This window comes from Toxorhynchites rutilus, chromosome 3 (genome assembly GCF_029784135.1).
Source record: "Toxorhynchites rutilus septentrionalis strain SRP chromosome 3, ASM2978413v1, whole genome shotgun sequence".
NCBI classification, from domain to species: Eukaryota; Metazoa; Arthropoda; class Insecta; order Diptera; family Culicidae; genus Toxorhynchites; species Toxorhynchites rutilus.
This window is the reverse complement of record NC_073746.1, coordinates 206490211-206778568: the sequence shown is the minus strand read 5'-3', so window position 1 is coordinate 206778568 and position 288358 is coordinate 206490211. Positions and strand designations below refer to the sequence as shown.

The 288358-nt window shown below is 38.6% G+C and overlaps 7 protein-coding genes across 16 annotated transcripts; 5 read left to right on the top strand and 2 right to left on the bottom strand.

Annotated features, from left to right (window-relative positions):
• Nucleotides 1-6983: 6983 nt before the first annotated feature.
• On the bottom strand, nt 6984-8137 carry LOC129776658 (larval cuticle protein LCP-17). Of its 2 annotated transcripts, none has more exons than XM_055782427.1 (3): nt 8004-8137; nt 7544-7939; nt 6984-7476 (listed from the first exon to the last, which is right to left on the bottom strand). In XM_055782427.1, the coding sequence occupies exons 1-3, from the start codon at nt 8019-8021 to the stop codon at nt 7312-7314; spliced, it is 579 nt and encodes a 192-aa protein (XP_055638402.1). In that variant the 5' UTR covers nt 8022-8137; the 3' UTR covers nt 6984-7311. The 2 variants fall into 2 exon arrangements, with proteins under 2 accessions (XP_055638402.1, XP_055638403.1); XM_055782428.1 differs by having other exon boundaries at nt 6984-7473.
• Nucleotides 8138-17971: 9834 nt separating this feature from the next.
• On the top strand, nt 17972-83587 carry LOC129778937 (zinc finger CCCH domain-containing protein 13). Of its 4 annotated transcripts, none has more exons than XM_055786125.1 (7): nt 17972-18168; nt 18349-18536; nt 59767-60033; nt 63661-63887; nt 81225-81542; nt 81599-81732; nt 81812-83587. In XM_055786125.1, exons 3-7 carry the CDS (start codon nt 59839-59841, stop codon nt 83314-83316), a joined length of 2379 nt encoding a protein of 792 aa, XP_055642100.1. In that variant the 5' UTR covers nt 17972-18168; nt 18349-18536; nt 59767-59838; the 3' UTR covers nt 83317-83587. The 4 variants fall into 4 exon arrangements, with proteins under 4 accessions (XP_055642100.1, XP_055642101.1, XP_055642098.1 ...); XM_055786126.1 differs by having other exon boundaries at nt 17972-18183; nt 18354-18536; XM_055786123.1 differs by having other exon boundaries at nt 17972-18183.
• Nucleotides 83588-93134: 9547 nt separating this feature from the next.
• On the top strand, nt 93135-94594 carry LOC129777818 (uncharacterized). Its single transcript, XM_055784332.1, has 3 exons — nt 93135-93467; nt 93601-93702; nt 93765-94594. The coding sequence occupies exons 1-3, from the start codon at nt 93327-93329 to the stop codon at nt 94068-94070; spliced, it is 549 nt and encodes a 182-aa protein (XP_055640307.1). The 5' UTR covers nt 93135-93326; the 3' UTR covers nt 94071-94594.
• A 5117-nt stretch (nt 94595-99711) lies between these two features.
• LOC129773878 (mucin-2-like) lies at nt 99712-109729 on the top strand. The gene is made up of 2 exons (XM_055777539.1): nt 99712-100176; nt 108701-109729. Exons 1-2 carry the CDS (start codon nt 99712-99714, stop codon nt 109727-109729), a joined length of 1494 nt encoding a protein of 497 aa, XP_055633514.1.
• Nucleotides 109730-114005: 4276 nt separating this feature from the next.
• LOC129778817 (tryptophan 2,3-dioxygenase) lies at nt 114006-130714 on the top strand. Of its 2 annotated transcripts, XM_055785932.1 has the most exons (8): nt 114006-114263; nt 114943-115097; nt 115158-115291; nt 127587-127946; nt 128009-128258; nt 128321-128414; nt 128475-128636; nt 130624-130714. In XM_055785932.1, the coding sequence occupies exons 1-7, from the start codon at nt 114235-114237 to the stop codon at nt 128632-128634; spliced, it is 1182 nt and encodes a 393-aa protein (XP_055641907.1). In that variant the 5' UTR covers nt 114006-114234; the 3' UTR covers nt 128635-128636; nt 130624-130714. The 2 variants fall into 2 exon arrangements, with proteins under 2 accessions (XP_055641907.1, XP_055641906.1); XM_055785931.1 differs by lacking the exon at nt 130624-130714 and having other exon boundaries at nt 128475-128774.
• Nucleotides 130715-142264: 11550 nt separating this feature from the next.
• On the top strand, nt 142265-151938 carry LOC129775343 (cathepsin O-like). Its single transcript, XM_055779999.1, has 3 exons — nt 142265-142788; nt 142852-143196; nt 149594-151938. Exons 1-3 carry the CDS (start codon nt 142343-142345, stop codon nt 149898-149900), a joined length of 1098 nt encoding a protein of 365 aa, XP_055635974.1. The 5' UTR covers nt 142265-142342; the 3' UTR covers nt 149901-151938.
• A 14024-nt stretch (nt 151939-165962) lies between these two features.
• LOC129775597 (potassium voltage-gated channel protein eag) lies at nt 165963-250554 on the bottom strand. 5 transcript variants are annotated; one of them, XM_055780507.1, is made up of 18 exons: nt 249936-250554; nt 241879-242291; nt 224396-224516; nt 224219-224334; nt 223649-223780; nt 218269-218375; nt 202737-202880; nt 202574-202670; nt 202355-202509; nt 202098-202289; nt 201872-202030; nt 201710-201782; nt 190958-191157; nt 190730-190880; nt 190354-190663; nt 187827-188034; nt 170976-171254; nt 165964-170883 (listed from the first exon to the last, which is right to left on the bottom strand). In XM_055780507.1, exons 2-18 carry the CDS (start codon nt 241955-241957, stop codon nt 170065-170067), a joined length of 3342 nt encoding a protein of 1113 aa, XP_055636482.1. In that variant the 5' UTR covers nt 241958-242291; nt 249936-250554; the 3' UTR covers nt 165964-170064. The 5 variants fall into 5 exon arrangements, with proteins under 5 accessions (XP_055636485.1, XP_055636482.1, XP_055636484.1 ...); XM_055780509.1 differs by having other exon boundaries at nt 171078-171254; XM_055780508.1 differs by having other exon boundaries at nt 224219-224331.
• Nucleotides 250555-288358: the final 37804 nt, after the last annotated feature.

The window sequence follows — 288358 nt, the reverse complement described above, 5'->3', positions numbered from 1 at the left end:
CCGCAAACAAAGTAAATAAAAATGAAAAAGAACTGAGGTTTTGGAGACGAACTCTACGATCTGCGGAGAAATAAACGAGCTATAAGCGTTCTGAAAAACCAACAGTAAATACAGAGACGGATGACCTTCGGATTAAAGTCCTTTAAAATAAGAACAGAGCAGCAGGAAATACATAGCTCATCATGTTGCTTCTTAGTTATGTTTCTATACAATGCAGATGTAACGTCAGTCAATTTTCAACATCAGTTATCAACCAAAGAAAGCAGTTCTTGCTGCCGAGAAAATTCGTTAATGCCATCCTGCATACAATGTGTTGTAATTTGAAGCCACTTTTAATTCGGAAACCATGCATGGGTTTGTGAAAACTGAATGATCAATTTAAAAGACCCCAACCACCAATAAGTTCAAGAACAAGCATAAACAAAATAAATCAGTTTATATTATTTATCATATTATGTCACTTTAGAATGCATTGGTATTGTGAAAAACTTTTATTAACTCTTCTTGGAAAGGTTGAATAGCCCTGAAAAGCGCCGTGTTTTACGGTGGCTGGTTTTGCCACCAAAGGAGTCTGTATAAACAAACTTTTTCCTTCTTCTACCTGCTGCCGTTTTGCGATTGCGTTTGCCACTCGCTGAAACTAGTTGTTGCCACCGAAACGAATGTGCTCTGTTCTGTAGGCGGGTCATCGTGAGCAGCTTTGCAAGCAAACTCGAGCACTCCGGCGGCCGAAATTCTATAACCGCTATTAGATATACTACTGGTGCTCTGGCACAAATCCGTTGATGCGATGTGATGTGAAACGATGCCATAAAACCACGCTGATTTACAGTTTGAAAGAGAATGATATATTTTTTAGCGCATCCGCGCGTTTTATACATTAGCCGTACACGCTCACAGGATAGAGACAAATCGGTTCGGAATCGGGAACTCATCATATATTGGCAAACAAATTATGAAAAAATCAATTTGTGTTTTATTATTATTTTGGATATTGTTTTAGAAAGCATTGAACTGTATTTCGTAAACTCTTTTTTGGAAGGTTTAATGGCCCTGAAAAGCGCCGTGTTTTATGGAATGGTTCCAATTTAGAAAACTTACTACTCGTGGTTTTGAAACAAACCCATTTCGAACGCCCTCGATGCCGCCTTGTTCTGGATTTGCCACCAAAGCAGTTTGTTCAAAGAACAAACTTTTTTCTTCTGCTACCTGCTGCCGTTTTGCGATTGCGTTTGCCACTCGCCACTCGCTGCAACTGCCTGTTGTTGTCTTGATGTCCACCGAACCGAATGTGGTCTGTTCTGAATGCGGGTTTTCTTATCATCGCGAGCAGCTTTGCCAGCTTACTCGATCACTTCGGCGGCCGAAACTATATAACGCCGACTAGGTTTCCCTTCACTTTTCCTCCTTTGTCATGTCCAGACATGGCTACTTGTGTTGGTTTGTTGATGTGATGTGATGCGAAACGATGTGGTGTACGGTTTCGATGAGAATGATCGTTACGGTAAGGTAAGATATTGTATTATAGAGACTTTAAACTTTTGCAGTTCATTCGTCTCTAGCCTTGAGAAAGGCCCTTTGAAAACTCTACTCTACTCCAGCGCTACCACCTCCACCATCTTGCCTTGAGAAAGGCACTCGATCCCTCGCCGTCCATCTCGTCCAGCAACGATGTTGTCCAGTCGGTGTCCATACAAAGAATGATCGTTACGGCAGCGGAGCGGGGATTTTTAAGCTGACTGGCTGGCTCGAGAATTACGCATGTGTGAAACTGCGACCAATGTTTCGTTATTTTTTTTTCTTTTTCCTTTCTAATCGTGCTTCATTGTATTTCGCTGCTGCTCTGGTTGCCTGTTTTGGTCGGTGCGATTTGAGGAGCACAAAATGGACCAATCAAAAATGGGCACATAGTGCATTTGGACAATGCTTGATATTTCACAATTATTCAATTATTTATCTCAAGAAAAATGAAATGTTATTCGTTATGATAGATGCGTAGATATATTTGCTATCAACTGATGCAAAAACCTTTGCGATGCGATCTATTGAGAAATGCTCGAGTTATAAGCGTTCCAAATCTTGCATTTTTTTCCTACTTGTTCAGTGCCTAGATTTTCATTTCACCCCCTATATCTTCCGGTTAGACGTAGTCCTACGTCAAAAAATCTTAGCGAGTGAATGTAACCCCGAAGCAGGTTTTCGCTTGAAGAAAGTTTTGGCTGGGTCCGGTAGGACTGGAAGAAAATCTATATCATGAGCTTATACCAAGCAACTAGTTTCGATGAATTCCAACAAGTACTGCTAGCAGCTGAACGTATGAAAATCAACGATCCAGAACGCTTCTAGGGCACTTCTAAAACTGCATCCGCCTTACACACTAGATATCGCATCTTCAGATTATTAACTGTTAAGATTCTTGTAAGATCTTGAACTTACTGCATAGCATATGTTCTGAGAGGATGGAATTCTCAAGTTGCATGAAGGATGCTGAAATATTCAGGAAAAAACGGTGCATCTATGACCGAAAAGATGTATGCCTACAAAAATATGCTTTTGGTTTTTTTTCCTTAGAATCGGCACGAATTTTTCAGGACAATATTTAGCATGATTTAACAATTAAGACAATCAAGACAAATCGTTACCATTGGTAAGGCTATAATTTTTATCAATAAACATATGGAATAGAAATTAGAAACAAACTTGAAATAAAATTTAAGCGAAAAAACAGAATTTCTTGATTTTTTCCTCAAAACCGGAGGACCGCCACGTGGACAACAGGGGGAGGGGTATAAGGAATGTCCACGCTTGTCCACGGAGGGGGAGGGGGGGGTGCATAAAATCATGCTTTTTCTGTCCGCGTGGTATGTGAACAGCCCCCTACGAGTCATACATGTGAGAAACAGGTTGCTTGGTAGTAGCTCATAATACAGAAATCAATCCAAATCCCACCAGAAACAGAGTAGGGTAACACGGGGTGAGTTGGACATACGGGGTGATTTGGACCACCCCATTATCTCAAAAAGTTTTGTGGAGGCGATCTGGCGTAGTGGTAACATCCATGCCTCTCACGCTAAAGGTCACGAGTTCAATTCTCACTCCCGACATTCTTCCAAAAATGGAAGTAAAAAGTGACGAACCAGCCAAATGAGTTGAAAATCACTATAATACAGATAAAAAAAAATCTCAAAAAGTACGGCTCAACTTGGATTTTTTATAATGCCATCTTTTTTCATTAACGAACCGTATGTAACTAACGTAAAAAAACTTTGGTAAAATTCGACAGGCGGAAGGCAATGGTAGCATGAACACATGAAGCACTTTGATTGTCAAAAAATGTGAATTTTCCGATCGTGGTTTTAAGGTTTTTCTCGCTGATTAAACAAACTTTTCGTGTATTGTGCAGTAAAGTTCTGTTCGCCTACAGAAGAGAAACAATTTGATGCAGCGAAACTGTAAGTTTGATAACAATAAATGAAATTAATTGCATTTTAATTTTTGCATGTTGTGTGGGGTGACATGGACACGTTTTTGTGGGGTGAATTGGTCCTACAGATTTGAGGTTTTTCTTTGGTCTAATTGATTCCAGATGCCGCTGAATTACAAAAAGAGGATGGGCAGACAACGTTGGAAAAGGAAGAGCTTGAAAGAGCAACGCAGGCCATCAAGAACGAATTTTTTTTGACCAAGCATCGAAACTGTTTGAAAATTCTCGAACAACAAAATCCAAAAAATACATGCAGTATTCGAGATGGTCTCAATCCAATTTTTCTGGTCTGGAATATGCCCAAGACACCTGGTATCGATCCCAGAACATTGTTACTGATTGTAATATTATTCCAAGATACTTTACATAAACATAAGTATGTTTTCTTCCGATGAAACACACACTGGACAAAATTACCCCGCATCAAATTTTAATGTCCAAAAATCATCTCTTTTATTTTATGATATATTTGGTAGTTTAAAACTTGATATAATGATTAAACATTATTGATTGAGAGAAAACAAGTGTAGCTTAATATACAATGTGACATTTTTGATTTAGACCGTATTGGTTTGGAAATATTAGGCGATTTGCTTAGGTGGTCCAAATTCCCCCCTTTTCCCCTATATCTTCCTTCGAGCGAAGACCGGATATGTAAAACAACCATGCTTATAGGTATAAATCCTCGCATAAGCGGAAATGCTAGTGTTTCGCTTGACTTTTTGATCGTTTATATTTTTTCCGAAAATCCTACAGCTTCACCACAGTCAATTACAGAGAAATCAATATTCAAATTTTCACTGAATTCATCATTCATGCTTTGGAATAAATCTTTACTCAACAAATGAGGAAAGCATATCAGCAGTGGAAGACTCATTGAATTTTTCCTAATTTATATGATATTTAGTACGGTTATACATATATTTACCGTAGTCCCATCATTAAAGTTTATTCTACTTTGAATCAGACGAGCAAATCACATGTAAAATATTTTTATATTGACTGTGGATTTAAAAAATTTCTCTTGAGTAATTTTACACTCTGAAACGTATTCCTACATTAATAACTCTGGGCATACATCTTCATACGCATTATCTTCAATAAAGCAATGTTGTTCCTCAAATTCAATCTCGGTGTAATTTTTTTTCATAAATTCGTCAGACAATCTGGTTTCATGAAATTTTCTAGCACTGCTTTGAGAAGCCACGAAACAATACGATGAAAAAAGTTATGTACACAGTTTAACTTAATGTAAGACACATACAAGTGCGAACCGGAGAACTATCATGACAGAAAACTTTGGCATGGAAACCTGTATATTTATTACGAAAAATGTAAAGACTACAAAAATCAGGAAAAATCAGGATCATTTCATAAAAATCAGGATAAATTGAGTGTTCGTCAGGATATCAGGGAGCGTGCTAAAAAGTCTGGGGAATGATTTATGATTTGGATGATTTGGCATGATTTAGATTTTTGACCCTGCATATAATTAATGTTAGTATGTAAGATGACAAAGTTTTAACGGATATTTGTATTTTCTTATCTTCAGACTATAATGATGATGGTTATTTTTTTTCCTTTACCCGTAGACATCAACTTAAACAATACTTGTGAAATCTTCAATAGCTTGAGCCCGCGCGCGTTAGCAAACATAAACAACTTGAGATAGAACATATGAAAAACAATTATTTTTTATAACGAAAGTATTCAAATGGGTTTAATGTGGAAACCTGAGGCAAGCTAGGGATAGCTCAATCGGAATACTTGTAAATTCATCTTCTCAACAGATAATTATATCAAGACTTTTCTGTGTTGTGGCAGATCTCATTGCAGATTCAGGTTGACACGTTTATGCCCCAGGTTGAATGTAGGTCCTGAAGTATCGGCTGGAATTAGGCTTAGGTTTGCTCTGCTGTCTGGTCTCGAAAACTATTAACAGACCGTTGTCGGGTATCCAGTGAAGCGGGAATTCCTTTGTAAATTCAAGGCTAATGCTGACATAGGTATTGGGTTCAATTCCTGATCGGTCAAGGATTTTTTCGGGTTGGAAATTTTCTTGACATGCCTTGGGATATGTAAAGTAATGGGCCTGAAGAATCGGCTAGAATTAGGCTTGGGTTTGCTCTGCTGTCTGGTCTCGAAAACTATTAACAGACCGTTGTCGGGTATCCAGTGAAGCGGGAATTCCTTTGTAAATTCAAGGCTAATGCTGACATAGGTATTGGGTTCAATTCCTGATCGGTCAAGGATTTTTTATGGTTGGAAATTTTCTTGACATGCCTTGGGATATGTAAAGTAATGGGCCTGAAGTATCGGCTAGAATTAGGCTGGTAAGCATTTGTATAATATATTAATATGGTGCGGCAATATAAGATTAATACAAGTGTGCGAAACAGGAGACACGTTTCAAATTAGCACGCATTCCTTTGTCACATATGTACACGGCCCAGACCGATATTGATATAGATCTCCTTTATTCTTAGTAAAGCCTTCATGAGAGTAAAATTAGCAAATGCTTTCCAACTTCAATTTATAATGAGATGTAATTTTATCACGCTTCTTCGCAACAGCATCATTAGCTATGTGGATAGCTTGGTCGTGTAAAACAGTCTTGCATTCCAGTCGGCCTTGGTTCGATCCCCGTTGACGTCGTTTGGACTTTTTTTTAGGTGCAATCCCAAAGTAGATGAAAAAAGAAAACAGAAAGAGATGTCTGCTTCCATACATACAAACTTTTTCAAGTGTTGGGGGACAGATGACATTATTTGCTCGTTTCACGCAACAAAGCAATAAAAAAACATGGTTCCTGCTTGTTTTATTTAAAAATTCCCGGTATTTTCTGATCATAGGGTCTTCGTAGCCTAATTGGTTGCGTGTCCGCTACTAAGCGAACAATAATGAGCTTATAACTCAGGGCCCTCAACTGACCATCTTTGTGTGTTATTCTAGCTACTACGTCCATGCATCAATCATCATGTGATGGTGATCCCAGCCTCTCACTCCACATACGATCTGCGGCATCGGTAGTGGGTGCTATTTATAAACACAACAATGGAAGCCTCATATCAACAGTCCCGCTGTGTCCAACTGTGAACATTCGAACAATAGAAATATTCTTACGCCGAAAAATGCGACATGTGCTGTGTATCGACAGAATGGGAAAGAATACTCTTACGCCCAAATGGCTAATGTGTAATAGATAAAAATGTGTATCGATAAAATAGGAATACTTTCACGCCTATATGGCTACTGTGTAATATACAACATGAGAAAAAATGTACACGATAAATTCGGCTCTGTTACAGCTGAATTTCTAGATGAGCCTAGTAATAAAAATATAACAGATGGGATAAAAAAAGGGTTTATAATGCATACATTCCGGAATTGCTCATTCTTCTTCACGTGTTCTGGAATAAAATGCACACATTGCATACATTCTGGGAAAAACCCCCTGTTGTTTGGAGAAACTGTGCAAAAAATCTGTACAAAGCGAGAATCGAGTATAATGTCACAAGTAAAAACACCGTTGAGTATATTATTGAGTCCCATACATTATACAACATTGTAGTGAAAAATAAACCGTACGTGTTTCATTTTAACATTCCTCTGTCATGATTCCACGCAAATTCAATGTTATTCAAGTTTGATTTTTTATGTAACAATGAACATCTTCGGCCTCAATTGTTTGCGTTTTTTGTGAATATATATATATATATCAATAGAAATCATATATACAGCTAAATTAGAAAGGAGTTATTGTTTAGACATGGTCCTTGAGAATTACTGCAGTTTCCAATTGTCATATGCCGTTTTGGGTATGACTTTTATTGTAATTCGTTCACTTCAGATGTTGCTTCGAATGCAAGACGTTCTGCTTCTCGTTCTGCAGCTATTTGGGCATGCTCCTGTGCGATTTTTTCATACAGCGTGAAGTGTCTATCTTTTGCTTTGGATACGGCCACCGTATCTTTTGGTAGTGTTGCTTCCTGCTGGCGATGATATCGTTATGAAATACACGATTTGTGATAGTAGTTGAAACTTGATATTAATACTCACAACAGGTTGGATATGGTGATTCGCGTGTTCTTCGGCTATCTTCGCATACAGAACGAAATGCTTCTGCGCCGCACGCTCAACAGCTTCCGATTGCTGGGGAGATTTTGGCAAATGACTCAATTGTGGATAGAAGCCATGAGCGTCTGCGATATAATCCACCGTGCGCACTTGATTTCTGGGGTCAACATAAGAGAAGGATCCTTTCACGGTACCGCTGCCATCAGACGATTCGCTGTGTATGCGATCTATGTGTCCCGGATGACGACCAGCCACATAACTGAAAGAATATGGTCTCGGTGGAGGAGGTAATGTGGTAATTTCCTTTTCGACATCGATTTCTTTCAATATGTGAGATACATCACAGCTCGCTAATCCCACCAGCAGTACCACTAAAAACTAAACACATATTTTCAGTACTAAAAACCAATAATCTCAATCGAATATCATAAAACTGAATTACCACTGCTATTGACTGCATTTTAATATTACACACGTTCACATCAACAGTAGACAACTTCTTTACACAACAAGCACAAGCAACTTACTGGCTGTTGAACAGCGATTCCAGCTTATGTAGATGAATGCATGGGAAATATATGAAATGATAGGACCTAGCTTCGGTACATAAGTATATAACGAAAAGTATTGCTGATTTTGTGAGAGTTTGGAGACACGCAAAAATGTTTGTGAGTGTGAATATGGTTAGACAAGCTGTGCATTTGCTTTGACGATCAAGATTCACCATAAAGTTAATATGATCTATGCTTTCATCAATGAAGCTTTTGACTAGCTTTTATAACTCGGTATGTTCACGTAAGAATATGTCTGCATTCATTACAATGTGGAATCGTGACGAAACTCGAGACTTCGGAATTATTTTTACTTATTATACTCGGATTAGTTTATAAGGAGAATAATATATTTTATAGAAATGTTAAAAAATATACTATAACTCTGGATCTCCATACCCTCGGAGTTGATTTTATTTATGAAAGTATGTGGATTAGGACGTTCCTGGCTAACCGAAGCGTTCAAGTCTATGATAATGCTGCGTTCGCAGCAACAGTAATGTTCTTAAGGCGGCTCGCACACCGCAGCAATAAGCAACTAGCAAACTGCAATACGCAATATACAATAGGCAACATATTTGGTTGTTCTTCGCTTACTAGAGCAATAAAAACCCCTGACATTATGCAAACAATCGGCTTAATGTACGAAACTTGTCAAAATATGGGCGATAAGTTGTTCTTCAACCGACACGCCGTGTTGCTAGCGACACGTGTTGCTCTATAAAGGCGACAGCAATAACGTATTGCGTCGGTGTGTGAGATCAACAAAAACTAAATGGAAAAATCCATTGGCAATAATATTGCTTATTGCATGTTAAGGCGGCTCGCACACCGCAGCAATAAGCAACTAGCAAACTGCAGTACACAATATGCAACAGGAAACATATTTTGTTGTTCTTCGCATACCAGAGCAATAAAAACCCCTGACATTATGCAAACAATCGCCTTAATGTACGAAACTTGTCAAAATATGAGCGATAAGTTGCTATTCAACCGACACGCCGTGTTGCTAGCGACATGTGTTGCTCTGTAAAGGCGACAGCGATATCGTATTGCGTCGGTGTGCGAGATCAACAAAGATTAAATGGAAAAATCCATTGGTGATAATATTGCTTATTGCATGTTGACAGTTGCTAGTTGCTCATTGCTCCGGTGTGCGAGCCGCCTAACAGTTGCTAGTTGCTTATTGCTCCGGTGTGCTAGCCGCCTAAGGGAACGGGAGTAAGACGAACATGTTGGAAAGCACTTCGATTTTCTCATTGAAACATTATGATTTCCAAAACTTAAATGCAGTTGATTGCTGAATGTTTTACGTTTCTTTCAAATCGATTGGTTAAATATTTCACAAAAAATGTTTTACAAAAGTTTTAAATCAAAAACCGAAACGATGAATATTTTCTTGATATGGGCGAAACGAACAGTTGGTCGGGATAAGGCGGACATCAAATGAGAACTGATGATCGGTATTTTTGCTATTAAATAAATGAATAGTTTGTTTGAGAAACCCCATAAGTCCATTTGACGCCCTTGCGAGAAAACAACAAAAAACAGTTTGTCTCAAAATTTTGGCCGGGTCCCCCAATTTGTTGGTATGAGGTTCGATTATTAGACCCAAAACATATTATTTGGGACCACTACTTCATCAACATAACATGTTGAGCTCAAAGGTGGTGGACTCAGGGGATTACTCAAACAAACGAGAAATCAGCGGCATATTTAGCTGTTTTGAAGTGATTCAATTCAGTTTTATATACTTTTAATGTTCATAATGCTTATACTAAGTAAGAATAGGGCTGTTTTTAAGTATTGTTCTGCATTAAAGGAGGTTGGGGTAAAGGGGGTCGGATAAGTATTAATTGTTTGATTCTTAATATATAAGGAATGCAAAAATACGTTGTGGAGGGATATAGAGGATATTTAAAATAAAACGTTTCAATTAGTTCTGTCAACCAGGATAAGAGATCATTATGGATGCGCTTTAAATGGTGGAGGGTGTTCTAAATTCCATCGCATTGTTGACACAGGACACTAATCAACACTGCCAACACAAGGGATCGGCTGATCTTATCACTGTTGCGTTAAATTGTTGTGCTTTAGTAAAACGTTCAATTGTCGTTGTTGTTTTACGTTCCAATTTGTCGCGAAAGTGAAAATCACCGTTGTAACCAAATTTGTTACAATTTAAAATCTTTGATAAATACGAAAATTTAATTCCCAATATTTGGATTGCGAGAGAGGTGTTAGAAGGTGGAAAACAATGTTTGGCGCTAACAAAATGTGTGGATCCCAAACCAATGGGAAACCCCTATTAATAATGAATCTCCACCATGGTGGTGGTTGGGTGAAAAAAAAACCAATAGATGGATACGATGGATAGGACTTGATTATACACTGCGTTTCACAACTATAGAACCACTCATTTTTTCGGAGTTTTCAGAGATATGTAAGAAGTCGGTTGAATTGAAGTATATAGTGTAGAATACACTAACTATCTTCATTTATAAGACTGGCCATTTCAAATTTATTGTTGTGTTGAGGCGCGAAAAATTCAAGAAACTAAAATTCCAGTGTTTCATAACTATAAAACCAGATGGAATAACTTCTACTCCTTTACAAAATTAACGTCAATTTAACATGAATTACGATGAGTTTCGAATTCGTAGGTCATCTTTAGTTCTCAATCAGTTCAAATAACCCATTCGGGGTGGTTACGACCAAGCTGCGCCATTTGTAGTGTGTATCTCGTTCTACTCATAGGATAATGCTCGTTTAAGCTCTTCAAATCATTCATACTGCTTGTAAGCTACATCTACTATTCGTCCGATCACTCCTCAGAAAATCCTAACAGAATTTTGATTTGGTAAATAAGCTGACCAGTCCAGAACCATCAAAGCCCCTATTCATGAAACCATGCCATAACCTTCCGGATTTTATGAACAGAACAAGACAAGAAGACATAGAACAAATTATGGGCTCAATGGCCCGTTCAGCAGCTGTCTGAAGGCATTCAACAATGTTATTGACAGTTTCGACTTTAATATGACCTAAAACTTTTTTAAAAATATAATTTTTTAAAATCCCATTTTCTAAGTATTAATAAATGACGCTAGTTAATGCATACGCTGAGACGGCAAAAGTTCCATAGGGAACGTTAACGCCATTCAAGAAGAAGAAGGAGCTAATCCCATGGGTTTCACTATTTCAGAAGAACTTCTCTGATAAAAAGAAATTCAACTTGAATAGAATTTCTTCATACTGGAAAGATTTACGGAACATGTCATTTAATTATTCAACTCGTAACTTTGCAGGCGGCAATTTGATCGTTATGAGATAATTTTCTCAAAAAGGTATGGTTTTGATAGCTTACCATCAATACGAATGAACAGTCAAGAGTGCAACGAAGTACTTCAAAATCATTAGTCGAAATGATGTTATTTGAATTGATTGAGTTATTTGAATTGATTGAGGACTAAAGATGACCTACGAATTAGAAACTTATCGTAATTCATGTTAAATTGACGTTAATTTTGTAAAGGAGTGTAAGTTTTTTCATCTGGTTCTATAGTTATGAAACACTGGAATTTTAGTTTCTTGAATGTTTCGTGCCTCAACACAACAATAAAGTTGAAATGGCCAGTCTTATAAATGAAGATAGTTAGAGTATTCTACACTATATACTTCAATTCAACCGATTTCTTACTTATCTCTGGAAACTCAGAAAAAATGAGTGGTTATATAGTTATGAAACGCACTGTATTATTCAAATGCTTACCAGTCTTTAAGAGTCATCACATTTTCTGTTATTTTTAGGCCCATTTAATGTAATGAATAACAACAAATGTGCTAAAAAATAAATTTTGGGTGTATAGACGTCTAAATAATCTGATGCATCAAGCGCACCAAACACAACTTCAATGCCGTCAGAAATCCAATTTTAAGAGGTTTTGACAAAACGTAAATGCTCAAAGGAAGAAAACAGGGCTCCCCTCAAGCATGACAAATGGCGAAGTGGAAGCTGTGGAAGCTGGATACAGCAGATTTATTTCGCACACAGTTCAGCAGCGTTTTTAGTAATGAACGAATAAACAGCCAATACGTAGCAATTGTATCTGGCAACGTTCCTTACTCGGCTTTCTCGCCGTTTTCTATTACCAAAGACATGGCTATCTCAGCAGGGAACCAACTTGTATTCCGTTCTTGGTTTTGAAACGCTGCATAATTGCTTTATCAGCACCTTTAGCCAACGTTTTTAATCTCTCCCTGATATCGGGTGACTTCCCATCCTGCTGGAAGGAATACTACGTTTTTTTCGATTCACAAGAAGGGTTGCAAAGGGACTGTATCTAACTATCGTGGAATAGCCGCTTTAAGTGCTACCTCGAGCGAATTATTCTTGAAAAATTGGTTCAAAACTTCGCCCACTGCATATCGGAGGATCAGCAAGGCCATCAAGTAGATGCTATCTATACAGATATTTTAGCCGCATTTGACAAAACGAATCACGATATTGCTTTGGTTAAATACGACAGGCTTGGCATTCATAACGATCTACTTGCTACTTGCTACTTGCATAATGAACAATTAGGATTAGTTCTAATGACGCAAAATGTAAAAAACTGTAATGATAAAATGTGTGATCACAAGCATAACAATGAAAGTAAAAATGCTATGATATTTCCGTTTTAAACTTTCATTATGAATTAATTTTTTTTTTGGCAATAAAATTTATTCTTAGGCCAACGTAATCGGGGCGAAATACTTATCTAACGAGGATATGGAACCGAAGCGACCCCAAGCCGCCGAGATGACGCAATCCGAGTCGGTCGTCGACCCGCCGTCGGTAGCGGCGGCCTCTCGCAAGCAAACCTGTTTCCACCGATTGCCCAGTTAGCTTGAAAAATAGGAGAGTCAGGTACGAAACAGTATTAGCGAGCGTCGGACGGCATACGTTTGCCGGGACATTACGTTTGTCCTGGTATTTTTTGCTTTGAAATATAATTGAGTAAAGATTTAAAAAAATAACCGGGCAATCGTTGGAAAACAGGTTTGCTTGCGACAGGCCCCCGCTTTCGACGGTGGATCAGATATCCACGTTAGATAAGGATTTCGCCCCGATAACGTTGGCCTCAGCATAAAGTTCATTACGAAAAAATGAACTCATTATGAAAACTAAGCTTTTTTTAAATTTTTTCCAGGTTTTTCCATTTTTTTTTTCATTTTTCCAGTTTTTCAAAAATTTGGTTGATATCTCTGGGTCGAGGTATGTCTGCCAAATTGGTGACTATGTTTCTCCTCCCTTTCCCGTGACATCTGGCGTTCCTCAAGGCAGCCATCTAGGGCCATTCCTGTTTCTTCTATACATGAATAACGTCAACTACTTTCTAAAATGCCTAAAGTTGTCTTACGCCGATGATCTCAAACGGTATCTCGTGACACGAAAGCCTAACGATGCTAGTTTTCTACAGCAATCACTGAAAGATTTCGCCGAGTGATGCCAACTGTCACTCAATGTGTCGAAATGCTCCATAATTTCATTCGGTAGACAACGTGCATTGATTCAACATAACTATGTCCTATCGGGCACAAGCTTGAAACGGGAATCAACTGCCAAGGATCTTGGATTACTCGTTGACTCCAAGCTTACATTCAAGGATCATGTCGCCTATGTGATGTCAAAATCCAGCAAACATTAAATCGTATGAATAGCCATAATTGGAGGCGATATACTTCAGTGCTTCAATCCATTTATAATAATTTATTTTCATTGTTCGAAGAAATTTATAACATTTGTAGTTAAATCAATAGTCATTCATTAAAAATGCGTTTTAAGCATTCTTAACAACTAAAATGACGCAACAAAATTGAGGATCAGTTCCTCGTTTCGGCTGTTTCGAGTTTTGTTTCGACCGATTTATGGAGAAAATTGATTGTTCTCGGTGGTAGTTTGTGTTTTTCGGATCCTGGATCCTTTATTTATCATGTTAACAAGGTTCTAATTCTCGAATTCTAGTTGCAGTCAACGAGTTGCAGAAAACGACCGAGAAGGATGACTCTGCCATAAAGCGAGCCTCCAAGAAAGATTTTTTCAAGGCATCGAAAAAGATCCGGGACGAACTGAACTTGTTCATGGGTTCATCGTCCAATAGGCTGCGCTTACATGCCACACTATATCACGAAGACTTTCAAGCGTGGAGGAGCGAACATTATGGTGTGGTGGGGCTTCTCCTGGTACGGGGTTGGCCCCCTGTACTGGGTGGATAAGATCATGGTTCAGTACATCTACGCTCAAATTTTAAGGGATGTTCTGCTGTCACACGCCGAGTGGGAGATGTCCCTGAAATAGCAGTTCATGCAGGATAACGAAGCACACGTCAAGACCGTCAAAAAGTGGTTCCAGGATAAAAATTTCAGAATAATTCGAAAACTAATCAAGTAAATGGAGCCAAATTTGGCACGTGGAAGGGGGGTTGGCAGTAAATGTTTCTATCGTGGTTCAGCACCCCTCCTCTCCACTCTAAGGGAGGGAGCGCAGAATTCGAGTTTCAATCAAGCAAATGGAACCAAATTTGGCAACTGAGGGTTTTTGGGTACGAGAAATGTTTCAATGATGGTTTGACACCCGTCCCTCCTCTGGAAGAGGGTAATAAAAATATTACACATATTTCAACCAACCATATTCGAAAAAAAACTCGGAAAACTCTGAAGTAAAATGGGAAAATTCGGATCATTAAATTCCCATATGTTCCACAATTACATCGTGATAAGCGTTGTTAGTCCATTTGATGTTAGTGCTAGCGAAATTGATCTTTGTTCGAAGTTGGAAATGGATTTTCAGGTAAAGGAAAGCACTCCTATATCTTATAACAATATAAATAAAAACGGATCGCCAAATGTGTCGGTAAGCGCGAAACTTGAGGAAGGCATCGTCCGATTTGAGATGTCTTCATTTTATTATATTTTGTGTATCAAACATGTATTCCATGCAACGGAGAAACATGTTATTTGCAAGTGATCGAAAAAATATTGAACCAGCATTTGATATAATGAAGAGTTTTGGTAGAAATACTAGGAAACCTATAGTAAAAGGAAATTGTGAAGGGTCAACTAGAAGATCAATCGATGAACAGTTCTGCGATCGGACCCATGAACGCTCGCTTAGTAAGAATACGTATCGTCGAATTTATGCAAGGCTGTCATCAAAAAATACTGTAAAAAATCATACATTCTTCAAAAAATTTACTCAATACAACTCGCCAATAAACTGTTTTATGATTGGTTTGTTGGTTGTGGATGTTCTTTCCATTTATTTTTTTATGCGTTAATTGAATGATGATTAACACGTTGAGTGCCACGGTTTTATAGCGACTCTATGGAATATTTTAAACGTATTGGGGCCAACATTTTTTATTGTAGTGGGATGTATTTTTGTTCGAAAGGCTTATAAGCTTATATGCTTATATTAGTTACTTTTATTATCATATGTTATACTGTCAGTCACCGGTGACTGACGCAGCCTGAACGAAAACTTGGTGTCAGTCACCGGCGACTGACATGGTAGTCAACGTGTTAAATAACAACAGAATACCAAACACGTACAATGGATTTTTACTAGCTAACTGAACCGACTTCATCTGACAGCTAAGTCCGAAGTATCGAGAAAAAAAAATGGTTTTGACGTAAAATAAATATAAAGAGTTCAACGGTTAAATTTTGGTAGAATTATAATGATCTTGCAGACAACCAAATTCTTGTAAGTTGACTTTTTACCTATTGTAGTTTTACAGTTTGTGATAGTGCTGTTGGTACACTGGTACACTGTGCCACGCGAAATCAGTTCGTCAATTGCGGAAAAGTTGCTGCTTGCAGTTCACTGCGTAAGGAATCTGTAAAAGCTCACACCTGTATCGACGATCGTTAAACAAGGGTTCATTCGCTAACACTTTCGTCGCCCAGAGCGATTTGGTCGAGTTTCTCGCGGGGCCCAAATTCAACTGTCGGTACACTAGAGAAACAAGCGGGCAACGACAATAATGAATTTGGGTTCGATTCAGGACTACTTTTCTGTTGAATACGAATGAAATCAACCTACTGCTGATTAGAAAACCTAAAAAAATAATTTTTCAACCAATTGTACAGTGTTGCCAATGATAACAAACAACGAAATTCATCCGATCGTACTTGCTCTATATACTACACTTGATGACGAAGAATAACTACAATTTTATTGGAGTATATGGAATATTCTGTTCAATCGATAGCGAAGATTCTGTGAATATATCATACCAAGAACATATGTCACTTTTGTGGGAAAATATCGTCATAAACTATATCACATTTGGCAACTCCTACTTTCCACGTGATTCGTTTTCATTGTTCTTTGCGCTTGGTAGATAAAAAGCTAAAAGAAGAGGCAAATTGCAAGTTTTTTTTTCTGAGAATGAGAATAATAATTGCGCAACTCGGATAAGCACCTGTTTATTCCAAAAAGTTTTTTCTTAGGCGCCATGTGTTTTTTCTTCATCCTCATAATGTTCACCGGACGGCGCAATAGTAAATTTGAAAATGAGGGAAGTAGTGACGACGAAATAGTGCGAAGCGCTAGAAGAAAAGTTTCGAGTATTATCTCATCGATTCGGATATTGAGGAACTATACGCAAGTGAAGACCTGCACGATCTTACTATAGACGACATAAAGATATGAAAGATTTTAATATTAAGTTTAATTTTTGAGAATGATTTTCTAACAGTGCATGTAAAATGTAACGGTTTTTTTTATTTTCCAATAACTTTGTCAAACATCATATTTTAATCAGACGTCTGGTTTTTGAGTAGTTTCCATCATTTGACCCAAGTTTCAAAAAAAAAAAAACGTAGAGGGCCGCGTCAGCAGCCGACTGATTTGGGGTGGAATCGCTCTATACGGGAGTTGTATAAATAATAGTAATTGGTCATTTTGAACTTGGATTTTTCATGATCTAATGTCACTAGTCAGGTCTTTTCATTTGATATCCATATTGATGGGGTTTTGAAATACACACATTTTGGATTTGTATTTTCACAAATAAGTATGTTCTACTAGTCAAACCCTATTCGTTCGATACTCATTTAGATGAATTGAAAAAAAAAGATGTCGCCATTTGTCATGGCGGAAATATTGAATTTGCATTTTAATAACTAACTGTGTTCTTCTAGTCAAGCCCTTTCGTTTGATATCCATATTGATGGGGTTTTGATAAAACATCCGTAGTCCGTTTATAGCAGCCGCCATCTTCGATTTTAAAGATCATGGAATACGCAGTTTTATAACGACAGCAGAGATAAAGGCGTGTTCCAAATTTTAGATCAATCGGTCAACAGGAAGGGGATTAAATTTCTATTGATGTGGGACAACCCTACAAATAAACATACAAACATACTTACAATAGGTCATGCTAAAGAAAACCGTTTAGAAGTATAGTATAAAAACTATATTTCTATGTTTTTGATTTTTTGATTATTCTACATATCCCATATTTACATTTAAGTGCCTATTCTATCAAATTCCGTTTTTAAAATCCTATTCAAATTCAACGAGGAAAGTGTCACCCACATCTGGATGACGGGGCCTCCCAGGAAATACACCCGTCACCCAGTCTGGGTGACGGGGCGATCAAAGTGTTGATCGATTTTCTACGTGTTCAGATTTTTCACCCACAAACACCATCACGGAATGAAGAGTGCAGTTGTTTAAGTTGTTTACCAACACCTCCGAACGCAAGAAACCAGTTTTCTTGAGATTGGGTAAAAAGAAGTGTCTTGTTTTTTTACATCGACTGAAGGAAATAACGAAAAAATGCTTCACATGCTATCTCCCCCACTTGATTTCTTCGCTACCACCAGTCGTTGTGTGGCTGTTGGATGATCGAGGCATGTTTCTAGTGGAACTCCGTGTTTCGGTTTTGGTTCCGGCTGTGAATTAATTCGTGGAGTGCTGGGGAGAATATGAGTTTCTGCTGCTAATAACTGTGTGAATGCTACACACTGCATTCAAATTAGGATTACTGTGCTTTACCATAGGTGATTGTGGTTTCGGTGAGATTTATCTTCCGATGATATTTGATACAGTGGAGAAACAGTGAAGCAATCAATGAATTTGGTGTCCTTCCAAGCATTTGTGTCTAGAGTTGGCAATTAATGCTGTAGAGAAACCAAGTTATTGGCGGAAAAAAGTGATCGTCACCAATCTATCTTTTCCAGAATAGTGTGTTTCAAACAAGAGGAGAAGTAGTTAATAAGTACAAAGTATGTGATGAGATTGAGTGGATTTTACAAACACAAAAAAGGTGTAGAGCGAAGGATTTTCTCAGCGATATCAGTTTTTGCTTGTTGGTTTGCTGCATAGCTCGATCGAACCAACCGAACTGCGAATCTGCGAGTTTTCGAAGGTAAGTGATCAATATAGGTGTGTGTTCTGACATATTTAAGATTACCTAGACTGTCCAAGTATAAGTCTATGAGCCATGTAGTAGGAATGAAAAAAGCGAATCAGTTGGTGAAAATGTGATCATTTCGTGTTTAGTTCATTCTTGTGAAACCGTAACCTTCGATATGATTTTCCCCTGTTCATTTCCTATGGCACAACAGCCGATCATAAAATGCAGAATTTATACTTCACGCTTTATAACTTCGCACTGTGCGGCTAAGGTGCGTGACAATCTTTGTTCAGATGACCTTTTAGCAGCTTTTGCAACAACCGCTCTCAATTTAGGCAAGATGTCCATCAACTTCTCTGTATATGTTCTGAGTTCACATACATTGATTTGCCGTGTCATCGCAATTATAGCTAATTTTCAAATGTCTTTCTACGACCCAATTCCAGTCAATGTTCCTTTTCAGCAACAAGTGCCTTGGAGAGTAGAAAATATGCGCTTGTGCAACGAAAATAAACCCGGAAATAAATTCATTATGAGTTCCAGGTTATATTTTCATAACCGAATCATGTTAGTGTTGGTCATTTTGAGCTAAACTTGTTTGGTGAATGGCATACTCAGCTCTTACTGTTAGACCAAAAAGAGATTATCGTTGTTGTTTTCTGGTTAGATTATTGAGAAGTTTGCTCAAACATCCGAGAAAGAAAATTCAAAGTACATTAGAACCTCGGTTACACACGAAAGCCATAGTAATTATGTAGGCTTTCCCAAAAATTATCAGTAAGTGGAAGGTTTTTGCTCTATTACATTATCTAACCACTGATGTCACCAACTTAGTTTAATGATTTCTGTATTGTGAAAACAAAGTTTTCATACTTAAATATCTTCGTTTATTTCGTGTTCGGACCTTATTTAACCTTTTTTCTGTGTTATTCACGATCTTAGTTATACACGGTTACCTTACCACTTAATTCCGCGGATAATCGGGGTTCTACTGTATTATCCTTCGCACTTTATGAATTCCCTGCCAGGAATGAACTAATTGTTGACACTTTGTTCGCAAGTGAAGCGGATCCCAGTGAGATCTTACTTTCTACTACTTATTATCTCGCAAATAGCTGTGTCAACCACTATTGCAACATGAGGTCGAACGTTGTCATGGTGGGATATGGCGGCTTGTTTATGTTGTTTATGTTTACATATCCTGGTCGGTTAATGTTCGCCCTTAAAGGGTCAATTGCTGTCTATTAAACTCCTCTGAGATGTAAGAATTCAATAATGAACGACACACTTTTGATCACGCCAAATACACTTTGACGCTAGCTCAAGGTTGACGGAAATTCACATTTGATTTTTCATGCTCCAGGATGTCATAATGAATTCATTTTCGTTATCTGTGATAATCTGTTGAAAAATTGGCCTTCAAATTATAAGGCACTCAATTTACCCGTTTTGGAGATGCTTTAGTCACGCCCAGTGTTGCCACAATTAAATCCGTACCAGAGAGGTCAAAAATCTTACTCATCTTGGTCAAATTATTTATTAACATTCAAAAAATACTCATTTATTTACTACAAATACTACATTTACATTTGCAAGCCCTTCGTGTATTTGATGATGCTTATATGTACATAGCTTTTTTTAAATCTAGATTACATACTATCATTTTTTCAAATTTTCGAGTTCCCACCACGATGTTTGACAAATCCTTTGATCTCAAAATAGCGGTCATCGCATCGTTGCTGAGCAGATTTTAAAGCTAGTTTTTGTTCTGGTTATATTCAGAAAAAAAAATCGTTGCCGAGGAGTGAGGCATAGTGAGAACGTTACAAACAAGGCATCGAAGCGCCGAAAGGGTGAGCGAACCGTCAATTCTTTTTAGACATCTAATTTTTGTCCACAAACCCTGCACATGCACATGATTTCCTCAAAAAGTAATTTTATATTTAGGCTACAAAATTAATTCTCCGCATCTAGTACATTCCCATTGTAGAATCCTAGAAACGCTTCTAGTACAACGTTAATGCTAGTCAAATTGTAAAAGTTTCTCTGATTTAACATTGCCGTAGATGTCCATTGTTCTGATGATTTCTTCTGCTGCTATTCCAACCTAAAATTCTTGTTGCTTTTCAAATGATTTTCATATTTACAAGCATTGGACATTGAAACAACATAAGATTCCTCGCAGATATTAGTGAGAATGATCAAATATGAAAATCTTTCAGCTCTTCATGTATCAACGTGAATTCAGGTTTTTCAGCCTGTAACAAACGACTCATTCTATTGATCTGGGGCAAAACATACGTCGCACCGTCCGACGCGAATCCTCTCAGACGATTCTTGTAAAGAATTTCATCCTTATGAAACTGATCAATCATTGCATAGTAAATGCTTTTAAGATCAGTAGCACCAAGCGATACTGCGGCGTAGAAGTCGTCATGTACCTTAATGTTGGTTTGTTCAAATGTAAGGAATTTCACAAATGGAAAAAATCTGTACCATATTTTTGACGAAAATCTGTACTCAGTACCGTACAGAATCTGTACCAAAAATGACGAAAAAATCTGTACCATTCCATATAAATCTGTACGTGTGGCAACACTGGTATACTTGGCATACTTTCGATTCAATGTCACCAGCTTTTCAGATAGTTCAGGGCGTTGTTTGTCTTTGATGTTGAATTCATCGTTTTAGAAACGCACCGTTGGTCTAACAGAATTTCCGACAAATTCAGCGTCGTAGATCGGATACATCCCATAAAATAAACTAACAACGGCAGCCGGATATTCGGCTTTTTAGTTGCGAGTATTGAACTTGAAGGAACTGCATGTTTACATGGACCAATAAAGGATTACATTTTATGGAGAAGGAACAACATATTTTTTCAATCATCTATTGAACGATGATGAAATTTTCCGTTTAGAATGGAGTATCAAGTTTTGTACAAGGAATCTTGAACAGATATTTTGATGATAATGATTTTCTATCACAATGATGAGATTTTTGTGGGGTGTGTCTTCAGTGATGATAATCTGTGAGACTTCATTACAAAACGTGCTTCATGGCTTTCTGGAGCAATAAGTTTGGCTTCTGATATCGTTTGCTGAAATAACAAGAATTATAAGTTCTAATCTCTCATGTTTATTCGAGGTAATTTATCATTTTTCTGCATACAAAGCATTTGGACTAAGACAAAATTGCACATATTGTCAACGACGGGTTCAGGAAAAATATCCCAATGCTAACAAAATCGACTGTTAAGTGAAAACTCTTCGAATCGATCGCAATCACGATTAACAATATTTGCTGGAATTAATATTAATTTAATTTTGAAAAAAACCGGCATTTCAGTAATCAGTTTTAATTGTTAATTATATATGAATGATGGTAATGGGCAATTTTGTTGTGGTTTATCTTGTGTTAATGAGAGATTATTCATATTTTCTAATATCCGGTGTCCGGCCGGATAGTAGGTCACTCTTTGGAATCCGGTCGGATAGAAAATATAGATTCCATTTTTATTATCCCAGTTTGCTGATGACACTGCTATTTTGTTTAAGTCGCGTCATCAGTGCTCTGACACGCAATTTACAGGATGGCCTAGATGCTTAAACGGAGTATTATACTAGTTGGAAAATTGTGATTAATGCGATGAAGACTCTGGATGAGCAATTCCACGCTAAATCGTTCATAAAACAACATATTTGACCCGATCCTCTCCAATGTTTTTGAAACTTGATACTTATAATTGACTTACTAAAATCATAATTTTCATTGTCTTATGACCAATTTAAATTACGACAGATTTTTGAACAGGGCGTATTCAAAATGATTGATCTTTCTTTCATAAAATCGTAACTCAAAATCCAGCCGATTTATTTAAATATGATGTTTGACAAAGTTGTAGGAAAATTGACAAAGTTTGACTATAGTGTACGTCAAACTTTGTAAAGGGTTGGGCGGGGGGTTTGTTTTGAGATATAAAAGTGTTTAATATTAAATTAAATTTCTGAGCGAGATTTTCTAACGGCGTATTTAAAATATTATTTTTCCTAAATAGTTTTGATTTTCCTACAACTTTGTCAAACAACATATTTCAATCAAGCATCTGAATTTACGATTTTTTGAAAGAAAAAAAATCGGAGAGGGTCGGGTTAGCAGTTGTCCGATTTGGCATGGAATTGCTCGGCTATCTTTTTTCCACATTCGAGATCTTCTAGACTTGTTCCGAATGAATACGTCAGAATTCGGTTTGGTGACTCCTTTATTGAATGGTCCAGGGAAGTGGTCTATTTAGGACTCACTCTAGACAGTCATCTGATTTTTAGGTCTCATGTTGAGAAAACAACAACGAAATGTAATATTCTGCTCCGTTCTTTGTCCTGGTTGATTGGCAGAAATTCTAAACTTTGCCTGGGGAATACACACTAGGGTGCCAACGAAAAGAGTCATCTCTAATTCCAAAAAGTTACCTCATAAAAAATGTTCACCACCTCGAAAAAACACCCTATGCCAAATATTAGCTCAATTGGACCTAAGGGAGAGTGGCGCAAAGCGGTTAAGGTTGGAGTTTTTTGAAAATCGAAAAATCACCCAAGGGGGTAGTAAAGGAAATTGGGGTTTTCGAAATTTTTTTTTGGATGCCAAATATCTTAAAATTGCATGAAATGTCGAGATCAGGTGTCATCTCGAAAATTTTTTTTTGTCAAAAATCGACATTCTCGGGTTTTTTTTTCGGAATACGAAACGAAACGTATGGTTTTGGGTACCAAAAAAATAGTTATCTCGATATTTCATTTGGAACTTGCTGCGAAATGTTGATTTGCACGATAATATGTCCTTTGCAAAATATTTGCTCATTCGAACTGTATTTTTTAGTGTCACAGACGTAAAAATTTGATTTTTTTTTAAACTAAAGATCACTGAAAACCGGGTTTTTAAAAAAAATGGTCGATGCCAAATGTCTTGAAATCGCATTACTTGTCGAGATTTACTATTATCTGGAAAAAAACATTTTGTCAAAAAAAATTTTTTTGGCACTTGGTCGTTTATCCGCCTGAAAAGTCGATTCTTACTAAAATTTTTGTTTTGAAATAACTGTAAATCTCGGTGTGCCATGCAATTTTAAGACATTTGGCATCAAATTTTTTTTGAAAACCCCGATTTCCGGTGTTTTTTCGGTTTTCAAAAAACTCAAATTTTAACGTCTGTAACACTAATAAATGAAGTTCGAATGAGATAATATTTTGCATAGGGTATATTCTCGTGCATTTCGCAACAAGTTCTGAATGACAAATCGAGATATCTATTTTTATTGGCACTTAAAACCATACGTTTCGTCTCGTACTCCGAAAAAAGCCCAGAGTGTTGATTTTTGACAATTTTTTTTTCGAGATTTTACTAGATCACGAACATTTTGTATAGGGTAACTTTTTGAAATTTTAGGGTCGATTTTTCTCATACATTCATTGGTACCCTAACACACACGCTGAAACGGGTTGATATAATTGATTTCTCATAATTGTCCAATAAGTGATTGTTTTAATTATCTAGAGAGTGACCGTCTTCTCCCGTTTTCCCCTACGCGAATTCGGCAGCCGTCGTAATATTTTTCAAACTTGCTTTGAATATGACTTCCTGGCTTGAATCTACCAAGTTGTCTTATGATTACATGATGACCACCAAGTTATCAATAAAAAGACACCAAAAACGCAATGATGCTTATCTGTGTCAATTGTGTCATCTGGGTGATATACATTTAATTTGGAACATATGTCGGAATCAATTCCATATCATTGTATCATATTTTCATTTCTTCTTGCGCCTTTATGTATATTACATTTCAGTTATGTCATTTGTTTTTATCAGTTTTTTTTGCAAGGGGAAAATTTAATTTGATGGATGTGGAGAATGTGGAGAATGTAGAGAAGAAATGGGAATAAAATAATGGCGACTCGGAGCTTGGAAGAGCTGCTCGAACAGTTTTTTTTGGTTGAAGGTGGCGTAGAAAAACATTAAATAATCCCCCTTTTTTGTCTTGATGAATACCGTTCTGATTCATATTATGGACAGCTTCATATTTCGGACACGTTAAAATAATATCTTGAAATGCTTAATGCCCTGATGATATAACTGTAGAATTAACATCCCAATTGATTCTTTAGAAAAACCCCTTGGTTTCAGTATCATTTTAAATGAGAATTACATTTGAATTATAACATAGTAGGTAAAAATCTGATAGCGCCACTCATTTTTGGTTGTGTTTGGCGTTCGCTCAGCGCAAGCATGTGGAATTTAACCGTTCATCAACATTTGAATTTCTCCCGTGTTTCATCAGTTCTCATCATGGTTCATCAGTTTATTGATATTGCTGAGATTGTGTTTCGCAGTTGATTATTAAAAATAATCAAGCATACAAATGAAACACAAATTTCTACATTACTCGAGAATTAATCAAGCAAATGCAATCAAATTAGGCATCTGGAGGTTTTAGGGTGCAATAAATGATTCTATGGTGGTTAGATACTCCTCCGCCCCTCTCTTAGGGTGGGCTGCCATACAAATGAAATACAAATTTCTGCATTACTCGAGAATTAATCAAGCAAACGAAACCAAGTTTGGCATGTGAAGGTTTAAGGGTGCACTAAATGTTTTACGGTGGTTAGATACTCCACCCCCCTCTCTAAGGGGTGGTTTCCATACAAATTAAACACAAATTTCTATATTACTCCAGAATTAATCAAGCAAGTGCAATCAAATTAGGCATCTCGAAGTTTTAGGGGGCAATAAATGATTCTATAGTGGTTAGATACTCCTCCCCCCTCTCTAAGGGGGGGCTGCCATACAAATGGAACACAAATGTCTGCATAACTCGAGCACTAATCAAGCAAACGAAACCAAATTTGGCATGTGGAGGTTTTAGGATGCAGTAAATGTTTCTATGGTGGTTCGACCAGTGCTTGGAAATATCTGTATCACATCAATCTTTTCAGCTGAATTTCCGGCCACATTCGATCGGAAAAAATAGCATTCGGGATACCGAAAATGAACCAACGCCAAACCTCACGATCACAGCAAGCCACTCACAGTTGATTCATCCATTTTTTTTCATTCTCTTTTCGTTCCGTTCTGCGTTCACGGAATGTGAGCAAAACAAAATATCCCTAGTTTTGTCATTCATTGACATTAACATACTAGTTCATTCACTATCAGCATTGTTCTCGGACACTGACGAAACGGAGAAATTCGTTGAGGAAGATAAGAAAGTACAGAATGCTCATAATAGTGACAATAAATTAAATTGTTCAAGCATGCAAGGTTTCCGTCTCAGTTAAATTGCTTTCATTTTACATAGTGAATATGCAGTTCTAAATCCACTTGTCAGAAATGCTTCAAAAGAAGAATTCCGATGTGAAAAATACCGTCTTGACTCAAATTTCAAACATTTAATTTTTTTTAAATTCTGAACACACGAACATAAAATGGTGGTGTCCAAGACACGACCGCAATGGGAATATTTCGAGCTTCCTTTTGCAAGCGGATCAAACTATGCTATAGGATTAGCGGATGAAATTGCCAACATCTAGCTTTGGCTGACATAGTTTGCATTCGCTGCTTGGATCGATTCTGCAGAATGCCCCCTCGCCGTCCAAGCCTAAGCAATCCTTAGCTGTGAGTGTGCATGCAGATCTTGCTCTTTTGTTGGCATTTCCGCTTGCGCCACCGATTTGCGTTGCCCTCTCGGAGTAACTTCAAAAACAACTGAATAAGCAAGGCACTGACTTAATGAGAAAATCACACACATATCGGGATATTGAAAATGAACAGTCAGAACATTCCTGACAATTCAATGGCAATGAATGGATGTGAATGAATTCTCATGACTCGAACTTTAAGGAAAGCTCAGAGAGCACAGAATGAATATGAATGAACACAGTTGTAAATTTGTTTGCCGTCGAATGAATGACAGTAGCATCGACAAGCAAAATAAACGCGTTACACTGATAAAAATATATTTTCAATGTTGCTTAACAAGCTCAATATTTCCAAGCTCTGGGTTCGACACTCCTCCCCCTCTTAGGTGGGGCTGTCATACAAATGAAAAACAAATTTCTGCATAACTGAAAAAACTAATCAAGCAAATAGAGCCAAATTCGGCATGTGAAGATTTTAGGGGGCACGAAACGTTTCTATCGTGAATAGACGCTCCTCCCCTCTCTCTAAGGGGAGAAGAGGGGAGGGGTCTGTCTTCATTTTATCATATTTTCTGTATCAAACATTTATTCCATGTAACGGAGAAACATGTTATTTGCAAGTAGTTGAAAAATCTTGAACGAGAATTGTGTCTGAAAATAATCTGATATTATAATGATGCGTTTTGGTAGAAGTACTAGGATTTTTTTAGTAAAAGGTAAATTCAAAGGGTCGATCAGAAGATCAATCAATGAATAGTTCTGCGATTGGACTCATGAACATGCGATTAGTAAGAAAACGTGAATACTTGAAGGTATTGATAACAAAAAAAACAAATTTTGGGCGGGACGAAGTTTGCCGGGTCAGCTGGTGTTGAATAAAGATGCAGAACCTGTGAAGAGGTTGATTAAAATGGCGAAGCGCCAAAAACTTGAGGAAACATAAGGGGAACTGAGTTGAAACGGATAACCTTGAAATATTTTTTTACTTTGAACAACAAATAACTTGAAATCAAATATATAATTAGTAATGTAGCCCTTACGGCCTTTTAAACTATGAAGCTACAACATAAAGAAACATCAATAAACGACAGGCATTTTGGGGAAAAATAGAGGAAGGGGTAAATAGTTGCAATTATCACAAAAGAAGTTATTGAAAATTTTTTCAAGTTAATTTTAAAAAAAAACAAGTGTTAAAAGTTTTATTACAAGTTTACAAGCCATCAATGGATGTGGACAATTTCTAAACGTTTGTGTGTGAATGGAAGGTTGTAGTACATTTTTGAACAGAGCAAGTCGTTGTTATTTTTGCATGTTTGATGATTTTATTGCATTAGTAATCGTACATGAATATAAATTGAGCTTAAAACGACAGGAAACGTCATGGAAACAGAGTGTCCGAAATTTGAATTCACTCTGTCCGAAATTTGTTTTTTTTTCATAAATAGTGTCCGAAGTTTGATTCGAATTCGCTTCAATTGAAAAACTTTTTTATTCGATAATCTTTTATGTTTTCAATCAAATAGGTACCACGATAGAAAGCTTGAAAGCATAATGAACTAACTTGATGAAATTATCAACCGAATAATACCAGTGCATAAAGTTTAGATCTGTTTTCTGCATCAAATGCCTTAAGAGTCCGAAATATGAAACAGAACGGTACATACCGGTACATACATTATGCACAGGTATCATTTGATAATGTTTCTAATAAATTATTTAGTGTGCTTCTAAGCTTTCTACTATGGTATCAATTTGATTGAAATCATCAAAAATTATCGAATAAAAATAGTTGCGAATTGCTGCGGATCAAACTTCGAACACTGTTTATAAAAAAGTCAGATTTCGGACAGAGTGAATTTGAATTTCGGACACTCAGTTTGCATAACGGTTTTTATGGTTTAAAGCTCAATTCATATTTCTATACAATTACTAATGCAATAAAATGATCAAAGGTCTTAAAAATTGTCTACAACCATTGATGGTTTGTAATCTTGTAGTAGAACTATTACCACCTGTTTTTTTTTAAGTTAATTTGAAATAATTTCTTTATGTTGTAGCTTCATGGTTTACAATACCGAAAGGGTGATATTGCTTAAATGATAAATATATATTTGAATTCAAATTATTTTTTGTCAAAGTAAAAGAATAATTCAAGGTACTCGATTCTTAATTTTTGATACATAGCTCCATCTATTTTGTCATTTCTTTTTGTACCAATTTAGCTTTCTTAATTCGTGAGTTTGTAGCTTATTTTGCCTTTTTCTGTTCTTCAAGTTTTTCTTTCGGCTTCATCCGAAAGGATTTCTTTTTCTTCTCGTTTCAACTCAGTTTCCCTTCTCCTTTCCTCAAGTTTTTGGCGTTTCGTCATTTCAATAAACTTTTTCGCAGGTTCTACTTCTCTACATGACTTACTTTTACCGTGAGTTGATGAGTTGCCAGAATACACGACAGCATAGGGAGGATTCAACGATTTTCTTGTTAGAAGTTCATCCAGTTGCACATTGCCCACTAATTATTCAACTTCCCCCGTTTCTATCTCCTGGTCTGTAGTTGAAAAACATGTGTATTATTTATACAACTTTCAAAGTATATTGGTGCGCTGCATGAATCGACGCATTGCATCCATACTAAGCCTTAAACTCACATTGTAGCATCGCCAATTTTAACTGTCCGAATTATGAGTCGTTGGGAAAAAGTTTGATTCAAATTTCGGACATTTTATTTTGTAATTTTTTGAAGAAAAATTACAGTATGCTTGATTATATTTTATAGTCAACTAGGAAACACTTACCAAGCAATAACAGTAAACTGATAACGATAATGAGAACTGTTGAAACACAAGAGAAATTTTACTATTAATTACATGCATGCTTAGATACTTCAATTCATAACTTTCGAACTACTTTACCGATTCAGGTGATCGACATATCAAATTAAAGCCAATTAGCTAGTCTTCTTTGAAAAAATATTACACTTGTAAATCGAATTTATTATTGATTGTGTTTGTTATAGTGGTTTAGAGACAAAGGGTGCTATATATTGTATATTTTTTCTTGAAGGCTCGATAGCAAATATTATTCCTAAACCATATAAACTATAAAAACAAATACAACCAAGTTACCAATCAATAGTCCAACTTGGTCAATGAACTTATGGCGTGTTTCTCTGCATGATTACTTCTTCGAACGTCCATGGAGCGTTGATGTTATCAGTCACTGACTAAGTCGATTGGCTACGGCCTGTTGGCCAGAATCTTAGCCATGGCCAGTGAAAAAAATGAATGTCGTCGTATTCTTCAGCTCCTTCGTGGCCTTGGCGATCAACTGCTTCTCCGTTTTAACCACAAAATCATTGGAGTGGTTACTCCAACAATGTTGTGGTTAAAACTACTTTAGAGGGTGCAATCAACTCTTCCTCCCCAAGTGCGAGAGCATCACTCGACGCCACTGTTAACTAATACTAACGCAATGACCTTTATAGCATACCTGATAACTATCTGAGTTCGTTGGTTCACGGTGGGTAAACAATAAACCGTTCATTAATGATGCAACTACTTTTTTGCATCAGAAATCAAGTTTTCGATTCACTGTACATCCAGGTTTTTTTACGCGGGGGAAACGTACTTCGTAAAAAACCGCGTTAATTGGAAGATCCACGTAAAAAAAACCACGTTTATTCGAAAATCCGCGTAAAAAAAACGCGTTAATTGAAAAATCTGCGTAAAAAAACAATGGGAGTAAATAGTTGAGTGTTGCTCGCTTCCGAAAACCCGTAGTTTTTTCTTTGGTTACTGGTAGCTATAGTTCAGTTTTCCTCTCGATTGAGGTCATCTGCTGTTGCTAGAAGATTTCCTTGTGATTTGTACATTCTACTGCCCGATGCACGTGCAGTATCACTGTTGGACCGCCCAGAGCTACGTAGACAGGGAAAGACATTCACGAATCGCTGCCCGTGAAACACCCGTCCCGTTGTATCGCCCGGTGAGCTCCCCGTTACCCAACACTTAAAATCCACGTAAGAATCGTGATTAGGTGCGGCACTAATTTCCTTCATAAGCGCTAAACTCTGTTACAAGCTCTAATAACCGTAATATGCTCTGAGGGAACATAAGAGAAAAATGAGAGCTGAGGGAGAGATGTGATATTGAGCGGTTTTTTTGCTACGGGTACCGCGCAAAAAAAATCCGAGTAAAAAAAACCGTGTTAATTAGAAATTTGGAAAATTTGCTTCAATTGGAAAATTTGCGTAAAAAAACTTCGTAATAAACAGCGTAAAAAACCTGGGTGTATATGGACGTAAAAATAAGATTGTACACGCGGGTAAAAAGATTCGTGTCAGGGGGAATAGTAGTGTGGATTCAAGTCAGGTTCAGGCAGGAGACAGATCTCTCAGGAGGTGATAACGACCATATTTGATGAAAAAAAATCCTCCTACGCATATGTTCGATTTTCAGCAATGACAGAGTTATAGAACTTTGTTTTTGTTTCGGACACTGTTGCCTCAAACTGGCTCTATATTGAAAAATACGCTACGGAAGGCGATTCTGATGCTTTCACTTGAAAGATGAGAAAATTTCGTACAGGATATAGTAGTGGAACAACTAAATTAGTGGTTTTTAATAACATTTTGGAAGTAGAAAACTTAAAAGTTAATACTTTTTAATGTGTTATTATTAATTTCATCCTAAAAATTTATATTAAACTAAAAAATCTACGAAAATCACGATTTTTACCCCACTGTACATGTAATAGCCACTTAAACTTCACCCTTAACGTTCAAAGGTTACATTTCTTCTTGAAATAAGCCAGATTTGAAATATAAAAAAAAATATTTTCCCAAAATTGTATATAATCGAATCACATATAATCGAGTCCGACCTGTAATAGGAACATGATGGATTATATATCATATGGGTTTTTAATTCCATAAATTCAACTTGAATATAAGAATCAAATCTAAATCATATAACAACAAAGTAATTTGCCACCATCAAACCAAGCTCTTCGTGCATCAATCGTGCTACTATTTTATTCTCAATTCCGGCTTTCTACTGACTCTGCCGCTTACAACAGCATCGTGGTCATGTCTGTGTTTTTATTTTTTTTTCTACCTGGTGCCTTCGTTGCCCCGCATTTTTCAGTGAATTCCTTTGTGTTGGAACCCCGCACACTAAATTCATTTTTTAGCATTTCTCCGCGGCAAAGTGAGTGAGCAAAAAGACTGCTTACCACAGGTCTTCTTCATTTGTCAACAGCAAACTATCATAACGGCCACGACCGTGTTTTCTCAAACTGCTGGCCGCTGGCCAAAAAGTAAACTCCTGCCAACGTAACAACATTTCAGTCGACCCCAAGTCGATTTCAGTGTGTACGCATTACAGCCATTTCTGCTTCCCCACATCTCTAATGTGAACGGCCGTTTTGATTTTCCCCCTCACGTAGTTTCGCACTACGTGATCGTTGAACTCTCCTGATTCATTCGTTTGTAGAGGTGTGTTTTGTCTTCTTTTCTCAAGATCAGTGAGAAACAGAAAACCGCAACGAAACAATGCTGTAATATCTATTCGTAGTTAATTTGATAATAAATAATTGGTACCAAAATTCGAAGAAATTGAATAGCAGTATTTTTCTAAAAATTGATCAAACAATCCGTCGATCAAAAGATACGAAGAGCGGAGAAAACGCCGGGTAAATGTTGGATATAATCACACTGGCAAATCGTAGACACATCAGTTGTTGACTGATTGAGTTAACATATCTATCGACCCAAAATAAGTTTCAATACATTGTCTGGTCATTGATTTTATCACGACATAGTAATAAATGCATATTCAAAAGAAAAAGCAATATACGCGAAATAAATGAACAAATCGATTGGATTGATTACTCATTCAAGTGAAGATAGGAGAAAGTTGATAATCAATATGTGTTCATCGATATTATGCGTTATGGAGGATCTTTTGATTATTGCGTTTTGATCACCCCTATTACTCCATCGAAACGTAACTCTAACAGAACGCTTCAAAACCGAAGGCGTCGATGATATCATAGCTTAAGCTTGACGACGTGTGACGATGAATTAACGAAAATCTTACAAATATTCCTCATTCCTCACACTGTTAAACAAACTATCCACCGCGCAAACATTAGCACACCACTCCTAATTTTAAGGTTAACTGCTTCGAACACTGGAAGCCTGAAACCAACGGTGTGTGATGCGAAGGCAACACAAGTATTTAATAACCGGATATGAATTACTTTGGCATTGCTGATTTTGACAGTGACACACAATCAAAGAGTGCGCCAAAAGGTTTATCAAAGCCAAGAGGTTTATCGAAGCCTGATTTCGAACGAATAGAGTTTTCGTGAGTTTTTTTATACCCTCCACTGATTCTCACCTTTTGGTGATGGATACTTACTAATATAAATAAAAAAAAAACAAATTAAAGAAAAAGGATAAACGCGAAGGGTAAACTAATAACTACTAAACAGAGTGAAATCCTAGTGGAACTTAGTTCGTTTAAAGGGATTCACTCAAGATAGAAAACATACAAACAAAAAATAAACAAAAACAGTGACAACATTTATTTGGAAAATATTTTAAACTGATTCACAATATAAGAATACAGAAAAAAAATAAAAAATAATAGAATGAATAAATAAATAAAAATTCTTATCTTTACAGATCGAGATAAACATAGTTCGACAATGTTGTAGTCCCAGTTATTTTAAACAACTTTGTAGAACAAAGCTTTTTTCTATCTTTTAATATCATCGATTTGGCTTTTTTTTTCTATTTTGCATTAGGATGACCATGAAAAAAGGGGTTTTTTGCTCTAACTTTTATAGTTCAAATTATTGAGACCAACATTTTGCGATGCAGCACTTGTCAATATCTTAATCCTACGCAAAGTTATTGATGGTTTTTTACCCATAAACTCATGATTTCAATTTTAACTTACTCAAACACAAAAAATAACATAGTTTTGAGAATCACACATCATGTAGAGTGAAATATGCTCTTTCAAATACCACCTCTTTCAAATGCCGCCAACCACTTCGGGACGATAATATTTGACTACTCTGTCAGTCTGATTGGATGATTTTTAGTGTCAACTTTTCTCGTCGTCGATTACTTCCTCTGGGGGTAGGAGAAGGACCGTTGCAATGTTAATAAGCCACAAAATTTGGAGGAACTTGAAGAAGAAATAACTCGGATTTTCAACAGCATCGAAATCGTAATGTTGTGCATGTGCATGAAGAATTTTGTTCACCGTTTAAAACGCGTTATCGAAAAAAGGGTGGTCACATCGAAAATGTTCTAAAATAAGATTTATTTTCGTTTTTTTTCGAAATATAAATCGGTTCACCTTCGTAGAGGTGATTAAAATTTGTTGCGTAAGCGTTTAATCTGAAAACCCCTGTATTCAGAAGTGTGAAGTGTTTTTTTAAAAAGGCGTATCGATTTTAGTAAGTGCAATTCCAAATGAAATCGTCCAAAAAATGCAGATTTGTAACATGTATTTTTGATTCGAATGAAAGTTTGTATTCCGTTTGGGTTGGAAGAAATATGAGTTTTCCACAGCAATTGGGAATTTTTTAACTCAAGCGTAACTTTTGAAAAGGGCGTATCGGTTTTAGTAGGAGAAATCTTTGATAATTTATATCTAAAAAACTATGAGTCATAACGAAATAGTGTCTTAGAAAGAGTTATAGCGTATTGATCTCTAAACATGAAAAAAATATACACTGAGAAAAAAAATAGTACTCTTGTTTTTATTTCAAAAAAAAAAAAAAACTTTAATTTGCAATATCCAAAATACATATTTTTAATTTTTTTAAAAAAATTTTTTCATATAAAATAGATGTCATGTAGAAATTTTAAAAAATGGGTCCAAAATGGTAAAACTATTTTTGACGAACTCTGTGGAACATCGATTTTTTTATGAATTTACGAAACTTCGAATTCTTGTATGTTAACAATCATTTTTAGCCACAAATTATGATTTCTGATGTGATTTAAAACAAAAAAGGTCATTATAAATCTCCTTCTAAATGTTTAAAAAAATATTTTTAATTTATTGTCTTTTTTATAGTAAATATTCCCTTTTAATATGTTTGTCGTGTTATACCGTCATGTTCATGAAATTTTATGAATTTGCTTATAATTTCCAACAACTTTTCCAAAAACATCATTATGGTAAAAATATATGTTTAGGAGTTACGTTGAAAAACATTTGAAGACATGTGGGTTAACAAAGAACGTAGCGATATTAAAAAATCTTTTTTTATCTTAATACAAACTTTTAACATATTATTCGTGTTACACAATCAAAACACGAACAGTAATATTGAAATACCAACAACAAATACACTTTGTTGATTCAACCGGACGTTATGGGTACAAAATAATTAACTTGTTTACGTTATGCCTCGATTTTACCTGAAGTCAGGTATCTCTGAGCTACCTCTGTATAGGTATATAATGTCAGGTATCTTTAAGCTACCTCTGTACAGTTATATAAAGTCAGGTACCTTTAAGATACATCTATAATGTATATAAAGTTACTCATATTCAAACATCGTTCATCAGTAGAACAATCTTCCTTATAGAGTGAATAACAGTATACCACAATGGACCACAAATTTTTTTTTCGTGTTGTAGACCGTTTCCGAAAAACGGTAAGAAATGTTCATCTGAAAAACGTTTTTAACCGTGTCAATTATTGAGAAACTTAAGTCAGTGGGATGCAATATCCTTTTAGATACAGTGTAATACTGAGGAGCAGATCAGTACAGCAGTAGGAAAATTTGACCATACAGAGACAAGAAGATCAGAAAAAGTTACAATTGTAACAGTTTTGCCTAAGTCTTGGTCCGTGCAAAAAATGGAAGAAGAATTTGGCGTTAATAAATATATGGCTTTAATAAATATATGGCGTTAACAAAATGAAGTTCAAAGTCATCACTGGAACAATGATCAAGCAACAATCCATCCATTTGTTGTTTATTATAGAGATGAAAAAGGTTCTCTGGCAAATTTAAGCTTTGTAGTTATATCTGAAATTTTAAGTCGTGACACAATAGCTGTGCAAGTATTTATTTCTTATTTGGTAACATTTTTGAAACAACAAATGCAGGTAAAAAGAATAAAATTCATGTCGGATGGTGCTGCATCCCAGTATAAATATAGGAAAAATTTTGCGAATTTATGTCAGTTTAAATCGAAATACGACATTGACGCTGAATGGCATTTTTTGCAACATCACACGGCAAAGGACCTTTTGATGCAATTGGTGGTACATTAAAACGGGTGGCAACAAGAGCTAGTTTGGCTAGGCAGCATGAACATCCGATTACGAGTGCAAAAACGTTATTTGACTGGGCTAGCAAGCGAAAAGAAGACTACTCTTACAAAATTGTCATTTTCATATATGTCACAAGAAGAATATGATCAGGGTGTGGAAGAGTTGAGTAGCATGTATGATAACACCAAACAAATTCCAGGTACCCAAAAGTATCATTCTTTTGTACCTGTATCCGAGAATGAAGTAGCAGCAAAGTTGTACTTTAACGACAATGCAGCAAGTTATCATAATGTGCATAGAAATATAAGAAAATAGTAAAAAAATTAAATTATATACAACAAAATTGTTTTTTTATTTTTTTTATCTCATTTATTTATTTTAGACTCATTAGCATTTTCGCTGTAACAGAGCCGAATTTTAATCGTGTACATGTCACATGGTTATCATATCTATAATTAGCACATTACACAGCTACCATTTGCCAGTATTCCTTCGATACCATTGCATATGGAACATTTTCACAGTCGCCATTTAGGCGTAAGAGTACTCTGTTCTTCCATTATCCAGTTAGACCACCGGACAGCGGAGACAGTTGATTGATCATTGTTGAGTTATTTATAGAACAGCAGCCCGATGTGTCTTGCAGAGCAGAGCAGTTGTATGGATTTATCGATCTTATTTCGACCGTGGATCGATCTCCATCGCTGATGATTGTTGCGTGGACGTAGTTATTCTGTAACAACACAAAGATGGGCAATGAGGGCCCTGAGTTCGCTTACTAAGCGAACGCGCAACCAATGTGGCTACGGAGACCCCCAACAAAATTGTTAGTTGATAAAAATAAATGTTGATAAAAAATAAATGCTAAAAATTCTAGTATTATTATTAGTATCTCTTGAACTTCGATAAATATAGGAATTATTTGACCAAATTGTAGAGAATTATATTTTTTCCTTTTTAAATGTTGTGTTCTGTTGGCGCAACATGTATAACATGTTAAAAGTTTGTATGAGGATAAAAAAACATTTTTTAATATTGCTACGTTTTATATTAACCCACATGTGTTCAAATGATTTTCAACGTAACTCCTAAACATATGTTTTTACCATGATGATGTATTTGGAAAAGTTGTTGGAAATTATAAATTAAGTTGTTGAAAATTAAAGTTGTTGGAAATTATTTGGAAAAGTTGTTGGAAATCTGACATTCGCAGACATTCATTTTCAGTCAATCTTGCCATTTAATCATGAATAATTTCACACTACCATAATTCGCTAAATTTGTGTTTCAACAACAGTTTCTATTTATTTTTGCAATTAGCAAATCATGAGCAATTCAGTAATTTTAGAATAAACTCCATTACCGCTGTAAGAGTTAAGTCAATTATACATGATTTCTTTTACACGCGTATCATTGAACTCGAGATGATGAAGTATCTCTATTAAACATAGTGCTATTGAAGACTATTTGATGTTACTTTTTTGATATTTTTTAATCGATGATCAGTAAAAAAAAGTTTCGATACTAATTCCAAATTGATGTTTGAACCAGATACTTGTTTTGCCGGAAATCAAATCCATCAACATGTGGGGTGCCTATCGTTATTATCTCCTCAATTCCGCTTACGGTCATTGTCTCCTTGTGCGCTGAGCCGCTTTTACCGCGTTTTCTCTTTCATTTTTGCACAACTCCTTATAGTTGCAAAGTAGTGTGTTACTATCCCTCACTTATATGTATATGCGACTCTATCATATGCTCTGGTTTGCGTGCTCTGATACTGAAGACCTGCACTCGTTTATCGTCGCATTCAACACGTCCGGTCCCGGGTGGTTCCTCTATCACTCGCTGCGCAGTCTACACCCAACATCAACAACAACATTCTTCTTCTCATCATCTTCATCATCATCATCAAGTGAGAGGGAAACTTTCTTTTACTATACTGGTATCAGTGGAACAAGTTATTAAACGCTGACCAAATATATCCACGCTGAATTCTTCTACTTGCCAATTTAATGAAACAAGTTGTTGGGTGCTTTCAGACGCAGACTGGTATTCCGCAGACAATAGCAGGCAAAAAAAATGTTACATGAATATCACCAAGTTTCGTCAGGTTAGTGTGGCTGGGAGAAATCCCCAAATCTAATAATACGGTCGAAAATATGCACTTGAATCCTGGCAATCGTTTAAAGATAGTGAGAAGCGTTATCAGGCCATTGATCAACATAGAAATATATTGATAGAAATGTTGTGTGGGATGCCATCCAATACTCCACTCTATGATGTTCTGGTTTTGTGCAACCTCGTTGCAATTTTTTGTTGTATCTTTCAATTTTATCATAAATCTTATTATTTTCTTTTTTTTAATATATTTTTTCTAATCTATTTATTATACACTTTTTGATGCGCCCAAAAATTTTGCACTGAATTCGAAGTCTTACCTTGCCTTGCTTCACCAACATAGTTCCATAGGAACAGAAAAAAATAGAATGCCTCGGAACACAATATTAGTTTTATACTTATCGAAAATAAACCCAAGGTCTATTTTACTTGACATATTTAGGTGATTTTTTTCAATTGATGGTTTTAGGTAAAATAAATGAGAGTGCGGGTGAGATCGACACCATGTCGGGGCAAAACCGACACCTTTAGAATAACGAATGAAAACTTGTTGCAATAGTTCTGAAGTACTAAGAGGCTATCCATACACTATGTGGACACTTCAAGAGGGCAGAGGGGAGATAATTGCACATTATATTTACAGGGCGGAATCGATTATATACAGTTTAAATTTTTTTTTTCGTATTTCAAATAATACTTATTTCAAGTAATGTTTCACCAACACAGTTCCATCGGAACAGCAAAAAATAGAATGCCTCGGAACACAATATTAGTTTTATACTTATTGAAAATAAACCCAAGGTCTATTTTACTTGATATGTTTAGGTGATTTTTTTCAATTGATGGTTTTAGGTAAAATAAATGAGAGTGTGGGGAGAGGGGAGATAATTGCACATTATATGTATCGATTATATCAGTTTATATACAGATTATATCGATTATATACAGTTAAATTTTTTTTTGTATTTCAAATATGATTTATTTCAAGTAAAAATGTAATATTTCAACGTTATGGTGATATTTAATTTGTCATACTACATGTACTGAAAAGTCCCGAGATTTTACAACAGATGGCGCCACTACAAAATGAACAAGATTCATTTGGTGAGGTTCATAAAAGGTCTGAATTCAAAAATTGCAACTTGGAAGCCATATGCTTAAAATACGAACAGGTTCTTATTGAATTTCCTCATTCTAAATAAATAGCTTCAACGACGAAGTAGACATCTTGTGGCTTCTTCAGATGCTGTTCAAAGTCTCCAAAATCTGTCGGTCGTAGTAGAACCTCTCTAGGCCACGTTTAACGATGAATTCCAATAATAGCCATCAGTATTTTCAATGGTTCGAGCTTCAATTTGTTCATCACATTTGTTTACTTTAGGTGCTTTGGGTTTAAAGATAACTATAAACATGAAGACCGATGATTCTTTTAGATATGTTCAACCCTTAAAACGAAAATTTTCAAAACAAATTGGATTTTAATGACAGTATGAGCGCACTTTTGAAATGAACATTTAAAATTTCAAATTCAAAAGTGCATTAGAGAAAGATAAACAGTGTTATTTATTTATAGGGTTACAATAAATAATGACACAAACTTTTGCATCGTTTCATCTTGGATGGAACATGAGAAAGCAGGACATCACGCTACATATGAATTCCAAAATAACTCTCATTCTGACTGATTCAAATGTTGTATGAATGAAACTGGTGAGATAGTAGAAAATATTGTTGACATGAAGCCATAACTAATACTTGAACGTAATTTTGAAAAATGTGTAAACTCTGTATGAAAATCAAAAAATTTGTAATCTGTATCTACAGATTATTGGTTAAACAAATCATAAAAATCTGTGTGAACGCAGATTATTCTGTAGATAGTGTAACCCTGGTACGGACCAGAGAGCTTTTTTTATGTAGGCTATTATGGTAGTTCCCATTTCCCACCATGAAATTTGGCCGTGGTCCAGTATATTTATTAAGGGTAATTTCTATTCTGATGAATAAATACAAAAATAAGTCAAATCAGGATTAGGCTCATTGTCATTTACGAAAAATCCTGCCAAATTGAGTGTTCGTCAGAATATCAGAAAATGTGCCAAAAAGTCTGAAAGATCCGGTATGTCGTTATATTTTACAAAAATCTTCCGACTTCCGATTTCAGTGCAAATCCGACGAGTTGGAACCTATTGTTCAAAATTAGCTATTAGTTCAAAATTGCACAACTGTCGACGAAATGTGCATGTGGACTATGTTGTTATGTGTTGAGAAATAAGTTGCGAAAAGTGCATTAACAATTCTATTCATCTAAGCTACTTGACAGCTGTTTGAAAGAAAGTATAATACTCTAGTTCATGAGTAATCCATTTGTTCATGAATATTTTTTTATTCATGTATTCATTTTATTGGATAATTAAGTTCAGGCTTTTCCTACAACATTTTTTGAAATTTCATTCACTCTGTTCATTTTGGTTGATGAAAGAATTTCATTACTTGTTAGTATTTTTTATACCAAATGTACTAATTCCACATCACTGGATTCACTGTCACCTCGAGTCTTTTTGTCGACACACTGGCTAAATGTATGTGATATCTCATAATCCTCTCAGGTAATCTTTCAAATAATTTACTTGAAACCAGAAGCACAAAAAAAAGTTTGTGTTCGAATTATGAGTGCAGAAATGTCGATGAATTGGAAAAACATCTGTGACGCGCTGTAATGAAATCGTGGCTTCTCTAAAGAAGTAACATAACTGCTGATGGAAAGTGGGTTACCTGCGACAATATGGCGTGTGAAAGATTGCGGCTAATGGCTGGTGAGCCTCATCTCAAGAGCTTGGGAAACAAAAATTGACAGATGCTGTGTAGGACGGAATTGAAAATTATTGCCCACTATGAGTGTCTCCCAGTTGGTCGAATAAATCCATATACTGTGCATAGCTAAACACAGCTATTTCAGACACTCGAACCAAACCTATTACTTGTTTCGATCTCTACAGAACAATCGCCACGAGCATAAACCATAGTAAAATCTAATTCGAATATATACGTTACCATACAAGTATTTACTAGAAAACAAAAAGAACGTTTCCTCGTAACATTTCATCTCAGGATGTATTCTGAAAGAAATGGAGTATTCAACATAATTTCCGTTGATTAATTTTATTCATAAGGAACTGTTATTCAGTTTCTTATAAAGACACTTTTTGCTTAGAATTTGTCAAAACTCTAATGATCCATGAAATGTTTTCAAACAAAGTTTTCGTTTCGAGTTACCTGCACTATTCTCGCAGAGTAATTTTCTCATAAATAACCGAATTGACGAACGCTTCCAACAGCACCGCAAAAAAACGGTTGTATCGCGATGAGGGGCAATATAATGCTATGGTAGGCTTAATTAAGGTCACCACCGGCGAAAGTGTTTGACGAGAAAAAGCGGTGGATTTAGCTGTATTAAGGCAGTTAGTGGCAGTGTTTGTTTGTTGTTGGCTTGATATAAGCGCTACTTTTTTCATGTATTTCGTCACAGAGACTCACGCTTCTGATCGTTCGATTTTACATATATTGGAACTGTAACTTTACGAGTGATTGAATGACGACTTGTTTTCCGTAAGCGTAAAATCGTATTTTCAGTTTCACTTTATTTATGTGTAGCGAAGGAAATGCTTTATAGCATGAATTAACTTATTATATATGCTAACATCAAGCTTCTGATTTGATTTCCCTAACGAAAATTGAATATTGTTGTTTCATAGTATGTACTCCATTAGGAAATATATTCGTGTACCGATTGTATTGAATGTTTGCTTAGTATCATATTTCTATAATTTTTCATATCTTCTAGTACAGGTCAGACTCGATTGTCCGGAGTATTGATTTTTTTTTTCACTCCGGATAATCGAATTCTCCGGATAATCTAGTCATAAAAAAACGAATTTTCTCTCGGTAACCGTAATATAATTATGATTTGCACTTATTTATTAAACGGTTTTATCTAGGTCACCGTTTGTATGTTTGTGACTTTGTAACTTTGTAGTTTTGTAACTTTGTATGTAGCGCCGTACCGCATTAATAGAAATTTAACCCCCTTCCTGTTGACCGATTGATCTGAAATTTGTAACACATTTTTATCTCTGGTGTCCTTATAAAACTGCGTATTCCATGATCTTGAAAATCCAAGATGGCGGCCGCTACAAAATGGCGGATTACATATTTTCTCAAAACCGCTTCAATGTGGGTATGAAATGAAAGGGCTTGACTAGTAGATTGGGGCTTGGGAGTTATTTGTGAAAAATATAAATCCAAGCTGGCGGCCGCTACAAAATGGCGGATTATGTATATATTTTCTCAAAATCCCATCAATATGGGTATCGGATGAAGGGGCTTTACCAGTAGAACACAATTATTTATGGAAAATGTAAATCAAAGATGGCTACCGCTACAAAATGGCGGAACACACATTTTCTCAGAACCCCATCAATATGTATATCAAATGAAAGAGATTGACTAGTAGAATACAGTAACTTATGAAAAATGGCCGCCACAACAAAAAAGTGCCATATATATTTTTTCAAAAAACCTCATCAATATGGGTATCAAAAGAAAGTTCTCGACTAGTAGAACATAACAGATCAAAGTTCAATTTGGCCGACGCTAAAAAATGGCTGAATGACTTGACTTGGAGAACACAAAACATAATAAACAACATAAATTCAAAAAGGTCGCTGCCACTAAATGGTCGACTATGTATTTTTGCAATCCCTCAATATCGGTAAAAAATGTCAAATGAAATGATTTGACTAATAGAATACAGTATATGATGAAAATATTCCGAAGAAAGTTAGGTAAAAAAATAAACGTTGGATTTTCATTATCCATAGTTAGTTGTTTCATCATATACCACACGATTTTATTTTAGTCTCATCATAGCCCTAAATTAATGAAGGAACGGATGCGATAGCTAACTACTACTTTTTGAATTATTTTCTAGCTTTTAATACATCAAACCGTTTAACTTAATTTTTTTTTAAAATTGATTTTCTAGTTTTTGGTAAATTATCTGTATCATCAGTATATTTCTCTACATTAAAGTCAATCAAAAATAAAAAAAATAAAAAAAATTAAATTTTTATTTCTTACATAACTTTATTCGGAATATTTTGATGGTGTACTGTATTCTATTACTCAAATCATTTCATTTGATATCTATATTGAGGGGATTGCGAAAAATACATAGTCGACCATTTCGTGGTGGCGACCTTTTCGAATTTATGTTGTTCATAGTGTAGTGTATTCTCCAAATCAAGCCATTTAGCCATTTTTTAGCGGTGACCAAATTGAATTTTTCAATATCATGGAATACGAAGTTTTATAATGACAGTAGAATTTAAAAAAAAAGGTTTGTTCCAAATTTCAGATCAATCAGTCAACAGGAACGGGGTCAATTTTCTATTAATGTGGGACAGCCATGTTGGATTTGCATTTTTCATAAATTTCTGCGTTCTACTAGTCAAGCCCTTTCAAACCCATATTAATGGGGTTCTGAGAAAATATGAAATCCGCCATTTTGTAGTGGCCGCCATCTTAGATTTGCATTTTTCATAAATAACTGTATTCTACTAGTCAAGCCCTTTTGATATCTATATTGATGGGGTTTTTAGAGAATATGAAATCAGCCATTTTGTAGTGGCCGCCATTTTGGATTTGCATTTCTCATAATTAACTGCATTCTACTAGTTAAGCCCTTTCATTTGATAACCATATTAGCTATTCAATATGGAGTTATTATACAAATTACTCAAAATTTCCGAAAATAAAAAAAAATACTCCGGATAATCAAGTCTAAAAATCCAGATAATCGAATCCCGGACAATCGTGTCTGCGGATAATCGAGTCCGACCTGTATATTCAAATGACTCAACACGCGACTTTATAAAGTCGTACTGATCAATGATCGATTTTGTCCCTTAAAGTGCCCTAACTATATAAAAGTAATTATTTTTTGAACACAATCCTTGGTCTCTTTCACTCTCATAATTTTATTTCATAATCCTAGAAGTATAATATACATATCCATAATCAACTATTTTGTTGACAACATTGGAACGATCATGATTCACCAGAACAACCTGTTGTGAAAATATTTCTTGCGCACTTTCCGGTTCCAGCATTCGCCACATATTGGAATCTCTCTCTTCGTTCCGAAAGACAATGTGCCAAGGGGAGGGAGATGTCTTGTCACAATTTCTCGAGGTTTGATCGCAGCTCATCAAACACGAATGAAAGTTGCCGGCGCGTACAGGTGAGTCAGGTGAAGTCGAACCGCACCCTCTAGCCATGCCGGCCTTTCTCCTACTTATAGATTCATTGCCGGACAAAAAAGAAAAACAGACTGTGCGACAATCAGTAGTATCTGGGGAGGACCCCTCGCGTGGAACCCCGAGGTGTCTCGTTGTCTGCTGCAATTGTCTGTGCGTTTTCGCTTTTCACATCAAGCGTTTATTGACCGGAACCGGGCTGTTGGGATGAAGCCGCTTCTTCTTGGGTGACTCGCTGAAATTACTTATCATAACTCCGGTGTATTGGTTATCTTTCTCGCCGTTTTAACCCCCAGTCTCTAACCTCTTTGGCAATGAATTTAACTTCCAAGTGTGAAAGTCAAAGGCCTTCACGCTGGTGATTTGTTGCTTTACTGAAGGTCTACGTTTATCACTATGTTCATTCGAGACAGTGCTAATCCGCCGTTGATAATGCACTTCCGCATAGTGGCACCTGATAGCCATGGGCATGTGATTGAACAGTAAGTTGCATTGTTGTGACTTGTGTCGTTTCAAAAAAAAGCAAGCCTGTAAGTGGTATTGATTTTAATAAAATCGTTCATTTGTTTTTTTTTCTGTTGTATCGCTCATAGTGAAACAAATCGATTAATTACGGTAGGTTGGAGTATTTTCACTTACGATTTACACCCACATTTATATTGGGGATATCTTATTGATTTCAACCATGCCTAATTGTAAGTAATATATTATCCACACAGAATCAGGCAAAAACGACCGATTGTGTATCGAAAGTCTACGATATTTTGAAATTTTGTACATGTGGTGTTTTTTTCATGTTTCCATGGATAGCTTTAGTTGAAAATATAAATCCGAGGTCAAAATTTGTATCAAACTCTCTTCACAAAAACTGAAAAACTCAATGTCCGATCGAAATGGGGTTTCGGAAAAGTGATTGCGTGAATATTTGTTAACTCAAATATGGGTTAGGATTTCACTTATTGTTTAACTGAAAATACTCACCGTGTTGCCGTGTTGGTTTTATGAAAATGAAGTTTTTTTTTGTCAAAATGCTGGCCAAATATTGAAACATTCCAACAATTGCTTTTTTCACAAATATAGTACACAAAAATGATAATTTACGTGTTATATGTTTATGAAATTATATAATTGAAACCAAAAAAAAATCCATGATTGTCCGAATCTTTCATAGAAAACCGATTCGTTTATAATAATGCTGTGTCTTCTCTCCCGGGGCAGTGGGGATAACAAGATTATGCCTGAGGCATCCAAATTCCAATGGTAAAATGTATATAATAAACTTCTTCGACAGACCTGCTTCTCAACTCGAGACAGTGAAATCTTTTAAAGAGTGAAAACGACCCAGACTGTGCCGGGAACAACAGTTCATCTACAAACAATTTTTACATTGGTGGTTTTCGTATATGCGAGCATATATACAGGTATTCACACGATGCGTACGAGAAAAAAAACTCCACGATAATCAATGAACTCTTGTGGAAATGATAGCCTTGGAAGAGAGAGGAGAAACAGCTAAATGGCGTGTTGGACAGAGTAGTATTCCGGATTTAAACATGGATCGCGTCATAATGGGTTGATTCGATAATGAGATTTAAATGACAACATGTCGGATCGAATTGCGAACTAACGCGATCATTGTTATTAACTATTAACTTTACGGCACATTCAATACTTGTTTGGAATAGTTGTGGAGGGGATCTGGCGTAGTGGCAACATCCATGCCTCTCACGCTAAAGGTCACGAGTTCAATTCTCACTCCCGACATTCTTCCAAAAATGGAAGTAAAAGTGACGAACCAGCCAAATGAGTTGAAAGTCACTATAATACAGATATAAAAAGATATTGTTTGGAATAAAACTAGCCAATGTCTATTTTTGAATATTGATAATGCCTCTGCATTGTCGAGTTTTTACATTGGTTTCGCTTTTCATATTGGTAATTTCGATTAGAATAAAATTAAGACTGTAATGTCAGTTAGATTGTCATCTATATCAGAACCCCTCTCCCCTCTCTAAGAGGGGCTGCCATACAAATGAAACGCAAATTTCTGCATAATTCGAGAACTAATCAAGCAAAAGGGTAAGGGTAAAACTCGAGGAAGGAATCGTCCGATTTCAGATGTCATCATTTTATTATATTTTATGTATCAAACATGTGTTCCATGTAAGGGAGAAACATGTTATTTGCAAGTGAATGAACAATCTTGAACGAGAATTGGGTCTGAGAATAATTTGTTATCATAATGACGAGTTTTGGTAGAGGTACTAGGAAATTTATACTAAAAGGAATTTGTAAAGGGTCAAAATTAATCAATGAACAGTTTTGCAATTGAACCCATGGACGTTCGCTTAGTAAGACAACGTGAATGTTTGATAGTATTTATAACAAAAAAACATTTTGGGCGAGACGAAGTTAGCAGGATCAGCTAGTCTACACTAAAATTGAAAACTAAAATTGGACTGAGGAAAATAATTAGCTACAGTGATAGGCATACAAAAAGCACACCTTGGATGTTTAGAAACATTTCTCAATTTCTGAACTATTCGACCAAAAACTATTACCGGAATTTTCTAGAATTGTTTGTTAACTATACCTCTTTCAAATAATTAACAAGTTTTGCCATTTTTGTTAGATTTTGTTTACTCCCTTACTTCTTTTATGTGTGCAAATGAGCGTTCACAAAAATAAAAGCCACCCCAAAAAAAAAAACTAAAATCACTCAAAACCTTTGAGAAACCCCTTGTTTCCATATGTTATGACAGTCAGAGCTGTGTGGTATTATTAGCAATCGATATTGAAACGATATAAACAAAGCGTTGTTTACATTGTATTTAAAACAACATTAGATAACGATTTTCTCAATTTTGTTTGAATCAAAAATAATTTTGTTAATTAAAAATAGTAATTTCATGAGTCTTTATTATAAAAACAACATTTTTCATTGCATTTCTATCATATTTAGCTAGATTTTTGCCAATTCATGAAAAGTCACCTTCCCTCTCAATCCCCGTCCTCGCCTTCCTCCCCTGTTATTCCCACCCCGCGTGTGAAGGACTATCCAGAAGATGCGCCCGGAATTGGTCCCTGGGTTGTTTTCTTCAGGCCTAAGCCTAATGGAAAAGCGTTGAGAGTCAGGCAGATCGCGAAAGATCTGGCAAGGTATACCTCCGTTTCGGAAATTTCGAAGGTTAGACCAAACAAATTGCGAGTTGTCGTGACTGACCGGAAAGACGCAAACAAGATTGTTGTCGATCAGCATTTTACAATTGAGTATCGGGTTTACATTCCCTCTCACATAGTCGAAATTGAGGGTGTGATAACCGAAACGGGCTTGACGTGCGAATACATTACGAGTGAAGGTACTGGCCGTTTTAAAAAACTGCCCTCGACGACTGTTAAGATCTTGGGTTGCCGCCAGCTCGGAACAGTCTCCAATGAAGGGAATGAATCTAAATTTACGCCGTCCAACTCGTTTCGAGTCTCCTTCGCTGGTTCAGCTCTCCCTGACTACGTGATGGTAGATAAATTGAGGTTAGCCGTGCGACTTTTTATTCCAAAGCCAATGACTTGTCTAAAATGCAAGTCAGTTGGTCACACGGCTGCTTATTGTGCCAATAAAGAACGATGTGCCACTTGCGGAGAACAACATGAGGGGAAATCCTGCAGTGCGACTGAGCATAAGTGTCCATATTGCGGGGGATCCCCACACGTGCTCTCAGCTTGTGAAACATACAAGACATACAAGGCTGGGAGAAACAGAAGCGCTCTTTGAGGGAACGATCTAAACGCACTTTCGCAGAAATTTTGAAGGGCGCTTCTCCACTGGCTCAAGAACAACAACCAATCAATACACACAATGTCTTCGCTACGTTGCCAGTTGACGAAATGGAAGCGGATACAGCTAACGGGGGCACGCCGTTTATTTCTCAAGGGAATCCCCGGCGCAAAAATGTGACCACTCCCAAAGTTCAAGGACAAGTCCCTCCGGTGATACCCCCTGTTAGTTTGCCTAAAAAAACGAGTGCAGCGGACAAGCAAAATCAGGTTCCTCCTGGCTTCCGTGGGAATGATTCACCTCCGAACGACCCAGCACTCGAGGGAACATCAAAAAACCCAAATGTCCCTGTTTTTCCGTCAAGTTCAACTTCCCAATCGGGATTTATAAAGTTATCTGACCTTGTGGATCAAATCTTCACGTGTTTTAATGTTTCCGACTCCATCAGAACCATTGTCACCGCAATGCTTCCAGTATTAAATACAATTTTGCAGCAATTGATGCAAACATGGCCCCTCCTTGCAATGATTATCTCTCTTGATGTCTAATTTAAATAGAGAGGTCGGAGATATCACTGTTTTACAGTGGAATTGTCGTAGTCTTATGCCTAAATTGGATACTTTCAAATTTCTAATTCATAAACTCAATTGTGATGTTTTTGCTCTGTCCGAAACCTGGCTCTCTTTTCAAAATGATCTCTCTTTCCACGATTTTAATATAATACGCTTGGACCGCGATGACAGATACGGAGGGGTACTATTGGGGATCAATAATTGTCACTCGTTTTTTAGAATTGGCCTTCCTCCCATTGGGGGGATCGAAGCTGTTGCTTGTCATGCAAACATCAGAGGCAAAGACCTCTGTATAGTCAGCTTGTATTGGCCTCCGAGAGCTGCGGTTAGCCGCAAGCAACTTGTTGACATGTGCTCACTCCTTCCTGAGCCACGATTGATCTTGGGAGACTTCAACTCTCACGGAACTGCCTGGGGGGAACAGTACGACGACAATCGTTCATCGTTGATATATGACCTTTGTAACAGCTTCAATATGACCGGTTTGAACACTGGGGAAACAACACGTGTACCTAAACCTCCTGCCAACCCAAGTGCTCTTGACCTCTCGCTTTGCTCGAATTCACTATCGTTAGATTGCAAGTGGAATGTAATCCAGGATCCCAACGGTAGTGACCACTTGCCAATCAAAATTTCTATCACCAATGGGTTGAATTCTTCTGAATCAATAAACATGGCATACGACCTCACAAGACACATTGACTGGAAAAAATATGCGGACGCGATTGCTCTAGCCATCAATTCCAGAGATGGTTTGCCTCCATTGGAGGAGTATAACTTCATTTCTCGTTTGATCTATGACAGCGCGGTTCGCGCTCAAACGAAACCCATCCCAGGTTCCACTATTCGTCGAAGGCCTCCCAATCCATGGTGGGATAGCCAGTGTTCCAAGCTTTATGGAGATAAATCGAATGCATTTAAAGCTTTTCGGAAACATGGAACCATTGAGAATTTTCAAACGTATTTGGACCTTGAAAATCAATTTAAAAACATAATCAAAGGGAAAAAACGTGCTTATTGGCGCAATTCAATTCAAGAAACGTCAATGAAAAAAATATGGAAAGTGGCTCGAAACATGAGAAATCGCTCTTCATCCAATGAAAGAGAGGAATATTCACATCGATGGATTTTTAATTTTGCACGAAAGGTTTGTCCCGATTCCGCTCCTGTGCAAAAAATTGTTCGAGATATACCACAAGATAGGTGCGATCTTCATTCCGAGTTTTCGATGGTAGAATTCTCTCTTGCTCTGCTTTCATGTAGCAATTCTGCTCCGGGATCGGATAGAATTAAGTTCAACTTGCTGAAAAACCTCCCTGATGTGGCGAAACATCGCTTGTTAAATTTATTCAATCGGTTTCTGGAGCATAATATTGTTCCAGATGATTGGAGACAAGTACGAGTTATAGCTATTCAAAAACCCGGAAAACCCGCGTCCGACTTCAATTCGTACCGCCCAATAGCAATGCTGTCTTGTATACGGAAATTGTTGGAGAAAATGATCATGTTTCGCCTTGATCGATGGGTTGAAGCGAATGGCTTACTCTCAGATACACAATATGGGTTCCGCAGGGGCAAGGGAACGAATGATTGTCTTGCGTTGCTTTCTTCAGAAATTCAAATGGCTTACGCCGAAAAAAAACGAATGGCTTCAGTATTCTTGGACATAAAGGGGGCCTTTGATTCTGTTTCAATAGAGGTTTTGTCAGACAAATTACAATCTCGGGGTCTGCCGCCTCTATTGAATAATATGTTATATAACTTGCTTTGTGAGAAACATTTGAACTTTTCTCACGGTGATTCGGCAGTAAGTCGGGTCTCTTACATGGGACTCCCCCAGGGCTCATGTTTAAGCCCCCTTTTGTACAACTTCTACGTAAGCGACATTGACAATTGCCTTACACAAAATTGCAGCCTAAGACAACCTGCAGATGATGGAGTGGTGTCCGTCGTAGGTTCAAACGAATCCGACCTGCAAGAACCCTTACAAGATACATTGAACAATTTTTCAACCTGGGCCATTGGGCTAGGGATCGAATTCTCCACGGAGAAAACAGAGATGGTGGTTTTTTCTAGGAAGCATAAACCAGCAAAACCAAAGCTTCAACTTTTGGGTAAACCGATCACTCATGCTATGTCATTCAAGTATCTTGGGGTCTGGTTCGACTCCAAATGTACTTGGGGGGTCCATATTAGGTATCTGAGTAAAAAATGTCAACAAAGAATAAACTTCTCCGTACAATTACCGGCACCTGGTGGGGAGCCCATCCAGAAGATCTTATAATGTTGTATCGAACAACTATTCTCTCAGTGATGGAGTATGGCAGTTTCTTTTTTTAATCAGCTGCCTAAACACACCTCATTAAACTCGAGCGAATTCAGTATTTTTGTCTCCGTATCGCGTTGGGATGTATGCCCTCAACGCATACCATGAGCCTCGAGGTTTTGGCAGGCGTACTCCCACTAAAAGATCGCTTCAATTTATTATCTCTTCGGTTCCTCATCCGGTGTAAGGTTATGAACCCATTGGTGATTGGAAGTTTTGAACAGCTGATCGAGCTAAATTTTCAATCTGGGTTCATGAGTCCATATCATGAATTCATCTCCATGCAGGTTGATTCTTCTTCGTATATTCCCAACCGTGTTTGTTTTCCTGACTACATCAATTCCTCTGTGCATTTTGATCTGTCCATGAAGCAGGATATCTATGGAACATCAGATTATCTTCGATCGAGGATCGTTCCAACGATCTTCGATGCAAAGTATGGGGATATCAATTGTGATAATATGTACTTTACTGATGGGTCCTCTATGAATGAGTCCACAGGATTTGGAGTGTTCAACGAATTTTTTAGCACCTCCCACAGTCTTCAGAATCCTTGCTCAGTGTATATTGCTGAATTGGCAGCGATACACTGGGCGCTGGACAGCGTCGCCTCACGACCTGTTGAACACCTGTCGAAGCTATCCGTTCAGTGAGGCCGGAAAAGCACTCGCCGTACTTCCTTGAGAGAATACGAGAAATTTTGAGTGCTTTATCCAGACGCTGTTATGTCATTACCTTTGTCTGGGTCCCTTCACATTGCTCAATTCCGGGTAATGAGAGGGCTGACTCATTAGCAAAGGTAGGTGCAATTGAGGGCGATATTTATCAGGGTCAAATCGCCTTCAATGAATTTTATTCTTTAGTTCGTAAAAATACCATCGTTAACTGGCAACGCAAATGGAACGAAGATGAATTGGGCCGGTGGCTCCACTCGATTATCCCTAAGGTTAGCCTCAAACCATGGTTCGAAAGTCTGGACTTGAGTCGGGACTTTATTCGCACCTTCTCCCGACTCATGTCCAATCACTGTTCGTTAGATGCGCTACTCATTCGTATTAATCTTGCCGACAACAATCTTTGTGTTTGTGGCCAAGGTTACCACGACATCGAGCACGTTGTTTGGTCGTGCGAGCTGTATCTTGTCGCCAGATCGAATTTAGAAGACACCCTTCGGGCCCGAGGAAGGCAGCCCATGGTGCCGGTGAGAGACGTGTTACCCCGTTAGACCTTGATTACATGTATATATATGTATTCCTTAAAGCTATCGATCTTCGTGTGTGATTGTTCTTATACCCTTAGTTTTTCCTTTTCCTTTTCCTTTGTGAGAGATCGGATCCCTTCTTAAGAATAAGATGAAATGTAAATACATATTAGATATAAGATAGGTTTAAGAATTGAGTGTGATGAGTGTGATTGAGAGTGTGAGTGTGATCATTGTCAATATATCCTCATATCCCCTCCTTTTCCTGAAGAAAATATGTCACCCTTCTAAACTCGAGTCGACCGCGAGTAATCGGTTTCCTATATTATTAACATTAGAATTAAGGAAAAATGTATATATACTAGTAAAGTAACTGAGCCTGTTAAAATGAACGATTTAAATAAAAAAAATCAGCTAGTCTGTGGCGTACGGTTCTGGCCGATACCGCCAACGAGAGATTTTCCTGAACGACTTTGACTGATACTTTTGGAGATTTCTTCATTTCCCGGATGATTCGTTGATCCTTCCGGCTATTGGTCTTCCGACGACGGCCTCTTCTGGATCTGCCAGCAAGCGAATCGTAAGCTTTGTGCTTGTGTACAATTTCATGGCCGGTTTATTCCGAACATCTCTGCAATCTTTCGCTGTAAAGTCTGCTGCAAATGATTCTGAACAACAAGACTCGGACCTGGATGCTGATTTTCTTCCCACCCATTTTTAATTTGTTGAAAACTTTTTGTGTAGACAACAACAATCAACTTTTACGGGCCAACGTAAACAACACTTTGTCTATATCGCGTCAACTGAATCACTGAAAGGTTGTAAATAATATCACACAGTCCTTGATGTCAGAACATGTGGAAACGAGGGGTTACTCAAAGCTCTTGAATGATTTTATTATAATTTTTTGGGCGTGGGATTTTATTTTTGTCATCGGCTATTCGTACACTTTAATGAAGTCATGTAAGGAAGTAAACAAAATCTAACAAAAAATGGCAAAATTTGTTAATTACTTGAAAGAGTAATAGTTAATATACAGTTCTATAAAATTCCGGTAGAAGTTTTTGATGGAATAGTCCAAATATTGAGAAAATTTTTTAAATATGCGAGGTTGGCTTTATGTTTTTGTTACCATGATGTATTGAAAAAAAAAATGCAAAACAAACTTTACGTGAACTGGTAGAATCCAGCATTGCATACAAAATCTTTCATTCTTATAAGAAATGTCAAAAAATTTTATGTCTTCGAGATGCGTGCTTTCGCAGCTTTAGAGAATTCCATCACTTGGAATTACTACTTTTTTCATAAATCGCACACATTGCACCCATTTTGGAACTCCTTGTACTTCTCCAAACATACTAGGATAAAATACAGACAATGCATACATTACGGAAGAAGAAACCCGTTTAGCGAAACTTTGCTATGATATCGTTAGAGCCCTATTGCCGAAAATGGAGTTCGTTCAAACATTCAGTCTTTTCACATTTTCTTATATCATTGTGTGAAATTTTGATTGTATTCCAATGAGGTACATATCGAGGTGAAGTGATGCCTGTTTCAGTTAAAATTTCGCATTAAGTAGGATATTTCTCAGCATAGAAATAACGCACAAAAAGGAAAGGATGTCATTTTGTAGGTATTTTAATGAATTTTAATGGAAAAAAACATGAAAACTATTCGTCAGCTGTTCGGATGAATTTTCGAACTTCTCGTGTGATACCACCCATTGTTTACTGCACAGTACTGCTAGTAATCGTATTTGCTATCTTGTTTTACCACTTTTTCATCATCGTCGTTAAATTTTGAATGTGTCCTTCAATCTTGATGAAATTTTCACCACTGAATAAACTAACCATCCGGATCAAAACGCTGTGAGTAGTTTCTCAATGTGACAACTAAGGGCGCTGCAGTGAATAAAACTAGTAGACAAAAATTCAACTGAAACACACTTAAGATGAGATTTGAAGTCGTGTCCTCATACGTTATCGACTTAAATAAGAGCTAAAAAGTAGGGTGGATTCCATAATAAAGCTAGAATCTTTTTATCCCACGTCAATCGCGGTACAGAATAATGGAAAAATACCATATCCAGTGGGATAATGATCCAAACATACTGCGGAAAAAAACACAACTATTCTTCTGATCGACCTGCATCAAACTCATGGAATGGCCATCCCAGAATCTCGATATGATTCTCTCTACCATGCTCCGGAAAGCTCTAGAAAATATCGATCCGAAGGAACGTTTCGGAACAGATAATCAGCCTCCTGTGCTGTTGAAGAACTGTATTGTTCCGCTCGTGATAACTACCGCTACAATTTTGAACCGCTCACTTCAGGACAAAATATTCAATAACGACATTGGTCACGTCACTTACAGGAAAGAACTTCAGCCAAAGATTTCAAGAATCCTCATTGCTTATATATTGATCACTCTTTCTACCGGTTCTAGAGAATTGTTTGGGATCCAAATGATGTAGGGGAAGTGAAGATAAGACGGACATGTTAAGGAGAACTTCAATTGTATCTTTGGAAACTTCATGTTTCTCAAAACATGAATGCAGTTCCTTACAATTCAATATACTGTTTTTCGAAATAATCGGTCAAATGTTTTACAAAAATAGTGTTTTCAATGTTTTTTACTGAACTTAAAATAGACCAAAGAGAAGAACATTGGGGGTCTTCGTAGTTTGTGAGTTCAAAATTCAATTGATCATTGTTCTGTTTTTATAGAATAACTACGTCCAAGCAATAATCATCAGGGATGGAGATCGATTCAGTGTCGGAGTCCTGGTTTCTCTCTATCCATATGCAAATTCGGCTTGCAAACGATAAAACTCATGGGGTTGTTGTGCTATAAATAATACAACAATGATCATATCAACAGTCCCCGCTGGCCGGACTACTGAACAATGGAAGAACAAAAGGAATACTCTTATGCCTAAAATGGCTTCTGTGTAATTAACAATTTATAGATACCGTAAAAGTTTAACATGTATAGGAATAAATCCGGCTCCGTTACGGCTGAAATGCTAATGAGTCACGAAAAAGATATTTCGGATGTATGGAGGATTGAATAAGCTTGTCTTGATGGTTTGAATCTCGAACATCAAAAAGAGACCTCAAACGAAAGAATATTATTTCGTATATATTTTTGAATATATACTGGTTGTTTCGTTTTGGATGGGAAAAGCTGCAGATGGAAGGACTGGAAGGTCAGGGTTTAGTTCTCATGAAGTCCCGTTCGTAGGCTATCGACCGCATCAACCATGTCGGGATTTTGTCAAGGAGTTCAGTTTTTATTGCCGTGTCCATAGAATTTGTAGACAACTCTTAGGGCTTATGAGGATAGCATGATTTCGCTTTCGTAAGTCTATATAGAAATTATTTTTTTTTGCACTAGAAATATTGTTTTGATTTTTGCATAACCAAAGGCGTGATAAGGTGAGCTTACAAGGCAGTGGCAGACAGTGTTTTTGGGGTTAACGGGCAGTGACAATTATATTGCCACTAACTGTTTCAACTGTTTCAATATTATTTTTTATCTAAGGTCTCTATAACGTATAAAAACGGGGTTGGCAGTGCTAAATTGTGTGAATAAAAATCCAGTGCACTAGTGTTCACCAAAAAAAAAAAATGCTTTCAATTAAAATTATTGATAGCAATAGCGATTTCATTTGGATTTCATGCGATGTATTTCCCTCAAATATGCACTTCAACATTTTTGTCTAGATTCGCAGTATAAGGGAGTATTCTAGTCTAGAAATTGGAAAAAAATCAAAAATTTTCTCTTCATATTTCTGAAGCTTAAGTATTCAAGAATATGCCCTAGAAAGAACTTTTCGAAAATCTTATTGCTTACCGAGCTATAACCATTTTAGTGATGCGGTGTCTATCCTGGTACGTCTATAACAATTAACTTCAAACGCTTTTTTCTCGAAACTAGTTTTTTCAAACTGACGTACACGATATCTCAAGTTGTACTGATCCAATATCTGTCGAATTTATATGAATACAATTTGCATGCATCTCGTTTTTGTATATTGTACATCTTGACACTAAAAACCATCCGATCAGACTGAATGAGTAGCCGAATATTATCGTCCCGAAGTAGGGAATGCAGTGTTACCATCGACGGAGCGAAAAAAAAAAATAATAAGGAGCTATTTGATTTTTTTGCGTGTGCGTTTAATCTGAGAGACCCTGTTTTTTTTTTAAATCGGGAAACGTAAGAAAAAAGCGTTTTAAACAGCATTTTTTCTTCAAACGGCCGTAATTTTGTCAAAAAACATGGTTTTGACTTTTTTTTTCATGCGATCGCGGCATCTTTACTGATTCAGAATCTGTTCGATTTTTTTTTGTTTTATTGTTGAAAGATAGATAAACAAATAATGATATAATGAGTAGTAAAAACATCCTTTGTTTTATTTTTTCGGAGCTCGAAAAAAAACTTCCGAAATTCGTGCCTCTACACTAAAGGGTGTGTCACATCAAATTGCATCACGGAAAAAACGCTGTAGAAATTTAATTTTTAGGAATTATATCTTCAGCTTTCGCTTATAATCAGATAAGAGTGTATAGATCACGTTGGTCATGCTTCACTGTCAATTTTTCGTAAATTTGAAAAAAAGTCGTCGAACGAAAAAGAGCGTCGTGAATTAATCCTGTGCACTCATTTCGAGAATCCGGAGTTGTCACATCGGGACATCGGTAAGATGCTGGGAATCGTCCAATCCACGGTCAGCAGAGTACTAAAACGATACTTCGAGAACCTAACCATCGACCGGAAGGTGAAGAACGGCAAAAATGAATGCTCCGTCAGTGAAAAAGATCACAAGCGCGTAGTTAAGCAGTTTAGACGTGATCCGAGAAGTTCGGTCCGGGATGTCGCCAATAAGCTGAATTTGTCAAGTTCATTCGTCCAGCGAACCAAGCAGCGGGAGGGCCTGCGTACATACAATGTTCAGAAGGCTGCTAACCGCGACGAAAGGCAAAACATGGTGGGGAAGACGCGAGCCCGGAAGCTGTACACCGAAATGCTGACGAAGCCGCATTGCCTGGTAATGGACGACGAAACCTACGTCAAAGCGGACTTTCGTCAGCTGCCGGGCCTGTTGTTCTTCTCCGCAGAGGACAAATTCAGCGTTCCGGAGAAGATTCGCAAGCAGAAACTATCCAAGTTTGCCAAAAAGTACATGGTGTGGCAAGCGATCTGCTCTTGCGGAAAGCGGAGCGCCCCCTTCGTGATGACCGGCACGGTAAACGGGCAGGTTTACCTTAAGGAGTGCCTACAGAAGCGCTTACTACCACTATTGAAGCAGCACGAGGGCCCGACCATCTTCTGGCCGGATCTCGCTTCGTGCCACTATTCAAAGGACGTGTTGGAGTGGTACGAAGCCAAGGGGGTCACCTTCGTGCCAAAGGAAATGAACCCGCCCAACGCGCCGGAGATTCGCCCAATAGAGAAATATTGGGCGATTATGAAGCAGGCCCTCCGGAAGAACCCAAAAGTTGTCAAATCGGAGGCGGACTTCAAGAGAAAATGGATTTCTGTTCAAAAAAAAACTACAACCTGACGTTGTACAGAACCTTATGGACGGGGTAAAGAGGAAGCTGCGAGCATACGGGCTTGGGCTCGAAGTATGAATAAAAAGAAAATGCCAAAAGTTGTTTAATAGTTTTTATTTTACAGTCTAAAATTTTCAAAAGGATCGGTCTACTGGGCGAATTTCTACAGCGTTTTTTCCGTGATGCAATTTGATGTGACACACCCTTTAGAATACCCCCTTAATTTATTAAATGCATTAGGTAAGCATACTACGAATTTAATTAGCAATAGTTTATATGCTTTACTTATTTGTGCATTCCGTCAATTCAGACGATTGTCAATCAGTCAAACTATAAAAAATGCGATGCCAATGTTGAATGTTCCCAACGGCAGAGTGACGAATGATCAACGATTTCACATTGAAGCATCCGTCAGTAGCCTTTTTCATTCACCCTTACCGCGATGACATCAGCTGGCTAAAGGTTAAATCGTATTTTGCTGTGGCGTTGAAGTGTCTTCGCAGTAAATAATTTTAGATTTCACGTGGTTAGTTCATCGCAGCACTTACCACCTCCTGGTGTGATCATCGAATGGATTATCGAACATATTTCAGAGCTTAATGAAATTTGTTCATACTGTTTGTGGTATTCAATCGTTGTTCAAGTTCGCTGAATATGACAATGTTGGTTCTTATGAGAGACTGGTGAAAATGTTATGCACTGCATGAATGGCTTCCTAGTCCTTTTCCCTTTTCAATCCAATTATTCATCAATATATAACTCAATGTCGTGCTTGAATTCGCATACTTGTTTTTTTTGTAGGAGCCTTGAACCACTGCGACCATTAGTTTGATCTATAATGGTGTATATTCGCATACTAGTTACTACCAGAAAATTCATTCATTTCTCAACACATCATATACTCGCCATGATAGTCGAGTGTAACTCAAACACGGATCTTGTGCAGACAAAAATACTTCCTTCTTGAGATTACGCACATTGTTCCCCCACCTGGCTTTTCTGAGATTTTCTGCATATTATGAGCAGTGCTGTGACATCAGTTATCAGGCGCGGAAATGTTCTACGGTTTTGTCGTAGACACGTTTGAGTTGATTGGCGGGCCCCAGCTGTATCGACTAAATAAGTTTGAACTGCGAGTATTCTAATTTTGTTTCTTTCGAGAAAATAAACAGCTACTTTATGGGTATAGAAATTGATCATTGATTGAAACATATACTATAGAAACTATGTATTTAATGTGTTAGTTGGATTTAGGAATATTAACACTAATATGGTGCAAATGCTCCTAATGCGGACTGAATGAAAAGCGCAGCACGAATAATCCGGGACTCTACGTGTTAACGTCAGAGACACACAAACCTGTTCTCATTCAAAGCTAATGATATATTAGATAAAAGTTAGATCATTGAAGTTCCATTTGCAGTCGATTATTTTGACTATTTTTTCCTGTTTTATCTTTGATAATGAACAAAGTTAATCTTTTCGAACCACACTTCGACAAATGTCGATTTAAGAAAGATACAAACTGCAGTTTATATGGCCATAGAAATATACTTGGTATACGATAGAGAGATTGTTGTTAGTAATCAATTGAGTGGCTAAGATGTTGGCTGCTCAAACAAGGAAAAAGTATTTATCGCATGTAATGCATTTACGATAAACGATTGATACTTATCCTTATGTGCTGCTTGTGTACGGCATGTGTATGTATTTTGTGTTGCATAATGTTACTTATGACTTATCTTTAATTCATCTGGCATATCTTTATTGGCTAGACTAGTCGAGACTGTCTGTCGAGTAGTTTTTGCAAGTGCCTTTTCCATAAACAGTAATTTATGTTTTTTTCCAGCTTTGGTGCATTAGAAGAGAAAACCCACAAATGGATAAGTTCTAAATGTGGCACTACTTTGTCGAAATATATCCGAGATTGAAGTGATGAAATTCCTTCAACCAAAGTTGATAACTTATACCAGCAACGTTTTTGCATGTTTTCGGAACTCTTACCATTATTTTTGAGATAAGCACTGATAATGTTAATTTCGTCACGGGGGTCGCTGCAAAATTCAATTTTCACAAGTTTTAAGCTGCATTTCTGTCATCCTTTCTCGGTTTTCTCCCGTGATCTATCGCGTCTCAGTTGCTACTGCACACTAGAAATCTTTGGTCTGATTTGAAGTGCTGCCGATTCACTTCAGTGTATAAAGTAGGTACTATATACTGCTATTTCGGTGACTGCGAAGAAGTTGACTAAGATTAGGCTATTGTTATAAGTTATAGCGAAGAGTGCACGAAGAAACTACATTATTATTTTAAGAGAATTTAGAAACTTCTTTTTTTTAACTAATAACTAATTTCCGATTATTTTCAGATCATGTGGGTTTTGGACTGTCCATATCGGTAGACGAGATCCCTAGGACGACCCGAAGCATATATACGAACGATGGCCCTACGATTACGTAAGGATGTCCAGAAAGCATCCTATTACGTGTGGTTTCTTGGGGCTCAGGAAGCGAAAGGACTTCGAGGATCGAGAGTTCTGATGCCAGTAATTCCTAGGCTAATAGAAAAGTCTAAAGAACACGAGTCGTTGAAAGTGACACTTCAGATATCCCACAAGGGGCTCAAAATAATACAAGTGAGTATCATAACCATCATTGTTCAAAAAATATGTTGAGTGCTTTTTAGAAAGAATTGCGGTAAAATACCTTCAACAAATTTAAGCAGAATTTTAGCCGGCGCTCTGAAATCGCGGTTTTGTTACATAAACATGACTTTCAAATTAATATAGTACATTTTTAGCAGCCCAAAAATGGAGTATTGCCAGATTCCTTTAGAAGTGTTTGTAAAATATTAAAATAATATTTCAAGTGCAGCGAAAAAAATATTTTTCCTGGGGTGCCACGGCCTTAGAAGGGGTTAAGCTTTCTATAAAAATGCTTCTATGTCCTGCCTTAACCTTAGCCATGGCTGATGAATAGGTAGATGTCGGCATGTTCTCGGTCTTGACGATCATCTGCTCCTCCGTTTTGTCTAACGTCGCACTTCTTCGGAAAGATGTTTTTCACCAGCAGCTTCAGCTGCTTAGACAGGCTTCCATATAAAAATATTCATATTGATCAAGTAGGGGAAATCAGGGCAGAACCGACACCCTAAGGATTTCCATATATTCCCAAGATCTACCATGAGTCCTCGACTTCAAATCGTTACAGAACCTCTCTTCCACTGTTTATGAACCATTCTACAATATCTGTTCATTTTTTGAGTAGAACTCGAATTTTGATAGAATACAAAAATTGATACTTTCAGGTAAAATAAATGGAAGTGTGGGTGAAATTGACACCTTGTCGGATAAAACCGACACCTTTGAAGAAAATAATGAAAACTTGTTAAATAATTTCAAATTATTAAGAGGTTATCTATATACTATGTGGACACTTTAAGTTCCCAGATTATGTGAACGAAGGAATACCATGAGCTCTGCCAGGCTTTTTTGTTGACATGCCCGGTTCAACGTTGGTTCTGGCTGTTTTATGAGTTCAGCTCAACCGTTTTGTCTTTCGAATATAAACACGAGGCATCTACAAAAAGTAAGAACATATTTTTCCAGTCTGTGAAACTCAAACTAGGTGTCGGTTTTACCGTGACTGAAGGTGTCGGTGTTACCTCGAATGGACTCGAAATTTCAAAACAATGTTTTCGAACATTGATTACTATACACAAATTATACTGGACAATTATCTACGATGAATTAAGCTCATAAAAGTATCGAATATTTCGAAATTTTCCGACTTAAACACTTAAATTCCACGAGCGAAATTTTACATGGACTGTCTCCTGTTTACTAACCGATTTTGTTTTGTTGTTTGTTTTGACAACAAAGCGACTTCCGCAGCTGTGTGGTGACTCGAAACGTAAGAGATGACAAGTGTATAGAGGGGACATCGGAAAATTTTCAAAAAATTGCTTCTAACTGAAATTATCAGGGGGTGTTAGTTTTACCCACAGTGTCGGGTTTTCCCTGATTTCCCTTACTTCTTCCCAAGGCGCCCAAGGCTCGGAATGTTGGGTCACCTTGTTTACAGTCTTCCTCCACAGCTCAGCTCCGTCGGGTGACCTGAACCAGGTGAATCCAGTTCGATATTCTCACATTTCTCCAGAAGGAGGAGGATGTTGTAAATGCCGGCTATGTGCTATGCTATTTGGCCTCTTTTTTGTAGTGTTTTTTGCGAAATTTACGATAGAACATTTTCTCAAATATGATATTTTAAATACTCAAAAAGGTTTAATTGGCCCGCATGAAGACAATTTGGCGGATTCATCTTCTTCGGTACGAACTGAACTTCGTTGGTTTGGTACCAGGCCACCGCGTCCTTTGAGTAGTGCACTGTATCAAATCTGGTCAAAACAGTACTGAGTACTTCCGGTGAAATTACTACGGTAAAAATCATCATTTTTGCGAGCTTTTCTGTTTCTTCTATGTCTTTAGACTTAATCTTATCTTGGCAAGATGGACGGTACTGAGAATACTTCCTGGTATTCATTTGATACCCATATTGATGAACATTTGAAAATATATATAGATATCGAGCACTTCTTAATAGATCGGAAAGTTGTTTGCATCAATTGATAGGAAATATTTCTACGCATCTATCACAATTAATAAAATGTAATTTTTCCTGAGATAAGCAATTGAATAATTGTAAAATGTCAAGCGCCATCTAAACGACCTAATTGCCCTGTTTTGATTGGCCCGATTTACGGTTTCCCCAACACAGCCATCTAAACCAAGGGGCCTTACATTATATGCGTTACGTTACGTTATCGAAAAAGGTCATCACTTGATCTAAGTAAGGCATTTGATCGAGCATGGAGGTACCCAGTATTGAAGAGTCTCTTCGACTGGGAGATCCGTGGAAGACTCGGTTTCTATGTCAAAAAAATCCTAGAAAATAGAATCCTCAGAACCATAATCAGCAACACAAAATCATCATGAAAATCCATGAAAGTTATTATGCAATCTTTTTTTGCAAAAATTCCGGATAACGTAAAAACCTTGTGTATGCACATGACCTCGTGCTAGTTTCAATTAGCGTCGCTGCATCAGCAACAAGAAGAAGACTTCAGAGAGCAATTGATTCCGCTCTAGACTGGGCACAAAATGTTGGTTTCGAAATATCCCCGGAAAAATCAAAAGTTCTTCATATATGTAGTCCCAAAGCTCACTTCAAAATTTCCAACCCCAAAAATTTTGAAACTCAAATCCCCTCAGTCAAAACTCTCAAAGTACTTGAAGTAATCTTTGACAAGAAACTTAGTTTCATGCAACATGCTCAGGCGGTCAAAAAAAAGCCCGAAATTTACTCAAAGAGCTTCGTGCAGAAGATCAGATTCTGCAGATCCTAAATTAAAAACCTGCTTTAATTACCTCATTGAAACATTATTCCGGATTGAACATCAAGTTTATACTGATGGCTCAGCAAACACTGATGGTGTTGGCTGCGGAATCTTCGAAAACTGATATACTGGTAGTTTTTCTCTTCCTCCCAAATGCTCAATTTTTAGCGCAGAAGCTTCTTTCGCTTCTAATCGCCACTCTAGAATGCACACATGATCCACTTCTTACGTTATATTATGTGATTCCGCGAGTTGTCTCCGGGCTCTTCAAAAGAGTAAAAATCTTCTCCCATGGACCACTGGAATAGAAGAAGCTGCTTTTAATAAAAATGCCGAAAAATTAATAGAGGTCAACAGAGGACAATTTTTTTTGACAAAAGAAAACAAAATCGAGGTAGCAGTAAATCTCAACCCCTTGAGTGATTTTCCGAATTTCAAAAAAACTCAAACTTTGACCGCTTTGCGCTACGTTCCCTTGAGTGAACATTTTGTATGGGGTAACTTTTTGAAATTCGAGATGACGTGTTTCATTGGCACCCTTGACTTTTTCAATAAATCATAACTTTTGAACTACTTCTCTTCTTGAAGCCTTCTTTGAAAAAAATTACACTTGTCAAAATAGAAACATAATTCTCACACGCCTATACAATGTGAAATTTTTAAGTTTTATAAATGCGCGATGAAAACGAATGCGTTGATTTGAAGTCGACCAAATTTAAATCGTAACACCCTGCCTAGAAGCTTGAAATTGAGATTATAATCAAGTTGATTTTTGTTGAAATTGTAGTATTCCGAGTGTTCTTGGTATTTAGTTAATGAATTGTAATATGATTTGATAATTGAATTATTTTATTTATTCTATTCGCAGGGTTCAGCAAAACACTTCATTCCACATGGCGCTATAACATGTTCTGTTCAGACAGAAGATATTGTAGCTTGTATTCTTCTATTGTACAATCCGGCCACCAAGTGTCCACTCCACGTGCACGCCTACCGCTGCGACTCGGAAACAACAGCTCAGGCCCTGAATGATCAGCTGCAGATACTGATAAATAGACCCGAGAATCAGAAACGATTTGGCGAACTAGAAACCAGGTAACTGATAGTGCTCAATTCCATTTATTTGTTGTTATATTAACCATAAACAGGTAAAGTTATCATACATCTGGATGTAAACGCATCGCCCGCCAAAAGTAGAAGATTAACTATATATTTCATTCTTCTGACTTCAATAAAACAAAATTCAATCAAATTCAATTATTACCGATTAAACAAAAAATAAAGAAAACATTTGTGAAAATAACTGCATCCTAAATTTCTAATTACGATTAGTTTTAAAACAGTGGCTCTTCGATTGAATTTCTATGATGTTTACACAACCAACAACGATTTTGCTTTAAATGACCTGAGATATTCACCCATACTCCGGAATCCGATCGAAATTGATACTCGATCGGATTTCACGATTCGACCCAAATAGAGTATGGCATTCTTGAATCCGTTCAACTTAAATCCACCCTTGTGTATATGTGGCAACCTTGCATTGCCGTAAAATTATCGGCGAAATCGTTCATTAGTATTTGTGAAAATCTTTACTCGGACTCGCAGATCCGAAAGCAATATAATACATATAAGTGAAATATTATTGAAATTACTAAATGTTATTCCAATACTTAGAAGATAGACTATATTTCCGCTGCACAATTTTCGTTTCCAACATTTGCACAAAATGTTTAACTTTATCACATCGAATACATATTTTATACGAAAAATTAATTTTCATTAATAATTTTTATTCCTTTATGTGTGTTTATTCCATTCGAAATACATTACCATTTTCGCTTCACTGTAATGGAACACGACTTTCAATGTCGTCAATGTATAATAGCGTGGAAATGTTGCTACAATTGCACAACGCGACGGGTTTTGAGGCGGAATGGATTTCAGAATGCAAAATTACGTTCCGTTCTGGTAGAATAAGATTGGATTTTAGAATAAGGGTGATTATATTGATTAATTCGGCAACACGTTATTGCATAAATATCACTATCGCTTATGGAATTATAATGAACTAGCTGACCCGACAAACTTCGTCCCGCCCAAAATTTGTTTTTTGTTATCAATACCTTCAAACATTCACGTTTTCGTACTAAGCGCAAGTTCATGGGTCTAATCGCAGAACAGTTCATTGATTGATATTCTAATCGACCCCGTTGAATTTACCCTTTACTACTAAATTCCTAGTACGTACCAAAATATCAAGATTGAGTAATATATATATATATATATATATATATATATATATATATATATATATATATATATATATATATATATATATATATATATATATATATATATATATATATATATATATATATATATATATATATATATATATATATATATATATATATATATATATATATATATATATATATAGATGATAGTTTACGGGCACAAAACGCCATAGTTCTGTTGGTGATAGAATTTGAAGACCGATAAAAGGTCAATGGTGTGTTAGGAATCAAGATGCATTCGGGTTGGGGAGTTTCCAAATCTCACCGCTGTTGAGAATGTATGCAAGTTAATTAACATGATAAATGTCATTGACAACAAGGTGTCTTCAAATAAACTGTTGAGCTGTGAGCCATCCAAAACCAGTTTTCATAAGAAACGATATGAAACGGAAGGTGGTTGTCTGTAATTAATTTATTCAAGATGATACCATTTTTGCTAGTATGACAAACAGTATAGGAATACTATTCAGAATATGGTTATAAGTTACTGTCAATATAACGTATTTTTCCCACAAAAGTTACGCAGTAATTGTATGGTAAGTTACGCCAACGAAATAACAAATTGACCGACTTGATTGATATTATGCATTTGATGTACAATATGTACATTTATATGCCGTCCGAGCTCACTACGGTTCAAGATTGATCAAACGGATACAGAAATGTCGTACCAAAACAAATGAAATTTCAATCCCCCGTAGATGCGATTTTTTACTTTCATCCAGTCGGTGAGAAATTGATTATTATTTAAAAGAAGAGATAAACAGATAATTGTTCACTTTTTTTCAAGTGGATAATTGCCATTTTGTTGTTGTTCGTATTAGCATAATTATCTGTGATATGTCAGTATACCGAAATGTTTATTACCGTCCATTTGAGTCAATTTTGTGAATACCTTAGAGGTATGTAGATTCATTCTTATCATCCAGAATTTATGTGAAATTTATTCACAAATGCTTCGTATGACTTTGTTTATCGATGTTCAACAGTACAGGCGCAGGTTAAGTTTGCAAGTTATAATCTGATTGAACCACTTATAGACACATTTTAGATTTGCTCCATCCTTTTATGGTTTGCATGGAATAAAAGCATCGGATGAAGAAACATTCGGGAGGTCTGGAATACCGGTTGATTTATTTGAACTGTGGTTGTTCAAATAGTTATGACATAAATCAAAAATATTTAATGTGTATTTCATAAACTACTGGGAAAAAAATGCAGAAAATTGCTGAATGATTTGGTAACACTGGCAGTAAACGATTTATGTTTGTCAACAATAATGACAAACTGGGTGTTTTACCCCGTCATCAACAAATGTTCAAATGTTTATTTGAATCGATAGCTCTGATAATTTTGTCACAACTCGAATAAGTTTTGTACTGCTGGAACAAATGACAAAAATCTATTTTCAATTTACTGCAATTTTATTTAGAAATACAGGACTTTCTCACTTTCTCTGAAAGTGTTACATTAACTTTTTTGTCGCCCCGTCACCCAAATATTGGTGACACATTCCTCGTTCGAATTGAATAGAATTTTCAAAAGGAATTGTATAGAATAGGTACCTAAATGTGGGTATAGGACACGTAGAAGAATAATAAAATCATAACCATATCATTATAATGTTTATGCTATGCTTTTTATTAATTTACAGTATAGATGGATTGTACTGCAGTTTTTTGGGAAACCCGTATAATATGACTTTGGCATGTGTTCTCAATTCTTCTTCAAATTTAAAAAAAACAGGAAGTGGGTTATATCTATGTTTTAACCGCAAGGGTGACGTAGGACTATCGTTGATCATTTGTTGAAAGTTGAATCTGAATCCATTCTGAATGAATGAATAAATGAATATTTGGAGGACTTCGAAAACGAGAGTGTTGCGTTGGAGGCACAAGGTTTTATGCATCCAATATTGGATAGGAAAATATTCTACTGACGTGGAAGAATAATTTTCCTTTCCTGCTAACTGCACTTCTTCTTCTTCTTGAATGGCGTTAACGTTCCCTTGTGGAACTTTTGCCGTCTCAACGTATGCATTAACTAGCGTCATTTATTAATACTTGGTCGAGATTTCTTAAGCCAAATAACACGCCTTGAATGTATTCCGAGGGGCAAGCTCTTGAATACGCATGACCACAGTGCAAGTCGAAGGAAATTTCTTTGACGAAAAATCCCCCGGCCAGAACGGGAATCGAACCCGAACACCCGGCATGATAATGTGAGACGCTAACCACTCGGCCACGGGTGCACTAACTGCTAACTGCACTTGATTGACAAATCACAAAATCAATTGTATTTGGTCGCAGTATTATATGGATAGAAAACATTAAAATAAACTCTTTCACTTGAATGTAATTTTCAATTCCAAGGGGTACTGGCAGATCATTTTGCAGAAACGATCACATCTTTCTGGATTTTGCTCGATAACCAGCAAATGAAAAGAGTTGCGCGCGTGTATGTGTGTGTGGCGGCTGCTCCGATGCCTCAAGCTGAACCAATTTTCGATGCTGGTACTTTCATGGTCGCCTTTTCAGTGGTATCACTCTCTTCCTGATGGATTCCCTTCTGGTCTAAGCTGCACAAACAGGCTCCTGGTGACACCGTTCATCAGCGCTTTCATGATGAACGAAGTTAGCTTCACGACAACAGCGACAATTCACTGTTCAATTATAACTGAGTGGATTTTCGAGCGGCGCTCGCTTATATACCGTTTGGTGATTTCCATAGCCTGTTTTCAAAGCAATTTTAAGGCTATTGAAACAAGTTTTTGGATTAAAAAGTAACAAGTATATAACGCGTAGACATTTCATCTTTCGAATGAAGTGTTTATCATACCATTTCGTTCAGTTATTTAGGAGCTATTAACGCTCAAAGTCTCGGTTTCCGGCGTAACGCTTTCGTTTTCGAAACTTTGATTTTACACCCCGGTATAGAAATGAAAGACGTAGTCCTACGTCAAAATATTGCTAGATCATGTAAAAAACTAAGTTTGATCTTCATTTAGCAATTTATCCGCAAGTTGGGCTCCGCAAGAAACTCAAAAACGCCGCGTTGGGCGACGAACGTGTTAAACGGTATTTACAATAGAGTACAAAATATGCAGCAGCAAAATTCTTGCTATTCTGTATTTTATTAAGCTTTTTTTTCTCGACGCTTCGACGTCTAAACTCTTTTTTTTAATGTATGCTCACTATTTTAATATGAGTTGAATACACCTCATTTGAAATAGCGTAATGTTGTGCAACATAGTTGCATGAATAGTATTTTTGATTGGAAAGAATTGGACCCACACCATGAGAATTTAATATTTAACCTTGATATTCGCACGGTATGCCTTGATGGACAATTATGACAAGCAAAACTCCTCAACTGAATGAGTCAAACGAACCGGACCGACCGATCTCAATAAAATTTATGTGATGACTTCGATGTCGTCGCTTTCGCTGTTACTGTTCCAAAGCCATGCACCCAAGTTCTCTATTCCCTTAGAAAATTTGTATAACATATCTGAAACCACATCGAAACAATTAGTGGGTGCACTGACAGTACGTTTGTAAAACTGTGTGCTGCCATGAATACACAAGAACAAAACCGCTGCATAGGACGACGACGACGACGGAGTTGTTGGCCTCGATTTGTCAGAAGATTGGATAAGATACAATGGAACTGGCTGTGACCGAATTTTTCCATCGCCTTCCATCGTTTCATTCCTCATTCACAGAGCACGCAAGCAGGCAGCTTGACAATCCATCGCATCGCATCCATCGCACCCAACTCAGCTTGTTTCCCAATCTTAAGTGAACCATTTGAGTAATTATTTTACATTCAAATGGATTACTACAGCCAACGTGATTTCAGCTCGGTTCCCCATAACATGTTATACTAAGGCATATCTGTGGCGATGTAGCTCCCCCCCATCGTGATACCACAATAATGTGTAAAATTTATGCAATTCTATGCCCGAGATTACCCACGGGTCGTTCTAGTTTCATCGCACACAATGCAATTATAATTTTGTTAAGTAGAGACGCGGAGAAACTGAGCCCTTTAATTTGTAGCTAGTACGTTTCCCATCAGTGAATTTCTGGAGGGAAATACATTTTTCTCTGCTTCTCTGTTGTCACTTTTCTTTCTCAAAGTAGTCTATTATAAATCATCTATGCAGTTTACAGTTTAATTCAATTTCCATATGATCAATTTTTGCTCAGAATATTTTTTATTAGAACATTTTCAGAATAAGTTACCGAAGGAAAAATCATAACTTGGAAACATCTGACCGACATGTGGTCGGTGTTAAGTCAGAGGAGACCAAGTTGCAAAATTGAAAATTTCGGGTTATTGATTGCATTAGGTTAAGCATTTCGTAAGCTATATACCACATTAATCAGATTTGGAAAATCATGCGTGCAGCAGGAATTACGTATCGAAATGAGATGTCACATGACTTAACACCGACCATGTGGTGTTCGAGAAGATTGTTGAACATCAATTGGCTATTCTAAAAATTATCTCCAAACGAATATTACACCTAATATTTATTACATTTTTAAACTAAAATCTTCAAAACTTGAAAACATCGGCTTAAAAGAATGAGAATTGTCAATTTTGAACCAACATAGCCATAACACTCGCATATTTCAAATATTTTATCAATAATCCAGCCTTAGTGCAATTATCCGGCATCTTCATCTAACTGCATACTCTGGAATACCCTATTATCATTTTATAATGTGGTACTCTTGAGTTTGAATGTATTTTTTGAGCAACTAATAGAATTTAGTGAGTACCACTTTAGTAAAACATACATTTTAGAAAAGAGAGTGGTTATATTCGAAGAAATCTTGTTATAAACGAATAAATTAGCTAATCATCTTATCCGTTTACATCTCTCCATTATGTACTCATACAATATGTACTCGCTTTTCGCTTTGATCATTGGAGTAGAACTTTTATGTAGTTTTTTTGAAGCAATTTTTAATAGTTGAACTTTATTCAGAGTTATTGCAATCCAATGACAATTTTTTCATAATATGCACGACCATTCGAGCATCCAATTTTCCCATTTCCATAATCAGCGTAACTTTTCAAAGGACGTATGTATTTTAGTAAGAGACATCTTTGATAATTTATATCTCAAAATCTATGAGTCGTACCGAAATAGTGTCATAGAAAGAGTTAAAATTATAAAATACATATTTTAGATATAGCAAATTGAACTTTTTTTTCGTAAATAAAAAAAGAGTACTAATTTTTTTTTCAGTGTATGTTTTTTTCACTTTTAAACATCAATACTCTATAACACTTTCTAAGACGCTATTTCGGTACAACTCATAGATTTTGAGATATAAATTATCGAAGATTACTTTATTTTAGTTCGCTCTACGCTGGAATACTGTTCAGCGATTTGAAACATGAATTGATACGCTCTAAGGCAACTGATTCCATGTTGTATTGATGGACTAAAACGTTACTGCAACGGGAGAAGGATATCACTTTGCTTTTTTTTGCAATTAACTCGCATTCCGTTGTCGCCACACCAGACAAGCAAACGATTTATGTCGTTTTGCAGAGCAGCACAATCATCTGGTGAAACTATGACACGAAATAGTTTTAAATCATCGGCACCTGACTTGTAGATTGGCACTATGTACGCTGATTTCCATGCGGTCGGGAATATTCTGTCCGAGAGTGAACGGTTAAAAACAGCAGTGATGGGCTTGGCAAGCGAAGAGGCACAGTACTTCAAAAATGCGGGCGGTATGTTATCTGTACCTGGTCCTTTTTTGGGTCAAGATCCTCGAGACCTTTCCTCACTTCCTCTGGAGTGAACTGAATGCACGGTAGGTTTATGTTATGGATCGGTATTTCCTCAAAACGATCGTGACGTTGAACCGGTGATGCTTTGCTGAAGACACTTTCGAAGAAGGCAGCAAACAGATTGGCGGTATCTGAACTAGTGGTAGAAACGGTCTCATTGTAACTAACCGAACCAGGAATATTACTGCTTACTTTTCTTTTCTTGACGAAACTCCAAAAACATGAAGGATCTTGTTTAACCGTTGCCTGAATTCTTAGCAGATAGTTTTTGTATGTTTCAGAAAGGAGACTCCTGTATTCCAAGTCAAAATTTCGAAGTCTAGCTCTATCAGTTTTATTCTTCGAATTGAAATAACGATTGCGCACCTTGCGGAGGTTGTTGCGAAGATTTCGTAGCTCAGGAGTCCGCCAAGGTTTATTGTAAACGGAGCTTGACACTCTTCTTCTTCGAGGGATATGGCGACTGAAGACATCATGAATAAATTCGTTAAAATTTGATAACATCTGATCTACTGAATCGTTGTTCAAAACTCGTTCCCACTCAATTCCAGCAAGCACAGAATTCAAAAGATTAAAATCGCATGAAGAAAAGTCAAACTTGAGGCATTCTTCAGACTCGTCCTTTGAAGTTGGGACAACACGTACGTCAAGTAATAAAATAAACGGAGCGTGATGATTATTCACAGGTAATAGCAGTGAAGATGGTACAATAATATCGAGGAACTCTGGGAGATTGGATTGTGAAACCATTCATCTGTCTCAAGCCATGAGCAAACATCACGTTTGTGAAGTCAAGTTCGATGTCAGAAGTAGCATTTGAAGGAATGTATCCATTAATGTCATCGTCAAAACTCCATCGTAAATACGGAAGGTTAAAATCTCCGATTGATAGGATAACGTCCGACTCCAAAAGACGCTCTGCTATGGATTGAACAGCGATTGCATGTGCAGAGTATAACTGGTTGTTTGAATTAGGAGGGAGATATATCGCGACTATGTAGAGAGACCGAAATTGTTCTTTTATGCGTACTGCAACTTGTTCGAGCTCGTTACAGTTAGCAATCGGAACTGATACACAATCCAAACAGTTTTTGACTGCAACCAGTACTCCACCACCCCGCGAACAACTACTGGTATGTGCATTACGATCACAACGGTAAAGTCGGGAGAAATCTCACTGCTAGCAATATCTGCCTTGAGCCATGTTTCCGTGAACACAAGTACGTCATACTCGAAGCTGGACAGTAACAAACGCAGTTGGGCGTTTTTTGTGCGCAAACCTCTTACATTCTGATAATACACGGAAAACATACTATCAGTGACATGTCCCTCAGCACTGGTAGATGTCAAATTCGTCGATGACTCGGTGGGTGACATGGTACTTGGAACTGCAATTATAGTGGGAGGTCCGATATCGTTACCAGAACCCCCTCCGACGGGGGTGAGGTGGCTAGAAGAAGTCAACATTGCCGGAAGAGAAGTGTTCCGTGTGGTAACATACTTGCAGGCAAGTTTGGAAGGCCCCCCCTCCATCCTCAAACTCAGATCTGGGATGCCTGATGGACCCTGGCTGGAAATGCTCGACTGAGATGAGGGGATTGGGGGCTTCCATAAGGCTAGCAGGCGTGCATCCCAGTGTCGAAACTGCGATTGATTCATGTGATGAATGACGGAAGCTTGACGATTGAATGAGCAACTTGTGGATACAGAGCATGATCCAGAAGAATGGCGAGAATGTTTACTGAAAGCGTCATACACATCAGGTACATAAATGCTTAATTCGGATGTTTGGGAGGCCCCTTTCCATTCTCAAACTCAGGTCCGGGATGGCTGATGAATGTTAGCTGGAAATACTCGACTGAGATGAGAGGATTTGGGGCTCCCATAAGGCTGGCAGGCATGCATCCCAGCGTCGAGAGAGTGTTTGATGCAGATGATGAATATGGATGACTGAAGCTTGATGAAAGAGACATCGTTGGCGGTTTCAGTGATTCAAACGAGATACAGAAACGCTTACTAGAAACGTTGAGAAAATCAGGTACATACTTGCTGCTATTGAATGGGTACTTGCCTGCAATAGCGGTTTGGAACAGTTCCTCAATGTTAGAGGGAACCAGCCTTCATCTAAGAAATATTACTTATGCTCATTTTAGTGTCTGTTCAGTAACGGATGAAGGCATATTTTGAACATAACAGTTCTGCTTTCGTACGACCTCTATATTGTGCAACTCGCTCGATGCTAATGCTAATGTTTTTAATTGAGAAAATAAATTCATCATGTTGATGTTTCTGAATTAACAATGTTTCCAGCATTGGCACAACATCATAAGACATTGATTATTGAGGAACTCAAGAAAGGGCATCAAGTATCTGGTTCAGTTCTGTTGACAAAATCAAGATAACAAACTTCGTCGCGTAATGATATCAGTTGGACAGAGTTTATGAGATCAAGATATAAATTATCAAAGATTTCTCTTACTTAAATACATACGTCGTATTGAAAAGTTACACTTGAGTCAAAAAAAAATCCCAATTGCTGTGGAAAACTCATATTTCCTCCAACTCAAACGGAATACAAACTTTTGTGGAAATTCAAAATACACATGTTTTGACATTTGTCGATTTAATTTGGAATTGCTCCATTCGCCTGAAGAATCCAAGGCTACGGAAGGCTTTCGGGATGAATCCATGTTGATCTATGGAAATGTATTGCTTGCAATGGAAGAATATCGGTTTCATAACCACGAGTTCAATAAGTAGATGGGTCTGAGCCTAGGGGCACGGACGCAAGTTTGACGTAGGACTGTACTGTTCGAAATAATTGTTTTTTTTTAAAGTAATTCTTTTTATTGTTCAGAAATGTGCTATTTTGACTCTTTTGAAACTCCAAATGGTGGCTATAAAAAGTGCTGATTGTTGTATGTATTCATTACCAGCAAACGGGTTATAACGAACAAAAAACAAAACTCAGCTTTTGACAGGAGGATCAACTGCCAAACTGAAAATGAATAATGAATATCTGTGTGACACATTACAGGATGGAATAGCAGACTAAGTATATTGGATCGGTAAACAAAAAAAATCGGCATTGATTACATTGATTATGAAGTTTATGGGGAAGAAACAAAGAGTTGTCGAAATTACTTACGATTTCGTGATATTTTGAGGCAAAGTGCACATAAAATCCTAAAGCTGATATTTTTTGAATGGATAGTTATGGTATTGTGCGTTTTTTCATTGTCTTAATCTTATTATTAGTCTTATTCTAAGTTATCGGGAATAGTAGCTTTATCGGTGAAATAATGTTCGTTCTCAGACTACATCTCACGTCGCATAGGCACCTAGTCGCCATGTTGACTGGGTAGTGCGAGATTCCTACTCACCGTTTGGTATTACTTCGGGAGTGGGCTATGCTTATGCATTCATTTCACTGTGCGATCGCTGCTTTTCTCTCCATTTTCGTTGTAACTCTCTCATAATTTTACATACCGCGTTGCTCACAGCATTCCATACATTTTCGTTGCAGCATATTTTTAACATTGTATTTTCAACATTTAGAGGAACTTAGGGTAGACGCACCGTGTCGGTAGAACGCACCGCTATGAAAAATCATAGAAAACGCAGTAATTGGCTGGATTTTTCTGTGCCTATAACGTTCTTTTTTTCATTATAAATAACATTAAAAGAAGTTTAGCACCGAAAATCTCGTCTAGCTTCATAAAATAGTAATATATTAAAAACCGCATGATTTCATGCAACTTTGGCCGCTACTGTCATAAAACTTTTGAAGCACAAACTTATATAAATTTTGTAAACTCCAATATACTCTCGTATGTTACCAGAGCTATCGATTGAGTTTGGATAAACAAATGTTAAAAAATCATTTTTATAATAAAATGTAATTCTATAATCCATTTCAAAACGTGGTACATCGCCCCAGTATGGAGAATAAAAAAGAGTTAGCACGTTCGACGCCCAACGCGACGTTTTTGAGTTTCTTGCAGATCCCAACTTGCGATTAAATTATTAAATGAAGATCAAACTTAGTTTATAGATAACCTTTAAATGATCTAGCAATGTTTGTTTTCAATTGAAGACGAATTGATGACAATAACACATGCTAAAGTCAAAGTCATAGTATGTCTGTGCTCCCTTGGCCGAGTGGTTAGCGTCACAACTAACATGCCGGGTGTTCGGGTTCGATTCCCGTTCTGGTCGGGGGAATTTTTCGTCTAAGAAATTTCCTCCGACTTGCACTGTGATCACGCGTATTCTAGAGCTTGCCACTCAGAATGCATTCAAGGCGTGTTATTTGGCATAGAAATCTCAACTAAGTACTAATAAAAATGACGCAAGTAATACTACGTTGAGACGGCGAAGTTCCTCTAGGAACGTTAGAACGTTAGAAGAAGAAGAAGGAGAAAGACATAGTATAGGGATTTTGCAAAAAACTGCAGTACAAACCGTCCGTAATATAAATTAATAAAAAGTATAGTATAAACGGTATAATATTATGGTTATGATTTAATTATTTTTCTTCATATCCTATAGTTACATTTAGGTGCCTATTCTATCAAATTCCTTCTAAAAATCCTACTCAATTTGAGCGAGGAAAGTATCACCCATATCTGAGTGACGGGGCGTCGAAAGTGTTAGTCAGTGTCAGTGTTAACAAATCATTCAGATATTTACTGCAATTGTTTTATGCCTAGATGGTTTCAGAAACGCATAAAAGCATTCTGTCATATATTTTCTTGTATTATGTAATAAAAAGCAGAATTATTTCAATGCTTCTGACTACTAGAATCCTTCCATTATTTCGAATAATTCAAACCTTAAAATCAAAATAAAGACTCATAAATATAAAGGCAGCACATTTGTGAACAGCGGCACATATTAATATGTTTGTAAACAAAAATAATGGATTCAAAATTCTTCTGCGTTCCCGGCGTTCGATAACAAAAATGCCTCGAAAATTTGATGCCATCTGACGATTCTACTGGCAGAAACATATCTGAAGCGAATAGTATAAGCAGTGAATCAAGAAATATCCAAAAGGAGACGCTTCGATGTCGTGTGATATTTTGACCCGTTGTTGTGGTGAATTTTGGATACACATAAGGGCATCTTATCTCACTTACTTAAGAGTGGCGCGAAATGATTGCGTTTAGAATTTTCGTTATTTTTTATGGTTTTTTTTATTCGCAATCGTTTTGATTCATTTCATTACAAAGAAAACAAGTGTGGTTACATTGTGGATGTGAAGAAACGTTGAAATATGTAGTAAAAATACACGTTTCACCCTGTTTTGCTTAAGATGGGTGTCTTACCCTATCCTCCCCTATATCCGCACCACCATACTCGATCATTTCGTTACATTCCGCATGGAATCTGGGACAGCCAAACACTACGTATTCCGGTGTTCCTCTACGTTGGCACACTCTGGGTACATCGGCGACCTTACATGAATTTGTGTAGGTACTGCTGCAGCAATCGTGACCCGAAAAAAATTGCGTCAGATAGAAGTTAACCTTGCCTTGTTTTCTATTTACCCAATTGGCGATATTGGGAACTATTTGATGGGTCCATCCAAACTGGACCACCATATCGAAGTATTGAGGTAGATACGCTGGTCAAAATACACCTGCCACTGCTGTTGGGTCCTGCACTCTTAGGTATTATTCTAGCGAGGGCTGCGGTGGATTGGGCCGCCTTACCGTAAGCGTAGTTCACATGGCTCACATTCTCACATTCACATTCCAAACGCCTCAGTGGCTAGCATTTCGACTTCCTCGCAACTTTCACCAGTCACTGTTAATACAATGTCGAAGCGAAGCCAGTAATTTCTATTCCCTTCGGGAGCTTAAGCGTCAACACTCCGTTGTACATCGCGTTCCATAGTGTAGAACCTTGTGGGACGCCTGCTGTAATTTTAGTCGTAATTTGCCTAGTTGCTGAGTCGTATATCGGAATTCTGTTTTGGAAATAACTCCAGGATTTTACATAGTTATATATTTTTTTAATCTTTATTATAGAGACTTTCAGCCGTAGGTTCACACAGATAGCCGGGCACACCCATTCTGTGCAAGGAATTGGCTCTCCAGCTGGGGCAGTGGAATGCGTTCTCCACGTCTATAGTTTTAATGGCGTAATACGGGTTCCCTCATCTTTTTTGTTTAATGGCTTTTTCGACTGTGTCGATCACTGAGACAATAGCGTCAAGTGTCGATCTCCCTTTCCGAAATCCGTACTGTCTGTTCGACAATCCTCGTTCACTCTCTGAGATTTTTAACAGCCTGTTAAAAATGTCTGGGAAGTGTCAGCCTGCCTGGGAAGTGCCCTTCGCTCATGTTCTGGAAAAAGTACGCTGACAATAATCTTAAGTTTTTCTGGGCACCTTTTCCTGTGGCTTCGTCGGGCCTCTGAGTTTCGCCATCGCGAACCAGTATGCATCTTCCCAATGGTTCGTGTCGACGTTTCTGCACAGCTTCTTGAAGCAATTCACTTCACTGAGCGTGCTTTCGCGTTTGAGTGTTGACCGTGCAGCGCGGAACACTTCTCAGCGCTCGTTCCTCTCCATGTCTGTCTTGGACCTATGTATGCTTCTTCTAGCACTGAGACAGCTTGAGCGAAGGGAGCGGATTACTCCACCAGTTTGCTGGACGGCGTCCATTTCTCGATTCATGTTTCCTTGGCAAAGGTAGGTCACATGCCCTGGTTGTTGTCTCTGTTAGATCATTCGCATTCATGTTAGCGGAACTGCTCTTTTCCCGGAAGGCTCCATTAAAAAGATCTTCATCGAAACTCGCTAATTTCCATTTACGTTCACCTCCTGGGTTGCTTGTTCTTACTACTGACGCATGTTTAACAATACTGAACCTAATCGTCTGGTGGTCTCCAATTCATGTCGGCTGCCAGTGACAGGTTACATAAGGTGAGGTCGATTATGGATTCTCGGCCATCTCTACAAAAGGTGATAGTTACTCCTTTGCTGAAAAGTTTTACGTTGAGCCTGGCGAAGGATTCAAGTAGGCTGAAGCCTCTTGCTTTCGTTAGTCTATTTCCCCATTCTACTTTCCGAGCATTGAAATCGTCCCTGATGACTATAGGACTTCGTGCTGTGAGTTCATTTGTAATTATGTCGAGCATTTCCTCAAATTGTTCTATTGTTCATCTTGGAGGAGCATAGCAGCTGCATATGAAGATCTTGTTGATGGGTGCGATTACGAAACCTTCTTTGTCACTGGATATCACTTCCTGTATAGGGAAATTTCCTGTGATTGTTATGACCGCCAATCCGACCTTGTCAACTAACCAATTGGGGGGAACTCGGTATGACTCCGAGATGATAGTAACGTCGCACTTAGTTTCTGCTACAGCTTGTCTTAATAGCTGTTGAGCTGTTTCACAGTGGTTGAGATTTATCTGGGTTACCTCCATCTTGGTTTTGATGCCAACGCCGCTTCAAAGACTGAGCAATTCGAGCCTCCCGTAACGTGGTCATTTCCGTTCTCGGTAGTGCAGAGCATGTATCTTGGTGGTTTATTGCATTCTCTGGCTAAGTGCCCGTTTTACCCACATCTTAAGCCGAGCTTCGACATACCTACGCTCTGGCAATTCCTGGATTGGTGACCTAAGTCCAGACACATAAAACACCTTACAACTTGGTGGGCAGGTCTCAGGGTATATACAGTCCAACCTACTTTAACCTTTCTTACCGTCAGGAGCTTGTTTGTGCTATTTCTTGATAACCGTATCGTTGCTCTCTGCGTGTTGCCATACGCTTTCCTCATCCGTATAGATATCAAAGCCTCCCCAATTAAAACTGTGTTCTCAATGCATCTTTCAGTCCATCCTCTGTTGCTATCTCGTCCATATTTCTGCATTCGACCACAACTTCCTGTGACAAAGCCCTCACGCGGATGCGATTTTTTGCCAATACCGGCAACCGCCGGGCTCAGACCGCGCGGAATCGACAACTATTATGGTGACTGTTATACGAATACTTTCCCGAAACATACAAATGGTGCAGCTCAACAACGGCAAACTGAATTCGACTAACTTTTCCGATATTTTTCCAACTTCCAGCTGCGTTCTGCGGGTCCACAAGGCTTGGTACACAAATTACGTAACGCTATAAATGCGGTTTTTGGACCACCTCTCCCCCTTGTAACTATAAGTAACGCAAGACAAGCTTCTTAAGTTACGCCCTCAAGTTACGTAACGCTAACATAATCTATACACAAAGTCATAGTCGTTTAAAATTTGTTACAGTATTTTATTTTTCTAAGTAATGAAAATATCAACGTAAAAAATCAGACATCTGCCCAGGTCGGAATCAAATGTTCATACGGAAGTTCCTTATATGTAAGTAGTGACTTCGGAAGAACTTTCGATCGCTTAGTAAGCGAACGCGCAACCAATGTGGCTACAAGAACCCTCTTGGGATTGGCGCTTTCAAATTATCTGACGTTATGCTGGGAGGAACATGGGCTGGTATAAATTGATGTTGATTTACACAAAAGTAACTACTCCTTGGTTGAATGCAGCAGTTCCTGTCGTTACATTTCTTTACTTGCAGAAGGTAGTGGGATGTTCTCGCTTGACGAGCAAACGACTCGGCTTAATAACGTACTAACTCCGTATCATTGATTTGGGAGTTTGCGGACTCAATATATTGTGCTTTGACGGAATATTCGTCGATCGCTAAGTTATTCCACACATCAGCTAACGATTCCCCCGCATGTTTCGTTTCCAGTTTCGGATCCCTTGTTTTGAGTTTTTCATCCAAGTGAGATTATGAGGAAGTGTTCAACGTGCTAACTCTCGGGAAAGAGGAGCCATCCTACGTTCAACTTGGTTGAAAGCACTGCGTCCTGGAGCATTTGTAGCAACGAATAAGGAATCAAGATTCAATTGATTGATATGTCAAATCGAGAATATCTATCATATTTTTCAAAGGAGGACTCTCGTCTCGTTCTCCATCCCCACTGATTATGATTACTGGCTTGATTATTCCTTGATACTACGAATCAAGCAGCTCGCACACCCTTTTTTTAAAATCGAGCCTATGAGAAAATGCGTTCGATGAACGAACTCCAACGTACATTTGACTACTGCATTCAAACTCTTCAGCATGACCAATGTACCCTAGTTTTATTTTTCATTCTGCGATGGCAGACGGAATTGACGAATTTATGTTGTATTTACAACCAGATGGCGCAGCGAGTAAAATGAGGATGTTTTGTTTTATTGGTATGAGATTTGTTCAAATTTTCTAGAAAAATCAGAATTTATCTTCAAATTTCACGGTTTCATGTATTCCTTCTGCACTAAAAAGGTTAGAAAATCGCAATTTTACAATGTGATATGCATATTTTAAAAAATGGCTTGGTATAAGTATCATAACTTTATTATTTTTCAACTAAGTAAATGATGAGTAGCATGTGTTGCGCTAAAAATACTGCAAATCCTTCTCGTATCGGCCTCTATATAATCAATTATATCAGCCAATTTGATATGATATCGATTTCATCGCAATTATCCATAGTATCAATAACCGGTATGCATTATCAAACTTAAAATTTTCGAAGATTATCTATGACTTTGGTCAAATCGTGTGTTGCAACCATCGTAAATATACAAAACTCCAACTTTCTTACCATATACTAACGACATTCAATTGCTGAAATGAATCTAAATTGAAATAAAATCACAACCGAATCTTGCTTTTGAGTGAGTAAAATTAACAAACACCCTCACTTTTGTGGTTCTGAGCTCTAATGTAGATGTCGCATGAGCTGATTCAGCTTTGCGTAAATTCGTCAATAAGCTTATGATTAGCAGCCATGATCCGGTAGATCAACGCGAGTATCCGAGATGCTTTAATCGGTGCCTGCTTACTGGCTGCTGTTAGGCCAAATACAACACGTGCTTTATCATCTTGCCTCAAGAAACATCTCTTTTGGTCCCAGAATCGAAGCTAGCTGCTCAAGAATATAAGGGCGCGTAAATTTATTTAGGGGTAAAAATGGAATTTCGTTACGTAACGATCAGTAACATAATGTTCAGTGCCAGGAATTGCTAATCACAAGTGTTGAATGACTATTTCAAAGGCTAGTTCTTGAAGAACAATGAACTTGAATGGTACGAAAAAAGTAATTTTTGGTATCAAGTATCTCGATGGGACGTGAAATTTTCTGGATTGGCTACACCTTTCTTAAAACAAAGTCGTATTATTAAAAAAAAAGCATAATAAGCATTAATGAAAATTCATACAATTCTAATATTTCTGTAATTTCCACTCATTCAGACTTGGATTGGCATCGCAATTTACAGTGCCGACAGCAGTCGCAGCACCGGAACGAACGCATCGACAGATGCCACGAAGATACGATTCTGGACGTCGCTTCGAGTCATCTCGTGGAAGTGACACAGGTACTAGCACAAGAGAGTCGGAATGTAGCGAAGAGCAACAGCACTCACCGACTAGTCCAATATCCCCGATATCGAATCAATCCAAGCTCTACGATTCATTGGCCGCTGAACTGAGAGAGAAACTGAGCGGAGGTGTTCCCCTGCTATTGCCGACCAAGGACCTCGACAAAACGAATATCGGTGACTCCAAAAGGTATCATATGATTAATATTGATGATTTGTTCAAACATTGTAAAAATTTTATCGTAGGTGCCGAAATCCTTACATTGTCGGTTCACACACATCTGGCGGAAACAAGCATGGTGTATCGTCCCGTGGTTCTTCGGGAATAGGATCCGATCTGGCTCCAAGCCCCGAAAGACAAGATGCTCACAGTTCTAGTGGTATCTACTATTCATAATTTGATAAAATCAACTGGACTTTGTTTCTTCTCATATTTTCCATACTTTTTTTCATTCACAGATGAGGAATGGGTGAATGACCAGGAGACTGCTTTCGCAATCTCATCGCATCAACATACAAATCGACACAACGAACAATATGCTGAAGAGCCACTCAATGGTACCAGTAGATACTGTGAACCACACTCATCGTACATATACCCGAATCCGAGACTGGAACATCACAGTAATTTCCAGCGAACATACAATCAGGAAGAGGACCACAGTTTGCGTGGTTCGATGAATTCGCGGGAGGAAGAAAAAGTGAAACCTATAATTATGAAGCCACCTCCACTGCAGAGTAGATTCCAGGATGCGTTCAGAAACGATGACTACATCGTAGAAGATCGCAAGAACAAAATTACGATCGACGAGAAGCGTTACGATCGAGAGGATATCTGCAGAAGAAGTAATCATTTCGACAGATATAATGAAAATGATCGGGAAGAACCTTTTTCATACACGAAGCCAACGATGGCTGGAAGGCATCACGATGGACATGAACATGAAAAAGGTTACTATCGGGAAAATTTGACTGATCGTCAAAAATATCGTGAGATCATTTCCGAATCTTCAAAATACTGCGAAGAACCAATCAGAAAGGTTGGTTATAAGGATGATTATAGAGAGTATTCACCAGAAAGAACACGGATGAATAAATATTCACCACCATATGACGATCACCGAGATTTCAAGATTGAACGTGATTTTCGGGACCGTTCCAAGTCGTCGTCCAATAAAGAACGACGTTATATTAGTGATGAAAGTCCGGAAGAACGATTCAAAGGTGGGTATAGCGAACGCAAACCATATAAAGACAATGAGCCTATCCCGAATAGAGAATCGAAGGAAAATAATAATAAAACGCCACTCACGCGCTACAAATCTGATGAAACGGAAAATAATCGAAAATATGACGATCAATGGAAACGGGAGCATGCCTACCACGAAGATCGTGCTTCCATCGCAAATTATCCGAACATGGCGCCTCGCTATCGGGAGGATATGAGAAAATCTCCAGTTATGAAAAAAGCTGATGGTCGCAGTAAAACGGTAGAGATTAAAACGAATTCCCCAGAATCAACGATTCGGAGAATTTCGCCGAAAGATAGGTTTCAAACGGCCAAGGAGAAGTTTCAACAAATGGAACGTGAGCGCCATGAACAGGACCGTGCCGAAAGAGAGCGCCAAGAACGCGAGCAAGTCATACATGCCAAACGTGTGATGGAAGCTCCACGGAGAAGTTCCATTGAGCCGATCGTTGTGAGCTCTCACGAAAGCGCTGACTGCAGCTCAGATGAAGATATTCCTCCAAGAGGAGCGCCACGTTCTTCGAACAACGGAGGCTATCGTGAGCAGATTCCGAACGAGAGATACACGGGACTTGAGCGTGAATCTCGTATGGTACCGGCGAAGAGTCTCAGTAATTTGAATAGGGGTTATCGTCATAGCTATGCCGAGCCACGCGCACCACCAGTTTCACGAAGCAGTGGCCGAGTTGGTTTGGCAGCCGTTAATCCCTATTAAAATAATGGCCTTATCTTGTGTATAAATTATGTGTTTGCTTATGGATTGCGATTGTACAATAATTGTAATGTTATGCATACGTGAGCAATGTGCTTAAAAAGGGGGTTTGAAATATACTCGTACAGCAGAAAACGAATAGTTTATTTATAGTTTAGGTTCAGTTAGCTTAAAGAGTACCGTTTGAAGTGCCTTATAGATATAATCTGCATGCAATATATTGTAAATCCGTAACCATATATGATGAAAATAAAGCATTTAAGAAAACTAGAAACGAATAGCTTCAACCATAACTCTCAAAACGATAATTAATGAAGCTTGATTGATTTTGATCCGGAATCACAAAACCAGAAAAAAATGTTGCAGATAATGTATTGTTCTTTTCGGAAAAAATATCGAAAAAAGTAGTTTTGATTAAATTTCGTACTTTTCTTTGGATAGCCCCTATAAAAGATTGGACTCTCTGTTGGTAACTTCAGCGACCATCTTTTTCCACGATCTCTTCGTGTCTGCAGCATCCCAAGTCACTCTGGCACCCTTCTTCAATTTCCGTTTAATAATTGTCCAATATTTTTCGATTGGACGGAATTGGGTGCAATTGTGAGGATTTAGGGTTTTTTCAATGTAATCGACCGCATTGTCACGGTTCCACTGAAGCACCTCTCGACTGTAGTGGTAACTCACCAAATCTGATAAAAACTTCACCGAACCTTTGAGAGCCTTAATAAACGGAAGGAAACGTTCCTGTAGGCACCCTACCCTATACATGTTGAGCCCATTGTCTTGTTTGTGATGAGAACTTTGGTTTTCTGTTCACAGCAGCAAATTCCTCGCCAAATCATGAACTTCCTGACAAATTAATCAGCGCAAAATTTACTGGGGGCAATTCCTCTGGCCTTATAGCCCGGCCCGGGAGCTGTCCACAATCCATCTCCACGTTCGTTTCGTCTTGCATCAGCATGCATCATTCGCACTTCGTCAAAACCTTGTACAATTTTCGAGCGCCAAGTACAAATCTTTTGGCCAAAAGATTTTGCTTCAGTGTCCTGTTAGGTTGGTTGCAGGTAGGGAATTTCGTTAATATTTTTGCATATGGATTCTCCTCTTATTGTAGTCCGAGGATCCTGGGTTTCTCTTGTTTGTTCTCGATACCTTCAACCTTAGCTTCCGATAGTAAGTTCCACTACGATGTGCACTCTGTTCCATCCGAACAACAGTTATACGTTCATGGCCACGTTTCACCACATCATACACGATAATTCAGTACACGTATTCAGTCGGAAATGACTTTTGGCTTCTTCACGCAGTTTCTTCGCCAAAACGACTAAACAGTCAGTCGGGCGTTTAGTCGTTATCTCTCTCTACCGACTCGACCATATCATTTCATTCTTCCCAGTCAAATTGTCTTCATTGCATTTTGAAGTGACTTCCCTCAAAATGAATGAGTTCCGCTCTCTCCCATGTATCACGTATGCATGCATCGATGCTTGAGTTCAACGTGTTTGACATACGCTACAGGTGAGCTAGATTTTTTTTTGTATCGTACACGAAAATTACTCACACGTATAAAATAGCGTGCAGTGTGTGTGCGCTATTTTGCTCGCTATTTACTAATACTAACGCGAGGACCACTATAGCATACTTGATAAATGTCTGAGTTCGTTGGTTTGCGTTCACGACGGGTAGACAATAAACTGTTCATTGATGGAGTAACTACTTTTTTGCATCAGAAATCAAGTTTTCGTTCCTCTTTATATGGACGTAAAATAAGATTGCGTACGCGGGTATAAAATTAGTGTCAGGGGGAAACGGAAGTGTGGATTGAAGTCAGTTGGATGAAGAGGCAGATTTGTATTCATTAGTCGCGTTAGTCAAAATATCCACTGACTGGACCAGTTCACCAGTCATCCTCGTTAGTCAACACTAGTTAATTCGTTTTCTAGTCAAGTCACTTTTTGTTCGCGGCGAAGCCGAAGCAGTTCTAGTCGAAGCGAAGCTACTGAGAGTAGAGTCGGTCTTCATTTTTCACCTTCGAAGATTTCGGGTTCTGTCCAACATAACTTTTTCCAAACAATTTGCTGTCAAAAGATTTCAGATACGCCTACTACGACCGCTATTATAGAATGAACAGTGATTCTGGATTCTGACTGAATAAACCTTAGTTATACAGCCACAGGCGATGTTGGCGTTCTACTATCCCATTCGCTTGCGGATGATAAGCTATTGTGCGAATGTGATTTGAGCCCAAAATATATGTCAACACTCTCAATAATTCGGAGTCGATTTGACGTTCTTGATATGTGGCTATGCCCAACAAACAATCATTTGCTATTATTAAACTAATCAATTGAATAATGGTCGAACAATTACTATTGTGTGCTTAATAAGACGATATGTTGGACTATATGTTGTATTAAAGCTTATTCAGACCAAATTGAAGCTTTTGTTTAACCATTTATATTTAGCTGGATAATACGCCAGTGAAAAGTTTTGAGGGTGCTTTGTTTGTTAAACAACTCATGAAAAAGCTGAACAGTCGCAATTTAAGCCTGAAATATATCTTTTATTCGACTATTTACACTCTGTCCTACCGACACGAACCGATCATTAGCTGTAATAAAATTAATCATTCTAATAATGGTCGAACAATAGACCCATTCCAGTGTGACGTGACAACGTTTTGACTCACTAAAAACAGGTTTGTTCGCGTTTTCATATATAAATCACACGATATAGTAGACGGCGTTATAGTGAAATTGAAGAAAAATTCTATAATATAATAATAATAATAAGTCTTAGTCTTGGACATCGCATAGAAACTAATTCTTGATCGAAACATATTTTTTGTGATGTTAAAGTCAAATTTTTCGAAAACTTCGTTAAATAAACGGCAACATTTATCCAGAGGGTTGTTCTTTTCCTATTGAGTCCGGTAAGCTCGTAGTCGGAGAAATTCAACACGTCGGATCGGTCTCAATGGTGCGTGAAATCGATTTTTTCGTAGTAGTTCGGCACAGTCGATGTTGTTGGAAACGTCGTCAAAATTTAACAGTCGCTGAAGCATTATTGTCCTATTTTCTAGTGTTGGCAGATGAAGGAGTCTGCAGCGATCTTCGTAGGCAAGCAAGTGTAGAGGATCGGACACTTTTTGCACGCTTTCGATTCTCCGGATGTGAACGTCATGGAACGGCGCTCATACTGGAACAACATACTCTAGTATATTGCGGATTATAGAACAGTACAAGGTTTTCAGGCAGTACACGTCTTCGAAAGATAGGGTGTTCCTACGAATGAAACCCAACATTGAGAAAATCTTGGTGGTGATTAATGCTACGTGTTCCGCTAACCTCAGTTTGTGATCCAGATATACACCGAGATCTTTTATTACGGTGACTCGTTCGATGTTGGAGGATGACATTTTGTAGCCGAAAGCAGTTGGTGAACGAGACCTGGAGAACCTGGAGACCTGGAACCTTGAGACCTAGAGAATGTTTGTCTAACTGCAAACCCGTCGCATTGTACTTCCGTACATCAACTTCCATGCCGTTTATATCACACCATTCAGTAACATTTTCGATGAAACAAAAAAAAACAATCTTTCTTATATCCATAGATACAGGTAAACATAGTTCGACAATGTTGTAGTTCCAGTTATTTAAAACATCTTTGTAGAACAAAGCTTTTTTCTATCTCTTGAATTAAACGATATAGTGCCTTTTTCCTAATTTGCGTTTGGGTCATCATTAAAAAAAACTGTTTTTTTTGCTCTAACTTTTATATTACAAATTCTACATACAAACTTCGAAAGATATTTAGAACATACTGATACAAACATTTTGCGATGCAGAAGTTGTCAATATCTCACTCGAAGTTATTGATATTTCTTCGCAAAAAATACGCTCTCTGCAATTGCTTGCCATTCTTCCTGGGGCAAACATAAAAAATGTTTGTTGACTGAATTTGAAAGAACAAATTTCAGTCTATATAATATGTGATTTTCAAAGATATGTTATTTTTTGTATTTGAGTAAATTAAAATTGAAATCATGAGTTTTTTGGTGAAAACCCATCAATAACTTTGAGCAGGATTCAAAAGTCAAATTCTGCATCGCAACATGTTGGTATTGATAAGCTCTAAAATTCGTACGAAGACAATTTTAATGTAGAATTTTAAATATAAAAGTTAGAGTGAATTGACCTTTTTTTCATGGTTACCCTTATGCAACTTAGTTAAAAAACAACTTTGTGTGGACATATTTATTCTTTAGACAAAAACTGTCTTCGATAAAGTTGTTACATTGATAGAGCGCTCATTTTTATGTTATCAAGAATAGGGTGACCAAAATTGTCGATGAAATAAAAAATCTAACTTTCTTGTCTTTATAGATAGAGATATTGTAGCCCTAATTATTTTAATTAACTTTGTAGAACAAAGCTTTTTTGCTATCTTTGAATATAATCGATTTAGCGCTTTTTTCCTAAGTTGCATTAGGGTGACTATGAAAAAGCGGTTTTTTTTGCTCTGACTTTTATATTTCGAAAAATAACATAGTTTTAAAAATCACACATTATGTAGAGTTAACTCTGTTCTTTCAAATGCCGCCAATTAACTTTGTTTATGTTTGCCCCAAATAGAACGACAAACAAATGAAGAGAGCGCGTTTTTTGGGAAGAAATATCAATAACTTTGAGTGAAGTTGATATATTGAAAACTTCTGCATCGCAAAATGTTTGTATCAATATGTTCTAAAAGTCTATAACATTGTCGAACTATATTTACCTCTATCTATAGAGATAAGAAAGTTAGTTTTTTTTATTTCATCGAAAATGTTGGTCACCCTATTTTGCATTTGCATAGATACAGTCAATCTCAAAATTGAGTACACACATTGTGCTGCTTTGTTATTTTTGAGTTTTTCGGGGTTAAAAAATAAATAATTAAATGGTCTCATTTCTACTTCATGTTTGATATACAAACTAAAAAACCCCAATTAAGACGTATACTCAATTTGGGGATTTACTGTATATGCCAACTCTACCATTCTCGTGGGATTTCATGCTATTTCCGGCCTTTCAAATCCGTTTTCAGCGAACCGGAAGTCACCATCCTCGCTTCCAAAATTTCATTGTAATACAATATTCGACCTCCACTGGCAAGACATTTGTACCCAATATCCATATCGCATGGGTTTTGCATTTTTATGGTCATTAAATACTATTATCAGCAAACCGGAAGTCGAAACAAGATTATATTCTATATTCTGGTATTCACGTTCATCTATTGTTGACAAAACATAGTAGAAAGTTCATTTGTATGTTTTGAAACGGAATTGAAATTTATTAAAATAATCATTAATGTTGAACAGTCGGAAACAGCAAAAAGTCAGGTGTTGTCATTCCACAGAAGTATTTGACTGACAACAAGCCAATCTAAGACGTCGTGCACAAATTACGTAACGCTAAAAATGAGGTTTTTGGACCCCCTCCTCTCCTATGTAACTAAAAGTAACGCTTGACGAACCCCCCTCCCCCTTATGTTACGTAAAGCAAATCTGTACACAAATTCAAAGTCGTTTGAATTTTTTTTACCTTTTTTCAAGTAATGAGAATATCAACATATAAAAATCAGATATCTTCACAAGTCGGAATCAAATGTTCAAACGGAAGTTCTTTATATGCAAGTAGTGACTTCAGCAGAACTGTCGTTGGTGCTTTAAAACCAAATGGCGTTTAGCTGAGAAAAGCATGGACTAGTATAAATTAATGCTGATTTACACAAAAGTAAATACTCTTTCGTTCAATGCAGCAGCTCCTGTCGTTACATTTCACTACTTGCAAAACGTATTCACGTGAAGAGCAAACCACTAGGCTTAATATCGTACTAATTCCGCTTCGTCGATTTGGGAGTTTGCGGACTTAATGTATTCTGCTTTGACGGGATATCCATCGATCGCTAGGTTATTCCACAATTCAGCTATCGATTCCCCTGCATACTAAAAATGTTTTGTTTCCAATCCAAGGTTCTTTGCTTTGAGTTTTTCATCCAAGTGAGATCTTTTATGATCACGAAAAAGTATTTAACCTACCGGGAATGTGGGACAATCCGACTTTCAATTCTAAAAGTCTATAACATTGTCGAACGTGCTGGAGAATTGGTAGCAACTAATGATGCATCAAGATTCTATTGATAGATCGAAAATATCTATGACCTGTTTGAAACAAGGGTTCTCGTCTGGTTCTCCATCCACATTAATTATGGCTACTGGCTTGATTATTCTTTGGCAACGAATAATCTCGAATTCAGGCAGCTCGCACACACTTTGAAAATCGAGCCCATGAGAAAATGCGTTCGAAGAAAAGTCCCTTCTTGAACAAACTGCTATGTTATAGGAACACTGCATAGAACAACTTCAGCATAATCGAGGTGCCTTAGCTTTATTTAGCCATGACAAAATCATGATTCGGTAGATTAACACGTTCGTCGCCCAAAGCGGCTTTTTTGAGTTTGTTGCGGATAAATTATTAAATGAAGATCAAACTTAGTTTGTAGAAAACTTTTACATGATCTAGCAATATTTTATTCAATTTGAAGATGAATTGACAACAATAACACATTCCAAAGTCATATTATACAAGTTTCGCAAAAAGCTGCAGTAAGAAACATCCGCATTAAAAATTAATAAAAAGCATAGTATAAACATTATAATGGTAGGGTTATAATTTTATTATTTTTCTACATATCCTATAGTTACACTTAGGTGCCTATTCCACGGAATTCCTTTTAAAAATCTTATTCAATTTGAACAAGGAAAGTGTCACCCATATCTGGGTGACAGGGCGATGAAGGTGTTAACACGATATTCGAGATACATTAAGGCAATATTCTAGTCATATTTTTCATATTTTTAAAATTTTATTATTTTTAAAAAATCGGGAATCAGGAGAAAAAACGTTGATAACAGCATTATTTTCTTCTAAAGGACGCCATTTTGTCAAAAAACATGTGAATCTTTACAGAATCAGAATCAGTTCGATTTTTTAGTTTCAGATAACCAGAAGGGCTGGAATCGTGTAACCCATGGCACAACTTTTTTCAACCCCCTCACTTCTTCAGCTTTTAACTATTCAAATCATGAATAGTTTTTTCCGTTCAATTTTTGTTTTATTGTCAGAAGATAGATAAAGAAATAATGATATAATAGATAGTTAAAATATTCTTTGTTTTATTTTTTCGGAGCTCGAAAAAAACGTCCGAAATTCGTGCCACCTTAAGCGGTGTCTGCTTGCTGTCCATTACAATACGTGCCTTATCATCTTGGCTCAAGAAACACATCTCTTTCGGTCGCAGAATCGAAGTTAGAGGCGCGTGAATTTATCCAGGAATAAAAATGGAATTTTATTACGTAACGATGACGGCTACCCACCACCCCTCCCTCCTATGACACATTAAGTAACGAAACCTCGACCCCCCTCCCCCCCTACTTGCGTTACGTAATTTGTGCACGACGCCTAACTAGAAAATATCCTCCAACTGATGATTCTTGTAAGAAATTTTCTCAATTTTACTATAACATCGTTTAATTTTGCGTGATTTATAAATGAAAATGTGAAAAAAGTGTTTGTATAGCCAAAATGTTGTCACGTCAATCTAGAATGGATCGTGTACTTTTCGTAACGTGACAACAACTTCTTGATACTTCTCTATTAGTGGACCGATTTTAACCAAATATTGTATTTCCCCCCAAAACCCAAGCATGAAAATGTTTGTGCCTAGGTTATATTTGCACATATGCGAAATTCTAAGAAATTATTTCCTGAACCGATACCCGATCTACAAAACATCCTTGAGGCAGAGATCGATGAAGATCACATAATGTACGACGATGTGTGAACGCTGAAGCAGTAACTCGCCACATCACAAATCCGAAGTGCTGGTGGTAGTGAGAATCATGCCCAACAACGTTTGATTCATTATTCAGATTTCAAAAATTTCGCCTTAAATTTGATACATCCATATTCATGCTCGAAGGTCTTCGTAAACTAAATGATTGCGTGTCCGCTACTAAGCGAATGATCCTGAGATTAAAGCTCTGGGCCCGCATTCGGCCATCATTGTGTGTTATTTTAGCTACTACGCCCATGCAATAATCATCAAGTGACGGTCATCCAGCCTCTCTCCGTTCTCCGTTCACCCCTGCTCTGCTGTTCACAGCAAGAAACATCGGTAACTGGTGTTATTAATTACGCAACAATGGAAGGCTCATATCCACTGTTCCGCTATGTAGGGTCCAAATGTGAGCAGTGGAACAATAGAAATATTCTTACGCCGAAATGGCGACATTATGTAATTTATCATATGTACACGAATAAATCTGGCTATATTGCAGCTGAAGTGGTAATGAGCCTTAAAAAATAAAACACATGGGATGATAAGAAAAAATATTCCCTTAATATTAAGTACACAAAATCGCACGAGGATCTCATAATGCGGAAATGCGGAAAATAGAACAGTTGTATTATATACACCCAGGTTTTTTACGAGGGGGATACGTACCTCGTAAAGAAACCGCGTAAAAAAACCGCGTTAATTGGAAAATCCGCATAAAGAAAACCATGTCACCTAATGATAGATATCAAATGGGACTATCCATACGTAAAACGGAAGTAAAAAGTTGATTGTTGCTCGCTTCCGGAAATACGTAGTTTTTTCCTGCGATTTCGTTGGTTACTGGTAGCTATAGTTCGGTTTTCCTCACGAATGAGGTCATGCTGTTGCTAGAAGATTCTTTTGTGATTTGTACACTCTACTGCCGATGCACGTACAGTACCACTGTTGGACCGTCCAGAGTTGAGTAGACAGGCAGAAACATTAACGAATCGCTGCCCGTAAAAACCCCGCCCGGTGAGCTTCCCGTTACCCAACACCTAAAACCCACGAAAGTATCGTGATAATGTGCGGCACTATTTTCCTTCATAAGCGCTAAGCTCCGTTACAAGCACTAGTTACCGTAATATGCTCTGAGGGAGTATAAGAGAGAAATGTGAGCTGAGGGAGAGATGTGATATTGCACTGGTATTTTTTACCGCGTTAATAGGAAAATCCGCGTACGAAAACCGCGTTAATTGGAAAATCCGCGTAAAGAAAACCATGTCACCTAATGATAGATATCAAATGGGACTATCCATACGTGAAACGGAAGTAAAAAGTTGAGTGTTGCTCGCTTCCGGAAACACGTAGTTTTTTCCTACAATTTCGTTGGTTACTGGTAGCTATAGTTCGGTTTTCCTCACGAATGAGGTCATGCTGTTGCTAGAAGATTCCCTTGTGATTTGTACACTCTACTGCCGATGCACGTGCAGTACTTCTGTTGGATCGTCCAGAGCTAAGTAGACAGGGAAAGACATTCACGAATCGCTGCCCGTAAAAACCTCGTTCCGTTGTACCGCCCGGTGAGTTCCCTTTTACCCAACACCTAAAATCCACGTAAGAATCGTCATAAGGTACGGCACTTATTTCCTTCATAAGCGCTAAGTTCCGTTACAAGCACTTATTACCGTAATATGCTCTGAGGTAGTATAAGAGAGAAAAGTGAGCTGAGGGAGAGATGTGATATTGCACGGGTACCGCATAAAAAAAACGCGTTAATTGGAAAATCCGAGTAAAAAAACCGCGTAAAAAAACCTGGGTGTATTGTATAATTTGACTTTAATACATGTTTGTGACGTGTAGAGGGAAAATAATTGGTTTGAACGATATTTTTAATTAATCTATTGAAAACACAAAAACGATGCATTCAAATTGTGTCATACTGCGCATGCCTCTCGACCAAGAAAATATATTGCGAGTCCATCGTACCGCTTCCACAGAAAAAAAAATCAATGACGATGACAATCGAATGCCTGAAAATTGTTTCCCAGCAGTAGAAAATAAGTTGTCCAAGTGTTCAAAGCATCTGAAGGGAATTTTAGTTTTGATCGAATCTTCCCACACAAAATACCAGTTCTATTTCAACAATGGCTGAAGGAACGTACGAATACGAGTGCATGCGTGCGGAATTATTGGGCGTAGAGAAGCCCAGTCGTGAAGATTTTGAGCAAAAGATGAGGCTCCAAGAGGAAGCTGGACAGGAGGAACTAATATCCGAACAGATGCGGGTAAATATGAATCCCACTTTTGTTGGTGATAATTATCTGTTTCTAGTCCTATATAGCTGTTCTAATTAGAAAAAAAAAACAGCTAGACTAGAAGAAAAGTGTGTACATAAAACATTTTTCTCTTATGTATCAGGAAGTTGATCTACAGGATGAGCAGATGCAAGGTGCATCCGGCAAAATGGATGAGCTGAACAATATTCTTTCAATCACTCAACAGCGAATAAACAAGTTTAAGGTGATTGTTGGGAAAAATAACAATTTTACATTATCCATAATTCCACAACGATGTCGTTACAGGTTGCTTGTGGCAGCTTAACCAGTTTGTTGAGATTTCGCCCATCTACGCCTAACGAAGGTGCAACATCAAATCAGGCGTCAAACGAAAGCTCTTCGAACACAATTGATGATGCCTTAGACACTCTGGACTCAATGAAAGAGGTTCAAAATGCATCTGAAGCAAAAATAGCAAAGTCAGCAGCAAATGATTTGGGCCAGAAAATGACATCACAACTAGACAAGCTTGATTCATTAATTTACAGAGCAGATAACGCTGCTTATTCCATGAACCATCAAACTAAACAAATGAAACAGATAACGAAGTAAACTAGGAGTGCAGATAACCTAAAAAAGATATAAATAAACAAGAATCAGTAGAATTCTACTATTCAAATGCTTTAAATTTTGTGAGTATCAAACGATAAGTTAACAGCTATATCGTTGAAATATCTGCTTTCTCTGGATTAATTGCAGCGTTAAACGAAGTGTTAATGTACAATTATTTATAATGTAATTGCTGTCTTCCATGCTGTTGGATGTATTATTTGAGCATAATCAATTTTAACTTTAATATATTTATTGCGTGATTTGTCGCTGTTACCAAAACGAAGACGCCAACGAAGTGATAAAACACCGAAGAAGTATGTGATATTAGTTGCACCACTTGTACAGATATGAGAGACAATTGTAACAGACTTTTCCATTTTTATGTACTCGTAGAAAGATCATACAAATATTGTAACAAGTTGTTATTGTTGTCTTTACCAATTCCAAACTATCGCTTTGCAACTATACCCAATGTGAATTATCTCTAGTTATACAAAACAAGCAATAAACAGTTAACCAATGAATTTTATTATGTGTGTATTCCGATGACAAAAGAGAACGTTATAGGGTCCAATAATGGCTATCGCATAAATGATCTCCATCGGCTTTTCATTGGTGCAGTCGACGTGGCTTTAATTGTTTAGTCGGTCGTCAATTTTCACTCCAGGTACTTTAAGATGTGCTTTAAGGTTACGAAAATTTCTCGGATATGATTTCTGCTTGCTGCACCGCTTTGTATTTACTCATCACCAGCCCTTCCGTATTGTTGTCTTTGTGTGTTTCCGTCGACAGTCTCAATCTTTTCTTCTGCCTCTATGAAAACGAAGTCATCCGCAAAATCAACGGTCCCTTTGTCTTTGGCAATTTCAGCATTAGCACATCGTCGTACATTATGTTCCAAAGCGTGGGCCTGCTGGAGCTCATGGCGTCGTTGAGACTCTGCCTGCCGTCATCGCCGTCGTCGAAGAACTAATCACCAAAGTCGCTACCCTAGAAAAGTCGAACTTTTTCCTTCCATCGGGTCATACGGGCAGCTTTCCGTCGGAATCATTCGAGGGGACGGTCGCTGGGAGACTACGTCTTCTTCACCTCCGTTGGGCTCCATGCCCTCTCAGTCCACCCAGGGTGCTCCATCGAGTCTGGACTCAGTCAATAGTTTGATTCGATCAATTCGATCAACCAACCACCACGTTATCAACCACCAGTGAGGTCCAACAGACACCAAATCAAAAAACCTGGCTCTGTAGTGAAATGTCAATGGTCTGTATAACAACCTTGGAAAGCTGGAAATCCTAGACCGGGAACTATGTCCTTTAGTCATCGCTCTTCAAGAAATTAACCTAGTGTTTACAACGAACGCTCAGAAGAGCACTCGGCGGTAAGATCACTAGTACACACAGCTGGACTCCGTACTGCAACATTTGAGAGCTTGGAGGATCCTGAAATCGTTCTGGGGAACTTCAACGCCCACCGCCACAACTGGGGGATGCAAGCAACGAACGTTGGAGGGAATACCATCGCTGATTTATTCGAATCGCTGGAGCTCTCGGTCTGAATGACGGTACAGACACATTCTGTCGAAGTCGTAGCAGTTCAACCATTGACATTTCCGCAGCCAACATTGATTTGGTAGGTAAACTGAGGTAGAGCAAAGCAGACGACTTACATGGAAGTGACCATTATTCGATTTCGATCATTCTCAACCCCTCTGAAGACCAAAGTGGATCTTCGACAAAGCTGACTGGGATTACTACAGAGCTTCCTCCAGCGCCCTGATCACCCGAGACAACCCGAGCACCATGCAGAAGCTTAACGAAATCATCCACGAGGTAGCAGAATACGCCATCTCTAAAACAAAGTGGTCTGAGGACATCAAAAAGAAATCAAGAAACGAAGGAAGTTACTCGATCCGGCTATAGTGATCCAGTCAAGACCACGAACATGCTAGGGAAATACTTCGCTGAACAGTCCTTAATTCCGGGATACGATTCTGAGTTCATCCGACGGCAAAAAGCGGACACGAACTCAGTCAATCGATTCGTTGTTCCGAACGACCAGGCTGGAAAACCGTTCAACAAACACTTCTCCGTCGAAGAACTCATCGCCGCGCTGCGCTCCACCAAAGGGTTCACTGGTTCTGACTGCCTCGGTTATTAGACGATCAAGCAGCTGTCCTCATGAGATCAAACCACTCTCCTCGACATCTTTAAAGGATCTGTAGTTGAAGCACGACTTCCCAGCGGAATGTTGACATGATATTGTAATCTCCATCCCCAAAATCGGCAAGAACAGCTTCATGAGAGGATACCGGCCAATATCCTTGACCTCCTGTACGTCCAAGAACCTAGGGAGGATGACGAACCGACGGCTCGTCACCTACTTGACCAAAAACAGGAAGTTTGACAGCCGATAATTTGCCTTTCGACCGGGGATTGGCACAAACACGTATTTCGCATTCTTTGGAGAGGTGGTAGCTGATGCCGGGAAGAATCGACAGCATCTCGAGATGGTAGTCCTGGATCTGGAGAAGGCGTACTACCGAATCTGCAATCTGCTGCACTTTGCGAAAAACAAACCGGACCTTTGAGGTACAAGTAGGAAATACCAGTTCCAATCGCCTCCATGAAGAAACTGGTGTACCTCACGGTTTCGTTATAACCGTCACCCTCTTTCTGATTCGTATTCACCTATGCGAACGACATACTTTTAGTAGCAGTGGGGAACACGCACAGGGCACCGTGCATCAAGATCCGGGCAGCTACCAATGCTATCGGTAAATGGGCTGTAGAACGAGGTTCTCGACTTTCGGTGCAGAAAAGTGGTCACATGGTGGTCTACAGTATTAAACACCAAGGTTGCAATTTGGGAATTTACAATGACATTCTCCGCCGTAGAACGTTGAGAAGTGGTGATCGACTGCAACCTGAACTTCCAGCGCCATTTCGGCGAGGTAAAGAACAGCTGTGCCACCCGGTTAAACCTCTTGAAAATTATCTCCAAACCTCAACGTAGTAACAACCGAACGATCCGTTTACGGGTGGCCATCATCAACAGCCGCTCATCTACGGTCTCGAATTAACATGCCTGGCCAGAGATAAACTGCTAAGAACTCTATCATCGATTAACAATAATGCACTACGGATTATCTCTGGCCTGTTACCAAAAACACCAGTAGCCTCGGTATGCGCTGTAATAGAGGAATCTCCGTTTGAAATTTTCGTGGATACGTTAATAGACTCCAGAACTGCGAGCTTCCTCGTTAAAACCAGCGGAGGTAAGAAGACGCCCCTGACTGTTTTAACGAACGAAATCATAAAGCAGGTGACACACTTCAACCTTCCACCGATAGCTTAATAGCTTTGGTTTGAGACTAACGACTGGAGGTTGCCGGTGGTCCGAGTGAATAATACAATCAGGAATAACTTCCGAGCTGGGGCGAGCTCTGTGGGTCTGAAGCAAACCTTTGTCGAACTTGTCTCAAGAAAATATCACAACTACGAAATTCGCTTCACGGATGGGATGCTAGGAGTCGGTTTTGGAGAAGCCGTCATAAAAACTCTCTTATTTCCAGCAAGAAACTCGTCTACATTTGCCAGGTGTTCTCGGCCGAAGCTGCCGGAATCTTTGAAGCTGCGAAAATCCCGTCAAGCAAACCGATCCTGATAGTTACCGACTTGATCGATGCCGTTGGCGTGGTTATATCTAGGCAGGTTTGTATCCAAACTATCAGGTGGTATCTGCTGTCGGATACAGTCCTCATGTGGGTCCCCGAACATAGTGACATAGCCGGCAATGAAGCGGCCGACCGTTTTGCCGAAATCGGTCACTATGAACAGCGTTTTACGCGTAAAGTACCGCTGGGCGACTTCAGATTATGGGTCCCCAACACCTTCACAACTTTTCGGGTGGAAAAATGGTCGAAGACATCAAAGCGATAAGAGAGCAACAAATCCTGTCCATACTAAGAACCTCCAACTTGACGCTTGCTTGACGATGATCCTTCAAGAACTGCTCTGTTTTTTAAAAGATGCCGATTTGTATTTTGAAATCTAAACAATAACTTATGATCAAGTCGAAGATCCTTGTTCCTTCCCCTTCGCGATAAGGGGAACAAGAACAATCGACATCCTCGAACGGCACGGATTCCCCATCAGTAACCTGGGGTCATGATAAGCGGATATCCTCGTCAAAACACCAGAGAGAAAAAATCTGTATAAATGTGTGGTAACTCTCTGAAATTAGTTTTTTGTTTATTATATTATTGTTAATTGATTGTCTGTATGTGCATGTAAAATGAATCAATGTTCGTAATAAGTTTATTGTAAGCGCATATCGCGGCACTGTTGCGGTTGTTTCTGCTGAGACGAACCAGCCCAGGAGGCTAAAAGCCTCAAAGATAAAGAATTTAAAAAAAACTTTTCATGTAAATCAGTGAAATTTTGAAAATTTCATTCATCGAATAACTAAATGAATGCTTATTTCCGTTTTACTCTCGTCATATAATAGCGGTTTTAGCGTGTCGTATCGTCTTCGAATTTCACTCCTTCCTTTTGCTGATATCGTTTATGTTTGCTTCCTGGCGAAAGAAAGCAAACCAAGTTCACTAGCATTCAGCTGTTGCAATTTACGAATCTATGGCTGGAAAACGTATCTTTGTTCCCAAATAATATATAATACAATGTTTTATGAAGTGAAAAAACAGCGTTGAATTTCATGTATCTCTCATACAATCAGTATTTATTTTGATATTAAGAACAGCATCACACACTTATCGCATCAATTTTAGAACGTGTATGTCACTGAATTTGATTATCCGTTGTTCTTCGTCGAGTTGTGAGCAGTTTAGTTTTCTTATTTCTCAGATACCATAAGTACACGAGCAGCACAATCGCCAAAACACACAATATGATAAAAACAACAGAAGTTGCAAACCATCCGATCTCGGTTTGACTAAATGAAGAATGTTCTTTTGCTGTGTTACTATTTCCTCTTGTGAATTCTGCCATGATGACAACAATGTCACCTAACTTACTTCGAAGTAACATCAATGCTCAAAGTAGTGAAACATTTAATAATAATTCCGGTGTCGCGATTCTCATCGCACCATATCTGAAATGATAACAAGATTGGGAGACTTTCTCGATAGTAGGTATCTGAAAACACAATTTTCATAATAGAAACAGATAACATGTATCATTTCTATCGTTTCCTTGTGGCGGATGTTCATCGTGTATTGACTGAATGATCGCTGGAATACTACATATTTTATTCAGGTAACTAGTTATAGATATTTGCCGACGAGTATTGTTGGGCAAATTCGTACAGTGCAGATCATCTACGATTAGGCATGAAACATGATTGATCTATTGCCTGAATACCCGTTAAGACGATTCTAACAGTAATCAACTTCATTTTAGATTCATAGAAAGAAGCCTAAGAACAAAGTAATTGTTTTGTTAACGTGTTTGGAATAGAAGTTTGCAAACACATGACCTCATTTCCGTGAACATCTGGTAAAGATTCTGATAAATATATAGCATAATGATCGACACCTGATTGACAGCCAGTCGGTACCAGCAACTCATATCCGTTCGAACTGTTTGACAATCAGTTACACTTTATCTGCTTCGAATGTCACAAGATGTCCAATCATTTTTGGTGGCTTCTGATATTGGTACTTGTGGTCAGTTTTCGAGACGCCATCGCAGAAGGCGCTTCTTGTTCACGAATCGACTTCAACTCTGCCGAGTTAACTTTTCTAGCAAAATGCTTGTATTATCAAGAGTTCGTAGTGAAGCCGTATGCAAACTCAACTGTGTTCAGTTCGTTCCGGGAGAACGCTACGTATTACCTTTCTCACCGATGGCAAGGACTCACATGTGGTGAGACAGTGCAGACTTACAAGATCAATAGTCAAACTGAATTGAGAATGGTGTACAATTTGGTGTTTGCCTATGGCGCTAGTTTGCAAATTCGGGTATTGGATTTGGATAGATTAGACAGCGAGAACAAACCGACACTTGTTGAACGATGGCAAACGGTACAGTCAACAGCAGGTTGGGGATTGTTCAAAGAAAGGATTAACAAAACTGTAGATCGAGCCAAGGTAGGTGTTGGTAGTTACATCAGTTTTAACTGATTTCAACTATTTCCAAATTTTACTTAGATTGGGAAAAAAAACCATTTTTCTATATTTTTATCATTATACTCGTTGTCACTTTTTACTCTATGTGACAGCACAAAAAAACTCGGAAACGTGTCTGGTGAACAAAGTGGTTGTCCGTAAACTCTTTGTTCTGCGAAGTCTTTGTTAAGAAAATCGGTCACGATTACTGCTTTGCACAACGGTGCAAACTTAAGTTCAGTGTTATAATACGATCAATACATGTAAAATGTATATTCAACATACGAAAAGGATAGGCGACAAATCGAACAGCTACATCCATTTCCTGAATTGTCGTTCATCCAACAGCGCATAGTAAGATAAGTGTGTAAGTGGTCGGTCATATGTATGGGATACATTTATCGAGGGATGGCTCTACCGTTATCAGTCGATGGGCGTTGTTCAACAGGCAATTAATGACAAGTGGTGGGGCAAAAATCTCGTGATATCTGACGTAATAGGTAGAAATATAATTAAATGGTCACACAAAGTTCTTTTTATAATCACCCCTATTTCGGAATCCGATCGGATTCAAAATCAACATAATGTTGCATTCTGTAATCCGATCGAGTCAAATCCAATCGGATTGTACAAACGTGGCAACCTTGCCACACAATTCAACATTGACGACACTGGGCTTCGTGTTCCATTTTTGGGGAGCGAAAATGGTAATGAACTTTTGGGTTGAATTGACACAATTTTAAAATAAAAATTTCTGAATCAATAATGACTTTTGCGTATCAAATATGTATTCAATGTTTGCAGCTAAACTGCTGTTGAAAAGAAAAAGATAGCCCTGATATTCTTGCGGAGATGAACATCTATGCGCTGAGAGATTGCTTCGTTCAAGAAGCTTTCTTTATCTTGGAACCCGTTAGACGACTTACATGACCCAATTCGCTTCGTGTTAGCGCGATTCAATGTACAGGGTGCTCAATAAGTTCGAATACACTTTAAAAATGTGTTAGATAGAGGATATTATTTTCTGCGTCAATTTTTGTCGAGGCAATGTTTTTTGAGAACCTTACGACATATTACCTTTTTTAGTAACTTTACTACGACGTACTCCTTCATCGTGCGCGATGAACAAACTACAAATTACAGCAAGCCGACACCGTGCGCTATGTTTATTTATTTACAAATGTCAACAGGCCTAACGATTGCCCTAATCAACATGAATCTACTGCTATTACTACAACTACTACTATTTCTACTACGAGCTACATCTAACTATTACACAAGTGTCACAGAATAGAGATTTTTAAGGGACGCACGAGACTGATGGAAATCGAAACATGAACTACAACGATTAAACACACGACACATACTTGTTACAGGTTCGTTATCACCGTAATTGGTTCGTGCAGGTGGTATGTGTAAAAAGCTGTGTGAGCGTAATACACGACGATGAATATTAAAATTGATCAACCGAAGGAGCTCAGCGCAGTCTATATTTGAAGAAATAATGTCGGCAATAAATAATGCCTTGGTTACCTCTCTTCTTGAAGCTAATAATTGTAAAACAATTAGCCGGCAACGATCTTCATACCTAGGAAGATTCAAAGGGTCATTCCACGGCAATTTTTGAAGGGCAAAACGAACGAATTTCCGTTGAATCGACTCAATTCGGTGGATCAATACCAATACACAGAATGCACATAGCACGCACCTACATAACAATGGAAAGTTGTATTCGAATTTATTGAACACCCTGTTTTTCACGAATTCATTAACTTCAACCAAACTACAACTTTCCAAACTCAAAATTTCCTACCAATTTTGAACATGACAGTATATAGTCGAATAATATAAATGAAGAAAATGAGAACCAAAAAAATGTCGTTGAAAGTAGATCAGGACAACTAGAGCACCCAAATGGTGGTATTCCAGAAGCTGCTGCGAACGGCTCCGAGTTGTTGTCTCTAACTGAAACCGTTAATTGGCGTCCTTTCGGGTAAGATTCGAACCAACTTAACAAAGTTCCAATGGCACCTAGTTTTGCAAACTTGACGATAGCGATGTTGTGATCTATCTTGTCGAAACTCTAACAGCCGATCGGTGTAGATTGGCTTGGGGCTTTTCGATCATGTTGTCGACGACTTCACAAAAAGACAAAATTTCTTGGGTTCAAAACCGCATACATCTCCGCTGTTTTGTCCTCGAGATGTTGGCATTAAAAACATGGCTGCCTAGCTGGAATTATCGATTCAGTAGAAATGTCAACTGAACTCAAGTCGACATACATACCCTACCATCCATCATAGCCTGCCATGCTTTATCGTAGTAGCCATGGAATGTCACGACTCGGTCTCTTTTCTCTATGGACCTTCGTGCGGGTAAGACGCGTTACGGAGTTTTTCTTCATATTGAGAAGCGCACAGGTAGGGTACTTCGTTAGCTGTTGAACGCCTTCTGAATGTTGAACAGTCTGAGGAATTCTAGCTAGAAATCAATTTTAGTTGTTGTTTTCCAAACACTATCTTCAAGCACATCTGCATTTGGAAATCACACATGGTATTTTGCCGAATTGATAACATTTACATAACCTTTATCTTTGAGAAATACGATTAAAAATATTATGCAATCGATGATCATTTGGCACTGTTATCTTAAAAAAACAATTGATCAATTTATTGTAGTTATTGAATTAATTTTGTAAAATGGGAATTTACTACCGCTTCCTCTGTCGATGATAAATTTTTAAATTGGTCGGGTCCGCCACCAGTCGTTTCTGGCCCGAGTTTGCTATGTGCGAACTTGCGCTTTATCTTTAATTTAAAATCTGTCTAAACCTACTTTTTGCCATTCATGAACCGACCGCGTCAGAAGTCCGTGGCTATTAAAACCAGTGGTCAGGTCGTTCCAAATTTCCGCATAGCATTCCTTCGTTCAAAATTTTCAGTTTTGACGTAGGATTACGTCTTTCGGGAACATATTAGGGTACAAATTGAAAATCGAAAATCGAGCACATCGTGAAAATTGTCCAATTTCAAACGCATATTGCTCAGTCATTTCATGATGGATTGATGAAATTTTTGCATCAATCGATTTCGGTACTCCATAACAATTTTTAACATTAAAGAAAATAATATATGTCATGAAACTAACTTTCGAACAATTGAAAAATCTCAACCCCTATCCTAACGGAAATACCCACTTCTGATTGGTCGAAATTAACGACACATGCGGCGGGTCTCTAACAGAGACATGAAAACCAAGCTGCCTGGGGGAAATCGGCATTGCGAATACATGAAAGTAGGGGGGAACTTTTTTTCCTATCAAAATGTATTCTCTAACAGAGATATCAAAACCAAGGTGCCCGGGGGAAACCGGTATTGCAAATATATGCAAGTCGGGGCATTTTTCTATTGCAAGTAAGGTGACTGAAACGATTAATTCTAGCTAATAAAATTTAAATTTGGAACCTTAATGTTGGGTGCTTCGTAAAATTTCATATCAATGACCGATCGTGTATTGTGAAAAATTTAGCATAAGTGTAAGTGTAAAATTGTATCTGGTAACAGTTGTGTTAAAAATGACTGGATGTATGAAACGATTTATTTAAATTTTCATAAATAAAAACCAAGGTGTCTTCCCGCTCGGGAACGGGTCGTTTGGTTTAAGCTGTCTGTTTTGTTCTGTCATTTTCACCCAAGAAAAGTTTATACGGCGAGAAAAATTGGATAAGTGAAGAAATTTTAGTGATTTCCCATATGCTCTGCATATAGTATTAGGTGTTGCTAATCCAATTAAAATTCGCACTGTGTTGAATAAACACTCAGAGAGTAAAAATTGTGAAATAAAATTACAATTTCCATTTCAAATATGTTTTCTCTATATTAAAGTAACATGTTTTTACTGATGAGAAAAATTGATAATTGTGTTCGGTATTGGTAATTATCTTAAATTACATTGGCGAGTTTTTTTTTCTTCTTCATTTCATCCATACATAACACAGGAGGCATCTCGTCTAGGATCACAGAGGGTGATTTTCATCATATCTCGTTCCACTTCAGTATCTTTTATCTGATATGCACAATCCAACGACTGTTTACCATCCTTCTGTCATCATCACTCGGTAAACACTGGTGGAGTGAACAAACTATACCAACAACCAAACAAAACGGCCCTTTTCAGGACCACCAAATCATTATCAAAGAGTTTAACGATGTAATTCTTCAAACATATCCAAAATCAACAGATGGTCTAACGTGGTTTTTATATAAACTATCGAAAATCAATACTAGAGATCAAAATATTATTTAAAATAGCGTAGTACAAATATTTGACAACATAATTAGATAGGTATACTTGTTGAAAAAAACATCAGAAATCCCTATTTAACAACATGATTAGATAGGTATAATTATTTTAAAAAAACATAACGAATAATAAGTATTTGGCAACATAATTTGGGATTCTATTAAAAAAAGCATCAAAAAGTTTTCCAAAATAAAATTCAATAAATGCCTTCTAATGCTAGATATCGACTTCGCCTCCTTCCAGGTTTTCATTTCCTTCCTCGTCTTCATCGGTCGGCTTCTCCCTCATATTTTTCTTTTTCATCTTCGTCCTCAATCTGAATTTCTTCATCTTCCATCTGAACTTGGTCTTCAATCTGAACATCCTCTTCACCGGCATCATGAGAAGCTTGAACCTTTTCCTCGATATACACTAAGTTCAGGACTTCTCCGCTTACAGCTGGTTTTCTCTTCGTTTGTTTCTTCCTCAATGTCGATATGTATGGGTCAGAGTTGATCAATAATCGATTCATTAGATCGGTATTGGTCCTCAATCGGGACGTCTTTAACGTAAAGCTTTCCCGCTTCTATAAAATTTATTTGATCCTTCGGATGCTTCCTCGGATAGTTGCCCTAGAGCATTATCAATTCAATTAATTGGCAAATGTGTCATTTTTTCAAAAAAGGCTAGCTAATTGGCTTCAATTTGATATATAGATCATCTGAATTGGTTTAGTAGTTCGAAAGTAATAAATTAAAAAAAAACATTTTTGGAAAGAAAGCAAAAAGTGATTTTTGGACCATCGATAACTTTGAAAAATTATAATTCAAGAACTAAAAACAAAAACGCCTCTGGTTTCGACACATTTTCCACATGTGAAGTGAAAAATTCTCAGCTTTTCAGAAAAATGAAAAAAATAAAAAATATAGCGCCCTTGGTCCCGAGACAATGAAAACAATAAAAAACGAATACAATCAATTACAAACAAACAACATTTTCTGCAGGGGTAGTATTTTTTCAAAAAAGACGAAGTGATTGGCTGTAATTTGATATCATCGCGTTTATTAGTTCAAAAGTTATGAATCATTTATGAATCATTTTTGGAAAAAGAGGAAAAAGTTGATTTTTCAGATGACCCTATAATGGAAATGGTCACCCTACTGAAAAAAAAAAATAAAAAAATACGGGTCTAATGTTTTGCAATAAACAACAAAACTACCACTTTTCACGAAAATCTGAGAACCACTATATCGGTTTGGCATGGAATGGCTGATTTCGGGTTAATATTGAGAAAAAAAAATCCAAAAGGGGGGGATTTCGGTTGAAAAACTCAAGTGCTGACACTTTGAGGAATACTTTCATCAAAAAAGTTTTGCGGGGAAATGCAGGGCAAGTTTTATGAGTTCATCCGAAGCAAAATTAAACCTCCAAAATAATACTTACTTTGTGTGGAGTTAACACATACTACAACCAACCTAATTTTGAAACTGACAACAAATGCAAATTCTCCGTTAAAAATGCTTCAAGAAACATAATAAGCCTAAAAACTTTACCAAAACACATGTTAGAAAACACACACGCGAAATAGTGGCACCGGCGAGCTTGCAAAACTGGTATCTTACCGCGTTGCTAGAGCAATGATGCGCGCGCGGAATGGGGTGAAACACTTGATCCTAGATTCCTTCAACATCCTAGAATAAGGGCCTGCAGGATTTTTTTTTTGTTTTTATGCAACTTCATTTTTTGGGTTTTGACCATCCAAATTTTCTCAGGGACCACTGTGAAGCATATTGATGTTGAATGAATTTGAAAGAATTTGCAATGGAAAGAAGTTTATGAATTATAGAGACTTTCAACTTTTGCAGTTCATTCGTCACTAGCTTCCAGTCTATACTTTTCCAGTACTACCTCTTCACCCTCATTGCATTGAGGAAGGCATTCGATCCCTCGCTTGTCCAGCAAACGATGTTGTCCAGTCGATGTCCTCACGAAGAATGATTTGCAATGCTCCAGGCACCTTGGTTTTGACGGTTGTATTAGGGAACATACACCGATAGGAACAAAAATCCCCCCGATTTACGTGTATTTGCAATGCGGACTCCCCCAGGCACATTGATTTTGAAGGCTGTGTTGTGGAAACCGTAAATCAGTCCAATCTAAACGAGACAGTTAGGGCGTTTAGATAACGCTTAACATTTCACAGTTGTTCGATTGTTTATCTCATGAAAAATAACATTTTATTCATTGCGATTGCGAAGAAATGTTTCCTATCAATTGATGCAAACATCTTTCCGATCTATTGAGAAATGTTCGAGTTATAAGTAAAAGAAATCTTGATTTTTTTCCTGCATGTTCTTATGTTTAGGTTTTCATTTTACCTCCCATTTATTCCGGGTAGACGTAGTCCCACACCAACGTACATGAAGAGTCAGACAAATGGTGATCGTATACCGTACCTTGGGAAGATCCTCCGTTTGTGGTTTGCCCAGCAATTTTCTATCGGTCGCAGCTGGAGGGCTTTGGGAGTGTTTGTGGACTTCGGTACAACGTCTATCTTAAGTCGCTCTTTCTGGGTGATTGCCTGCTGCTCAGACGCGGGCGGCATAGACTAACGCTTCCGCATAAGAAGGTCCATTTTAGTCATATACTTCTCCACAGTTCGGCCTGTTGCACCGACCTCTCGGAACAATGAGGCTACCATGTTCTCGGTTTCCCTCTTCAGCTTCTGTTGCATTTCACGGTTGCGCAGCACTGTGGAACGATCAGAGTCAGGCTTCCTTTCGACGCTCTCGCCATTCTACTGAAGAAAGCGGATATTGTATATGCATGATCGGCTATATCCGGAGTGCGCCAGAGCGCGAAGTGCCTCACGATGTTCAGCTTCTTCGCGCTCTGGGAAGAAACTGGGAGTACGAACAGAGTATCGGACTTGTTCCACAGTTTTCGACGAGGCTGCTGCAAATCAATTGATAAGCGTCGATGCATTTTTGTAGAAGACCTAATAAACGAATGGATTTGAGAAAGTTGTAGTTTGTAGTTTTTTTAATCGCCAACCGAAGTCAGTCCACCTATTAATGCATATGTTACCAAATAAACAAATAAGCAAACAAACTCCTGAAATGGTTCAAAAATTTATCTACCAGCAAATCTACCAAACGTCATCTCCGCAAATGATTGGCTATCCGGTTGCCCAGACCTCAATCCTCTGGATTATTCACTTTGGAAAAAGTTGGAGGAGCATGTCGGTGCACGTTCTCAATAAAATTTCCACTTGAACGAACATCCACTTGCAACAAACCGTGCAGCGATTGACGATTGGCACAAGCATTTAAAGCCTATTTACGTTGAAATTTGATCGCATAAAGTTGGGCATTTCTCAGCATAGAAATAACGTACAAAAAAGGGAAGAATGCCATTTTGTAGGTTTTTAATGAACTTTGGGGGAAAAATACATGAAATTATTCGTCTGCCCTCGGATGAATTTTCGAACTTTTCGTGTGCTACCCTTCATTATCTGCGCAAAACTGCTGGTAACCATATTTGCTACCTTGTTCCACCTCTTTTCCATTTGAGCTGGTTTTTTATGGTTCTGCCATATTTCTTCAGTTTTCCTTAGATAGTTGCCCAATATCTCTCGATTGAACGAAAATTCTGAGAATTTAGTGGATTGATCGTTTTTTCAATGACATTGATCTTGCTCTCATTATACCACTTGACGACATCCCGGCTGTAATGGCAGCTTGCCAGGTCAGGCCAGAACTCCCATTGTGTGATCGTATGAGTGGCAAAATCCTGTTCTAAAGACACTCCTCCCTGTAAACTTTTCCATTCATTGTTATCACAGTGATGAAAACCTCTTTTCTCCCCAACTACAGATCCCTTGGCAAATCATCAATTTTATCTGCGTAAAGAAATTTGAACCCACCCGCAACACCCCCTTCACGTTTGGCTTTTTACCAGTTCAAATGGTAACGTTGTGGAAGAAGATAGCAAATACGGTTACCAGCAGAATAAAATGACTATTACTGAATGGAGTTGAAGAAAACATATTTTCTGGATCGATTTGGCGCACGAGTGCTGGAGTGTTAGGGGTTACGTAGAGGCGAACCAGCCCAGGAGAAATCCTCTTGAATAAAGAATAAAAAATATACATTAAGGGTTACATAATTATATCGTGAACAAACTGAAATGATGATTCCATTCCATCATATCTATTCCTTTTCAGATACAAATTGAAGCTAACATGAATTCTGGTAGCGATGTTGCGATAGAGTATCTCACCATTTTCAATTACGAAGTTGAAACCGATGAATGTAATTCGATAGATGAATTTGCAACCACTACTCCTGGAACGACAACTTCGACTGTATCATCGTCACTAGGAACGACAACAATTGAAGCAACGACATCTCCACCGCCGATAGTAACAACCTCACAAACAACGACAACAGCTAATCCTAGTTCGACAACTTCAACAATGTCATCATCACTAAGAACAACAACAATTGATACGACGACAATCCTATCGCCGATAGCAACAACAACACAAGCGACAACAATGTCAACGATAACAACGACGACACCATCTACTTCAATAACCACAACTTCAACCATATCGTCATCCCGAACAACGACGACAGCTCCTACTCCTAGTACAACTTCAACATCTTCACTAGGAACGACAACTATTGAAGCGACAAAAACTCCGTCCCCGATAGTAACAACAACACAAGGGAAAACAACGACGACAACGGCGACGTCAGTCGAAACAACCACTGTTTCAAGAACAACGAGCACACCAGCGACCATCATTACGGAAGCATCAACAACTGTTGTTCCTACTGCTCCCACTACAATAACACCTACTCAGACGGTGATCACCAGTACGTTAGGTACAACACCTACAACCGAATCTACCGCCACAGATCATAAACCTTTGACCAGCAGTACCACCAACGTGCCAAGAGAGGAGAGTACTCAAACAACGGAGCCGGAGCTAATGACCAGAACTGTAGTGCTAACGACCACCATGGATGACGCTAGTGAGCATAGTGATGAGCCAATAGCTGCAATAAGTACGGCTGATTGGCTCTGGATAACATTGGCGGCAACGTTCGCTGTTTTGCTCAGCCTTGCAATCACCAGCGTGGCTTACATCTGTGCAGAAAATAAGAAACTTCATAAAGTTAAATATAAAATGGGTGAAGTGAATTTTAGTAAAAAATGTGTCTCAGTGATTGCTAATAAAAATTAATGTATGAAAAACATTCGTGTGTTTAAACATGAGAAACTTTGTTTCTAAAGGTTGCAGCATTGAATAAAGACAAAAAAGGTAGGGTGGTGTGTTTTGTAAAGTGTTTCATGGCGTCGGAACTTTAAATTGGGACCATAATATTTGATACATGTGCCATTTTGGCAGCTGAATAAACTGACATCTGATTAATGCCTGCAGTTTTGCTACAGATTATTTACGCAAACATGGATTATTTTTGTGGAGCAATTAATTTGAATTGTTCATATTAAATATGTTTTTTTCCATTTAATTGGGAACGTCGCAATTGGAGCTCTATAAAACGTACGCGCGGTGCGATACATAACATATCGCCGAAACGATTGTTTCTAGAAGAGCTTTGTCAATTACTTTCTCAGGTTCCCAAAAGGTAACTCTCCGCCGCACAGTGCGTTGAGCCGTAGACAAAAATATTTTTTTAGGTTTTTATTAAGGTTGTCCATACTTGTTTGTGTTTGCCAAAAACTATGTAAACAAGTTTTGGTAAGATAGGGGGTCTCCGTAGCCACATTGGTTGCGCGTTCGCTTAGTAAGCGATCGATCGTGAGTTCAAAACTCAGGGCCCTCATTGACCACCTTTGTGTTGTTACAGAATAACTACGTCCACGGAACAATCATCAGCGATGAAGATCAATCCACGGTCGAAATAAGATCGATTCATCCATACAACTGCTCTGCTCTGCAAGACACATCGGGCTGCTGTTCTATAAATAACTCAACAATGATCAATCAACTGCCTCCGATGTCCGGTCTAACTGGATAATGGAAGAACAGAAAGAAAACTATTACGCCTAAATGGCTACTGTGTGAATATGTACCATATGCAATGGCATAGAAGGGAATACTGTAACGCCGAAAAATGGCAACTGTGTAATGTGCTAATTATAGATATGATAAACATGTGACATGTACACGATTAAAATTCGGCTCTGTTACATATTGAAATGTGTCCCTACGGCTTTTCTAGATATGTGTGATTTTTTCCGATTTTTTCAGTGTTGCGCGGTACAAAAAATAATTTTTTGTATATTTCCAAAGGGTCTGGCTGGGTAAAGGAGTGAAAAGTCCCCCAAACCAAATCACCAGCTGTATGGAAAATATTGTATAGGGTACTAAAAAAACATTTTGGCAATAGTATCATATATTTGAGTACTTATATGGTACACCATATAAAAAAAAAATGGTACACCATAAGACCTATGATGAAAAATGCACCTTTTCGTTTTTTCACGCCATTATCAAAAGCTTTGAGACAAAAATAAGAAAAAATACTGAAAGTACATCTTACTAAGGTGTATCGATAAATGTCTTCAAACTATTTTTTTATCAAAAAATCTGAGAATAAAAAAAAATAAATATGTAGTACAAAAAAATTATATATATTTTCTGGCATTTCGAAAATTTGAAAAAAAAATATAACTTTGAGACCCACTTCTGCTCTATTTTTTATTTAAATGCGTTCGTATGTGTCTTTTTCTCTACATTTGGCGTAATTTTTCCTGAATTTTTAATATCATTGCGAGACACAAAAATAATTTTCTTCATCGTATGCATTATTATTTTTATTTTCTTGAAATCGATTATTTTATTTTCTTCGTGGTTTTCAATTGTAAGATAAAAATTAAAAAAATTAAAATGATTCGTATTTTTTAAGTGTTCTTCTCATTAATCCGAATGATCTTTCTACAAGGACTTTTTTTCTCACAGAGCGTACCATCGTACTGCTGACTCCTATGAATTTGGTAAACCATCTAAATCCAATGTGAAGATAATCTCATATATTTTAAGATACGAGAAAAAAATCTTTGCACAGCGCAATGCTCTAAATATACCGACAAAATTTAGACATATGAAAAACAAAATTTAAAAAATAATAGAGCAGTAGAGTAATGCGGGGCAAAGGTGCGCACCTAACTGTTGTCGTCCAATAACTCTTGAAATAAAAGCAAATAAAATTCTGTTAGCTTACCAAATTGTAACTATATATATTACCTTCGAAACGTAGTACAAGCATTTCTCGAGTTGTGTTTGTAATTGGACAAATACCTATTTTAATACAAAAAGACAAATGCGCACCTTTGCCCCATAGTGGGGGCAAAGGTGTGTACTTATTGAATTGAACTTCTGAGATAATTTATACCAAAATTAAATGCTTTATCATCAGAAGCGGGAGAAGCACCATTACTAGATAGTGTAGGCACCGTCCAGTAAGCAGGAGGGGGGTGTTCTGTGTTTGTATGGGTGGAGAAGAGTGGGTGTTATAGTCGAACTTACCACGTGGAAATTCATAGATCAAGTTTATAAATACATAGTTACCCTCACTTGATTTATTTGAAACTCATTGTTGAAAAAAAAAACAATATTGATTTGAAGTTCATTGTGAAAACATAAACATAAACGTAAGTGGCATGCAGATCCTCAGACTGTTCACTCGTAAATACCTATCTGAACCGCCCTAGTCGCTCGTTGACACATTCCAGCAGAAGTAGAAGTTGATTAAGAAATACTGAGGTCTGCCGCAATCCGACACTTCGAGACTCCCTCCCGAAGCCTCTGTCGGGCTATTTGAGCATTTCTGGAGTGCATATCTTCAAATCAGTTTTCTTCTTGTGGGTCCCATTAAATATTTTGTTTTTCTTGTTGGAAACATTTTATAAATTTTTTTCAGAGCTAAACGCTAGTGCGAACTTTTACCTCACAGCCAGTGCGCACCTTTGCCCCACAAGCAATTTTTGAACTAATTGAATTTAAAAAAAAATCTCTTGAGTTTTTTCACAAAAACGAATACGCACTATCATCTACTATAGAATGAAGGTTTTCTTGACAGTGTAGTTTCGAACTTTCCAGTTATTTTAGGTAAGTAAATCGTCATCTCCAAAACTGAAAAAATAGATCAAAGCATCGCAAAACTCTTTTTACCTCATAACTTTTTGCCACTTTCATGAAATGTATCTTTTTTTTATGTGTGAGCTGCTGGTGTAATAATGTATCAAACGACTACACTGTTGTCGAAATTTTATGCCCCGTGCGCACCTTTACCCCGCATCAATCTAATGCGCAATTCTCTTAAAAAATCATAAAAAAGGTACATGTGGAAAAAACAACACATACGAACGCATTTAAATAAACATTAGAGTAAAATTGCGTCTCAAAGTAATATTTTTTATCTAAATCTCGAAATGCCTGAAAATATATATAATTTTATTTGTATCGCGAAAAACACTCTAAAAATTCTGAAAAAAATCACATATACCTAAAATAGACGTAGGAAGAAATTTGAATACAAACTAGAGTAGTAGTGAATCTCAAAATAAAATACATTTGCATTTTTCACCATAGATCCTATGGTGTACCATATAAGGACTCAAATATCTGGTACTACTACCAAAAAATTTTTTTAGTACCCTATACAATATTTTCCATACAGAGGGTGGTTTGGTTTGGTTTTACTCCCTTACCCAGCCAGACTCTTCGGAAATTTAAATATTTTTTTGTACCGCGCTACACTGAAAAAAGTCACACATATCTAGAAAAGCCGTAGGAACACATTTAAATATGAATAAGAGTAGTAGAGTAGTACTGAACCTATAAATCAGAAAAAAAATTTTTTTTCAAAATTTCAATATTTTTTTGTACCTTGATAATTTTTCTTGATACACCATAGTAAGAAGCACATTTAGTTTTTTTTCAGATTTTTATCTCGAAGCTTTTGAGGATGGCGTGAAATAATCTAAAAAGTACGTTTTTCACTAAAGATCCTAAATTAAACCACATAGGGGTTCAAATAAACCGTCAAAATTTCTTATTTAATATCCTATACAATATTTGCCATACAGCTAGTGATTTGGTTTGGGAGCACTATTTACTCTCTTACCCGGCTAGGCCCTTTGTTCGTAGCGAAAATAGTCATTAACGTTAACATTATTTCATAAAACTGTAATCTGTTTTCCGATTTGGCTTCCTTACTGAAAAACGTGGTCCTACGTAAAAACCGTAAAAACGCTTGAAGCTATTCATCAACAATTATGTGCTCATACCACTAATCAATCAATTGCGATTTTCGTTCATATGTATGCAACGACTACAGAACATATGTTATGATGGAAGCGCTGGTAAGGTTTATAACACTCATGAACAATACCTGATAATTCTCACTACTCCTCGTAATTTCTTCCAACCCCCAGCGATCCTGAGCTTCATCGTTTGTTCACGTCAGTACTTCCGATCGGGACGTGCCTCCACTCGGCAGAAGTCTCAAAGCAGACGGGGAACCGGACGGAATAGCTGGTTTTGACCTTCCCTCTTATCATGTGCTAGTTGCGTTTCGTCTCAGTCGAAGGATTAAATTTTCTTCAGTCGGCTTTCCGTCGTCATCGTGAACGGTTCGTGTTTTTAGGAGGCCGCGCGTGAATCCGCACATAAGTGTTTGATTTTCACAGAACAAGTTAATTTTCGGATAGTTTGTTGAGATGAGTTGTCCTGTGGGTAATTTTAATGCGTAAGTAGAAACCACACCATGTTTATACACTGTTCAGTTCTCATACGCAAGCTGATTGAGTTTTCAATAAGAGAAGTCGTCGTTATCATCCAGTAGGATTTCAAAATAATTGAATACACGTTTGAACAAAAACATTGATTACATGTGGTTGAATTCGTCTATACTTTATATGCATACAAAATGGTAATCGAAAGTTATTTTTTCCTTTGTTCTTTTTTTTTATATCTGTTGTTTCTTCTAATATAAAATTCAGGGACCGGTAAATGGTATATTGTTCATAGTTTTAAATGCCATTTCGGCACGAGAAGAATCCAAAGTGATTATTTTTTTGGTCTCATAGAACGAATTCAATTAATCATGTCCGTGATAAGGGGTTAACAAGCGTGGTTACAAACAGTAGTCGCTATTTCCAAACATATTTCGGGAAAAGTCTTTTGAAGTTATTCTCGTTTGTAGCGTAGATTAGGAAACGTTTGATGTGAATTTATTGAATTTCTAATCAGAGGAATTGCGCGATTGAGTAAATGTGAAATACATCATCAATCATGTTTGCTTCGAACGGTATTATTATGGTAATTTGATCATGTTTCAAAATTCAGATCTTTACAACGCTTACCGGAAATAAAGTTTCACATCCTTCATTGTGTTTTGTAACGACAATTCCCCACGATCTTTGCAGGGATGCGCAGGGCGGACAGCGTTTGGGTGCTGAAGCAGGTATGCTCTATGGGGAATATCTTATGCTCGATAAAGTATTGAATGCACAACGAATGCTGTCAGTTGAGAGTAACAAACCCGTTCATGACGAACATTTGTTCATTGTTACACATCAGGGTGAGTGGTGTTTTCATAAACTCAGTCAGTGCCGATGTTATGGTATTATCCTCATTGCAGCCTATGAGCTATGGTTTAAGCAAATCATATTCGAGCTGGACTCTATCCGTCTTCTTTTCAATACCGAACACATGGAGGAATCACGAACTTTGGAGATTCTGAAACGTCTCAATCGAGTTGTATTAATTCTTAAGGTAAGTGCGGCATGTTTCGAAGTACAATATCGTCGGAATCTTTGAATCTCCGATAGTGGAAGAGAAAAACGTTACTTGTTCCCCGATATTTAGTGGTTTCTCATTCGTAGAAAAGAAACACATACAATCTGGATAATGTTACAGTTTCAATAGGATAAAACCGCACATCAATGAAAATGAACGCATCGCGGTTCTACGGCTTCCTTCCTTGAAAGCATATTGTAACATTAGAGCTTACCGACCCGACAACATATTGCGTGTGCACTGCGACCATGAAAGCATGTGGAATTGTCGCTCGTTAACCGATGTAGATCTTTCCGGTTGATCATTTCCATTTTTTCTTTTCTGTTACTTTGTAGAGCTGGGAGTTGAATTATGAGTTCAAGTAGTAACGGATACATTGTAATGATCTATGAAGCATTGTAAATCGAGCTAATCAAACCCTCAACTAAGACTTTATTTTTAAAGAGTAATTCGAATCATCGTCTTTTCTGTATTTCTGTCAATAGTAGTTTGGAGGCGAATGAACTGCAAAGTTTAAAGCCTCTTAAAAACAAAGAAACGTGAAACGTCAATAGTAAACAAAATGAAATAAACAAATTTGTTTCTATTGAGCAATATTGTTTACATTATGATTTGTTACATGGGAAGGTCAATATTAAACTCCCATAATTTTAAGATTTTTGATGCGAAATCAATTGCGTTAAGTTTGTAAATGAAAGTAAGAAGATAATTCTCCGAGTCTGAATTATTTTCTCATCTGTGCTGTTTGGATATACTTTAATTGAATTGACATTTGAATCAATGCTTATCCGAACTATTTTCAACAGTTCGGATGATATTAATCCTGGTACATTTCTTATACTATTATCAGGTAAATCATAACATGACAAAGCATTTCTATAGCTGCATTTCGTGGGGTGGCTGGAAACAGTGTTCATTAAATCTCTGACTTTGAAGCCGACGCTCAATTTTCGAATGAACAAGTCACAGTAGAGGAAGCCTGGGGAAAACGGCCACTCTCTAGATTATTGAAACAATCAACTATTGGACAATTATAATAATTGATTTTAGTGTATTACATTACGCTCAATTATGTATCCACATTTTAGCGTGTGTATAGGTGGAACGTCATGGTAAACAACACAAACATTCTTTTAGATGGCGATGGGATTCTATTTATTATTTTGCTTGCTATAAATTTAGTGTTTTAGTGGTGAATATGTACATTAAGGTGTCAATGAATGTATGGGAAAAAATCGCCCCTAAAATTTCAAAAAGTTACCCTATACAAAATGTTTACCACCTCGAAAAAACACCCTATGCCAAATTTCAGCTCAATCGGACTTGAGGGAGAGTGGCGCAAAGCGGTCAAAGTTTGAGTTTTTTAAAAATCAAAAAATCACCCAAGCTCCCCATTTGGCATCAACAAAAATTGTTGAAAACTCCGATTTCCGGTGATTTTTCGTTTTTCAAAAAAAAAAAAAACTCAAATTTCAACGTTTGTGACAACAGTAAATGAAGTCGGAATGAGCTAATATTTTGCATAGGGTATATTATCGTGCAAATCAATATTTCGTAGTTCCTAATGAAAAATTGAGATAACTATTTTTATTGGCACCCTAAACCATACTTTTCGTTTTGTATTCCGAAAAAAAATCCAGAGTGCCGATTTTGACAAAACAATTTTTTCGAGATAACAGTAGATCTCGACGTTTCATGCAATTTCAATACATTTGGCATACAATTTTTTTTTTCGAAAACCCCGATTTCCCCATTGGGGGATTTTTCAATTTCAATAAACTCAAACTCTGACCACTTTACGCCACTCTCCCTTAAATCCGATTGAGCTGATATTTTGTATAGGGTGTTTTTTCGAGGTGATGAACATTTTTTATGGGGTAACTTTTTTAAATTCGAGATGACCATTTTCATTGGCACCCTAATGTACATGTCCCGTGAAACCAATGTTAGAATAGTAAACAAACAAGCCTGTTAAGTGTGCTTATAAAGAAAACGGTATGTTTCCAGCATTTCATAGAATTATTGAGGCGCTTTCGCTTGACTCATACCGAGGGTAAGACGGCCATTATTGTAAAAGATGTGATTTGCCATAAACGATATAATTTGATCGCGAATTGGTCGAAAATATCACATTTACAAATCCCGGCAAGGGACATTCATGATACAGGGTTTTCCAACTTTAAATTCCGAAAGTAAATTGAAATAAAACACACTTAGAATTAGAATTTCGATGAAACTTTTATTTCAAATTAAAGTTTGGTTTATGCCATTATGTGTGAAATACACCATCATTCAAATGTCCACCTAGGGCTTCCTCGCACACCTTGATCCAGAACAGGTAATTTTCGATGACTTTTCGGCACATATGGGGCGGTATCTCGGTATCGGTATCGGTATCTCGGAGTTTGCGGAGTGTCGGCATAGAAACGGTCTTTCGCATAACCCCATAAAAAAAAGTCTAGCGGGTTCAAATCGCATGATCTGGACGACCAATTGGCATCACCAAAACGCGATTTATGCGTCCCTCAAATTTCGTTCGCAATATGACCATGTTCGGTCGTGTTGTGTGGCACGTGGCGCCGTCCTGCTGAAACCACATGTCATCCGTATGCATATCTTCAATTTGTGGCAAAAAAAATCGGTTAACATGCGGCCATAGCGCTCACCATTCACAGTTACCGTCTCGCCGTCCTCATTTTCAAAGAAATACGGCCCGATGACTCCACCAGACCATAATGCGCACCAAACAGTGACTTTTGGCGGATGCAATGGCCTCTCAACAATCACGTGTGGATTTTCTGAGCCCCATATACGGAAATTTTGGGTGTTCACATAGCCACCGAGCTCGAAATGTGCCTCATCGCTGAAGAAAATTTGATGCGAAAATTCAGCATTTTGCTGCTGTTGTTCGTTCACCCAATCGACGTACGCATTCCATGGTCACCACGCTCTAATTTTTGTACCAGTTGGACTTTATATGGATGTAGGTGCAAGTCCAAATGCAAAATTCGCCACAATGATGTGTTTGACAAGCCCAATTGCTGAGCACGCCGTGGAATCGAAACATTCGGGTCATCCTCCACACTGGCAGCAACAGCATCAATATTTTCGGCCGAACGCACATTACGATGATACACAGGTTTCACAATATCCGCTATGGATCCAGTTTGTTCGAATTTACGCACTACATTAGCGATTGTGTGCTCTGTAGGCCGTCCATGACGACCAAAATCCGTCCGTAATGCTCGAAAAACATTTGCCGGTTTTTCATCATTTTTATAGTATAATTTAACAAAATTAACACGTTGTGCGATGCTAAAAGGATCCATATTGTAAAATGGCAGACATTCAACTAACGATATGACGCTTTGGTTGACAGCTATGTCAAATGGTTGTCAGCGCAGGGCTGTATACTTTCGGAAGCCCGAAATGGAAAACCCTGTATATTTGATTTTTTTATGTGCCACCTATAATAAATTTTAATTATGATAATTCCACAAGGATTGGCCATTAGGTACGTTATTGATAATTCAGGGGAAATAACCCCTCCCACTCTCGTCACACTTGATGTAAAGTACAACGGCCTTGATCTGTAGTACAATTTGGCCAGAAATATATAATAATATATATTTTAATATAATTTTCGATACGGTTAGAATCACGAGGTATTTCATGCGGCCGAATACATGATATGTTTATATTGTCAGACAGTCGTTTCTCAGTGCGGACCTGCAGCACAGATCGAGCAGAGATATTTGTTTTCGGGCGAGAAGAATTCTTTTAGCATTAAGCTTTCTATCACGAGTTTGAAAAGCGACAAAAACTATAATAGATTTTCATGTAGAATGAACACAATTTCAAGATGAAAATTATGAAAGAAAAATAAATTTTCTATATCTAGTATGTTATATGTTATATATCTAATATGTCGCTATCTAATACGTAGATCTACAGTGTCGAATTTTGGTAGCGATATCCATTTAGGGAGACATATACTTCTATTTCAGTTTACCAAGCCCAAGACATTTTTAAATAGTTCAAATTTCAAATGAAAATTCTTACTATTGAAGTAGTAAAAATAACTGAATGATTAAATAATTAAAAAGTTATTTAAAAAATTTCGATACTTTCTAAAATGATATCCGAAGTGATGAACAAGCGGATTGAATAATATAATACCGTAGTTCCACCTCAAAAACGCGGTCATGTCCTAGAAACAAACCCTTACAATTTTTTAGGATAATTTATACGACGTGTTCAACCATTGGCGGACAATATACTGGCATTCGGATGTGGTGATACGGTCCAACGAGCGATGGACGACCACAACAGACATATGTTAATCCAGGCGAAGGAACACAACGGGAAGCTCAACAGCGAGAAGATTGAGCTGTGTCTGGAGGAAGTGACTACCCCGGAGGATGTACCTGCTCTTCGAAGATTCCTGCGAATGACACCGTATCTGTCGTACTACTTACCAAACTTGGTGACGGCAGCAGAATTTTCGAGGAAATTAACCACTAAAGATCAACCTTGAACTTGGACACAAGATCAAAAGAACGCTTCTAAAACATGGAGCGGTTAATCGTATGCACCGTATGCACCAGATTCTCGTTATTTCAACACGTAATCACGCAATGTCGTAATCCAATGCGGCAGCTGCAGTGTGGGTTCAAACTCTACATTCTTAGCCGGTGGTACAGCTCTGAGTGCATATATCTCAAAAGTCTATATATCTAATATGTTTTTCTGTATTGTAGTGATTTTCAACACTTTTGGCTGGTTCGTCACTTTTTCTTCCTTTTTTGGAAGAATATCGGGAGTGAGAATTGAACTCGTGATCTTGAGCGTGAGAGGTATGGATGTTACCACTACGCCAGATCGCCTCCCAATATTTGCTATCTGGAGCGGCCACGAAAAAAAAACCATAGCACGTGTTAAGAGAACTTCGATATATGCGATGTGGAGACTCTGATCAGTATATTCTGATTTCTGGTGAATTAGTAGAGGAGATTAAGACTAGAGGAGTCCTAGATTGATACAGGGATCCAAACCCTCGTATGGTATATGATTGATGGCTGACCAACATAGAAAAACCTATCTGAAACTATTCAATACAGATTAAAGGTTTCAGATCCCGGTCGAAAACTAACGTTCAGAAATGGAAGGATCCTGACCTCCCGTAGGTTTCTTCACTAAATTATTGAGAAACTACATAAGTCTCATTCTGGAACTTATCCAATACATTTGGTACGAGATAATGTGTATCGGTCCACGGATTGAACGAACAGATTCGGCGGTAAACTCAGCATGTAACGTATGCGCTGAGTTTTCATTGAACTTGAACAGCTCATATAATCAATGCAAAGCTCCCAGATTCCGAGCTGTCCTTACCAGAAACTAGGTATGGATATCAGCGAAGTAGAACTAGGTAGAATCTTTCCTTGTTTTCGGTGGACCCCTTCTCAAACTACCTCGACATCGATGAACTTACATCACTGACCAAAGCAGCTGTTGTGGGAGTTTGAAAGCAGAACATCGCAAGATTCGGTGAGCCGTAGTGTGAATCAATTGATGATGGTAAGCAGTTCCTGCGTGATGAGGTCCGACGCTTTGCACAAGCCTGAAAACCCCGCACGGTCTCTGCATCTGCAAATTGCTAACCGTCTAGTAAAGAAGCTAATCGAATAAAGATTGTTGGGAGATTTTGAAGAAGTAGCACAACACATCAAATAAGGAGTGTATCCAAAGGTAATCTCTTACACTCGATACGTTATTACTCACGAACGAGTGCATATTTTCTGGACGTGAATTCACAGCAACATTCACATTGTTTATTGTTTACGTTTGCAAAGTTGTTTTAAAGATACCGCGAATCGAATTGGATACTAAAAAAAGTTTTGCAAACTTGATGTACAAAGAAGAGTGAAGCTTACACTCAAATCGCGAAAAGGACCAAAAAATTGTACGGAGAGTGTGGAACGAATAATTGAGAAGTTTGGCAATGAGTGTTCCTTGGAGGATCTGTCAAGAAGTGGACGTAAACTCTGTTCTAGTAACCCCAAGTTGGACCTGAAAGTCGTGAATTATATTCGTGAGTATCAACCAGCCTCTATTCGTGACTTGGTCAAGATATTTGGTACCAACATCGGAATTATCCAGAGGATTAACAAGAGACATGATTTGTAAATCTACAAGAAGCAGAAAGTACCACAAAAAAAACCGCGAGAGCAACATCATGCTAAAACGAGGGCTCAAAAGCTTCATGAACGTATTCTGGATATTCCCAACCACTGCATCTTGATGGACGAAGATACATGTGACAAAGAGAATTCCACAACGCTGCCGTGACCTCTGATTTACACTAAATCAGTTGTGTAGAGTGTACCGACTACGGGTAGGACAGCTGCGATGAAAAAAATTGGCCAAAAGGTGCTAATCTGGCAAGTCATTTGCACATGTCTCTTAAGATCTTCTACTTTTCTAACAAAAGGTACCATAAATACTCAAAGGGCCTGGCCGGGTAAGGGAGTAAAAAGTGCCCCCAAACCAAATCACTAGCTGTATGGCAAATATTGTAAAGGATATTAAATAAGAAATTTTGGTGGTTTATTTGAACCCCTATGTGGTTTGACGTAGGATCTATAGTGAAAAACGTACTCTTTCGTTTATTTCACGCCATCCTCAAAAGATCCGAGATAAAAATTTAAAAAAATACTGAATGTGCATCTTACTACGGTGTATCAAGAAAAATTATCAAAAAAAAATTTCATCAAAAATTTTAGTACTAAAAAAAATATTCAAATTTGGAAAATTTTTTTTTGGAATTTAGAGATTCAGTACTACTCTAATTCATATTTATATGTGTTCCTACGGCTTTTCTAGATATGTGTGATTTTTTTCAGATTTTTTTCAGTGTTGCGCGTTATCAAAAAATATTTTTTTTTATATTTCCAAAGAGTGGTTAGGTAAGGGAGTAAAAAGTGCCCCTAAACCAAATCACTAGCTGTATGGCAAATATTGTAAAGGATATTAAATAAGAAATTTTGGCGGTTTATTTGAACCCCTATGTGGTTTGACGTAGGATCTATAGTGAAAAACGTACTTTTTCGTTTATTTCACGCCATCCTCAATAGATCCGAGATAAAAATTTGAAAAAAATACTGATTTTTTTGGGATTTTGAAATTCGCCTTACCCGGCCAGGCCCTTTATTTGGACGAATGCTTGAAAAGTATATTGCTCTCGGCGTATAGAAAGCATGCGAGCTCATTACTCCAAATCTTCTCTCCAGTGGCTTACGGAAAACAATATCGCCACACAAGAAATCAAAATGATCACAACAGCGACCACTCGAACTTTACCGGGGAATTGTCAATGGCATATTCAAAAAGCGTAGTACAGTGTCTTGCTCCCGTGGCCGAGTGGCTAGCGTCATACATTACCATGCCGGGGGTTCAGGTTCCATTCCAATTCTGGCCGGAAGATTTTTCGTGAAAGAAATTTCTTCCGACTTGCACTGTGGTCACGTATATTCTAAAGCTTGCCGCTCAATATATTTCACTGGTAACGTTGGCGCAATTCAAGATGAAGATACAGTGTCTCGGAACATGCCAGCTGCGTCCAGAAAGTGCACAAACGGCCACTCCGCAGAATTCGATGGGATGTGTCAAATCCAAGGTGTGATTATTCTACAGAAATCAGCGATTTGCATAAATTATTCAATCTTAATTCTGTCAACATTATAAGAAACTAGCTGACCCGGCAATTTCATCCCGCCCAAAATTTGTTTTTTGTTATCAATACTTTCAAACATTCACGTTTTCTAACTAACCGCAAGTTCATGAGTCCAATCGCAGAACTGTTCATTGATTGAATTTCTAATCGACCCCGTTGAATTCACCTTTTACTAAAAAATTCCTAGTACTTCTACCAAAACTCATCATCATAATATCAGATTATTTTCAGACAAAATTCTCGTTCAACATTTTCAACCACTTGCACTTGGCAATGAGGAGGGGGGAGGAGTATCTAACCACCATAGAATCATTTATTGCACCCTAAAACCTCCACATGTCTAATTTGGTTTCATTTGCTTGAATAATTCTCGAGTAATGCAGAAATTTGTCTTTCATTTGTATGGCAGCTCCCCCTTAGAGAGTGGGTGGAGAGTCTAACCACCGTGAAAACATATATTGCGCCCTAATACCTTCTTATACCTATTTTGGTTTCGTTTGCTTGATTGATTCTAGAGTAATGTAGAAATTTGTGTTTCATTTGTATGGCAGCCCAGTGGAGAGTCTAACCACCATAGAAACATCTATTACACCCTAAAACCTCCACATGCCAAATTTGGTTTCGTTTGCTTGATTAATTCTCGAGTAATGCAGAAATTTTTGTTTCATTTGTATGGCAGCCCTCCCTAAGAGAGGGGGGGAGGTGTATCTAACCTCCATAGATTCATTTATTGCATCCTAAAACCTCTAGATGCCTAATTTGGTTGCATTTGCTTGATTAATTCTCGTATAATTCAGAAATTTGTGTTTCATTTGTATGATACCACAAGTCCCCCCCCGCTCCAACACACCCCCCGCCCCCCCTTAGAGAGGGGGGGGGGGGGGTGAAGTGTCTAACCACCATAGAAACATTTGTTGCACCCTAAAACCTTCACATGCCAATATTCGTTTCATTTTCTTGATTAATTCTCGAGTAATGCAGAAATTTGTGTTTCATTTGTATGGTAGCCCCCCCTTAGAAAGGGGGGAGGGGTCTCAAACTATCACGAAAACCTTCCCCGGCCCCAAAAACCCCTACATACCAATTTTCATGTCGATCGGTTCAGTAGTTTCCGAGTCCATAAGAATCGGACAGTCAGACAGACAGAAATCCATTTATATATATATAGATAATATATAGATGATAAAACGTGTTTAACCAAAAACTTCGACAACCTATTCGATTTTTTTTATTTTTGAATGTTTGAGATTACTTTTCGATACACTCCGTAAGTACTTATAAAAATGACGCAAGTAATACTACTTTGAGACGGTGAAGTTCCTCTAGAAACGTTAGTGCCATTGAAGAAGGAGAAGAAGAAGAAAAAGAAGAAGAAACAAAAGGCATTTAATAAGAAAAAGAAGTGTTAATAGATTGGTTCCCTGCGTGACACCTGATATGAGAGTAAAGAATTCTGATGATCCAATTCGGATCCAATTCGATGACATAGTCGTCGATTCGTGAGATAGGATTGAAACCATCTGATGAAATCATCCGAAACTACATGCTTCGTCCAGTTTTAGGAGCAGCATCTTATTATCGACTCTATCAAAAGCTGCTTTGAGGTCAGTGTATATCACACCAATTTGTGACCCGGCATGAACTGCGTTATGTTATGTAACTTTTACAGCCTATACACATAAGCTAAGAATGCGGAATAGTCAGGAAAGATCACCGCGTATATAAAAAATCCTGGATAACTCAATTAAGGACTAAAAATGAGATGCAAACACGAAAAAAGATATTTCAGCATGAAAATTATGTTTTATCAATACAGAAATCATTAATCTATCCATCTATAAGGTCGTGTACCACAGTGGCCAGATAGTGTGATTGATGATAATGATAATAATTATCAATCTAATACGATTATCCCTAAGGTTAGCCTCAAACCATGGTTCAAAAGTCTGGACTTGAGTCGGGACTTTATTCGCACCTTCTCCCGACTCATGTCCAATCACTGTTCGTTAGATGCGCTACTCTTTCGTATTAATCTTGCCGACAACAATCTTTGTGTTTGTGGCCAAGGTTACCACGACATCGAGCACGTTGTTTGGTCGTGCGAGCTGTATCTTGTCGCCAGATCGAATTTAGTAGTCACCCTTCGGGCCCGAGGAAGGCAGCCCATGATGCCGGTGAGAGACGTGTTGGCTCGGTTAGACCTTGATTACATGTCCCAAATCTATGTATTCCTTAAAGCTATCGATCTTCGTGTGTGATTGTCCTTATACCCTTAGTTTTTCCTTTTCCTTTTCCTTTGTGAGAGATCGGATCCCTTCTTAAGAATAAGATGAAATGTAAATACATATTAGATATAAGATAGGTTTAAGAATTGAGTGTGATGAGTGTGATTGAGAGTGTGAGTGTGATCATTGTCAACATAACCACCATAGAAACATCTATTACACCCTAAAACCTCCACATGCCAAATTTGGTTTCGTTTGCTTGATTAATTCTCGAGTAATGCAGAAATTTTTGTTTCATTTGTATGGCAGCCCTCCCTAAGAGAGGGGGGGAGGTGTATCTAACCTCCATAGATTCATTTATTGCACCCTAAAACCTCTAGATGCCTAATTTGGTTGCATTTGCTTGATTAATTCTCGTATAATTCAGAAATTTGTGTTTCATTTGTATGACACCACAAGTCCCCCCCGCTCCAACACACCCCCCGCCCCCCCTTAGAGAGGGGGGGGGGGGGTGAAGTGTCTAACCACCATAGAAACATTTGTTGCACCCTAAAACCTTCACATGCCAATATTCGTTTCATTTTCTTGATTAATTCTCGAGTAATGCAGAAATTTGTGTTTCATTTGTATGGTAGCCCCCCCCTTAGAAAGGGGGGAGGGGTCTCAAACTATCACGAAAACCTTCCCCGGCCCCAAAAACCCCTACATACCAATTTTCATGTCGATCGGTTCAGTAGTTTCCGAGTCCATAAGAATCGGACAGTCAGACAGACAGAAATCCATTTATATATATATAGATAATATATAGATGATAAAACGTGTTTAACCAAAAACTTCGACAACCTATTCGATTTTTTTTATTTTTGAATGTTTGAGATTACTTTTCGATACACTCCGTAAGTACTTATAAAAATGACGCAAGTAATACTACTTTGAGACGGTGAAGTTCCTCTAGAAACGTTAGTGCCATTGAAGAAGGAGAAGAAGAAGAAGAAGAAGAAGAAACAAAAGGCATTTAATAAGAAAAAGAAGTGTTAATAGATTGGTTCCCTGCGTGACACCTGATATGAGAGTAAAGAATTCTGATGATCCAATTCGGATCCAATTCGATGACATAGTCGTCGATTCGTGAGATAGGATTGAAACCATCTGATGAAATCATCCGAAACTACATGCTTCGTCCAGTTTTAGGAGCAGCATCTTATTATCGACTCTATCAAAAGCTGCTTTGAGGTCAGTGTATATCACACCAATTTGTGACCCGGCATGAACTGCGTTATGTTATGTAACTTTTACAGCCTATACACATAAGCTTAAGAATGCGGAATAGTCTGGAAAGATCACCGCGTATATAAAAAATCCTGGATAACTCAATTAAGGACTAAAAATGAGATGCAAACACGAAAAAAGATATTTCAGCATGAAAATTATGTTTTATCAATACAGAAATCATTAATCTATCCATCTATAAGGTCGTGTACCACAGTGGCCAGATAGTGTGATTGATGATAATGATAATAATTATCAATCTAATACGATTATCCCTAAGGTTAGCCTCAAACCATGGTTCAAAAGTCTGGACTTGAGTCGGGACTTTATTCGCACCTTCTCCCGACTCATGTCCAATCACTGTTCGTTAGATGCGCTACTCTTTCGTATTAATCTTGCCGACAACAATCTTTGTGTTTGTGGCCAAGGTTACCACGACATCGAGCACGTTGTTTGGTCGTGCGAGCTGTATCTTGTCGCCAGATCGAATTTAGTAGTCACCCTTCGGGCCCGAGGAATGCAGCCCATGATGCCGGTGAGAGACGTGTGGCTCGGTTAGACCTTGATTACATGTCCCAAATCTATGTATTCCTTAAAGCTATCGATCTTCGTGTGTGATTGTCCTTATACCCTTAGTTTTTCCTTTTCCTTTTCCTTTGTGAGAGATCGGATCCCTTCTTAAGAATAAGATGAAATGTAAATACATATTAGATATAAGATAGGTTTAAGAATTGAGTGTGATGAGTGTGATTGAGAGTGTGAGTGTGATCATTGTCAACATATCCTCATATCCCCTCCTTTTCCTGAAGAAAATGTCACCCTTCTAAACTCGAGTTGACCGCGAGTAATCGGTTTCCTATATTATTAACATTAGAATTAAGGAAAAATGTATATATACTAGTAACAATACAGTAAGGAGTTCGGCTCCTTTAAATCTATGTAACTGAGCCTGTAAAAATAAACGATTTAAATAAAAAAAAATTAAAAAAAATCATTCTAATAATTTGATATTCAATTCTACTTTTTTATAACTCCAATACAGCTTTTGGTGGATCAAGTTCCTATTCTCGAAACAATGACGCCGTTAGATTTTATGGACTTTCGCGACTTCCTCTCGCCGGCCTCTGGCTTTCAAAGTTTACAATTTCGACTATTGGAAAACAAGTTGGGTGTGAAAACGGAACATCGCGTCAAGTACAACCAGAAATATTGGGAGGTGTTCGCGAATGACCCACAGGCAGTGGAGAAGATTGCCGAAACCGAAACCGAACCATCGCTAGCGGAATTGGTTCAAAAATGGCTCGAGAGAACCCCCGGCTTGGAAGTAGATGGGTTTAACTTCTGGGGAAAATTCAAGGGAAGTGTTGAGAAGCTTTTGGCTGAACAAGAAGAAAGTGCTATGGTAAGAATAAACTGTGCGTGTGTTAGCATTGATGTTTGAGTAAATGTAATTCTTTTTCACAGAATGAAGAACATGAAAATGTAAAAAATTATAGATTGATGGATATTGAGAAACGCCGCGAGGTTTACAAATCAATTTTCGACGCCAGCGTTCACGATGCGCTTGTTGCTCATGGCGATCGAAGATTCACTCACAGGGCTTTACAAGGAGCTATCATGATAACATTCTACCGTGACGAGCCCAGGTTCAGCCAACCGCACCAGATCCTTATGCTGCTGATGGATATCGATTCTCTCATAACGAAATGGAGATGTAGGACAATTGCTCGACCTAATGGTGTTATGATTCTCAATGTTATTTTGCTTCAATTTCAGATAATCACGTGATCATGGTACAAAGAATGATTGGGTCGCAGCAATTTGGCACTGGTGGCTCGTCCGGATATCAATATCTACGCTCTACTCTGAGGTGATATCGAAACAGACAGAAAATAAACATAGAAACTTACTTATTTTTATCTATTTGCAGCGATCGTTATAAAGTGTTTATTGATTTGTTTAATTTATCGACATTCTTGATTCCTCGAAGCTCCATCCCTCCTCTTACCGATGAAATGCAAAAAGCGCTGAATCTAGCCTGGGGATCGCCTGTTCACAGCGCAAAGCAGCTCAACGGGACACTACACTAAAAGTAAACAATGATTTTCTATTTTTTCTAAATTGGATAGACTTATCAGAACAAAATTGCTATTGAAAGTCTTTAGTATACAATGGACGCTGTCATCATTACAAGAAGTGACTAATAAATAATGAACCTGTCACTGTATAACACTTTTTCAATGGAATTGTTATTATAAGCGAATCAATATATGCCTCATAAATAGATGCCTAAATGCTCCACGCGGGAGATTTGTATTTGTATGTGCTTGATGTGGAACAGTCCTGGAAATCTTCATCAGTCAGCTTCTTCTCCAACAGTGTTTAACCCTTTGTGGTCGGAATTGATTTCCCTTGAAAGAGATCCTCTTAGCTTTCCACGCTAAAATACTTTGTTTATACAGAGTACCGTTACCTATTGTTCATAGAAACTTCGTATACATTCGTGAAAAAGTTCACTAGACATTAAAATTCGTTCAAAAAAAATTGTTAACAATTACATCGTTGAATAAAGTATTTGGTAAGATTCCTTGCTGTGGTGGCTGAGAGCAGACAAACGACCGCAAAGGGTTAATATTGATTTTTAAAATACGTTTCCACTTTAAGAAACAGATAACATTCGCGGATCGCAAATTTTGGCGAATGAGGCGAATAATCCACACAAATGACCAGAAGCAACAATTTCTAAGCACATAAAATCCAAAATCAAGGATATTGGAATCCAGATTATTTGATGGGACTAGGTCGGTGTTATTTATTATAAGCTGCCGAAACCATACGGAACCATCACCGGAAATTATATCGCATTAAATTGATGCGATTGCGCTGCGCGAAAGACTTCCACAATACGATTAGAGGCACCAAAAACATGATTCTACGGTATGACAACGCTCGGTCTCATATTGATTTGGGGATACTCGAATGGGGAACCGGCCAATCGGTCATCCGGTCATTGTTCGATAGCACATGGAAAATGTGTCTGATCAGAAATTTCGCTCATATGAAGATATATCAAATTGCCTGATTTGAACATAACCAAAGAATACGGAGACTTTAACCGTAACGAAATTCGAACATAATTTGAAAAAAAAAGTTTGTTTGACAAACGTAATTTTTTTAAAAAGCCTCTTTCGGTTGAGGCTTAGAACTACACCCAGAGCTGTCAATTTAAATAACTTATCGAACATTCAAGTAAATTGCTGTATCTCTTAGCAAAATTATATCTTCAACGCTCTTCAAAATATCATTCCCGAAAAATAATCCACAAATAATATTATGCGGCTTCTTTCGCAGAACGGCTACAGAAAATTCGAAATAAATTGTACTGGCGGCAACTATAGCAATCGCAATTGAACGAATCTTTCTTCATTTTTCATCTGATGATCACAGCTCTCTCAATTTCTTCTTCCTATCCGGCTTATAATGTGTCGCCACTTTTAATCCGGAATCAATGCATAAATTCGGAACAATTTAATGATCGATTGGAAAGTTACCAAGCATCACACACAAGTTCTCCCCCGGCAAACAAATAATAGCAAAATCGATTTGCTTTTCATTATTCCGGATATCAATTCAAAAAGCTCTTTAAGGCAGTATTCTAGTCTAGAAATTTCAAATAAATCTAAATTTTTTTCCTTCATTTTTCTGTAGTTTAGGCATTCAAGAATATACCCTAGAAAGGACTTATAGAAAATCCTATTATTTACCGAGTTCGACCCATTTTAGTGATGCGGTATCTAACCTGGTGTGGCCATAACAATGAACTTCAAACACATTTTTCTCGAAACTAGTTTTTTTTCAAACTGACGGTCACGATATCTCAAGTTCTATTGAACCGATTCATGTCAAATTTATATGGATACAATCTGCAGGCATCTCTCTATCGTATGAACCTCTAAAAAAAATAATATTTTTTAAATTTTACTGCCATTTTGTCTAAAAAGATGTTTTTGACTTGTCCGAGGTTCATGCGATAGGGACATCCTTACTGATTCAGAATCTGTTCGATCTTTTTGTTTCAGATAACCAGAAGGGCTGGAATCGTGTACGCCATGGCGCAACTTTTTTTTATACCCTCTCACTTCATCAGCTCTTAACTATTTTAGTTATGAATATTTTTTCTCTGTTAATTTTTTGTTTTATTGTTAAAAGATAGATGAATAAATAATGATATAATGGATGATAAAAATATTCTTTGTTTTATTTTTATGGAACTCGAAAAAACGTCCAAAATTAGTTTTTCTACACTAGAATACCCTCTTAATGAAAGGTTCGGTAGCCCTGAAAACGGAGACTTTAAATCATACGATTCATTCGTCTCCGATATTATTTATGTTTCTATTTTATTATTCTGAGTTTGGATTTTCATAAATTTCTGATAAGATCTGTTTCTCTTAAAAATTTAATTAGATTGGTTTCTTTTGTTTCATTATTACTTAATATGTCCCTTAAGGGGTATTCTAGTGTAGATGCACGATTTTCGGACGTTCTATGAAGCTCCAAAAAATAAAAAATAAATATTTTAGTATCCATTTTATTATTATTTGTTTATCTATCTTTATCTTTTGACAATAAAACAAAAATATTCATAACTAGAATAGTTACAAGCTAATGAAGTGAGGGGGTTCAAAAAAGTCGTGCCATGGCGTACACGATTCCAGCTCTTCTGGTTATCTGAACCGAAAAAATCAAACAGATTCTGAATCAGCGAACATGCCACTATCGCATGAACCTCGGACAAGTCAAAACATGTTTTGTTTGACAGAATGGCGACCGTTTGAAGGCCTTTTTTATTATAATTTTTCATGAAAATTAAAAAATATGTTTTTTCATTGGTTCATGCGATAGAGAGATGCATACAGATTGTATCCATATGAACTCGACAGAAATTGATTCAGTAGTACTTGAGATATCGTGTACGCCAGTTTGAAAAAGAAATAGTTTCGAGCAAAACGCGTTTGTAGTTAATTGTCATGGCCGTACCAGATAGTATACTGCACCTCTAAAATGGCTATAACTCGGTAAATGATGGGATTTTCGAAAAGTCCTTCCTAGAATAGTTTCGTGAACGTCTAAACTTTAGAAAAATGGTAAAAAAAAATTATTTTATTGAAATTTCTAAACTACAATACTGCCTTAAGTTCTGTCTAATATTATTCCTAATTCTGGCGTCTTTTGTGTGCTGACAATCTAGTAAAAGGTGTAAAAGGTGAAGGCCATACAAATGAGACACAAATTTCTGAATTTCTCGAGAATCAATCAAGCAAACGAAACCAAATTTGGCATGTGGAGGTTTTATGATGCAATAAATATATCTATTGTGGTTAGACACTCCTCCCGCTCTCTAAGGGTGAGCTGTCATACAAATGAAACACAAATTTCTGCATAACTCGAAAACTAATCAAGCAAATGGAGCCAAATTTGACATGTGAAGGTTTTACGGGGCACGAAACGTTTCTATGGTGAACACACTCCTCTCCCCTCTCTAAGGGGGGCTGCCATATAAACGAAATACGAACTTCTGCATAACTCGAGAACTAATCAAGCACAATTTGGGATGTGAGGGTTTTTGGGTATGAGAAATGTTTCTATGATGGTATAACACCCCTCCCTCCACTGGAATGGAGAGGGAGTCCCATAAAATTATTACACATATTTCAACCAAAAAAATTTTTTCGGAAAATTCTGAAGGAAAAAGGGAAAAATCGGAAAATCTAATTCCCGTATGTTCTACAATTACATAGTGGCAAGTGCTGTTAGTCCATTTGATGTTTGCGCTAGCGAAATTGATCTTTGTTCGAAATTGGAAATGGATTTTAATGTGATGAAACTCACTCCTATATCTTCTCCTATCTATACCAAAAAAATGAGATCGCCGGATGTGTTGATAAGAGCAGAACTTTAGGGCTGTCTTTATTCTATCATATTTTCTGTATAAAACATTTATTCCATGTAACGGAGAAACATGTTATTGGCAAGTGGTTGAAAAATCTTGAACGAGAATTGTGTCTGAAAATAATCTGATATTATAATGATGAGTTTTGTTAGAAATACTAGGAATTTTATAGTAAAAGGTAAATTCAACGGGGTCGAATAGAAGATCAATCAATGAACAGTTCTGCGATTGGACCCATAGCAAGTTCATAGTAAGAAAACGTGAATGTTTGAAGGTATTGATAACAAAAAAACAAATTTTGGACGGGACGAAGTTTGCCGGGTCAGCTAGTATAATATAAATATAAGACATTTGGCATAAACATTTTTTTTGAAAACCCCGATTTACGGTGATTTTTCGGTTTTCAAAAAACTCAAATTTTAACGTCTGCAACATAATAAATGAAGTTCGAATGAACTAATATTTTGCATAGGGTATATTATCGTGCAAATCAACATTTCGCAACATGTTCCGAATGAAAAATCAAGATAATAATTTTTATTGGCACTTAATACCATAAATTTCGTCTCGTATTCCGAAAAAAAGGTCCCAGAGTGTCGATTTTCGACAATTTTTTTTTCGAGGTGATACTAGATCTCGATCTCATGCAATTTTAAGACATTTGGCATCAATTATTTTTTAGAAAACCCCGATTTTCTTTACTCCCCCCTTGGGTGATTTTTCGATTTTCAAAAAACTCAAACTTTGACCGCTTTGCTCCATTTTCCTTAAGTCTGATTGAGCTGATATTTGGCATAGGGTGTTTTTTCGAGGTGGTAACTTTTTGAAATTTTAGGGTTGATTGTTTCCAATACATTCATTGACACCCTAATATACACATAGTGTTTTTTTGTTTTTCAAAAAAAACTTTCAGCTGTAACAGAGCCAAATTTATACATTTTAGCTACCGATAATTTGTTGTATATTACAAAATAGCCATTTTTTGGCGAAAGATTATTCCTACCTTATCGATACGCGTCTATCTATTATTATCTATTACACAGTAGCCATTTAGGCCTAAGAGTATTTCTATTCTATCGATACACATGTCGCCTATTTTCGGCGTGAAAATATTCCTATTGCACGAATTTTTCACAGTTGGACTATACACAATGGAACTGTTAATATGAGGCTTCCATTGCTGTGTTATTTATAGCACCAATTACCGATGCAGCAGGCCGTAATGTGAGCGGTAAGGGACTGGGATTACCGTCACATGATGATTGTTCCGTGGACGTAATAACTAGAATAACACACAAAAATGGTTAATTGAGGGCCTTGAGTTATGAACAGAAATTGCCTTCAACAAATTTTATCTATTTCCGGCTTCTTTTTTGACTGCCTGATCATGTGGCATGAAACTAAATCAAAGGTTACACACTATGTCATCTGCATAAACAAGTATTTTTACGTTATCTGAATTTTTTGCAAAAACGGATTGCATAATAATCATGAAGAGAGTTGGTGATATACCCGAGCCTTCTTCTGTATACCCAAACTAGCGTTGGCAGAAAACATTTCATCTTTGGCAGAAATGATGCCATTTAGTGTGCTGAAGAGTCAAATGCGCAAATAATGAGCTGTTTTAAAAGCTTAAAAATGGTTTGTATGGATGCGTGTAGACATTTCTTTCTGTTTTCTTTTCTCATTTTATTTGGGGTTGTGCAAAAAAAAAAAGTCCATACGACGTCAATGGGGATCGAACCAAGGCCGGCACGACCACGCTATCCATATGGCTAATTATGCTTCAGCAGTTGTTCAGCAAATACATGATAATATTGCACCTGATTATAAAATGAAGTTGGGAAGTGTTTTCTAAGAGTAAAAAAGGAGCGCATGAAGGAGAACAATATCTATCTCGGTCTGAGCCGTGTATGTGACAAAGTATGCGGGAAGCTTATTTGTGTTTTGTTTCGCTCGCTCGTATTATACAAGTTTTTCTCACATTGCAACGGTGAGCCGTTGTGTGTCATCGCGTGAGGCGACTCTGTGATGAACCGCCGCGAGAACACGTTTCGCATTGAATATGCGAACCTACCAAAGAAACCAGACTATCCAAGAATTCACGAATTCTGTGGTACAGTACTAGGGTTGAAGCAAGGAGAAGTCACACGTATACAGTGCAGTAGAACACAAGGATGCGCATTCGTAAAGGTCGTCAGTCCAGAGCTAGCGAGGAAAATTTTCGATGAAAACGATAACAAACACGAAGTAAATACAGATGGGAAGAAGTACCGTCTACGCATTACGATGGAGGATGGAGCAGTCGAGGTAAAAATATTCGATCTGTCCGAGAGAGTCACCATCCAAAAAATTGCTGAATTCCTGAGCAACTTCGGGGAGATCATATCCGTACAAGAGCAAATATCCAGTCTGATTTATACTTCCCGGGCATAGCCACTGGTATCCGTGTTGCGAAGATGGTAGTGAAGCGGAACATTGAGTCGTGGGTAACGATAGATGGCGAGCGCACTCTCCTGTCGTACTTCGGACAACAACAAACCTGCCGTCACTGTCGCGACTTCATACATAATGGAGTTACGTGCGCCCAGAACAAAAAGCTGCAAGTGCAGAAATCTTATGCTGATGCTGCGAAACAGCCTGCCCCAGCAACGCGAGCAACAAAAAAATCAAAGTTTCCGACACTAAACCAAAGACTGTCAGAGTCTGCAAACTCGATGCCACCACCGAGACAAAAACAACAGCTACTGAAACCCCCTTCGAGCTCCGTAGATGTGGAATCAGACCAATCGGCACGACACGCCTCACCTAGCAGAATTCAGCGTTCGGAAAGTGGGTCATGGAACGAGGCACAAACTCAACGACCCCATACTAGCAGCGCATTATTTCAAAAATCTAACAACGAGAAACACGACGGTAACGAAATAGATACTTCGTCGACTTCAACTACCAGCCGAAGCGCCAGCTTCACCGCAAATATATCTGCTTTTCCCGCATTACTAAGTGCGACTCAGCCATCGGATTGTGGGTCACTGAACGTTATACAGGTTCAAATAACCCCTGCTAGTGGCGGAGTGGTACGCAAAACTGCTAGTGGCAAATCCGATGGCCACGAAACTGATTCGTTATCCACCTCAGCCAGTAATCGAACACTTCGAACACGACCGCCGGGTAAGAAACGGCGAGAAGAGAGCGACGACGAGCGGGGTGAACCGACACAAAAATGAGTCGTTTCGCCAGCTATAACATCGCGACGCTTAATATAAACACGATAACAAATCAGACCAAACTTGACGCTCTCCGAACTTTTGTTCGCACGATGGAACTTGACATCGTCTTTCTTCAAGAGGTGGAGAACGAGCACCTAACTCTCCCAGGATATAAAATTGTTTGTAATGTGGACCACGCCAGAAGGGGGACAGCAATAGCTGTAAAAGAACACATCCAATTTTCGCATGTCGAAAAGAGCCTGGATGGACGCCTCATCGCACTGAGAGTGCAAAACACGACACTTTGCAATATATACGCACCATCGGGAACAGCCATGCGGGCTGAGAGAGAGCGTTTCTTCAACGGTACGATCGCATACTATCTCCGACACAACACCGAGCACGTGATTCTCGCCGGAGATTTCAATTACGTACTCCGACCAAACGACGCCACACACTTAAACACGAGTCCCGCTCTACAAGCGACGGTGCGGCAACTACAGCTGTACGATATCTGGGTTAGGCTCTATCCCACAACCCCTGCGCCCCCGTATATTACCCATAATGCGACATCCAGGCTCGATCGCATGTACGTCAGTAATGGACTCTGTGAGCAACTGAGGAGCGCCGCCACTCATGTATGCTCTTTCACAGATCACAAAGCTCTTACAGCGCGAATTTGCCTCCCCGATCTCGGCAATGCACATGGCCGGGGTTTTTGGTGCCTCCGCCCTCATCTTCTTTCAAATGAGAACATCAACGAGCTTCAGATTCGGTGGCAGTTCTGGACTCGGCAAAGAAGAAACTTTCCCAGCTGGATAACATGGTGGCTAGCTTGCGCGAAGCCAAAAATCAAAGCGTTCTTTCGTTGGAAGTCCCGAGAAGTCTACAACGAATTTCAGACAAAACATCAACGATTATACGTGCAGCTTCGTCTTGCATATGACGAATATTTTCGAAATCCCGCCATGATAAACACGATAAATCATATAAAAGCTCAAATGCTGACGCTGCAGCGTGAATTCTCAAAAAGCTTCATGAGAATCAACGACACTATAGTAGCTGGCGAAAGCATCTCCACATACCAGCTGGAAGAACGAAGACGAAAAAAAACAACCATCACTAAATTGAAAAACGAGAGAGGCGATTCATTGCAAAGCGCTGAACAAATCGAGAGTCACATGTTAGCATATTTTAGAGGACTCTACACAGCAACAGAAAGAATAGAAGAAGGGGGCGATAGGTTCGAATGTGACAGAGCGATTCCTGAAAATGACGAAGCAAACACGTCGTTGATGGCAGACATAACCACCGCCGAGATACTCCATGCGATAAAAACTTCGGCAGCAAAGAAATCGCCCGGCGCAGATGGTTTACCGAGGAACTGTATCAGAGAGCTTTTGGTGTGATACATAGAGAGCTAAATCTAGTGCTCAACGAAGCTATGACTACCGATCTGCCCGTAGAGTTCGTAAGCGGAACCATCGTACTCGTAAAAAAAACGGAGCGGAGAGGACACTGCAAAAGCGTACCGACCGATAACACTGTTAAATGTGGATTTTAAAATCCTCGGTCGAATAATGAAAACACGACTAGAACACGTGCTTGGAAATCATCGTTTACCGTGCGAAGCGCAGAAGAGCTGCAATCCTGGCCGCTCGATATTCGAAGCCACGCTGTCAATAAAAGACCGGACAGCCGAACTCAATGCGAGAAAGAGTAGAGGGAAGTTAATCTCCTATGATTTAGACCACGCGTTCGATCGGGTCTCACATCGTTTCCTACACCGTACGATGCTAGCTCTTGGAGTAAACCAGAGCTTCGTCAACCTTATGCAACGTACTTCCGAGCGTGCCACGTCACGCTTGTTAATAAACGGACATCTCTCACAAGAATTTCCCATCGAAAGATCGGTGAGGCAAGGAGATCCGATGTCAATGATACTTTTTGTACTCTATCTCCATCCGTTACTTACACGACTAAAGCGAATCTGTGACGGCGATTTATGTGTTGCTTACGCAGATGACATCAGCGTAATTGCGACATCTACAGATAAAATCGAACGCATGAATGAGTTGTTCAGCCGGTTCGAATCGGTTGCAGGTGCGAAATTGAATAGACACAAAACGACTGCGATTGATGTGGGAATGATCGACGAAAATCGGTTGGTTGTGCCGTGGCTTCAGACAGGAATGGTGATAAAAATTCTGGGGATAATGTTTACAAATTCAATACGAGCAATGATTAAACTGAATTGGGATGCGGTGGCTGCGCGTATAACGCAAAATATCTGGCTGCACTCGCTTCGGGCTCTCACACTTACACAAAAAGTGACTCTGCGTACGTATTTTTTGTGTCATCGAGAATGTGGTATCTAGCATCAAACATTGGACCGAATAATGTCCACATAGCAAAAATCACGTCTGCTATGGGGTCATTCCTGTGGAGAAGTCTACCAGCACGTGTCCCGATGCAGCAACCAGCGCGTAGTAAAGAAAACGGTGGATTGAGCTTGCAGCTACCAGCGTTTAAATGCAAAGCGCTGCTCATCAACCGACATCTTCAAGAGGTCGACTCGATGCCATTTTATAATTTCATCCGAACTCGATCAAATCCTCAGATAGCAAATATGCCTTGTCTAAGAGAAATAGTGAAACAAGTACCCCTCCTTCCACTTTCACTCCAACAAAACCCATCCAGTGAGCTGATCCACCGTTTCTTTATTGAGAAAACAGAACTTCCAAGAGTGAAAAAAAATTACCCAGCAACGAATTGGCGTCGAGTGTGGAGAAATATATCGTCGACAGGACTATCCTCGAGCCAAAGAAGCTCAATGTACCTTTTCGTGAATGAAAAAGTGGAACACCGAAGACTGTTGAACATCATGCAGCGTGCAGATGGATCTAACTGCCTTCACTGTAATACGGCAGTGGAGACTATTGCCCACAAGTATAGTGAGTGCCCGCGTGTGGCAGCAGCGTGGACCTTCATTCAACGAAAGTTATCTACCGCACTTGGCGGTTGGCAGAGACCATCATTCGATGAAGTGATGCGTCCAACACTAAAAAATATTGAACACAATAGACGGAAAATGTTCCTAAAAATAACAATAAATTATGTTAATTTCGTGAATAAGGCTGACAATAACGTTGATGTGAATGCGTTAAACTTCTATTTAATCATAAATGAATAAGGTTTTATTTTTAAAAAGCTGAAATAATTATTGTATGAAAAAAAAACATGAAATAAACAAAACTATGACTATCAAAAAAAAAAATAAAAAAAAAATCTTATATTGATGTGCCACGGAGTCGCCCCCAGTCGAAGAGACTCTTCAATATTGGGTACCTCCATGCTCGATCAAATGCCTTACTTACATCAAGTGATGCCACATCTGCTTGGTGATCTTTCGCGATAACGTCATGTACAATAGCCTCTAATGCTTCGAGGTGATCTTCTGTGCATTTTCCCGCACGAAAAGCGAACTGTCTTGGATCTAGCAGCTTATTAGACTCTAAGGTATTTAAGCGCCCATTTACTATTCTCTCTAGAACTCTTTTTTTCATAGGTTGAAAATTTTTTAGAACATGTTGGTTTTTGTCTGGGTTCGGAGTGAAACTATCAAATCTTCTTTCTATCAATTGGGAATGTTCACGCTGGATCATACCTCACTAAAAGTTTTCTATAAAACTTTTTTTCCAAGGTAGGACAGGTCCCCAACATGGGATAGCTAATCACATCTGGTCCTGCAGAGCCTTGGTTAGCTCTACTGAGTGCCCACTCAAAATCGATCATGGAAAATATCTGTTGAAATCAAGCTCCAAGTCAGAGTTGAAGTCAAAGGATTCAGCTTTTCTGGTTTGGAAAAGACTCTCATAGTTGTGGTTGGAGGGGACTTTGACAAAATGTTCTCCAAATGCTTCTGCTATTGTTTTGTGGTCAATAGTATATTGACCATTAATAAGGTGATTACATTGTTTTTATTTCTCTTTTTACCACTTAGTCTTCCAATTTTGCTATATAACTCTGTCGTGGACGTTTGAGGATTGATTTCTTCAACAAACTTGGCTCAATTGTCCTGTTTGACTTTGAAAATGGCAGATTTATCTTCGCTACAAGCCTTCTAGAATTCTTTCAACAGAATAGGTGTAAAATTTAGTTTTGGGAGGGGCAGATGTACTGCTACCAGAAACGGATGACTGCAGCCTCATTTTGTGAAAAAAATGGTCAATTTCCGTGTTGGATTTCATTTTTGTGTTGTTGGCTTCGATTGTGAGTTCTTTGTTTATTTGTTTAGTTTTTTTGTGGGGTTTTTAAGTGTTTTCTTGTCGGAGTCTTTTTAGCTGGCTATTGTCCGTTATCAATTATAGGTTGTCGTTTGTTTTTTGTACGTTTTCTATTTATAATTATTGTATGTTCTTCCGGTCGTTCGATGCAATTTTCTGTGTCTAGGTTTTCGCGTTGGCTTTCCGTATCCATTTCGGTTAGCGATTCACACAGCAAGTCTATTTTTTGTTAAGGTTTGTAATCAATTTCTTGAGAACCTCGATCTCGCGATTTTTCGTTTCAAATTGTTTCTTGAAATTGTTCTCAGTTTTGTTTTGGGTAATTATTTGCTGCGCTACTCCTGCATAAGTGGTGTTACCACTTTTTACTTTAAAGGAGAGCCCTTTAACGATATGAAGCCGTTGGACTTAGTTCTCGTCTTGGTATCGCTGACACTTTCTATTAAAAGAACCGTGGTCAGTTTTCTTGCATCCCAAGCAAAAATTTGTCTTCTCGCACTTTTTATTTTTGTCTATTTCATGTTCATCGCCAGAAGTGCCTCAAAGCGGTTCCTTCCTTGGGCATCGAAGTTTTGTGTGACCAATTTTCCAGCATTTATGGCACATCATCAGGAATGTATGGACGTGTTGGTACATTCATCGGTCCGAATTTGATGTATTCTGGTGCTACAGTTCCCATAACTGTGAGGATTAAAGTTGGTAGAGGAATAACACTTTCATTTTTTGAGTTCTTTTTCGTCATTCTGTAATTTTTTATGTTACGTTTTGATCACTTAGACACTCCATAAGGTCGTTTTCAGATTTCTGAATGGTTTCCCAGCATGTTATTCCGAACATTCCGACACATTTTCCGAAATTCAGAGTTCGGTGGAAATCACTATTAATTTTTGTTCCATCGATCAACGTCTTTAAATCAAGGAGAATGTCAATTTGTTTGGTTTCCTCACTTTTAACACATATGGAGAACTGTTGTTTTGAGTGTGGGCGTTTTCAATTTCACCATTCAATTGACTTCCGTACTATAAACGGATTTTTTGGGAGAGTGGAAGGTTGCACTGCTTGAAATAAAAGGAAGTGTGCCTGCCCGAACTCACAGTTTGGGCCTATCCAGCGTGGAGCTGTACAGGTATAATTATAACTTTTTTCTATTCTTGTCCGGTGGTACCGTTTCACCTTTACTCTTCGCCTCCATAGTGACGGCCGGGATTAGTAACCGGGTTATTAGAATGAATGTATAACTTTTTCACCAAGTAAGAGAAAAGAAAAATAGTCGCTTACCGTTTGCTTGTCGGTTAAAAGATCAGTGATAACTGTGGTCACCGATTACTCACCGCAGAAACACTTTAAATTAAGCGCAAATAAACCACTAGATCTCAGGAAAGGCCTCAACTAGCATTACATTTCGCCTGGATCAGCCAGCAATTTCTTTTAATTTTCTTTTTCACTTCTATATTTCTTTTAATTAATATATATTCCCTGTATTATTATTTAAAATTAAACTTAGCCTTAATACAGGCTTTTACAACACTCTTTTCCACACTCTCACTTTACAACCCCACGAAGAGCAGTTTTGGCGGGAAAATTGTCACCTGAAAATAAAAAGATAAGAAGAAATCGTTAGTGGGTAGAACTTGAATCAAGTAACACCCTTGAAATTATATTCTGCTGTTATTGTGTTGCTTCTTTTATTTGGTACCATTTGAGGAGCACAAATTGAACCCATCTAAACGTGGGAATTAGGGTGTTTTGATAATGCTTTTCATTTTCAATTATCCATCTAAAAAAACATTTTTCTTTGTTGTGATAGACGCATAGAAATATTTCTAATCAATTGAAGCAAAAATCTATGCGATCTATTAAGAAATGGTCGAGTTAGAAGCGTTTGAAATTTTTTATTATTTCTCACATGTTAAGTGTTTAGATTTTCATTTTACCCCTCATATAGTCCTGTTAGAGTACTACTACTATTTCGGACATGGTCAAAACTAACATTAACTATTCTGAACCAATTGTCATTTTTTCAACAATACAACGAATAAATGAAAAACATGAAGAAAATATACTCTATTTGATTGAGTCACGTAAATAGATTATTGGAAAACACAACAACCAGAAGTGATAACAAAATAAATGTATATAAACACATGAATCCATTTCCGAATAAGAAATTTTGAATCCGTCATCAGTATTCTGTTGAGAATGGAAGAGAAGGAATAAGTCATATGCGATAAGAAACGATTCGAAGATGATGCCTCACCGCCCAATCGTGAGTAGTCAGTATATTATAAACTTTTAGCCGCTACAAACGGTTGCAACCGTCAGTTCGATTGCACAATTTAAGCCATTCAAGATGTCGGAAGTGATTGAAATGATCATGATACTCATTATAGTGACTTTGTGTTTTCTAATGATTCCGTTCAATCTACAACCCAACACGGTGATAGAAGCACGGAAGAAGTTCGACACCTTCATCCGGCTTTACGGAAAACCTTATCGATATAATGTGCGCGAGTACGAGCATCGTTTTCAGATATTTCGATCTTCGCTGAACAAAATAGCAACGTTAAATGCTCACCGCGCTGAGAATGATACTGCCATTTACGGTATCACACAGTATGCCGATCTTACGGACCAGGAGTTTCTGCAACTAAAACTGGCCGATTTGAAACAAAGCCAGACGCTCGATAAATTCATCATAGAATCGAAAAGCTCGGAAATGAAGGATGACATCATATTCTCACGAGCTAAACGAGCAGCACTTAAAATACCGGAAAATTTACCAAAAGTTGTTGATTGGTGGGCATGTCTAGCATTATCAAAAATGTTGTATAAAATAGTTGTTCGTCTTCTGAATTTCAGGCGAGAAAAGGGTGTCGTAGCACCTGTCAAATCTCAAGGAGCATGTGGTGCATGCTGGGCTTTCAGTGTCGTTGACACGATCGCATCGATAACCGCTATCAAGAGACAGCAGAATGTTACCGATTTGTGTGTCGAACAAGTGATCAACTGCGCTGGCAATGACAACTTCGGATGTGATGGTGGTGATACGTGTCGTTTGCTAGAGTGGTTAAGGAGCAACAATCATAAGCTCACCACGCAGAAGGAATGTCGAACTGTTTTGTCGTTGGAAAATGGTACAACATGTCTGTTCGGGAAAGCTTTAAAAGGAGAGTTCATGACAGTGGAGAAATACACGTGTGCAAGGTACGTTGAAAAAATTAAATGTCTTTTGACTTCATCGTTTCATCGATTCTGAAGGAGCAACGGTACTGCCAGCCTTTGCCCTTGAAACTATGTTGATCACTATTCTGCACAAAAGCCTTCGTGCACTTCCTGGACGCGGCAAACAAATTATACCTGAATTCCAGTCCTGTACCACCCTTCTTGAATATGCCCTTGATAATTGTCCAGTAACGTTCAATTGGTCGCAGTTGGGGGCAATTTGATGGGTTGATGTCTTTTTAGAAGTATATGATATTGTTTTCTACTGGAGAGTAGATTTGGAGTAACGAGCCATTTGCCAAATCTGGCCAGAATAAAAAAAAAATCGATTCTGACGAAGTTTTTGGAAAAGAAGTTCAATGGAAACTGAATCAAACGCACCTTTGATATCTAGAAACACTGATGCTATTTGCTGCTCACTACACAAGGCGAACCTCTGATGGAAGAAGCACAAGACAATCATTATTTATTTATTTATTTATTTATTATTCACCATCTTCGACAACGTTGTACAGACTGTTTACTTATATAATAAATTAATTTAAACTTCTTATTTTAACACTAAATACAGTTTTGGTAAAAGTAAAATCAAACTCCTCACAAACATCATTAAACGATCGCAAACACAAACAAAAACAATTATTAAAACCATAGATCGTTCTGTGGGAAGGTATTAGAAACAATGGAGAATTCCGAAATCGGTGAGGAGGAATATTCCACGGAACCTGCTGTAGCAGTTCGGGGCAATCCACGTTGTCTGTTATGAGGTCGAAGATGAAAAGTCGCTGTAGTTTCTTACGCCTGTCAGATAGGGTTTCAAAATTGATCAGCTTGCAGCGGTCAGCATAGCTGGGAAGGTTGACTGGGTCATTCCATGGGAGCTGACGCAAGGCATACCGCATGAAACTTCTCTGAATCCGCTCTATTGCAAGCATTTGCGTAACTTGGAATGGAGACCAAACCGGAGAAGCATATTCCAAAATGCTGCGAACCAGTGAGCAGTACAGCGTTTTGAGGCAATACGCATCGGTGAAACCTGAGGCATGACGACGAATAAAACCAAGTACAGTGTATGCTTTAGCGGTTGCGATACTTATGTGCTCGTTAAACTTCAATTTAGAGTCGATTGTTACTCCCAGATCACAAATAGAATTCACGCGTTCCAGGGAATCCAATCCCATATAATAATGATGACTAATGAAGTTTTTGCAGCGAGTGTATGAAATTGTTTTACATTTCTTACTGTTTACGCGCATACCGTTGTCACCGCACCAGATCAGTAGACGATTTATATCCTCTTGTATTGTGGCACAATCACTGATGGATGTAATCACGCGAAAAATTTTTAAATCATCGGCGAAACCAAGTTTGGATGACGAAAGCATGTCATACAGGTCGTTGATATACATGATGAATATCAGTGGGCCCAGGACACTCCCTTGAGGCACACTAGATGGAATGTTGAATGTCCTAGAGCGCACGGAATTCACCTTGCGGGCTGATAAATAAGAGTGCAGCCATTCAGTAACCCAATTCGGAAATCCTAAGTGATTCAATTTGTTAATGATGAGGTTGTGCAGCACTGATTTCGCGAAATCTACATATACCGAGTCCACTTGCTGCTTAAATTCTAACAGTCGTGATATTGCTGACATATAACACATAAGATTTGTTGTTGTAGAACGTCGTTTCATGGAACCGTGTTGGCTGTTAGAGATCATCGACGAAACAACTCTGTACAAAACTGCGTAAATCAGTTTTCGAACATTTTACTTAGGCTGCATAGTATTGAAATACCACGGTAATTGTTCACACAACAGTAACTTCCGGATTTATGAATGATATTTCACATGCCAGTGGGAATACTTGCGGTGAGCGGAATACTGAAGTGAGCGGTTAAAAATCGCAGCGATAGGCATCGAGAGTGAAGCGGCACAATTCTTCAACAGCACAGGAGACAGATTATCTGTTCCGGGACCTTTCTTCGAATCGATGCCTTCGAGAGCTTTTCGAACATCGTCTTGAAAAAACTGGATGCGTGGAAGATGAATGTTGTGCGGAGTAACATACTCAAAGCAGTTTTGTCGTTGAACGGGTGACGCCTTACTGAACACGCTCTCAAAGATTCCATCTAAGTTTACAGAGCCAGGGATCCTCTTGCCAGCTTTCAGGTGCTTGATGTAATCCCAGAAGCGAGAAGGATCCTGTTTGACGGTAGTCTGAATTCTATGCAAATAGTTTTCATGCGTTGCAGAAAGAATGACTTTATATTTCAACTGAATCTCGCGAATGTTGTTTTGTCTGCTACATTTTTCGTATGGAAATATCGGTTGCGTGCTTCTCGGAGATGGTTGCGGAGTTTCCGCAGCTCGGGAGTCCACCAAGATTTGTTGAAAACAGATACAGAAGCTCGTTTTTTCCGAGGTACGTGACGATTGATAACGTCTTAGAGTAATTCGTAGGAAGCTGTTAACATCTGGTCTGCTGTATCGCAATTCGGGAGTCTATCCCACTCAACACCAGTAAAGGGTGTGTCACATCAAATTGCATCACGGAAAAAACGCTGTAGAAATTCGCCCAGTAGACCGATCCTTTTGAAAATTTTAGACAGTAAAATAAAAACTATTAAACAACTTTTGGCATTTTCTTTTTATTCATACTTCGAACCCAAGCCCGTATGCTCGCACCTTCCTCTTTACCCCGTCCATAAGGTTCTGTACAACGTCAGGTTGTAGGTGTTTTTGAACAGAAATCCATTTTCTCTTGAAGTCCGCCTCCGATTTGACAACTTTTGGGTTCTTCCGGAGGGCCTGCTTCATAATCGCCCAATATTTCTCTATTGGGCGAATCTCCGGCGCGTTGGGCGGGTTCATTTCCTTTGGCACGAAGGTGACCCCGTTGGCGTCGTACCACTCCAACACGTCCTTTGAATAGTGGCACGAAGCGAGATCCGGCCAGAAGATGGTCGGGCCCTCGTGCTGCTTCAATAGTGGTAGTAAGCGCTTCTGTAGGCACTCCTTAAGGTAAACCTGCCCGATTACCGTGCCGGTCATCACGAAGGGGGCGCTCCGCTTTCCGCAAGAGCAGATCGCTTGCCACACCATGTACTTTTTGGCAAAACTTGGATAGTTTCTGCTTGCGAATCTCCTCCGGAACGCTGAATTTGTCCTCTGCGGAGAAGAACAACAGGCCCGGCAGCTGACGAAAGTCCGCTTTGACGTAGGTTTCGTCTTCCATTACCAGGCAATGCGGCTTCGTCAGCATTTCGGTGTACAGCTTCCGGGCTCGCGTCTTCCCCACCATGTTTTGCCTTTCGTCGCGGTTAGGAGCCTTCTGAAGCTTGTATGTTCGCAGGCCCTCCCGCTGCTTGGTCCGCTGGACGAATGAACTTGACAAATTCAGCTTATTGGCGACATCCCGGACCGAACTTCTCGGATCACGTCTAAACTGCTTAACTACGCGCTTGTGATCTTTTTCACTGACGGAGCATCCATTTTTGCCGTTCTTCACCTTCCGGTCGATGGTTAGGTTCTCGAAGTATCGTTTTAGTACTCTGCTGACAGTGGATTGGACGATTCCCAGCGTCTTACCGATGTCCCGATGTGACAACTCCGGATTCTCGAAATGAGTGCACAGGATTAATTCACGATGCTCTTTTTCGTTCGACGACATTTTTCCAAATTAAGAAAAATTGACAGTGAAGCATGGCCAACGTGATCTATACACTCTTATCTGATTATAAGCAAAAGCTGAAGATATAATTCCTAAAAATTAAATTTCTACAGCGTTTTTTCTGTGATGCAATTTGATGTGACACACCCTTTAAGAACAGAATTCAAAAAGTCAAAGTCACATATTGAATAGTTAAGTTTGGTACATCTATCCTGCTCGTCCATTAATTTTTGTGTGTCATTCTCGTCAAGTAGTAAAATGAAAGGTGCGTGGTGGTCATCGGGAGTTAACAATGGAGCTGGCGGTCTGATCATGTCAAGATACTCAGAAAGGTTGGTGAATACTAAGTCAAGAAGTCTGGCATTTGTGTTGATAAAACAATTAATCTGCCTTAATCCATTCGCAAACATTGCTTCAATAGAATTTATCTCTGTTTTAGTCGACGCGTTTGAGGGAATGTAACCATTGATGTCCTGTCGAGATGCCATCGTAGATTAGGCAGATTGAAATCACCGATCGACAAGATTAAGTCTGATTCCGAAAGACGATCAACTACTGTTTGCACTGCACTTGCGTGAGCAGTATATAACTCGCTGCTCGAATTTGGTGGGAGATAGATGGAAACGACGTAGAGAAAACGAAGCTGAGATTTTATCCGAACTGCGAATTATTCAAGTACTTCACTGTTGGTCATCAAAACAGGCTCACACACTAGATAGTTTTTGACAGCAATTAGAACCCCACCACCCCGCGAGTGACGACTGGTGAAATCATTACGATCGCAGCGGAAGAAAGCGTAATCGGATGAGATTTTTTTCGATTGGAGTATAGCGGCTAGAAACGACGGACGTTACTGGGCGAGAAGTGTTCCAAACATTTGAATACTTGCCTGAAATGACGTTTTTGAAGACCCCATTACTCGAACTCAGGACCAGAATGACTGTTGATTGCTGGCATAATTGGCTCGACTGGGATGAGGTGGTTTGGGGCTTCACTAAAGCTGTCAGGCGTGCAGCCCGGTGAAGTTGATCCAGTCATCATTCTCTCACAGTGACCTGCATCGGTGATATAGTGTGTTCTATTGCTGCGTCGTTTGTAGTACGATGTGATTGCTGGTTCGGGGTTTTTTGCGGTTCCCAAAAATTTCCATTTATCCGGTTATCCGTTCCTTCGCCTCTACTAAGCTCGAACTGCGAAGGCGAGTGAAGATGGTTAGATTCAACCCAGCTGTCTAAACGATGGAGAATCATTTTTTTTTAGTAATTTGCGAATGCAATTTAAGAATTATAACAATTATAATCAGACACAGGTTTATCAGGTTACAGAATAGCTATAACTTTAATTTGTCGCCACTTATGCGGAACAAAATTCTGCTCAAGAAAAACATCGAACAGTTTCAACAAACATTTCTTCGCATTATCAGATAGATTTTTCAACAAATTAAATTTGATCTTATCCGACCCCGGAGTTGTGTTATTGCATGAAAGAACGGCAAGAGAAAATTCAGTCATACTGAACGGCGACTCAAGTGTCTCCATCGTGGTCGTCTCCATATTTTGAACCGTAAAATCATCTGGAGAGAGTCTAAGACCCTAATTTAAGCATCAGAGGGTTCGTTTCCCTCCATTTAAAAAGATGAGTAACAAAATTTCATCAATCCATCATGAAATGACTGAACAATAAGCGTTTGGAATTGGACGATTTTTACGATGTGCTCGATTTTTGATTTTCAATTTGTACCCCAATATGTTCCCGAAAGACGTAATCCTACTTCAAAAATATACAAATAAAATAATCTATATATATAAAAATGGATTTCTGTCTGTCTGTCTGATTCTGATAGACATAAAAATTGGTATGTCGGGGCTTTTGGGGCCGGAGAAGGTTCTTACCATAGTTCGGGACCCCTCCCCCTCGCTAAGGTGGAGGGGGGGGGGGTTATCTGCCGAACAAATGAAACACAAATTTCAAATGTTATTTGCAAGTGGTTAAAAAATCTTGAACGGGAATTGTGTCTGAATACAATCTGTTATATTAATGATGAGTTTTGATAGGAACACTAGGAATCTTATAGTAAAAGGTAAATTCAACGATCGGGTCGATTAGAAGATCAATCAATGAACGGTTCGTCGATTGGTTTAGTAAGAAACCGTGAATGTTTGAAGGTTATGATAACAAAAATCGAATTTTGGACGGGACGAAGTTTGCCGGATCAGCTAGTATAAAGTAAACCAAGGAGAACGCTTCCGCGCAGTCATGCAGTTGAAACGAGTTCATTTCATCCGAAATCACATCTCCCCATCCACTCTATCCACCCGGAAACAACTTCTATGCCATTCTCGCTACCCACGCTCGAAAAAGATGCTCAATGCGAATAGTCATGGATTCTATGCAACTCAACGATTCCATTGCTAGTCTCGTAGCGTAAATGAAGCAGCGTAACGATCTTCTCCTATTCTTCTTTGTGTACCGAGAATGGCTACGCTCAGTTATGGTTAGAAATAGTTGCATCGTTAGTCTGCAACACGAAGAGAATATTTTATTTGTTGCTTCGCTTCAAGGGGTAACGACAACTTTTATTTTCATTAGATTCATAGTTTTAGAAGGTTTATCTGATCTATTATTTACTTTATGTTTTTGAAAAGATTAACAAAATATAATACCTATTGAAAAACAATAAAATCAATGATGTTTTGCCTCATTTCAGTTTAGTGGATCGTGAGGACTTGATGCTGCGATATCTGGCAAACCATGGCCCAATCGTAGCGGCAGTGAACGCCATCTCCTGGCAATACTACCTAGGTGGAGTTATACAGTACCACTGTGACGGCAGCTTCGAGGAACTTAATCACGCGGTGGAGATCATAGGCTACAATCTGGAATCGAACATCCCTTACTATCTGGTTAAGAACTCTTGGGGACCTAGATTTGGTGACCACGGGTTTATCAAGATTCAGATAGGGAAAAACTTGTGCGGGATCGCCAATCGAGTTTCTATAATTGATTTGATCTAGAAAAAAAACCAGTTTGAATATACATTCTTGTGTCGCTGATTTATTTTATTTAGAATTTCTTAGTTTGTTGTATAATATGTTCTCGTGTTATATACATTAAAATGCTATCCGTATCTTCTTGATCATGTCAGTCCACGTTCTATTGTGTATCTGCCAGGTGTGTGTCAGGTTATTTTTTGTTGTTCAGAATATACTTTTTACAAATATGAATTGTGATGCGACTAAAAGAAAGAAAATTGCGTCCCATTTCGGTTGGCTTTGCTTCTATTTTAAATATCGTTTGTGTAACATTATCAACTATGGTAATGAGTTTTTGTGAATCTTTCGAACGAAGCTCGTCAAAAGTCCAAACAGCAATCAGCAACAATATCATTGTCACGCAGTCGCTCGATGCAGATTTTTTGTCGTTTCTAAAATGTAGCGCTAAGTTCAGTGTATGTCAACGCAAGCTGGAAAACTGTTTATGACTATCTTGAGATTTTTTTTGTACAAAACAAATTGAAGTTTACGATTGCTAGAAAAGGCACTCCCTAAGACCAGAAATCAAAAATTCGAAGAAAACTGTATGGCATTTTTAACACGATGTATATGTTTTGGTGCTCAGATGTCTGAAAAATGTTTTCCATGTACAATTTGATTATAGCAAGGCGGTACAGGCATACTCGATTTCTAATTGTATAAAATTTTCTAATAGTATAAATGCTTTCATATCACGAATGTGACAAAGGCAACCAATTGCTGTTTGAACAAACGAGAAAAATTTGTGAAATTGTTTACATGAGTATATAATAATGTTGAGCGAATGGATAATCCTTACTGAAACAAACGTGGTTTTCCTTAGTTTTTGTTGGAGATAATGAAGTAATTGAAAATTACGCTAACCCTTTTTGTGTCAATACTCTCTCAATATCGAACGCAATGAACATGTCGTGAAAATTTGCTACGCAAGTGGAATTTTCTCTTATTATAAATCTATATACGGTGCATTTAACCTATCGATCAGTGGTTTAAGGCGAAACTTGTTTTCTGTACAAAAAATTGATTCTGGTATTACGAAATGCGTGTATTAATTAGAGATCGGATGGGTGTACCTAGAAGTAACGATAATTTAGAGGAAAAAAAGGTTGATTTATTTGATAACATGACTACGAATGTAATCAGGACATTGTTTACTAGTGAATGCAACTAATAATCTCAAAATACTATCACACATGTTTGTTTTTTCATGTTTACAAAACTAGTTTAATGATATCTCTCGCCTGCCTCTATGCGTTCAATTACTGAATTTAAAACCCCTATTTACTATTATTTCGTTCCTAACGAGTTTCGTTATAAAAGTCTTTATTTACACACTACTCTCCTTGAACTGCACTCAAATAAAGACTCCCCTTTTTGATAATCATTCTTTTTCTTCTACCAACTTATCGGAGCCGCGTCATGAAACCATTGGTAAACGGAATTACGGCTTAGCACAGAATAGACTAAATTTTTCCGCAATTGCTTACGAAAACCGAGAGGTTGTCTTCGTGAAGGAGTGAATCAAAAGCATCTAAATTGAACCACTTTCGTTTTTTTAGAACTAATGATTGCTATGAAATCAGTCTCGTATAAATGTAAATAATACATTTCCCACTTTTTTTTGAAGGGATGTTTTGAAAGCGTATTATGACTAGATAAAAAGCTGACGAAGTCGAACTATATAATCATTTGTGGATATGAAATTCGAATGAATTATTGTATAAAATACGTCAAGAAACTATTGATTGCCACGTGCTGTGTTGAATTATTCTTCTCAGTTGTAATAAACTTATCAGGGTTTTCTCTTGCCTACTGTAAATAATATGTTCGATTCATTTTGCCTGTTTGTCTACATACAGTTTCAATTGAATTTATAAAAATACCCAAGCAAGTGTTATCTTTGAAAGGTTTTCTCAAAGTGATTAGGAAGATTCCTGTTTTTGTTTTGCTTTAAAGTTGTCATACAAAAATGTCTCATTTTTTAGGTTCTCATGAGTGAGTTATCTTGATATTACAGAATCATACTCTCTAATTGCAAATGCCTTTTCATCGGTGATCAATGGAGATAACGTTATGTGTTACTCAAAATCATTTTCAAATCTTATGGATCTAAATGTTGTGTCTGAACCGAGTTGCGGAATACAAGTGGATCAATATGAACGCGATTCGCGGGTCAAGGTGAGTAACCAAGATAACAATAAAAAAAAATTAATAGAAAACAAATTGGAATTAACAGCTTGTTATATTTACATCGGCAGAATGTCATCATATACGATCGGTTTAACCACTTTCGACGATATCGCGATTTTAGCACCTCATCACGCAGGATTTTGAATATGGGTGTCCAAAATCATATTACTACTTTAGGCTTCCATCCTGCACAACTTTTTCAAAACAAAACGGATCAACGTGAAAGGTTTTCCAAACAAATTGCTGTTAAACGATTTAAGATATGCCTACTACGACCGCTGCTATAAAGTGTGTAGCATTATTAGTCAGATGTGATGCAACAATAAAATGTCACACGCAAAAGCACGCTCTCTCATGCGACTAAACGCTCCACGCTGCGAGCCAAGCTCAGCAGAATATCGATGTATACAAATAACAAACGCGATGAAGCGAGAAAGAAATTCCTCGCACTTGCACAAACACCATCCAGCAAGAGTAGCATGGAGCTGTACTCGTGCAAGAAAAGCGCAGTCTTGCTCTGTGACCATAGACGCGCGTTTTCTCCGAAAACAGAGATAGCAAATTTTAATGCGAAATTGTTCGTTCGGTGGTGATCCGGCCCAGCCTTTATTGCGGGCGGATTCATCAACTGCATAAGAAAATGTGTACATTCACAAAATCGCAGTGTGTTCCGTAATCCTACAATACGGGAAATTGCGGAAGTGGCTTGGGCAAACAATACAGTGTGAAATCACAGAAGTGGCTTGGACTAAACGTGGTGTTTTTGGTGGATGATCTATCGAGGTTCAGATTGGCGTTAGTGAGGTGTGCTGATAGTGTTCGTTGGAGCATTCGCTTAGCAGAAGTAATGTAGGTTTCACGCACACGCGATGCGCAATAGAGCATAGTGTCGTGGTGGATAATCGCGGAGCGCGGATGAATTGAATGGTAAAAGTCCGGCAATTTCCGGCGAGCGCAAAAGAGCATAGAATTAGTGAGTTGTGAGTTGAGAAAGCCAGGCAATCGTGCAAGAAGAGCGGGAAGTGAACTCACAAAGAAACAGTGTATTCGCAATAATTGAGTGGCAGCGATATAGCGAAGAAAGAAAGGAATCACGGATGAGGAATGTAAGGAGTGATGAAGAGGAGAGTAACTGCGGGAAGATTGCGACACAGAGAGAGGAAACCAGCAGTACCGCTGGCAAGGCAGCCCCCTGGAAGGAGAGCCACGACCACGCGGAACAACATCCAATAAAGCTGAATGCGAGTATGAGAGAGAGTGTATGTGTGTGCGTGTGACTTTTGTGGTGCTAATTCATACATGATGGCGGCTAGTGAGCTGGCCGTGTGAGGAGCGAAACATCTCACACGATGCTACTGTTCTCATGCGATGGTGATATTTCGTAACATGGCGCCCAACAAATCTCGAGCCTAAGTGTGCTGTTCGTGGTGATATGGAAGTTTTGAATTGTATAAACGATTCAAACGTTTAAAGTTCTAATTTTAGAAAACAATATTGAAAATGACGCGCCCATCCGCGCAAACGTAAGTTGATTCAGCAGCGACGATAAGAGGAAACCAATCACAACAGGGATCACCACTGAGTACACGTCAACCAGAAGATCAACCACCAGGCGCGCATCAACCAGCCGATTTGAGTGAGCCGAACGATTGCGGCAATGCGGGCAGACAGCATCGGGAAGAAAATTACAGTTTGCCAAGAGCGGAAAAATCCGGGGGTCAGAGATTCGATCTACTTCACAGTTTTGAGCCTCGTAGAGGGAGATCGTTGGAGGATAGAGTGAACGCTGCCGCACTACAGAGTGTGAACAACACGGCAAATTATGCAACCTCGCGAGGAGGCCGAATGAGGAATATCCACCCCCAACTTATGCTGCGCCAACTAACAGGCAACCGATGAGAGACCATTTCTACGACGATCGTGATTGGGTTACAAATTATCGGAGACCTGAACGAATGTAAACTAGCGGATGCAACTAAACGAAAGGAGATTGAGCAAAGCGATTCACAACTGGCCATTTCGCCATAAAGGCGAAAAAGATGGTACTCCATTGATCACCTTCCCACAGAGAGTGGAAATTTTCGCGCTATCAGAAACAGTATCTGAACTGGTGTTATTAAGAACCATTAAGCACCTGTTGCTAGACGATGCACTCACTTGGTACGGAAATGGGTATCTTACCGGTCAACTGGAGTCGTGGGAAGTTTTTAAAAAACATATAAGACATGAATTTCTCCCGAGCAGTTACACTTACATATTACGGGTAGAAGCATACCACCATCAAAAAGGAGATAACGAACCGTTCCACAAGTTTTATCAATACATTTCCACATTATTTAGCTATGTGGATCCATCGAGGAGTGAACAAGAGAAAATATTCATAATCAGGAAAAATGTTAACGCAACACACGCTTCGATAGCAGCAGCTCAACACGCAACGACGATGCTCCAGTTGATTAAAGCCTGCTAGGAATTAGATGAACTGATGAACTTTCAAGATGCACAGCGAAGTATTCCGTTACAACATGACGTTCTGTTAGAACCAACTCCACACCCGTGTTAAAAACCAATTCCAACCAATTCGAGAGAAAAGACGTCAGGCAGAATCAGCCACTTAACCGTGAGGAGAAAATATCAAACGGAAATAAATATTCAACGACAAACGAACGTCGTTCGCTGGAACTGTGATGAAAATGCACATCGTTCCATGGACTGCGTGAAACCGCAAGCTGCTACGGTTGCGGAAAGAAAGGTTTTTCGCTTCGTGTAGCTGTCCGACCTGTCGACAGCGTCCTGGAAACGCAACTGCAGCGAACCAATAACAGAGGGGCAGGTATCCTCGTACCATCTCAACCATTCCTCAATCTCTGGTGAATTTAACCAAATCAATTCGCTCATAATAAACCTGGAGAATGATAATCGACCCCATGCAATGGTACAAATAATGGGCAAACAGTTCACAACTCTGCTAGACAGCGGAGAAAACTACTCGAAACCATGTCGGTACTGTTGTTACCAACACTACCGGACTGTATCATCTTCGGGATGAATTTCTGGAACACATTCGGAGTGAAACCAGTATGCTGCTCGCTAGGGACAACGTACGATCAAGATACGAGAGAACCAGCTGATCTTACGAGACCACTTTCAGATGAACAAAGGCAAATTTTGAATAACGCAATAGAAAAATTTCCCGGTGCGGTTGAGGAGAATCAAACCTTAAAATACAACCAGTGCGCGTATTGTCCCCTTTTTCGTCAGTTGTACTTCTAGTGATACATTATTACATATCACGAACCCTCGTTTTATCGTTAAAAGGTTGTTGTCAATGTGAGCGTTGCTCGTGTTCCGCATTTCCTTTAATCTCAATAGATTATGGGCCCAGCTTTAAGGGCCGCGATTGCGGAAAAATGCATACAGTATAACACTTACATGACAAATACTATCATCACCAACCGTGCGCATATAACAGTCGCACAGCAAAGCGGCTGTCAGACTCACTTCCGTGGAGGAAGAATAGCGGCTTCATTCGTTCTCTTTTCTCTGGCATCGCTCGCATCGAACGGACGTGTTTGGGCTCCGCGTATCTGTGAGTTTTTCGTCACATGTAAAGTTGTACTTCGGGTGATAATTATCATATTAAATCCGATTCCAATTCCAGGTGAGAAGAAAACAGAAGATAGGAGAAAAGCGGCGCGACCGAAGGAGACCGTCACTTTTCATTCTAGATGAATTCACTGTCGTCAAAAGTGGTGCAGGATGTTGCCTTAACGGATGCAGAACGAAATCAAACCGTATGTCGTAAGGGTAACCAGAAGCAAAAAAATGTCTAGGAGAAAAACCGTGAGAATGAATGCCTGTGATGTTTTTACCGGTCTGAAAATCTGCACGCGTCATTTTAACGACAATGGTTTTGTGACAGGTGAGTTTCTGGACACGCACTGATACCTGAGACTCATTTTGTTATTTTATTCAATTCTTCTAGAGGAACAATTGTATCTTAGACCGAATGCCATACCCAGTCGCAGAGCAAGAAGCTCATTGAGCATTCTGAGCAAAAAAAAACCTTGAGGACGAGCTTCTTGCCAGCACATTTGATAGACCATTCTTACTTCCGGCGTCAAGTAAAACCCAAAAGCAACAGAATGTGTGCAGTTTATGGATGAAATTTACGCGCTGGTAATGTTTTTGCACATTTTTTCATGACAAACGGTATAAAGTTTGGATTTTCATATTGGGTAAAAAAAACGATCGTTGCATTATTGAGTAACGTTTGCCGTATATTTCTATGTTGCTTGCTACACATATCACACACAACAAAGCAACGCTCTCTCTTGCAAAATTAAATCCCGATCGCATGAGATATTGGCTAACGGAAGAAGCACAACCGAACATTGTGACGAGATAATGTTGGTGGCGAGTGTGGAGATCACCAACACATAAGCAAGCGAAAGCAAAGCCACGAATCACCATACGGAGAAAGGCTAGAAGTTAGTCGTGCGTATCTTCCAGTGAGGCATTACGAAAATTTGCGACAACGCTCCATTTTCATTCCTCTCGAGGATATGGATACGTACGACAAATTTTTGGAAATGCATTGCCTCATTCAACGATTATCAGACGATGGTACGTAAACGCTTAGCTTAGCTTAGCTCTGACGGTGCTCAAACAGAAAGCGACAGAAAGAAAAGAGTTGCTAGGATGTCTACTCATGGAAGAGATGGCGATTCGTCAACAGGTACAATGTAACCGACATATAAGCACCTTCTAAGGAATCGTCACCTCAAACACGTCGGATGAAAACATGACACCAGTTAAAAAGACCCTGGTATTCTTGGTCTCTGGGGTAGAAGAATCGTGGAAGGTTTCTGTAGGATACTTACTTATGGTGTGAAGGCTAAGGACAAGAAGAACTTAATAACAACAGTTCTTTAAAAACTGCACGAAGCAGGAGTAAACAAGGACGTACATAGGTACAAGGACGAACATAGCAACTGCCTACGCTCTGGGGTGCAACCTTTGGATTGATTTTGATCGACCGCTAAAAACCAGTTTTATTCACGTTTGCAGTTCATATGAAGTGTATATATTACAAGATATGGTACATATGATGAAACTGGTATGTAATACTCTTCACGCTAAAAAAGTTCTGCAGTCAAAGAACGGCGAGGTAAAATGGGAGTATATAGAAAAACTGAATGTATTTTTTGAGTCATATTGACCATCCAAACGCTGAGTAATGGTATCGCATCAGCACTGGAGTTTTTAATTTCCGAACCAGACAATATATACATTAGAGTGCCAATGAAAACTGTCATCTCGAATTTTCAAAGCGAACTTGATTAAAAATGTTGATTCTCACAAAAACTACCCTATGCAAAATATCAGCTCAATCGGACTTCATGTACTAGTGTCGCACAGTGGTCAGAATTTGAGTAAAAAAAATTTTGATGCCAAATGTCTTCAAATTGCGTCAAAAACGTCGAAATCTACTGTCATCTTTAAAATTTTTTATTGTCAAAAATCGACACTCGGATTTAGTCGTTTTTTCGCAATACAAGGCAAAACGAATGGTTTAGGGTGCCAATGAATCGTCACATCGATTTTTCATACGGGACTCCCTGCGAAATGTTGATTTGCACGATAAAATACCCTCTGCAAAATATTGGCTCATACGGACTTCAATTACTATTGTCGCAGATCTCGAAATTTTAGTTTTCTCAAAAAATCACCCAAAGGGGGAGTGAGGAAATTTGGGTTTCCGAAAAAAGTTTTTCGATGCCAAAAGTCTTATAATTGCATGAAACGTCGAGATTTACTGTTATCTCGAAAAAATGTTTTTGGTGATTTTTCGGTTTTCAAAAAACCCAAACCCCTTTGACACTAGTAAGTGAAGTCTGATTGAGCTGATATTTTGCATAGGGTAGTTTTTCGTGGGAACCAACATTTTTAACCAAGTTCGTTTTGAAAATTCGAGGGTCACTTTTTTCCCATACATCCATTGGCACTCTAATATATAGGGGTTGGGGAAAAAGAAATGTCGTATTTCTGATCCAATTTGACGCTTTATTTAACATACTTAAAATTATCCAATTTAAGTCAAATATGCGCCGTTTTGTTCGCAAACTAGTTGCCATTTAGAAGACAACTTCATGAGCAATTATGTTAGGACTTGCAAGGTTTGTAAAGCTAATGTTGTCACAGATGCACCGCTGGAAACCCTACCTACCGATGATGTGAATTCTGACAGGCAATAAGCAGTAATTAGCGATGCTACCATGACAACCATTTCCAACTTGTTAGTTTTACTCAAGGAAAGTGAAGTGGAAGGTAAAACGTAATGTCAGAATTGCCGTTCGGACGTATCCCGTAAGTTTGAACTTATTTACATAGATGGTATCTAAACATTGACTACAGTATCGCCGGCACGGTTGATTGCCGTTATGAACCAGCACAAAAAACAAAGCTGCAAATTATGCGCCAGTGGCGGTAACACGATTAAAGCATTCCCTGAATAAATCATATCACATCAGCCAAGCCAGCTGGCGGAAGCATATGCATAAAGGTTACTAGGTTACCATTTTCAACGACAACTGTTTATTTATTATACTGCTTCAAATACCTTCGACGAAATCAAATGTAACCATACCAACGTAAGTAATAACATAAACAAATCCAAACTTTTCGTCTTGCCATTCCTCATACGTCTTTTCTAAATAGTGTAAATTACGAGCCACCTGTTAACTCCACCATCTTGGTTTTACTAACTACTGGAAAGACTATTGAACAGAGCGGAAGTATTTCTTCAGAAAATATCGAGCAGAAGAATAGAAGCACTGTTGAAATGTAAGATTGCTTATTTGAATTGAAATTAAGCGAGTTTATATAAATATGTAATTGCAACTTAAAGCTATTCAAATACGAGTTTATACAATAAATTGCTATTAAGAGACGGTGCGAAGTTTTTTTTTTCCAATATCTAGAAAAGCACCAAACTTAACATTAATGCCCCAGATGGGAAATGCGAAACCTGCGAGATTTCCATGGAAGTAATATCGGTAGACTTTGTAGGTCCATTTACGAGATCCGAGAGGAGCAACACAGTATTCCTTGGTGGTGGTTGATTAGATAACCAAATATATCAAAACACACGCCATGCGGAATGCGGACTCAGTGGCAATAAGATTTATAGAAGAATAGAATTTCCTAAGCACTCCCGTCCAAGAATCATATTGTCCGACAATGTAAAGCAATTCCAAGCAGGTTTGTTCAAGTCATTCCTCACTAGGTACAACATCGTCCATATGAAAACAACATTTTATTGTCTGATATTGCGCACGGTGTCAATCGAGTTTTGATAATCTTTATTAGACCGCACATAAAAGAAGACCACAGAATTTGGGACGAAAGTCTTTCGGCGATAACGGCTGCAATCAACGAAACATGAAGTGACAAGCGTTAGTTCACAATTTGCAAATTATGGAAGAGACGTAATACTCAAGTTATTGGGCAACTTTTGGATCTTCCGAAGCGTTTAGGTTCTGTTAAACGTAGAGATCAGCCTTGTCAGCTGTGCAAAGAATGTACTATAGAATATCCAGAGCAATCACGAAAACTCGTTACAATCGACGTAAGCGTTTGGTAGACTTCAAGGTGGGATGTGTAGTATAGCGTAAAAACTTCTCACAGTCCTCAAAAAGCGACCGCGTGAATCGAAAACTGGATCCAAAAATCATTTCCGCCATGGTGAGAGAAAAACTGGGTGCAAACATCTACATGCTGGAAAAGGTAGTCACCGCAAAACATTGATGATATCATGCCAAGGACATCAAAGCGGACTAAACGTACACTGTTCAGCTATGTACACAGATTAGAGCCTATTAACAGCGAGTAAATACTCCTAAAACATCGTTCGTTGTTGGAATAATTCAACGTTGTCGAAGCGTGGTGAGCAAAAACACGATTGAACTACCTCCCCGCTTTGGCAAAACGAACAGGGACAATTAATCCTTCCATGTTTCAATACTCCGGTGCAGCCGCTGGCAAAGTCGACCCGCGTTGCGATTTTCCGATGAAAGCGAAAGAAATATGAGGGACAAGAGCCAGAGATCGGAAGGAACTGAGATCATTGGAATTGACTAGCTGAGAATAAAAAATAACACACCATACTCAACACAACACACGATCTCACGCAACATCCTCACTATACTCGAGCGAATCATTGGTGATGGAGGAGTATTACCAATACAACAACAGAAGGAAGAGAGAATGAGAAGCTGGCGAGTAGCGGATAGAAACGTCACTTCTGGCTGAACTACCGTTGCTAATGGTAGCATATAGTTGACGCTGGTGGAGTAAAAGATTTGTAATTCTTTTGGTTCAAACCTTATGAACGACTGACGGAGTCAGCGAATTTTTCGCTATTGGAGTTTGGAGCTTTTGCCGGATTACAGTGGTGCACTAACAATTATCGTGGAAGGGTTACTCCTGCAGCACGACCCAACGACTTGGCCACCCACGCCATATAGAGAGGATGAGATTAATAACACCGAACGCCTCAAAACGAAAAAAGCGCCTGACCCAGATGGAATCCCCAATGTAGCATTCCCTGATATGTTCAGGACAGCAATGCAGAAGTGTCTAGACGATTGCTACTTTCCGGATCCATGGAAGGTACAAAAACTAGTACTACTGCTCTTGGGAACCTTCTGGAGAGAATCATCCTCAATAGGCTGACGAAATGCACGGAGGGAGCTTGTTACGGACAGCTGAGGCTTATCGCGGATCGAGTTACAGATCCATAAGATAAGCAATATTTGAGATTATATTTAGAAAAGACCTCCAAGCGAGGTATAGAAACGTTTAGAAAGGACCAATGTAAGGCAATTAAAAGATGTAAGAGCTCAAGTGTTTTGTTAGGCTAGAAAACGCTTGTAGTTCGAAATTATTGCCGGTCATAAATTCAGAATGGACGAATATTTAAATAGCGTCCGGTAAACAATTTAATGCATGCATCATTTAGGATGCATTTTTATTACCCTTTTCCATCCCTAGCTGCGCTCAGCCAGATACACCAGCAGGGTGTAATAAAATAAAAGGATGTTATTTAGAGCGAAGGATGGAAAGGGGAAATCCAAGAATAAGATAGGCGCACCGACGAGGTGCTATAAACTTAAGGTATTTTCTTAGGGTAGTGCAGCCGTCTCAGACTGCACGTTACCATACGCTAGAAGAAGGGACAAGGAAGGTAGATGATCTAAACGAAACCGATATGTTATCGGTTTTCAAGAGAGAGAGAGGAGATGTTCCTCGTCAATCTTAGTTTAAGGAACCATGTATATATTGTGAAACTTTTGAATAAATTTTTTAGTATTGTAACAGAACTCACGCGAAAGCGTTAAAATTTTTCTTTCAATAAAGAAATTTTTCATGGTGGCTCCAGAGAGGAGCAGTGAAGATTTCCAAAGTGGAAAAAAGTGAAACTCGCGAACTCTTCTCGACAGTGGATGCGAGAAGTGATAATTCGCGAAAATTTATCGGCAGTGGATGCCAACAGTGTTAATCGCGAATAAAAAGTCTTTTTCAAAGTTAATTCGCGAACTATTCATCGGCAGTGGATGCCAACAGTGTTAATCGCGAATAAAAAGTCTTTTTCAAAGTTAATTCGCGAACTCTTCAAATAGCAGTGGATGCCAAAAGTGAAACTCTTCTCGGCAGTGGATGCGAGAAGTGATAATTCGCGAAAATTTATCGGCAGTGGATGCCAACAGTGTTAATCGCGAATAAAAAGTCTTTTTCAAAGTTAATTCGCGAACTCTTCAAATAGCAGTGGATGCCAAAAGTGAACTCTTCTCAGCAGTGGATGCGAGAAGTGATAATTCGCGAAAATTTATCGGCAGTGGATGCCAACAGTGTTAATCGCGAATAAAAAGTCTTTTTCAAAGATAATTTGCGAACTCTTCAATCGGCAGTGGATGCCAAAAGTGTTTCTTTCAACCGAAATAAACATTGTGAATTGATTAAGAAACCGGCAGTGGATGCCAAAAGTGTTCCTTTCAAACGGAGACAAATATAAGTGAATTAACCAGCAAAAACCTTAAGCAGCAGTAGACGCAGCAGCACCAGCAGTAGCACCACCAGAGGTGACAACAACATCCGAGCCAGAAGGCCTCCCAGGACAAGGAGAGAATCGCCCAAGCACCAACACGGAAAGACGGAGATAGGACCGGATCAACAAAAAAGGTGTGATTTTTCCATTTTAGTTTAGTCATGTCTTATCAATTCATTAGGAATAAGAATGGCAATTGCCGCTTGTGCAATGAGCCTGATTCTAGGGACGATTTAGTCGCGTGCGATGAATGTGACCGATGGTTCCATTTGACATGCGCCGGCCTAAATAAAAAACCTAAACAAACAGAAAGATGGATATGCCCCAAATGCAAGACCATAGAGAACGAATTGTTAAGACTTCAAAAAACACAACCAACACCAATAGAAGAGATGATGAATATCCATAGAGAATCTATGCGGGCTCTAGTAGAAACTCTTAAAATTAAGAACGAGGGTAGAGAAGAAACCCCTGATTCAAATAGACTGTTACACCGGCAATCTCTCTTAGACCTCCCCTATTTTGATGGGTCATATAAGATATGGCCTAGATTTAAAATAACGTTCGAAGAAACTACCCTTCAAGGAAACTTTTCCGATTTAGAAAATATAAATCGTTTACAGAAATATCTCAAAGGAGACGCGCTGAAATTAGTGAGCGCTCTTTTAATCGATAAAGCTAATGTTCCAAAAATAATGGAAAAACTAAATCTACGGTTCGGAAATCCCGAAACCATTTATTCGAATTTATTGAAGGAAATGCTAAATGCGAGGAATCCACATTTTGGATCACCCCAAACAATGATTGATTTTGTAACATCGCTTGATTGTTTCGTGACAAATATAAAAATACTAAAACACGATGAATATCTCAATGATCCTAGATTGATTCGTGATTTAGTTTTAAAACTTCCAAACGACTTGCATCATCAATGGATCAAGTTTGTAGCTGATACAAAGAAAACAAGAGATATAATTGATCCATTTATACCGACGCTAGAGGACCTTTATAATTGGTTAAAACCTCAAGAAGAGTTGGCCACGATGCTACAGTCGGAGAGGAAAGAAAAACCTCATAAGAGCGGATATTTGAATACACATGCTGTAAAGGAACAAAAATATAGGCCGAAGCGCCTACCAAAGTGTTTCGCATGCCGAAACGAGCATAAGACATCAGAATGTTCAATTTTTAAAAATATGAACGTTCAACAAAGGAGTGATTTTATTTTTAAACACAGGCTATGTTTAGCATGTTGTAATTATACAAACCACATGGCAAAAGATTGCAGGATCGCAAAGCCTTGTGGAATCGATGGATGCAAACTTAGACACCACGCATTACTGCATAGAGCAACTCAGAGAGATGCTAACCTTAATAATACAGAAAGCGTTAATTGTCATGTAAATAAAGAGAACAAAATACTGTATCAAATCCTTCCAGTTACATTGGGCTGCGGAAAAAAGGAAATTAAAACTTTCGCATTTTTAGACCCTGGGTCATCAGTAAGTTTGATTCACGCTGATATTAAAAATAAACTTGGAACACAAGGGCGTAACAACCCCTTAACGCTGGTTTGGACTAATGGCGAAACTCAGCAAGAACTAGATAGTGAAGAAATTTCCCTAAGTATACAAGGATGCAATAATCAACGTTATAACATACATAATTTGAGGACTGTGTCGGAATTATCTCTTCCCTCACAGTCAATGAATATTCATGAATTACGACGAGAATACAATCACTTAGAAGATATAACTCTCGAAGGATATGAAAATGCTATGCCAAAAATACTGTTAGGTTTACCGCATTCGTTTTTGATAAGCGGTAGGGAGACGCGATCAGGTAAATTTAATGAACCAGTCGCACAGAACACTAAACTCGGATGGGTTTTGTTCGGGCAAACTAACGAACATAAAAAATTGAAAGGACACGTGCTGATGAACGACGAAATTGATTCATCAGATTATTTCAATAAAATGATGGAAAATTATTTTAGCCTAGAAGATTTCGGGATAAAAGTACCTGTAAAAACCTTGATGTCTAACGATGAAAAAAGATCGATTGATATCATGAATTCCACTTTGAAATATGAAGAAGGAAGTTATGAAATTGGGCTGCTTTGGAAACAGGAGGATGTACAATTTCCGCATAGCTATCAATCAGCCATGAACAGACTACGTGGTCAAGAATCAAAAATGCGTAAAAATCAATGTCTACATAAATGGTTGGAGAAGACTAAACCTATAAAGGTAGGGGATATCGTGGTTTTTGCCGATGAAGAAAAGAAAGGTAAATGGCATAAGGGCAAGGTGATAAGAACAACAACTAATATGGATGGGCAAGTTAGATCCGCTACCGTGGAAACAATTAAAGGTGAAATTACTAGACCAGCTGTAAAATTAGCAGTATTAGATGTAAGTAAGAACAATGAAATCGAGAGCTCAAAAGATACCACTATTTCCTCACCACCTCTTAACTTTGTTGGAGTAATTAAAAGTGCCCCAGGGAGTAAAGAGGAAATTAAGGGACCGCGAAATCCTCAAGAATGGGGAGTAAGAAAAACGGTTAACATCGAGCATGTAAAAGAGCTGGCGTCAAAATTGAAACCGAAGCCACAAACAAAAAAGAAAGTCATAGGTAAAATAAGACCATATACCGGCACGATACAAAAGGCTATCGTAACCGCAATGGCAATTCTAGTACTGGTAAATTTGACAAATGCCGTCAACATCCAGCCTATTGAGGAAGGGGGTTTAATGTTTGATCATGTTGGGTCATGTATAGTAAAGCGAGGAATTTGGAGGACAAATATTGTATCCAACTTAATTCCTAACGACGATATTTCTATGCTAGACTCTATTCATTCGAACTTAGAAAGAACCTTGAAGTTCATGGGGAATGTAACTCAAGACAGCGCTTTGACAGAACTTGTAATGTCGATAGAACGACAATGTAACAATGCAAAACAAGAAATAAATTTTTTATCACGATCAAAAAGGAGTCGTGGAATACTTGGGTTTTTGAAAGACCTGTTATTTGGGAGTAATGATGTGGAAGACGAAGTACAGTCTTTGCGTATTCACGAAGAGCAAAAACTTCATGATATCTCACAAACCATGAGACTATTGAATCAAAGAAGCAAAAATATGGGAGATGAATTAAGCGTAAGAATTCGTAGACTAAATGAAGGAATGTTATCTTTGAAGGGAAAGTATTCCGAAGAAAGAACTAATATATTCGCAAGAAAATGTTTTGAGACCACAACGTTAGCTTTGCAATTGATTGATGGCATAACTCGAAAATACAGGATAATTAAGACTCACCCTTTAGCCGAAAATGAAATGCAAAAGGCAATTCAAAATATAAAGAAGCAATTACCAGAAGGATACTCAATCCTTAGAGACCCACTTGCAGTTAAATACAACATTAAAATTGAAAATGGAACAGTAAATATAATAATGGAAAATGTAATTATTAATAAGGAAAACTTCGAAGTATTCAATGTAATCCCTATTCCTGAAAATGGAAGTGTTATAAAAATAGATCACCATGTAATAGCAATTAATAATAAACATGAATTTTTTTACCCAGATGGAAATTTAATAAAGCTTAATGAAAGTCATTATGTGGTAAATCAGCCAGAATTAACCAGAGTTCCAGATTGCATAGCTGGAGCATTACTTCATGAAACGATAAAACAAAAATGCTCAACAAAGATGATGGAAGAACCATACACCATGTTAACAAAATTGAATAAGATCAACTCTATATTGTACACAACGAGCGACCCTAGCAAGATAATAATCCATTGTAATAATGTAGCCATGTCACCGCCTTATAAGAACGCGATCATAGAACTGTTCCCAGATTGTAAGATCCTAACAGAAAAAACTATTCGTTATGCCCAAATATCTGGACATAACGGGGAAGCTAGAATATTTTTTAAACCTATTCAGAAACTACCATATGTACTAGAAAAACCAAACATAAATGAAAATTTGAATACAACTATCTCGAGTAGAAATCCATATGAAAAGGTAGATATAAAGGATACAGTAATACCTGAAGACGATTTTATAAAAAAGAAACACGTATATACATTTGGAGGTACCATAACTGTTATTTCAATGATTATAATAGTAGGAATTTACGTATACATAAAATTAAAGAGAAGAAGTAATAGACAAAATAATAGAAGAAATGATGATCCGCCTTCGTTATTAGACATGATACGGCTAAATAGAGTTCAGGAAGAATCAAGAAATATTCCTATTATTTTAAACCGTGATAGTTGTCTATAATTGAGTAAATCTATGTAGTAGATTTACGGAGTCCGGAATGTTACGGACAGCTGAGGCTTATCGCGGATCGAGTTACAGATCCATAAGATAAGCAATATTTGAGATTATATTTAGAAAAGACCTCCAAGCGAGGTATAGAAACGTTTAGAAAGGACCAATGTAAGGCAATTAAAAGATGTAAGAGCTCAAGTGTTTTGTTAGGCTAGAAAACGCTTGTAGTTCGAAATTATTGCCGGTCATAAATTCAGAATGGACGAATATTTAAATAGCGTCCGGTAAACAATTTAATGCATGCATCATTTAGGATGCATTTTTATTACCCTTTTCCATCCCTAGCTGCGCTCAGCCAGATACACCAGCAGGGTGTAATAAAATAAAAGGATGTTATTTAGAGCGAAGGATGGAAAGGGGAAATCCAAGAATAAGATAGGCGCACCGACGAGGTGCTATAAACTTAAGGTATTTTCTTAGGGTAGTGCAGCCGTCTCAGACTGCACGTTACCATACGCTAGAAGAAGGGACAAGGAAGGTAGATGATCTAAACGAAACCGATATGTTATCGGTTTTCAAGAGAGAGAGAGGAGATGTTCCTCGTCAATCTTAGTTTAAGGAACCATGTATATATTGTGAAACTTTTGAATAAATTTTTTAGTATTGTAACAGAACTCACGCGAAAGCGTTAAAATTTTTCTTTCAATAGAGAAATTTTTCAGAGCTCGTGGACTGTCCGATAATCAGTTCGGATTTCGGGAAGGGAGACCTACGGTAGATGCAATTTGCATAGTGGTCGAAAGAGCCAACAAAGCATCCAAACAGAAGCGCAGAGGAAATCGATATTGCGCAGTGATAACGATCAACGTTAAGAATGCGTTCAATAGTGCCATCGTGACTGCGCCCCACACGATAAAAGTCTCAGACTATCTCTGCTGAGAAGCTACTTCGAGAACCGTGTGGTGGTTAGAGTCTCCTCATCGACATCACGATACGGGGGTCCAGCCTGGATCGCGGTATTAGAAACTCAGCGGAACACGAGGGTTCTGAGTAGTACGTACCGGCTCATGGCAAAGCGAGTCGCGAGTGCGTACAGAACCATATTAACAGAAGCGGTCTGCGTCATAGCCAGGTTGTTCCCCATCGACATCATCTTGGCGGAGGACAGCGAGTGCTATATGAGGGAGGGAATCAGAGGAATCCGGAAGCTAGTGAGGGCGGAGTCGATGACTAGGTGGCATCAAGAGTGGAGTGCGGCTCAAAACGGCAGATGGACGCACAGGCTCATACCGACACTAATGGGCTGGGCGAACCGGAAACATGGAGAAGTGAATTTCCACTTAACGCAGTTTTTGTCTGGTTATGGCTGCTTCAGGCAGTATCTGCACAAGATCGCCTCTTTGTCCGGAGTGTGGAGATGTGGAGGAAACTCCGGAACACGTCGTATTCGTATGTCTACCCTTCATGCTAGGAATCGTGTGAAATGTGTCGTGACGAGGGTACCTAAAACGCTGTGAACAGTGCAATCGTACACATCATGTCCGAGCGGAAGTGGAGGACCGATTCAGTAATCGACAAATAACTTAGATCCAGCAGATAAGCTGGTTATACCACGATAATTAGTCACGTTACACTTGTCTCCATTCTTAAAGATGGGAAACATAAAGGAGTGCTTCCACACGTCAGGAAATATCCCTTGATCCAACGAAGCTGTGTATATACGGGAGAGTGGAAGAGCCAAGGATGTAGCACAGCGGCAAAAAACTATCGCTGGAACGCCATCAGGACCAGGTACTGTTGAACGTTTCAACTTTTTTACGCCCTTCACAACCATCTGTGGGGTAATAACGAATGGCCGCAAGTCTATTAAATTCTCCGGAGCGTTAGCTGCAGCACTCTCGGCTTCCGACGGGGTGGCTGCATCAACTACAAACACTGAAGCAATGTGTTTTGAAAACAAATTACATGTTTCAGGAACAGAGGACGACTCCCGATCTCCCAAGAATACCTTAGACGGAATATATGCAATTTTCCGCTTTGGATTGACAAAATTCCAGAAACTTCTTGGATTTCTACGCAAGTTTGTCTGGACACGAAGCACGTACGATTTGTAGAGAGTTGCGTTAAGGCTGCGTTATGCATTGCTAGCGAATCGGAAGTTGTGTTTTGCTTCAAGAGTTCGTCGACGACGCAATTTGCGTTGGCATGAATTTTTGGCACGACGTAGGACACGAAGGAGTGGAGTGCTCCAAGCTGGATACATCGGAGGTTTCTTTCGAGGAGTATTAGTTACGAGCCATTTGCAGACAATTTCGCAAAACCGCGCCGCCATGTCATTCACGTCCTGACCAAGGACACTCCAATTGTAGCTACCCAGAAACTCATTGAATGCAGCGAAATCAATAAAAAGCGATTGTTCAGCTTCGTTTCGATCCTCAGCAGCCGACATTGCTCTACCTGTAGTCGATAACGATAGTACTAACGGAGGATGGTGGAGATCCACCGCTAACAGTGGCTACGCATTCGCTGATGGCTATATTAACGTCGGGAGCGCAGAAAACTAGGTCCAATGTGCGGCCACGAAAATTCCGAATGAAGTTACACTGAAGACCGAGAAAGGTGACTCCATCCAATAGAGCAACACTCGCCGTCGAGGTCGAAGAGGAATTCAGGTCAATAACTGAATCTGCATGCGGTTCCCACGCAATATGAGGCTGATTGTAATCGCCACATATTAAAACTGTGTCATCAGAGAACGCACGGTCACACAACTCTCGCACTGAAGACAAATGGGAATCATAAACCCCCATGTCACGACTGCGGTCGGGAGGAATATATACTGTGCAAAGTAACATCCTTTTTGCACGTATGGTAGTAGAGACACAAATCTGTTCCAAAGAACCTCCGTCTCTCTTTTGAACCGCTACAGCAGTGAAACGACGAGCTACTGCGATGACGACTCCACCAAATCTGGACTTGGAACTATTGGAAGGACTCCGATCGCAGCGAAAGACGTTGAACTCAGTTCCAAATAGTTGCAGAGAGTTTATGCTGTCGTCAAGTCCGCATTATTGAACAACTAGCGCTCGAAATTGGACAATTTTCAAGAAACGGTTGATTTGAGGTTTTACGGTTTGATCCCCCTAAAATGTTCTTTCCCGAAAGACATAATCCTACATTGAAATTGTTTAAACTGTTACTTGTTAAATTCGTCGAAAAGCAGCGAACATGCGTGATTTTTCAAAAAAGGACGGGAATTTAGAAAAAAAAATAGAATTATTGGCCGATCTCGCGTCTCCCGAGCAATAGCAATTTGAAATAGACATCTTACCGTAGCCCACCCGATGCGAAGCTATTCTCCGATGTGTAACCTATCGCTTCTACGATCCTTCCCGTGTCACTTAGAGTCCCATAAAATTTTAAAAAGATTTTTCTCAGGCATGGTAATTGGTAATTGTGCAGAAATGAAACATCATCGTTCAGATCACGTTGAATGCGAAAACTTAAACTATTGTTCACTTGAGTTGTCCGATTGATGACGCAGAAGAATTCTAGGCTAGAGGAATTCGCGCTTCCTTGTGGAGGATGATGTTGGTTGCTCTGCCTCGAGTAGTCTGGTTTGTTCAGGACTCTGCTTCGGAGGTGCTGGTGCTTTGCGACTCTTGGAACGTCGCTTCCGTAATAGAATGGGTCCAAGGCCATTGCCACCGGCACCACCGGTCGTGCTAGCCGCCGTTGTAGCTGTCACGAACGGATTTAGATTACTCGTTGTTGGATTGGTGGTGTTGGAGCTGTTGTTTGTGCCTACAGATGACGTTGGCACCACACTGGTACCGGTCATATCCCCTGGAGAACTCTGCCCAGAAGAATCCACCTGTATTCGATTGTTTAGATCGTTCAACAGATCTTCTATTTTGCTCATCTTTTGTGCCATACGTTGCATCTCTAGGCGGACATCTACCTTCATGTCCAATACAGTTGCAATTAAGTCACGCTGTGCTAGCGTTGAAGGCTGCTCTCGTAGACCCGTATCGTATGTATCCGACGTGGTAGCTCTTGATTGTGCCATCTCAATTTGTCTCTCACGTTCGAGTGACAAATTTCGCTCCATATGTCTTTCTCTTTCTCGTTCCCTCTCACGCTCGCGTTCACGTTCTCGTTCGCGCTCTCTATTTCCACTGGTATTATCTAGTAAGCGATCTCGCTCCGTAGGCTGCCGTTCCAAAGTGGGATGTTTTACCGCTTCCCGCTCTATGTGCACAACGTTGGGTCGTTCTTTATTCGGTGTATGATCTGCCTCACCTCCTTCATCAATCGTGTCCTGTCGCGCCAATGTGGCAGGACCTTGCGACAACTTCGGGGCTTTAGGGAAAATCTGTGAGATAAGAATAACGTGCAACATAACAAAAATTATTTTAATTATTATGGCTAGTGTGAATATCACTACATAACAGAAGAGAAAGCTACCTTATTGCCTTGACCGCCATTACTACTTGAGCTACTACTTGCTCTACCTTGTGCACTTTCACGCAAACTCTCACGTGCACTTAAGCTTCTAGATACAGCTACCTTTGTGCTGGTGTCGCTGGCTGAATCCACGCTGGAACTGCCCAGCAGTCGACCCCATTTGCTGGCTCGGGGACCCTTCGCTGATGGAGGCCCTGACGATGGTGACGGAGATGGAGACGGTGATGGGACGGTTGTTAGGATACGAGAATCTTCTGTTAATGTGAGCTTAGCTGGCAGCTGTAATTGAGCGAAAATAGTGTTGAAGACCTAATTGGAGGATGTTTCTGGCACATTATTGTTTGGTTGTGATTCATTTCTTTGTTTATTGAGGTATCAAAGGGGAACATCAATGAATATGAGAATGATACTAGATGCGTAATAAAGTTTCCGGGCAACACACATTGATACATCTGATTAATTCGATTTCGAACTTTTGACAACGAGACGTTATACCAGCTCATATCAAGTTCAACTGGCGGCATCATTAAAATTTAATCCACGAAGAAGAGATTTTTAGAGAGAATAGGGACCTTTCTGAGATGTTGCTACTAGACGAAAGACATAGTTTGCTTTATAGAATTGTTATTGGCGAAGACAATTTCTAAACTTCTCCAATATTTTTCACAAATGACTGATTTTTCATTATTGTAACGTCATGTTTGACCCCGTCGAAAGTTGACAGCTTTCGACTAGCGCTATCTGTATGTCGACAGGGAAGTTGCATCGTTTCGTGTTTCGATGCAATCGTATCCACTGAAACTTCTCTGCGACTTTTGAGGGAGATACGTCACCCACGGAAAAAAGGACAGTCTAGAAGTGGGAGAAGGATAGGAGATTTAGGAGGTAGAGTGCGCGCGGTCCGAAAAGATGGAACACTTTTGTGAGGAGTACGTGGTCGCCAAGCCTTAGTGATCGGTGTAAAGACAAGACCCTGTGGTCGCTGATATCTTCTTCTTCTTCTTCAATGGCACTAACGTTCCTAGAGGAACTTCGCCGTCTCAACGTAGTATTACTTGCGTCATTTTTATTAGTACTTAGTTAAGATTTCTATGCCAAATAACACGCTTTGAATGCATTCTGAGTGGCAAGCTCTAGAATACGCGTGATCACAGTGCAAGTCGGAGGAAATTTCTTTGACAAAAATTCCCCCGACCCCCGGGAATCGAACCCGAACACCCGGCATGTTAGTTATGACGCTAACCACTCGGCCACGGGTGCACACATCGCTGATATCATTATCCTCATAATCCCCGGGACAAAAACGGAGATCGTGACAACCGGTGACTCGCAATCTTCACCAAAGTGTCGTGAGTAACCATATTATCGACAAACATGATACCCCTAAATTCCGTCTCATCCTATTCGATATGGTCCCTGTTGAGGCCCTATAGTATAATTCCCTACCCCATAGCAATTAATAAGCAACAATTAATAATATTACCCTAAAGCTACACTGCCGTAATCTCGCAAAGTGACGCAAGCGCCAAAATTGACATTTTCCTTTTTTTGTTAAGATCGATGAAGAATTCCAAACAACTGCTAAGTTTTACAGAAATGTGAAAAAATGACCCCGTAAAATCCTAAAAACGGAGTGGCGCATTTCCACTGTGATGTGGCGCAAGCGCCATTTTTCCTATGGTATGACGTGATTTAATTGTGATAGGAAGTGATTTTCTATCTGATCTGATAGCATAGAATGGATTAGCAGGGACAGCAAATTTCACATAAAAACATCTTCCGTAATGAACGTTTAGCATAATGAAAATCACTTTTCCGAAAAGCTCGTCATGTCAAATATTTTTATCCAAAACAGTCCATTCCCATGCAGTGCTACATTTATAATAGCAATTTGTTTCTGAACTACAAATCATGTACTTTGCTCTGTTTATAAATCTTGTCAAATATTTAAATTCATAAAATCAAACTCACCTCAAAGGAAAAAATCATCCTTGATCGATCACATGTTGCAAATAAAAATTGTAACTAATTAGTTTAAACTCATCAATTTAATTGTTGATTACCAGAATTGATGTCTTTTGATGGCAATGATGTCTTCTATCCTCAGGTATCAAGCGATAAAGCTTCTTGACGCTGTTTACTTTCTCACATAGTCATTTCTCTTTCGGATGGATTGAAGCTGAGTGTTGATTGAAGGGTAAATGTCGGATTTGGTGAAAAGCTGCACTTTTCTAAATCCTCCATCGAAACGCATCTTGTAACAAAACTTAAAACATACTCGTATAAACTGTATCTGCTTTACATCGGATTATTCTGGACGGGATTATCTTATGTTTTCAATGTTTTCAATTGTATTTTGGATTGGAAAAAAATGGTACTGTCCATAATTGTTACAATCGGGTTCTCAACTATGTTAGCCTGTTCAACGCATGTTACAAAGTCGGAAAATGTGTAGAACTTTTCTCCCTGATGCTTTCTCATGCTCCGCTCAACGGCAGCATTTTGGATAAAATAATTGGAAACAGATTCTCGCATACTTTTATGGATGAACGCCAATCGGTTGTGGAAACAGCGATTAAAATTTGCTGTTTCCACAACAAATTGGCGTTGGTAAAATAGCTTAAATAAAACGGCATTTTTTCAAAAATCAAGTCGATGGCAATGTTTTTCCATCAAGTGTACACAATTCGAACAGATCAGATTTTCGTAATGTACGCGTAAGCTGATTATACATACAATTTTACGAAAAGTCTCGTACTGAAAATTCTTCCCTTTGGCGCTTGCGTCACTTTGCAAGATTACGGCAGTACAGCTATATACACAAAATAGAAAGAGAGAGAGAGAAATTAGGAGAAATACCGTGATCACCCGAACGATCGTGGTCAGTGGTCGATCTATATGACCACTGACCCCGAATCAAAAAAGGACAGTCGAAATACATTCCTCATTGCGATAACACGGTCGTCTTTCGTACAATAGAAAATTTCGTGATAATATCTCCCAATTCCAAAGGTACCAAAATTAAGTGCTTGTCCGCGACTTTGGTGAAAATTGGGAAAGCAAAAGTACATTTACCCTCCCCCACCGGTGAGAGATCTACTGTGCGCTGTAGATAGCCAAATTCTGTTAAGTGCTACCATTTCACTGGCCCTTTTGGCAGCCGTTTTCGACGGCGATGAAAAACCTTCGGTCCAGCATATACGGCCAACTGGCTCGTACAGTCCCATTGTTCGGTGGGGACGCTCCATTATAAAAAAGGAACAGGGAAGAGAGTGTTAGAGGTTTGTCTACGGCCCGCCCTGAAGGTCTCTAGCCGGACCATTAGAAACGTAGCAGCTTTCGTCGACGACAGAGAAATTGAAGCTGTTGTTCACTTGGGACAGAAAAGTTCGTTACATTATTATTACTATTATATTGTTGTGTGATTTTCAAAGTAATTAATTTAGAAGTCCTCTAGTCCTCTTTTAAATCTTAACATTTACTCTCCAGACAAATCATCATATACCATCTTCCAGAAACCCAACACCTAAACGCAAACTCTCAATTCTGTATAATTCTGTAGCCTATCAAGAAGCTAGAGCAACAAACGCTCTAGCTCTAGCTCGGGGTGTTATTCACTGGATACTTCAACTAGAGCGCTGACTGGCATCGTCTAAATCAGCCTATATGTATAGTGCCTTTAATGGCAAAATTAATGGTATTTTCGCGAAAAATTATCCTCATGACAAGGTTGAACATGCCTTGCCGTCTTGAGTCACTTTCCTCATATCTATATCCCCATCATATCACCACTATATCATCCATTACGACTACAAATATATGCAGTCCAACGTAAGGGATCTTTACAGGTCACCCTTGCTTTAATTGAGTGGCTCAAAATGAAAGGGGTGTAAATGACATCATCGATTTCTCTACATCGACTCTCTCCTTTGGTCATAACTTAGCTGCAAACACATTCCCAACTGTATTTGACAATGTGGAAGATAGGTCAGAACTTCATCTATCGGATTCTATAGCAAACTTAAATTGGAATGTTTTTGCAAATGAGTTATTAACTAAAGAAAAAGTTGATGAAAAGAAATCGATCAAGACACTTACAAACCTTTCCTTCTAAGCCCCTCAATGTATATAACAGTTCGGATGAAAAGTTTATAAGGTAACACAGTAAAACAATTTTTTTGCAAAATTCAATTTTATTATTCAACACTATTGTCTTCGAGGGCGATACAGCGGTTATAGCGATCTTGCAACTTGATACCATTTTTATAGTACTTTTTCTGCAAACATAAAATAGTCCCAGGGGGCCAGAAAAAAAAATTTCAAAAATTTCAAACAGCTAACTGGGAAGGCTTCAAATCTACAATTAATGGCTTAATTCCAGCCAGTCTTCCATGTTTCACAAAAAACACTGCGTCCAGGATAAACATGTCCACGCTACTGTTCACACTTTTGTGTTTGAGTACAAACATGATTTTTTCGTACCTATGTTTGAAAATGTGACATGTTTGTATTCATAATATGTTTGGATATACGATGTTTAATCCCAATGTTTCACATGATGTTCGAACATGGTGTACAGTTTCTCTTGCATTTTCACCCCAAGCACCGGCAGTGCGTAGAGTAGAAGAAGCGAATTGGACACCACACCACCACCACTCAACGCGTGGTGTGTTGGTATGTTGACATGGAAAAAATACTTTCCTATCATGACAATGGGTGCTTCGTCTAAAATATTGGACAAATAAAATAAACCTTTTTTTCTGTTCTGAACAAAATAAACATCGAATGATATCAGAGTTTTTCACATTTGATATCATTATTTAGTGCACGCATCAATTTATATATTGAATTCATGTAACATTCGCTATTATTAGCTATCTGAACAAGTGCTAAAATTGAATAGAGCGTGACGGAGATGTTTAGTTACCCACAATAAATTTTGATTACAGTATTTCTATAATTTTAATCGAATATAAAGTACCAGAATTATTCAGCAGTGACATGATAGGCGTGACGCTAACCACTCGACCACGGGAGCAACCATTTTGGCTGGATCTTTGAATACAAATGGCCAATACTGCTTTGTTCGCGACGAACGCGACCCGAGCTATAAAACGAACGAAAAAGAGGAGAAGAAAGGATGATGCAATCGCATGCACACATAGCATATGTAGTGCAGTGTATGTGTAGCTTTGAGTTTTTTCCTTCATTCAGTTTGTGATTACATCGAGAAATTAATGGTGTGTTTTAGCCGCTGAAATTTCTCTGCTGGTTCTGCTGTGTGCCGCTGAAGGTTGCATCTAAAACTAATTTTTGGGTATTTATTTTTTTGGTCAGCATTTGTACGACGTCGCCCGCTATGCAGTCGGCTCCCCAGACTTTAATTGCCAACATGCACGCAAAAAAATAGAAAGCTTCTTTCTATTCAGAGAGTGTTTTCTTTGAACGAAACCAAGGATTATTTAATCAGACTTGCAAAATGTGCATGAACGATCTATAAACTTTTACTTACAATACATACACACACTCTTTACAGATACAAGGGCCGAAGGTTGTGCAGTCCACTAATGATTCAACAAGAGCCAAAGGTTGTACCGCTCATGACAACTCTACACGAGCTGATGATTGCGTCGGCTAGTGATCATTCTATCCTGGATTCCTCGAGTCGAAAAAGACGCACCACGCTAGATATGAGGTACAGACTAGGGGGGCGTTGCTGATTAATGGTCAGCTGCATCCCAATAGGAAGTATCCCGTGTCGGGCACACGTACAGAGCATCGAAGACTGCGACATACCAATTATGAGAACACTTGTAATACTAACCTCGAGTCAACCGCGAGTAATCGGTTACATATTACTAACATAGTTGTAAGCGAACATTGTCAAAATATTAAATTCCCGGCCCCGTTAGGCTGACGCCATTTGTGCCTTTTTTTTATCCCATTTATTTATTTAAGGCTCATTAGCATTTTAGCTGTAACAGAGCCGAATTTTAATCGTGTACATGTCACATGGTTATCATATCTATAATTAGCACATTACACAGTTGCCATTCGCCAGTATTCCTTCTATACCATTACATATGGTACATTCACACAATAGCCATTTAGGCGTAAGAGTTTTCTATCTGTTCTTCCATTATCCAGTTAGACCGGACAGCGGAGACAGTTGATTGATCATTGTTGAGTTATTTATAGAACAGTAGCCCGATGTGTCTGCAGGGCAGAGCAGTTGTATGGATGAATCGATCTTATTTCGACCGTGGATCGATCTCCATCGCTGATGATTGTTGCATGGACGTAGCTATTCTGTAACAACACAAAGATGGTCAATGAGGGCCCTGAGTTTTGAACTCACGATCGATCGCTTACTAAGCGAACGCGTAACCAATGTGTCTACGGAGACCCCCATTTGAGCCTTAATAAAAATATATATTTTGGTGCATGAACTCATAGCCTCTTAGTTCGTGCAATTTTTGAAATGCGAACTAAATTTCAAGTTCGTTTCTGTGAAAAAGTATTCTACGAAGAAATGTTTTGGGATGAGTAATTTCTTTCCGTGTATGAAAAGAAACGAAACGAAAGCAATGAATACTGCGACATCGGGTGATATGTTTGTACATGATGTTCTTGAATTATAAACATCGTGTTTTTTTTCAAATGTTTATGTTTGTGTATCATTGTTCGTGTTTGGGATAGACATTCAACACTAGCGAAAATCATGTTCGAATTCAAACAAGAACATGAAATTTTCACATCGCGTGGACATGTGTAAGTGTTTTTCGGAAGACTGATTCCAGCACATGCAAGTTACTCTGTAGACGATATGTTTGTACATGATGTTCTTGAATTATAAATATCGTGTTTTTTTTCAAATGTTTATGTTTGTGTATCATTGTTTGTGTTTGGGAAAACGTTCGTGTCTGAGAAAACGCAAAAGTTTTCTTCTCTTTTTGATGGTGAATGCTACTTCAATATTCCACCATGGGACAGCCTTACGGCCTGGGGTCCCACTTGTTCGGTAGGTATTGGCTTCTGCTGCAGAGAGAATGGCTTGAGTGAAATCGTCTACAGAGTAACTTGCATGTGCTGGAATCAGTCTTCCGAAAAACACTTACACATGTCCACGCGATGTGAAAATTTCATGTTCTTGTTTGAATTCGAACATGATTTTCGCTAGTGTTGAATGTCTATCCCAAACACGAACAATGATACACAAACATAAACATTTGAAAAAAAAACACGATGTTTATAATTCAAGAACATCATGTACAAACATATCACCCGATGTCGCAGTATTCATTGCTTTCGTTTCGTTTCTTTTCATACACGGAAAGAAATTATTCATCCCAAAACATTTCTTCGTAGAATACTTTTTCACAGAAACGAACTTGAAATTTAGTTCGCATTTCAAAAATTGCACGAACTAAGAGGCTATAAGTTCATGCACAAAAATATATATTTTTATTAAGGCTCATATGGCGTCAGCCTAACCGGGCCGGGAATTCAATATTTTGACAATGTTTGCTTACAACTATGTTAGTAATGTGTAACCGATTACTCGCGGTTGGCTCGAGGTTAGTATTACAAGTGTTCTCATAATTGGGATGTTGCAGTCTTCAGTGCTCTGTACGTGTGCCCGACATGGGATACTTCCTATTGGGATGCAGCTGACCGTTAATCAGCAACGCCCCCCTAGTCTGCACCCCATATCTAACGTGGTGCGTCTTTTTCGACTCGAGGAATCCAGGATAGAATGATCACTAGCCGGCGCAATCATCAGCTCGTGTAGAGTTGTCATGAGCGGTACAACCTTTGGCTCTTGTTGAATCATCAGTGGACTGCAGAACCTTCGGCCCGTGCATCTGTAAAGAGTGTGTGTATGTATTGCCGCGACTAAGTAAAAGTTTATCGATCGGATAGGAGGGATATGAAACGGGGACACAACGAAGGAAACATCATTAAACGTTGACATCGGCGTTTCTGAGGAACAGGTATAGATGAAGCAGAAGATCAGGATCCCGGCTACCTATGATATCCCGGACGGGGATATCCGATTGTCTGCCTTGTGCTCTCAGTGCTCTGGGGAGCTGAGAGCGAGCAGCATGGAACCGGATACACGACCAGACAACATGCTCGATGTCGTGGTAGCCATCGCCACAATCACAAAGATTGTTTGCTGCGAGCCCAATGCGATAGAGATGCGCGTTTAGGTTGTAGTGATTGGACATAAGCCGAGATATCACGCGGATGAAATCACGACCTACATTCAATCCCTTGAACCATGCACTCGTCGAGACCTTAGGGATAATCGTGTGTAACCAACGACCGAACTCATCACCACTCCACATGCGCTGCCAACTTACGAGCGTATACTGACGAGGAATGTGGAAAAATTCATTATAAGCAATTTGCCTTTCAAAAAGTGTGCCTTCTAAAGCGCCCACCTTAGCTAGCGAGTCCGCTTTCTCATTCCCCGGAATCGAGCAATGAGAGGGAACCCATGCTAAGGTAATCTTGAATAATTTTTCGACCAAAACACTCAATAGTTGTCCTATTCTTGTTAGGAAATAAGATGAGCGTTTATCAACTTTCATTGAGCGGATTGCCTCTATTGAGCTAAGACTGTCTGAAAAAATAAAATAGTGATCGATGGGCAATGTTTCAATGATCCCTAATGCGTAATATATCGCACCTAGTTCAGCGACATACACGGAACAAGGATCTTTGAGTTTGAAAGAGGCACTGGAATTTTCATTGAAGATGCCGAAGCCAGTGGACCCGTTTATGAATGAACCGTCAGTAAAGAACATTTTATCAGATCTAACTTTCCCATATTCTGCCGAAAATATCGGCGGAATAGAATCGGAGCGTAGGTGATCTGGGATTCCATGGATTTTTTGTCGCATGGACAGATCAAAAATGACAGAGGAATTGCAGAAGTATGGGAAGCAAACTTGGTTGGAGATGCCTGGTGAAGGGTGCACGTCGTGGGTAAGGTACTCATGGTATAAAGACATAAAACTTGACTGAGGAGTCAGTTGGAGTAGATTTTCGAACTTATCAATCACCAATGGATTCATGATCTTGCAACGGATGAGAAATCTGTAGGATAATTCTGTGAACCGAAGAGTAAGCGGGGGTACTCCTGCCAAAACTTCGAGACTCATCGTATGTGTCGAATGCAAACACCCCATGGTTATACGCAAGCAACGATATTGTATTCTCTCCAGCTTGAGAATATGAATCCTGGCAGCTGATCGGAAGCAAAAACTGCCATATTCTAACACTGATAATATCGTTGTTTCGTACAACTGAATGAGGTCTCCTGGATGGGCACCCCACCATGTTCCGGTAATTGTTTGGAGAAAATTGATTCTTTGCTGGCATTTCTGTTTCAAATACGCAATGTGTCTCCCCCAGGTACACTTAGAATCAAAATATACACCCACGTATTTGAAAAACATAGAGTGTTGGATCGTTTTGCCGGATAGGTGAAGCTGGAATTGGGCGGGTTCGTGCTTCCTAGAAAAAACGACCATTTCAGTTTTCTCCGTAGAGAATTTGATATCCAGCTTGAGGGCCCACGTGAACAGATTGTTCAGGGTATCTTGCAACGACTTTTGCAGAACGACGGGATTAGTACCCGTGATGGAAATAACTCCATCGTCTGCAAGTTGTCTCAGCGTGCAGTCTCTAGTTAGACAATCATCCATATCATTGACGTAAAAACTGTACAAGAGGGGGCTTAGGCAGGAGCCTTGTGGTAGGCCCATAAAACTGTAACGAGAAGATTTCGAGCTGCCATGAGAGAAAATCATGTGCTTTTCTGACAGTAAATTGTTAAGAATTGGTGAAAGTCCACGATTATGAAGCTTCTCTGAGAGAATTTCCATGGAAACTGAATCAAATGCCCCTTTGATATCGAGAAAAACGGAAGCCATTTGTTCTCTGCGAGCAAATGCGATTTGGATTTCAGAAGATAGCAACGCGAGACAATCATTTGTCCCTCTACCTCGGCGGAAGCCAAACTGCGTATTTGACAGCAAATTGTTCGTTTCGACCCACTTGTCCAAACGAAGTAGAATCATTTTCTCTAACAATTTACGAATACAGGATAACATTGCAATCGGCCTATACGAGTTGTGATCGCAAGCCGGCTTGTTGGGTTTCCGTATGGCTATCACTCTCACTTGTCTCCAGTCATGCGGGACAATATTCAGCTCCAGAAACTTGTTGAACAAGTTCAGCAAACGCTGTTTTGCCAAGTCGGGAAGATTCTTCAACAAGTTGAATTTAATCTTGTCCGACCCCGGAGCTGAATTGTTACATGAGAGAAGGGCAATTGAGAATTCCACCATCGAAAAATTCCCATAATCGCTTTGAAGTGGAATGTCGCGTACGACGTTTTGTGCAGGAACGGTGTCGGGGCAAACCTTCCTTGCAAAGTTAAAAATCCAACGGTCAGAGTATTCCTCACTTTCGTTTGTATGGTTCCAGCCACGCATTTTCCTAGCCGTATTCCAAAGAGTGCTCATAGCGGTCTCCCTTGACAAACCATTGACGAACTTCCGCCAATATCCACGCTTTTTTGCTTTAATCAAACCTTTTAGTTTGGCTTCTAGGGCTTGGTACTTTAGAAACCATTCCACTAATCCAGTTTTCCTGAATTTTTTGAAAGCGGATGATTTTTCAAGGTAGACCTTTGAACACTCCTTGTCCCACCAAAGTGATGGAGGACGACGTCGGAAAGTGGTAGCCGGTACACGTTTCTTTTGAGCTTGAAGTGCGCTTTCGTAAATCAAACTCGATATAAAGTTATACTCTTCGAGTGGAGGAAGTTCATGCATTGAAATAATAGCTTCAGATATTATTTCCGCAAATGTTCTCCGGTCAATATTCTTCGTGAGGTCATACGAAATATTGACTGACTCACGAGAGCCTGATTCATTAGCGATCGATAAAATTATTGGTAGGTGATCACTACCGTGGGGATCTTGGATTACCTTCCACATGCAATCCAGGGATAACGAAGAAGAGCATAGAGATATGTCTAGCATGCTTGCCCGTGCAGGAGGGTTGGCTATTCTGGTTGCTTCCCCAGTATTCAAAACTGTCAATTTGAAGTTGTCGCACAGATCATAAATCAAAGTGGCACGGTTGTCATCGTAGAGTGATCCCCATGCTGTTCCATGGGAGTTAAAATCACCTAAGATTACCCGCGGCTCCGGCATTGCCTCGATAGTATCAAAGAACTGATGGCGGCCTACCGTAGTTCTGGGAGGGATATATATCGAAGTAATGCAGAGGTCTTTGCCATTGATTTGTGTCTGGCAAGCGACAACTTCAATGCCTGTCATCGATGGGAGAGTGACTCTTTTTTAATCCCCAATAGTACGCCACCAAACGAGTCATTTCGATCGAGGCGAATAATGTTGAAATCGTGGAAATTCAGCTCATCGGCTGAAGAAAGCCATGTTTCACAGAGAGAAAATAAATCACAGTTAGAGCTGTGAACTAAAAATTTAAACTGATCTAGTTTAGGAATAATGCTTCTGCAATTCCACTGTATTACAGTGGTCAAATCCTTGACCTCTTGCACTGAATCAGGCATCGAGGGAAATGAACGCTGCCAAAAAACCACATTTTTCTTTCAAAAATGTTCTCACAATCGGAAGCAAACATAATACTATGCTTTTAAGAGGGTCGTTTATATTTAAAGCATTTAAAATGTTGTCCACCAGGTCAGAAAGCGCAAGCAAGCCAGATTGTGGCTGTTGCCTCGACCGCGAAAAAGGAGCAGACGTGTTGGGTGCTGCTCCGGGAAGTGCTGAGGACCCCTGGTGCGTAGAAGAACCGCTTAAACCAGGAGGTACTTGCTTCGGTCTATTCTCAGCATGTTCGATTCGAGTTTTCATTCCAACTTGGGAAGTTTCGGTTTTATTTCTAGGGAGTGATGGAAAAGAAGTAATTTTTCTTTTCCTGATGGCACCCTGCGATGTACCGGAACTTCCTGCATTGGGAGCGTCAGCAACAGGCTCGTCGTTCTACAGAATGGAGTACGGATTGTCCTGAGTCGTTGGAACGGGACTCTAGAGCATTTCTGCATAAGTCCGCTTGGAACGTTCTTTTAAGGAACGCTTGATTTTTTCCCCTCGTTGTATGTACACGGGGCATTATGTAAGATCATGAGGAGTCTCGCCGCAATGAAGACACTTGCGCTCTTTCGGGCAAGGATTCTCATCATGGCTCTCTCCACAATCTGCGCAACGTTTTTTGTTGCAACAATAGGCGGCCGTGTGACCGAGTTGCATACATTTGTTGCATTTCATTACCCGGGGTACAAACAACCGAACAGGTAAACGAAGTGCACCTATTGCAACGTAGTTAGGAAGGGCGGAACCCTCAAATGTCACACGAAAAGAGTTTGTCCGATTGAGGACTCTTTTGTCATTTTTAAGTGACACAGATTTCAGTCGATCGCATGCAAGAATCTTCACACTGTGAAGTGAAGAGCTCTTGAAGCGACCGACACCATCGAGTATCTCTTTTCGAGTCAAACCCTTTTCGTTTATTACACCGTCTATTTCAACGTTGCAACAGGGTACGTATACGCGATACTCGATCGCAAAGAGATCACAGCGCGTTATTTCATTCGCTTGGGTTCTGCTGGAGACGACAACTCGTAATTTGTCTGGCCCCATCCGAGTAACCTCGGTAACTTCGGAAAATTTCTGTGTCAACTCTTTTGAGATGCGAATGACGTTAAGAGGTTTGGATTTTCGTCTAAAGTATACGATAAATGGGCCTTTGGCGCCATCAGGGTATTCTTTTAGACGAAAATCCTGCTTCTCGTCTTTTTCCTCATATTCAGAGCTTTCTATCTCGTAAACAGAATTTTCCTCCTCATCTTCTGTTTCATCCTCCTGCTCTTCAGGAGGAGGTTCATTATCTGATATATTCTTTGGCGTGGATGGGGGATCCTCCCCGCCCTCTGCCATATTAATAAAAACGAAGAAGTAGACAACTGTTCGATATGAACAGAATATAATAATTTGGAAAATATAAATTAGTAAAAGAAATTATATTTCTATATTAGTTATTGTTGAAAATTTTATTTATTTCAATTTTTGTTATTATGTGTAATTTGAAAATGAAAAAAGTTCCAATAATAGTTCAACGGTGATGTATCAAAATGGACACCCCTAATGCCAACGCTTGCCGATTTGGTAAACACAAAGTTTAAACAATGGTGTAAATCGTGCACAGAAGCTATACAGAATGATGGAAGAAGAAAGAGGAAAATAAACTTCTACTTGCCGCCGCTGTGTAGCGTGTGTGATGATGTGTCTTGCTGCCGGATTGTCTCGATAGCGCACCACTTTTTATGAGCTTTACTTCGCTCGCAGCGCACCAGATGAAAAAATACACACTAGAAACGGATGTAAAAAAACACCTGTATCGGATCAAATATAGGTTCGACCGATCTGCTTGCGAGTTGTCGAAGCAATGATACAAAAGCGATAAGAACTGGTATACTGGTCGGAATTATTTTTCCTTAAAAAAGCAGTGATACATACAAGATTATGAAAAATAAACATTTTTTTTTTCCAAAATATATTTTTTATTAAGGCACATGTGGCGTTAGCCTGACGGGGCCGGGAGTCCAACATTTTGACAATTTTTGTCTTACAACTATGTTAGTAATATGTAACCGATTACTCGCGGTTAACTCGAGGTTAGTATTACAAGTGTTCTCATAATTGGTATGTTGCAGTCTTCGATGCTCTATACGCGTGCCCGACACGGGCTACTTCCTATTGGGATGCAGCTGACCATTAATCAGCAACGCTCCCTAGTCTGTACCCCATATCTAGCGTGGTGCGTCTTTCTCGACTCGAGGAATCCAGGATAGAATGGTCACTAGCCGGCGCAATCATCAGTTCGTGTAGAGTTGTCATGAGCGGTACAACCTTTGGCTCTTGTTGAATGATCAGTGGACTGCACAACCTTCGGCCCGTGCATCTGTAAAGAGTGTGTGTATGTATTGCCGCGACTATGTAAAAGTTTATCGATCGGATAGGAGGGATATGAAACGGGGACACAACGAAGGAAACATCATTAAACGTTGACATCGGCGTTTCTGAGGAACAGGTATAGATGAAGCAGAAGATCAGGATCCCGGCTACCTAAGATATCCCGGACGGGGATATCCGATTTTCTGCCTTGTGCTCTCAGTGCTCTAGAGAGCTGAGAGCGAGCAGCATGGAACCGGATACACGACCAGACAACATGCTCGATGTCGTGGTAGCCATCGCCACAATCACAAAGATTGTTTGCTGCGAGCCCAATGCGATAGAGATGCGCGTTTAGGTTGTAGTGATTGGACATAAGCCGAGATATCACGCGAATGAAATCACGACCTACATTCAATCCCTTGAACCATGCACTCGTCGAGACCTTAGGGATAATCGTGTGTAACCAACGACCGAACTCATCTTCACTCCACATGCGCTGCCAACTAACGAGTGTGTCCTGACGAGGAATGTGAAAAAATTCATTATAGGCAATTTGCCTTTCAAAAAGTGTGCCTTCTGAAGCGCCCACCTTAGCTAGCGAGTCCGCTTTCTCATTCCCCGGAATCGAGCAATGAGAGGGAACCCATGCTAAGGTAATCTTGAATAATTTTTCGACCAAAACACTCAATAGATGTCTTATTCTTGTTAGGAAATAAGATGAGCGTTTATCAACTTTCATTGAGCGGATTGCCTCTATTGAGCTGAGACTGTCTGAAAAAATAAAATAATGGTCGATGGGCAGTGTTTCAATGATCCCTAGAGCATAGTATATCGCACCCATTTCTGCGACATACACTGCGACATAAACATTGTTTTTATTTTATTTTTTTCTAAACTATGTATATGTGTGAAATTAACGATGTGTTTTAATGTGGTGTTTTTATATAAAAAATGTATTTTATAATTCGTCTTCGTGTGAAATCTTCCGAAATCCTCTCCAAGAGTAAATCATATGAAGTATAATCAACAGATAATTTTAGTTTTATTATCCATTGAATATGAAACACTTTTGCCATTGATGTAATAAATGTGTAATTAATGCCAGCATTGTGTATCCGAAAAGATCAGTACTTTTCTCTTTTAACAAACAAAGGTTTGTTTTACATGAGACTATTCAGATTACATAATACACTTATGCAAATAATTATTTTGCTCTTCAAAAACAACTACTTCAACATAATTTGAACCAGTAGTTACTCAAATAATGATTTCTGTGGTCCGAGATTATCAGAACCTTTCGTTTCAGAAGAACAAAGATTTTGTAGCTGAGACACTTATGCGAGTATTCAAATAACATGAGACACTCATGCAAACAATAGTTCTGAAACTTATGAACAATCTTTTCCATCACAACGAAGTGTTACAATGGCTAAATCCTACTGTTATGATTTTTGTCCCACATTCCTATGCGATCAACACACTGTGCGTTATCTTGTATGGGTGACTACTTTGTTTGATACTGAGTACCGTTATCTATTACTCATAGGAGCACCGTATTGATCCGTGAACAGGTTCACAAAACATCAAGCTTCGTTTAGGAAAAGCATAAACTGATACTTGGTTGAGTAAAATATGAGATAAGCATGGTTTTTTGCTGTGGTGGCTGAGAGCAGACAAACGACCACAAAGAGTTAATTTAGAGGTGTGTTTGAGCTTATTGGTGGTTGGGGATTTTTTTATCGAATTTGTGTGTGGCTTTGAAAGTGAAAGTGGCTTCAAAGTACAACGCGTTGCAAGTCGAATGGAAAAATTAAATTTTCCAAAAGTTCGAGCTGTGTTTTTTTGCTATAATTACCACCAATACATCAATTTCTTTTTTTTTTGTTTCCGTTCTGCGAAATATGTCGAATGGTATGATTTATAAGTTATTTATTTGGGAAAGATGTTTGTGGGAGCGTTGGAGATGTAATTTTGCAAATACGTTCACAAAAACTACTCGGATATTCGATAAGTTATTTCAATTGGCAGTTCTCGTTGTAGTACTTCTTCGATTATGTCCCCGACATTACCCACCCGTCTTTTTAGAATACCAAAATCTAACCCGATCCCAATTATGGAAATTAGATAATGTTCTGCGCTTGGGGGATCCAGAGTGCATCCTGTGCTATGAGTTTCAAAAATAAGCAAAACTGTCAATGGGTATTGCAATAGTAATGAACTTGAACCACTAAGGAGTGATATTTCAGCACATCTACCTTCGTATTTGTCAGACTTGTTCGCCTTAATATTAACTTTTGCTGTTGCATTCGTTTATCGTCATATCAGCAATATGAGGGTTATCTTCATGTATTTCCCTTAAAATCGTTCAAACGGAAACCTTATTACGCATCTAGTTTATCTAAACCTCGGGTAGCAATTACGTGCATTATAAAACCATTCCTTCATTCTCTATGTGACAATCAAGGCAATGTGTAAGAAGGTGGTCTAGAACTAAACTAATGTGAACACAAACACACTGCAAACACATTTCATATGCATAGTGAAAAAAAATAAATCTCATTCGTCATCAATCTGGTTTGAATTTGATATAATATTTAGTTTTAGGTTTGATAATATTATACAATTTCAAGCCAAATAAATTTGAATTTACTCTAGATAAGTGATTCTACTAAGTCTAGGATATAGGTTCAAATCATTATCTCTATAATGGTATTCATAGTTCGATCGTTGACTATATACTACTGTTGATGTCCTCAGTTACAATTTTATTCCTAGCTTGAATAAACAATATAGCTTTTACTGTAAATATTCAAACCACCGGAACGATATTTACCTTTCCTTTATCGGTATCAGTGTCTCCTTTCTCGACGTCGCTCTGGGTGGAACCGCCAGTCGGTTCCTTAGGTCCTTGTGCACTTTGCTGAGCTCTTCTGAACTTTGAAAATATTTTTCTTACCAGATGATCCTGACTGGAGCCTAGCTGGGGTTCGTTTTTCCGTCGCTCAGCTAATTCCTTCTCTCTTCGCACATCCGCTACTTTCCTGGAATCGAACAAGCGGAAACAGGGTTATAAACACCAACACGTTTGAAATTCATTGAGTCATAATTATTTTTTTTGTGAGTGTCATATGTTTTTATAGTTTTCTTAGAATCAATAATGTTCAGCATGATATGACATGAAGATCCATTATTTGTAGGAACAAAACCCAACGCAAATAGCGTAAAATGTGAGTTCCATTCGGAAGTAATATAAAAATTATAAAAGTTGTCCAGTAAACGACTGCATTGTTGATGTAAGAGTAAGGAATTAGAAATGTCCGATAAGTGTTCGATTAGTCGAATAATCGAATATTTTCTACAAAAATCGATTACTTAAAAAAATGGACAAAAATTGCCGCTTTTTCATGGGTTTACCTTCATACGCACTGACGAAACTATCATCAATCATAGTAACCAATGAGCCAGCAGAAAAAAAAAATTACAGCTATATCAGTCGAACTTTAACCGTGAGGCGAAAACAATGAAGCTACTCCGTTCAGAAGGGTGCGCGTTCAAAGAACGGTACCCCACCGCGTCAAAAACGGTCATCGTACGGCACTTTGTGGACGCCGGATACGCCCGTTCCGACGTCTACAACATCTTAGCATTATTGGACAACAGTCAGAGCATCAAAAGAAAGTCCGGTTCCGGACAGCCGACGACCCTGAGCAACAATGAGAGCATCGAAAGAAAGCCCGGTTCCGGACAGCCGACGATCCTGAGCGATAAGAAGCTCCAAATGATGTTGAAGAGGAAGATCGAGGGGAAAATGACTACATCGCTGCGTGCCCTTGGCCAGGAGGTCGGTGCAACCGACCAAACAGTGAAAAAGTACCTGGCGAACATACATGTCAGGAAGCGAAAGTCACGTCCACTGGTCTCGGAGCTGCAGGCAATGACGCAGCAGCAGCGACTGAATAAGATGGTCAAGTTGATTTTCCCGGCGAATCGCGACGGTGGTGATGGACGACGGGACCTATCTCACCCTGGATGGCAACGATTGCAGGGGGCTTCGTATTTTACTTCCTTCACGAAGGAAGTGAGCTCCGAAGGGAAGTTTATTTCACACACCAAGTTTCCCAAGAAAGTGCTGCTATGGCTGACAATCAGCGAGAAAGGGATGTCAAAGCCTCTCTTCTTTAGCTCCGGACTGGCCGGGAACGGGGAAATTTATAGTACGAAGTGTCTTGCGTCGTTCATCAAGAAATATCATGAGCGCGAAGACGCGGTGTTCTCACTGGATCTGGCGTCGGCCCATTACTCGAAGCGATCGTTAGAGAAGATGGAGCGGCTGAATATCAATGTGGTACCCAAGTCGGCGAGCTCGCCCAACGTCCCCCAGCTGCGTTCCATCAAGAATTTCTAGTCAAACCGGAAGCGTAAGATCTACTCCAACAATTTTGTCGCGAAAACTGAGAAGGAATTGATAAATAAAACGAAGAAAGAACAGAAAAACATGCCTACACGCATGTTTTCGTCTGCAATTGCGAATGTTCCGGTTAACTGCCGATTAACTGCAAGGGCGTAGAATTTTTTTTTTGCAAGTGAGCTAATATAATTACCTTAGTTTATTACCTTATTATCTGTCTTAGTTTTTTCATCACCATCCGATAAAAGTCCAATTTTTAATGCAAACGTTAGTCGAAAGATTACAGCGCATTCAATAATCGGAGCGAACGAAGAATTTGCGATGATTGATCTATTGAAAATTCAGAGAAAAAGTCCATGCTTTTCTGAAGCAACTTTGTTCTGATTTATCGGTTTGATCCTGAACCCTCCTCCCTAGGCAAGAATAGCTTCTTGAATGGCGTTAACGTTCCCTGTGAAACTTTTGCCGTCTCAACGTATGCATTAACTAGCGTAATTCATTAATACTTAGTTGAGATTTCTTAAGCCAAATAACACGCCTCGAATGTATTCCGAGGGACAAACTCTAGATTACGCGTGACCACAGTGCATGTCGAAAGAAATTTCTCTGACGAAAAATCCCCCGGCCAGAACGGGAATCGAACCCGAACACCCGGCATGATAATGTGAGACGCTAACCACTCGGCCACGGGTGCACTTAGGCAATAATAGACCAATTTTTGTAGGTAATAAAGTTATAAAGGATTCTTAGATAGACTTTAAAGTTCACATTTTCAAATAGAAAACCCGGAAGGCGAGTAGTGGTTTGAACGTGGTGATATTGTTCGAAAAACTCAACCAAGATTGAAGAGAAAATATCTGGGAATATCTGGCACAGCTGAATAAAATAATTTCGAAACATTCCCATTTCAACATATCACAACAAATTTGAGAGATTCCGAATGTTTACTCACCTGAATATCAAACGATGCCTTAAATTATACGTTAAAACTAAATTCCTCGCAAAACTATTAGCAAAAGCTTGATAAAAATCTAATACTTCGAGTAGTTTATCTCGTTTTATCGCATGTAGATCACAGTAAGTTAACGCTCGAACGTTGGCTGCACTTTGTCCAACTGCCGAATCCTTCCAGAAAGAGTCTCCGAAAACATCTCCTTTCCCCAGGATCGCCACCACTTCGTCATCCTGAATCACCTCAAGGCTGCCGGTGACAATAAAGCTCAGACTGTCGATGCTTTCCCCAGTGTGGTATAGCAAATCGCCTAAGGTACAAAATCAAAAATTAATAATCGAATCATATTTTGTGGTGAAAGAGAATGTTGGATTACCTGGTGCGGAATGTGACATGCAGAAATGCATGGCCAGCGCTCGTAAACAACCATCCGAAGCTAATCTGAACGCCGGATGTTCGTTGAACACTTTTCTATTTAGATGGACGCAAATATCCGCTTTCATATCCTTAGGGCAATAGTTTAACACCTGCATTGATCCAGATACGACAATTGTATAACAATACTTTTTACAATATTTTTTCGGAATTTTCTTAAAGCACCCACCTTGTCCGTATCCAGCCCTTTGGTCATGGCCCAAGTAGACACAACATAATCCATAACCCGTTCGCTCAATGCTTTCGGAACTTCATGCAGTTTCATAAATTCCCGAACATTGTTCAGCATGTCGTGGTACTTTGCGGTGGCGGATGTCATCTGCTGGATAATTGTGGTTACATGACCGAAAATTGTGGCATACAGGAGTGCTGTTTTGATAATCAAATGAAATGGTACGAAACGGGTTAAGCAAAGTTCGTGTAAAAAGTCACTGTTAGGGAAATGGCAGAAAAGTATCAATGCGATGTGAGATAAAGGATATGAAGCTGAACGGGACATCATAAGTAGTAGTCGATGTGCTGCTGCAATCAGGAACACACTTCGCCGGAGTATGAATTTATGTTGAGTTGATGAACCGGAACTGGATTAGGCTTGTGTTTCTCGTGTGAGGGTCATTTCTAGCAAAAAATTATGCGAATTCGGTCTGAATTTTATCTAGCGAAAGCGAGCATTCGTTCATCATCTAGTGAAAAGCGAAAATTCTGCTGTTATGGGAAAGGGTCAAATTTAAAATTATGAATGAACAAATGAAACTAAAGCTATATTTATTACACGGGAAAGATAACCTACAGATTTTATTTTGCTTCTATCATAATATAGTTGTTACCAAATGTGAAGAATTGTTTTCTCAATGCTGAGTTAAATTCTTCTTCCAGATGAGAAGTTAGGCATATTTTTTCACGATGACGCTTAATCCCAATTTTTGAAGGAATATTTCGAAGAAAACGATATGTTTACATGTTTTAATTTAATATGATGAAAAAAAAATCATAGTAGGCTATGATATTCAGTTAGATTGCAATTTCTCCCTGATTGGTGAGGAAATACTTTGATGTTCTCTAGTTTTTGATGACTTTCCCTGATTTTCGAGGTTTTTTCATATAGTCGACACGATGATAAATAGGCAGTGTTTGGATTTCGATCAAAATCGAATGATACACGATGTGTCATGCAAGTAACCTCTCAGGAACATACAGGGTTTTCCAACTTTAAATTCCGAAAGTAAATTGAAATAAAACACACTTAGAATTCGAATTTCGATGAAACTTTTATTTCAAATTAAAGTTTGGTTTATGCCATTATGTGTGAAATACAACATCATTCAAATGTCCACCTAGGGCCTCCTCGCACACCTTGATCCGGAACAGGTAATTTTCGATGAATTTTCGGCACATATGGGGCGGTATCTCGGTCATAACTTCACGAATGTTGTCTTTCAAATGTTCAAGAGTTTGCGGGGAGTTGGCATAGACACGGTCTTTCGCATAACCCCACAAAAAAAAGTCTAGCGGGTTCAAATCGCATGATCTGGATGGCCAATTGACATCACCAAAACGCGAAATTATGCGTCCCTCAAATTTTGTTCGCCATATGGCCATGTTCGGTCGTGTCATGTGGCACGTGGCGCCGTCCTGCTGAAACCACATGTCATCCGTATCCATATCTTCAATTTGTGGCAAAAAAAAAATCGGTTAACATGCGGCCATAGCGCTGATCATTCACAGTTACCGTCTCGCCGTCCTCATTTTCAGAGAAATACGGCCCGATGACTCCACCAGACCATAATGCGCACCAAACAGTGACTTTTGGCGGATGCAATGACCTCTCAACAATCACGTGTGGATTTTCTGAGCTCCATATACGGAAATTTTGGGTGTTCACATAGCCACCGAACTTGAAATGTGCCTCATCGCTGAAGAAAATTTGTTGCGAAAATTCAGCATTTTGCTGCTGTTGTTCGTTCACCCAATCGACGTATGCCCGACGCATTCCATGGTCACCACGCTCTAATTTTTGTACCAATTAGACTTATATGGATGTAGGTGCAAGTCCAAATGCAAAATTCGCCACAATGATGTGTTTGACAAGCCCAATTGCTGAGCACGCCGTGGAATCGAAACATTCGGGTCATCCTCCACACTGGCAGCAACAGCATCAATATTTTCGGCCGAACGCACATTACGATGGTGCACAGGATTCACAATATCCGCTACGGATTCAGTTTGTTCGAATTTACGCACTACATTAGCGATTGTGTGCTCTGTAGGCCGCCCATGACGACCAAAATCCGTCCGTAATGCTCGAAAAATATTTGCCGGTTTTTCATCATTTTTATAGTATAATTTAACAAAATTAACACATTGTGCGATGCTAAAACGATCCATATTGTAAAATGGCAGACATTCAACTAACGATATGACGCTTTGGTTGACAGCTATGTCAAACGGTTGTCAGCGCAGGACTGTATACTTTCGGAAGCCCGAAATGGAAAACCCTGTATAACCAAATATGAGAGGATCATTCAGATACTTGTATGAATGACAGTAATCACTTGTGTAACATAACATGATTAAACCAAGAGAGGAACGAAGACTGTTGTTTGCATCAAGATGCTGAACTATAGGTGTTTCGTTCTTGACACTTTCAGGACATGACGTGAGACGAGTAGCGAGACGTAACTTTCAGAATTATTTCAACTCGTTAAGGAAAATAATTGAAGGAACAAATAAGCAAATATATATTCGTGGAATATAGTGCACAACCTCCTTTTGCTCTAGCCAATTACTTGTAACGGCCATTTCCGGATCTCCTTCCCGGTATATGTACAGCATTCTCCTCCTCCCTGAGCGAAATCAGTTGAGCCACAATCAGCGTTATTTTTTGTCACCATCGCCGTAAGCTGATAGTACTGTTTTCCCCGCCGATGGGAGCCAAACGGAAGTACATTTTGCTTGGAAAGAAAGGCGAAAAGATATACTAAAACATCCTTCTGTACTGTTATGATTCGACAATAAAGCGCGAGCAGCTATTTTGCCAACGAATGCATTTGTCACCAAAAGATACGACTTGTTTTGTAAACAAATTTGTTTTTTCACGAGCAATGGCCGAACAGCAATTTTGACATTGAGGTCCACCTATAGTACAACGCCTTGGTTTGCATATTCGAACTGTATCAAACGTCGCAAACCATTTTCGAAGCCTGCATACAAGTTTGAACCGCATATATCGTCCCGCTCTACTATAGCGAAACCCACTGCACAGGCAAGTGCAAAGCAATAAATGATACAAGAAAAATTACGTCATCATTCGGTCACCATTTGCGGAGAGCAAGGAATGGGAAAAGAGAGCGGTGTTGCTAGTAAAATTATGCGGTCTATATGAATATACATATTTCAAGGGATAGCGGTGTTAAAAATGGAAAATATGATCTGTCTACCCTTCCCTTAGCCTCTATCGAGCTAAATAATCATATAGTTTGCACTTTCTGAGACTTAAAAATCAGGATCTGCTATATTAGCTGAATCAAGACGGGTCTATGGTACTAGGTGAGGCCGTTTTGTCACTAAGTTGGTTAGGGGAGCGGTATATGAAAACAGTACGGAAGAAAGCAGAAGGGGAATTATTTCCTTGAAGCGTGAAAGAGACAGACTGATCACGAGCGAGCTCCGGCACAAGCGTATTGTGTTTTGTTTACAAACAAAACACAGTAGATTTCCAAGATGGCTGAAGAGTGGTTTTAGCAAGTTGGCCCACCTTAGGATATACTTCTACGCGCCTTGAGCTGAATGTGAATCATTCACTTTGCGTAGTCCGTACGATCCTGCTGTTTCATGATGCATGGAGAGGTCGATATGCATATGTTAGAGGCAAAGAAGAAAATGAACATTCTGCACCGAAAGCGTATATGCGTGTCGGTGTATCATGAAGTGCGAACCCACGGCTTACAGAGACAAGGCTAGCTACTCCGGATCAGTCATTTTTTAGTGACGTCATCTGAGTCGTTGAAGTAAACAATGTGTTCTTTTTTTTTGTTTTTCGTGCTTTGTAAGTTTGTGCGTTGATAATATAGTTGATTATATTTAACACCATGAATAATTTGATAAAACATTTATCCACAAAGAACATAATTCTCGGTTTTTCGGAAAGCGAAAGAATCTCTTTTTTGTCATTTTCATAATTTATGCACCCGCTCACAGCGCATTGAACCATTTTCCATTTTTCATTTCAGGAACATTTACGCGTAAGTCGAAAAACAAAATACAACTGGCGACTGTTTACACTGACAATTCGGATGACGTCATAAAAAAAAAGTTTACTCGCTAAAGAACTAGCCTTGTCTCTGTAAGCCGTGGTGCGAACCGATGCAGAGTTGTCTCGTTCTCATTTGTGTCGTGATTTTCAGCACTTAACAACGAAAAGATGGCACTGGGGGAAATGATTTGTGTATGATCATATTTGAACGAACGAAAGCGATTTTTTCACTGAATGGATCATTTGGCAAACACTGTAAATAGATGAAGACGGCCATTCTCTAGATTATTGAAACAATCAACTATTGGACAATTTTAATAAACTATTTTAGTGTATTGCATTAGTTTTAACTATGTCTTCCTATTTTAACGTGTATATAGGCGAAACAGAATAATAAACAACGAAAACCCTTTTTTTCGGATGGCGGTGAGCATCAATTTATTATATTGATCGCTACAAATTTAGTGTTTAATCTTGGATACGTACATATCTCTTGAAACTAATGTGATAATACACACAAGTCTGTTAAATGTGCTTATAAAGAAAATGGTTTGTTATGTATTTTATAGAATTGTGGGGACACTTTCGATTGGCTCATATCGGGGGTAACACGGCCACTGTTACAAGAGATGTGATTTGCCTTAAAAAAATTCAGTTGAACACACCTACACACCTATTATGAAATTGATTAAAAATATCACATTTGGGAATCATCTCAAGGTGCATTCTTGATAAATTTATTATTTCATTTCAGATGTCACGTTCCTTCAAATGGAAAACTACAATGAAGGAAATTCCAAGAAAGCGATTCTGGATGGCTTGTATGTTAAGGAAGCGTTTAGAGAAGCTAGGAATTCCTCGGACCACTTAAGAAGACAAATTACATTACCAAAACCCACATCGAGTCTCAGCCTTAAGAAACCTGTTCTCAATCCGGTACAGGAAGCAGGAGCCAGGAGAAGAGTCATACAAATGAAACACAAATTTCTTCATTACTCGAGAGTTAAACAAGCAAACGAAACCAAATTTGGCATGTGGAGGTTTTAGGGTGTAATAAATATTTTTACGGTGGTTAGACACTCCACTCCCCTCTTTAAAGGTGGGCTGCCATACAAATGAAACACGAATTTCTTCATAACTCGAGAATTAATCAAGCAAACTAAATCAAATTTGGCATGTGGAGGCTTTAGGGTGTAATAAATATTTTTACGGTGGTTAGATACTGCTCCCCCTTCTCTTAGGGGGGGCTACCATACAAATGAAAAACAAATTTCTTTATAACTCGAAATCTAATCAAGCAAATGGAGCCAAATTTGGCATTTGAAGATTTTAGGGGGCACGAAACGTTTCTATGGTGAATGGACACTCCTCCCCCCTCTCTAAGGGGAGAAGAGGGGAGGGGTATGGCTTTTTTCTATCATATTTTCTGTATCAAACTTTTATTCCATGTAACGGAGAAACATGTTATTTGCAAGTGTTTGAAAAATATTGAACGAGAATTGTGTCTGAAAATAATCTGATATTATAATGATGAGTTTTGGTAGAAGTACTAGGAATTTTATAGTAAAAGGAAAATTCAACGGGGTCGATTAGAAAATCAATCAATGAACAGTTCTGCGATTGGACTCATGAACTTGCGCTTAGTAAGAAAACGTGAATGTTTGAAGATATTGATTTTTTTATTGCTATTGATAACAAAAAACAAATTTTGGGCGGGACGAAGTTTGCTGGGTCAGCTAGTCTTCTATAAAAGCTTGCACAGCATCAACTGCAATAAACGGATTAAAAAACAAGAAGTGGGTTATATCTGTGATATAACCACAAGGTAAACGTAGGACTACCGTTGGCTCGGTATCATTTATTTGAAATTGCATCTGAATCAATTCTAAATGAAAGAATGAATGAATATTTTGAAAGATGCTGAAAGTTTTCTTGTTAGTTTGTGGTTTTATGAGTAAAAGTATGGAATTGTTATTAACATAAAAGTCAACTCTTTCGAACTTGTTGGTGGTCCTGAAACGAACCGATGGAATTTGAGTGGCCTTGTAAAAGCAACTGAAGATGTTTGATACATGATTCACTTTTGTTTTCGTGAGAATAATATGAGATTTTTCATTATCACTCCATGCGCAGAATAGAAACTGAGGGCGCCACTTCACGGTCAAAACGAAATAAAGTCCATATAACCTTGCGAAAAATTTTACAATGTGGTATGTATATTTTGAAGGATGGCTTGGTATAAGTGTTGTAACTTAATTTTTTTTCAGCTAGATAAACGATGAGTAGCATGTGTTGCGCTAAAAATACTGCAAATCCTTCTTGTATCGGCCCTTACATTATCAATAATCCTACTTAATGTGATATCGTTTTCATCACCATTATCCACAGTATTCATAACCTGTATGCATTATCAAACTCAAAATTTTCGAAGATTATCAACGATTTTGGTCCAATCGCGTGTTGAAATCATCGTAAATATACAAAGCCCTAACTTTCTTACCATATACTGAAGACATGGACAGGAAGACAATGGTTGAAATGAATCTAAATAGAAATAAAATGAGTAATCACGACCGAATCTTGCTTTTCAGTGCGTAGAATAAACAAACATAAACAAACACTTTTGTGGTTCTGAACTCTCATGTAGGTGTCGCATGAGCTGATTCAGCTTTGCGTAAATTCGTCAAATGGATTGCATCAAGGGAACAACAAGTCGAATGCGTAATTGCGAATATTCATTCGCTTGGACGCATTCACACGCAAACAATTTTTCATGACTGTTCCATGCGAAAGCAGAACAGAAACTGATGCGAGTAAAAGTACTCACGCCTTGCATGTGTCCGCTATGGTTTCCCAAACACTAATGCAAGCGAGCAAAAGAAGTCGCAGCTTGCATGTATTCGCTATGACGGTTTCTCCAGGTGCCTAGATTTTGCGTCCGTGTTCGGGAACACATTGCGATCATCAATCATCATCAATGAACAATGATGATTTCAATAGCTTTCAAAGCAATTTTTAAGCTATTGAAACGTTTTTTTGGACCAATAAGTGACAATCATATAATTCGTTGACATTTTATCTTTCGGATGAAGTGATTATTATACCGCTCCATTCAGCCGGTGAAGAGGTATTAACGTGCAAAACCTTGCACTCCAGCGTCACTCTCTCGTTTTCGAAACTTTGAACTTACACCCCGGTACAGAAATGAAAGACGCAGTCCTACGTCAAAAAAACCGGTATCTACCCATTGAATTGTCTGATTTTCGTAGATGAATCGTTTGCACCCGCAGATGTCTCGGATCAACCTCTTTGTGTTGCACTCAATAAACTTGATGATACCGAAGCAGAAAACCAGTTCATTGAAGTAAACAATGGCAAGGCTGTGATCAAGGTTGAGATGCTAGATGAAAAGCAGAGTGCTTTATATACAGACGACTCATCGCCAGATGGCATCCAGTATTTGGCCGCTGCCAAAATGTGTGGCACCAAAAGGTTTGGCAAAAAAGCGAAAAAACAGAAAAATGAAAATATCACTACTGATGAATTCGCACAGTACATTAAGAAAGCGAAGGCAATAATCCTTTACTCGGTTAGAAACACAAGGTTTTTCATGTGGTCTTCTTACCTCTAGTGGTGGCCAACCTTACCCGGTATGATTTTAGTGTCTCAATGTTCATACCTTTTTTGATTTATCATATAACATTATGAAACAAAATCTGATCGTTCTGAAAATCAACAACGAAAATCAACTGACATAATGACATGCTTCTATTTTGTATATGGTCGGTGTATCAAGTCGCAAAATTGAAAATTTCGAGTTATTGATTGCATTGAGTTAAGCATTTCGTAACCTACATACCACATCAATCAGATTTGGAAAATCACGCGTACAGCAGGAATAACGTATCGAAATTGTTTCGAATGCTCCATGAAAATCCCTTATAACTCCAAACTTCAAGCGCGTTTTTCTCGAAATCATAAAAATATCGCATGGTCTGGTCTGACTTAACACCGACCATATGTTGTATTTGGTTGTACTCCATGCTTAGGGTGACCGTCTTATCCTGTTCTCCCCTAATAAAGGAAATGACAATCGGATAGCGTTCACTAGGGTGAAAAACAGTCTTTGTCTATATGCTGATAATTACAAGAACGAATAACTTTTGGGTTGAAGTCCCTTAAACATGAGAACAGAACAATTCGGTCGTCAGTTTGCTAAATAAAACCACCTGTGTAAAACGTATTTATCAACAGATTATGGTCCTATTCACACCACAATTGAATTGACTACATTTATCAGGTTGAGAAAATCACGCGTACATCAGGAATAACGTATCGGAATTCTTTTGAATGATCAACTAAAATCACTTATAGCACCATGTTCGTTTTCCTCGAAATCTTAAAAATGTCACTTGGTCCGGTTTGACTTAACACCTAACTAAATAAGAGTAAAGTGTAAAGTGCAAAGTCGTTCCAGTTTCAAAACGACTGAAGAAAACAGGAATCATGAATTTTACCGATAAGGACTACGATACATGGAAGTTCCGAGTGAAGACTCGGCCTGTGGTGCACAATGTGAAGGAAGTCATCACAGAGGACTCTTATGAAAAGCAGGAAGCAAGAGCGGCATTTCTGTAAAGGATGAATAAGCAAAAGTACTTCTGGTGGCGTTTATTTCGGACAGTGGATGTGGACGTCATTGAAAAGTTCCTTTAGGAAAAAAGGTTTTGCTACCCAGACATACATCCGGCGGTCCATTGTTCTTTTTGTGAGTCTAGAAGGGGACATCTCTGGCTGATCATTTCCGTTGATATAATGAGTTGGGAAAACAACTGATATCCACAGGCTATACGTGCCGCTTCAAATCGAAAGTACGAAGAATGGTGAGGTGCTGATAGCAACCAATGAAGGCACTGTCGAAGGCAAATTGAACGTTGAAGGAAATCGATATACGTTTATTGATAACATGTGATTCGTAAGGAAGCTGAAGTACAACTCGAAAGATGAAAAATTTTTCTTTCTATGTTTGACGTAAGTTTATCGGAAAATAAGCGAAAATGGAGAAAAATTTCCATCGGTCAGAGAAAGTTTAAAGAAGTTGGAGCTTAACGGAGTGAACGCAGCTGGATTGGTCCTACCTGGCCCTACCTACCATACCTACTACCACCGCAAAAGCCGTCTTGAAAAGACGACACCAAAAAAGGCGCTTCGAAGACGGAGCAACGGATGAATTACCACCATTTTCACATGTCTAATACGCCTACAATAGCCATCCCTGACGGGATGTTTCGTTAGGCTTACACCGATACAATTTGTACTCCGAGTGAGGGATTCGGCATGGAGAAAGAATTGCCGGAATCAAAAGTTCCGACAATTCCTAGGCCAGGACTTAAAAACACGAATGTACGTACGAAATGTTTGTGCGAAATACGTACATTCCACAGAACCTAAGAGACCAGGGCCATACAATCTCACTTCAATTGACACATCTTCATTCATCGTCTATCGCATTTCCATTTGCTGCAAACTTGTGCAGTCTGAAAATAGTGCTTCTTTCTCTTCACGCTCAATAAAGAGAATGTCACTTCACCTTCATGTGATCCAGTCCCGTTTCTCATCACGTCCATTTCTTTCATTCTTCACAACGAAGCGAAATTATCAAATCGTAAAATGAAAATGAAAGTTTTTATATCGAATAAAAGTGTCTTATTTCAAATGAAAATTTGGAGGTCGATGTAAATGAGTGAGAATGTGCAGTATGCTAGCAGGAGTAATAATTTGTCGGCGCTGGTTGCAAAACTAATAAGGCTCCATACGCCTCTTTTAGTAAGATTTTTATTGAAAGATGGTACGGGAAAATCCATTTTGGAGAAATGAAATCGAATTAAATTTTCAATTGAAAGTAGTGATCGTCCTTTCACATGTGAAATTGAAAGCGACATAAATCCTACTCAAATGATAATGAATAACGCCTTTCAATTGAAGGCGTCTGCTTCCAAATTCATAGGAAACGACAGCAGAATGGAAACGAAATTGAAGAATCGATGTTTCAGTATGCCTATTGAATACACACAATCGAAATTGAAATTGACTGAAGAGAAAGGTTGAAATGGAAAAGTCATTTTAATCTTTTAGTTTCGAAATTTTTAAGCCCTTCAAGAGACAGATGAAACTTTCTGGTTAGACCGTTGCGTGTACATCATGACACTCGAATTTCGATTCGACTGAATAGCGAGGTTGAACGCAGATTGAAGAAAAGTGAATGATTTGCACTCAACGTTATCAATCCTTCCAGCTCTCTGAATACTAAAACTAAATTCGTTTACAAGGGTATGAACAAAACACACAACAAACATACATAAAAAAACTACATAATAACAGAAATTAAGCTACAAAAAGTTAAACCATTAGAAACGACAATTACAGGAAAAAAAACAGAAAATAATATTTAGTATAGGGGACAAGGAATGAAAACTTGGCAGTATTTCGGCAAATCCTAGTTGGCTTCCGAATAGATAAAACTAGCTAGTATTGAGCGATAGTGCGATAGTGGCCACACAGAGTGGATAGATCGAGCCGCATAGTTTAATTTTTTGCTGAAAATAACTACGCAAAGAACGCATTGTGTCAAGAAAACAGGACGTGGCAACGGAACGTAGAACACTGCACCTGCAATTATCATCATGCAGATAGTGAATACCTTCTCGTTGTCAGTCTCAGCCGCCACGTTTCCGAATCCAACCTAAACCGGGAGGAAAAAATTAAGAGCATTCAGAATTCTCTTCGTGTATCAATAGTGTAAAACACGATTCGGAGGGTCGAGCGGCTTACCGATGTCATACATGTCATTGTGAAGTATAGTGCCGTAACATACATTGTTTTTCTGGATGGACCATTTATTAATTCCGGCGAATTGGTCACATTCGACCACACATAAGAATATGGACTTTGAGTAACATTTGCCAGTTTCCACAACCAACTATACTGGACCTGTTGGTAAGATCAAACGCATTTATAGATTTGCATATATTAACGTTGAATTTAAACAAATTCATACCGCATTATCAGCATCACTACGGCCGATCGAGTACCAGATGCATGCCAACCAGTGGGCCACCAACATGTAAAAACATAATAACAGAATCAACATTGCAGCTCCATACTCCAAATATCGATCCAATTTTCTAACAACGCGTCCAAGGCGCAACAAACGGACAACCTTTAGTGCGCTGAATAGCGATCCGATTCCCTGCAATTAATTAAACATGGTTGGGTTAAGAGCCGTTTTATTACAACAAACACGGTTATACTTACGTCCTCATCGTGATCGAAAGCATTGAAGACATCGTAAGGCAGACAGCTAAGCAAATCAATGATGAACCACGACTTCAAATAATTCATGCGAATAACTTTTGGATCGCTAACTACTTCGCCTCCAGGGCCAACGAATGTTGTATGGAAATTCAAAACTGTGATTCAAAGGAGATATGTTAGTATGTGAACATGAACATGAGAGGCGTTCCAATAACTTACCAATGTCTATGAAAAATATTACATCTACTATCGAATCAACTACCAATAGTGAAACATCCTCCGATGTTTTATTTTTGAAGGCTACATTGTATGGGACCTCAAAGGAAGAAAGAGACACAAACGGATGAAATGATTCGACGCGGTGCGAACCAAGTTTACTTACCATAATCGCAGTATAAAATGTTAAACACAATATCACCCAATCCCAGATTGCTTTAAATGCACAATAATGCAATAATATATGCGGCGGTGTTTTTGGCGCTTCTTGGCGATATTGTGGCATAACATCGGCACTTAATGACATCATCTGTCGGCGGCACGGTTGGGTGGATAATTTCCAAGTCAGACGTCATCCGTGGGTGGTATTAGCATTGAGCAGAAACGGGACGTTGAGAAGAAAATTAGTTCATCAGGAATGAAAATGAAGAATGAATATTGTGTACATGAGCGAACTCTAGAAAATTGTTAATTTTTCGATCTAAATTTATATCTGTATTTGAGAAAGATAATATGATATGAAATGAATATTTTACGTTCCTTCAAGGGTACTGATGCCAAATGATTATTTTTTTCGGAAAAAAAGAGAACATTTGTTTCGAGATGAACAACTTTCTTTGGAGTTGGCTTATCTTCATACACCAGCATTATTTATATAACACCATCGAGAATGCTCGAGCTGCAAGTCACACAAATTACTGTTCAATTTCTGGTTCTCACGCATATATCGATGATTCATAATCTGTTACAATCTCATAAACGACTGAATTTCCACTTGAATCCCCACCATTATTAACTTCGCGATTATGTACAGGCAAACCTGTTTTTGTGCGAACCTGTCCTTCAGAAAAACGCACGAAGAAATTGTGCATAAAAAAGCGTACAAAAACAGATTCTACTGTAGGGGAGAGGGGGCACATTCGGACACTTTTTTTCCCTTGATTTTTAATATTTTTTGTAAACATGAAAAAAAATCCTGAATTCATGCTGGTTGTCATTTCGACATCAATGTATCATATAACCGTGTTAGAAGTGTGCGTTGATGCGATTACGAATGGTTTATTCGAATTTTGAAAAATTGCCTTTTTGTCCGGATGTGCCCCATGTGTGGGGCAGTTTCGGAGAGTCCTGAGGCACTTTCGGACAACGAAAAAAAAATTAAAATTTTATTGTTATCAACAATTACTTCCGTTTCCTCTTATTTCCAGCTTATTCTGCATTTTTCTGTTTATCAGTATTTGTCTGAAGGGAAACTGCTTGCTATGAGAGTCAGTAAAAATTCGTGATTTTGCTTTCTTCCGTTTTCGAGTGGTGGTTTTCCGCAGTTTTTGGAAAAGGTTCATCATTTTCCGGGGACAAAGTTGCAAAAGTAAAATCTATCTGTGCTGTAGACGCAATGTTTTGCAGCATTGTTTTGTTACCCGATGAGTCAGTTGCTACCTCCGCTGCAGTAGGTGAAATCATTTGAGCATTCAAAGTACTTGTCCGAAAAAACCTTTCTTGAGAATGGATAGCAACCTGTCATTTTGAATCCAGCTAGGATATTACACAGATTGAAAGAAGCATTATAAGCCGATGCAACTATACTTGAAAGGTCGTGTATAGAAATAGTTTTTCCCGGATGGTTGAGTAGCCAATCGTTCTGGGAAACTGAGAGCTTTCGCTTGAAAAAGCCCATAACTGAAACATCCAGCGGTTGTAAGCGATTTGTGTCATAAGGTGGAAAAGATACACGAATTGTGCAATTTTCTCGGCCATATTTAATTGTTTCCAAAGTGCAATGGCTTTTTGATTGATTTTTGATTTTTGATTGATTTTCGATTTTTTGAAATTGATTCGTTTACGTTACTTTTTACTACCTTTTTCAACCTTACCTTTATCCTGAACATTGAGAAACAGTTTCCCGTTATGCAACCGTTAGTTTGGAAATTAGCAAAGACAATGGTCCCAGTTGGACCACCTGTGAGCTAGAATCGTGAAAACGTTCTATTCGAAACTAGTTCGATAGCTCTTTCCATCTCATCCTCGTTGATGCTGGTTCTATCGGTTTTCTTTTTGTAGTTTCGAACCATCATTAGGTCTGAGAGTCAGACTAAATTGATGTTTGTTAGTAAACAACAATCAGACACAAATTTTATGAGGTATTAAACAGTGTCCGAATGAGCCCCGTGAACGACCCCCACCACCATCCGAAGACAAATCATAATTTTATCTAATAAAAAGACCTTTTTTCCCCGTTGTATGCACGTTTTTTCATTTCATATTAGTTACTAACTGAGGTGGTGTACTTAAACTTCTAAATCGTTCACAAAGGAATTAGGGAAATACTTACAACATCAAGCTCAAAAGTTTCGAAACGTGTCTGAAAAAGGGCACTGTGTTGTTTTCGTAAGTAATAAACGACCAGGAGATGTCCATAAGACAGCTATTGGTGGAAGGGCTGTTAACTTACTTATATTTTTAATTTGTTTGAAAATTGTACCACTTAATTTTTACAAGCCTTGTCCGAAACTGCCCCCCTTTCCCCATATGTATAATTTGGGTCTTTTCTTATTTTTTTTTTGTTGGCAGTACTCCAAAATACATGGAAAATTAATTTAATATATCTGAACAACTTTTTAGTCGCAGATCTGTGTGATTTGTCTTGAACTTTGGATTGTTTATGAATTTTAAAATGGAATTGTTAACAATGTCATAGTTATACGAGGGCTGAAATGTCCCGATATTTTTAATGAAAACAATCGTTTTTTAGGTAAAGTTTTATTTTTTCCTCAACATAGTTTTCTTCGAGGGCAATACACTTGGTATAGCGAGATTCCAGCATTTCGATTCCGTTTTTGTAGTACGGAACATCTAACTCCTCGAAATATGCTTCCGTGCCACTCTGCAGATTAGAGATGGGCGAACCGCTCGCGAACGGTACGAAAGAACTATGTCGCCAAAAAGAGTGAACGAACGGTCGTTCGTTTTTCGCCACACGAACTTCTTGCGAGCGAACAGATTGCGAATCAACTGTTTGCGAGTGAACTGATTGAGAGTCAAGTGTTTCGGAAAGAACTGATAGAGAGTGGACTGTTCGAGAACGAGCTGGTTGAGAGTGAACTGTTTTGGAACAAACTGTTCGTGAACGAAGTGATCGAGAGTGAACTGTATGGGAACGAACTGATTGAGAGTGAACTGTTTCGAAACGAACTGTTTGTTAACGAACTGATTGAGGGTGAATTGTTTGCGAAAGAATGAGTGCAGCTGAACTGAATAGATGTGGAAAGTAGATCGAGCTGGATGGAATGGATAAATGCAACGAGAACGCTTGTACAAAAACTAAAACATATAACGATATTGTCATTTCCGAGCAAACTGCATATAACGCAGGCCATATTTTGTTAATTTTTTGAGTTTAAAATTAAGTAAATTTTTTGTAGTCTCAAGTTATATATTTAGGCAAAGCTATATATTTTCAATTTCATGTTTTTTTTAATCCCACGCAATTTTCATATAATTCCTGGTCATCACAAAAAACAGGAAGTGGGTTATATCTATGGTATAACCGCAAGGGTGACGTAGGACTATCGTTGATTTAGAGATCATTTGTTTGAAGTTGAATTAAAATCCATTCTGAATGAATGAATAAATGAATATTTGGGGGACTTCGAAAACGAGAGCGTTACGTTGGAGGCACAAGGTTTTATGCATCCAATATAGGATACGAAAAACCTTGTTCTGAAGAATAATCTTCAGAAGCTAACCTGCTAACTGTACTTGATTGACAAATCACAAACCCAAATGTATTATATGGATATTTTATGGATAGAAAACATTAAAATAAACTCTTTCGCTTGAATGTAATTTTCCATTCCAAGGGGAACTGGCAGATTATTTTCCAGCAACGATTAGATATTTCCACATTTTCCTTGATACTGGAAGCCCACCAGTGGTTAATACTAACTCGATAACCACCTGTTAATAGCACTTGATTGAAAAATATTTGGTCACAGTGTTACATGGATAGAAAACATTAAAATAAACTCTTCACATGAATGTATTTTTAAATACCCAGAGGAACTGGCAGGTTATTTTCCAGCAATAATTAGATCTTTCCGGAACTTTCTCGATGCTGAATGGCATCCAAACGGAAAGAATTCTGCGCGTGTATGTGTCTCCTCCAGCACGTTAGAAAACGACGTTGTCTTGTCGATTTTTTTTTATCCAAAATATATATTTTATCAAGGCTCATATGGCGTCAGCCTAACGGGGCCGGGAGTACAATATTTCGACAATGTTTGCTTACAAATATGTTAGTAATATGTAACCGATTACTCGCGGTTGGCTCGAGGTTAGTATTACAAGTGTTCTCATAATTGGTATGTTGCAGTCTTCGATGCTCTGTACGTGTGCCCGACACGGGATACTTCCTATTGGGATGCAGCTGACCATTAATCAGCAACGCCCCCCTATTCTGTACCCCATATCTAGCGTGGTGCGTCTTTCTCGACTCGAGGAATCCAGGATAGAATGGTCACTAGCCGGCGCAAACATCAGCTCGTGTAGAGTTGTCATGAGCGGTACAACCTTTGGCTCTTGTTGAATGATCAGTGGACTGAGGCAGTCTTGTCGATGTCCTCACGAAAAATGAATGCGTCTCACCACCAGAATATCGCTTAGGTATGCTTTTTATGTGTGATTGAATCGAGAGAAGGTGTGGTTTACGATGGCAATTTGGAAGGCAAACTAGAGGGGAATGAACTCTATGAGCTCAAAATTTTCGGCGACTGAGCAATAATCGATTGCGTGCGCATACAATGTTGGATACGGAAATATCCTACTGATGGGGAAGAATAATCTTCAGAAGCTTTCCTGCTAATAACACTTGGTTGAAAAATTACAAAATCAAATGTATTTGATCGCTGTGTTATATGGTTAGAAAACATTAAAATAAACTCTTTCACATGAATGTATTTTTAAATTCCCAGGGGAACTGGCAGATTATTTTCCAGCAATGATTAGATCTTTCCGGAACTTTCTCGATGCTGAATGGCATCCAAACGGAAAGAATTCTGCGCGAGTAGTGTCTCCTCCAGCACGTTAGGCATCGATGTTGTCTTGTCGATGTCCTCACGAAAAATGAATGCGTCTCACCACCAGAATATCGCTTAAGTATGCTTTCTGTGTGTTATTGAATCGAGAGAAGGTGTGGTTTACGATGGCAATTTGGAAGGCAAACTAGAGGGGAATGAACTCTCTGAGCTCGAAACTTTCGGCGACTGAGCAATAATCGATTGCGTGCGCATACAATATTGGATACGGAAATATCCTACTGATGGGGAAGAATAATCTTCAGAAGCTTTCCTGCTAATTACACTTGGTTGAAAAATTTGAAATATGTGTGTGTGTAGCGATGTCTTCCCGGGGAACCGTTTGTGGCATCACCCTCCTCCTGATGGATCCCGTTCTGGCCTAAGGTGCACAAACAGGCTCTTGGTGACACCGTTCATCCGCGCTTTCATGATAAACGAAGAGCTCAACAGCGAGAACATGCTCCAATCGCTGTTCAATTAGAACTGAGTGGATTTCCGAGCGGCGCTCGCTTATATACCGATTGGTGATTTCAATAGCCTGTTTGGAGAACAATTTTAAGGCTATTGAAACAAGTTTTTGGATCAAAAAGTAACAAGTATATAACGCGTAGACATTTTATCATTCGAATGAAGTGTTTATCATACCATTTCGTTCAGTTGTTCAGGAGCTATTAACGCTCAAAATCTCGGTCTCCGGCGTAACGCTTTCGGTTTCGAAACTTTGATTTTACACCCCGGTATAGAAATGAAAGACGTAGTCCTACGTCAAAATCTGAAGGAAGCTGGTACGATTCATGAATTAGGTGAACATAAAATCCTCTAGTGAGAAAATATTTTTTTGCGTTGTTTTTAATCGTTTAGCCTATTGCGTCGTATACGTGTTATCGCGATTGTTTGTAAAAAGTAAAAAAAAACTGATTTTTTTTATCTGGTGGAACCATCACGAAACATGGGGCCTGATTCGAGTACACTTCACGGTGGAAACGAAATAAACGGCACGCCATTGAACTACGTTTTACGAGTTAGTGAAGTGTCGAAGATAATGATGAAAAATCATGAAAATCATTAATGAAAATTTTGTTTGGTCGTGCGAGGTGTATCTTGTCGCCAGATCGAATTTAGAAAACTCACTTCGGGCCCGAGGAAGACAGCCCAATGTGCCGGTGAGAGATGTGTTGGCTCGGTTAGACCTTGATTACATGACCCAAATATATGTTTTCCTTAAAACTATCGATCTTCGTGTGTGATTGTCCCTATGTCTTCATACCCTCCTTTTCATCCATTGCGAGCGATTGTCCCCCTTGGTATAAACAATAAAATAAGTTGAAAAGTAAATATACAATAGATATACGAATAGATTTAAGAATTGAGTGTGATCATCAACATTGTAACAATTCCCTTATATCCCATCCCCTTCCTGAAAGAATATGTCCCCCTTCTAAACTCGAGTAAACCGCGAGTAATCGGTTTTCCACCTTACTAACCATAGTGTTAGGAAAATTGTATATGTATAGTTTTAAAAAATACATTTAAGAATTCGGCTCCTTTAAACTAATGTAACTGAGCCTGTAAAAATAAACGATTTATAAAAAAAATTAATGAAAATTAACTTCTTCGTATCAAACTGGTATTCAATGTGAGTGGAAAACTTTGTTTTCTGAAGATAATTTGATATTATTATGATAAGTTTAGTGGGAAATTAATCTCGTATCCAGATGTCGACACCGTACCGTTGTCATCGCGAATACGTTTCATTCCGTTTCCACCGTGAAGTGTGTTCGTAGTGTATTCGAGAATCAGGCCCATGACCTATCATGGACTATGGAAAATTCCATATATTTTTTTCGCGAATGAAATTAGATATACATATTCTATTGTCGGTTGATAAACATATTTTCACACACAGTTTGCGATTTTTAAAAAAGAAGTACCCTTTATTTCCCCCGTAATTCCAAAAAAAATAAATTCCATGCAAATCAAACTGTGTACTCTGCACAAATTTTCAACAAATTATTAATGTCATGCACGTGCTTGAAGGTGTTAGTTGTTATCTTGACGACGTTCTTATAGCGGCTGAAACTTTTGATAAATGTGCAATAATTCTGGATTCAATTCTGAAGCGACTTTCTGAAGCAAATATCAAAGTAAACTTGCAAGATTTCGTGACACATTTGGTTTTTACGTGAGAATTAACCGGACAAACGTAATGCACCAGGCAATCGTATGCCAGCCGACGCTCACTAACGCTCGGTCGGACCTAACTCAAAAATCGTCTCACTATTCGGGCAATCGGTGGAACACAAGTTTGCTTTCGAGAGGCCATTCACGCCAAAAGACAGCGGGTCGGCGGTTGACTCGGGTTGCGTCACCTCGGCGGCTTGAGGCCGCCTGGGTTCCTTATCCTCGTTAAATGGGGACTTCGCCCCCATCAGGAAATAATTTATTCATGATAAACATTGCGCTGCGGGGCGTAAATACGTAAGTATCATGTTTTTTTCTTGGGGGTCTCCGTAGCCACATTGGTTGCGCGTTCGCTTAGTAAGCGATCGATCGTGAGTTCATAACTCAGGGCCCTCATTGACCATCTTTGTGTTGTTACAGAATAGCTACGTCCACGCAACAATCATCAGCGATGGAGATCGATCCACGGTCGAAATAAGATCGATTCATCCATACAACTGCTCTGCTCTGCCAGACACATCGGGCTACTGTTCTATAAATAACTCAACAATGATCAATCAACTGTCTCCGCTGTCCGGTGGTCCAACTGGATAATGGAAGAACAGAAAGAATAACTCTTACGCCTAAATGGCTACTGTGTGAATGTACCATATGTAATGGTATAGAAGGAATACTGGCGAATGGCAACTGTGTAATGTGCTAATTATAAATATGATAACCATGTGACATGTACACGATTAAAATTCGGCTCTGTTACAGCTAAAATGCTAATGAGCCTTAAAAAAAAAAAAAAAATGGGATAAAAAAAAATGTTTTTTTCTTATAATTTTTTTCACATTTTCATGGCATTTATGCTTGTTTTCGTTAAAATTATCTGCTTAAATTTCGGAATATTTCATAACCCGTGCTCATTTCTAAATGATCTCTTAGTCTTAAAGAGCAATACGGAAATAAGACGATATGTTAATCGTGCTTACACTTATTTCTAAAAATGAATCAGCGAGGTCTTCAACATAATTTTCGAATTTCCTCATTACCATTTCTCATTTTACTTCGTATTCGACAAAACTCATAATCTGATTTGTCGGATTTTTTCCGTCTTCATTATGGTAACCGTTCCATTCGGGTAATTGTTGCATTCAGATAATTGTCGTATTCGGGTACTTGTTCCAATCGGGTAAATGTTTCATTCGGGTGTATGTCGCATTCGGGCATTTGCTGCATTCGGGTAAACGTCCATTCGGATATATGTTGCATTCCGGTATTTGTTTCATTCGGGTGTTTGTTAATATAATGGCAATAATACTTTCGGGTATATGTGCCTCGGGTAAACGTGTTTCGGGTGAATGTGACACAACCATGAATTCGTTCCAAGTGAAGCGCTTACTTGATTATGAATCGTTGATGTAGTGGATGGGGCAGTATGTTAAAAATGAAGTTTCATATAGATCTGCTGTGCTTTGTTTTTCAAACGTCACAATCCCCAACCTAACTGTAAGCCTTCCTAGTTATCATGTTGACATCTCGCTGTGGAACATCCAACGAAATTCCGTATTAGCAGAAACTAAGTTCAATACTAGCCATTTGATGATTGGGGCCGAACTGTTCTTTGAGTTGGCATAATCACACCAAATGATTTTGGTTGGTAACCCTAATTTCCTATGTTGTAGAAAACTATGCTTAAATACGTCGTCTGCAACCTGCCTTTCCGGGAATCGTTGGTTCCACTTCTTGGAGATGCATTCGATCAAGCAGTACCAAGCTGTTTGGAGCTTATGGAGAAATGGTTTTTCGGGACAAGGACTTGCACGACGCCTACGTCAAACTCATGGACGAATACGTACGATTAGAGCATATTCTTCTCGCTTTCTGACGACAAGGACGGCAGTTTCTCCTCCTCTACCATACTGTTAAACCTCCGTAGCACCACAAAGAATGCCAGCAGCAAAGGATCCAGCGCTTTTTCTCTAAACGATATCCTTCACAATGGTGCAACGGTTCAACCAGCACTGTTATCCACTGTACTGAATTTCTGGATGCCACAGTACGTTTTCACTACGGATAGGGAAGAGATGTTCCGCCACATGTGGGTCAATCCCGAGTCCTCAATGCCACCGCAAATGTACTAGCTGGAGACGGTGACTTCTGGATTGCGATTCTGGGGGAACTATTGAGGGCAGTGCGATTCTGGGGGAACTATTGAGGGCAGTCGGAACTATTGAGCGCAGTCGCATGTGACTCTCCTACAAAAACCTGATGGTTGTGTCATTTGCAAACTCAAAAAACCGAAGGACACTCGAGTCGCTCACCTTTCCCAATAAAATTGATCAACTAATTAATAAGAATCAACAATCGAAACGTGATGTCATAAAATGTTTCCTAGTCGCTGTAGTGGCACTCGGTAAAAAGGATAAACCCGCTGGTAGGGTTCTCAGTTCTCAGATCAATATATGAGTGTCAATTGAATAGAGTAGCTATACATCGAGAATAAAGGCTGTCTTATTATTAATAAGCTCTAAGAAAGAGCTTTGGCGTGAATTTTTCGGCATTTTGGCTGTTGAATGCAGCAGTTACCGGCTGGCGATAAAGGTGCATAAAGAGTTCATCGACCTTTAAAGTATTGATGAATTGCCAGTGATTTCGCACTAGAGGAAATTTCGTTCGACCTTGGACGAAAAATATTGTTAGCTGTTTCCATCCGTCTGCTCTGCGCCGTTCAGGAGGAAGTTGTTGCTGTGCTGTTTGCTGTTGCCGGTGAGGCATTTGTTTTGGTACACCAGAACTTGTAGCTTGTTGGAGAAGATTGTGCTGTTCTTGGCTACTAGTTATTGTTGCGGTGAACTTTTTTTTGTGTTCATTGCTGTGTAAACAGGTACGTGATTTTGTTTTGTTCATAGATATTTTTATATATAAGAACATTGTGATTTTATCATTTTATTTTTGATCAACGAAGACACTGGAAGTTAATTTTCCACTTTTGCACTTTGTGCTTTTATTTACATTATATTTGTTAGGATGTCTTTAACCACGACAACTGAACCGTATGTACCGGTTACGATCCAATTTTCCCAGTATTTGGAACAATTAGAGTTTTTATTCGAGCATAATAATTACTCTGCTGACAAGTATAAGATTTCCTTTTTGGCCGTTTGTGGCACTGAGGTGTATAATCAAGTTAAGCTTTTGTTTCCGGGTCAGAACGTTAGGGATTTGAGCTATAAGCAAATCACCGATGAATTGAAAAAGAGATACGATAAGAAAGACTCTGACGTGATACACACTTATAAATTTTGGACTCGTAGGCAGGGACAGCATGAGAAATCTGAAGATTTTGTGCTTGCCGTGAAACAATTGGCTGAGTTGTGTGATTTTGGTGATTTTAAGGATCGTGCCATTCGTGATGCGCTAGTAATCGGAACCTATGACCGACAATTACAGAAGAGGTTATTTGATGAGGATATTCTCACAGCTGCTAAGGCAGAAAAATTTATTGTGAGTCAAGAGCTGTCGTCGGATAGGACTCGTTTTGTGAACCGTGACGAGGAAAAGAGGGTCAGTATTGTAGCCAGGTTGGGCAGACGTGTGGAGCGTGGTCCATCTAAGCAAACCTTCCGCAGCAGGGGTAGGAGTTTCAATCGTGATCGATCTTATTATTCTAGAAGTAGAAGCATTAGTAGGAGAAATGGAAACAGGAATTCAGAGAGGATTTTCACGTGCGACTTTTGCCATAAGACAGGACACACAAAAAATATTGCTTTAGATCGAAGAGGCAGAGTCCTCGGAAGAACAGACCTTCTGTGAAGTATATTGTTTCTCCTAAACCATCTTCTTCCCAAATTCCGGGAATTTTTACGCGATTAAAGAAGGATCTAGCTTCCGATACTGATGATGGAGATCTTCCATGCATGATGATTGCTGCTAATAGACGAGTGAACGAACCGTGTTATGTGAATGCATTAGTGCAGAACAGGAATTTGACAATGGAAGTTGACTGCGGATCGGCCGAGAGTGTTATTTCCGAGACACTTTTCTTACGGAATTTTAGAAAATGCTCAATCGAAGAGAGCCATAAGAAGATGTATGTGATTGATGGTAATAGGCTTAGTATTTTGGGGAAAATACGGGTCTCTGTACGGCTGAATGGATTCATTAGAGAACTTTACATGGTGGTGCTGCAGGTGGACAAGGACTTCGTGCCGTTGATGGGTCGTAGCTGGCTGGATATTTTTTACAGTGGATGGAGAAACACCTTTGTCCGACCATTGATGCTAGATCAACGTGTAAACGCCATGACAGATGATGATGTAAGAGAGGAAGCTGTTGTAGAAATAGAAAGTAAGTTTCCCACACTTTTTGATAAAAATTTGTTAAATCCGATAATTGGTTTTTAAGGTGATTTGATTCTCAAAGACGATACACCTGTATTTAAGAAGGCGTATGAGGTGCCTTTGAGATTGAGGGACAAGGTTGTCGAGCATCTCGATGCTTTGGAAAAAGACGGTGTAATCACTCCAATTGAGGCGAGTGAATGGGCATCGACTGTTGTAGTGGTGATCAAAAAAGACCAAGGAATAAGACTTGTCATAGACTGCAACGTTTCTATTAATAAATTGATCATTCCTAACAAATACCCGCTACCATTGCCCCAAGATTTGTTCGCAGCTCTCTCTGGTTCTAAGCTGTTTTGCTCTTTGGATCTTGCTGGTGCTTATTCTCAGCTTTTGCTTTCAAAGCGATCCAAAAGGTTTATGGTAATCAACACGATAAAAGGTCTTTACGTTTATAACAGACTTCCGCAGGGTGCATCTCGAGTGCCGCTATCTTCCAAAAAGTGATGGATCAGGTACTTAAAGGGTTAAATAATGTATTCTGTTATTTGGATGATGTTCTAATTGCTGGGAAGGATTTTGACGACTGCAAAAGAAAACTTTTTTTGGTCCTAGAGAGATTAGCTAGGGTCAACATTAAAGTGAACTTTAAAAATGCAAGTTTTTTGTAAAAAGATTGCCTTATTTGGGTCATGTTTTAACCGATACTGGTCTTCTTCCATGCCCAGACAAAGTGAAAACTATTCGTGATGCTCACGCTCCGCGAAATATTACAGAACTTAAGGCTTTCTTGGGTTTGATAACGTATTATTCAAAATTCATCCCAAATATGTCCTCCCGGATTAGAGTTCTTTATGGTCTTTTAAAGAAAAATGTACGTTTTGATTGGAGTACTGAATGCGATTTGGTTTTCAATCAATGTAAACAGTTTTTATTAAGTCCTAACCTTTTAGAATACTTTGACCCTGAAAAACCTGTGATTGTTGTTACGGATGCATGCAACTATGGCTTAGGTGGAGTAATCGCTCACGTGGTGAATGAAGAGGAAAGACCAATATAATTCGTATCATTTTCGCTCAATGATGCCCAGAAAAAATACCCGATTCTACATTTAGAGGCTCTAGCTGTAGTCAGCACAGTGAAAAAGTTTCACAAATTTCTGTATGGCAAGAAATTTACGATCTACACTGATCACATACCGCTTATTGGCATCTATGGAAAAGAAGGAAGAAATTCTATATCGGTTACCAGGTTGCAGCGCTACGTAATAGGTCTCTCAATCTATGACTATGACATAATCTATAGACCGTCGGTAAGAATGGGGAACGCGGACTTTTGCTCTAGGTTCCCGGTTTCTCAAGGGGTTCCCAAGGAAATAGATCGTGAATATGTTAGAAGTCTCAACTTTACTGGTGAGTTTCCGCTGGACTATAGAAGGATAGCAACTGAGACGGGAAAGGACGAATTTCTTCTGAGAATAATAGAGTATTTGCGGAGAGGTTGGCCGGACCGTATAGAGAAGAGATTCCTGGACGTTTACTCGCATAACCGAGATCTGGAGGAAGTTGACGGCTGCATACTTTTTTAATGATAGAGTTGTAATTCCGGATTCCATAAAGAGAGAGGTATTGAAACTGCTTCATCGAAATCATTCCGGAATGCACAAGATCAAGCAGCTCGCCCGACGAACAGTTTACTGGTTCGGTATGAACGGAGATGTAGAGACGTTCGTCAGATCATGTCGCATTTGCCAAGAAACTACCGCCGTTTCCAGGCGCCTACCGTATTCGTCTTGGACTCCCACAAGAAAACCTTTCAGTCGGCTTCATGCTGATTTTTTCTTTTTTGAGAAAAAGGTCTTCTTAGTGGTGGTAGATAGTTTTACGAAATGGGTGGAAGTTGAGCATATGAAGTATGGCACAGATAGCAGAAAAGTTATCAAGGTTTTCCTTGCTATATTTGCTAGATATGGGTTGCCAGACGTGCTAGTCACGGATGGAGGTTCGCCGTTTAGTTCGGAACATTTCGCTAATTTTTGAAGAACCAGGGCGTAGTCGTCATGAAGAGTGCTGCATATCATCCTGAAAGCAATGGACAAGCAGAACGAATAGTACGCCTGGTTAAAGATGTCATGAGGAAGTTCCTACTGGATCCGACAATACGAAAACTAGACATGGACGAACAGATATCATATTTTCTTATGAATTATAGGAACATCTGCTTGAACTCGGATAATACCTTTCCTTCAGAGCGCCTTCTTTCATACAGACCGAAAACAACGTTGGATTTGAATAACCCGAAACGCAGTTTTAAGTATAATTTGACAGAATCTAATGATGATGACCAGCATGCATGTTCTACTAACGCAAGCAAGACTCATGACCTGTTTACTAATTTACGTAATGGAAATTTAGTATTCTACAAGAATCCAAATAAAACTGATCTAAATCAATGGTTACCAGCTAAATTTCTAATTAACATTTCTCCTAACGTTTTACAGATTTCACTTTGTAGCCGGATCATTTCTGCGCATAAGCGTCAGATTAAGATCTCTAATGACTCTCGCCAACGATATATTCGTCGTTTTGTTTTATGTGGAGAGAGTTCAGCACAGCCTTCGACAGAGCTAAACAACAGCACAGATCTACGCTGCAACAACAAGCGAAAAAGAGAAGACGAAGTCATGTCCGAAGACTCAGATTCGGATTTTTACGGCTATGCTGCCGATTCCTTTTTGTTTCAGGAGGGAGTACCAAGGATAGATTCCCAGTCTGTTTCAGGCGAAGTATTCGGATGTCCCGCATCCAGTTCTAGACATCGGACGCTGGAAGAATCAGTTCCTGAAGAGAATGATCGAATTGTTCGAGACATACAACTTAGGCGTAGTAAGCGAAACCCTAAGAAGCAAAGAAGACACGATTTTGTATATTTTTGATTAAGAATGCTTTCGGATTGTTTATACATAAGTTTTATTAATTATTCTTGTATTCAGATTTGAATTTTAATCGCATTCCATCAGAAATAGTTTTCGCATGAGTAGTAAAATAAGCTAGAAAATTTATAGCTGTCTGAAATAATGAATTCATTCATGAGTTTGTTCTAAAGGAGGAAGGAACTGTAGTGGCAAGGTCCACTCGGTAAAAAGGATAAACCCGCTGGTAGGGTTCTCAGTTCTCAGCTCAATATATGAGTGTCAATTGAATAGAGTAGCTATACATCGAGAATAAAGGCTGTCTTATCTTTGAAGTTGTACTGAATAGACGTTTTTTTAATAAGCTCTAAGAAAGAGCCTTTTTAAACGGTTTCCTTGATATTTTACGGTCGCCTATCAGGAATCTAAACGTTTCCTTCGATGACAATGGGTTTCTTTGCCTGGATGGTCGATTGGTGAACATAAACGACGCATGGACGTTGCTTGCTCGGTTGTTGCTCGGTGATTCCCATTCGGCTGAGATGAACTAACAAAACATACTTCACTCGACAGATGAGTCACAAGTATTTTAGCGCTCCAATTCTATAATACTAAAATAAACCAAACGCACGAATTCACGTTCGACTCGACTTATGGCATAGGGTCTTATAAGTTGTTATTTGACAATATCATACAACAAAATTATGCAAATGAAAATTAACAAATTTGTCTTCGGTTTATCCAATGCTAGTACATTTAGTAGATGTCATTAGGATGAAAAATTATCGAACCGATTATTATCACATAAATAATTTCTTCTCAACTTTAATATCAGATAGCACAGTTGTTGATAGTCTTTTTTGTATTTTCATGTTAAATTTTCATTGTACAGTGCAGAATATACCGCACATTTTATTTTTAAAAAGAGGATCCTTGGTCCTTCATGGAACTCACTTTGGTGGAATTGATTTATTGATTTAGCTGATCAATTCTGTCACTAGACAAATAGAATCTAATAATTGACTATATTCAAGTTTTGACTGTTCAGTTATTAAATAATTGAATTATACTCATATTTTAATAACTTCCCTAGAAACTAAAAACGAATTGAAACGAACAAAACTTTTATTTAGTACATCTCAAAAAATGATCCAAAAAAAGGATACCATCAGCAAATGAGGATTGCATATAGATTGAACTTACATGAGCTAGATTTGATTGCTTAGTAGGATCCTTCAGCGTAGGTAAATGCGCGCTGAATTGACGACTTCTGGTTACGGAACGCGCCAGTTTTGCGAATTTAGATAATCCTTTGTTAGTTTGGTGAGCACAAAAATACACACAAATCGGAAATAGGTTAGGAAAACAGACAACTAGTGGTGATAATCAACCAAATATTTTTACTCAAGCAGAAAGAAAGCATTAAATATTTTGTTTTTCGAATCTACTACATCCTCTATATCTACAAGCGAATTGGATATCAAAATATTTTCATTAAACTAATTTTTGTTGGTATTTTAGTCCGATTTTATTTTACATTACAGTGCAACCAAAATGTTGTTTCTTTTCGTTTCTAATTATGTGAAAATTTATTTCAATAGCCCCCTTAAGGTTTGAAGCAAGTACTCTACATAGACGGAATGGAATGGATGAGCAGATGATTCTGTCGACTAACTTTTAATGCTAATCGAACACTAAAAATAAAAATTTGGCCACGTGGTTTTAAAACAATAAATGATACCTCTTGAATTTGTTTCGAATTTGAATGACGGAAAACCGAAGAAAGATCAACGTTTTCAAAAGAATATTGAACACCTACAAAATGTATATTTATCATATTCAATCCATTTATTGGACAGAATGTAATTTCGATTGAATAGTTGATTTATTTTTTCCAAAAAAAAAAAAATAACTCAAAAACTATAATATCATCAAAACTCGGGTCAATGTAAAAAATTGTTTGTTTAAGAAATTTCGCTGAAAAAAAATGATTTTAAAAATTAAAATTCTGTTTTCTTAAAAACGTATTTTGAATTTTTTTTTTAAATCATTGAAAATTAAAATTATTTTTTCTCAAAAACATGCTTTTTTTCTAAATTCTGAAAAAAATGATATGAATAGCTGTTACAATTCCCAACAAGTTGTTGTTAGAAATATCTTTTCGCTGTAAAAGTGCCCATCTTCCGATGTATGGACGACTTGTTGGAAATTGTAAGGGCTATTCATGTTATTTTTTTGAAAATTAAAAAAAAATACGTTTTTGCGAAAAATAAATTTCAATTTTTAAAATAATTTTTTTGATGAAAATTTAAACAATGTTCTACATTTCATCCTTTGACCCGAATATTTCAAGTATGCAAAGTTGTTTAAAAAACTCATGTGTTTACACTCACAACACTTCTCTGCTATCTGAGATGGTGCTGCCAACTCCTAAGACGAGTTGGCATGAAATTCGTCATATACGGCATTAAAGTCGACGAAGACGTGGTGCGTAGGGACTTGGTACTGACAGCACTTTCGGAGGATCTACCGCAGGGTAAAAAATCTGACTCGTCTTCAAGCAACCAGGCATGAATCCGGCCTGATAACTTCCCACAAATCCGCTGCGATTGGCAATAGGTAGACAACGAAAGAGGAACTGGAATAGAGTTTGGTATGCACCATGCAGGATCGTGATTGCACGGTAGTTCACACAATCCAGCTTGTTACCGTTTTTATAGGTAGGTAGGCTTCCACTCGTCCGGTAGCTGTTCCACGTCCCATATTATGACAATCAACCGGTGCCTACACAGAGTTCCTTGAAGAGCTCCACTGCGAGGCCATTCTTACCAGTTGCTTGGTGATTTTTTTTAGCTGAATCATGACCTCCTTAACTCAATTCATCGTAAAGGATGGAATGTCATCGTTTTTCGCTGAACCGGGTTTGTCGTGTCGCTCGTTACAGCATGGATGTGCGTGCTGCATCCTTCTCGTTCAGAATCACTCTGCACTTGTTGTCTTCAGAGGTGAATCGAGGGAAACAACCTCAGTTGACGACCGCCGGCACCGCAGCTTCAAGACACTGTTAGTATATTTGGTTCCTGCAGTCGTCGTAAGCGGTACCTCGATCACTGATGTACTCAAGTTGGAAACTGTGCTGGATGAAGGTGCTACGTACGGCCATGTTCTTGGAGACTGCAAAATTCATTGGTATTAGGCCATTTTCGTAGGTTCGAGCAGGGGTGCTGAACCTACTAATTACCCGTTTGAACTCCTCTGGCTGACCTGGCCATTGTCATTAAATTAAAACTTCATAATTCAATTCTACTTTATCGTAATTGTAATATCATTCCTGCGGAATGTTCTGGTTGTGCCTTCATTGGCTAGTTTGACTTCTAGTTTCGCAAGAGCATCCATTAGATCAAACCCTCTCGTATTGGGAGACTACTCCCTCACTCCACTGCAAAGGCGCTGAAGTCTACGCCGATGACGAGGGGCTTCCGACCAATGACATTTCGATTAACTTGCCAAGCATCATGTCAAATTCTTCTTTCGTCCATCTCGGGGGTGCCTAGCAGCGTTTCACGAACCCCTCTTGTGTAATGGTTATCGTTTTCTGAATGGGGTATTTTTCCGTAGTCATTATAGCTGACAGTCCCGCTTTATCGGCCAACCAGTATCTGTTATCAGGAGACACCCTGTACGGTTCGGCTATGATTGCTAGGTCGCACTTCGTTTCCACTATGGCTTGCTAGAGCAATTGTTGTGCCGTATCACAGTGGTTAAGGTTGATTTGGATTACCGGACATCTTGAGCCTCCTGTAACGTGGTCATTCCTTCCTTCAGCTTTGCAGAGCAGGCATTTCGGTAGCCTGCTACAGTCTTTAGCTAGATGTCCCGTTTCGCCGCATCTCAGACGATCTATCAGAGCCATTGCCGTTTACCGCATGTTTACCGTTCCTTGGCAGTGTTTTCGTGGCTATTTCCGTGTCTCCGGAAGCCTTCCTTAAACGTGTTGATAAGGAAGTGTCTTTCAGCTTGAACTGGTGATTCAAGAATTCTCTCAGTTCGTCTACCGTCGTGTTCTCATCTAGATTTCTTCATTCAAGCACGGTTTCTTGTGATAGTGCTCGAACTTTTGCCGTTTCCCACAGCGATTTCTCTACCAGCTCTTTATAGGCTAAGCTCTTAATCGTCGGATATGTTTTCAACTCGAAAAACATTTCACTCTCCTCAGAATATCAACATAGGTTGTAGCGTCTACTTTTGAAACAATCAAAGCATCTGGTTTCTATGACTCTTTCCGGGGTTTCGTTTTCTCTCCTTTAGTTTTTCTCTCAACTTTCTGCCACTCGTTGGGATTTTGGTAGTTGTCACTATTTTCTCTACTAGTACCTTCGCATGCATCTTTCTGTTTTTTTGCTTACCTTTTTTCTTCTGGGGTTTGCCTTCTTCGTTTTCTGGTTAATGGGGTAGAATCTTCAATTGGGGTAGAAACTACTTTCTTCGGTCTATTCTGCACAGCCTCTTTCAGCTCGTTCTCCGCCTTGTCTGCTCTTGCTCTCCAGGAATGCTGTTCACGATCAGCTGCTGCAAGCACTGATTTGATTTTTATCGTGAGGTTTCTTATCACGACGTGAACATTACTGCGAGGCTTGATACATTCGTATAGTTCCTCATATGCTCTCTTGGCGTCACTTAACTTCGATTTTTCATATTGTAGCGTGGGTTTGTGGCTACTTATTTAGTTTTTGTGCTGGAGACTGGTTGGATATCGATGATCGCATCACTTGACTCCTTCTGGCAAAGATTCCTACCCCTTCGATTTCGCTCTCGATTTCTGTGGAATTTGTTTGTAACTTCATATTTTGTTGGGTTCCCACTTCGGTCCCCACTTAGTTTCCGGATAAGTCTCAGTAGCTTTGAAATACATCGGTTGATCACACACCGCGGGGCATCACAAATTGAGAAGGAATTAGCCGGAATCCAAAAGTCGGTCGTCCTCAGCATCTAAGTGAGGGTCCGAAAATTCATTGACAAGGACAATGAAAAGAGCCATACACTGCGATTTAGTTCTAAGGTATTTTATGACTACTGGTGTATGCATTAATATGCCAAGAAACGACATTTTCAAGCCAATCGAAAACACACCATTCATAAGACTAAGTCCTTCTTTCATTTCACTCGTACACAACACATCAAAGCCCATGTTTCAATCCAATAAAGAGGTTGTGGATTATGCTGGACTATCGTGTCACGACAATCATGCCCTTCGAGTGGTAAACCAATTCAACACGTGGAACAAATTATCAAGGCGAAACGAAGTTCTTATAAATTATTAATGTTGTTGATTCTTTACTTTAGCTCATTTTCCTCTTTTGTAAACTGCATTAAAAAATTAAGGATTTCATCATTGTGATAATATAACAAAAATAAAAGAGTGTTATTTCGTTTTCAGCTAAACGAAATTACATAATGTTGAAATACAGATACAGAGTTTTGCAGATCTAAATATTTCTAGATCTCAATGAGACAACCTGGCGCAAACGAAAATAAGGAAGATTTTCATTCCATATTGAAGCACGTATTTGCCTGTTGAGCGCCCACCACACTTGAATCAACAATCTTGCGATGAGGCAAAGCTCAACACCGGTCATTGTCATTTTCGATGCAATCCAACAACATTCAACAGGCATCACGTGTCAGAAGCCTTATAGATGCCATCGATTATATCCCACTCGCCGTCCTCGCCAAGTATTGTTGAACACTCTCGAACGTGCAGCACGGTACACAATGTAATTCACTCCAAGCTTCTTGAATGCAGGGCTCACTTGTTGATTCATATTAATAAAATTTTGCACTGACAAAATGATCCGACATGCAAAACGATATCGATCCATGGGTACTGGAATGGGCTTCCACTTCACCACGGTTGGATGCTAATAAGCATTAGCTTATTTTTAATTCAGAAGATAGGTTTTTAAAGCTAACTACTTTTTCAGTATATAAATTTTTACATTACTTTTTACAAGATTAAACTATTTATTCTAATGCAACTCAACAACTCAAACACAGGAAAAATAACCTCCACTAAGGAATCAAGTACTCTTAGCGGTTTTGCGAGGTTACCCATAGTTGAAGATTTCGACCAACAAAGTAAAACAAAATAAGTTATAGAAAACAATTTCAAGCTTTACTCTTTTTGGAATTTTGACCAAAACAGCTTAGGCGTTTATTATACAGCAGAAGCGTTCCGCTTAGATTGAACTTGCATGTTAGCGAATGTTTAATATAAAGATGGAAAAAGAAAAGTCAGGAGGAAGGAATCACCCGAAAGATCACTTACCGAGAACTGTGATAGTAAGAGTGTATTAAAATAGTAAAGCCAAGCAGCAAAAGAGTAAATTGACAAAAAATTAAAGTAACCCAACTCAAGGAGGAAAAATAAATCATATATAAGATAAGTTGCATCCTTTACGGAGGCAACGCTCAAAGTGAGAATGAGAATGTTGAAATATGCGAGTCATATTTTATCTTGATGAAGTAGAAAGAAAACAAAACCCACTGGGGAGAACAAAAAAATAAATCATATTCTCGAGCTCACCTCCCTTCGTATCCTCACTGTCAATGGGTTGTTTGAGCGCTGTGATATCGCGAAATGTGAGCAAAAATAGCACGACCAAATCCCGCTCGTTTCTGATGGGCGCCACTTGCAGCAAGAGCCATAGTGGCGTTTCTGGAACGGATATTTGAATAGATAAATTAATTACCACCATGCGATGTCAAGATTTTTCCATGATACAATACTACATTGTTATATTTTAAATTTGTGTGGAAATGACAGTGTAGTGGTAAACTCGAAATATTTTTAAAAATTGTAACATTCAATAATGATGCATTTTATTATCAAACGGCACATTTTAGAGTGAAATTACATTAACTGGCACCAGTAATTTCATTTATAATGAGTATTGTCCCTCTAACCTCGAGTAAACCGCGAGTAATCGATCGGAACCTACTAAACATAAATTCAAGTTGAAATTCTGTATAAACAAATCATGATTTAGTGGCTCCGCAAAACTCATGCGATTGGGCTTTACAAATAAATGAATTGGAAGAAAAATAAATTATAATAAGTAAATGAGTAATGATTAAAAATAAATCCACTACTTACTATTTTTTTTATAGAGCAGAATTTCGAACTGATCATGCTGCTGATGCTCCAGCGCATACTCCACCCTCGCTACAGTTTCCTTCTCTGTCAGCTCACCGTACATGAAGCCACATCTGCTAAAGGATACGTGAACGGTTGCATTGACGGGTAACAATTCAAAGATGGTTTTATACATACCTGCACGATTTCTGCATAACCTCAGCGCGATTATATCCACTAATTTTACAAAAGGCCTCATTGCAGTAAACAATTGGAAAATCAACGATTTGAGCATTTGCTAGCAAGAAGGAACTGTCCGCTGAAATCGGCAAAAAGAATAATTGTACATTATTTAATGAAAATTTCCATTCATTACACATTACAGAGTTAACCGAAAAGTTTGTATAATTTGCTAAAAATTTATCATTATTAGTTTTTTTGGTGTGGTATAAGTCGCGTGTCTTTCGTTTCATTCGAGAAACTTCTATCGCAGGAGAGATCGACTAGTGAAGTTTGACCCCAAAATTCAAAATGATTGCACAGGGTGTCGACTCAAAACCCGAAAAAAAAATTCCCTGATATTCTATGATTATCCAGTAATATTTCAAGAAAAAAATCTTAGAATTCTGTAGTTCTTAAAACATTCTATGAACTGCCAAAACAATTAAATTTTAACATCAGTCGATATCTTCCAATAAATGAATTGTTTGCGATTTTTAATTGAGTTGAACGACGATTAAGAAGTGTCGTAAAAGATGAAAAAATTGATTTATTGATACAATTTAAAGTTATTTTGAAGAATCAAAATAATGAAATCAATGAAGGAAGAATCAAGAGAGAATACGGCTTTCGTTGCTGGATACATTAAAGTTTCATAAGCTTTGAAATCAACATTTCTTTGCATCTCAGATGGTTGCAGGATTTTTTTTTTTTTTAATTCGTTTATTTTTACAGGCTCAGTTACTTAAGTTTAAAGGAGCCGAATTCTTAAATATAATTTTAAAACTATATATATAAACAATTTTCTTACATCTATGGTTAGTAAGGTGGAAAACCGATTACTCGCGGTGTACTCGAGTTTAGGAGGGTGACATATTTTTAGGAGAAGGATGGGATATAAGGAAATTGTAACAATGTTGATGAACACTCAATTTATAAATCTATTAGTATATCTATAGTGTATTTACATTTCAACTTATTCTACTATTTATAGCAAGGGGACGAATTACCCGCAAAGAAGGAAAGGAGGGTATAAGGATGTAGGGGCAATCACACACGAAGATCTATAGCTTTAAGGAAAACATATATATGGGACATGTAATCAAGGTCTAACCGAGCCAACACATCTCTCACCGGCACATTGGGCTGTCTTCCTCGGGCCCGAAGGGAGTTTTTTAAATTCGGTCTGGCGACCAGATACACCTCGCACGACCAAACAATGTGCTCGATGTCGTGATAACCTTGGCCACAAACGCAGAGATTGCTGCTGGCAAGATTGAAACGGAAGAGTAGTGCGTCTAACGAACAGTGATTGGACATGAGTCGGGAGAAGGTGCGAATAAAGTCCCGACTCAAGTCCAGACTTTTGAACCACGGTTTGAGGCTAACCTTAGGGATAATCGAGTGAAACCACCGGCCCAATTCATCTTCATTCCACTTGCGTTGCCAGTTAGCGATGGTATTTTTGCGGACTAAAGAATAAAATTCATTGAAGGCGATTTGACGCTGATAAATATCGCCTTCAATTGCACCTACCTTTGCTAATGAGTCAGCCCTCTCATTACCCGGAATGGAGCAATGTGAAGGGACCCAGATGAAGGTAATGACATAACAGCGTCTGGATAAAGCACTCAAAATTTCTCGTATTCTCTCAAGGAAGTACGGCGAGTGCTTTTCCGGCCTCACTGAACGGATAGCTTCGACAGAGCTAAGACTATCCGTTACAATGTAATAGTGTTCAACAGGTCGTGTGGCGACGCTGTCCAGCGCCCAATGTATTGCTGCCAATTCAGCAATATACACTGAGCAAGGATTCTGAAGACTGTCTGAGGTGCTAAAAAATTCGTTGAACACTCCAAATCCTGTGGACTCGTTTATAGTGGACCCATCAGTAAAGTACATATTATCACAATTGATACCCCCATACTTTTCATCGAAGATCGTTGGAGCGATCCTCGATCGTTGGTAATCTGAATATCCTTGGATATCTTGCTTCATGGACAGATCAAAATGCACAGAGGAATTGATGTAGTCAGGGAAACAAACACGGTTGGGAATATACGAAGAAGGATCAACCTGCATGGAGATGAATTCATGATATGAACTCATGAATCCGGAGTGAAAATTTAGCTCGATCAGCTGCTCAAAATTTCCGATCACCAATGGGTTCATGACCTTACACCGGATGAAGAACCGAAGAGATAATAAATTGAAGCGATCTTTTAGTGGGAGTAGGCCTGCCAAAACCTCGAGACTCATGGTATGCGTTGAGGGCATACATCCCAACGCGATACGGAGACAAAGATACTGAATTCGCTCGAGTTTAATGAGGTGTGTTTTGGCAGCTGATTGAAAACAGAAACTGCCATACTCCATCACTGAGAGAATAGTTGTTCGATACAACATTATAAGATCTTCTGGGTGGGCTCCCCACCAGGTGCCGGTAATTGAACGGAGAAAGTTTATTCTTTGTTGGCATTTTTTACTCAGATACCTAATATGGGCCCCCCAAGTACATTTGGAGTCGAACCAGACCCCAAGATACTTGAAAGACATAGCATGAGTGATCGGTTTACCCAAAAGTTGAAGCTTTGGTTTTGCTGGTCTATGCTTCCTAGAAAAAACCACCATCTCTGTTTTCTCCGTGGAGAATTCGATCCCTAGCCCAATGGCCCAGGTTGAAAAATTGTTCAAAGTATCTTGTAAGGGTCCTTGCAGGTCGGATTCGTTTGGTCCTACGACAGACACCACTCCATCATCTGCAAGTTGTCTTAGGCTGCAATTTTGTGTAAGGCAATTGTCGATGTCGCTTACATAGAAGTTGTACAAAAGGGGGCTTAAACATGAGCCCTAGGGGAGGCCCATGTAAGAAACCCGACTTACTGCCGAATCTCCGTGAGAAAAGTTCAAATGTTTCTCACAAAGCAAGTTATATAACATATTATTCAATAGAGGCGGCAGACCCCGAGAGTGTAATTTGTCTGACAAAACCTCTATTGAAACAGAATCGAAGGCCCCCTTTATGTCCAAGAATACTGAAGCCATTTGTTTTTTTTCGGCGTAAGCCATTTGAATTTCTGAAGAAAGCAACGCAAGACAATCATTCGTCCCCTTGCCCCTGCGGAACCCATATTGTGTATCTGAGAGTAGGCCATTCGTTTCAACCCATCGATCAAGGCGAAACAAGATCATTTTCTCCAACAATTTCCGTATACAAGACAGCATTGCTATTGGGCGGTACGAATTGAAGTCGGACGCGGGTTTTCCGGGTTTTTGAATAGCTATAACTCGTACTTGTCTCCAATCATCTGGAACAATATTATTCTCCAGAAACCGATTGAATAAATTCAACAAGCGATGTTTCGCCACATCAGGGAGGTTTTTCAGCAAGTTGAACTTAATTCTATCCGATCCCGGAGCAGAATTGTTACATGAGAGCAGAGCAAGAGAGAATTCTACCATCGAAAACTCGGAATCAAGATCGCACCTACCTTGTGGTATATCTCGAACAATTTTTTGCACAGGAGCGGAATCAGAACAAACCTTCCGTGCAAAATTAAAAATCCTTCGATGTGAATATTCTTCGCTTTCATTCGTTGAAGAGCGATTTCTCATGTTTCGAGCCACTTTCCATAATTTTTTTATTGACGTTTCTTGTGACAAACCTCCCACGAAATTTCGCCAATAAGCACGTTTTTTCCCTTTGATTAAGTTTTTAAATTGATCTTCAAGGGCTAAATACGTTTGAAAATTTTCAGGGGTTCCACGTTTCCGAAAAGCTTTAAATGCATTCGATTTTTCTACATAAAGCTTGGAACATTGGCTTTCCCACCATAGATTGGGAGGCCTTCGGGAAATGGTGGAACCTGGGATGGGTTTCGTTTGAGCGCGAACCGCGCTGTCATAGATCAAACGAGAAAGGAAGTTATACTCCTCCAATGGAGGTAAACCATCTCTGGAATTGATGGCTAGAGCACTCGCGTCCGCATATTTTTTCCAGTCAATGTGTCTTGTGAGGTCATATGCCATGTTTATAGATTCAGAAGAATTCGACCCAATGGTGATGGAAATTTTGATTGGCAAGTGATCACTACCGTTGGGGTTCTGGATTACATTCCACTTGCAATCTAACGATAGTGAATTCGAGCAAAGCGAGAGGTTAAGAGCACTTGGGTTAGCAGGAGGTTTAGGTACACGTGTTGTTCCCCCAGTGTTCAAAACGGTCATATTGAAGCTGTTACAAAGGTCATATATCAACAATGAACGATTGTCGTCGTACTGTTCCCCCCAGGCAGTTCCGTGAGAGTTGAAGTCTCCCAAGATCAATCGTGGCTCAGGAAGGAGTGAGCACATGTCATCAAGTTGTTTGCGGCTAACCGCAGCTCTCGGAGGCCAATACAAGCTGACAACACAGAGGTCTTTGCCTCTGATGTTTGCATGACAAGCAACAGCTTCGATGTTGCAGGATTTGTCGGACGTGAAATTTTGGCGAGTTTTTCAATTCATCCATCCTTTGATGCACCGTGTAAAATATGAAACCCGAAGCTACCCAAATTCAAGAGTTTTCCTACTCAGTATCGAAAGTCCAGTTGCAGATCGCGTAAAATGAAGTTGGTGCCGTCCGTCGATACCAGAAGTTTGTTCAACGATATGTTTTCCTGGCCTTCTTCGGAAGCTGCAAGTTGATCTGATGCTTGAGAACTTCCCAAAAATATTGACGTCATGTAAAGATTTACCACCTCCTTCTTGAGTCCTTTTGTAGTCTTGTTCAAAGATTCGTCGAAAACAACAACAATGTATAGCTTGTATTATGCAAGGTTTTGTTCTAGCTCAAACTCATAATACTGGGCCGTACCAAACATCATCATGAAGCTCATTTTATCAAGCCCTAGTTGGACCTTCTTAGCTTTCTGGCTGCCATAAAACATTGTTCTCAATACAACCAAGTCTTTTTCAGCGGTGCGGAATGATTTGTAACACACTATTTCCAGACACAACAGTATATCAGCTTCAATAGCTAGTTTTTTAACCATGAATATATCGATAGTTTTCGGAGGAGAAAAAAGGAAGATAATTGGTTAAAGTTGAACTGTAGGTACTGAATGTATAAGTAAGTGATCAATTGAAACACAACCTAGAAGTGCACGGTTCGAATTCATGATGTCTATACGGAACAATAACCGCATACTGGCTAGTGTCGATTTGATTCAACCATGACGAAATCTTCGAATCTTGCAGCCAAATGCCTTCAATGCCGAATGCCTTACATAGTACTATTATACTTCTTCTGTTACAGATAATAGTAATATTTTCTGTAACATAGAAAGCAGTTTATTAAAAAAAAATTGCAATGCAAATGCAAAACTCCATACTTTCGCTTTAGCTGGCAGTCGGTGAAGAATGATTTTATCGTGCCTTTATTTCTGCTTACACAAACATATCTGTTCAATACCAGGAAAAAACAGCTCGAATGTAGAAGCCGTCTACTTTTATTCCTGTCATTGTTCGAATTCCCTGATATTCCCTGATTTTTGAGGCATAGGTATCAAATGAAAGATCTCATTCCTATTGATTATTTGCTCTTAAATTTAGTATGTTTATGTTGTCATTATAATAATGCGTCAATGGGTGATTTCAAATTTCTGACTAGAATACAGTACATCATGAAAACAATAAAAAAGTGAGTAATGAAATTCTGAAAAAAAATTATGAATAGTTTCTTCGTAGAGAAATATACTAATAATATAGATACTGTACTAAGAACTAGAAAATAAAAAAATTAAAAAAACTTCAAGTTAAACGTTTTCATAGTGATTAAATATAATAATAAAATTAAAATAATGATTAGGCAAGTAGCAGTTAGCAGTTATCACACCTCATCCTTCATTAATCTGGGCCATTGATTAGACTAAAATAAAATTATGGGGCATATGATGAAACAACTAACTATAGATAATATGAGTCCGAAAATGTGTTTGATTTCAGCGAGTTCACATATTTCGAAAGTAGGTACCATGGAATGGGGTGAAATTGATCACATGCGACCACCAAAACGAATCCTTTTTTATAGCGTTATTTAAGGCACTAAGATGACGGCGCCAGTGGTTGTATGGTTAGCGTAACAGCCTCACAATCCGATCGGCCTGGGTTCAATCCCAGCTGGCGTCGTTGGGATTTTCTGAGGCGAAAAATCTCTGGTTACGTCTTCCTTCGGAGCGGAAGTAAAAGAAGTTGGCCCGGCTCATGAGTTGTTGAGTCTGATAGGTAGGAACAGGTGGAGTCGCCTCCCTGATGTCGGTGATTGGCACTAAAGTGGCGGAAATAGGCCGACGAAAAATAAGCGAAGATAAAAAAAAAAAAAAGGCACTAAGCACCTATAATGTCATGTCGTATGCCGAAATATATTAGAAGATTTTAGTTAAGTAATACTAAGCTTGATGCTTGATTATTCTACATACATTTGTCCATACATTGACCGATATTGAGTATGAAAATTTGGAGTAGAACTTAGAGAAAATAACTATTTAGAAAAATCACACTTTTCCAATCGATAATAAGGACAACATCAACCGCTGGAAACAAACTACACTCCAACAGAGCTACAGTCAAACTTTGCTATACACGGAACTTGGAATCATCATTTCAACATCGGAAAACTTCCTGTCAAAAAAATGAGCACATAAAAAACCTAAGTTGAACACGTACAATATATTAGGCTGTCAAAAAAGTCCTGCGGTATTTCCGCGAGGTGTCGTTGTAAGCGCGTAGTTCTAGTTGTATTCATTGTATCGAGTCATACTATAGCTTGTTGGAAAGGTATTTTAATATAGTCCTTGACAGTGTTTTGTTTGGTTAAGTCGTTCGTGAGTTAAAGTCTGCTTCATTTAATATTGGAACAAATTGTTTTGCTCATTGTGGCGCTCCTAGTGGACGGATTTGGAAACTTTTTTCACCCACGTGTCGGGAAATTCATTACCTTTCACCATGTATTTATGTCATAACACCAAACGATAGCATTTTGTAAACAACCGCCATGGAAGCCGAACGGAGAGATAAAATTGTGCACAGTTTTCTTGAAAATCCATTGTTGTCGGCATCTAAGCTAGCTAAACAGCTTAAAATGCCCAGAAATACCGTATGACGTGTTATCAAGCAGTACAAGGAAACATTGACGACGGCTCGGAAGCCGCATTCGAAGCGTCGGAGTGGAACTGTCGACCGGAAACTGCGTGGGAAAGTCATCAAGGCCGTCAAGAGGAATCCCAATCTTTCAGACCGTGATTTGGCCAAAAAGTTCCAGGCCGCTCACAGTACGGTGCGACGAATTCGTCTCCGGGAAGGAATAAGGTCATTCCGAGTTAGCAAACAGCCAAATCGGACGCTGAAGTAGAACAATGTGGCCAGAATCCGTGCTCGAAAGCTGTACGACCAAGTGCTGACCAAGTTCGACGGTATTCTGATGGACGATGAGACCTACGTGAAGGCGGACTTTGGGCAAATCCCAGGTCAAACATTTTATTTGGCGACGGCTCGGGGGGATTTACCTGCAAAATTTAAGTTCGTGTTTGCGGATAAATTCGCCCGCAAGTACATGATTTGGCAGGGGATATGCAGTTGTGGACAGAAAACCAAAGTCTTTCTCACTGACAAGACAATGACATCAGAAGTCTACAAAAAAGAGTGCCTACAGAAACGGATTCTGCCGTTTATTCGTGCCCACGACCGTCCAGTAATGTTTTGGCCGGACCTCGCAAGCTGCCATTACAGCAAAACGATTATGGAATGGTACGCAACGAACGGGGTCAGCGTAATACCGAAGGACCTCAACCCCCCAAACTGCCCCCAGTTCCGGCCGATAGAGAAATACTGGGCAATCACGAAGCGGAGGCTTAAGGCAAAGGGAAAACTTGTTAGGAACATGACTCAAATGAAGAACTGGTGGAATCAAATCGCCAAAACGGTGAACGAAAAGGGTGTGCGCCGCCTAATGTGCCGTATTACGGGAAAAGTACGAGAATTTCTTCGAAACAGCAATGAATAATTTTTTTAATTTTTTTTATGAGAGTAAAGAAAATGCTACATTTGTATGAAAAACAAATTATGAATTCGTTAATAAATGACTGAACTACACGCAATTGTTTGTGTTCCAATATTAAATGAAGCAGACTTTATAGTGTCGCAAATATGGAGCAAAATAAAGAGAAAATCCGACATATTTTACAGTACTACTATGACAAAGGCAAAAATGCATCTCAAGCTGCCAATAAAATTTGTGCAGTTTATGGACCCGATACAGTTTCCATTTCCACCGCACAACGATGGTTTCAACGTTTTCGTTCTGGTGTAGAGGTCGTCGAAGATGCGCCACGCTCCGGAAGGCCTGTCATCGAAAATTGCGACAAAATCGCTGAATTAGCCGAGAAAGACCGGCATAGTAGCAGCCGTAGCATCGGCCAAGAGCTGGGGATAAGTCATCAAACCGTTATTAACCATTTGAAGAAGCTTGGATTCACAAAGAAGCTCGATGTATGGGTGCCACACACGTTGACGCAAAAAAACATCTTTGACCGTATCGACGCATGTGAATCGCTGCTGAATCGCAACAAAATCGATCCGTTTCTGAAGCGGATGGTGACTGGCGATGAAAAGTGGGTCACTTACGACAACGTGAAGCGCAAACGGTCGTGGTCGAAGCCCGCTGAAGCGGCTCAGACGGTGGCCAAGCCCTCATTAACGGTCAGGAAGGTTCTGCTGTGTGTTGCTGTGTGGTGGGATTGTCAAGGAATAATCTATTATGAGCTGCTTCCCTATGGCCAAACGCTCAATTCGGACCTGTACTGCCAACAACTGGACCGCTTGAAGGTAGCACTCATGAAGAAGAGGCCATCTTTGATAAACAGAGGCCGCATTGTCTTTCATCAGGACAACGCCAGGCCACACACTTCTTTGGTGACGCGCCAGAAGCTCCGGGAGCTCGGATGGGGGGTTCTTTTGCATCCGCCGTATAGTCCGGACCTTGCACCAAGTGACTACCACCTGTTTTTGTCCATGGCGAACGAGCTAGGTAGTCAGAAGTTAGCCACAAAAGAGGCCTGTGAAAATTGGCTATCCGAGTTTTTTACCAATAAGGAAACGAGCTTCTATAACAGGGATATTATGAAGTTGGAATCTCGTTGGGAACAAGTCATCGAACAAAACGGCGCATATTTGACTTAAAACAGATGATTGTAACTAATTTTATGAACAAATGAAAATTCAAAAAAAATACCGCAGGACTTTTTTGACAGCCTAATATATCAACACATTGATGCTAAAATCTTCGTTGTGTGTTCACCATTTCGTTTATTACATCATGGAACACATATACCGTTCTAACAGAAGTCTAACTGTACTACGTATCGTTCTTGGCTGTTGTCAATTTGTGTTTGTTTTGATTTCGTTCTGTGACGATGTGATTTTGTGCGTAGACTGCGAAGTGTTCTAAATTTGTGTAATTATTTCGACAAAAATGCCACGGAAGTACAAGAAAACTCCTGGAAAAAGGACGTACCGCAACTATGCACCGGAAAATGTGGAAAAAGCTGCCGAAGCTGTGAGAACCGGACAACTTTCCATACGCCAAGCGTCGAGAAAGTTTGGAGTAGCCTACGGAACCATCTTCAACAAGAAAAATGGATTGCACACATCGAAGAACGGTGGCCAGACTATGCTTAATGAGGCCGTTGAAAAGGATCTTACAGAGACCATTCTAATTGCCGAATAATGGGGCTTTCCTTCAACTAAGGACGACTAGTGCGTGACTACATGGAGATCCACGACATCGTCAAAAGCTCACCGAACTCGCCCGGTAAGGATTGGTGCTACGAATACGGCAATCGCAAAACATAAAAAGGATCCGAGTTCCGAAAACGATTAATGCCTACTTCGACAAGTTTGCTATTGTGGTTGACGAGATTCCCTCAGAAAACATCGCCAATTACGACGAAACTAATTTCGTGGACGATCCAGACTCCAAAAAGGTCGTCATCCGAAAAGGACAAAACCATGCCGATAATATACTAGACCATTCGAAAACCTCCTATTCGGTCATGTTTGCTGCTGCCGCTGACGGTTTCGTCCTCCCACCTTACGTTATATATGCCTCTGTTCACCTCTACGGTACATGGACCGAAGGAGGGCCAAAAGGAACCCGATACAACCGTTCAAAGTCCGGTAACGGAAAATGTAATTTATAAATCTATAGATCTTTAACTTTTTTTACATTTTAAGGTTGGTTCGATAATACTATCTTTGAAGCCTGGTTTTTCGATGGCGTTGCCATATTTCAAAAATCTGGACAACAATTTGCCCAAAGTGATCATTGGGGATAACGTGGCGTCCCACCTGTCGTATAAAGTGATGAAGAGCTGCTTGGAAAACAATATTCGGTTTGTCTTTCTCCCGCCTAATGCTACGCACATTTGCCAGCCGCTCAACGTGGCATATTTCAGACCGCTAATGTAAGCCTGGAGGAAAACGCTGGACACTTGGATGAAGCAGAATGAAGGATCGGTCCCCAAGCATATTTTTCCGCTACTTAAAGAAGCACTATTGAACATTGGCAAGCCCCGAAAGAATCCTGCTGCACCCAAATCTCGCTCACAAAATGTCATCTCCCGCTTCAAATCAACAGGTATTCGTAATCCTTGCAATCGTAATGCAGTCCTGAAGAAACTACCTGGTGGAAACGAACCGCTAACTCCGGAAAATGAAAGGCAAGAAAACTCATTTCCGGAACAGTTGATAAACCTGTTCAAGGCGGAATGATTTTCCCAGGTTGATAAATCGCAAGCTCCAAAACGCAAAAGGATTGTTGAGATTGAGCCTGGAGAGAGTGTTGGAGAAGAACATTTCGCATGTTTTAACGTCGAAGAAAACGCTGTACAAAACCCTGTTCCAGAGAAGAATTCAGCACCTGTGAAGAAAGCCAAACGCAAGCGTCCAGAGACAGACCCAGCAGTATCTTCATCTCCAAAACAACAGCGAGTTGTGAAGATTAAGAAAGAACCCGGAAATTTGCCGCATACAAGACAAAGAAAATATGAATCTCAACAGCTCCGCAGTACGTTGTGGCCAAAGGAAGGAGTAGCTCATGCGAACTTCAAAGCAGCACCAAACTGTGAAGGTCGAAGAAGAAGAGAGAGGAGATGTAAATAAATCTCTCGCAAATACTGATGATAAGGATGGGAAGGTGTTGACAAGAAAGTCAAAGAAACCCATCAGTCGTCGTAGTCTTCAGACGAAATCTAAAAGTTTGCGTTAATTTTTATACACTGAACTGATTGTTATTTGATTATGATTTTGACTATTATTTGATTATTACTGATTTTTTGAATAAAACGTTGAGTTTCCCCAAAACTTAATATAGCAAATTTGAATTTAGTTTTCAATTCTTTATACCTAAATGAAATAAAATCAAGCCAAGCACTCTGTACCTGAAATTGAGCCCTAAATCTTCCTCTCACATGATTCTTTGTGTGAATAACTAGAAACTTGCAAAAACGTCGAGAACATGTGCTGAATCAAAAATTTGTAACCTTCCCCTACCGCAATTTTAGAGAGCCCATAGTTTTTCAATATTGTTGTCTTGACTTTCAAGTGATCAAATTCACCCCGAAAACAGAATCTGTTGTGTAGGAAAATAATGAAATAGTATTTGAAATAGAGATGTTTATTCCAGGTGATACAATGGCTGGCGCTTGGACCAAAGTAAAGTACTTGTTTTAAAAATCAATTACTGGCTTAATTACTTCGATATCGACAGATATTACAAAATTATTGTTACAAGTGATCAATTTAACCCCATTCCATGGTACACATTTTAATTGTAAGTGTGTTTATGTATAATTAAATTAATTTTGTTATGAATTCAGCTTCCTTTCTTTTTGAGTTTGATAATTAATTTTTCTCCTGTTTCAGGTTTATCGATTTCTGATTTTTTTATCGATCTTTTGTACTCAAGAAAATCGAGAAAAACGATTGTTTTTGCTTTCGATCTTAGAAAAACTTTTCGTAGATTTCTAACATATTTTCAAAGTAAAATTTCAACATTTGGATCGCTTCTTCTGCGATTTACTTCTGTCGAAATGCTGACAGAGCCTGAGGGGATGTACTGTAACCATTTGAGCATAGGATCAATTACAATTACATCAATTGCAGGCGAAAGGTTGTCGCCAAAATCTAGAATCGGTTTCGACTAAATGACAGATATATGGCACGATTGACTTTTATGGGATCATTGTCAGCTGAATTCTGGGCGGTATAGTTCTGGGCAGCTTTTTCAATTCATTTATTCAATAAAACGAATGCACGACGGTACAAGATGAATGCCCTGTAGCTGTGGCCTTCATGCTGAGGAACAAAAAAAGCTCTTACAAGCTTTACAAGCTTAGCTGGACAACCGACTCTCCGAACTGACCGTAAAAGGGGAAATTTATAGTACGAGGTGCCTGCCGGAAGTAGCGTCATTAAGAAATACTATAAGGGCGAAGACGCGATGTTCTGGCCCGTTGTGGCGTCAGCCCACTACTCGAAGCGATCGTTAGAGGAAATGGAGCGGCTGAATATCGATGTGGTACCCAAGTCGGCGGACTCGCCCAACGTCCCCTAGCTGCGTCCCATCGAGAATTTCTGGGCGAACCTGAAGCGTAAGATCTACTCCAACAATTTTGTCGCGAAAACTGAGAAGGAATTGATAAATGAAACAAAGAAAGAACTGAAAAACATGCCTACACACATGTTTAAAAAAAATCATGGGGATCAACACTAGGGTAGGAGCCTGCCTGTTGGTCTCAAATGTTCCTATCTCACGCCTCCACGAAGATCATATGACGACATTTTTAGTCGGGCGTGAACTGGAACCACACACCTGGTCTTGGCTCCGAGAACGGGTATCGAAAGTGGCTAAGTGAGGAGGTGCGAGCGAGTCAGAGCGCTATATCTCTCCCGGAGAAGGCTCCCGGGTCAATGGAGGCTTATGGGTGCGGACTGCTCCAACATCTCCGTGAAACGCGTGAGCCTCCATGGCGAAGAAGATTGAAGCAACGGATCCTAAACAAGCATGCCGCAATTGGAAGGCTGATGGCGTACAAAAGAGGCAGCAGATCGGCGAAATTATATCGCCAAGTTGCTGTGATCGTGCGGCCTACTGAACTTCGCCAGCTGAGAGCTCACCAGCTGACGGAAAAACTCGACACAATAGTACAGCAATTGAGCGTCCTAACAAAACGGCTGAAACGTTACTCTGACTCTGCAAAGCGCCGGGAACAAAATCGGATGTTCAGAGATAACGAGAAAGCGTTCTACGACAACATTAGCGACGAGAAGCCCGACTACCGTGAAGGTTTGCCAGATATTAGCGATGTGACGAACTTCTGGGCTGGTATTTGGAGGACCTCAGTAGAACATCGCGACGGGCAAATATGGTTAAGACGGGAGAAGGAGAGTTGTGGTGAAATTGGAGAGATGCCAGCTATCATCGACGAAGAAAACGATGTCCGCGAAGCCTCGCGGTACCTGAGGAACTGGGCAGCACCGGGCCCCGATGGTGTTCAGAACTTCTGGCACAAGAAGCTGACCGTCGCACATCAAAAGATAGCTGAGTGCTTCAACAAGGTGCTACGTGACCCACACAACCTCCCTGAATTCGCCACTCGTGGCGTGACATTCCTCCTCCCGAAAGACAGCAACACATTGAACCCATCAAAGTACAGACCGATAACGCAGCATCATAACCGCCAAAGTTTCTGCCTACTGCGAACAACACCACATCATCGCAGAAGAGCTGAAAGGATGCAGAAAAAATACGCATGGTTGCAAAGACCAGGCCATCATCGACGCAGCCATGGTCGGCCAGGCGGTTTATAACCAGCGGAACCTAAGCATGGCCTATATCGATTACAGGAAGGCTTATGATTCCATACCTCACTCGTTTCTCGTCCGGGTATTAGAGCTCTACAAAATTGATCCCGTCGTCGTTAGGATCCTGCAGCATGCGATGAGGCAGTGGAGCACGTCTCTGCACCTTAGTGATGGGGAAAATGTGTTGCAGTCTAGGACGCTGCAGACAAAGAGGGGGATATTCCAAGGCGACTCTTTCAGCCCGCTTTGGTTTTGTCTGGCACTGAACCCCCTCAGTAGGACGCTCAATAGGAACGGTCATGGCTATAAGATAAGGTATGCCAACGAAGAAGTGACCCATACCTTCTACATGGACGATCTCAAGGTCTACGCTGATTCGCGTCAGCGTCTAGGTGTAGCTATCCGGGTTGTCGAAGAAATAAGCAGGGACATCTGCATGGAGTTCGGCCTCGACAAGTGCCGCTGTGTCCATCTACTGAAAGGACAACTTACCGAATCCGGAGGCTACGAGGTCTATGACGGCGAGTTTATAAGAGACATGGTTCGTGACGAATCCTATAAATATCTTGGATTCCGACAGCTCACCGGGATTCGCCACTCCGACATCAAGACGGAGCTGCGAGACAAGTTCTTGAGTCGAGTGAACTGTGTCCTGAGGACTTTCCTCAACACGGGGAATAAGGTACGCGCGATCAACACATTCGTGGTTCCCCTGCTGACCTTCAGTTTTGGTATAGTCAAATGGAGCAAAACTGACCTAGAGGACCTTGAGAGAAGGATGAGGAAAGTATTCAAAGAGGCCGGAATGCACCATCCTCAATCGGCACTGGAGAGAGTGTCACTACCACGCAAAGAAGGGGGACTTGGAATAGTCGACATATCTGTTCTGTGTGTTGCCCAGGTACGGCAACTGCGCGAGTACTTCGCAGAACGCGCCAACCAAGACGCGCTATACCGGGCTGCCTGTGCCGCTGACAGAGGATACAGCGCTCTGCTCTTGGCGCAAGCGGAGTACCAACTCAACTGCAATCTGCAGACAGTAGAGGAGAAGATTGCAGCATGGAAGCAGAAGGCAGTGCATGGTGCCCAACCCCATCAACTGGACCGGTCACACGTCGACAAGGCCGCATCAAATCTGTGGCTAACGCGTGGTGAACTCTCTTCAGTAGTAGAAGCCGACATGATAGCCATCCAGGACAGGATAATGCCGACGAGAAACTGCAGGCGGTACGTCTGGCATCAAGACGTTGATGACATTTGCCGGATGTGCCATCAACCAGGTGAAAACATAGAGCACATTATGGGAGGCTGCCCCGTTTTGGCCAATGCAGCCTACACCGAGCGCCATAACAACGTGGCCCGTATTGTTCATCGACAACTGGCGCTCCAATATGCTCTACTGGAAGACAACGTACCAAACTACCGGTACCTGCCTGCACCTGTCCTGGAAAATGACCGTTTCAAGCTGTACTGGGATCGCACTGTTCTGACCGACCTCTCGATCCACCACAACCGCCCAGATATAATGGTTTACGACAAGAGCGACCGCAAAGCCACCATCATCGATGTCGCTATTCCACTGAACCAGAATCTGGAGAAGACCCACGGTCGCAAAATTTGCAAGTACCGGCCATTGGCCGTGGAGCTCAAGGAACTGTGGGGGCTAAGGGAGGTCCCAAGAATTGTTCCAGTCGTTCTCTCTGGAACTGGAATTGTCCCGAAAACACTTCTGGAAGCGCTGAAAGTGTTGAATATGTCTAGTTAAGAAGTTAAGCCTAGTTAAGAAGTGAGATAAGTCTGCAAAAAAAATCCCACGGAAGGTAATTATATTAACTTACTTGCAAAAAAAAGTGGGAAATTTATCAAACTCAATTATCTGTTTTAGTTTCTTTTATCACAATCCGAAAAAAGTCCATTTTTTAATGCAAACGTAATCCGGCGGACACGAAGTGCCTCAGTATGTCCAACTTCTTCGCGCTATGGGGAGAAATTGGCAGTACGAACAAAGTATTAAAAGTAGTTGTTTCACAATTTTCGCCAAGGCTGCTACAAATCAACTGACACGTGCGTCGATGCATTTTTGTAGATGGTTCATTGAATTATATATTGTAGTTCTTTATTATCGGCATCCGAAATTTGTCCATCTTTTAATGCATACGTTAGCTATGACTCCTACTTTTCTCCAAACATCCGTAAGAATATTATGCTCCAAAAACTGATTCAGTAAATTCAATTTTGAGGAGGCGATCTGACGTAGTGGTAACACCCATACCTCCTACGCTCAAGATCACGAGTTCAATTCTCACTCCAGACATTCTTCCAAAAATGAAATTTAAAGTAACGAACCAGCCAAAAGTGTAGAAAGTTGCTATAATATAGAAAGAAAAGGCAAGCAAGTTGAACTTATTCTATCCGACCCTGAAGCAGAAATTATTACATTACATTTTACAATAGCCTCGCAAGGTTTGACCGCATGTTGTTCCCCGCGAATGAAACCATGTTCCTTGCTGGCGTAATAATCTGTGAGGCCCACTGACTTATATTTTTGACAAATCATGAGTTTAGGGGTAAAAAACAAGCCTCAATGAATCACGTTGAGATCTTTTCCATTTGGTGCATTTTCGGAATCCGGGTATCGACTCAAAAACCGAAATAGAATATGGTATTCCCTGATTTCCCAGAGAATTTTCAGAAATATTCAAAATTTAGACTAGTGATTCATCTGACTCAAGAGTTTTCCTTGCCACCTAAGTGAAGAGAATGGGAACTCTAAATTTTTTTAACATTTTGGTGTCCACGCCTGAAGAAACTTTTTCAAAAGAAAATTTCACAGATCGTATTTGATAGATGCAAGTAGATCTGATGCTCGAGATCGTCTCTTGACAACATGTAATGAGTAGCCACTTCCTCCCTTTCTTCTTCGTAATATTCGGAATTTTTCAATACGAGCATGTACCGGGTACTGTTATTGGCTATGACTTTTAGATTTCATATGACTTTTGAGAGTCTGTTTATCCAGATTGCTAAGTACAATTTAACACACACATACAGTACGCGCCTCCTGCCGTATGTAATATAGCAAGTATCAACAGTAAATGTACACAAAGAACCAGATTAGTTCAATACACATTTTTGTATCATTTACGTCCCAATTACTGCAATAATTGAAATTTTAATGTATTTATACAACAATTCTTTCCAGATTGGTGATGAAATTCTCTGACATTCCCTCATTCCCCATAACATTGTTTGAATTCCCTGATATTCTCCGATTTTTCAGGTAGTCGACACTCTGAATCATTTGCATTTTTTTCTGCCAGCCCTCCAAAATGCTTTTTAGTCATGTGTCGTTGTGTAGCCTCAACGTAACCATTTTATAGGATAAATGATTGTTGTTGAGTTAATAAATGAACATTCTCATTCTGAGAAAGCTGTTCAGTTGGAACAAACCCAGAACAGATAAGATACAATAATAAGGATCGAATAGGAAAATAGGGTTTAAAATAAAGTAAAAAAGGAAATATGAGTTGAAGAGTAAAATTATGTGATGTGCAATTACTTACGCTGTGAATTCGATCGACGTATAATATTCTCGAGAAATGTGTTTTGAGGGGCAACAAGCCCCCGTCTTCCTCCAGGCATTTTGAAGAGACTTTTCAATCAATTGATCATAAATCCGTGAATCCTTCCGATGTGCAACACCTTCAATTGCCTCTCATTCTATTCGGAATGCTTGTGACTTGAAACATTCTCCGGTGCAATATATCCTTGTGGTATTGAAATATTCCACTAGCAATTTATATCCACACGATTCTATATATCATAACATGACATATTAAGGTTTCATTACCGCGTTTTATTCTGAACGCAACATGCACTATTTTTCATTCACACACTTTTTGCAAGCGGTAATTTTTCACATACCACATCAGCTTATTTCAAACTATTACACGCATTCTGCTCGCTGATATTTACACTGAAATAAAAAAAAATTAAACGTTAGTGATTTATGATTATTATGTAACATTTTGAGTAAGAATAAAAATTTTCCGATCAGTTCGATAGGAATTTATATAAAAACGGTCAAAATTTACAAAACCCAGCTTTAGTAACTGATAATTAATTTAGTCAAAACTCTGTTGATTGTTTTTTTTTTAATTCCTGCAAAGAGGTGAAAGGGTGCACTTTTAATCTAACCATCTATGCACTGCACCTCAATACTGCAAATTCCACTTCATGCTATATTATCCTTCGCATGAGAAACCGCCCCTACGTTCAGGCACGGATTCAATTTTGAACCGCACATCATGTGACGGCCGCCTAATGTCTGAAGCTTTCTCCCGGAAGGTCCGTAAACCATCAAACGAGTCATATGAACTTGGCAACGCAAGGGCGTGCAACGCGACTGTAATTGCATATTTTGAAGGTGAGCGGAAGCCTTTGTTTCCATTCTATTTTAAGAAATGGGCTATCACAATTTGTCTGAAGTAGAAAAACTTACAAGCCGTATGTTCATGGAGTGGAAGTGTTTCTAAGAAAGAGCTACACAAAAAGGACACACGCATTTTTCCTGTTAAAGTTCTTCGAAGCGTGTAAGGCAATCACCCCGATCGATTACATATTTACACTTGAAGGAATTTAAAATGTGTGAAACGTGCAAAAATATTATTATTTTTTGGTTGACACAAACGGTATCATAAATTCTGGTTATCTTGAAAATGAATCATTATTTATGGATCACTGTTTATAAATGTACTGGTCGCTCAGTACATTTTGTCGTCTTAATAAAATATTATCCACAATTCACATTTTCCAGAAATATTTAGTTTTATGGATTCCATACCTGAATCGTCGCTTCCACAGGCGCTATTAACTTTTTTGTTTATCCCTTAAACGGGTAATGGCAACTACATTGCCACCAACGATGTTTTTTTATATAAATTATTACTTGTAGCCTTATGTGATAACTAGTTCTGATATCTAGCAACATGCCTGATTTTTTTGAGCGCGAAAAAATTAAAAACTACTCATTTTGGAGCCATTTTCGTGTTAGCAACTCCCAATTTAGTGCAGCAAGGGCAAATTTCACGAAAAGTCATTGAAAAACATTCAATTTGTTGATGTTTTCAATGCATATGAACTGTTTAGGACTTGCAGAGTCTGATCATGAGTTTTATTAGTTGTTTTTGGTGGAACTAACATCAAAAATTCAAATATTAAAAATTTATTTTTACCATTTTTAGTGTTTTTCGGGTCTGCTTATAACGGAACATGGGCGACTGTTCGATGTTGTTACCACGCCAATGTTTCATGGCCCGGCGGTAATCTAAAACATCCTTGTATGACTGACGGAAAACGTACAAAGCGTTTTCCTAAAGAATTCGCCAACGATACGTTCGCAAGCGTAGGCGTATATCCAATACAACAATGAAGAAATACTGATAATGGTGGACAACCATTCACAAATATCAACAACGCAGACATTGACATTCAAAATCGTTCAATTCTCATCTTAATGTTGAGTTCTGCAGTTGGATGAAGAAAAATGAATAGATTTGTAAGTGAATAAAGGAAGCAATATGGTTGTGTTTCAAATTTAGAATACCGATGTGCATTACATTACGGGGCCCAGCATTTATAAATGTAACCGAATAATTCTAATTTATATAGATTTTTTTCATTCAAGTTTTGTACTTCAGGACAAAAATATATTACTTCTTTCATATTACATTCAACTTTTAGGTAAGCATACTTCAATGAAATACATTGAATTAAGAATATGAATTGATTGTGTCTTTTTGACGTAGGACTACGTCTTACACTAAGGGTGCCAAATCAGAAAACAGGTCACGTTTTTATGAAATAAAGTTAACGTTAATAACTAATTTTGCTGCGAACGGATTTTAATGATTTACATACCAATTGAATCGGAGATTTGTTTGATATGCTATACATTACAATCCCATAGTTTGCACATGGTTTAAATTGATGAAAATTCATTGAAGCATTCCCATTCCCCCATACATTTGTTCTGTCCATTTGCGTGCTTTCCCGAACAGAGCTGCCAATAACGGGCAACTTATGCAGCCGCTAGAATAGAAACAACGAAGGGGGATAGCGGAAAGAGAATATTTGCGAAGTAAACTCCACCCTTGCATAGTACGTGAGCTGTCGCTAGCGTATAAGCATTGCATCTCCTCTGAGGAAAATTTCCAGAATCTTTCTGTTATCTGTTTCTATTATCTGTTCTGTCATCTCTTAGACGCGTGTTTGATGCTCAGTTAAATACTCAGTGCAATGCGTTCATTGATATAAAGAAACAAACCATTTAGAGTATTGTTCTCGCAAAGGCAACAAAAATGATTCTACAAAACAACGCAAACCATTAAGCCTTTGTCCCCGGAACTTTTTATTTTATTTTTTTATTTTAGTATTTTAGAAAGATTGCGTTCTTATTCTCTTCCACAAGAAAAATGTCCTCTTATACTACATTTAACTGAAAAACCGATGCTACGATGCTTGGTGACCTTTCGAACATTTATTCGTTTTGTAGAGTGATATTATTTTTTATGTGCCGCTCTGAATCATAATTCTGACGCTTAAGGCATATGATGCAGAAAACAGATCTGATGCAGAAAACAGATCTAAACTTTATGCACACTTACCAAGCAATCACAGTAAACTGTTAACGATGATGGAAACTCATTAAACACGGGAGAAATTTAAATATTTATGAACGGGTAAATTCTACGTGCTCACGCTAGGGAAACGTCAAACACAAACGATAATGAGTAGTGTTGTAAGATTTCTGCCGATTATGTTATAATTCAAATGTAGTTCTCATGTGAAATGATAGTGAAACCTAGGGATTACTCAAAAGAAGCAATTGTGATATTAATTTTATAGTTATATCATCAGTGCATTAAGCATTTCAAGATATCAGAACAAAGTGTCCGAAATATGATGTTGTCCGAAATATGATTCAGAACGGTAATTATAGTGCCGCATCAGTTGGAATGATTTTTCCATGATGAACAATATGTGAACGGAAAGGTCATGACTCAAGATTGCAATCATAAATGATTGTGAAATGGAACTTTCATCTGGATTTCGACAAAATTTATGATGAAATTTCCAAAAATCATAATTATCTAAATATTCTTCCCTGGCAGAACAAAACAGGTATTTTTTTATTTTCCATCAAGGTGGGCCGAAAAAAAAACAAGTCTAATATTTGGCGATAAGGAACAAAACTACCAATTTTCACGAATTCTGAGAACCACTATAACGGCATGGCATGGAATGGCTGTATGTTTAATTATTTTGTTTTATTCTCGGTTTCATTCACTAAATAAAATTCTTGAAAAAATGGGTTTTGGTTTTTTTCGCTTGTATGAAAATAGTGCTCCTAAAATAATGCAGGGTAGAGTTGACCACCACTAGGGGTGAGACGGCCACATGAAATGATTCGTGATTCTAGCCGTATAGAGGATAATTGTTTCCGGCAAAATTATACTACAGATCAAGGCCGTTGTACTTTATATCAAGCGTGACAAGAGTGGGAGGAGTTATTTTCCCTGAATTATCTATAACGTGCTTAACCCTTTCGCTACAAGCGTCGTCTAAAGACGACATCCGCGCGATGACCTGTGTGTACGAGTGTCGTCTATAGACGACATCCGCGCGATGAGCTGTGTGTACGAGCGTCGTTTTTAGACGACATGAAAGTCATACTGCACATCGATCACAACAGCGCGATGTGCATACTTTTCGGTGCAGTGCTCCGTACAGCGGTAGCACTCCGACGGAGCACACTGCCGTATTTAAAGGGTTAATGGACAAACCTTGTAGAGTTATCACAAATAAAAGTCATTATATCTGACATCTGAAAAAAATCAAATTTATCATGAGTGCGCCTTGTAGGAATTCCCAAATGCTATATTCTTAATCAATACGTCAATTAAGTGCGTTCGAATGATACCGTTCATGGCAAATCACATCTCATACGATAGTAGCCGTCTAACTTCTCATAAGAGTCAAGTTAAAGTTCCTCAATAATTTATGAAATGTTTAAAAAACATACCGTTTTCTTTATAAGCACACATATCCTCACTTATAACATTGGTTTCACATGTACATTAGGGTGCCAATGAAAATGGTCATCTCGAATTTCAGAAAGTTACCCCATAAAAATGTTCACCACCTCGAAAAAACACTCTATGCAAAATATCAGCTCAATTGGACTTAAGGGAGGGTGGCGCAAAGCGGTCAAAGTTTGAGTTTTTTTGAAAATCAAAAAATCACCCAAGGGGGGAGGTAAAGGAAATCGGGGTTTACGAAAATTTTTTTTGATGCCAAATGTCTTAAAAATGAAACGTCGAGATCTAGTGTCATCCCGAATATATTTTTTTTTTCAAAAATTGGCATTCTGGGGTTTTTTTTAAGTACCGTCAGTGGGGGTGTCATTGGGCCAAAAAACTATATGTTTCAGTCAGCCACCTCGTAACAACCACATTTTGCCATCAACATCATGTTGAAGCACATTGTTATAATCGTCATAGTTAAGTTTACAGCTGATGCAAGAATGGTTGAATTATAATGAAAACTCGCTTCACAGGAGTTGTTCAAAAATTGGCCCAATGACATTGGGCCAGGTATCAAACTTATGGGCAAGGCTATCTAAAAGGTGTAAATATCATGTAACTATCATTCGTACACGTGAATAAACTCACAACGTAGTCTCTATGCGTAAAATATGTGGAGAATTCCACGTCTATCCACATAAAACTGCGTTATCTTGTGATAACCAGTAGAACATACATATTTATATGAAAAGCAGAATTAAATATCTTCAGAAAGCTTTAAAAAAGGAACTAGTTGATCACTGAATGAAGCCATTCGAAGCAGAGAGCAAACAGCAACTTACAACGCTTATTTTTTTCAACATGATGCATCGCATTTTTTACTGAACAACACGTGTTAACGCACTTTTGTGTGAATGGGCGTGGAAACTCCCTGTATAGAATTGAATGCCCCATTGATCACCCCACACTACGTGCTGAAATGCCCTAAAATGAGGAAAAATGCCAAAAAATTTCACAAAAATTACCCTTTATTAAATATCTTACTTACAATACTCTTCAGTCCGCGAGTCAAGAATGATGAAATCAAATCTGTCAACAAACATGCGGAGTTTGATAGTAAACAAGGCGAGTGTATTGGTGCTTACAGGTAATTATTCGTGTGTTGGTGGAATGGTTTTAGTTTGGCCCAAAGTCACCCCAAACAAGCTCAAAAATTACAACATTCGGAAAATATTCTTGTCTGAGGGAAAAACAGCACAACTCCAAATAAGTGATTAGATTCTTTATAATGGAGCCTCAATGCACCTTTCATTTGTCAGATTTAGCCAATCTCGTGTGTGCGAAGGTTTATAGAGTACAATTTTCGGCAACGATTTATTATGGTATCCATGGTGACTATCTTTAAGGCACTGGTGAAACGAATCAAAATAGTTTTGTTGTGTATGGCTTCCTCTAACAACTAGAAAAATACGTAGTCTTTTCCACTAACTCTACATAAAATTTCAATTATCTCATCAAGCGTGTTCAAAAAAAATCAACATGAAACATTTTTGGTTTTGGCCCAATGTTACCCCCCAGGCCCAATGTCACCCCGACTGGCGGTACGAAACGAAAAGTATGGTTTTGGGTGTCAATAAAAATAGTTATCTCGATTTTTCATTCGAAACATGCTACGAAATGTTGATTCGCACGATAATATACCCTATGCAAAATATTAGCTCATTCGGACTTCCTTTACTGGTGTCACAAACGTTGAAATTTGAGTTTTTTTGAAATAAACGAAAAATCAACGTGAAAAATCGAAAATGAAAATCGAGGTTTTCAAAAAAAAAATGGCTGCCAAATGTCTTAAAATTGTATTACACATCGAGATTTACAGTTATCTCGAATTTTTTTTGTCAAAAAAAGATGTTTTTTTGACACTTGGTCGTTTTTCCGACTGAAAAATCGATTTTTGACAATTTTTTTTAGATAACTATAAATCTCGACGTGAATTTTAAGACATTTGGCATAATTTTTTTTTCTAAAACATAGGGTATAGGGTGTTTTTAAATAAATGTATAGGGTGTTTTTTTCGGGGTGGTGAACATTTTATATAGGGTAAATTTTTGAAATTTTAGGGTCGGTTTTTCCCATACATTCATTGGCACCCTAATGTACATATTCACCACTAAAAAATTAGATTTCTAGCAAGCAAAATCGGTGCTCGACGTCATCTAAAAAGCTTGTTTTTATTGTTTATCATGACGTTTCACATATACTTATGGTAAAATGGGTAAACCTAAATAAGGGTAGTGCAATTCACCATAATAATTTATTTCCGGGATATCTTAGAAACGCCGATGTCAACGTTTAATGATGTTTCCTTCGATCTATAAACTTTTACTTAGTCGCGGCAGTACATACACACACTCTATACAGATACACGAAGGTTGTGCAGTCCACTAATCATTCAATAAGAGCCAAAGGTTGTACCGCTCATAACAGTTCTACACGAGCTGATGATTGTGCCGGCTAGTGACCATTCTATCCTGGATTCCTCAAGTCGAGAAGACGCACCACGCTAGATATGGGGTATAGACTAGGGGACGTTGCTGATTAATGGTCAGCTGCATCCCAATCGGAAGTATCCCGTGTCGGACACACGTACAGAGCATTGGAGACTGCAACATCCCAATTACGAGAACACTTGTAATACTAACCTCGAGCCAACCGCGAGTAATCGGTTACATATTACTAACATAGATAATAAGAAAATTTGTCAAAATATTGTACTCCCGGCCCCGTCAGGGTAATGCCATATGAGCCTTGATAAAAATATCTATTTTTTAAAAAAAAATAATAAAATTGTCGAATAGTTGATTGTTTCAATAATCTAGTGAGTGGCTGCCTTACCCCGGGTGGCCGTCTTCCCACACTTTCCCCTATCAGATTTGAAAAATCAAGCGCACAACAGGAATAACGGATCGAAATTGTTTTGAATGATCAACGAAAGTCCTTTTTAGAGCACAGAACTTCAATTTCTTTTTTTCTCGAAATCGTAAAAATGTCACATAGTCCGGTCTGACTTCCACCAATGTTACCCTTAGTAGTAATTTGAATCGGCAATAAACATAATTGTTGAACATAATGAAGAAGCACACCAAGCCGCATTGCCGTGGGTGTAAATATTATCATTGGGAATAGACATGATAAAAAAGCTGAGCTAATTTAGATTCTTTATTTTGGATTGCTACAGCCTTTGAAACGAAAGAGAGCGGAATTCGTCTATTACAGGCAGTAACATTTGTCACAAACACATACTCATAGCATAATAAGCTCGACTAAAGTTCTACGGCAAAGAGGATAACAGGGAAACGTTTTCAGCATATCTTTGTATGCACACTGTTTTCCCCGTGTTCGCACGAATGTTTCAAGGATATGCATGCAATGTCCTATCCGTAAGAAAGAATCAGTCGAATAAACTAATTAGGTGTCGTAGAATGGGTGGGTGTTGGTTGGTTGTTGGGAGGTCAAGGAATATGCTGCTAACATACCTTCCAGGCGAACGCGATTATTGAGACCTTGCCGTTCGGCCAAGCGTTCGAGCTTCTTCTTACTGCTGGCCGTCTGAATCGGGGAGATTTTGTGTTTTATAATCGTATTAAGCTGAAGCTTTTCTTTGCTAATCACATTATCCGTTTTTTTGTACTTCGCATTCAACACAATAAATTATTCGCCTTATTCTATTCACCTTTCACCATAGGCCTATATCGCCGAAATTGAGAACTATTACTGGAATATTATAACACTCTCAAGCACCGCCACAACGCATTTCAAACTTTCTCTGACATCAAAATTTTCACGCTGATATTTTGCTATTCAACAATATTTTTCCTCGCCATAGTTTGAAGGACACACCAAACCTCGAAGGAATGAAAAAACCAACTAGCTTGTAAAAATATTTTCACCACATGAAAAATCAAACAATCACTAAATAGAATTCGAAACGTAGAAAAACGATTTTGTTCTCCAGGTTTTAGATGTCTTGCACAGATCCGATTTGTATCTGATAATGCGGAATTGTATTATTATTTCACCAACAAAGAATTTGATAGAACCGTTTCAATGCAATTGGAGATTAACCGTTCCGTGCTTCTTCTCGACTAATACTGCTGCGCCCTGAACGTAGACTACACAGATGTAATAAGAAAATTGAATCCACCACGGCGAGAGAGAAGACAGGCGCAGTACTGGTGGTCGGCAGCCCACGAGCGTAGTATAACGACAGGGTGTTTTCGACCCTTGTGTGTCACGAAGTAATGACATGTGGTTGGCGAACGACGGATTCGTGTTTGTAATCAGCTGTCAGCGGTGAGCAGTAAACTTGAGCATAGGGGCGATAAGTCAGAATTCTATTGCCTTCTCTTTTTTTTGTTATTATACTTTTCCTGACGAAAACGTTTACTTGAAAAGTAACGTAACGGCCCTTAGAAAACAGAACGTTCAAATGTAGAAAACAAAAAAAAACGTTTTAATTTCAGTAACAATGAATCCTTATATCCTTGCATCCAGTGTTGCCACAGATACAGATTTATCTGGAAAAGTACAGATTTTTTCGTTATTTTTGGTACAGATTCTGTACGGTACAGAGTATAGATTTTCGTCAAAAAGTACAGATTGGTACAGGTCCACGCATATTTTTTTTACATTTGAACAAAGCAGCATTAGGATCCATGACGACTTTTACGCCGCAGTATCGCTTGGTGCTGCTGGTCATAAAAGCATTTACAATGCAATGATTGATCAGTTTCATAAGGACGGAATTCCTTACAATGATCTCTAAAAGGATTCGCGTCGGACGGCGCGACGCATGTTTTGCCCCAGATCAACAGATTGAATCGTTTGTTCCAGGCTGAAAACCCTGAATTCACGATGCTAAATGAAGAGCTGAATGTTTTTTATATGATCACTAGCTGACCCGGCAAACGTTGTTCAGCCAGATGAATTATATCTAGTGAATATTTTGGGTGTTAAATGAAACATATATTATGTATTGTAAACTTGTTTGAATGTTTCAACGATCTATAAAAGTAATCGAATATATGAACAAAATAGAACGAATGAAAAGATTTGAACGAAAATGTGTATAATGTGTATGCGTATAATGATTCAATGTATTTCATTAATGTATCTGATATGTTTGATCTCTTAAAAGTTGAACATGAGGTGAAAAAAGTAATATATTTTTGTTGTAAAGTAGAAAAATGAAATGAAGAAAAGTCAATATCAATATCGTTGGATCGTTGTCTCGGTGGAAAATACGCGCTTGCCGTTTTCAATATGGACGGTTAGATTTATAACTGTTTATGAAATGAGAACAACGATGTCAGACAACTCCAACGGAATTGATGTACCTGCCTATTTTGTAGCGCACTTTTTCGCCGTTTTCATTCAATAGAGTATTCGCATCGGTATTCTGAATTTAAAATACAGACATTTCATCCATATTTACGGACTTGCAAATGTATTTAATGTTTCACATCGAATTGAATAACTCAACATCATTATGAACATTGAGTGTTTTGCTCATCTGAGGCGAATATGGTAGTGTCCAATGATTGCCAGATTCACAGCCCTATTCTGTATTCCGACGGATTTCCATTTCGTTCGAAACCGTTATTTCGTTCGAGTTATAATTTCGCATTCCTTATTTCGAACGTTTTGCCCATTTATTGTTCGATGAGAACCATATCGAACGGAACGCAAAAACAACTCGAACGGAATACAGAATGGAATTTTATGAAGTCGTTAGAAATATTTCGAATCGATCGAAATACAGAATAGGGGTGTCAATGTCTGTATTGTTGATTTCTATGGATGATTGTCTGCCATTGTCAGTATTTCTTCGTTGATATATTCGACATCAGGGTACGCTTGTGATCGTGTCGTTGGTGCAATCTTTAGGTAAACGCCTTATACTTATTACATCCGCCATGCAAGGCGTTAAAAGTGCCATCAATTGAACGTTTATATATTCTCTCTTTAGTCGAACGTACCCAGCAGAGCGGTGAAAATATGCTGTTTCCATTCTACCATTCGTGCTCATAACCATCCTTTAATTCCGGCTAATATGACTGTAGTTTTAATGTCATTTGACATTAAAACTGCAGTGGTATGCATTCTTTTTCGCTCTTTATTCTGCATTCAAGCGTAGCTGCACGCATACATCCACCTTCTCACTCACACATCCATATACGATGGATGATGTTTAGACGGATTACTTGGATCAAAACAACCGAAAAACTCTCCCCTATCAAGTGCGAATGTGTTGAATGAACGTTTTTAGCGGTGAGCGTTCCCCGTGAACACTGTTGTTTAATTACGGGACGAGGAATAGCTAATGAATGAGACGGGAAACAAAACGAAATGTCATATGACATTTTCGAGTCGATGGTACTTTGACTGTTCATGTTATGATGTTCATTAATGACACAGCACATACGTCTCCATGAATAGTCATACGATGGTAACCATTAGCAAGACTGCCGGTGGTAGAAGCACGGTATTGTTTCTCGTTTGATGATTGTTAATGTTGTTCCTGCGTTGATTATCGTTCCTGCTGCTGGATTCGCTACTATTAAATCGAATGTTGTTCATGTTGAATGTACTGTCATATCTGTTTGGGTTCCGATGGCGGATGTTATTAATGTGTGAGTTGCTCCTGATATTTCTGTGGCGCGCATTATTGTTATTATTTGTATATCTATTGACAAAGTTGTACTCTGAGTTGCTGTAATTCCTTCTACTGTCAACATTTCGACGATTATTCCTATTGGGTTGGTTCAACCTTTGATTTATTTTGCGACGGTTCCTGGCCTTTTCAGCTTCCTTTTGTTGATTGAGCCTACGGAGTTGTCGCGCGTCATATTCGGTCCAGTCAGCTTTCCACCTTCTGGTAGATCCTAGAACTCGCCAGCCAGAATTTGCAGTATTCCGTTCTACACTTGCGCTCAGTTCTTCTGCCAAGCTGGGACTCGATTCTGGTGGGGGTGGAAGGGATCGTTCGGTATGACTACTCGATGCCCCCAGTAGCCGACAACATTTTCACCTCATCTAGGACTTGCATTCCGATTTGGGCATTTTGTGATCCGTCATTAATATTAGCAGCAATTTCGAGTGATAAATTACCCAGCTGTTCAATTTCCTCACGCACTTGACCAACATCACGAGTTATATCGGATGTAATTGATTTAAGATACTCGGTATTGTTTTCCTTCAAATTAATCATTGCTATGTCAATAAATGACGTAATATGATTTTTTATTAAAGCCGTTGCGGAATTGTTACTTCTGTTTGTTGACATCTCGCGTTTCAAATCGACGAGTTGCCCCTCCAGTCTATCCATGGCTTCGTATATAATGCTTACATTTTTTTGTTGTTGAGTCAGCCGATGGATGAATGAATTTCCGTGTTTTGTTGCAGCTGTTCAGCCAACTTCGATTGCTGCTGAGTAAGCTCCTTGATGTCGAACTCGGTACGTAAGTGACTGTGGCATTTACTACAGCAAGGTAAGACGTACGATGTGATTTCGACGATCTTATTACGATGTACACCGATGCAAGCACCATGGAGTCGTCTCGGACAACCTGCGCACTCCCATAGATTGATGTTATCGGCGATACCAGTAGCACAAATTTCGCAATTGATATTTGTTCTTTTTGTTTCACTAGTTTGCTGCACACGAAAACCAACGACACACAAGTTAATTAGCACACAAAATTGATAAATTCGCAAATAAATTCAAAAACAATCGAATTGAAAGCGCGCGCGTTTGTAGCAATTTTTAAATGCGTCTACACCGATTGACGACGAAATCACCAATTGACGACGAAATTTCAATGCGAAAAAATGCGAATTATCCACTTCTGAAATCACTCCCTTACTCCCATCACTAAAATTTCAAAATAATTTTATACATGAGGTACTCTATTGTACATAATCTGTTTGGTTCCGGCGAGTTTCAATCATGAATTTTTTTCAACTAAATTTTTTTATTGAAAAAGTCGCTTGGGGACAAGTTTTTTTTCTCTCTCTATTATAGTGACTTTCAACACATTTCGGCTGGTTCGTCACTTTTACTTCCATTTTTGGAAGAATGTCGGGAGTGAGAATTGAACTCGTGATCTCTGCGTGAGAGGTATGGATGTTACCACTACGCCAGATTACCTCCATATTGGGGACAAGTTGGAGAACTGCAACATTATGTTAATTTTTGGTTTTTTATTGCGGATGGTTAGAACTTATAAGCAAAAAAGACACCAATATTAGTCGGACACCAGTTTGGAGAATGTTATGAAAGCTATAGAAGAAGGTTTGTCTGGGTGCTTCAAAACAGTTCGGGGTGCCAGAACCAACTTTGAGACGCTATCGACGAAAAATATATGGAGGTTAGATTTTCAATACAGCATTTCAATACAGCATAAGCTATCTTTGAGAAAGTCAGAAAATACCTCAGCAGCTCGATTAATGGCGTTCAATAAAGAAAATTGTGACTTATTTTTTCGAACTTTGGGAGATATACGAGCTCAGTATCGTTTTCCTGTGTGTGACATTTACAGTGTTGATGAAAATAGCATTTCCACTGTTCCAACCAAGGATAAATAAATAATTGTTATTACATTTTGTTGACTTTTAGGTTACCAAACCATATTTGCCAACTTGAATCCAGGCATTCGACGCTTTTTGCGCAAAGCTTTTGGGTGGACAAGTGTTTTTTTATTTTTTTTTGCCCATCCAATAGATAATATGATAGAAAACACTTCAGGCTATATGAATAAGCATCAACATTAAAAAAAAAATAATTCCAAGATCCAAGGCTCGCCAAAGCTTAACGTCGTATCGTGTATAGTTTACAGCCTATTCTCATGCCTACCAAGTATTTTGTGCATAATTTCATCAAAATCGGTCGAGCCGTTTCGGATTTTTTTTCAACAATTATTTTCAAATCCTATACATAATCGAATCTCAAGAAAACATTTTTTTCATTAATGTATGAATGTCAAACATTAATAGAAAACAGCTTTTTTGTGATTCCATTATGTATTGGATTCGAAAATTAACGTTGAAAGTGAAATTGTGATTATATATAATCGAGTCCGACCTGTACATAGATTCTCACTAATATCTATCACTAATGTCAAATGCTATTAAATTTGAAGATCATTCGAAAAGCGGCAAGAATTTTTAGGTTGGAATTACAGCAGAATTTACGTTGTGTTAGAAGTGTTTTCAAGGTTCTACAATGCATTAAATGCAATGCAATGAATAAAAACCGTACCCTTAAGACAAAATTACTCTGCTTTCAGAAAACGAGCATGTGCAGAATTGGTGGACAAAAATTGGATGTCTAGAATGAATTGACGGTTGGCTCGCATTTTCGGAGCTTCGATGTCTTGCTTGTAACGTTTTCACCATGTAACAGAGCTAAATAAAACACAGCCTTCTCGGTCAAGAGGTACGATACAAGAGAGAGAATTTATTTCAACGCCTGCTTATGTTTACATTGCGGCCTACTCCAATTCATGCCTACTACATCCCTCCCTTATTTTAATTAGATTCTTACAATTTTTATTATTCGATTAATTTCAGAAAACCATCAATTTGCTCTAAACGTGAAATCTTATATAGAAAGTAGTCATTGAAATTTTCAGGTCTTCGTTTCTCACGACCGCTACGTGTTGCTTGTACCCTTGGAAGTTCCTCAATAGTCTCGTGAGCAATACTTGACGGTTTCGATTTCCTTCCGGTTTCAAGTAGCGCGTCTCCGGTGTTAGATTCTGTATTAATAGAACTTTCCAAAGGTTTGTTAGAAAATAAATATTTTGCATGATTGATATGTCTATCTATTTCTACACCCGTGGATAGATTCTTCACTGTAATTCTTGTCCCATTTTTCCGCACTACAACGTATGGTTGGGGGTTGAAATTAGTCGTCAGTTTACTTCGTTTTATCATATTCTTGAGAATGACATGATCACCAACGTCAATGTTGGAATGTCTCGAACGCCTTCTTTGGTTACCATATATCTTTCCTTTCTCCTTTTTAGTTTTGTCTGCTTCCTTCATCTCCTTAATGTGTACATCTTCTTCTGTATGCTTTATTTCAGGAATCTTATCCTTCAAGGTTCTGCCAAACATCAACATAGCTGGAGACATATTTGTTATGGAATGTGGTGTGTTCCGATACGCTAATAAATAATCATATAAATCATTTTTCCAGTCACGATCTGCGGCAGTACTGATCCGTATTGTTTTTAGCAGCGATCTATTATATCTTTCTACTAGGCCATTCTGAAATGGCGCGTATGGAACTGAATGATTGATGGTTATATTATTGAATTTGCAAAAATTCACAAATTCCTCTGAACAAAAGGGTGGGCCGTTATCACAAACTATTTGTTCTGGATATCCAAACCTTGCAAATATCATTCCATTTGAGACCTCAGTAAAATCGAGTGCTAATTTACGCCAAGGTCCATTAGGAATGATTGTTCTGCACATTGGTTCAGTATCTGGCTCCGAAACAAGAAGGCAACCATTACAAGAATTAACGTAATCTGTAACCATTCTATCAATACGAATCCACCAAACCTTTTGTCTGAGTCGTTTCTTCATAGCGTCAATTCCGAGATGAGGTTCATGAGCGAGCTGCAGCATGCGTCGATGCAAAATTTGAGGGATAACTATCTTGTTTCCCTTTAATACGATTTTACCATCGGTCGAAAGATCGTTTACTATCAACTTATATCGATTCAATATTTTCGGCCACCGTTTCACAGAGTATGGTAACCAGTAGATCAGTTCTCGAATCTCTGGATCGTTTTTGGTTGTTTCTGTTATTTCTGATAGTGAAACAGCAATCGGACAGGAATCGGTTGAAACAAGTTAAATGATCCTCTCACTTTCTTCATCGAAACTATTCGCAGTGAAGGTACTGTCGTCATAAAGCCTTGAAAAAGGGTCCGCAATATTTAATTTACCCGGACGATATATGACCTTATAATCATATGACATTAACCGAAGTTTCCACCTCTCGATTCTAGCACATGGTTTGGCTTTATCTCCAAAAATTGAGACTAGTGGTTTATGATTTGTGATCATCCAAAAGAATTTTCCGTACAAGTAATAATAAAACTTCTCTGATGCCCAAGCTAGAGCTAAGGCTTCTCGTTCAGTTTGGGCGTAACGCCTTTCGATTTCTGATAACGTCTTAGAGGTATAGCTCACTGCTTTGAATTCTCCTTCGCGTGATTTTTGAAAAAGTACGGCGCCTAATCCAACCGGGCTAGCATCAGCAATTAAAAATGTTTCTAACGCTGGGTCAAAGAACGCAAGCGTTTCATTCTTACTCAAGATCATTTTCAATGATTCAAACTGAAAATTTCTTTCTGACAAATAAAGAAATTTTACGCTTTTTCGCGTGAGTTCGTGTTTAAGACTAACTTTATTTTTCAAATATGTACAATATATATACAGACATTCTTAACCTAAAGATGAGGAATATCTCCTCTCTCTTTCATGAAACCGATACACATCGGTTCCATTATCTCCACGCGACGACCACGTGGTCGTCACCGTGGGCCTATCTTATTTTCGAGTTGGCCCTTTCCATCCTTCGCCCTAAAAATAAACCTGAATAAACATCATCTTATATTTTATTACACTTTGCTGGTGTATCTAGCCGAGCGCGCAGCTAGGGATGGAAAGGGTAATAAATGCATCCTAAGCGATGCGTGCATTAAATTGTTTACCAGACGCAATCTAAATATTCGTCTGTTTTGAATTTATGACCAGCAATAATTTCGAGCTACAAGCGTTTTCTAGCCTGATCAAAACTTGAGCTCTTACATTTGTTAATTGCCTTACATTGGTCCTATCTAAATATTGCGTTTCGTCCTAACTAAACGACTATTTCCCATTTGGGATTTAGGATAAGCAAATACTTGAGTTTGTCTTGCTCTTACATATTTTCCTTCGCTCAGCTGGGGTCTTGTTTTAAATGTATATTTTGTCTTACTTATTTCGTAGCCTATCTGTCCGCGACACAAACGCTTGTTGGTGATTATCATTCCACACAAATGGTGTGCCTTTTCTAGTAAGGATATTGAGCGGTTGTGAAATAGTAGATAAATTAGGAATGTACCGATTAACAAATGTAACCAGTCCCAAAAAACTCCTGAGCTCTTCAGTTGATTTGGGTTCTCGGAATTTGGTAATAGCTTCTATCTTTTCATTCGATACCTTCAACCCTTCTGCTGATAGATGGAATCCCAGGAAATCTATCTGAGTTACATTTTCTACAGATTTAGTTTCATTAAGAAGGACATTTTTCTCCTTAAGACGCTTCCTAACCTGCTCTGTTCGTAGTTTTTGAATTTCAATGTTAGGAGCAAAAATTAAAATATCATCGATGAAAATGATTATCCAAGGAAAGTCACCAAGAATGGTTTCCATGCATTTCTGGAACAGCTCTGGCGCAACTGACAGACCGAACACCAGTCTCTTATATCGCATCAATCCAAGAGGTGTGATGAAAGATACAATCTTCTTTTAGTAGCAACTGATGAAATGCTTGTTTTACGTCAAGCTTAGTAAAAATCACACTACCTTTAAGTTTACAAATCATTTGTTCCATTGTTGGTAGCGGATACACCTCCCTAACAATCGCCTTATTTGCTTCACGTAAATCGATAATAATTCTCAATTCATCCACGCTTTTCCTTTTCACAAGCATCGGAGACACCCATTCTGATGCTTCATAGACTCTCTCAATGATACCTCGACTTTCTAACTCCTTCAGCTTAAGAAGCGTAAGCTCTTCAAGAGGAATGGGAATACGTCGATAAGCTTGTCTTACTGGAGGGATAGACTTGTCTATTTTTATCGATGCACACATTTCTGAATGGTTAAACACATATATTTAGTTCAATTAATATGGAATATTAACTAATGTTATTATTGAAATACGAATTATTTACCTTTAATATAAGGTAACTCCTGGGTAGACACGGCTTGTAGAAACTTGACTAACCCCAATTTTTCTGCAGAACTTCCACACAGCAAAGAGCATTTTCCATTCTGTATCACGAATAAAGTCGTATAGCAGCTGACGTCACCTATTTTGACTTCCGCATCTACTTCACCGAGTACCGTTAAAGGTTCCTGTGATCCGTAAGCTTGAAACACCTTGTTGCTGCCCTTTCTCACATCAGACGCAATAAACCCAATCCGTTTGAGTGTTTTCCAATCTTCTTCACTAAGCACATCTTCGTCAGCTCCGGTGTCCACAGCAAATCGGATGAATACTCCCCCAACAGAGCCTTCCACGCTTCGCTTACCACGAAGGTGTAATAATTCACGAACCTCAACGTTGTTGGTGACATCATCTACCTCGCGCACGAATTTTAATTTCTGATCAAATTTATTTCTATCATCTCGATAACTTCTATCCTTCCGCTCAAATTGATTGGGTTCCCTACGTGTTCCACGGCAGCACCGTGCATAATGTCCCAATTTTCTGCATAGATTACAACGTGAGTTACGGGCAGGGCATTTCCGATCAGTTTGGAAATGATCTCCGGAACACCTTATACATGACGTTTGAAACTTTTTCTTCGTCACAACATTCAATTCTTCTGGTTTGTTCGGCGTACGTACTTCGCGTAGTTCATGAATTTGTGACTTCACGGATTCATAAGTCCGACCATTTTTTAGCAACTCTTCCAGTGATGTATCAGCTTCGAAATATTTTGCTCTCAGTTTGTCGTCTCCATTGGTAGCGTATACAATTTGATCCATGATCATCGAATCTGTTTGTTCACCAAATGCACAAAGCTTCGCCTGGGATCGTAGCCGAAATGCAAATTGGTCGAGTTTCTCGTCAGATAGGAATTGCATTTGGCGAAACCTAAATCGCTCGTAGCGCAGAGTCATTCGTGGAGAATAATTGTTGTCCAAGATTTCCATGGCTGCCCGATATCGATTATCCAGCACACAGCCCTCTGTAGTACAGGTGTTTTGCGCTACTTTCCTTACGTCTGCGCCACCAAAACACATCAGCGCTTTATACATTTCTTCATGATCGTCAACCGCTTTTAGGGCCAGGTATGCCACGAACTGGTCTTTCCATGCTTCCCAACGAGACGATGTGAAACAATCACCCGTCTCAGTGAATGGAGCTATTGGTGAAAATTTCCAAACATTTGTTTTCGTGATATTCTACTGACGGACTAGGATCATTTTTAACCCTCTACGTCTTTGAAAATGGACTGGAATTCACTTCCCTATCATTTTCACAAGCGGACTAGGATTATCCATGAATCCTCTTCGCTTTCTTCATTTGAGAGCAGGCTGGAATGACAATACATTCCCTATGTCTTTTATATGCGGACTAGAACTGCAAGTTCCCTTCGCTTATCTTTTTTTAATTCACAAATAGTCTGGAAATTTTCCCTTTTTCCAGGCGATTGAACAAATTAATTAATTTTAATAATATTTACCATCGACATCTTCAATTTCTGTATTTCACCTTTTTTTACTGTCGTTTATACTCGTCGCCAATGTAACAGAGCTAAATAAAACACAGCCTTCTCGGTCAAGAGGTACGATACAAGAGAGAGAATTTATTTCAACGCCTGCTTATGTTTACATTGCGGCCTACTCCGATTCATGCCTACTACACACCAGTCTTCCGAAAAACACTTACACATGTCCACGCGATGTGAAAATTCCATGTTTTTGTTTGAATTCGAACATGATTTTCGCTAGTGTTGAATGTCTATCCCAAACACGAACAATGATACACAAATATAAACATTTGAAAAAAAACACGATGTTTATAATTCAAGAACATCATGTACAAACATATCACCCGATGTCGCAGTATTCATTGCTTTCGTTTCGTTTCTTTTCATACACGGAAAGAAATTATTCATCCCAAAACATTTCTTCGTAGAATACTTTTTCACAGAAACGAACTTGAAATTTAGTTCGCATTTCAAAAATTGCACGAACTAAGAGGCTATAAGTTCATGCACCAAAATATATATTTTTATTAAGGCTCATATGGCGTCAGCCTAACGGGGCCGGGAGTTCAATATTTTCACAATGTTTGCTTACAACTATGTTAGTAATATGTAACCGATTACTCGCGGTTGGCTCGAGGTTAGTATTACAAGTGTTCTCATAATTGGGATGTTGCAGTCTTCAGTGCTCTGTACGTGTGCCCGACATGGGATACTTCCTATTGAGATGCAGCTGACCGTTAATCAGCAACGCCCCCCTAGTCTGCACCCCATATCTAGCGTGGTGCGTCTTTTTCGACTCGAGGAATCCAAGATAGAATGATCACTAGCCGGCGCAATCATCAGTTCGTGTAGAGTTGTCATGAGCGGTACAACCTTTGGCTCTTGTTGAATCATCAGTGGACTGCACAACCTTCGGCCCGTGTATCTGTAAAGAGTGTGTGTATGTATTGTCGCGACTAAGTAAAAGTTTATAGATCGTTCATGCACATTTTGCAAGTCTGATTAAATAATCCTTGGTTTCGTTCAAAGAAAACATTCTCTGAATAGAAAGAAGCTTTCTATGTTTTTTTGCGTGCATGTTGGCAATTAAAGTCTGGGGAGCCGACTGCATAGCGGGCGACATCGTACAAATGCTGACCAAAAACATAAATACCCAAAAATTAGTTTTAGATGCAACCTTCAGCGGCACACAGCAGAACCAGCAGAGAAATTTCAGCGGCTAAAACACACCATTAATTTCTCGATGTTATCACAAACTGAATGAAGGAAAAAACTAAAAGCTACACTCACACTGCACTACATATGCTATGTGTGCATGCGATTGCATCATCCTTTCTTCTCCTCTTTTTCGTTCGGTTTATAGCTCGGGTCGCGTTCGTCGCGAACAAGCAGTATTGGCCATTTGTATTCAAAGATCCAGCCAAAATTGTTGCTCCCGTGGTCGAGTGGTTAGCGTCACGCCTAACATGTCACTGCTGAATAATTCAATTTTAGTACTTGTTCAAATAGCTAATAATAGCGAATGTTACATGAATTCAATATATAAATTGATGCGTGCACTAAATAATGATATCAAATGTGAAAAACTCTTATATCAATCGATGTTTATTTTGTTCAGAACAAAAAAAGAGGTTTATTTTATTTGCCCAATATTTTAGACGAAGCACCCATTGTCATGAAAGGAAAGCATTTTTTCCATGTCAACATTCCAACACACCACGCGTTGAGTGGTGTTGGTGTGGTGTCCGATTCGCTTCTTCTACTCTACGCACTGCCGGTGCTTGGGGTGAAAATGCAAGATAAACTGTACACCATGTTCGAACATCATGTGAAACATTGGGATTAAACATCGTATGTCCAAACATACCACGAATACAAACATGTCACATTTTCTAACATAGGTACGAAAAAATCATGTTTGTACTCAAACACAAAACTGTGAACAACAGCGTGGACATGTTTATTCCGGACGCAGTGTTTTTTTGTGAAACATGGAAGACTGGTTTTTACTATGCCTCACTCCTCGGCAACTGTCGAGCGATTTTTTTTCAGAATATAATCAGAACAAAAATAAGCTCCGATATCGGCTCAGCAATGATACGTTATTTAATTATTATTCATTATTTTTTGAAAATCTAACAAATAACCATTAGAAAAGTGTGCAAAATACTGCGGATTTTATTTTGGTAACTATTGATTGTATTTGTTTTTTGTTTTTAGCTTCGGACAAGACTGCCCAAATATGCATGATTGACGTAAGCGCCAACTGTTTTTTCCAGCTGGAATAAAATAACAAAAATCATAAAACCCCTCCGGTCCACTTTTGACCGTTAATATTTATTAAACAGAGACAGATCATTCTATAGAAATTGTTCACAGTCATGATTACACAGCCAAAAACCAGAAAAAAGCGTTTTCCATCACGTCAACGTCAACCTGATTTTTTAATAAATTGTGTAAAAAATCCTTAGCTTCAAGAAAAAATATAATACAATATAGTGCTCTCTTTCTTCAGCCTTGTAAGCTATGAAAAACAAATACAATTTTTAGTTACAACAACAAAACCCATTTTTTTGCAAATCTAATGTTTTTTCAAAGAAGATAAGCTCATTGGCTTAAATTTGATATGTCGATCATCTGAATCGGTCCAGTGATTCAAAAGTTATTCTTTAAGGTGGATTTCAAATATGTTATGTATAAAAACCTCAGCTTCCAGGACAAAAGATAGAATAATATAGCATCCTCTAGTCCAAAGCTATGTAAACAACAAAAAATAAATACAATCAATAATCACAAAAACAAAAACAATTTTTTGTAAGTGTAATATTTTTTGAGGAAGCTAGTTGGCTTTAATTTGATATGTCGATCATCTGAATCAATTCAGTAGTTCAAAAGTAATGAATTTGTGAAAAAAGTCAGTTTTGGAAAAAAAAGTGGAAAAAGTTGATTTTTCGGACCACCCTAAAATCTAAATGGGCACTCTAACGAAAAAATAAAAAATGCGGGTCTAAAATTTAGCGATAAGGAGAGAATAAAAATTACACAATGTCATTTACGAATAGGGTTTGCTGCGTAAAGCGTGTCCTTTCATACAAATGTTACTAAAAGACGAAATTCTATGTTAAAAGGTCCCAAGTCAAAAAGGAGTCAAAATATTAAACTATACATCTGAAAGTTCGTGTACATCAGATAATATAAGAGCCATGACCAAAACAAAAGAGTAAGAGCCTGCCATTCTCGGACAAATTTCGGTAATTCGGATTTTTTAAGGTAGTGTTTTGGGGATACCCCTGTGAACGTTTCATATTGATACGTTCAACTATCATCGATTGAAAAAAGTTTTGAATAAATTAGAAAAGCACTTCATCGCAAATTGTGCCAGAAGTACAAAATACCGTACCGTAATACCGTAATACGTACCCTCGGAATGAACGATTCGAAACATTTGTTTTCATCAGTATGTGGATAAGGAGTGTATATATTAGGCTGTCAAAAAAGTCCTGCAGTATTTCCGCGAGGTGTCGTTGTAAGCGCGTAGTTCTAGTTGTATTCATTGTATCGAGTCATACTATAGCTTGTTGGAAAGGTATTTTTATAGAATGTAGTCCACGTAATGTAATGTATAATGTAGTCTTTGACAGTGTTTAGTTTGGTTAAGTCGTTCGTGAGTTATAGTGTCGCAAATATGGAGCAAAATAAAGAGAAAATCCGACATATTTTACAGTACTACTATGACAAAGGCAAAAATGCATTTCAAGCTGCCAATAAAATTTGTGCAGTTTATGGACCCGATAAAGTTTCCATTTCCACCGCACAACGATGGTTTCAACTTTTTCGTTCTGGTGTAGAGGTCGTCGAAGATGCGCCACGCTCCGGAAGGCCTGTCATCGAAAATTGCGACAAAATCGCTGAATTAGCCGAGAAAGACCGGCATAGTAGCAGCCGTAACATCGGCCAAGAGCTGGGGATAAGTCATCAAACCGTTATTAACCATTTGAAGAAGCTTGGATTCACAAAGAAGCTCGATGTATGGGTGCCACACACGTTGACGCAAAAAAACATCTTTGACCGTATCGACGCATGTGAATATATATATATATATATATATATATATATATATATATATATATATATATATATATATATATATATATATATATATATCATCATTTCTCGCGCGCGAAAACGAAAGTAGAAAGTTGAAGCCTCAAAAGGATGTATACTACCTTTATTAAAAAGATCCCGAAATCACCAGCGTGTGGCGCTCTCAGTCGCCCGTTTTTATTTTTTATTTTTTTGTAGGTTGGCACATCTATCATTGACAATAAAATTTGTAGTCTGATAGTTTTACATTTGTAAAAGCTACGCTGTATTGAATATATCTGCTATTGTGTGTGCCTCGATTTTGTACAATTTACGTTATTCGTAAACATTTGGCTAAAAACGAAACCAATACCATTCAGCAACCACCGAATTCACCTGACTGCTGGCCATACCGCAAATCGAATATAGGAAATATTGCGAGGATTGGATCAAGCGCTGACATAAGTGCATTGCAGGCGATGGGGAGTACTTTGAATGGGACAATATTGATATTGATGTATAATCTAGTATTTTTCATTGAATCCCGGGAACTTCTTGATCAAGGTAGTAATATATTTTCATGTCTTTCAGCATTTCCAAAATCACCTAAAAATTACAAATTTGCACTCTGTTCTCTACTTTTTTGTCGAGTGCGTACATTTAGATGAGAAGGAAAAGTTTCTCATTTGAAACTAAACAATTTCAGATCTCAATTGAAGATGTGCACTAATTTCAAACAATCGAGGACTGTTTTTATGCTTTTTTAATGAAGAATGGTAGTTTTTATTATTTTAGTCGATTTTATTCGATCGAGTTTGAATTTTTAACGCATTAGTGCTCATTCCGCCTTAAAATTCATTATCATTTTCGCTTCATAATAACGGAACACGAAGCTCAATGTCGTCAAAGCGGAGAATTTCACTGCACTTTTCATTCAAAAGTATATAGATTTTTGTTTGTTGAGGCGTAAGGTGGTCGAACAAAGAAGAAAATGTCGTTTTTTCCAATGTCAAATTCAAATGCTGCAGAAAGATAAAAAATTGTGGTAATGAGCGAAAGAAAATGACTTGTTCCGACGACTTTTTCAATGGAATATTAATTTTACGAATGACACAGCATTTTTCCATATTCCAATATTGATATAGCTCAAACATAATGAAAAATTAAAAACAAAATCACGGAACTTTTTTATAACCTTTCTGAAAAAAATAAATTTAATCACTACGAGCGATATAACCCATGTTTTGGTTTAATATAAGACATTCTGATATGGTCCAGTAACCGACAAATATGAGTATCAAAACAATCGCTTTGTATGATATATTGGAACCGTTGTGAGTATTCTAAACACGTTTCATCTCAAATAGCCTCACCCTGTTGTTCTACATATTCTGTTTATGATTCATTCTTTAAATATAAATAATAACAATTCACGTATTACTATTCATATATGTAGGTCATTTGATGACATTCTTCTAAATCCAATCTAAACTTTGTCAAAACAAAAAAAACACGATCGATTCAAACATGTTGCCATACCACTCAACATGTAGTTGTAACTCATTAACGTGACAACTACATCGAGAGAACAGTAAGATGCCGCACCCTCCCGTGGTTTCAATTTCTACGCCATGGAAGCATTCACCGGTGTGATTTTGTGTACGTGTATCACTACGGAATGGTTCTGATACGCATGTCACAGAAACATGCATTACTATGACTGCTCTCCCACAAATTCCAGTCGGAATGTTCCGCAGAGAGGTGAGATGATATCTTCTATCGATGTTTAGAACCGTTTGGTTCAGTTGAACTATATTTGTCGTTGATAAACCACGCGTAATGTGTCATCGTCCTACACGTTGTTCCCCTATTTTTTCCGTTTAAATATTTTTATACACAAATTCAATGGCACGTGGGATCGACTCAATCAACCAAATGTCAACTTAAAGGTTCTGAAGATTAATAACATAAATGAACTCAGGTTTGGAACCACCTTTCTTTTTTATTCTCTCTATTTTGTTACCATGATTCGATGTGTTCAATATTCAGCAAACAAACTCATTTCGAACGTTAAAGATCTTCTGGACACAAGTGTATACTCCGTTCTCCTGTGCTCCCTCCTGAACCGCTACTAGTACTCGACAGTTGTAGGAACCACGATCTAGCGAGTCTACTCGGGCATACCACGGCAACATGGCGACAAGGCTTAAGGCAGTAGTCTATTCTAAAAATTTGAAAAGAATCAAAATTTTTTAACTTCATATTTCTGCAATTTAGGCATTCAAGAATATACCCTAGAAAGGACTTATCGAAAATCCTATTATTTACCGAGTTAGAGCCATTCTAGAGATGCGGTATCTAACCTGGTACAGCCATAACAATTAACTTGAAACGCATTTTTCTTGAAACTAGTTTTTTTCAAACTGGATTACACGATATCCCATGTTCTACTGAACCGATTACTGTCGACTCTATATAGATACAATCCGCAGGCATTACTATTTTTAAAAAATCGAAAAAAAAGTAAGAAAAAGGTTTTAAACCGCATTTTGTTTTTTAAACGGCCGCCATTTTGTAAAAAATATGTTTTCGACTTGTCTAAGGTTCATGCGATAGCGGCATTTTTACTGATTCAGAATCTGTTCGATTTTTTTTGTTTCAGATAACCAGAAGGGCTGGAATCGTGTACGCCATGGCACAACTTTTTTGAACCTTCTCACCTCATCAGCTCTTAACTATTCCAGTTATGAATATTTTTTGTATGTTCGATATTTGTTTTACTGTTAAGGTGAAGGTGGAAGCTAGCCATTGTAGTAGTATAGGTAAACCCTCGTGTAAAAATGGGGTAATAGTGTTTGTGAGAGAAGAGCAAAGCACACGTAAATAGATCAATTCACTTATCAGACTGTGTGGCGCTTCATTGACACGAGTCTTTGGATACATTTGAAAAAAAAAAAATAACAATTCAATACTAAAGTAAAATGTATGAACGATATGTTCCGATGAACAATTGCAAATATAAATATATATATAGAAGGTGCATTTGCATATGATTCTGATTATACGCAAGCGTAACATGAGCAAATTTATAACACATGCGAATTGGGGCACCTTTGGTATTAACAAGTTCTTCCGCATAGTAACTCGATGTTGATAATTCCTTAATATTTTCCTTCGTTGATCGTATTGTTTTCACATATTCACGTTGGAAAGCCTTAACCCTTCTCTTCGTTGGCCGAGGCATTTAGATTGAATTTAATACTTTTCCGTTTACTGTTTTTGAAAGCATAGGCAGCCGTGGCAGTGTTCCGAGCTCTGCAATACAATTTTCTTACCCAATGTTAAAGTTGCTAAAACTTACATTATAGACCCATTAAACGTAAAAATAATAATTGTATTGATATCAACACAATTTTATTCTATTGATTTTCATGACATGGTTTTTATAGCTGTTTCGATGATGTTGTTTGGCTTCAGTGTCGAAAAAATAACGATGCTTCCACCAATACAAACAAAACCATTGCAGAAGATTGAAAAACGAAAATTTAACTTTCAGAGCACTTGCTCGAGTTTTACGACGTTCTTCACTATACGGTGCGAAAGCAGATGAAAATTTAATATCTTGTGAGTAATCGATTAGAGTTTGGTTGATATTACTTGATGGGAAGTGTGCGAAAACGATCATTTTCTTCACACTGTTTCGCAAAATTATTGATTTTCGGGCGAGAGGTGAGGAAGGGAGATGAAAGAAATGAGCGCCATTGTGGCAGCCATTTGTGGCTAGCTTCCACCTTCACCTTAAAAGATAGATGAACAAATAACGATATAATGGATGGTAAAAATATTCTTTGTTTTAGTCCGCTGGGCATTTTTACAATAAGGAATCGACTCCTGCAACAGAGATTCTTGTGGATCGCTGATTTACGATGAGGTTCAACTTGCAACCCTATTAGCTAAGGAAAGTGGTGCGTTGAAAAGGATAATTCTGGTTTGTACACCAATGTTAAGAAATGCTTTGAGTGGATTGGTGCAGATGCTCGTATGGGTTCCATACATCGCCGGCTTTCATACCATTAGATGAAGTGTCTGTATACGATTTAATCACACGAATACATGGTTGACTATATACGTTGTCAAGGTCAGGCAATGGAAGCGGTGGAACATATAGAAATCACCCGTTAGCAGTGACTCAGTGAGTGTCTAGAAGAAATACATACAGGTTATAATGATAATAGGGACACAAAACTTGGGTATTATTCTAACGAGAACAAAACTGAACCAAGTATCAAACATCCTCTGTTGGTCCTACAAAGCCACGTAAACCCATCGGTTCATTTCAAGGCCACCAACAAGTTCAAAAGAGTTGAATTTTATGCGTATCCCTGTATAAATAATTCCGTAACTATACTCATCCACTCACACACTAATAAAGGGTGTGTCACATCAAATTGCATCACGGAAAAAACGCTGTAGAAATTCGCCCAGTAGACCGATCCTTTTGAAAATTTTAGACAGTAAAATAAAAACTATTAAGCAACTTTTGGCATTTTCTTTTTATTCATACTTCGAGCCCAAGCCCGTATGCTCGCACCTTCCTCTTTACCCCGTCCATAAGGTTCTGTACAACGTCAGGTTGTAGTTTTTTTTTAACAGAAATCCATTTTCTCTTGAAGTCCGCCTCCGATTTGACAACTTTTGGGTTCTTCCGGAGGGCCTGCTTCATAATCGCCCAATATTTCTCTATTGGGCGAAGCTCCGGCGCGTTGGGCGGGTTCATTTCCTTTGGCACGAAGGTGACCCCGTTGGCTTCGTACCACTCCAACACGTCCTTTAAATAATGGCACGAAGCGAGATCCGGCCAGAAGATGGTCGGGCCCTCGTGCTGCTTCAATAGTGGTAGTAAGCGCTTCTGTAGGCACTCCTTAAGGTAAACCTGCCCGTTTACCGTGCCGATCATCACGAAGGGGGCGCTCCGCTTTCCGCAAGAGCAGATCGCTTGCCACACCATGTACTTTTTGGCAAACCTGGATAGTTTCTGCTTGCGAATCTCCTCCGGAATGCTGAATTTGTCCTCTGCGGTGAAGAACAACAGGCCCGGCAGCTGACGAAAGTCCGCTTTGACGTAGGTTTCGTCGTCCATTACCAGGCAATGCGGCTTCGTCAGCATTTCGGTGTACAGCTTCCGGGCTCGCGTCTTCCCCACCATGTTTTGCCTTTCGTCGCGGTTAGGAGCCTTCTGAACCTTGTATGTATGCAGGCCCTCCCGCTGCTTGGTCCGCTGGACGAAAGAACTTGACAAATTCAGCTTATTGGCGACATCCCGGACCGAACTTCTCGGATCACGTCTAAACTGCTTAACTACGCGCTTGTGATCTTTTTCACTGACGGAGCATCCATTTTTGCCGTTCTTCACCATCCGATCGATGGTTAGGTTCTCGAAGTATCGTTTTAGTACTCTGCTGACCGTGGATTGGACGATTCCCAGCATCTTACCGATGTCCCGATGTGACAACTCCGGATTCTCGAAATGAGTGCACAGGATTAATTCACGACGCTCTTTTTCGTTCGACGACATTTTCCCAAATTTACGAAAAATTGACAGTGAAGCATGGCCAACGTGATCTATACACTCTTATCTGATTATAAGCGAAAGCTGAAGATATAATTCCTAAAAACAGGAAGTGGGTTATATTTATGGTATAACCGCAAGGGTGACGTAGGACTATCGTTGATTTAGAGATCATTTGTTTGAAGTTGAATCTGAATTCATTCTGAATGAATGAATATTTGGAGAACTTCGAAAACGAGAGCGTTACGTTGGAAGCACAAGGTTTTATGCATCCAATATTGGATACGGAAATATCCTACTGATGGGGAAGAATAATCTTCAGAAGCTATCCTGTTAATTGCGATTGATTGAAAAATCACAAAACCAAATGTATTTGGTCACAGTGTTTCATGGATAGAAAACATTAAAATAAACTCTTTCACGTGAATGTAATTTTAAATTCCCAGAGGAACTGGCAGATTATTTTCAGTAACGATTAGATATTTCCACATTTTCCTCGATACTGGAAGCCCACCAGTGGTTAATGCTAATTCGATAACCATCTGTTAATAGCACTTGATTGAAACATATTTGGTCACAGTGTTACATGGATAGAAAACATTCAATTAAACTCTTTCACATGAATATATTTTGAAAATTCCCAGAGGAACTGGCAGATTATTTTCAGTAACGATTAGTTATTTCCACATTTTCCTCGATACTGGAAGCCCACCAGTGGTTAATGCCATCTCGATAACCACCTGTTAATAGCACTTGATTGAAACATATTTGGTCACAGTGTAACATGGATAGAAAACATTCAATTAAACTCTTTCACATGAATATATTTTGTAAAAACCCAAAGGAACTGGCAGATTATTTTCAGTAACGATTAGATATTTCCACATTTTCCTCGATACTGGAAGCCCACCAGTGGTTAATGCCAACTCGATAACCACCTGTTAATAGCACTTGATTGAAACATATTTGGTCACAGTGTAACATGGATAGAAAACATTCAATTAAACTCTTTCACATGAATATATTTTGAAAATTCCCAAAGGAACTGGCAGATTATTTTCAGTAACGATTAGATATTTTCAAATTTTCCTCGATACTGGAAGCCCACCAGTGGTTAATGCCAACTCGATAACCACCTGTTAATAGCACTTGATTGAAACATATTTGGTCACAGTGTTACATGGATAGAAAACATTCAATTAAACTCTTTCACATGAATAATTTTTGAAAATTCCCAGAGGAACTGGCAGATTATTTTCAGTAACGATTAGATATTTCCACATTTTGCTCGATACTGGAAGCCCACTAGTGGTTAATGCCAACTCGATAACCACCTGTTAATAGCACTTGATTGAAACATATTTGGTCACAGTGTAACATGGATAGAAAACATTCAATTAAACTCTTTCACATGAATATATTTTGAAAATTCCCAAAGGAACTGGCAGATTATTTTCAGTAACGATTAGATATTTCCACATTTTCCGCGATACTGGAAGCCCACCAGTGGTTAATGCCAACTCGATAACCACCTGTTAATAGCACTTGATTGAAACATATTTGGTCACAGTGTAACATGGATAGAAAACATTCAATTAAACTCTTTCACATGAATATATTTTGAAAATTCCCAAAGGAACTGGCAGATTATTTTCAGTAACGATTAGATATTTTCAAATTTTCCTCGATACTGGAAGCCCACCAGTGGTTAATGCCAACTCGATAACCACCTGTTAATAGCACTTGATTGAAACATATTTGGTCACAGTGTAACATGGATAGAAAACATTCAATTAAACTCTTTCACATGAATATATTTTGAAAATTCCCAAAGGAACTGCCAGATTATTTTCAGTAACGATTAGATATTTCCACATTTTGCTCGATACTGGAAGCCCACCAGTGGTTAATGCTAATTCGATAACCATCTGTTAATAGCACTTGATTGAAACATATTTGGTCACAGTGTTACATGGATAGAAAACATTCAATTAAACTCTTTCACATGAATATATTTTGAAAATTCCCAGAGGAACTGGCAGATTATTTTCAGTAACGATTAGTTATTTCCACATTTTCCTCGATACTGGAAGCCCACCAGTGGTTAATGCCATCTCGATAACCACCTGTTAATAGCACTTGATTGAAACATATTTGGTCACAGTGTAACATGGATAGAAAACATTCAATTAAACTCTTTCACATGAATATATTTTGTAAAAACCCAAAGGAACTGGCAGATTATTTTCAGTAACGATTAGATATTTCCACATTTTCCTCGATACTGGAAGCCCACCAGTGGTTAATGCCTACTCGATAACCACCTGTTAATAGCACTTGATTGAAACATATTTGGTCACAGTGTAACATGGATAGAAAACATTCAATTAAACTCTTTCACATGAATATATTTTGAAAATTCCCAAAGGAACTGGCAGATTATTTTCAGTAACGATTAGATATTTTCAAATTTTCCTCGATACTGGAAGCCCACCAGTGGTTAATGCCAACTCGATAACCACCTGTTAATAGCACTTGATTGAAACATATTTGGTCACAGTGTTACATGGATAGAAAACATTCAATTAAACTCTTTCACATGAATAATTTTTGAAAATTCCCAGAGGAACTGGCAGATTATTTTCAGTAACGATTAGATATTTCCACATTTTGCTCGATACTGGAAGCCCACTAGTGGTTAATGCCAACTCGATAACCACCTGTTAATAGCACTTGATTGAAACATATTTGGTCACAGTGTAACATGGATAGAAAACATTCAGTTAAACTCTTTCACATGAATATATTTTGAAAATTCCCAAAGGAACTGGCAGATTATTTTCAGTAACGATTAGATATTTCCACATTTTCCGCGATACTGGAAGCCCACCAGTGGTTAATGCCAACTCGATAACCACCTGTTAATAGCACTTGATTGAAACATATTTGGTCACAGTGTAACATGGATAGAAAACATTCAATTAAACTCTTTCACATGAATATATTTTGTAAAAACCCAAAGGAACTGGCAGATTATTTTCAGTAACGATTAGATATTTCCACATTTTCCTCGATACTGGAAGCCCACCAGTGGTTAATGCCTACTCGATAACCACCTGTTAATAGCACTTGATTGAAACATATTTGGTCACAGTGTAACATGGATAGAAAACATTCAATTAAACTCTTTCACATGAATATATTTTGAAAATTCCCAAAGGAACTGGCAGATTATTTTCAGTAACGATTAGATATTTTCAAATTTTCCTCGATACTGGAAGCCCACCAGTGGTTAATGCCAACTCGATAACCACCTGTTAATAGCACTTGATTGAAACATATTTGGTCACAGTGTAACATGGATAGAAAACATTCAATTAAACTCTTTCACATGAATATATTTTGAAAATTCCCAAAGGAACTGCCAGATTATTTTCAGTAACGATTAGATATTTCCACATTTTGCTCGATACTGGAAGCCCACCAGTGGTTAATGCTAATTCGATAACCATCTGTTAATAGCACTTGATTGAAACATATTTGGTCACAGTGTTACATGGATAGAAAACATTCAATTAAACTCTTTCACATGAATATATTTTGAAAATTCCCAGAGGAACTGGCAGATTATTTTCAGTAACGATTAGTTATTTCCACATTTTCCTCGATACTGGAAGCCCACCAGTGGTTAATGCCATCTCGATAACCACCTGTTAATAGCACTTGATTGAAACATATTTGGTCACAGTGTAACATGGATAGAAAACATTCAATTAAACTCTTTCACATGAATATATTTTGTAAAAACCCAAAGGAACTGGCAGATTATTTTCAGTAACGATTAGATATTTCCACATTTTCCTCGATACTGGAAGCCCACCAGTGGTTAATGCCTACTCGATAACCACCTGTTAATAGCACTTGATTGAAACATATTTGGTCACAGTGTAACATGGATAGAAAACATTCAATTAAACTCTTTCACATGAATATATTTTGAAAATTCCCAAAGGAACTGGCAGATTATTTTCAGTAACGATTAGATATTTTCAAATTTTCCTCGATACTGGAAGCCCACCAGTGGTTAATGCCAACTCGATAACCACCTGTTAATAGCACTTGATTGAAACATATTTGGTCACAGTGTTACATGGATAGAAAACATTCAATTAAACTCTTTCACATGAATAATTTTTGAAAATTCCCAGAGGAACTGGCAGATTATTTTCAGTAACGATTAGATATTTCCACATTTTGCTCGATACTGGAAGCCCACTAGTGGTTAATGCCAACTCGATAACCACCTGTTAATAGCACTTGATTGAAACATATTTGGTCACAGTGTAACATGGATAGAAAACATTCAGTTAAACTCTTTCACATGAATATATTTTGAAAATTCCCAAAGGAACTGGCAGATTATTTTCAGTAACGATTAGATATTTCCACATTTTCCGCGATACTGGAAGCCCACCAGTGGTTAATGCCAACTCGATAACCACCTGTTAATAGCACTTGATTGAAACATATTTGGTCACAGTGTTACATGGATAGAAAACATTCAATTAAACTCTTTCACATGAATATATTTTGAAAATTCCCAAAGGAACTGGCAGATTATTTTCCAGCAATGATTAGATCTTTCCGGAACTTTCTCGATGCTGAATGGCATCCTAACGGAAAGAGTTCTGCGCGTGTATGTGTCGATCCTTCGCCGTCCACCTCCTCCAGCACGTTAGGCAACGATGTTGTCTTGTCGATGTCCTCACGAAAAATGAATGTGTCTCACCACCAGAATATCGCTTAAGTATGCTTTTTGTGTGTGATTGAATCGAGAGAAGGTGTGGTTTACGATGGCAATTTGGAAGGCAAACTAGAGGGGAATGAACTCTCTGAGCTCGGAACTTTCGGCGACTGAGCAATAATCGATTGCGGGCGCATACAATATTGGATACGGAAATATCCTACTGATGGGGAAGAATAATCTTCTGAAGCTATCCTGTTAATTGCGATTGATTGAAAAACCACAAAACCAAATGTATTTGGTCACAGTGTTACATGGATAGAAAACATTCAATTAAACTCTTTTACATGAATATATTTTGAAAATTCCCAAAGGAACTGGCAGATTATTTTCAGTAACGATTAGATATTTCCACATTTTCCTCGATACTGGAAGCCCACCAGTGGTTAATGCCAACTCGATAACCACCTGTTAATAGCACTTGATTGAAACATATTTGGTCACAGTGTTACATGGATAGAAAACATTCAATTAAACTCTTTCACATGAATATATTTTGAAAATTCCCAGAGGAACTGGCAGATTATTTTCAGTAACGATTAGATATTTCCACGTTTTGCTCGATACTGGAAGCCCACTAGTGGTTAATGCCAACTCGATAACCACCTGTTAATAGCACTTGATTGAAACATATTTGGTCACAGTGTAACATGGATAGAAAACATTCAATTAAACTCTTTCACATGAATATATTTTGAAAATTCCCAAAGGAACTGCCAGATTATTTTCAGTAACGATTAGATATTTCCACATTTTGCTCGATACTGGAAGCCCACTAGTGGTTAATGCCAACTCGATAACCACCTGTTAATAGCACTTGATTGAAACATATTTGGTCACAGTGTTACATGGATAGAAAACATTCAATTAAAATCTTTCACATGAATATATTTTGAAAATTCCCAAAGGAACTGGCAGATTATTTTCCAGCAATGATTAGATCTTTCCGGAACTTTCTCGATGCTGAATGGCATTCTAACGGAAAGAGTTCTGCGCGTGTATGTGTCGATCCTTCGCCGTCCACCTCCTCCAGCACGTTAGGCAACGATGTTGTCTTGTCGATGTCCTCACGAAAAATGAATGTGTCTCACCACCAGAATATCGCTTAAGTATGCTTTTTGTGTGTGATTGAATCGAGAGAAGGTGTGGTTTACGATGGCAATTTGGAAGGCAAACTAGAGGGGAATGAACTCTCTGAGCTCGGAACTTTCGGCGACTGAGCAATAATCGATTGCGGGCGCATACAATATTGGATACGGAAATATCCTACTGATGGGGAAGAATAATCTTCTGAAGCTATCCTGTTAATTGCGATTGATTGAAAAACCACAAAACCAAATGTATTTGGTCACAGTGTTACATGGATAGAAAACATTCAATTAAACTCTTTCACATGAATATATTTTGAACATTCCCAAAGGAACTGGCAGATTATTTTCAGTAACGATTAGATATTTCCACATTTTCCTCGATACTGGAAGCCCACCAGTGGTTAATGCCAACTCGATAACCACCTGTTAATAGCACTTGATTGAAACATATTTGGTCACAGTGTAACATGGATAGAAAACATTCAATTAAACTCTTTCACATGAATATATTTTGAAAATTCCCAAAGGAACTGGCAGATTATTTTCAGTAACGATTAGATATTTCCACATTTTCCTCGATACTGGAAGCCCACCAGTGGTTAATGCCAACTCGATAACCACCTGTTAATAGCCGCGCGTGTATGTGTGTGTAGCGATGTCTTCCCAGGGAACCGTTTGTGGCATCACTCTCCTCCTGATAGATTCCCTTCTGGCCTAGGGTGCACAAACAGGCTCTTGGTGACACCGTTCATCCGCGCTTTCATGATAAATAAAGAGCTTCACCGCAACAGCGACAACATGCTCCAATCGCTGTTCAATTAGAACTGAGTGGATTTCCCAGCGCCGCTCGCTTATATACCGATTGGTGATTTCAATAGCCTGTTTTGAAAGCAATTTTAAGACTATTGAAACAAGTTTTTGGATCAAAAAGTAACAAGTATATAACGCGTAGACATTTTATCTTTCGAATAAAGTGTTTATCATACCATTTCGTTCAGTTGTTTAGGAGCTATTAACGCTCAAAATCTCGGTCTCCGGCGTAACGTTTTCGTTTTCGAAACTTTTATTTTACACCCCGGTATAGAAATGAAAGACGTAGTCCTACGTCAAAATTAAATTTCTACAGCGTTTTTTCCGTGATGCAATTTGATGTGACACACCCTTTAATTCCAAATCAAATTCACTCACACACAATCTTTCAAAATATTTATTCATTCATTCATTGAGAATTTATTTAGATGAAACTTCAACAATTTCTTCCACGCATATGTTCGAATTTCAACAACGACAAAGTTATAAAACTTTATGTTTGATTCGGACTCTGTTGCCTTAAACTGGCGCTATTTAAAAAAAACGCTACAGAAGACGATTCTGTTGATGCGATTAAAAAGATGAGAAAATTTAGTACAGGATAAAGTTGTGAAACATCTAAATTACTGGATTCAAATAACATTTTAGTAGTGAAAAACTTCAAAGTTAATGATTTTCAATGTATTATTATTTATTTTATCCTAATTATTTTTATAAATCAAATTAAAGCTTTCTAACCGCTCTACAATTTGTTCTTTGACACAAAACTTCTATCTATCTTAATTTCGCTGCAATATCGATATAAAGAATTACCGGTGAACATTCAAACAAAATCTTCCAAAATCACGATTTGACTATACTGTACATATAAAAGCCACTTGAATTTTACCTCAAAGTTGAAAGGTAATATTTTTTCGTGAAATAAGCCATAGCAGTTCGGCTGAAAAGTTTATATGGTAACACAGTAAAACAATTTTTTTTTACAAAATTAAATTTTATTATTCAACATAATTGCCTTCGAAGGCGATACAGCGATTATAGCGATCTTGCAACTTGGTATCATTTTTATAGTACTCTTTCAGTTTTTCCTCAAAATAGGCCTCAGTTTCGGTAATCACTTCACCATCGGTCTTAAATTTCTTGCCAGCGAGCACTCTCTTCAGATCTGCGAAAAGTCTGCTGGGGCCAGATCTGGAGAATATGGTGGATGCGGAAGCAATTCGAAGCCCAATTCATGCAATTTTGCCATCGTGTTCATTGATTTGTGATTTTTCCATTTTTTCACAATAACAAAAGTTGCTTCACTCTCGATGCTGTAACTCACGAACCAATCGAATAGTCAAGTAGATTTTTGCAAGAGGCGGCATCTAGACGTCAACCTTATGAACTTTTCAGCCGAACTGTAATTTGAAAACATCAAGAAAATCCTCAAACTGTATATAATCGAGTCAGAAATAGTATATAATCGAGTCTGTATATAATCGAGTCTGAATATAATCGAGTCTTCATATAATCGAGTCCGACCTGTATTACCAAACCAACGCACTTCTAATTTTTTAGAAAAATTCATAACCGACGTGGGCCAAACGGAATGTTCATTGTCAGTCCCCTATTTCCTCCGGGGCTTAATGAGTTATTTCCCGAACAATCAGGCTTCCGTAAAAATAATTCAACTGCGTCTGCGAAAAACTTCATATTACACAAATGGAAGTCTAATATAGAGAATAGAAAATACACGGCAGCAATGTTATTGGACTTTACAAAAGCTTTTGAATCTGTTGATAGACAGAAACTTCATTTGTTTGTGTTTGTGTTTTGTTGTCACGTCTTTCATTTTTGTACCGGGGTGTAAGTTCAAAGTTTCGAAAACGAGAGCGTTACACTTGAAGTGCAAGGTTTTGAGTTATATGTTTCTCACATATTGACCCGAAAACCTTTTCCAATAATTTAAAAATTACTTTGAAATCAGACTACTGAAATCACACAAATCTGTATAAAAGCTGGTGCCCGCGCGGAAATTCATTTAGTTGTTACTGTGAAGAGGTTAGAGAATGTTATCGTTCGTTCGCAATAGCGTTATACTCTCCCTCTCCCAAACCTCTTTTTTATTCTGCTACCGGTTTAGTTGGAGCCTCTAGTGAAAACGAATTATCGATTATAAGTTGATACGCATTGCGTACAAATGGTGATATGTGCTATGGATACAAAATGTTCGATATGTCTAGGAGAAGAGACTCATACTGGTAATAACAACACAAATCTCGTGTATTTCTCTCACGAGAACAAAAATCAATCATGTACCAACCACCTCCAGTTGCTTCTGAAACAAACGAGCCTCAGCCAGTTCAAGAATTTTGTATATTTCAAAATCTCAAAATATCCATTAATTCATTCATTGAGAATTGATTCTGATGCAACTTCAAATATATGATTGCTGAACCAACAGTAGTCCTACGTTCGTCTTGCGGTTATATCACAGGTATAACCCACTGTATAATGTTCTTTTCAGAGAAAAATATTCCGTTACAATACCCCATTGCACAATGTACAGTGGGGAAAATGAAAATTTTCGCTATAATATTCAAGTGCTTAAATCCCAAATTTTAACGCAATATCATCAAATCTGATTTTTTATGACTTTTCAAAGCTTGGCATATTAACGTTTTTTGACAATTTTTTGAAAGAAAGTACATTACATTCAAACGCTCTGTAGCTTCAATGATAGCTCGGATTTTTTTGACGTCAAAGGAAAAGTTGTTCGAAAAACTGTACAAAACAAATATCTTTTATAAGATACTAGCTAACCCGACGAACTTCGTCCCGCCTAAAATATATTTTTGATATGAAAACATTCAAACACTTACATTTTCTTACTAAGCACGATCATGGGTTCAATCCTAGAACTATTCAATATTTGGTCTTTTTATTGGCCGTTTTAGAATTTTCTCTTTCTCTAACAATCTATCACCATCTTTCCCCAACAATCCATCACCATTTACGCTTCACACCAACGTAACATTAAAAACAATTCCGTCAACTCGAATTTCAATGAGACCAACAAGACAAAACAAGTGGGGCTCCAAGATCCCCACGGTAGTGATCACCTACCAATAATTTTATCGATTGCTAATGAATCAAGCTCTCGTGAGTCAGTCAATATTTCGTATGACCTCACGAAGAATATTGACTGGAGAACATTTGCGGAAATAATATCTGAAGCAATTGTTTCAATGCATGAACTTCCTCCACTCGAAGAGTATAACTTTATATCGAGTTTGATTTACGAAAGCGCACTTCAAGCTCAAAAGAAACGTGTACCGGCTACCACTTTCCGACGTCGTCCTCCATCACTTTGGTCGGACAAGGATTGTTCAAAGGTCTACCTTGGAAAATTATCCGCTTTCAAAAAATTCAGGAAAACTAGATTATTGGAATGGTTTCTGAAGTACCAAGCTCTAGAAGCCAAACTAAAAGGTTTGATTAAAGCAAAAAAGCGTGGATATTGGCGGAAGTTCATCAATGGTTTGTCAAGGGAGACCGCTATGAGCACTCTTTGGAATACGGCTAGGAAAATGCGTGGCTGGAACCATACAAACGAAAGTGAGGAATACTCTGACCGGTGGATTTTTAACTTTGCAAGGAAGGTTTCCCCCGACACCGTTCCTGCACAAAACGTCGTACGCGACATTCCACTTCAAAGCGATTATGAGAATTTTTCTATGGTGGAATTCTCAATTGCCCTTCTCTCATGTAACAATTCAGCTCCGGGGTCGGACAAGATTAAATTCAACTTGTTGAAGAATCTTCCCGACTTGGCAAAACAGCGTTTGCTGAACTTGTTCAACAAGTTTCTGGAGCTGAATATTGTCCCGCATGACTGGAGACAAGTGAGAGTGATAGCCATACGGAAACCCAACAAGCCAAGCCGGCTTGCGATCACAACTCATATAGGCCGATTGCAATGTAATCCTGTATTCGTAAATTGTTAGAGAAAATGATTCTACTTCGTTTGGACAAGTGGGTCGAAACGAACAATTTGCTGTCAAATACGCAGTTTGGCTTCCGCCGAGGTAAAGGGACAAATGATTGTCTCGCGCTGCTATCTTCTGAAATCCAAATCGCATTTGCTCGCAAAGAACAAATGGCTTCCGTTTTTCTCGATATCAAAGGGGGATTTGATTCAGTTTCCATGGAAATTCTCTCAGAGAAGCTTCATAATCGTGGACTTTCACCAATTCTTAACAATTTCCTGTACAATTTACTGTCAGAAAAACACATGATTTTCTCTCATGGCAGCTCGAAATCTTCTCGTTACAGTTTTATGGGCCTACCACAAGGCTCCTGCCTAAGCCCCCTCTTGTACAGTTTTTACGTCAATGATATGGATGATTGTCTAACTAGAGACTGCACGCTGAGACAACTTGCAGACGATGGAGTTATTTCCATCACGGGTACTAATCCCGTCGTTCTGCAAAAGTCGTTGCAAGATACCCTGAACAATCTGTTCACGTGGGCCCTCATGCTGGGTATCGAATTCTCTACGGAGAAAACTGAAATGGTCGTTTTTTCTAGGAAGCACGAACCCGCCCAATTCCAGCTTCACCTATCCGGCAAAACGATCCAACACTCTATGTTTTTCAAATACCTGGGTGTATATTTTGATTCTAAGTGTACCTGAGGAAGACACATTGCGTATTTGAAACAGAAATGCCAGCAAAGAATCAATTTTCTCCAAACAATTACCGGAACATGGTGGGGTGCCCATCCAGGAGACCTCATTCAGTTGTACAAAACAACGATATTATCAGTGTTAGAATATGGCAGTTTTTGCTTCCGATCAGCTGCCAGGATTCATATTCTCAAGCTGGAGAGAATACAATATCGTTGCTTGCGTATAGCCATGGGGTGTTTGCATTCGACACATACGATGAGTCTCGAAGTTTTGGCAGGAGTACCCCCGCTTACTCTTCGGTTCACAGAATTATCCTACAGATTTCTCATCCGTTGCAAGATCATGAATCCATTGGTGATTGATAACTTCGAAAATCTACTCCAACTGACTCCTCAGTCAAGTTTTATGTCTTTATACCATGAGTACCTTACCCACGACGTGCACCCTTCATCAGGCATCTCCAACCAAGTTTGCTTCCCATACTTCTGCAATTCCTCTGTCATTTTTTATCTGTCCATGCGACAAAAAATCCATGGAATCCCAAATCACCTACGCTCCGATTCTATTCCGCCGATATTTTCGGCAGAATATGGGAAAGTTAGATCTGATAAAATGTTCTTTACTGACGGTTCATTCATAAACGGGTCCACTGGCTTTGGCATCTTCAATGAAAATTCCGGTGCCTCTTTCAAACTCAAAGATCCTTGTTCCGTGTATGTCACTGAACTGGGTGCGATATACTACTCACTAGGGATCATTGAAACATTGCCCATCGACCATTATTTTATTTTTTCAGACAGTCTCAGCTCAATAGAGGCAATCCGCTCAATGAAAGTTGATAAACGCTCATCTTTTTTCCTAACAAGAATAAGACAACTATTGAGTGTTTTGGTCGAAAAATTATTCAAGATTACCTTAGCATGGGTTCCCTCTCATTGCTCGATTCCGGGGAATGAGAAAGCGGACTCGCTAGCTAAGGTGGGCGCTTTAGAAGGCACACTTTTTGAAAGGCAAATTGCTTATAATGAATTTTTCCACATTCCTCGTCAGTATACGCTCGTAAGTTGGCAGCGCATGTGGAGTGGTGATGAGTTCGGTCGTTGGTTACACACGATTATCCCTAAGGTCTCGACGAGTGCATGGTTCAAGGGATTGAATGTAGGTCGTGATTTCATCCGCGTGATATCTCGGCTTATGTCCAATCACTACAACCTAAACGCGCATCTCTATCGCATTGGGCTCGCAGCAAACAATCTTTGTGATTGTGGCGATGGCTACCACGACATCGAGCATGTTGTCTGGTCGTGTATCCGGTTCCATGCTGCTCGCTCTCAGCTCTCTAGAGCATTGAGAGCACAAGGCAGACAATCGGATATCCCCGTCCGGGATATCTTAGGTAGCCGTGATCCTGATCTTCTGCTTCATCTATACCTGTTCCTCAGAAACGCCGATGTCATCGTTTAATGAGGTTTCCTTCGTTGTGTCCCCGTTTCATATCCCTCCTATCCGATCGATAAACTTTTACTTAGTCGCGGCAATACATACACACACTCTTTACAGATGCACGGGCCAAAGGTTGTGCAGTCCACTGATGATTCAACAAGAGCCAAAGGTTGTACCGCTCATGACAACTCTACACGAGCTGATGATTGCGCCGGCTAGTGACCATTCTATCCTGGATTCCTCGAGTCGAGAAAGACGCACCATGCTAGATATGAGGTACAGACTAGGGGGGCGTTGCTGATTAATGGTCAGCTGCATCCCAATAGGAAGTATCCCGTGTCGGGCACACGTACAGAGCATCGAAGACTGCGACATACCAATTATGAGAACACTTGTAATACTAACCTCGAGTCAACCGCGAGTAATCGGTTACATATTACTAACATAGTTGTAAGCAAACATTGTCAAAATATTGAACTCCCGGCCCCGTTATGCTGACGCCATATGAGCCTTAATAAAATATATATTTTGGATAAAAATAAAAACAACACCTTCAAAGATGTTACTTAAGAACATATGAGAATTCAATTTTCCGAATTTTCACATTCGCATTTCCCATCGCTACCATGTTAATTTATATAAAACAGGGATGGCCAAACTTGTCAGCACTGCGGGCTACCTGCAATTTAAAAGATAAAGGGCGATGTACCACAACAGTAATGTTTCATTTTAGCGCAATGTTTTGTGAAAAGCGACCGCTCTCGTTGTACACGAATATTTCAAAAAAAGAAAACTACATGTCATACAAACTTTGACCACTCCTGATTTAGAAGATATAGGACTGTATTATTACAACTGAAAATCCATATTTTTCGAACGAAAATGAATTTCAAATAGAATGAAAACATCAATTGGAATAACAACGATTATCACGATGTAATTGTAGAACATATGGAAATTCAATTTTCCGTTTTACAAAAAAACAGATTTTTTCACCTTAACATTGCGCAATGGTCCAGGAGGTGCATTTAAGTGGAAATTAGCATTTAGAGCTCGACAGTAATTCTCTAGATAAAAACTGTCTCAGACAAAGTTGTTACATATGATAGTGCGCCCATTTTTATGTTAACAAAAATAGAGTGAGCAAAATTGTCGATGAAATAAAAAATATAACTTTCATATATTTATAGATAGAGGTAAACATAGTGTTAAATATTGTCAAACTATATTTATCTCTATATATTATATAAAGATAAGAAAATTATGATTTTTTATTTCATCGACTATTTTGGTCCTCTTATTTTTGATAACATAAAAATAAGCGCTCTGTCACATGACAGTCGAAGACAGTTTTGTCAAAAGAATAAATATCTTCAACAAAGTAGTTTTAAGCGCTTTCTATCTTAGTTGCATTAGGATAACCATGAAAAAAACGAGTTTTTTTACTCTAACTTTTGTATTTAAAATCCTTTGTCTTCGTACGACTTTTAGAGCTTATCAATACCAACATTTTGCGATGCAGGATTTGTCAACATCTTAATCCTGCTCAATGTTATTTATGTGTTTTTATCCAAAAACTAATGATTTCAATTTTGATTTACTCAAACATAACATAGTTTTGAAAATCACATATTATATAGAGTGAAAATCGTTCTTTCAAATTCAATCATCATCTTGTATGTTTGCTCCGGAAAGAATGACAAACAAAAAAGAGTTTGTTTTTTGGGAAGAAATATGAATAACTTTGAGTGAAGTTAAGATATTGACAAATTCTGCATCGCAAAATATTTGTATTAGTAAGTTCTAGAAGTCTTTCGAAGACAGTTAGTATGTAGAATTTGAAATATAAAAGAGCAAAAAAAAATTTTTTTTCATGCTGACCCTAACAAAACTTAGAAAAAAGACGCTATATCGATTATTCCAAGAGATAGAAAAAAAACTTTGTTCTACAAAGATGTCTCAAATAACTGGTACTCGGTTTAGCGCTTTTTTCTAGGGTGACCATGAAAAAACGTTTTTTTTTCTCTAACTTTTGCATTTCAAATTCTAAATCAAAACTGTCTTCGCACGAGTTTATTAATACAATTATTTTTCGATGCAGAACTTATCAAAATCTTAATCCTACTCAAAGTTATTAATGGTTTTTTACCCAAAAACTCATGATTTCAATTTTAGTTTACTCAAACACCAAAAATAGCGTATTTTTGGGAATAAATATCAATAACTTTGAGTGAACTTGAGATATTAACAAGTTCTGTATCGCAAAATGTTTGACAGAAGAAGACAAGTTTACATGTAGTATTTTAAATATAAAAGTTAGAGAAAAAAAACCGTTTTTTTTCATGGTGACCCTAACGTAACTTAGAAAAAAGACGCTATATCGATTATTTCAAGAGATAGATAAACTTTGTTCTACAAAGATGTCACAAATAACTGGGACTACAACATTGTTGAACTATGTTTACCTCTGTCTATAAAGATATGAAAGTTATATTTTTTATTTCATCGACAATTTTGCTCACTCTGTTTTATAAAAATACATAAAAATACATAAACATAAAAAAGCTCTATTTTTGTTAACATAAAAATGGGCACACTATCATATGCAACAACCTTATCTAAGACAGTTTTTGTCTAGAGAATAACTGTTGAGCTCTAAATGCTAATTTCCACTTAAATGCACCTCCTGTACCATTGTGCAATGTTAAGGTGAAAAAATCTGTTTTTTTTTGTAAAACGGAAAATTTAATTTCCATATGTTCTACAATTACATCGTGATAATCGTTGTTATTCCAATTGATGTTTTCATTCTATTTGAAATTCATTTTCGTTCGAAAAATATGGATTTTCAGTTGTAATAATACAGTCCTATATCTTAGATCTTCTAAATCAGGAGTGGTCAAAGTCTGTATGACATGTAGTTTTCTTTTTTTTTTTAAATATTCGTGTACAACGAGAGCGGTCGCTTTTCACAAAACATTGCGCTAAAATGAAACGTTACTGTTGTGGTACATCGCCCTTTATCTTTTAAATTACAGGTAGCCCGTAGTGCTGACAAGTTTGGCCATCCCTGTTTTATATAAAATAACATGGTAGCGATGGGAAATGGGAATGGGAAAATGGAAATTTAATTCTCATATGTTCTTAAGTAACATCTTTGAAGGCGTTGTTGGTCCCATTGAAATTCGAGTTGACGGAATTGTTTTTAATGTTGCGTTGGTGTGAAGCGTAAATGGTGATGGATTGTTGGGGAAAGATGGTGATAGATTGTTAGAGAAAGAGAAAATTCTAAAACGGCCAATAAAAAGACCAAATATTGAATAGGTCTAGGATTGAACCCATGATCGTGCTTAGTAAGAAAATGTAAATGTTTGAATGTTTTCATATCAAAAATATATTTTAGGCGGGACGAAGTTCGTCGGGCCAGCTAGTATCTAATAAAAGATATTTGTTTTGTACAGTTTTTCGAACAACTTTTTTTTTTGCCTGATGGCCAGAGATTCCCCACTGTGCATTGTGCAATGGGGTACTGTAACGGAATATTTTTCTCTGAAAAGAACAATCATTATCTGCATTTTGATATAAAAACTAGAGGTGGTTTATGTCTGTGATACAAGCGCAAGATGAGCTTAGGACTACTGTTGCTTAAGCAATCATGTGTTTGAAGTTGCATCAGAATCAATTCTCAATGAATGAATTAATGGATATTTTGAGATTCAGAAATATACAAAATTCGTGAACTGGCTGAGGCTCGTTTGTTTCAGAAGCAACTGGAGGTGGTTGGTACATGATTGATTTTTGTTCTCGTGAGAAAAATACACGAGATTCGTGTTCTTATTGCCAGCATGAGTCTCTTCTCCTGAACATATCGAACATATTTTTTACCGTGATTTTTGTATTTAGACGTACCGTGCATGCGGGAACCGGTATATTTTTTTTTCTTATGTTGGTACGACATTAAGACGCACATTTATCAGGTTTTAGTGCTATCCGGCCATTAGTGTATTTCCCCAGCTATATATATATATATATATATATATATATATATATATATATATATATATATATATATATATATATATATATATATATGTATATATATTAGGCTGTCAAAAAAGTCCTGCGGTAATTCCGCGAGGTGTCGTTGTAAGCGCGTAGTTCTAGTTGTATTCATTGTATCGAGTCATACTATAGCTTGTTGGAAAGGTATTTTTGCGCGCTATTATATAGTCCGTGACAGTGTTTTGTTTGGTTGAGTCGTTCGTGAGCTATAGTGTCGCAAATATGGAGGAAAATAAAGAGAAAATTCGACATATTTTACAGTACTACTATGACAAAGGCAAAAATGCATCTCAAGCTGCCAATAAAATTTGTGCAGTTTATGAACCCGATACAGTTTCCATTTCCACCGCACAACGATGGTTTCAACGTTTTCGTTCTGGTGTAGAGGTCGTCGAAGATGCGTCACGTTCCGGAAGGCCTGTCGTCGAAAATTGCGACAAAATCGCTGAATTAGCCGAGAAAGACCGGCATAGTAGCAGCCGTAGCATCGGCCAAGAGCTGGGGATAAGTCATCAAACCGTTATTAACCATTTGAAGAAGCTTGGATTCACAAAGAAGCTCGATGTATGGGTGCCACACACGTTGACGCAAAAAAAAACATCTTTGACCGTATCGACGCATGTGAATCGCAACAAAATCGACCCGTTTCTGAAGCGGATGGTGACTGGCGATGAAAAGTGGGTCACTTACGACAACGTGAAGCGCAAACGGTCGTGGTCGAAGCCCGCTGAAGCGGCTCAGACGGTGGCCAAGCCCTCATTAACGGCCAGGAAGGTTCTGCTGTGTGTTTGGTGGGATTGTCAAGGAATAATCTATTATGAGCTGCTTCCCTATGGCCAAACGCTCAATTCGGACCTG

Bases quoted from the DNA above. Each gene is read 5' to 3' on its own strand.
- LOC129776658 (XM_055782427.1), bottom strand. The intron at 7,477-7,543 runs GTGAGTATTAAT...TATCATCGCCAG, and splicing joins ATCACCATATCCAACCTGTT to CAGGAAGCAACACTACCAAA.
- LOC129778937 (XM_055786125.1), top strand. From the start codon at position 59,839: ATGGCCCTACGATTACGTAAGGATGTCCAGAAAGCATCCTATTACGTG. The intron at 60,034-63,660 runs GTGAGTATCATA...TTCTATTCGCAG, and splicing joins AGGGGCTCAAAATAATACAA to GGTTCAGCAAAACACTTCAT. The intron at 81,543-81,598 runs GTATCATATGAT...ATTTTATCGTAG, and splicing joins AATATCGGTGACTCCAAAAG to GTGCCGAAATCCTTACATTG.
- LOC129777818 (XM_055784332.1), top strand. From the start codon at position 93,327: ATGGCTGAAGGAACGTACGAATACGAGTGCATGCGTGCGGAATTATTG. The intron at 93,468-93,600 runs GTAAATATGAAT...CTTATGTATCAG, and splicing joins TAATATCCGAACAGATGCGG to GAAGTTGATCTACAGGATGA. The intron at 93,703-93,764 runs GTGATTGTTGGG...ATGTCGTTACAG, and splicing joins AGCGAATAAACAAGTTTAAG to GTTGCTTGTGGCAGCTTAAC.
- LOC129773878 (XM_055777539.1), top strand. From the start codon at position 99,712: ATGTCCAATCATTTTTGGTGGCTTCTGATATTGGTACTTGTGGTCAGT. The intron at 100,177-108,700 runs GTAGGTGTTGGT...ATTCCTTTTCAG, and splicing joins AAACTGTAGATCGAGCCAAG to ATACAAATTGAAGCTAACAT.
- LOC129778817 (XM_055785932.1), top strand. From the start codon at position 114,235: ATGAGTTGTCCTGTGGGTAATTTTAATGC. The intron at 115,292-127,586 runs GTAAGTGCGGCA...ACTCCAATACAG, and splicing joins GAGTTGTATTAATTCTTAAG to CTTTTGGTGGATCAAGTTCC. The intron at 128,415-128,474 runs GTGATATCGAAA...ATCTATTTGCAG, and splicing joins TATCTACGCTCTACTCTGAG to CGATCGTTATAAAGTGTTTA.
- LOC129775343 (XM_055779999.1), top strand. From the start codon at position 142,343: ATGTCGGAAGTGATTGAAATGATCATGATACTCATTATAGTGACTTTG. The intron at 142,789-142,851 runs GTGGGCATGTCT...TCTGAATTTCAG, and splicing joins TTACCAAAAGTTGTTGATTG to GCGAGAAAAGGGTGTCGTAG. The intron at 143,197-149,593 runs GTACGTTGAAAA...GCCTCATTTCAG, and splicing joins GAGAAATACACGTGTGCAAG to TTTAGTGGATCGTGAGGACT.
- LOC129775597 (XM_055780507.1), bottom strand. From the start codon at position 241,957: ATGCCTGGAGGAAGACGGGGGCTTGTTGCCCCTCAAAACACATTTCTC. The intron at 171,255-187,826 runs GTAAATATCGTT...GCTCAATTACAG, and splicing joins CTGATACCGATAAAGGAAAG to CTGCCAGCTAAGCTCACATT. The intron at 170,884-170,975 runs GTAGCTTTCTCT...CTTATCTCACAG, and splicing joins ATGGCGGTCAAGGCAATAAG to ATTTTCCCTAAAGCCCCGAA.